This window comes from Microtus pennsylvanicus, chromosome 8, assembly GCF_037038515.1.
Source record: "Microtus pennsylvanicus isolate mMicPen1 chromosome 8, mMicPen1.hap1, whole genome shotgun sequence".
Lineage (NCBI taxonomy): Eukaryota > Metazoa > Chordata > Mammalia > Rodentia > Cricetidae > Microtus > Microtus pennsylvanicus.
This window is the reverse complement of record NC_134586.1, coordinates 91,622,884-91,911,241: the sequence shown is the minus strand read 5'-3', so window position 1 is coordinate 91,911,241 and position 288,358 is coordinate 91,622,884. Positions and strand designations below refer to the sequence as shown.

Below are 288,358 nucleotides of genomic sequence, written 5' to 3'. Positions count from 1 at the left end.
ATCTGCTTGAAGTCATAAAATGTTTTCTGAAAAAAAAAAAAGCTGCCCTTGAGCTGAACCATGCCTGGTTGACTATCTTGCTTCCAATCTTCCACGCTGGGACTCTGTGACTACCCTGGTTTTGATTTTCTGACAACTCATTGTCTCCTGGGGTATTGTACACAATGGTCTCTTCAATTTCCTTTGGCTAACCCTGGTTGCTCTTGGCGAATAGAGCTAGCAGACTGGATGCTGCTTTTTTGGATGTTGAATGGCCAATTATCTCTCCGCAGCCCACCATGCACCGCATGCACATAGCATCGCTACAGCCCTGGGCATGCAGGATTAGTGGCCATTTACATACGTGCAATTTTGTTTTCCGGCTGTGAGCTGCTGGTGGTCATCTGCCCGATTGCTTTCATTTTTTTTCTGCATGCCGCGGAGAGTCCCGGAAGCTACTTTCTGAAGAACTGGAAAGGCAAGCAAGACAGTAGAGTTATCTGGAGGCTGGTGGCCCAAAAGTCCTAGTTAATTCCCAGCTGTTTCCTCCAAGGAAGATGATGTTTCCAAGTTGAAGTTTGTTGGGGAAGCAGTGATTTAGAATGCATTTTTCTTCTACCCACACGGAGAGTTTGGTTTCTTTACTTTGGTGAGCATTGAGCAAATTATTCAAAAATAGGACTTGGATTAATAATAAAATTTTACCATCTAGAAAATATGTCGTCATTGATTTTGGAGTTATTTAAATTGAAGGACACCTTTGTGAATTAAAACACATTACTACTGTAAGCAGTCTAAATGATTTCTCCCCTACCTCATTTTTATGTGTTCTGGAAAATGCATGGATTACCCACTAAACAACCTTTTCTCTGCAAATGTGATCCTTCAGCAGAGTCTTTATCAGATCATTGCTGTCCTCCTCTCGACTGCTCTGACAGATGACATGTAAGGGCCAAAGACTAAATACCCACAGACCACATGGGAGCAGTAGCCACTCTCTTGCCAATCATTTTATGATGGGCAGAATGGGCCGTACATCGCAGACGGGATAACAGACCTTGACTTGGCTACACATTCGGCTTGTTATGAACCTCTCTTATAACCCATCCAATGGGAATTCTGGTGTCTAGCTGGGCATGGTTGTGGGGAGGTTGAAGATGTAGTAGATGCAGTGTCTCTCATGGACCTAGTGTTGCCCTTGGCAGAGAGCAAATGGGGGATCGTTACACTGGTCAAGAGAAAAAATGTAAATGTAATACTAGGAAAGCAGGAATATATTTTTAAAACTTGATTTAAATCACTATAGACTTTTACTGCTTCTTAATGCAGTAGATTAAAATTGCAACATCATAGCTATGTTTGTGTTTTCTAAATATTCCAATCAGATCAAGTTTTGAAAGTATAAGCCAGGTATAACTCCTCAGAGCCTATCTATGTTTATAGGCAGAGGTGTGGCTATTTGTATGAATAGTACATGAGACATATATCTATATGTAATGCAACTGTTTAAGTTTTCATAAACTATATATGTATATATTTGAACATACTCATGTAATGATTTAAGACATACTGATTGTTTTGTATGTCAACTTTATGCTAATTGGATTGAATATTATAGAAAATTTCATTTAGAGAAGTTAGTAATTATCCATGTAATATGCAGATTATATATGACTATAAAATGCATATTTCAGCTATGAGTTTACTTTCAGGTGCTTGTGAGTTCAGATAGCCCACTAATGAAAGCACATAGTAAACCACTGCCCGCATTTTTTTCTTGTAAGGCCCTACGCAGTCCAAGACACCAACTACACCAAAGAGTCCTCAAACACATGATTGGTATGGTATCACATACTGATTCCAGGTGGTACTTGGTTTACCAGAACATGATGGGGGCTCTGTCACCCCAAGGATAAGGATTGCTGGGATCCATCAGACAATTCAGGACTAGAGACTAGCCATCTGCCCAGAATGGCTGCTAGCGTGCTGACTTTATCTGGTTAAAACCCCTCTTTCTGTAACTCCAGCTCATTTCCTTCCCTTCTCTCTCTCTCCAGGGAGACTGGAAGAGAGGTCAGGACCTTTCTTATATTCAGCTGGGCCCAACAGGAGCCATAAAGATAAGCCCAGCTCTTCAAAGCCCTGGGACCACTGACAATTGTTCAGGGGATTTTCCTGGCTCTTACAGGGAAGAGGTTTGGGGAAGCTGGGGTGCTTATCAGCTTGGGGGTATTGCCTGGGGCTGGGCTTTGGGGAAACTTCAAGAATGCCCAGCTTCTAGAGATAACAAGGCACTTCAGATTGACACCTTAGCTGAAGGCCATCCCAGGGTAGTCACAGAGAATGGGGGGCGGGGGTTCACCTTTACAAAGCCTTGGTTTTTGTTGACACTGTGTTATTTTGCTTTTTCCTTTTTAAATGAAGCAGTGTTTCATTTGTGCTACCTAGGGTAATAGGCTCCAGATAAAGTATTTTAAGGATGTGACAATTAGATTTAATTAGACAATTAGATCTGGAATTCATAAGTGCCACCTGTAAGCAATCCACGTCAGAAGCAACCAGATAGGTGTTTTCCCTGCGGATAAAGAGGACCACGTCTTCAGCTGTGTCCTGCTTATACTATAACTTCTAACTGCATCACACTGAGAGACGTTGACCTTTTAAAATGCCGTACTGGTTCTTTGGGGATTTCCATACAATGTATTTTTGTCATATTCATTCATCCCTCTCTCCCCTAAATGCTCCCAGATCCAACCCTTTCCCTATGCCCCAGCTGAATATGCCCTTTGCTTCTCTTTTGGGTTTATACACACTTACATCTTAGGACATGGGGAGACTAAGCTGTTTCACTTGGAAGCTACCCGCCCTTCCCTGCCCCAGCTAGATTTCATAGTGCCAGGGGGTGAGATACATTTCTATCAAAAGAGAAAAGTAAGCATCCGTCGCACCAGCTCCGAACTCTGTGAGCTACAAGAACGACCCACACGCTGATATAATAGTGGCACCGAAACATCAGACCACTTTCCATTTCCATTTAAGGCCTGACCGACAAAGTCAAACTCGTTCCTGGCACTGGTATGAATTCAAGAACCAGAGAGGCCATATGGCCCTGTCAGCATTATCCCGCTAAATGAACAGAACACCTAACTGCCTATGACTTTCTGTTACACCCAAAGATTAGTGTCCACCTCAACCACTGTCAAGGTAAACTTTTTTTTTTTTTTTGCAGTTGATGGGGATTAATACAGAGGCTCACAACAGTAGAATGCTCATTCCTGAACTGGACATCTGTATCACAGTCCCTTCTCCCAAGGATCAGGGATCACTGTGGAAGAAGAGTAGAAAGCCCGTAAGAGGTGATGGATGGCTATAAAGAAGCAGGCTTTCTAGACATTGCTCATAGAAACCCATAGAAATTATAATAGTATGCATGATGCATGAGTGTGAGCCAGACAAACTTTCACCCTGAAGAGGGCATGCGGAATGACATCCCCACCCATGGCTGAGAGATCAGCAACTGAAAGCTGATGGGAGGCGGAAGGCTAGCGTTTTTGTTTTGTTTTGTTTGTTGTTTTTAAAGGGTATCGCTGCTGGCAAGCCAACCAGATTCCAATGGACAGTCACATATCCAAAAGCATACGGACAGCACACATTTTGATTTAACAGGTTAAAACAAACACACAGAGCCTAGTTTTCTTTGGGGAGGGGTGTTGGCAGCGTGTGAGACACACTGAAGAAAATCCGAGTCTAGTGACTTTGGGAAGTTTTGCAAAGTTCTCTTGTAGTCTGCGATCACAGAGGCAGGGGAGGAGGTGATGTACATCTGAGTACTTCCTGAAATTTCTCTGTAAGCACATACACATATTTGTATAATTTCCAGCCCTATCCTAAGCACTTTTATGCCTATTACCTAATTTGTTTTTCTTCTTTAGTTTTTTAAAAAATTTTGTTATAACTCTCCATGACCATTCCTTCAGGGGCCAGCAAAAAAGCTTACTAGGTGATGGCAGTTGGTCCTAAGCTTGCTGACCAGACGTTGATAGCCAGAACCCATGTAGTAGAAGGGAAGAGCTGACTCTTATAGGAGACTTCTGAGTTCCACAGCTATGATCTGAGGGTATGTATGTGTGTGTGTGCACAGACAAACGCTCGAGACAAACAGGTGATTTACAGATATTCTTTTCTTTTTGTATATTACAGCAATGAAAAGCAGTGGCTGGCAAAGGCGATTTCTCCAAGCCTGTCAGGTTTGCAGATGACAGGGGTGACCAGGTCTCACGTAAACAGTAGTGCATGCCACCTCTCTTGTCCAGGTGAAGAGAAACCATGTAGTTGGCTTTTGGACACCTGGAGCCAGCTGTGCCTTCTTTTACACCCATCTCAGCCTTTCTTGGTGATTGATCTCCATCTACTACAGCTTTTCTTCTCTGTTTGGCTCTCAAACTGTGCTTCCTCTTCCCCGCTAGTCCCTATAGATTGACGCACCATGCAGTGGAGGGCAAGTCTTTCTCTGTGCTCCCAATTTAAATAACTCAGAGTAAGGAGGCCCTGATGATTTCAGGGGACCATGTGTCCCTTCCTATGTCTGACAAAGATGCACGGTGATGCTCACTTTTGGAGAAGAAACTGTTGTCTCATGGACATCTGGACCTTTTGGTTACAGAGGAGACCATTTCCCAGAAGGAAAGGGCATGATGAATACGTAATACATGCCTTCTACAGATGGTCATTCAGTTCATACATGGTCACAAAGGGGACTTACGTGAACGTCACCCTATTTGCACTAACACCGCTGTCTTTGTGGGACAGAAATTATCATCCCGATTTGACAGACGAGGAAACTGATCTCAAAGAAATGAAGCTGGGCCAGAGGTCACACAGCTAATAAGTGTCTGGGGAAGTATTCAAATGCTGATTTCCAAGATTCAAATTTTATATAGTGATGAAGACTGAAAGGCCTTCTGGATGTCCAACAACAAATTCAATTGAGCATTGTGTAATGATAATGGCATGTGTGTGTGTGTGTGTGTGTGTGTGGTATGCATATGCATGTCTGCCTTTAATACTGGGTAATTTTAGTTCAGCTTTGGCAACATCTTGTCAGTACATTTGTTAGATTGACAAGAAATGGAATTCCTGTCAAGCTAGGTGGCTCATATTTTTCAATTAAATAGTAATTTTAGATGGTCTATTGCAGAAAGGACTAACTGTTGCATCTTGCAGGGACTTCTACCTCTGTCACGGCTGCGAGTCAAAGGTTTTTGTTTGTTTTTTGAGTTTCTTTCATGATTCTAGAAACACTCATTTCCTCATCCATTTAAGCATCCCTCCCCTGCTGCATTCATCCATCAAGCCACCTATTCACTCAGAAGCCTACAGACGACGTGTGCTATGCCAGAGAGCTAACCACTGAATGGCAGAGAGATAATGGAACACCAACCCGCTCTTTACAGAGTTCGCAGTCAAGGTTGGGAGACATCAGTTACTAACAAAGGACTCCAGGAACACAGGCAGCTCTCCTGAGGCCACCCGTGATTCTCTCACTAAGGAAACAAATACTCATTGCATCGTATGTGACAGAATGCTCCCTCGCCAGCATGGTCTGTCACTTGATTATAATTTGATAGAGCATTCATTTGTTTTTCAAAAAAAGATGAAAACGAGAAAGCACAGGAGAATCCAAACTAAGGGGCACCCATGTCAGAATTCTCTTCCCGGTGACCAAGTGGTACACATTGGGACTTGGCACCGTCAATTCAGTTCATATGCAACCCTTGAGGATCAGTCTACCCTCTTCTGATTACTCTGTGGGTGACAATTAAGCCACATAAGTGGGACAATAATTTTTATTTCTTTCAGCTCATCCAGGATTGCAGGATATATAGCAGGGGCCTGGAATTTCCTGGACTTCCCTTCCTGTCTCATAGCATACTCAACTGTCAACACGCATGCTCACATCTTACTGGCTCAGGTTCAGGAGTTTTAGAGCTGGTTCTTCCGGCATGATATTGTTCTGCAAGAGCCCTCCACAGAGCCCTTCGCACATCTAGAGAGCATTTCCATCTCCATAACGTCTCCATTTCCATCTTCTCCCGACTCCTCTCCTGCCACGCCACCGAAACATAGCAGGTGCACGGACGGATTCAAACAAGCGGAGGAAGAAGCATGAACGATGAACTAGATCAGGAAGGGCTGCAGACAGGAGAGGAGTTGGAGCCGAGCCCTCAATTTGAGAATAATGTAGGTGACCTCATTCCAGGCTAAGGGAAACGTGAACACCACGTAAGCGCTAGAAGAGAAATGTACAAGGGGCAGATTGGTAGAAGTAAAATAAATAAAAAACATTAGCAAATGATAGAAATTTGGATCGATGGACTCAATACTCAAGAAATTTGCAGTTAAGGAATTTGGATTTTTCTTTTCAGAAAACAAAGGAATTAATCAGAAAAAAAAAGCAAGGATTTGAGTTCTATGTTTGCATGATCAGTCTGAAAGGAAGGCACAATTAGAGGCAGAGTGTACTGTGAGGGACTAGTCAGACTGGCCCAGGACAATCCGTTTCTAATTTGTGAGGCAGAATTATAATTTTAGGGGCTCTGTATTACTTTTTATACATGAGGTCATAGTTTCTTCCAAGTCATGAGAACTCTGTCCATGTTTGCAAACTATTTGTGTTGTGATTTCTTTAATAATTTCTGCCAGGGGACTGTGTCATGTGTGTAGCCCCAACATATGATAAAATCAAGCCAGGTCCCAAAGGTTTACTAAGCACGGATTGTGTACATCATGTGTTCCCCAGACCTCTGGGATGGTGAAGAAAACGTGTGAGAGAATGGGCTTACTCTTGCTTCAGTTTACTCCGATCGTATTGGAGGAAGAAAGCTATGTGTCCAGAGCCTTTAGGGGCTCTGAGAGGAGTTGACAGTATTCTTGGCCCGCGGTAGCTTATAGCTGAGTCTGAGGCAGAGACAAGTGGAGAAAAGGGGGCCTCTGGGAGCAGGGACCACAGAAATCCTCGGTAGCCAAAGGATTCATTCTGAGCTAAGCCCTTCTGGCTTCTGGTGCTCTACTGGGGCCCGTGTCTCACAGGAGAGCTCTGGCCACTTTGTGGAGCAGATACTTTGTAACTATGTCTCCTACAGGGCACAGACGACACAAGAGCTAGATCATCCTGTCCCCGGAGGAAGGATAACGGCTATATGCACACATCTGGGCAGAGCAGAGGGACGCTTGTCCCTGGCTTGTCTATATGCAGCAATGGACGGCCAAAGTCCATGAAGTTTTACAGTCCGGAACTTGCCCCCCTTTCTAAATTTTGAGAAGATAGTAGCTCTGGGTGGCGGATTTGGGGCTGTGTGTTGCCACAAATGTGACATTTCGAGTGCCCATGAGGGAGGAGACCAGAGGCTGGAAACTCACCTGTGTGGCCTGTAGGTTTCTGTGCCTCACACACCCAGGAAATCTGAAGACAAGGCAAGGCACCTCTGCAGAACTCCTGTCACAAGACACTTACCATTACCCCCCCCCCCCCCCCCACGCACACACATACACACAGTTTCACAGACAGGGAACTGAAACATCCAGAGAACAAGGCCTGGTAACTAATGACCCGTTTGAAAAAAACATGGACCGCAGCTTACACCCTCCATTTTCAATGTTCGCATCCTTTCTGCTGAAACAGAAAGATGCTGCAAGCCCCCAAGAGGCTCAGAAAGTATTAGAACGTGTAAGGAAGACAACAGCAGAGGTCCATTTTAGTCAGCAATGACTTCCACAATTTTTCTTAGAATACCTCAGACTGGTTCATTTCACAGCAAATTTCTCACAGTTCTGGAGGCTGCAACTGGCTTGGGAACTTCCTTGGCTTGTAGATGTGTAGCTGCTTGCTGTGTCTTCCTGGTATGTGTGCGTCCTGATCGCTTCTAAAGAGTCCATGATGAGTAAGAGTCTACTCATATGACCTTAGGTTAGCTTAATTACTCCTTTGGAGACCCTTTGTCCAAATATATTTACATTTTGACCTTCTGGGCCTTTAGAACCTCAATACATGGACTTGATGGATAAATAATTTAGCCCTGAAAAATGCACAGTTTAAAACAAAATATCTACTTAACACAGATAGGGGAGCTCCACGAGGCTTGGTGGAGAACACTCAGGCATTTCTTCAACCACCAAATACTTCCTTTTATTTTTTCCAACCAAATGCTTCTAAATTTCTCCCCATTAGACATTAGGAATGGCCCTGAACCTCCTCAGTCACAGAGTTGTTGTTATTCCTTTGTTCCATAGAGTTGGGGCGGGGGAAAGAAGGCTTAGGGGAGGTTAGAAAACTGCCTCAAAGCATCACACACAGAGCCTGGTCAAGAGGGGATTCGAACTTCCATCTTACCAGCCTCATTCTCTAGGTGGCTTGGGGGTGGCGGAGGGGCTGTCAAGGGAATGTAGTTTAGATTTAACGGCAAGCTTGTTCAGCTCCTTTCCCACCTTTGCTCACACTGAAATTATTAAACCGGCAGGGGAGGGGTTGGAATGCAGATACTATTGCTTTCAGAAAATGAGGCTCCCTCGGGCGACCCTTTCTTACTGTCTCAGCTGAGAAAGAGCCCCTAGCCAGAGAGAATCAAATACTTTTCAAATGTCTCATTAAAATATAAAGGTGATTCTTGCATTGGTGCTATGATAAAGACTACAAAGTAGTGCTATGAAAACTCCCTGGTTTACCCTGCTGAATAGGCCTCGGCTCCGGCAGCAGAATGAATTAGCCGCCACCCCATTATCTGTAACCCTTAGAGAGCGCAACTTGGGCTTTGATCTGCCAGTGTCAGGGAAACTGATAAAAACTCGTTCTGTTTTCAGGCTTCCCAGGCCTGAAAGTCTCCTTTCCCTTCAGCACGCTATAAATGACCCTCTGAAGTGGCTGGGCATTCTTTCACGGCCTTGTTTCCAATCTATTCATAACCACGGTTATCAATTATTATGCCAGCTGGAATTCCTGAGGGCCAGGAGCCTGTCAGGAACTCTAATTGTGGTTCAAGGATAAAAGCAAAAACACACAAATTTTAGCCAATCATAATTAACTTATTCTCCAAGTGCAAGGGGGAAAAAAAAAGAACCTCCCCCCCAAAACAAAACAACACAAAACCGAGGCCTATGAATCCCCCTCTGCTAATCGCTCTTGAAAGCAGCCAGAAAGGGGAGGGGGCGCTTTTATTACCATGGTGGCTCTGGATTGGCTCCCCTAGGAGGAACTGAAGCCAACTGGCAACCAGAGAACTTCTCAAATCATTGGGGCCCTTTTTTTTTAAAAAAAAAAAATCTTAAAAAAAAAAAACCCTCATTTTTCAAAGTACCACGATGTTTTCCAAGCTCCTGACAGGGCTTTGAATAAACAGGCATTGATTTCTCATTGAACCCTAACACTGATTGAGTGGCCCCAAATACTTCATTGAAGAAGATGATCTGAGATAGCTATCATGTTAATAATGTGGGCACGTGTGACCTGGAAGGAGGCCTAAGTCACCATACCACCAGGCACAAGGTTAGGCAAAAGATGCCCTGTTAGGCCTCAGCCCTGGGCTTCATTCTTGGGAGGTGTTCGTCAGGTTATCCCGTGTCCACACCCTGCTCTTGGGTTTATACTGGCCAGCCGCCAAATGTCTCGAAGGCATCTGGCTGGTGGCAGAGGCATCTGAATGGAAGGCCCATGATGTCATGGAAAAAGCATGGCTAGCAGGGTGACAGGTCTCCATTTTTAAGCCTGTGAGGCTCAGTGTCCTCTTTTTTACACCCACTGATAGCAGGCACAATTTGTAGGATTGCTGTGGGGCCTAAGAGAAAAGCCCTCAGCAAAGTGCCTGACACAAGATGGCTGATAAATAAATGTTTGCTGTGGTTCTTGGTGATGTTGAAATCTATGATCTCAATAAATGCTATTCCTGTTAAGGGTCTCTGAAATCAATAGTTTTTAGGTAGCATTATCACAGAATCTTTTTTGTAACACTTAGTGGGATAGCAGATTCAAGGGGCAGCAATAGTAGGATAGCAGATCCCAGGATCAGCACTTTCTACAGCAAAGATGCTGGGAAGGATATCCCAAGAAGAGACACAATCAAATGCTCATCGGGGCGAAAGGAGGAGGTAGGCATTCAAATGAGGTGATTAAATAGTATAATTATTTCCACATAGAATATCTGATCACATAGAAAGCTTATTTGTATTTTGGTCACTGTTATCTAGCACTTCAAAAGCAACTAAGAGGATCCAATCACCGTGGGATTTTATTGTCTATAAAATCAAGAACCCAATTATATTTGTGACATTTGTTAATATGATGGCAAGCTCAGAGGTTCAGAACTTTGACTTAGGAATGATAGTCCCATGCTGCTGTATTAGTTTTTGCTCCCCAAAGAGGTGAAACTCTATTATACTTTGTTTTTCATAAAAACTCATTTACATATGCAGAAATGTGTGTTTTCAACATATGCTTCTCGCTGAGCATAAGCTGGAAGATGGTCCCAGTAAAGTGGTTAGTCACCAACTGTCCTTAAAGTGAAACCTTGACATTATAATGGTGGGACGCGTTAAAGAAGGGTTCTTTCTCACTAAGGTAACATCCGGGGTGACCCTGACCCCATTTTGGACCCATACTGTGGGGACTGATGCAGCTAATATTGTTAGAACTTGGGAAGAAAAGGATAAAGGAAGGGCATGCACTCATGAGGACGGCAGAGGTGTGATTCAAAAAGTCTTTTGCCTGCTCTTACTAATTACCAGGGAGGCTGGGAAATGTTGGAAAACACACAAACTACTGTTGAATGGAAATTGTCCCTGCTCTTAGAGAACCATAGAGATGGAATATTGGCTGGTTGTTAAGATAGAGTGGTGAGATGGAGGCTGGTGGGTAGGCTCCTGAATAAAGGAGCCCCGGGGACATTGGTGAGACATTGCTTAGGGAAAATGTCACACAGCCATCTATGTGTAAGCGAAGACTGCTCCTTTGTTTCCCGGCTGCCTTGACCCAAATAATCACAAACTCTATTAATTACAACATTGCTTGGCCAATAGCTTAGGCATATTCCTGGCTAACTCTTACTTCTTAAATTAACCCATTTCTATTAATCTGTGTATCATTATGAGGCTGTGGCCTACCAGTAAGGTTCCAGCATGTCCTTCTCCTTTGGCAGCTATGTGGTGTCTTTTTTAACTATGCCTACTTTCTGTTTAAATATTTCTGTTTGGATTTTCTGCCTGGCTTTGCTCTGCTAAGCCATTGGCCAAAAACAGCTTCTTTACCAGCCAATGCTAATAAACATATTCATAGCATACAGAGGAGAATCCCACATCATCTATGCACCCCCAGATAGGGAGCCAATGACAGAACAAAGTAATGATTTTACCAAAGCCCAACCTGGCAAACAAATGAGATTGTTTGGATTGTTTAAGGAGTATGAGTATGTGATCATGGTCTACAGTTGCATCATCATAAAGTCTGCCTCAGCCTGTGGGATGAGCTCACAAAAGCTGCATCCTTGGCGTTCTCTGCACAATACCTATGCACCTCCGCAGGCTGGGAAGTTTCTTCTCTCTGTTTGGTTAGTGCTTCTATAAGTATATGGAGGGAATTTGTGGATTTTGTTTTAGCTCTTTGGGACTCCTGTGGTTGTTCACTTCCTTAGTCCCATTTTTCCTCCAAAGGGAAATAATTCAATTCAGAGGAAAGTACTACACAACAAGGGAGTAGAGTTGGCCTCCTTAAGAAGTTTACAGTCTCCAAAGAGTCTGGAGAACTTGGCGGGCGGCACCCAAAAAGCAATACATGTGTTTTTTGACTACAGCTGCTTTCAGCACTGAGTGAAGATATTTGTGCCTAACACAGATAATACATCATTGAACGTGCAATGGACTCTAGGGATGACGGAACGTTTATCAAAGGCAAGTACACTGGTTGTTCAGCTTGGGGCTCAGAGATGAATCCAGTTGCTGTTGGAACTGACCAGACATGGCTACACACCTACACAGCCTTAAACTCCTGACAGCAAAGTATAACCAAAATCTAACTTTAAAAAGTTGATTGAGAATTTCATACATACAATTCCACTCTATTCCCTAACAACATTATTCCCTTCCTAGTTCATGATTTCTCCCTCTCTCTAAACAACAACAACCCCCCCCCCCCCAAAGAATTTACTAAGTGCTGCTAGTAGCCAGTTTGAGAAAGGGTAGAGGGCCATCTACTGGAGAAGAATAGCCTCTCAGGGACCAGATAACTGGAGAAGACACTTTCTCTCTCAATAGCTGTCAGTTGCCAAATAGCTCGCTGGCAGGAGGTGGGACTTCCTGACAACGTCCTCCCTTCCGGGCTGGGATTTTGACTGGCTTGATCTTGTACAGGTAATGTGTCTGGTATCACAGCTGCTGTCAGCTCATACCTACAACTGTCCTGTTGTGTCCATAAAATGCTGTTTTGCTATGGTAAAAGCTCCTGGCTTTTACTGTATTTCTACCTTCTCTTTCACAACGATCCCGGATCCTTGGGAGGAGAGAGTGTGTATGATCTAGATGCCCACTTAGGGCTGAAAATTCCACCATTTCTTATTCTCTACACCTTGGTCAGCTGTGGATCTTTGTCTTATTCTCCTTGGACTGAGAAGAGAAGCTTCTCTGATGAGGCTTGAGAAAGGCACTTATACTAAGATGCACTTATCTATGGATATAACAAATCCTAAAATGATCGGTATGTTTCTTTCAAAGTCCAAGGGGTCACAGTTTCTAGACACTAAACTGGGCTTAAGTCCATATGAGATGTTAATTAGACAACCATTTCTTACTAATTATTTTCTTCTTAATAAGGAAAATGTCCAGATACAGGACATCATGCCCTTAGCTGACTAAACACTACAGAACCACCTGGAGCCAGAGTTAGGCCCACAATTGTTTTAACATAAAAATTGAATGATGGTTAAACTACTGTTTCTTCTCTATTACCTTCTTCATCTCTTCCTCTTCATCCTCCTTTCTTCCTTCTTCTCCTTCTCTCCCCCCCCAAATCTGGTATGAACTTCACATTATAATTATAGCCACTCCAACAGTTATCAAAGCACTGGAAATAGGTCCTGGGTTCATCATTCTGAAGTACAATTTTGGAGGTCAAATGAAAAGGATCTCAATGGATGGATGTACTTGTGGGACCATCCAGAGATTCTAATGGACTTTGATTTGGATGTTTAAAAAGTGTTCTCCATCTTGGCTTCTCCTGGTTCCCCTGTCTAGGACTTGGAATGCCAGTAACTCTTGCCTTTACTTTCTAGGCACCACCCAGAGACTTTCTTTCCTCCCCACATCTGGCTCTAATACAAATGGAACTAGCAGCCCACTTGTAGTGTCTTAAGAGATAGGCTCACTGAAGGGGTACCCCAACTTCTCTAACCAAAATACCCATTCAGTTCAAATGATCCAGATTGATCATCACCCTAATGACAGTTAGGGTCACCTCTCCAGAGGTGGAAATGATAGGAATAAGGGGTGGAAACCAGACAGACAATCCAGCAGCACTTCCAGAAAGGCCCTTGGTTCTCTAGTCAGAAGAGACCTCTGGTTCTTTTTCTTCTAAGTGAGCATTCCTACTTAAAGACTGCATGTGAGGGTGGGCGCTAGATCACCAGACAGACATCAGGTTAAGCCCTCAGAAATGGATCTCTAGATTATCATCATGAAAATGGATTACATCTATTCTCCAATTCTAGCTAATCACCTGAAGGATTTTAGGGTTACCTCCTCAGGAGGTAGGTTTTGTAATAAAGAATAGAATTCAGTTGGGTGGGTCCTGATCAAGGGACCATCCCTCAGGGATGTGGGACCACTCCTAGGAAAGTAAGGGTCATCTTGATTGATGCTAAAGAGATAGGTGGAACAATTATCCCTTTAATGTACTTTTTCTGCCCAGAGTTCCCACCCCCAGAATAGTCTCTTATAGAGCTCATACACACACACATACAGCTTTGCATGCCTGCTTGCGTTTATGACTTACATCTCATGCTATAGCAGTTCTGGCTGCTGTGAAGACAAGACTAGCCTTGAACTCAGAGCTCTCTTTGCTTCTGTCTTTTGAAAGCTGGGGTTAAAGGTGTGCATTACAATGCCCAGCTTCTCTTATCTCTTTTCTAAACTCCCCCCCCCTTTTTTTAAAGCTACTTCCCTGCCACTGTGTAGCTGACTTCTGTTCCAGCTTAACTCAAGCAACACGAAAATCTGAAACTTAAAATTTTTCCTTCTCTCCTCCATTCTCTTCCTTGGGATCTAAGATTTACAACTTGCTTGTCCTGAGGTCTTTCTTTTAAACTAATAAAATTGTTCTGGAGGGGGGAAATTGGACATCAGTTAGATGGTTGTTCAGGCAGGGGGGGCAGTGATGAACAACGAAGGAAAAGATATGATGGCTGCTGTCTTAGGTCAATGCAGATGTCTTGGTGGTAAATTTTATCCCAGTGGGTACCAGCAACAAGAACAGCAAAAATATTGTTAAAACATACTTGAGAGCATAGAGAAATGCCCCAGCAGGTCAAAATAGCTGAGCTTACTGGAGGAAGATTTTAGTTGTTTTCACTGTTTGTTGTTAGGGCTGGCACTGTTAAAATGCATAACTGCCCCAATATAGGGCAATGCCTGAACTGATGCTAACTCTTACTATCATATAACTTTTTGCTCATCTTTCTTTCAAAAGCAAAAAATCAAAGGGGGAGGGGAAAAATCAAGATTCTACAAAAAACGTGATGATAATTCAGTAGAGAAAAGGTTAAGGCTTAATTGTGTGTCTGGTGTATGAATGTTTTCCATTTTCATGCATGAGACTTTGTCTGTCATCGTGGGTCTGTTAAGTATGCAAGATTATATTTATTACCCTTCCATCAATAATGAAGCTGAGATCTTTCCAGAAAGTCCAAGGGATTTGCTCAAGGCTGCACAGCTGTATTTCCCAGAGCTAGAATTCAAATGCAAAGCTGATTCTAGCTGCATAAATGACTCACTATTGTGCCTCTCAGCAGGTAGGTCATAGGAGCTGTGGAGGTGCTGTCTGGCTAGTCCCTCATTTACTAAAGTTTCTCCATTGTGCTCACCACTACCATTATCCTTATTATTGTAGCCATCCTCCTCATTATCATCACCATCATTTTCTTCATCTAGCAGTGGTTTTAGCCTGTGGGTCAAGACCCCTTGAGGGCCAGACAACCCTTTCACAGAAGTAACCTAAGACCACTGGAAAACATATTAATATTACAGTTCATGACACTAGCAAACTTACATATATGAAATATCAATGAAAATATGGTGTGGGAGGTCCTTCTGTCTATGTGCTGCTTTCATTGGTTAATAAAGAAACTGCTTTGGGCCTATAGCAAGGTGGGGAAAACTAAATGGAATGCTGGGAGAAGAAGGGTGGAGTCAGGGGACGCCATGGATCTTTGTTGGTAGGTCATGACCTCGTGGTGATATACAGATGAATAGAAATGGGTTAAATTAAGATGTAAGAGTTAGCCAATAAGAAGTTAGAGCTAATGGGCCAAGCAGTGATTTAATTAATGCAGTATCTGTGTGGTTATTTCAGTTCTAGGCGGCCAGGACAAACAAGCGGTTCCCTCAACAAAAATAATTTTAAGTTTCAGATTTTAAATCAGTCCCTTACCACATCATGAGGGACAGTCTTAAATGGTCACAGCATTAGGAAAGGTGAGAACCACTGATATAAATGGTAACCCCACTCATCGTTTATCAATAACTCTATTTCTGTTTTCAGTGGTACCATGTTTGTTTGAAATGATCTTTTGTTTAAAAATTAGAGCACACTGTTGTGTGTGTGTATGTGCAAGTGTGGGCACGCATGTGTTTACATGCACAAGCATGCCATGGTATTCAAGAATCAATGATCTCTTCTACTCTGTTGGTCTTTGAGATCAAACTCATGTTGTCAAGCTTAGTGGCAAGTTCCTTTACACACTAAGCCATCTCAGTGGCTCACCTCAATTCAATTGTTAAAAACCCTCATCTACTACCTCGCTACTAGCTCTTTCCAACAATGAAAAATGATCAAGATCTTTTCATTGAACCTCATTTCTTCTCTTTGGTTCTTCCAAAGAGGCAGCAGAAGTGACCTGGTTTTATTTCCAAAACTGAGGGAATAAGCCTGAAAGAATGAGAATGCATAATTATGTATTGACTCTACCCCCGAACAGTTCCTACACCGGGCAGTGACTTTATAGCTTGTCAACTGAGCAGCTGTTGTATGTACCAGGCACTGATGGCACCATAGAGAGGAATCAGTTTTGTTCTCTCCTGCCAGGAGTCTATCACCAGACTAATACTTCGCGAATTTCCCCGCGAGACCCACTTTCCATCTCATCCCCGGCATTTTGGTTAGATGTAGAAAATACCCTATTCCACGAGAACACTCGGGAGCAGTAAAAGATTGCTCAAACCAAAGCGCCTGGACTGGACACTGTCGTGCCACCACGTACCTATTGCCTCTGACTGCTTGATAAAATACATCGGCAGAGCCAAGTGGCTACAGCAGGAAGCATGGCACCTTCAAGAGAAGGGTGACCATTTGACCTTTCAATGCTCCGTAGCCGGTACCTTAGACCGGAATTTAAGAGTCGTTTCTTATAGGTGGACTCTGCCACTCTCACATCCCCCAGAGCATGCAAGACCATCGCTTCACTCAGTGTCCCTCCTGCATTTTACACTCCGTTACAAAAATGCTGCCATGCTCCCATCTTTAACAACGACCCAAAGCCTTCTCTGGCTGCGCTTCCACCCCCCACCCCCCCATCTAAATACTTCTCTGCCTGCAGCACAACTTTTCAGAGGCGTTGGAAGCTCTACACACATCACGTTCTTAAAATTCCTCTTAAAATTACGGAAATGGTCATTAATATCATGGATGACTTCCAGTCTGGTAACCACAAGGTTCTTTGTTCTCATCTTACTCAACGGCTTCGTTGACGAAACAGCCCCTCCCCCACCCTTTCTTATTCATCTTCTAGCTTCCAGAATAAACCAGTTTCTTGACTTCCTCTACATCCCTGGCCGTGATCCTCAGGTGCTTCTGTCCCTGGAGAGTCCATGGTGTGGCTCTTAGTTCTCTGTCCTCTTTTCCCACTACTCATTTCCTTCAGTCTTGCTTGCTCAGCCAGGCTGTAATAATGAATTAGTATAAACAGCATTTATTTCTCAGGGATCTGAAGTTTAGAAGGCCAAGATCAGGGTGCTAACATATTTGGTTCTTGGTGATTGGCTTCTTCCTATACTTATGGTTTCTCAGGGGAAGAGGGAGGGAGAGAAAAGGAGAGGGGAAAGACACTAATGGCACCATTGTGGGGCCTCGCATTGGTGACCACCTCTAAAATAAGTACCTCTTCCAAGTCCTGTCTTTACACATCACCACATCAAGAATGAGACCTCCCACATGTGACCCCAGTGCAAACCTTCAGTGCAGAGCAGCTTCGGTGACTTCAGTGCAGAACACAGAGGGTTCCCAGGCTCTTGTCCCCACCCTGCACCTTCCTCCCATCCTTTACGTGTGTTTCGCATTGTCTACTCTATAAAAATGCAGGACTGTCAACGAGACGGGTCAAATCACAAGAACCCAAATGAAATCGTAACACGCTCCCCCATGCAAACATTGTATTGAGACACTTGAGGTATGCAAACCTTACACTTTTCCCTGACTGGTCTGTTCTTTCACATCTTAATCCGATCCATTCAGAAATAATGCACATAATTCCACTATCCCTTTTACACTACTTTAGACCAATCGGACAACAGGTTTATCTCGTCTGAATTATTACAAGAGTTTGCTAACTGGTTTCTTGAGACACACACACACACACACACACACACACACACACACACTCACTGTATTCTGCTCTTAACAGAGTAGCCAGCCATTCTTTACAATTCAGGTCAACTTTGTATTCTGCCTTCTCCTTCATCCTTTGCCACAGATCTCCATTTTTTTTCCTAAGAGTAAAAGCCAAATGGTTAAAAGGGCCTCGAGGACCTTTCTTCTCCAAGCTCAGCTTTATTCCCCGTAGCCCTAACCGGCTGCCACCACAGGAGCCCTCTTTGACCATGCTTAGCATCATGATTCCACACAGGACCTTTGCTCTCTATCTCAAACTCTCTTTCCGTGGATGTGCAAGCTCCTGCTTGAACATTCCCCGCTTGAGCACAGTAATTGCCTTATTCACATTTTTTAACGTTGCGAACCTCCGCCTTCGGCATTCTTCCCCTCTAATCGCACCCCCTCCCGGTCCCCCTGCTGCCAGCACTTGCCCTCTTCTGTCCTGCTGTATTCTCCACCCGTTTGTTATGTCTATTATTGGCTGTTAGTTTTCTTTTACTAGACTATAATATCTGCTAGGGCAGGAATTATTTATTGTCTGGTGTACTCGCTGATTTATCTTGAGCAACACAAGCAGAGCTCAGGGAAGGTACTCAACAAATATCTGTCCAATTAATGAATCTTTGTGTATGAGGTAGTGACTAACAGAGATAATTGGCAATGCTCTCTGCTCTCAAAAAGAAAACACTGGGGGAAAAGACAGAGACTTTGGGAGTCTCCAGCAAGAGGCAGACCCACAGGAAAGGATACTCAGGCTTCTGTGTGGCTGACTAGAGCCAGTCAGAGGTTCTCAGGGCATGGGGCTGAGTAGGGCTCCTTGCATGAACGGCCTGCCTTTCCCAGATAAGTGGACATCATGTGCACTGGTCTGAGCTATGATGAGTGCACGGACTATTTTTACCCAGCAGAGGGTCAGATAATCCTATAGACATGATGTAAAGGTCTGAACCGTGTTGTTGTACCATCCATGGGGCTGGCAAGCCTTGCTGTTGATCCCAGGGATGTCTCACCCTCAGATAACATTGGAAAGCCCAGAGAAGGAATTTGTAAGTTGCTTCTAGCCCCCTGACCCATGAATAGTCTAGGGAGCTTTCCTGGGGGGGAGGTGGGGCAGGCACAGACTTGAAGTCAAGGTGGGGCTTGGGGTTTATTATATCTCTGTCACCCATAAATTCTTTCACCTTGAGCAAGAGAATTAACTTTTGAATATCTTTATTTCTATTTCCGGACAGTGTAGGCTCTTTCAACAATCAAGATTAAGGGAAAATGAAATCATACATGTGAATGGTTTTTTTAAAAATACATATATAAATTTGGAGGACAGTATACTTCCTAGGGTGACACACAGAAGCAGGATAAACAAATATCTAATGCTATTTCATGAAATAGTTTTCTCTGCATTTATCTCTCTATATGAAGGGGATGTCAATACTGTTGAGCTTCACCTGGACTTACATCTGTTGCTAGGAATTCAATATCCACTGTTATGGGGTCAAGTTTTGTGTCTCTTCAAAATTTGTATGTTGAAATTGTAAGCATCACGTGACAATATGAGGGACTGGAGCCTTTAGGAGATGATGACATCATAGGGAGAGCCCTCATGAATGAGCTTGGTCTCTGATAAAAAGAGCCCATATCACTCCTTGGCTTCTCCTCCCTACAGTTTCTTTTAACTGACAGTCACAACCAAAGAGTGATGTGAGGAGCTGTGGAGTGAAAAGAAATCCGACTTTTCCTGTCTTGTTTTTAATCTCAAATTGATGTGAGCATTGTGTGGCACACCAATTAATTTTAGTTTTTAAGGTTCTAATTTTCTCTTATTTATATTTACTCAACAAAATTTTTAAACATTCTTAGTGTCCAGAACTCTCCCAGGAGTAGCAACAGACTCAGAGTTCCCCATGGAGCTACCATTCTAGGTTAGAGTGAGAGACAGCACAAACATGAATTATATTCTCAGGTCACAAGAAATTCCTGTAAGAGGTTTGGAGACAGATTTGATTTTTCTTTCTTCTTCTTCTTTTTTTTTAATTCAAAAGGCTTGTGGCAAGAACTTTGTAAGGGGAGAAAATTATGTAGAAATTTGAATGAGATATTTTTTTTGTTATAAGCAGTAAATTTGAGTGTGTGTTGTGTGTAGGTGTTTGTAAATGTATGTGTGCCTGTGCAGTTTTGTCTGCATGTACAACATGTAGCAAGAAGAGGGACTTTTTTCCATTTTATGGAAAATAGCATTTTTCTCACATAACATTTCCCGATTATGGTTTCCCCTCTCTCCATTCCTCCCAGTTCCTCTCCACCACTCCCCTCCCATTGGGATCCACACCTTTCTGTCACCAGAAAACACAGGATTCTAAGGAAAAATAATAAAATATAATATGATAAGATAAAACAAACACATTTAAAAAGGACAAAACAAATAAGAGGAAAAGAGCCCAAGAAAAGGTATCTAGTTTGATCAGCACCATTTGCTGAGGATTCTGCTTTTGTTTCCAGTGTATTTCTGACTTCAGTATCAAAAATCAGGTGCCCATATTTGTGTGGATTTTTGTCTCGTTCTTCAGTTCAATTCCACTGATCAAAGTATCTATTATTTTTGTGTCAATACCATACTGTTTTTATTACTATAACTCTGTAGTACAATTTGAAATTAGGGATGGTGATACGTCTAGCAATTCTTTTATCATTCAGGATTGTTTCAGCTCTCCTGGTTTTTTAATTTGTGTGTGTCTGTGTTTTCATAGGAAGCTGAAGACTGTCCTTTCACAATCTGCGAAGAACTCTGTTGGAATTTTGTTGGGGATTGCATTGAACCTGTAGATTGATTTTAGTAGGATGGCCACTTTTACTATGTTAGTCCCACCGTAGCAAAGATCCATGAGCATAGGAGGGAGATCTTTCCATCTTCTGTCTTTTTCGGTTTCTTCCTTCAATGTCATGGCAACCAGAGCTTAATACTGAGTATCTCCTGTATATTGCCCTCTACCCTGCTGTTTGAGACACAGTGATTCACTGAACTGGAAGCTCACTCACTTAGCTAGACTGGCTGGTCTGTAGGCCTTGGTGAGCTTCCTCCCTCTACATTCTCAGCACCGGAGAGCCTGCATGTGCCACCACCTGCCTCGCTTTCACATGGATGTCGGGGATTTGAACATAGGTCGCCATGTTTTACCAACCGAGCTGTCTTCCCCCAACAAGAAGTGAATCTGTTGTACTCTAAAATACCATGAGGCAAAGGCAGCATATCAACTCTATGAAGAAAATCCATTTCCAAAGCTGAAATGGTGTTTACAGCAGCCTCACCATGGGGGATGCGTTCCTGGGCTTGATGCAAATCTTCTCACATCTCAAAGCACTGTTGGACAGCTAAACATTTTAAGTGAGTTTTACCTTTGGCTAAGTTCAAATGTCTCCACCTCAAACATACATTGGAACTAGCTTTACTCTCATGGAACATAAATTGTTATTTGCTCATCCAAGTCTTTATTTTCTTCCTTCTAGATGCTACTCCCATTCCATTTCTGTCTCCTGTAGAATTAGGTGTTGGACCTGTAAAGAAATTTGGTCAAACTGATGGTGCAGACAGGCCTGGGTCATGAGATCCTCCAGTCTGAGTTCTCCTACACTTTCCCTCTCTCACAGGTGAACACAGATGCTGATGAAGTCCAAGAGGAAGCAGATCCACAGTTTGTCATGAACGATGTACCCCAGAATGACACAGGAAGGCTTCTCCATTTGAAAGAGAAATGGGATTTGATTTTGTTAAGCCGATACCTGTCATAATTCCATCCCAGGACTATGCTGAGTTAATGCGTATTGGGTTTAATGCTGTAGCAGTAAGTCTTCCATGACTAATATGCCCTAGAACATCACAACTAACGCTGCTGTAGACACTTCTGACATCCTACTTCACTGTTCACATTAGTAAATCTAGACTTATTCAAACATGATTTATTTTTTTTCTTTCAAAAGACAGAATAAAGGAAATGACAAGTGCATAGCTAATTTTTTCCTCAAACATGAGTCAGCCCATGATGGTAGAGCAGGTGCTTAGAATATGCCGTGTAGAGGCCCAATGCCATTTGTCTGGCATATGGATTTCATACACTGAATCGCTTGAGAATGGTTTTATCAGGCCATGTTATTGCTTGTGAAATTTATAGGCCGGTGTCAGAGAGCGGCACTCTCATTTGAGTGACCACGAACAATGGTATAACCCCAAAGGGACAGCCATGCTTTATTTCTGACTAAGTAAAGATGGGAACAGAGCAGCTCCCAATTAAATTCCCCATATGCTTTGGTTCCATGGCAGTTTAAAGGACAACACTCGAATCACTATTCAGTTAACACCTTGGCATAGCCTCTCTGGTTGGCCTGTGACACAGCAGACAGAGCAGGGGTGCCTTCCTTCTGAAAAGGATGTGGGGTTGGAGGGGAGCGGAAGCAGAGACCACCCTTTGCAAAATGTATCCAGCACTTACTGCTGAGCGATAGCAAGCGCACAGGATAGCATCCTTTTCAGACCCATGTCAATGACCCTCCCTCTCAAAGACCCCCCTCCCTCTCGTTAAACAAATAATCCACAGTGCTTAGACTCTGAGCTGGTCAGCTGAGACATGACAAGTACCACGCTACAGGAAGTATCTAGCAAAGCTGGTTAGCCATGACCCTGGGCACTTGTGGAGGTTTCTTTCTTTCTTTATAAGTTGTTTCTGGGCATTGGACTGAGTGCCAAGCTTCAGTGAGGCCTGTACCATGGAGGGATACATACATAATAACCTCCTTACTTTTTTATTTACAGTCAATGCCTGAAGTCTTTAACAAAGATGTGAAGAATAGAATATGAAAGCAAGACAGCACTGGGAGCTCCTGGTTGTCGGCAAACTGTGACGTTCACAAACTGAGCATAGCACTAGTGCCCAGTGGCCTTGCCCAGCCATTGATGTGATCTGCGGTGTGAACTCAGCCAGTGCAATGGAAGAGAGGAGCAACTGCAGTCACAGGATGGAAGGACATCCCCTCCTCAGGAAACTTGCTTATTTTCAGAAACGAAGCATAGGGAAATGTCCTCCCCAGGACTGCATAAAATACATATGGAGGACATTGTTCCAGGCCAAGGCCTCTGCAGTACTTTGAAAGAAACCATCATAGAAAGTGTATAGTGTTCCTTGATATTGATAAAGCTACAAAGCCAAGGAGTCTTCACAGTACTGATATGGAATAAAGGCTAGCCGCATGAGGGAATCATCAGGACTTTAACTCTCTGTGGTGTGAGGTAACACGAGCCTAATTGAATAGGTTTTCTACTTCGTAAAGCCTGTATATTTAATTTCCATAAATGACCTGTGTGCCCCAAAGGGCAGAGAAGAGGTGGTTGTGTTCCAGTTCCTAATTTGAAGGGTCTCTGGTTGAATGATTCATTGAACAACTCCCAAGGACCAGATTCTAGAGATTTCTTTCTTTCTCTTTTCCCTCATCAGGTCTTATTCTCGGGAGATGAAAGATGGAGAGTCAAAATCTATGCCTTCCATTGAGGACGATCATTATTGTTTTAATTCATTATAAATCTGCTTCAAGCATGCTTAATATTAGCCATATTATATATAAAATATTATATATATATCATTATATATAAAACATTATATATAATTATATATAAAACAAGGCGATTGGGGTTCCAGAAGATGGCAGTAGGAAGACCATCACTTTTAGTGTGAGGCAGAGCAGCTGAGAAGCCTAGTCATGTGAACAGATCAGCACGGCTGTTCCGGAAAGAAACCGGGCCACCTCTGTTCCTCCTACAAGCTGCCATTTAGGATTTGGACACCCAGTTGGTCCCCACAAGACTTCTATGGATGACAAATATAAGAAAAACGCCTTAGGGGCCACTGGCGCTGAAGCTTGGAGAGACACGAATGCACACTGTGGTTGAAGCTGAAGAGAGAGGTCCAGGTCAACAGTAAGGAGCTTTTATTTACCTGGGGAGAAGGGGAAAGACAGGAACTTCTTCTGTGCTGGGGCAGCATAAGCATCCTGTACTGTGAAGATGCTCACGGTCTTTAGCTGGTAACAAAGCAGGAAGCCCACAGAGGGTGGGTGAACTCGCTATACAAGGTGGGAGGACTAACTAGGATGCTCCAGCCTTGGAGAGGGTAAGAGTCATGTGAACTAGGGTGAAGAGGGGGTAGAGGGCATCAGGCAGCAACATAGCTTAAGGAACTGAATTAACTGAAGACTATGGTGAAGGAAAACCATGCTCTTGTGTCTATACAAAAGTAAAAAATAATAAAAACAAGTCATTTTAAATTATTAATGATCATCAAAGTTAAAAAAGCATTTACCATAGTAAGTAATGAGTTTATTCTAGCCTTTTCATTTATCTGTGTCAAAAGCCAAGTTATAAAATACTATTTGGCTAGTCTATATTTGAATAATAAGCAGATGGAGTCACCAAGAAATTTACACACTCATCAGTCATGCCAATAGGAAATGTTCAACAGCCATACAAATAAAAGTATGAAAATAAAATAATTTTTCTTATGTGTCTGAAGACCTACACGAATGAAAAAAAATCATCCAAAAGATTACTTATTATAAATAGATCAATTTTTTTCAAGATGATTTACTGTTTAGGTACAATACCAACATTTAGTGTTTTGACTACATGTATGTATGGGCACCACATATGTCCCTGGTGCCAGTGGTGGTCAGAAGAGGGAGTCAAAAAAACTCCTTAAATGGAGATACTGGTGGCTGTTGAGTCTATGTGGGTACTGAGATCTACACCCTGATTCTCTGCAATAGCAACTGATGCTCTTAAACACAGAACCGTCTTTCTAGCCTTCACAGGAAACAGTGTTTTAAAACTATACTGAAGTGTGTGTGCGTGCATGCACAAGTAATGCAGTGTTATGGTGCCTATGAAGGGGTTACTAAAGACAGCTCGTAGGAGCAGGCTCTCTTTCTACCATGTGAATTCCAGGGATCAAAGGCAGGGCACTAGACACAGCAGCAAGTGCCTTTACCTGCCGAGCCACCTCATCAGCCCTCCGTTAATGTTGTGATAGAATGTGCAGATAGCACCGTATAGGTAAAGTAGCATTACTGTCCCACCACAGAACAATTACATAATAAAGGGAGGCGTGGGTTAGTATTAAGATTGCAGGAGAGATTCCCATAGGAATAGTTCCCCCCCCCTTCGGTTGACCCATGGTGGTTGATTGACACTTTCCTGGTAAGATAAAAACATTTGTGAATTTTCTAAGTTTTGAGTTTTGCCCCAGAGACCCAAACTCATGGAACTATCTAATGAACTGATGTGGATGATGATGCTAAATTGTTTGAACCCTTTTCTTGAAAACAGAAAGGGAGGGTCTTCACAATGCAATGGTTTTGTACTACTCTTTCTTAGCTATAGCTATTATTCAATTTGATTATAAAGGCTGTTGGATCTACAGGTTTCATGTGTCTTTTCTCAGTACCCAAATATTTTTTCCCAGTATTTTTCCTCAATGGTTTTACATTCTTTAGATATTTTTTACAACAGGCTTCTCAAACAACTGATTCATAAGTATGCTGGCATAAGACTTTTTGTCCAGTCTTCCGTGCATTTTAATGCTACTCAGTGGGAAGAAACACAACTGAGTTTTCTCCTTCCTCTCCCTGCCTGCAGTGAATAATTCAATCCCACAAAACATTGAGACTAATATGGTTAAAGAGAAACATCCAAAGCTCATGCATAGCTCTGACTATTTCTAATTTTGTTTCAATTTCCCAGGAGACCCTCTACTTCTGAATGTATTAAACTAAGCATTTCAACAATAAATAGCATGCTGACTTTGAAAGGGGGGAAATATCGAGTCTCAGCAAGAACAGTTATTTCATTCACAAGCCTTTGAGTTTGAGCGGCTCGGGGTCAGATGAGCTGCGCAGTAAAGAGTCCAATGGTAGATTGTGTGTCCACCCCCTGAGTGGGTTCCTGCTGGTCTGTGAAGCACCAAGTTAAGTGAGCCCCATACTTCCCCAACTCCTCTAGACCCCTGAAACCCTCTGTCCTCTTTGCCCGTGTGGCTATTGGGTCAATCTGGTTTCGTTCAGCAAAAAAATCACCATGAACTTGAATATACCAGACCTCGGCTCCATCACAGTATCCTCAACCATGGTCCACGAGTCTTTCCAGCTCCACTTTGTCAGACACGTGTTTGGGGGAAAGAAAGACACATGAAGCCACTTTGTCAGGCATGTGTTTGGAGGAAGGAAAGACATGTGAAGTTGGTGTTATTGACTCCAGAATGCAATCCAACACTAATTTCTTAATGCTTAAAGTTATTTATTTTATTTATTTATGGGGGAAGGGATGGGCACATGCCGAGTCATTCTTGTGGAGGTCAGAGGACACCCGGCAGGAGTCTCTTCTCTCCTTCCACCATATAGGACCTGGGGATTAAACTCAAGTTGTCCCACTTGTCAGCTGGAGTCGGTACCCACTGAACCATCTCACTGATCCATTGATATGCATTTCTAACTCAATTTAAGCAATAGAGGGCCCTTTAAAGAATGCTTGCTCTTTGGAAACTTTAAAAAAAGATTCGTAAAAGGGCTTGATTTTGGCTAGCAGTGAGGAGATTCAGACTGTGGCAATGCTATGCCAGCACTAGGACCTGAGTGTGTCCCCCAGGACCTACATGGAAAAGCTGGGCATGGTAGGTACACAGGTGTCACCACCACCCTGGGAAGGCAGGGCTACCCGACTGGCATTGTAGCCCACTCACTGACCCCTAAGTCCCACTGAGACCCTGTCTCAGAAAGCAAGGTGGACAGCTCTGAACCATGATCCCCAAGGTTGGTCTCTGTATGCACATGTGAACATGTCAGCTTGCACACATGCCTGTGCCTGCATGCACATGACCATACACACACAGAGAGATGTAAAAAATTTTATATATGAGGCCATTCTTTTAATTTTCCTCACTTTGGGCATTTCCATGGGTAAATGGAGACTCCAGGTCATCAGCTAACTATAGGAAGGATATATTTATATTCTGGCCCTATAGAGGGGAGAAAATTGTGTTCATGTTTTATGATAGTATCAAATCTGACCAGGGGAGAGTTTCATTTGTATTAAAATGATGAAGAATCTTGTTGCATCTCAGCCTCCCCTGTCATCTAGCAAAATCATATCTATTCCCTCCACAATCACTCTCTTAAGTGACTGAGACCCGAAAGTTCATCATTTCGAACCAGGTCCTCCCTTTTAGGCCATGCAGCCAGATGCGGCCTGGCGTGTGCTAACCTAAGTGCCATGTGTCCTGCGCTCCATTGACTGAAGATTGACCCTCATGAGCTCTGACCAGGGTTCTGCATGTGATGCCTTATTCAGGTCACACTGGTACTGGAGGGAGGTTTTACAATTTCCAGGGGCAGGTGTTTAAGAAAAAGCCACTGGTTGAGACTCTACAAAGAAAGTTAGTGGCTATGCCTGCTGGATTCTCTCATTTATAGTGAAGAATTGCCATGTGGGGCTTTGTTATTGTTTTCAATGCTAGCCATTCTTCTGAGTGGGCAGAGGCAGTCATGACTTATGACAAAGCCACTAGGCAAAGAATCACATGTCATGACTTATGACAAAGTCACTAGGCAAAAAAAAAAAACAAAACAGAAGAACCCACTGGTTTAGGTAAACGTTCAACAGCATCATGTAGGCTTCATCAAACCCAGCCTGGACAGGATTAGTTCTCTTCTAGTATTCGCAAACAAACAACGTGTGCTCATCCTATACCACTTCCTGTGTGGCATAGGCTAGAGGTATAATGAAATTTAGATGATGAAACCAGGTCATAAGTTCAGTAATGACCATTGGTGCCACCAAGCCAGGCAGAGATAATGGAGCGCCAATGCAGGGAGAGCCTTGAAGGGCTGGTGAATCCATCCATCCATACAATAGACAGCAGGTATAAAGATCTCCCGAGGTCACCCAGCCTGTAACTGACCAAGCTGTTTTGTCTCTCTGCTCTCAGCCCTTTAGTAGTTTCTTAGCAGCAAGTTGAGGTGCATTGGCTATCTATTGGCACATATCACATAACCCTAAATGGTGGCTTAAACCATAAACATTGATAAATCCACCCTTTCTGTAGGTCAGGAACTCAATGAGCAAATAGGCTGAGCGGTTGTGACTGAGCTGAGGTAGCAGTCAGATAGGAACATGCCATCGCTGACTGGGTCTAGGCACTGGGTCTCAAAGTTCCATCGTGTGAATTTTGGCAGGGGGCTTTGCCAGCTATTGGCAGGTAGCCTTAGTTCCTCCTTGTGTGGCTTCTCCACAAGGCTCTTGAGTCTCTTCCCAGCATGGCAGCCACCTTCTCTAGAGTCGCAGGTAGCCAGACAGCAGCTGCAAGATCCACACTCAAGCGTGTCACACATGGCCACCTGCTTCTGCCAGTTAGCAATGAGTCAGTGAGTTCTTCTCCCTTGAAAAAAGTCACCTCATCCTTTTGACGGGGAGCTTCAATTCACATCCATCTCAGCAACCGGAATGCAGTCTGCATCCTGCGGTCAGGGATGAACTGATCATGAACATTACCCATCTTCAGGCATCAAAGTCAAAACTGGTACTGCATTCCATATCAATGGGAGCTCAGTTAGCCCATGACATACTACGGTGGCGAGAGATCTGGTCAGGGCCTATCCCAACAAACTTAAATTGTGCCTCGTCTTGGGTTGACATGCATTCACAGAAGGCACCTTAAGTGGAGGGCGACACACAGTAGAGTTCACCACCTTGCCTCAGAACTCATAAAACGCTCACTGCTCAAAACACCCAGTTCTATTACTTGGGAGAACCTGGAAGGCCTATAGATCTGCCTCAAAAACAATGTTCTCTCCACATTGAGAAATGCAACAGCTTTTTTTACTAGTACGCTCATAGCAGTTTTTAAAATTATGAGGAGGTCCTGTGCTCCCGGGTCAGACTGGCAAGCACCAGGTGCCCCCCCTCACCATATACATCTCTTTACAACCCCAGTGGGAGCTTTTGGTCCTACAGCTTCATCCTGGGGAGCGTTGGGAGAGCTGGCAAAAACTCTAAACAGATAAAAGATAATTGAACAAGGAGCAAGCGGTAAAGGGTGACAAAGTGCTATTTCCATTATAAGCTTATCTCAGTAAACTTTCTCAGAGCCCTGAGTGAGTTCCCGAGCAGGGTGTGGATTTGGCAATAGTAAAGAAACAGGCCAGGCCAGGAATGTCTGGGAGCTAATGAAAGCCCCTGAAGTGGCTGACGTTCCTATCTCTGCTTTGGATCCCTGCCACCTTGACGCAAATGTCAGACGGTGTTTAATTGGCAAACAGGGCTTCAAAGGGTTGCTGGGCCCTGCTCCCAAGGCCCCAGGGCCTGTTAATGTTTAATTGTCATGTGCAAGGGCCCACTAGTCCTTGGTAGACTTGGGCGTTTTATTGCACTTTGCAAAAGCAGTATTATGAGCCTCCTCCTTACTCTACGAGCCTTTTACAGACATGCCTTTGGTGTCATTGACTAACCTAAACCTTAAGAAGCAAAGAGTTACCAAGTAATCCACCAGGCCAGAGAGAAAGACCTTCAAATTGAAAACTGGTGAAAATCACCCTGTTCACTGAATTAGCCTGAAAATCAAGACATATCTTGGGGACAACGGATGGGGTGGGCTTAGCTGAGGGTTTGGAGCAGATGCTGGGGTAACTTTGCTGGGTGGGCACTGACACAAGTTCTTCATTGAGAGTGTGCAGTGTCGACTCTCAAGGAAGGCAGCCCCCCTGCAAATGCAGAGGGTTGTTTTTTCTTGATTCCTCTCCTCTGCCCCAAAATTGCTAACTGCTTTTTACTCTGTTCTTATCTGAAAAGTCAGAGAGACTGTCTTGACAAGATCTATCGCCTCTGTCTAATTACATGGGAGAAAGAAGAAATAACAAAAGACAAACACCTCACTACTACCACCATGCACACACACACACACACACACACACACCCAGGAGGTGGAAACTTCGAATAAAAGACTGGCTTCCCACTTCTGACGCCTGTGAAGCTGCGCTTCGAATTGAATATGAATGATTTCTTTGAGTTGTCAATTGAATTCAATTTAATTGAATACATCTTCACTGAGTGAGCACTAAGCATTCGCATCAAACAATTCCTTTGGCTTCAAATTAGTGCTAGTTAGAGAGATGGTTTCTTTGTTGAATTGGGGAAATGTATTGGTTCGTTGTTTCAATCATTCTTTTGCTGATTGTGACTATCTCTCCGAAGAACGTGAGGAGAAATATCTAATTACACCACTTATATCAGAATGGCGAGGCGTATATTTATCCTGTTTGTTAATTATATATGTCACAGCTAAAGACCACACATCAGCGAATGTCAACCGCAGCCAGAATGGCCTGGTAAACATCAAAAGGGAGGTGAATACCAAATTAAAAAACAAAAGCCAGCAGAGCAAGTAGAAAGTATGTTATGTTTCTAATAGATTTGCAATAAATCAAGATTTCTTTGTTTTCTTTTGCCTGACTCTACAAGGACGGTCATCAGATTTTTGTCCCATGGACATCTGTTTCTCGTCCCTGCTGAACCATCACTACTAGCAGGTGTCAGGGCCACCAAGCCCGCAGGTTGGAAAACAACGCAACAGACACTTGAACACTAAGTATCTCTCCTGTAGTTTTTTTTTTGTTGTTGTTGACTTGGATTCTGCCCCTTCCATACCTGCCGCTGACTTCCTGAGGCCTCTGTTTACCAGGAGGTCAGCAGGTCTCTCCTTCCACCACCAAGTCTAGTCACATCCAGGGACACCCCCAGACATAGACATGTAGCCTCCTGGGAATGTAGACTTGGAAATAATCTACTTATTGTATACAAAGCAAGTGCCTTCTGAGTCTATACACATAGTTACTCAGTTAGTTCAGGGCCCTAAAATATCATGTGATTCCTTTCCTAACCAAAGTGAGAAGTAGTAAAGATGAGCCGTCCTTAGGTATACCTTCTCAGTGATTTTCTGTGAAGAGGTGGATGGTTTTCTGGAGAGATTTACAGGAACATGCTCTTGTTCTCATTACCAGTGTCAACTACATGCTCACAGAGCACAGCATTTGGCTGCCTACAAGAGGCCTCTCTCTTTTCCTCCTGCTGTTAACAAACTCTGCTTTGCATTTCTTAACTATCTTCCCAGCGAAACACTTGGGTACCTGCTTTTCAGAGGAAGTGAGATTAGCGCATTGCAAAGGCTTGCAAGGTTGCTTGAGAAGGGCAAATGATTACGGTTGACATCCACAGACTCAGTGTTTCTCCCAGCTGTGTAAGGCTTTGTTAGGAAGGAATTTGAATTCTTAGCCAGTCTAGTATCAGCGATGACAAAACCAGTGCTGATGTGTGGAAGGGACAGAGCTGAGAAAAAGACACTGCTGAAGCTTGCAGCTATGGGGAGAAGCCGAGAAAATCCACACACCCACTCGCTCATTCATTAGTTTATTTATCCCTCTACTCCTCTACTCAACAAAAATGTAACGGATACCCACGGTGTGTTTCCCGGTGTCCTGGGCTCTGAAGACGTGGTGCTGAAGCACATAAGGTCTGTGTTCACGAAACACACAGTTTAATGGGAACACAGGAATTGTATAACTAATTATGTAAGCGGTCCTCTTAACAGTGCTATGCACAGCCAACTAGGAGGGCTTTATGAAGGAAGTGAGTCATAGACGTGATTGCAGGAGGTTCAGTATGGAAGAAACATAACGGTCGCCATAGTGATCGGAATCCATTGAGGAAAAGCTTGGCATTCGCAGGAAGCAGCAGGTGCAAGGTTCCTGGGACAGATGGATTCAAATTCTATACATGATTTATAAAAAAAAAGCATGCAGATTATTTATAGAAAATATGGTATTATCATGTTCGTAGATACTATTATTTAATAGAAAGAAAATGACTTTTCTTATTTTAAGTCAATGGAAATAACAGCAAAGCATTCTCTTGCCCTCTTCTGCTTGCTTTTTTTTTTTTCCTTAAAAAAAGACATTTAGAACTTGGGAAGATGACTTGGTGGGTAAAATGCCCAAGGGCCTGAGTTCAGATCCTGGAAGCCAGGTGGGGTGGATAGAGCATGTCTGTAACCCTAGAACTGGAAGGGCAGAGAGAAGCATATTCTCGGGTCTTGCTGGCCAGCCAGTCTAGCAGAAATGGCAAACTTCAAGTTCAGCAAGAGACCTTGTCTCAAAACATAGGTGGAGAGCAATATGGGGAGACACCTGATGCCAATCTCCGGCCTCCCTATGGGCATGAATTCCTGCATGTATACATGCATGGACACACACATAAACATGCAAACATAAAATCTATCAATTATCACGAGTCACTTTTACACAAAACTGTATCTGAACTCAGGACAAGTAAACCCTTAAGATTTGGATTAAAAACAAAACAGGAGTCTCCCTTCTAACTACTCCTGTTCAGGACTCTACTGCCCATTCCTATGAGCCTAGTGGTGCCTTTGTCCCTAATCTGTATTTGGCCTACTATTTATGAAGAATCACCAGACTTTTAAGCTGTCTGTTTCAAACTCATGCTTTTATAAAACATAATAAAAATACAAGAAAAAAAAGACATACTTTGATATCAACTGCTGTAAAAGTCCCCATGCATCCTCTCAGTTGCAACATTTCTCTCATTTTGGATGGATAGCAAGAAGCTTACACCAACTCCCCTGGAAAGCCAGAGTTTTCTCCCCATCTTCAAACTGTCCCATTGACCTGTAATCAGCCTGTCATGCAAGTATCTATTGACAGCTCTTGAAATCATTCACGTTTCCTGCCTGGGTGCCACCTCGGGTTAGAAGTTACCTTGCTGTCATTCACAGTCATAAGCAACAGTATTCCTTCAATGGAACTGTGTTTCTGAAACTCTTGAGAGAAATCAGCCTCAAATCTTGGTGTTTCCAAGTCTGTGAAGAGAACTCCAAGTGTCTCCTGGTCATGTATGATAATCGTATCAAACATTATTGTAAGAACTAAGATTCCGAATCAAGCAGGATGGTGGTCAGAAATGTCTGGGCTGATACTTGCGCCACATGTGCAGCAAGGAACTTGGATGGCCACTGTGAAGTTGGAGTCATAGACTGGACACAGGTCCCTGAGAACTCTAATGATGAGGGCCCGGAAGTCACCTCAACTCCTGGGTATCTCCTGATTTTTTCTTCTTTCACTTAGGAACTTTACTGATTTAGAGGAATCTAATGCTAATTTTTATCCCATGCGTCTTCTCCTACTGTGCAGTATTACCCTAGATCAACCAAAATTCCCCCAACTACTGCCTTAAAACCTAAGACTTCCAAATTATATTTTCTGTTTTTCTGAGACAGGGTTTCCTTGTGTAACAGCCCTAGCTGTTGTGAAACTAGTGCTGTAGATCAAGCTGGCCTTGAATCAGAGAGATCTACCTGCCTCTGCCTCCCAAGTGCTAATATTAAAGGCATGTCACTGCCCAACCCAAATTATACTTCTAACACACATTCTTATCTAAGCACCAGGTGATAGATCAAACTGTCTCCAACCCTTTCTTATAGGCTAAACAGTGCTCTTCCCTTGAAATGTTCATGCCTGCTTTGAATGAGATATATTTCTTCTGGAGCCCAGGCTGGCTTTGAGCTCACTGTGCAGCCAAGGATGAACTTGAATGTCTCCACCTTCTAAGTGCTGGGATTACAGGCATGCACTGATGGAGGAAGGTCATTGGTTAAATAAAAAGAAACTGCTTGGCTCTCATTGGTTAGGAGATAGGTGGGAGGAGTAAACAGAACAGAACGCTGGAAGGAAGAGGAAGTGAGCTCAGACTCGACAGCTCTCCTCTCGGGAGCAGACGCCTCACGAGAGACGTCATGCTCCCGGCTCCTGGGCAGACACATGCGATGAAGCTCTGAACTAGAATCTTCCTGGTAAGACCGGTGCTCACAGATTGTTAGAGATGGGTTGATCGGGATATCAGAATTAGCCAGTAAGGGTTAGGGCTAAAGGGCCAAGCAGTGATTAAATGAATACAGTTTGTGTGCTGTTATTTCGGGCATAAGCTAGCCGAGCAGGCGGCTGGGGTGTTGGGGACGCAGCCCCACCGCTCCTTATTACTACAATGCACCACTACATTTGGTCTAGTTACAACAAACCTTAACTATTTCATCCTCAGACTAAAGATCTTTAGGTGGGAGGATAGTTCTGGGCTGTCACTTGGGTTCAGTGTGATTGCAAGAGACCACAGAAGAGGTAGGCAGACAGTAAAAGACAGAAATGGGAGTTAGGATGATACAAGAACATACACTCAATTAAGTGGGCATACTCCAGATGTGGGCATAGGAAAAGGAAAAACGATACTATCCCTGGAACCTTTGGAAAGAAAGAAATTTTGCCCCTACACTCAACATTGTAGCATTCATAACTACAGAAGATCTCCATTTCACAATGGTTTGACTTATGCTCTTTCAACTTCCCAGTGGTACGAAAGGGCTAGTCATTCAGTAGGAACCAGGCTTCATTAAAAAAAAAATGTACCTATTGCTTGTATGTGTGTGTGCCTGTTTGATGTACATGCCTGCCACAATTACATGTGAGGAGACTAGATGACACTTTGGTAGAGTGAGTTCTCTCCTTCCACCTTTGTATGAGTTCTGGGGAATCAAACTTAGGCAGCTAGATGTGTATAGCAATCACCTTTATCCACTAAGCTATCTCACCTTATAGAAGATAAAGACAACAGATTTATAAGCTTAGGCAGCTACCCTTGCCATTATAAAGCTTCTAACTCTGCAATTATTAAATTAAAGGATATAGAAATAGTTTTAATGTTGAACAAATAATTCAAAAGTCCAATGTTAAAGGTTGTATATGACCTCAAAGAGATGTAGATGTTACTTCAATACTTGAATGAGGAATTAACCAATTTGGAAAGAATTTAAGCCCAGAAAAATTTGACTAGGAGAAGGTGTGGGTAGAGAACACATGAAAATCATAGGAGTGAAAAGTTCAATAAATTATATTAGGGGAAAACACCACCACCAGCAAACCTTGATCTGGGGTGATGGTTCAGTGGGGGCAAAAGTGCTTCTCAAGCAAGTTTGAAGATCTGAGTCCAAATCTCCAAAGCTTGTGTAAAAGCTGGATGCATAGCATAAGTTTTTAGTCTGGAATTCTTTCTAAACACCCACACACACACACCATCACTGGGAAAGCATCACCACTATACCAGAATAGGCAAAAGAAAGAATTGAAGAATTAGTTCATTCAGATAACAATAAAGAAAATAAGTAAGAAACCATGACCATGGCATTAAAGACCTCAAGGACATGGTTAAGAGAGCAAACTTAATGAATCTGTCCTATAGAAGAGGTAGCCAAAATACAAACAGAAGGCATAAAGCATCTACTCAATAAAATTACAGCAGATAACTTTCTAAATCCAGGAGGAAAATGGATATACAAGCACAGTATCTAAACAGAGCCCAAACAGACATGAACACACAGAAAAATAATTCTTCTGTGTTCTATTACAATCCAAATATCAAAAGAACAGAACAAATAAAATACCACAAGTCATGAAAGAAGGGCCAAGATACTGGTCTTCATGTGTTAAGTCCTTTAGGGCAGTGGTTCTTAACCTGTGGGTCATGACCCTTTGGGGATTGAATAACCCTTTCATAGGGGTCACCTAAAACTATCGGAAAACACAGATGTTTACACTACGATTTTAAGTAGTAGCAAAATTACAGTTATGAAGTAGCAATGACATCAGTTTTATAGATGGGGATCACCACAACAATAAGAAGGTGGAAAACTACTGCTTTACATGGGATGGTTACTCAGGGCACCCAGTGTTTATACAGTGATTGTAATGCTTGCTGCTCACCTTGGGAATAGACATGCATTACACGTGAACATTTTCTAAACCAAAACCCTTAGGAAATGAATCATAAGTAAGCAGATATTTCCAAAGTTAGAGTGTGTCTTGGTTGGGCTTTTGTCAACTTGACCTAAATCTAGAGAGAGCTTAGGAAATGGACCTCAGTTGAGATACTGTCTCCATATTATTGTCTTTAGGCAAGTCTATAGGGCATTTTCTTAATTATTGATATGGACTGGTCCACAGGCTGTGCAAGCCTAGACAGGTGGTATCAGGCAGTCTAAGACAGCAGGCTGAATGAGTCATAAGGAGCAAGCCAGTAACCAGTGTCCCTCAATAGCCTCAGCTTCAGTCCCTGCCTCCAGGCTCCTGCCGTGCTTAAGTCCCTCCCCTTGGCTTCTGCTGATGAGGCACTGCAATCTGTGAAGAGGAGTAAACATTTTTCTTCCCCAAGTTGCTTCTGATCACAGTCTTTAGCACAGTGATGGAAGACAAACTTTGACAGGGTATGCTCTTTTACCTTGTCTTTATCCACAGCTGCAATTGCACCCATTCTTAACCTAGAAACTAAATCGGAGGAGATTTCTCCATGAGAATTATTCAGAGGACATCTCTGTCACGACAAATGCCAAATGGTTCCCAAAGGGCACAAGCTGACTCCTCCCTCAGCTCTGAGCTTTCCTGGACACAGGTGTGGGTGGGCTCTAGACTTCGGGTGTTTCCGTCCATCAGCTCCTCACTTGGAGTTCTGCCTCTGGTGCCAGGAACCTGACAAATTATATATTCAGGTCAGCATAACCGAGGGGTAAGGACAATCTTGTCTGCTTACCTATATACTTTCCCAGCATTGAAAGGAACAAATTTAAAATCCCTGTTTGGAATACAAAAGCCATCTGGAGCAATTTCTTCTGGGAGCCTTTCATGCAGGTAGTCACACAGTCACAAGCTATAGAAAAGAGACTAACGTGGCAGACCCCCAAGGAAGGGACAAGCCTGCCAAGGACATGGATTTTAGTTCATTGTTCTTTCTTAGACTGGCAGTGAATACGAAGTGACTCAGAATCAAACAGCAGCGGGGAATGGGATAAAAACGCCCATTTTCTAGGATAGCTATTGATTGAACTAGGCTTCTTGTGCTTTCAAAAATTTTCACTGGTTCTATACAATTTCTGATGAAAGAATAAAAAGCTACCAATCAGAAAACAAGCAATGGATCTCTCTCATATCATCTTGGTACTGCTCAGTACACTTCCCAAGACAAGGAGAGCTTGGGAGCTGAAGAGATGTTAAGTATTCTCATACAGAACAACTCGGACAGAGAAGAGACCCAACCTGGCAGCAGACGGCCCAATATCCCTTTGTACTCTTATTGCTGTCTCCTTTTTGTTTCTGGGCTTAGATGCATTTCTTTGCTTAAAAACAATCCCAGGAGCAGCCAGTGCCGGGTACTGGGAAACAGAGATCAGTGGGAGTCTCCAGGGAGTACTAAATCTAGAGAGGACACAGAACAGCTGGGTGGGTATCATGTTCGGTTTATTCAGCTGCTTAAATATGTCACTGAGGACTCCTCGTTCTGCTCTACCAACCAGATTTCACGCCACCGCGAGGCCTTTGCTGAGTTAAATTGGTTTCCCGCAGTAAATGGAGATACGCTCACTCCACTGTGCCTCTCTTCTCAGCTCGGCATCCTTCTCTGCGGAGCCACTTAGATGCACAGCACTGGTCCACGGCTGTTGTCATAGCTGTGCTATCCTGGTATTGGTGTCAGTCTGAGCTCCTTAGCCAATCTCTAAGAGCAGAGATACAGGGGTGGGCTGAAACCGGGGCTCCTTAAACATGTTTGTTGTCCTTGAACCCTTCTTACCTGAGAAAATTTTACAGAGCTCTAATAGAAGTATATAAAACATATATAACAAAGCAGGCATTTACTGGGAATAAATCACAAAAATAGGTTTAAAATTATTTTTGGTATACATATAATGTTACTATTTATATCGATGAAAAAAAAACTTCCTGCTGAGGAAATGGATGTACTTGTTTATTTTTACGTAAAGAATTAAATCTTGGCTGACTATTTGATAGTACAAGACTTAGATCATCTTCAATTTTTCCAAAATTGACCGATATTTTTCTTATACCCACTAATGCTGAGAATTACACTTCCTGTAAATATGGCAGAAAGATGTGTATAGCCATTTCAGAAATTGATGGAAATTCTGTCCTAATCTAAAATCAAAATTCATTTAACATTTAAAAAATAATACTCAAGTGAGCAACTCAAATATCAATTTTAAAAATTGAGTGTTCTAACAATACAAACCAGAGATATACTAAGGTAAGGAATGATGGTAGAAAAATATTAAAAGCCTTTGTTTGCCTTCATTAAACCATTACATTTTTATAAACCCAGAAAACTTTTCATATAAACAGAATGGTTTATATCACATAGCAGTTGGAATCTGGAATTGTGTGGTATGATGTAAGCTCAGCACATAGGGTATGTGTGCAATGTGTGCATTGTGTGTGCAGTGTACACACAACCAAAGCTGTAGTGAACCTCGTAATACCCAACAGGTGAGGACAGTCAGAAACTCCTTAGACTCATCATGTGAGCAGTTTTGAACTAACCTTTGGTCTTTGATCTTATCCTATCCATGGCCCACACCTTCTGTTCACAGCCCAATGTGGGTTTGTGGCTCACAGTTTAAAGCTTAGGGCACAGGCTAACCAGAACTCACAGAGGGGCAGCAGGAAGCCACACTACTGGTTAGCAGTGGGAACATGGGACCGGCGCTCCGAGACAGCAGGAGCACAGATCAGGCTAAGGTTAACTCTCTATGTTGTTATAGCATTTTACTTGAAATCAGTATTCATGGAGCTGACTAAAGTAATCATGCCTCTTATGATGACAAGATGAATAGTAACTGTCAATCTCCCTGGCCCCTAGTCTCAAGTGTCAGAAGTAACTCCTAAAAATCTTTTGGTAGCTTTCTCTGGATCAATCTCATTGTGTTTAAATAGTGCACTGACCTGTACTGATGAACATATAGTCTGTTAATTTCTCCACTGGCAAGTGAAGCCTCAGCATTTTATCCCACATCCCAACCTCAACTACCCACAAGGTTCCTTTCCTTCTCCTGACTTTGAAATCTTCAAACGACCACCTATGGTCAGATCTACCCACCAGCCTGGGTATCTGTATCCCTGGGCTAGGAACGGTTTTATAATTTTAAAAAGTTATGGATAAGAATAAAAGCAAAAATATATTACACAAACTCTGTGTGTCCCACACAACCTAACATACTTTGTTTGCTCTTTTGTCCTGTACTGAAATTTCCTTTTACAAAACCCTGCTCTAGTCTTTCAGCGTAATAAGTGAATAAATAAATCATCTATACTGATTGAGATGATCAAGTAAGTTCTCCCTACTTCAGGTCTAAGTAATACATTGTGATAATGAGATTTTAAATTGTTTTTGTCTTAAATTAACTATACTTATTAGTCTAGTTGTTCCTCCAGCTTTAACCAATTTATCCAATTTATCAAAAGCCTGTTGCCATTGCCTTTAAAATATGAAGAATGCTATATAATAGAGCAATGCTCCCCCTCTAAGAGTCCCATCAACAGGGCTTCGGATTCCTCTCAGACTTTCTGTTCCAGTTTGGACTATCTCCAGGCACAGTAACCCAGGCACTCCATTGGATCATCATTCCTGGGAACATCTCCTTTTCTCCAGAGAATATACTACACATTCATCAGAAATTCCAAAGAAAGGGAATGTAGAAGTAATTGTTCTAGCCCTTGATAGTTGATGGTATCTTTTCTTTATCCTCCTCACAATTGACACTTGGCTCAATAAAGAATTCTATGAATTGAATTGTGTGTTTTATCTCAGAACATTGGAGGTGGAAGTCTGTTATCTTTTCTGCCTCTGTCTTTTCATTGTTACTTTGAAAACTGGGTACATGTGTCCATGCTTCCTGGTTGCCCAACTCGCTGATTGGAGAGGGCAGGCCAGATAAACAACTTTCCTGCTAGAGTTCCCAGATGTCCACATCTGGAGTTTTTCATCTGAGCGGTTCTGTTTCCATAGACAATGTACCTGCTCTCTCCATCCTGAGGAGTCCCTGTCTAGCTTGCCAGGTAGTTGGGAAGAAACAGGCTTATGCCTACCCAGAGTTCATTTTCTGTTAAACCTGCTGTGGTCCTTAGTGTATTTCACTCCCTATCCCTGTGTGTTTCTGAGATGGCAATGCCCTAATATAAAATATTGACTATATCATGTTATAATAATACACTGTGCTTTCCTGGTACACTTATTAAAATAATATGAATAGACACAGATGCTCAAGTGCTTTGCTTTAAAAAGAGATTTATTTTTCAAATATTTTTATGACTTTTAAATTATGTGTGTGCATGCACACATGCATGCGTGCAGTTACCCACAGAGTCCAGAAGAGAGCACTGGAGTTACAGGTAGTGGTCAGCTGCTACCTGACCTGAGTGCTGGGGACAGAACGTCCATCCTCTGGAAGAGTAGCATCAGGCCTTACCTGCTGAGCTGTCTTTGCAGGTCCCAAGGTTTATTTTTATTATTTATGATTGTTTGTATGTGTGTATATGTGTGTACCTGTCTGGCTGTGTGTGCATGTGTGTGCACGCATGCCTATGTGTGTGTGTCCATGAGGACCAGAAGAAGGCACTGGATCCCTGGAAAGTAGAGTTGTTGTCATTTGTGAATTGTACAGTATGAGTGGATGCATGTGAACTCCAGACCTCATGACAGAGTGCAAGTGGTTTTTTTTTTTTTTTTGTTTTGTTTTGTTTTGTTTTTTTTTGGATTTTTCGAGACAGGGTTTATCCGCAGCTTTTGATTCCTGTCCTGAAACTAGCTCTTGTAGACCAGGCTGGCCTCGAACTCACAGAGATCCACCTGCCTCTGCCTCCCGAGTGCTGGGATTAAAGGCGTGCGCCACCACAGCCCAGCAATTGCAAGTGTTCTTAACTGCTGAGCCATCTCTCCAACCCCACATTCGGACTTTCTAACCAAAGCAGTCAATCCATATCTCTGCTTCGCTGATTCCCCACTCCCTTCTTCCAGTCTCTCTGTGTGACACCTAAGCCTACCAGTGGCTCTGTGGGTCTCTGAGGGGACCTGGTAATCTCTGTGGGGGCTCAGTGGGGCTCTGGGGGCCTCTTTGGGGATCTGTGGGGGGCTCGGTTGATCTCTGTGAGGCTCTGAGGGCCTCTGTGGAGCTCTGCGGGGCTCTGAGAGGCTCTGTGGGGTTCTTTTGGTCTCTATGGGGCTCTAAGGGCTCTGAGAGCCTCTGTGGGACTCTGTTGGTTTCTGAGGGGCCCTGTTGAGGGGCTCTATTGGTCTCTGTGGGTCTCTGAGGGGCTCTGAGGTTTACTTCACAGGCCCTTGAAGAGATGCTCTCTCCTCTGGATGTTTTTTTCTATTTTTATCCTCAAAAAGCTTGTCAAAATTTCTTACCTTAGTCTCTTTGTCCTTGTGTGTTTTGGGCATCTTTAATTATAACATGGACATGCTTACTTTAAATCCAAGTAACTCTGAATAGCCTAGATGCCAGGTATGTTTGGGAAGGGGCCACCTGAGGTGTTTGGACTAAATGGACACAAATATTAAACTGCAGACCAGGTCATGGAAAGAGCAAGATCAAAGGCCCCAGAGGTAGGAAGGTATGTGGAATTCAGAGTACAGCACCATGGTCTCATTTATCTGGAGACCTGGTTTCATTTATCTGGAGACTTAGATATTTACTTGAGGAAAAGATAAAGCAGGGAAAACCATAGCGAACCATAGCGAAAGCGAAGGTTTTTGAGCAGGGAAAGTGAATGGTGGCTCATTTTCCAGGGAAAGCAGAGTGGACAGAAAATCACAAACAGCAGACCACCTTTAGCAATGATGACCTCCCAACATCTGTTCAGAAATGGGGTTGATGGTCCAGACCCTGAGCCGGTGAGGAGTCTGTGTGAGAATGTCCCTCCCCCTCCACTCCTCCTCCTGGGAGAGCTCAGCCCTGGCAATCCAGTCACGTCAGATAGTGAAATAAGCATGAGTATAACGCAAGAGAAGATTCCTCTTGTTAGATTCATTTATTTATGTATATGAGCGCCCTGTCTGCATGCTCCTCTGCTCTCCAGATTATAGATGGATGTGAGTCACCATGTGATTGCTAGGAATTGAACTCAGGACCTCTACAAGAGCAGTCAGTGCTCTTAACCTCTGGGCCATCTCTCCTGTCCATAAAAAGATCCTTGAGAGGGGTAAGTTTGGAGGTATTAATTCCTCCAAACTTATGATGAGAAATATTTATTTTAGGAGACTAGAGATATCTAGATCAACTTCTGGGTTGGATAGGATTGTCCTTGGGTTATCTGGAATCTTATATAGACTGGAAAAGTCTGTTTTGCATTACATTGGAAACTGGCTTGGGGTTATTCTCCAGCCTGAGGACACATACTTTTCATCACAATACTATTCCTCAGGGGTGGGGCACAAAGGAAAACATAGAAACTGTACTCTCTGAGTCATACAGTGGGCCAAGGATTGTACTGTTTCTCATGACTTTATCTCATGAAATTCTCGTTAGGATTTTGAGTCAACAAGATCTAAACGCTGTTCCCATTTACATGGAAGAAACCAAAGATTAAAGAAATAAAATTCTTTCTAAATACTTGTCTTATTTGGAAACAAAGCCTTGGTCACTTTGAGCCTAGAGATTTCACCTTGACCATAAAGATGTTGGTATATTCTGTCCTATGTACTGGGCTTTCTTTTCCCTCTCTAAAAGGAGTCAAGTACACTACATACTGAAAGCAATGGCAGATTCGAAGGCACAGACACACGCCACTTAAACAGAGCTTAAACCCAGCGTGGGCTTTGCTCTTAAGTCAGCTGTAAGAGTGTCAGAGCTCATACCAGGCAAACTCTAGGTCCTGGGTCTCCAAAAATCGCCACCCAAATGAGCAAGGACTTCACACCGAGCCCTTTCTCAAGCCACAGAGCATGAAAAAGGCCGCCGAGAAATGAGGGCTTTTGACTTACTGGCCAAAATTCTGAACTGGCTAAAGAAATTGAAGGGTTAGGAGCCGCCAGGCATTGAGCCAGCCCAAACTGGCACTCCCAACAGAGGCCACAGAACAGGAGGCCGAGGACAACCAGTCTCCCTGCTTCTGAATGGCCCCACAGGAACCGCAGGGCTCCAGCGCCAAAGAGTTATGAGTTCTGGCATCCTGCCGCAAAAGGAGCAGGCATCTTCCCTCTGTCAACTGCCCTTGACAAGCCAAAAACATGATTCATGACTCGTGAGAATGGTTGCTTTCTCTACAGCCACTCTCTGGCTTCGCTTTGGGCCCAGGAATAATTGGCCACAATCAACCCTCCCAAAGAAGTGGTTTCCCCCCTCAACCCCCCACACCACGACATCACTCTTCCTTTTGAGGACAATGGCTTTACCCAATGTGGTGAGGGGGAAGTTTAACCAAAGGAAAAACTGAGCCCACACTGATAAACATCAGTGTTATCAAGGGACAGTCAGGCGTGAGAGCTGAGGCACCCTTGACTTGCGGCTGGCTTTAGGGATACCTCTGTGTGTGTTTCTCAACTGCTCCTAAGAATGGGTGTATGCCCTCCCAACAAGACTGATAACGCCAGTGCTACACAATTTGTTTTTGTTTTGTTTTTTTTTTTAACATACTTTCTAGCCATCTCTGTCTTAACTGTATTGTCTTTGCAAAGGTAGAAAATGTCCAGTTTCTAAAGGGCATGGAGGTCCTCTTTCTGGGGCCCGCTCTGTTGGCTGGCAGTGTTGTTTCCAGTAGGTACTAACATGGACTACTGAATACCCACAAGACCTCGGGGGCTGCGCACTCGAACTTGTATTTATGCTGTCAGTGAGCACCTATCAAACTCCGCCAGTTCACAAGTATTTGTGCATGTTCAAAAACAGGTTCCAAGAAATGAACTACAGTTCCTAAGGAAATGTAGTCACAAATGGGACAGTCATACATGAAAGAGTGCATGCGCGTTGTCTTTGCTTGGCCTCCCCCTCTATGTTAGCAGATGAACTGTGCTTAAAAAGAACAAAAACGAATCCAGATGTGGCTTGGTATGGACGTCAGGCAAGTCCCCCGTTTCTTCTAAATTCCAAAATGACTTTCTGACACAAAAATAGAGATGCTATTAACATATTTGGTGCGGATGTAAGTAGCCTGGGCCACTCTGGCTGACAGTCTTCCTCACGGGGAGCCCCTTTAAGGATGAGGATGGAATGGTGAAAGCTAGAAATGCTTCCTTTGTTTCCACATGAAAGGGAAAGGGACCCGCCATTGGCCTTGCAGCCCCTGCCCTAGCCTGCTAAGCAAGGTGAGTGCTAGGGAGGCCTGTTGTCACCAAGGTACCATGTCCCCTCCCCATCTGTCAGCTTTCTGTAATCCTCCCCCCCCCCCCAAACAGCATGCTAGGAGACTCTTGCTCATCTCCCCAGCATAGCCTTAACCTCTTCATGGCATGAGTGAGTTTCACCCATATATGCTTAACTTGTTGGACTCAACTTTGTAAAATTAATGAATTTAGTGGATATATTTCTTCGCGCTGATATAAGAAAGATGTTCACCAAGGTTATGTGATCTTTCATAGCGTAGCAAAATATTAGCGCAAATATTTCTCTCTCCCAAGCTCTTTATTGCATACAGTCAACAAAGCCACACCAAACTGAGACTGATAAATGTAATATTTATAAAAGCAAGCATATGAATAAGTGAGGAGGCATACAAAGTTTTAAGCTAAATTTGTGTTTTTTTTAATCACTTCATCATGGATTAACCTTTGAGTCACTGTGGGGGTGAAAGCTTTAGTGTATTTAGTAAGGAAATAAAACTATTCAGCCCATAGCACACAGCAAATGCAAGTCATCTGCCCATAGGACCTAGCCCAATATGAGAGCCAGGTTCTAAAAGGGTTCCGCTCATTTACTACCTATCAGTAATCATGTCTTTATACAGTCTTCTAACACCGAATAGGGCTAGGCTCTAAAAATAACAGAATGTTGCAAGAATTATGGTGAGCGATTTTAGAAACCTGATCATAAACTTGTGCTACCACTTTTAAATTAGCTGCTTTGAGGAAAGTTAGCTGCTGTCAGGGTGACTCCCACCAGTTGCCTTCCAGAGAGGTACTCGTGGCAAGAAAGGGATTCATGGGAAACCTGGTAGAAACACAGTAAATCTTGGATAAAAAGGGAGGTGGTACCAAATGTGGAGAGGTCTTTGGTCATCTAGCTTCTAAAGGCAGAAACATACTATGAACAGTGCTCAACTCCAGAGGGTATTGCATTTCATGCAACGAAAAAGCTGAGTGGGTAGAATCAAGAACTCAGAGCATAGGGTAAGGGAAGAACCAAACCCTACCTGGAAAACTTGTTTGTTTTTCCAGTGTGTGTGTGTGTGTGTGTGTGTGTGTGTGTGTGTGTGTGTGTGTGTGTGTTATGCATCCTATATGCATGTTTTGCATGTGTGTATGTTTGTACATGTTTGTGTGTATATGCATGCCTATATGCATGTTTTTGGATGTGTGTGCTTGTGTGTGATATGAATGTCTGTATGCATGTTTTTGCATGTGTGTTTGTGTGTGATATGCATGTCTGTATGCATGTTTTTACATGTGTGTTTGTGTGTGATATGCATGTCTGTATGCATGTTTTTTGTTTGTGTACACATATGCATGCACATTTGTGGGTGTTCTTGGAAATCAGCTTCCATTCCTCTTCAACCTTATTCATTGAGACAGAGGATCTCAAGCAAATTCAGAGCTTCTTGATATGGTTGGTTTTGGTGTCTCCATTCTCTGGGGTTTGAATCACAGGCGGGCAGCCATGACTACCTGACATCTATGAAGGTTTCTGGGGATTGAAACTCAAGTTCTCATGCTATGTGGCAAGCCATGTGAGCCATCTCCTTAGCCCTTGAGGAACTTACAGTAACAGCCTGTTGCATTTCAGAATTGCTCTGAATTGGCCACTCCTTTTGTTCCACTTCTCTCTTACTGGGCACAGGGACCTACAATGTTCTCTCTCTTCCTGTATATTAGTGTGGAGGGAGATGATTGGGCCTTCAAGTCTTTAGACTAAAGGAACTGCACAAGATTTTGGGGAGATTTATTTGCATCTGAACCTGATTTACACACTCAATTCCTGGACATGGGATTGATGGTATAATAGGATGTGATGGGGGAAGCCTATGTAGAAGAGGGCTCTGCAATGAGAGTAAGACACTAGTCAATGGAAGCCAAGGAGGTGTGAAGGAACACAACAGATAGCCCCTGAGAAGACCCCCATTAGGCTTGCATCTGACAGCCATGATTGCGTGTTGCCTTTTCCAACTTGGAACAGGACCAACTATGTAACCAACACAGCATGCTTGTAGGTGTAGTAGTGTATAACTTTGGCTTTGGGTCTTAGAAGATAATGACCTCATCTTGGATCCCTGGCTGTGTTAGAAGGCAGAACTCCCATGCCTAAGGACATTGAACCCTATGGAATGGCCTTCCAGCAAGGACAGAGGCTTCTCAGCTATAGGCATTATTACCCTTGTGGCATGAGGGTTTGTTTTTGTAAACATCCTCCTGCTCAGGTCTTGCTGTTTGGAGACAGATTTCAAACTATAACCTTGTAGCAAATGTATAGCCTACAGGAGTGGGGAGAATTGCGTGTTAGTGCTTAGACTTAAGATAACTTCTTCACATTTTAAAACTTTTCCTTTCCATTTGTATACTAAATTTGATTGCAATATTTTATATATAAATATATGCAAATACATATCATCACACTTCGCTAATATTCACCTCCCTGTTATTAACCTGTGTCCCCATTCCCTTTCCACTGGCCTCCTTCTCCCCTCAAAATGATTCCATATATATATATGTATATATATACATGTATATATGTATATACATGTATATATATACATATATATGAAAGTATTATCAGATCTAGATTATGCACATGATATTTACATTTTGTCTACCCCAATCACCTTCTCTTTTTTCTTTTCCTTTAAGCCCTTTCTTCCTTGGACACATCTCCCTGCCTACTTTCATCTCACACACTCATACATATTTACGTAGATACATTGAAATTCAGGTTCTGCATATGAGAAAAAGCATGTACTATTTATCTTTCTGAGCCTCGCTTATTTTGCTTAACGTGATCTCCAGTTCCACCTGTTTTCTGGCAAATGGCAGGAGTTCCTCCACAGCTGAGTGAGTCTGTTGTGTGGATTGGTACCACATTTTTCTTATGGATTCATCTGTTGCTGTACATCTAGATTGGTTACACGTCACGGCAGCTTGGAATAGTGCAGCAATAAACATGCATATACGAGTGTCCCTGTTGGTTGCTGGCTTCAGAGTCGGCGTAGCTGGATCACATCGTAGTTTTAGTTTCCCGAGGGACCCCATGCAATAGCAATGGAGAAAGGAGGGCACACTTCCCCTGTATCCTTAGCATCATTTGTGTGTTACTTGGTTTTAGCCATTCCTACTGGAGAGAGGTGGACTCTCAGGATGGTTTGAATTTGTATTTCCCCGAGGGCTGAGGATATTCAGCATGTCTTCTATATTTATAGGTCATTTGTATGCCTTCTTTTGGGTGATTTTGGGGCTTGTGGTGGCTGGTAGTTAAATTTTTTTAGTTCTTTATAAATTTTAGATAGAAATCATCTGTCAGATGCATAGTTGGCAAATACTGTCTCCCATTCTGTAAGCTCTATGTACTCATTTGTTCCCTTGGCTACACAGAAGCTTTCTATTTTCATGACGTCATATTCAACTTGCTATTATTGGCTGAGCTTTGAAAGTCAGCTTCAGAAAGCTTCTGCCTCTGCTTATGCTTGAAGCATCCTTCCTGTTTTTCTCTAACAGTTTCAATGTTTCAGGTCTTAGATTAAAGTATTTAATCCATTTAGAATTGATTTTTCTAACAGTGTTGAAAGATAGGAGTCTAATTTTATTCTTCCACAGATGGATACCCAGGCTTTATAGCACCATTTGTTGAAGAGGCTGATTTTTCCCCTAAAACTCTGGTTTGGGCAATTTTCTTAAAAGTTGGGAAGACATAGCTGCCAGGGTTTATTTCTGGGTACACTATTGGTTTCCATTGGTCGGCTGGGTGTGTATGTGTGCGCACACGTGCATGTGTGAGTGAGAGTCTTTGTGCCGGTACCATTTGACACTATGGCTCTGTAACATAATTTGAGATCAGGCATTGCGATGCTTCCTCCAGCATTGCTCTTTCTGCTCAGAATTATGTTCACTACTTAAGGTCGTTTAGGGTTCCACATGAATTTCAGGATTTTTTTTCTAGTTCTTTGTGTATTTTTAGTGGCATTCTAATGAGGATTGCATTTAATTTGTAGATTCCTTTTGGCAGTATAATCAGCTTCTCGTGATAAATTCTGCTGATCTGTAAGCAGGACAAATCTTTCCATCTTCTAGAATCCTTTTCAATTTCTTTCCTCGGAACTTTAAAAGAATTGTCATAGAGACCTGTCACCTACTGGGGTGGATCTATTCTATTCACTTTTTAAAAATAGAATTATGAATGGGATTGCTCCTCTAATTTGCTTTTTTTTGGTGACTTCATTGCTGGCATATAGATAAACTATGGACTTACGTATGTTGACTTTGTGCGCTTCTGTTTTGCCAATGCTAATGATCAGAATGAAGAGTTATTTTGGTGGAATCTTTAGGGTTTTTAAGTATAGAATCATGTTATCTGACAACAAGATTAATTTGAGCCCTTCCTTTCTTGTTTATGTCCTCTTTTCCTTTCTCTTATCTCATTCTCAAATTGAAACTTTCCTATTATAGTCAATAAAATTAGAGAGAGAAAATAACCATCTCTGCCTCCTAGTTGAGAGAAAATGCAGCCAGTTTTTCTCTACTGTTAAAATACTGGCTGTGAGCTTTTGCTAGGTTAAGGGATGGCCCTTCTTGCCTAGTTTCCTGGGACTTTTTATCACATGTGTTTATACAGTTCTGTATTTCCTCTTCCCCACCAGAGAGCCATAGGAAGAGCCATGCTGTCCCTGCCCCTTTACTCCCTGCTCACTCCCTCTTTCTCTGCACGTTCCCTCTGTCCTATAGCCCCGTTTATGATGCCTGATCAGTTTCTAATCTCTCTTAAAAAAAAAAAAACTCTATACCAACCTGAATCTTCTTACGCATCATATCGCACAGAGGCAACTTGTAATCTCTATTTTACCTTGGAAGTCCTAGAGTAACATTTATGCAGTAGTTATACATTATACATGTCCTTTTTCTTTTAAAGCAAAAACTATATTAGGAAGAAAGCAAAATAAATGAAAGCAGCCACTTCCTAAGGAGAGCTGGTTTAAGAAGACCCACCACTCTGTGTGATGTCACTGAAAATGGTAGCACCTCAGACAAGGCATTAGTTGTCTCGTGTGTTAAAACACGCATGATGGAAATGACCTGCAGAGGCAGATACAGCAAAGATGCGCAGAAATCCTCTAGTCGAGCAGCATGAAGGCCCAGTGTAGTCAGAAGCTGCTGGACTCCATTAAAGCCTGCACAGTTGGACTCATACCCTGCTGTGAAACTGATAAACCGTGACACACAGTTAAGCCATTATTCTGCCTGTTTATCACCAGAAGCAAGTGCCCCCAGAATTCCTATGCAAAAGGAAAGATATCTCTTAGAGTGCCAAAGCTTCTCACAGCTGCAGCCAAGCGATTGGTTTTCTAAGGCGAGGGTAGCAGCTTCTTGAGCTGGGAGCCTTGCCCAGCCTCTAGCTGGCAGTACCACCATAGGCCAGGCACTTCCACATCTCATGTCCTTATCTGTGCAAAAGGGGACAGCGGCAATGAAAACTTAGGGACACTGTGAACATTCAAGAAAAGACGTGTGTGAAGAAGTCTTTTACGTATCTGTTCTTCCTTTGGAAGAATTGCTTTGACACAAAGTGAGAAACGAGCAGTTGGGTTAACTTTTTGCTAAGGTAACAATATATTAAGATTCAATGGTCACTTCAGACTTGGATTTATAGGGTCATACGGCGATACCTTGTTCTCCACATATGACATCAATGACACCTTTCCCCAGGTATTGAGACATGGTATACTGAAATAGGCATGACAACCACCATTTCTAGTTGAATTTGTATTAAAAACATTACAGGAAAGGTAATGTTTGGGTTGGGAAAAGCAAACCAAATGTTCCCCAAGATTTCTTCTACAGCCTTTCTCTTCTGGAGTGTCTAGAAGACGTATCTGTTTATAAAGACCCTGGGACCTGGGCTCATTTTCCTCTATCTCCATGGTCCTAGAATCCTCACTGATGAAGTTGCTCAGTCTACAAAACCTTACCTGAAGCCCTGACTTTCCACAGATTTGAAGGATGAATCCAAATCACTCTGGTCCTGGATGCTCCCAGGAGCATTGCCAGGTCTCTCACAGCCAATGCCCTGCACCTGCCATGGCAGTGTGATGGTCTTGGGTTATTAACCAGGTCTCCGTATGCACCTCCTATAACTTGCTCCTAGAGCACAGAGCCCTTCTATATCTTCAGTTGTATCCTCTGATAATAGAATAGTGCTGAGTAGCTCCTAAGTGATATTTATACTGAATGACTGGAAAGGAAAAATGGAGGGGACAGAAGGAGAAAGTAGGGAGAGAAGCAGGAGGAGGAGGAGAAGAAGAAGAGGAGGCAGAGGAAGAGGAGGAGAAATGGAATGTACAAGGAGGGAAGGGAAGAACACTGGAAATTTCTAGGTGGTATCCTGATCTGTTTCTCTTGTTTCTAAACTCAGTCCTAGGAGAGCCAGTATCATAATTCTGTGAAGAATTCCAACTGTAGGATTTAAACTGATGATGTTTAACAGCATATTGAGATCCATTCCAGTTTTTCCTCTGTCTCCAGGCCTACATATAAAAACGACCTGGTGGACTAGGTAGATCTTAAACCCCAAACCCATTTTACCAATGGTTCATTGTGGCCTCAGTCTCTGCTCATCTGTAAACTGGTTCTAAACTCAGAGGTAGAGCGATGAGAGATATGATTTGACCCTGGCCTTCAAAACCCCAACATCCCCACTTCTCAGATGGGGAAACTGAGTCCTGCCACAGACACTCACCAAACCTAGGGGGTAACCGTCTCACCTAAAGTCATTTACCTTAAGCAATAAAGTTGAGATCTAAGCAACACAATTTTTTTTCTGCAATCCCAACCTATGATATCTTAAGTACAGGGATGGACTTCAGCTGGATGAATTCGCTTGGCCATGCTGGCACTTCATGTGAGGCCATTTCCTGGGAACTTTGAAATCATTGAGGGTGGAAGACATATTTAAGGATCCATGGTCATCATCATTACCACCCTCCTTTTGGTTTGGGATAATAACAGTTGCTGTTCTAACCACCAGCTCCAGTTCAGCAGCCTTCAGATTTTCATGCTTCTGACGTGTAGAAATCAGCTTCCATAGCAACACCAACAGGAACTTTCTTCCACCAGTACTGGAAGCTTATTTCCGGTGTTCATACTTAAAACGGAAATGCCAAGGAATGCATTGTCTTAGGTAAACTGCCTTCATTTATGATAAAGCAGAAGATTTGCAAGAGTGTATTTTTAAAAAGACTCCGAATGTATCTCTTTGTACTTCAAAGGCCATTTGGTCTTGGGCTCAACAGGCAAAGTGGTTATTATGGTCCCATGTGGGAAAAGGCGGGTGAGGCTGGAATGTGCCCAGTAAACATGAAACCCCGTCCACAGAACTCCACTTGCTCCCGCTGCTCTGCTGAGGCTAATTGGAGGAGGGCAACCTTTTCTGAGAGAGGAAAGAAACTTCAGGATTTGAAGCAGATGTCTGAACTTTGCAGAATCTACAATACAGGCTTTTAAAAGAAATATTGCAATAATTAGGAGTCCGGTTTGAAGTCGGTGTGTTACTGTAAAAATTAAGGATGTTTACAACTGTGGGAAGGCTTTCTTTAAAAACCCAATTCTGATTCCAATTTGCTAGCAAATTGCATCCTGGCCCCATGGAGGGAGTGATCGGGAGACCTGTTTAATAGATTAGGATGCTTGCTGTCCATCAAAGAGCAGGTAGGTGCTGGTTGTTCATGAAACCAAATAGGAATTCTCAGACTACGAGCCAGACTTCATTTGTAGAATTTTGTGACCTAAAACAATTAATTTGATCTTTAAAACCAAACAAAATGTTTTCTCAATTGATCACACACACACACACACACACACACACACACACACACACACACACTTGGTTTTCCTTGTGTGGTCCCTGGAATGGAGGTCTAGTATTTACTAAAATGACCACAGCATTTCAGATATTGGTTAGTCATGAAACACTGCATTATATTCAGTTTCGGGTTATCCAAGGACAAGAAACTGGACAATATATGAATTAAACTTTTCTGAACTAACAGATCATTGTTAAATATCAGAAAAACAATCTAGATTTTTATCTGGCACAGAACAGAGGAAGGGGTCCAGGAGAATATTGACTACCACTGAATATGAGATGGACAAGCCAAGCCATAGCGAAGCAAAATTCAAGTTAGGATGGAAGAAAAATTACCCAGCTTATAACTTCATAGTTTTGTGGCCATATTTAAAAACTTTTAAATCATAAATGATGCTATAGATAGTAGCATCTAGTTTTTACTGTTGGCAGTTGGTTGTCAGAGACTATGAAGCACTTTTATGGTAGAGCTATACTCTAGGTGCAGGAGAACAATGGTCCCTCGCTCGCTCAACACACAAACACTCAGTACACAGCTTTGTTAGAATAGATCATTGTCCCTGTCAGAACAGAGCATCTTATAGGACTTTGGAGAAGAGGGGTAGGGAATTATGTTAGGTCAACCTTAGGTTCTCAAAGGCTCCTCTTTTGTTTTCTAACAGAGACCCAAGTTATGCTGGTGCTGCTTCCCGTGTGCTGCAGAATGAGACATGCCATGTGACTGAACTCTGTCACAGATACGGGAATGGAATGATATATACAATGTCTACATCATGACATTTCTCTCTCTCTCTCTCTCTCTCTCTCTCTCTCTCTCTCTCTCTCTCTCTCTCTCTCACACACACACACACACACACACACACATACACACAGGCAAGATGAAGTCACCACAGCAATGGAAGCATAAATACCGCAGATCCCAGCAAAACATCATGGAACAGACACTCATGTCCCTGGGACTGTTTTTTTTTGGGACATCTATCACATCAGAGTTTCCAAGAAAAATTTTTTAAGAGCTACTTTGTCTCTGATAGTTTTACTTTGCCCACTGTTCAGGCACCGCAAACTACATTCCAGTGGTTCTCAACCTTCCTAATGGTGGGACCATTTAATACAGTTCCTCAGGTTGGGGTGACCCCCACCATAAAATTAGTTTTGTTTATACTTCATAAACAGTGGTTTTGTTGCTTTTATGAATCATAACGGTAAATATTTTTGGCGATAGAGGATTGCCAAAGGGGTCACGAACCACATGTTGAGAATCACTGTGATAGTCTGTTGTTGAAAACTATCCTTATTACTTTCTAGAACATCAACAAAACTGGTAATGTAGGTCCTCTCAACCTCATTCGGTTTGGTTGTTTTCCATTGGTCATCAAGGAATTATGTGTGGGGTATTATGGAAAAGACTCGAGGCAAAGTTAAACCTGCCTTGATCTGAGGCAGCAACTGCCCTAAGTTAGAACAGTAAGCAGAGAATCCTGAATAAAAGAAGGCAAATTTGGAAGCTTGAGATGAGGTTATTTGTGAAGGGTTTCATTCGATTATGGAGTCAACACCCAGTTAAGGATAGGAAATGATTTTGGGGAATTACATTTAGCCAATTTAAAAAGATGTTTCAGTTGGATGTATTTATCCATAGATAGAATCATTGTTAGAGTTCCCCTCTGAATATGCAAATACTGAAGTGGCATTTGTTCCTCAAAGCCTACCTCAGATGCTATCTCATTCCTAATTCTCAGTGCTCTGGATTCTTGATGTTGACTTGAGACACCCTGCGTTCTAGCAGGGCGTTCAACTACTTATTCAGAGTTGGCTGACTGCGCAGAGACTCAGCGAGTAAACAGTATGTGCCTGGCCTGCTCTAGATACTGGGACTTCAGGTCTGCATGAAACTTGACCGCTGTTTTCGCAGAACTTGCAGTCTGGAGTTTATTAATATCCATTGTCAGCGACAATGTTTCCTTTCTGGGAAGGGCTTTTGGAAAGTGTTCTAAATAAAACAGATAGAGTGCTTCAGGAAACCCATGCTCTCCAATTATTATTAAACGTATCCCACATCGAGTCCCTTTTTACAAGCATAGATAGCAGGGGAAGCTTAGCCTATCGCTACAGAGTAAGCTCCTTCAAGAGAAAACTTTATTATATTTCTCTCTGATCTCTCTCTACATACCAACATTTATTGCTTGGTAAATACTCTACAAACACTTGATGAAAGGGAATTCAATCCATGCAGTAAAATCTACTGTTCCAAAAGTGTACATGTCCATTCTATGTAATAAAAGAAACACGTGGAGACATTTTAAATTTCTCAATCATTGTCAAGCTCCATCAAACTAATTATTACCGAGGGAGTCCTTTTAAAACACACAACAATCACGTCTGCTTTAATAACCTTCCACACTTGTCCTTTGTTAATGGTAATAGAAGGTGATAATTCATTTCTTCTCGATACTTTCCAGAAATGCTTTCATAACTAGTAAAAACTCCAGGACTTTTGCTTCCACATTTACGAGGCAGCAACAGAGTAAGTGGTTTGTGCACTTCATTTACAGCTTAGCAACAGAACCGCACGTGTGAAAGTTAGCTTGAACCACATTGTCTAGACTACTTGACTTCTCAGGACCTAAAACCAAACCTTATTTGTATAGAGAGAGCATGGTCATGCCTGAAGACACTTGCTAATCACAATTTATTCTGTTAAGAGGAGGGTAAAATTAGAAATTGTATTCTTAGAAATATATTATCACAGTCTTATTAAAATACTAACTATAATAAGACATTAATATTTTCAACCCATTGATCAAGTGCAATGCACACCCAGACCAGAGAGTACTAACTTTAGAATGTATGGGCTAGGATGTAACTCGGTGTGCAGAATGCTTGCCTCCCATACATAAAGCCACGCATTGGAAGCAGGCATGGTGATGCATGCCTGTAATCCCAGTACTTACAAAGTGGAGATGGGCGATCAAAAGTTCAAGGGCTTTCCAGACTACATAGCCAGTTTCATGTCAATTTGTGCTACATGAGAATATTGAAAACAAAAGACAACTATAAATATTAAGTTCTTGATGCCTACCCAATAGAAAGAAAGTTGAAGGATGAATCTTAAAGACCACGTGCCAGGGATTCTTAAGACACCTTGTAAAGGCCTAAAGAGACATCCTGAAGAAAACATCAGATAAAGACACTTTTGTATAGCACCAGACTAAGGTAAATACAATGCCACTGGCAAATATAGACTTCTACCACTTGGCATAGTACAGTTTTTGTTGATTTAAAATGAAAGTACATAATTTATCTCACCTAGAAAGGAGAAGAATCAAAATAACCATTTCAGAGTTTGAAGGAGGAAATATTTGCTGTGGCTCACAGTTTTAGGGGTTTGAGCTCACATTTGCTGGCTCTGTTGTTGGAAAGCCTATAGTGAGGTGGTGCACCATGCTGGAAGGGCATGGTGGGACAGAGCTGTTCTCAGGAAGCCCAAGAGACAGACAGGAAGGGGATAGAAAAAGATACAATCACCAGGGCCCTCCCACAAAGACCTACTTTTTCCAGCAAGGTCCTATCAACCAAAGTTTCCAGAACATCCCCAATGAATGTGTCCTGGTTACATTTTTGTCCACTTTACACGAGCTAGAATTCTCTGGAAAGAAGAACCACAACTGAGAAAATGTCTCCATCAGATTGCCTGTAGGCAAGACTGTTAAGCATTTTTTTTGATTAATGACCAATAGCGGAGGGCCCAGATCACTAGGGGTGGTACCATCCTTGAGCAGGTGCTTCTGGGTGCTATAAGAGAGCAGAATGGCTGGGCAGTGGTGGTGTACACCTTTAATCCCAGCACTTGGGAAGCAGAGGCAGGTGGATCTCCATGAGTTCAAGGCCAGCCTGGTCTACAACAGCTAGTTCCAGGTAAGGCTCCAAAGCTACACAGAGAAACCCTGTCTCAAAAAGGAAAGAAAGGAAGGGAGAAAGGGAGAGAGGAAAGGAGAGAAAGGGGGGGAGGGAAGGAGGGAGGGAGGAAGGGAGGGAGGGAGGGAGGGAGGGAGGGAGGGAGGGAGGGAGGGAGGGAGAAAGCAAGCTGACTGAGTAAGTCAATAAGCAGTGTTCTTCCACGGCTGCTTTGGTACTCATCTCTAGATTCCTGCCTTAAGTTCCTGCCATGACTTCTGTCAATGATGGACTGTGATCTAGGATGTGTGAGCCAAGTAAATCCCTTCCTACCCAAGCTGCTTTTGGTCACGGCATTTATTACAGTCAAAGAAAACAAACTGGGATAAAGCATCACCAGGTAGGGACCAATGTTTTAACAAACTTGGAAGAGACAGCTCATATTCAAACCATAAAACAAGTCTTTAAAAAAAAAACCCAAAACCCTTCCAGTCTTTAAGGCCTTTTGGAGATTTTTTAATTATTTGCGTGTGTGTGGAGCGGGAAGGGTACTGTACATGCAAATGTCATGCAGTGCCCACAGAGGCCAGCGGTTGGATACTCCTGGAGTGGCACACAGTTGTGATCCACCAGACTTGAGTACTAGGAACCAAACGCAGTTCCTCTGCAAGATAAGCAAGCATTTTTTTTTAAATCCCCAAGATATCTCAGAGATAAAGAATTACTCCAAACCCCAAATCTTTGGCTTAGACTATCAAACTCCCTGGGGATTTGACCAATAAACCGAGTAAATGACTTAATGTTCACTGTTAACTCTTTTATTTGCTGTGCATATGAATTTGACTTGTGTGTACATGTGTATCCCATGGGCCTTCTTGGGACCTGCAGAGACCAGAAAAGGGTGTCAGATCCCCTGGAAATGGAGTCATAAATGATTGTAAATTAATATGTGGGTGCTGGGGGGGACAGAACCCAGGTTCTCTGCAAGATCAACAAGCGGTTCTAAACTCTGAGCTCCCTTCATTTTTAAATACTCTCTTTTGAAAAGGGTTATTTATTTAATGTACATTAGGGTTTCACCTGCATGCATGTCTGTATGAGGGGGTCACATCCCCTGGAATTGGAGTTACAGACAGCTGTGAACTGCTATGTGGGTGCTGAGAAACTGAACCTGGGTCCTTTGGAAGAGCGCCCAGTGCTCTTAACTGCAAGCCATCTCTTCAGCCCCTGTTTAAAATACTCTTTAAGGAGAAAAAGACGTAGACATTTTCCTGAGAAAATGCTGCATCTTACGCTAAAGTCACGCGTGTTAAAACATAAAGAGAAAAACAAACCCTCACCTGATCTATCCTTGGACTCAGAGATGATCTTGTCAGCAGTGTGGTGTTGAGTTTCACACACTTGTGGTAGATACCTACTTTCTGTCTTAAAAACATGTCAGAAGGAAATTATGTGTGTTCTTATCATCGTTGAGTTCACTTGCTGTATATTGGGTAAATAGTGGTGTCTGAGTTGGAACAGCTGACAAATTCAGACTATTGTGAATGCAGACTGTTTGATGAACCACTTTCCCCATGGGAATGTAAGCCATCGCCAGTTTGTTTGACTGTTACGAACTGATGCTGTGCCCACGCCCATATGCCTACGTTACAATGCTCCTTTGATTCTAGCCCCAAGATTAATTTGTAGGAGATTGTTTTACATAAAGGAAACTTTGACTAGAATTCTTTATAACCAAACTGCTAGAAAAGATTACCAGTTACTTTCCTGCTAATAATACACAGAGTAAATGGACGAATTTATAGAGATGCTGACGAGGGTGGCAAGTTCTACACCTAATAAAACACTAAAACAAAAGGAAATGAAGAGGAAACTTTACCCCTAGATGTCACCATTATGGGGCTATGCATGTCATTACTAAGATGAATTTTATACATAGTAATATCAACCAGCTTAAAGGGTAATCCAATGTTAACTATCATTGTGATACAAATATAAAACATTTACTTTACCACCATCACAATCTTTCTTGTTCTTGAATCTCATACTTTTCAAATTTATCCAAGTTACTGAATGTATCAGTACTTCATTTGAAACATAATGTGCCATTGTGTGGGCATACCACAATAATCTTATCCAGTCATCAGTTGATAGCCATTGGAATGCTTCCAGTTTGCAGTGATGAATAATGCTACTCATGTATGTTCAAGTATATTTTCTTGGACATATGTTTTACCTTAGTAAATATTTCATGTATATTGAAGACTGATTACATTCTGATGCTTCTGAGTTGTGTGTCTGTAAATGTATATTTGACAAAACTGGTTTGTGGGATAGATCAGGTCTATTCTTCACTTTGTAAGCTTTCTACTTGTTTTATAGAGACAAGTGTTGAAATATCCAATTGTAATTGTGAGTTTGTATATTGTAGAGTTCTCGCAGTTATAGCTTAATGCTTTCTGAAGCTGTACAATTCTGTTTATACCAATCGAGCATTGGTATTGAGCTAGCTTAATATCTTTATGAAAAGTCTCTTTCTCTTTTGGAACATTCATTGTTCTGAGACCTTTGACTGCCATCTGTCCAGATGCACCATTTCTGTGGTGTATACAGTTTGGCTTTTCATTCTTTACTCTTGGCAAACCTTTATGCTTTTCTTCATATTCATACTAGACTTCTTGTCAAAAAGTAATCCTCCAGCCAGTATAATTATTTCGAACTAGTTGAATAGTCTGGGCTTTCATTTGAGTGTTAAGTAATTTTCTCTAAATACAGTTACCAATATAATTAGGTTTAAATCTTCTAGCTTGCTGACAGTTCTCAACTTGTTTTTATCTGTTCTTTATCCTTGTTCTCATTTAAACTATTTTTGTATGCATGATTAATTTATAATTTTGTGGTTATATTTTATCTATATTTGTTTTGTCTTCAATTATTTACATTTCCTATTCTGGTCCTTCATACTGTTATTATCACATACATCTCATTTTTATTATGAATTCTTTGAGAATTTCATATTTTAATCATATTTACTGCCTTTCAGATCCACCTCTCCTCCCTGCCTACCCAATATTGTTTCTTCTTTATTTTTTTTGGTTATTTTTAAACTATGAAGTGTAATTTCTGTTGCCTATATCCTCTTGGATGGCTGGCTTTTCTATTGGGTCATGGCTAACCTACCAGAGGTCACACTCTTAAAGAAAACTGGCTCTTCTTCCAGCGTTAATTGCCAGTAGCTCCACAGATAGAGGTGGGACTTCATGATGACCACCCCCAGCTCCATGCTGTGATTCTGTCTGGTTTGAGCTTCTGCAGATATTGTGCCCACTGTGAACTCATAGATGCAACTGCCTTGATGTGTCTACAAAACACTGCTTCCTTGTTGTCATCCACCACCTCTGGCTCTTGCATTCTGCTCCCTTCTCAATAATCCTGAGCTTTAAGAAGAGAGAGTGTGATAAAATTGTCTACTGTTCATCTGAACATCCGGCATTCTTTTATTTTCTACACCTTGACCAGATATCCTACAACTCAAGGAAGGAGAGAAGTGAGGAAATATGTATCATGCATTCTGTTAGAGCTATTGCTTCTCATCCTCCACATTCCACTACGCAGATCTGTTGTTGTTTGAATTTAAAATGTCCCCCATGGGCTCATATGTTTGAACGTATGCTGTGCAGATGATGGTACTGTTTAAGATGATGATAGAATTTTTAGGAGGTGGAATCTTGCTGGAGGAAGTGCATCCCTGGGGGCAGGCCTTGAGGTTTCATAGCCTGGTCCCACTTCCTGCTTCCTGTGTGCTGATGAAACGTAATCACTCCATGCAAAGTGCCCCTATCATTTTTTAATGAGTTATTTATGTGTGTGTGTTTTTAATTTGGCACTATATTTTCACTTTCTTAAAGTTCTTTTTGAATTTTGTTCTTTCACATAATTCCACACCAAAATATGTTTTCTTTATATTATTGAGCTATAAGTACACACGTACACACATACACACACACACACACACTAGTCCTTTAAAATTATTTTTACTGGTACATAAACATAGACATTATACAAACTACAAACTTTAGCTCATGCATACCACAGACATGTTTAATGTTTTAAATATATCTCTTCCAATTTTATTTTTGTTAATATATAAGTGCTCACAATCGTTTGGGCTAGCTTTCTGAACTGTATAGACGTAGTGGTCACCTGTACAACTCTGCCCTCTTCAATGGTACACCAGAACTTAGTAACCTTGTCTAGCCAGGTCATAGTATCTATTCATAAACCTTTTTTAATTTTCTTCAATGTAATAGCTGCACCCATAGTTATTCTGTTACTATTGTGTCTCTTTCTGACTTCTTTTTCTATCAGTTATGGGCCATACTTTCCTCTTTTTTGCATGCTTAGTAACCCTGTTCATTTTACTTTGGTCCCCAACATTGTGTATTGTATACTGTTTAGTTATAGGTTTTATGTTTGTTTTTTCTTGTCACAGACTTTCATGTAGCTTAGGCTGCCTCCAAAGTCGCTATGTAGTCAAGGATGATCATATGTAGTCTCTCCTTGAATGTACTTCCTGAGTGCCGGAATAATGTCTAATCATCATTCTTGACTGAGAGAATACTTTTGGGATGACACATCTCCTTCTTAAACTCCCCTTTGAGCTCTGGGAACTGTTCAACCTGCTGCTTTTAGGGGTCCTTATCTCTCCATCTCATCAAGTTTGCTCCTTGTGAAGAGAGTCACTAGTGGGGTTTGAGGCTTCCCACACCCCATTATTCTCTAGAGCTCTCCCTAGTCTATGTCTTGCTTTTAGTTTTCAATCCTGGAAATCCTAGTCTGGTAAACTGACTTTTTGGAATCAAGATCTCTGTGTTGAACTCTCTTCCTAGGGACTGCTGAGTTTTGTTTGGGTTCTTCATTCTGACACATGTCCTGGAAAGAACCTCAGGCCAGAAACCTGGCACCTCTAAGACTCAACTCCTTTGTATTTCTTCTCACGGGGCAAACATCTCGCTTTGCCTGCTGCCCTGCTTCTGAAAACAACTGCTTCATGTATTTGTCTAGATGCTTAAGGCAGAAGGGCAATTCCGACAACAGTTAAGGCTTCATGGTCAGAAACAGATGTTGACGTCAATATTTCATGCACTTCCTGGGGTTACTTTATTGTGCAGTAGGAGCCAAGACTAGCTTTGGATACATACTGATACCATTTTGTTTATCTTTTTAATAAATAAAATTACATACTTAGTTTTGTTCTTAAGTTATATATAAAGTAGAATATTTATACTTACTGGCCATTCATATATTTTCTTTATACTCAAGCCTGTTTATGATTTTTTTTACTCCCTTTTCATCAAAAGATTTGTTGTTTTGTTATAGGTCTGCAAGAGCTTTTTATATGTTGTGATATTATTCTCCATTTGCCGTTTATGTTGCACACGACTTTCTCTCCCAGTTTATTATGTGTATTTAAACTTTGTTTATAGAGTGATTGCAATGTGAAGAGCGGAGAAGGGAAAGCCACAGTTGGTGCTACAGAGATGCTTCTGGTTTTATTGTAGGCAAATACACATTAGCTATTTCTGCTATGGTTTCTGGCTAGTTACACATCTTGTGAAGATGCTGTTTTGTGATGTGAGAGGGGAGATATATTCAACAACTTTAGGTAAGTACATTCCTCCCCATCACATTCCAAGGAAAGGACGTTATCATAGTACTTCAGCTTTTCTCTGTTAATATATTCTCTGGGATCTTAGAAGACCTAATGAACCCCATTGCATCAGAAAACAAATGTTCAAGATTTGCATAAAATCTGGGCCTCTGACCCTTGGGAAGTGACTCCTATTGTGTTAGTTGTGTTTTCTCGGAGAAACAGAACTAATAGGAGATAGATAGAGAAATAGATGAATGGATGGATGGATGGATTTATCAATCTATGACAAATGACAGGTAGGTTGGTAAATAGATAGACAGAATTTACTGCATGCCATTATAAAGGCTGAGAAGTTCACTGTCCATTGCCTGCAGCCTAGAGATGCAGGAAAGGCCATTTGTATAATTCCAGTATATGCAGAGATGAAGGAACTGATACACCAGCTCAAGCAGCAGGGCAGAAAGCAAGAAGGAATGACTTCAGCATCATGTGACATTCTGGTCTCTTTAAGTCTGTCTTAGTGCATGTTGTGCTACTGTAACAAAATAGGTCTGGGCAATTCATAGCAGAAACTGACTTGGTTTCTGGTTCTGGAGGTAGGAGAGTACAAAATCAAGAGGCTGCATGTGGAGTCACTTAACAGAAGACATCAGAGAGCAGAAAACATGTTGAGAGAGACAAACTTAATGATCTTACAAGACCAACCCACTCTCTAGACAACTCTATTAACACATTCACAAGACAAACCCTCCATGTCCTAATAATTTTTAATGTCCCTCTCAACAACGTTGCATTGAGTACCACATTTCCATTGTTTGACCTTTGGAGACATATTCAGACCATAGAGAAGGTCCTCAATACATTAGATAACTTGGCAGCACCTAATGCATATTCATGAAGGCACTCTCCTTGATTCAGTCCTCCACCTGAGATGCAAATCTTACCCAGAAACATCCTCACACATATACTCCAAACTAATGTGGCACCCTGGGCCATAGTCAAGATGACATAAAATCACCTATCAGACCTGCAATAGAGTAACTATAAGAGGCAAATTTAGTACAGAAGTCTGTGGGTGTGAAAGATGAGACACTCATGGGGGAGCCACTGTGGAGTCACATGGGGAGCAATTCTTTTCTCCAGGGCATTCCTACACATAAGATCCATTCTACTGTGGATATTCCTGACTCATTCTTTGGTGAAAAGGAAACAGAAAGAAAGGATTTGGTCCTGCAGAGAAACCTAGTTCCAGACAGGTCCTTCCTGAATTCTTCAAACTCCCATGCATCTCATGGTCCATTGGAGAATACTCATTGGCTAATTTTCTTAGTTAATTTCTCCCATAGGTAACCCCAGGGAGTCAGAGGACACGAGTGGGAGAAATGTCTTTACCCTAGGTGGAAGCAGGATGTGGGGGGATTAGTTCTAGAAAGCAGGACTTTTTCATGAAGAGTGTTTTAGGCTACTCCCAACTATCTGCCTTCTCCCAGCTTGACCACATCTAGGCAAACATTTCTTTGGATCTTCTCTTTGAAGCTCTGCGAGGTTTGTGGAGATTTCCCACAATGCTACTTTTCTAGAGAAGCTAGTGGAAAGACCTTCTTACCAAAGAGATTTGGTCTGTAGCTTTTCTCGCAGGTCTAAAACAGTGGAGCGCAGCACAGAAGAGCAATTTGAGAAATCGGTGAGGTCAGTCCATGAAAGGGAATTTGAACCTTCACACATATCCACCCAGGGAATACCTAACCATGGCCAAGAAGAAGCTGTGAGTGAAACTCTCCAAGTGTGCATTTCCAGAAGTGAACCAGAACTCTGAGGAGGTGGAGTTCAAGGGGAAAGATTGATAAACGGTTCCCTCCATCTGGATGAAAAACAGGGAAGGGGTGGACTGGAGATTTAGCCCTGGGCCAAGTGGTTGGATGCAGAAGACACAGAGAGCCCATACCTCCTCTCAGAACCACCAAAGGGACCCTCAGCCCCAGCATAACCAAAGTCCTCCTCCAATAAGGTGATGAAGGGTGCGGGGGTGGGGGGACAAAGAGGTACCTGACTTTTATCCACCAGTAGACACAAGAGTCAACGTGTTCCCAGGTAATAAACAGCGGGGCAGTCTCATCAGATTCTCATCAGACCATAAAGCATTTATTTGACATTGTTGCCATGGGAACAGCCTGTTGTACTATGAAAGACTGACAAAATATGAAAAGAACCTGATTTACATGGCTAACCTAAATGTGCCAATTAAGATAACTAGCAACAGCTTACACAATCACTCTCCATTTGGGCAGGCTCCCCGCGAAAGGCAATGGACTCAGCCAAGTGAAACGAGTTTATCCATCACAAGCTCGCGTCACATTAACACATCTGGGTGCACAGACTGCATATCTTCATAGTAGGGTCTCCTGGGCATGAAGAATTGTGGCCTGCTCTCCAAATGGATGGATCTAAAAAAACCCATATTGAGTGAGGTAACCCAGACCCAAGAAGACAAATAATATGTGTTTACTCATAAGTGGCTTCTAGACATAAAGCAAAGAAAAACCAGCTTACAGGTCACAAACCTACAGAAACTAAACAACAAAGAGGACCCCAAGAGAGACACACATGGATCTGTATAAGAAGGAGAAAAAGACAAATTCTCCTGACTAAACTTGGGAGCGTGGGGGTCATGGGAGAGGGGAATAAGGGAGGAGAGTGGAGAAAAATGTATAGCTCAATAACAACAATTTTAAAAAAAAAGAAAAAACCAATTATGGCCTACTTTCTGGACCAGTTCTCTGCTTTTGAGAAGGACCACTGCTCAGTAATTGATGGTCATTACTTCACCAAGGTGGTCTCAAGCCTCTTGAAACAAGAATATCCATGATGACACATGAAATTCTTACAACTAAAACGTTAAAAAATGTCCTGGAGTTCCTATCTGAAACAGCTTACTCAGCCAAGGATTAGTTACTTTTCTGTGGCTAGGAGAAAATACCATGACCCAAAATGACATGTGGAAGGAAGAGTTTATCTGGGCTTATAGTTCCAGGTAGGGAGTCCATAGTGGCATAGGGAGAAGCAAGCAGGAGGCAAGAGCAAGAAGCTGAGAGATCATATCTTCAAGCCTATCCTCAAAGGAGAGGGTGAGCTAGAAGTGGGAAAACACTCCAAAGCCCCAAAGTCCACTGCCAGGGACTACTTCCTGCAGCAAGTCTCTACCTGGAAAATGTTCTCCAACTACCCCAAACAACACCACCAACCAGGAACAAAGTGTTCAAAGACACGGGCACAGAGAGGCCATTTTATATTTAAACCACCACAGGCCCATGTGGGAAAGGTTTGATAACCAAAGGGATGAGAGGAGCTGTGAATTATTGGATGGGTCTGAGGTCACAGGGGGTGCACCGTAAAGGACAGTGGGCCCTCCCCTCTATCACTGGATCACAGTGAGGTGAAGAGCTGTGCTGCCCCTACCACAGTGTACTGCCTCTCACACCATAAGGTAAAGCCCAATGGACTCACTCAGTTATGGAGGAAGCCTTCAAGGCAGAAAAGTAACATAGCTTCTCCCTCTTTGCCAGCCACTTGTCCCAGGTTAGTGAAGAGGAAGACTGGTTTCTGTTATGGTAATACCAACAATGCAAGCCAACACAAGACTATCAATGCCAGTTTATAAGACTTTACTTTTCTATTTGGCCTCTCTGAACAGACACTGAGAGATGAATGATAACATCTATGTCAAGGTGATAAGGATTCAGAAAGTATGAAAATATTTACAACCCCACCGAGGAACATTTTAATTTCCCTGGTGCCCAGCCAACCAAGGGATGTGGAGTGTGCTGTGGACGAAACAGTGTCTTATCTTCAGAGAGTACAACACATGCTTCATGCTGGCTCCTGAGCAAGGAGTTTTTTAGAATCTTTTTTGACTATCCTATCTATAGAGGCTTATGAAGATTCTTCTTAAAACTGTCTAGGAATTTGGAATTTCCATGAGAAAAAGTGTTGATTAAAATTGTTTTTTATTATCACACTAATAGTATTGTTGTTTTGCTTTTTTTAATGGTTTGTTTCTGGGTTTATTTTTGTGGTTTTCTTTGTTTTGGTTTGGGGTTTTGTTTTTGTTTTTTCATAAGGGCTATCACTATGCAGTCTTGCCTGGCCTCAAAACCCCTGCATCATCCTTCAGAGTACTGAGTTTCTGAGCCTATGGGTGCAGCTCTCAGCATCCACAATTGACAGTAAAAGATGACCAAGAGAAGGGCTGGTAAAAGCACAGATGAACATATTCCAAACAGTCTCTAAAGTAGGCTCTGTCTGCCCAGTCTCAGGTCCCAAGCAGTACATTTTAGACAATTCCAAGGTTCATGTATACTTCCCACAGCTGTGCAGAAGGACTTCAAACAGATGCACAAGTAACTAGCCACTCTCTTGAATTGTCATTGCAACTGTGTAGGGGTTCTTTTTCAAGTGAGCTGACATTGAGGGACAGCCAGGCAACATATGGTGTAGGTTCTTCTCAGTTTCTTTCTGTAGCTTTCAGAGATGGGCTCTCCTGCCACTCCTATCTTTGCTTAATCCCAACTCCTGAACATACCAGCTCAACCCTACATCAGCATCCTCCAACTAGGCTCAAAGAGTAAATTACACAACTCCATTTTCATAGCACAATTTCAGTGGCAGAAGAGGAGATGCCAAAAGCCCATGCTTTGGTGGCATGGGGCCAAGAACTGTGTGCGCAACTCCTTTCTAGAACCCCTGCACATGATTTTGGTTTTTTCTTGTTTCTGTTCTGTTGTTCAGGGCCTCCATCCAAGGAGAAATAGAAATACTTGAATGTCTTTTATTTGACTCATTTCCTTACCCCTATCTTCCTCTGTCTCCTGTCGACACAGTTGGGTCTCAGTTGTGAGGGCTGCTGTTTGGATCAGTGTTTCCAGGCTCTTGACTAAAGTCACAGAATTGAAATAAAGCTGCAGACAGATTACAAACTCGCAAGGGAGCTTTCATTCAGGAAAGAGACAACCATACAGATGAGACACAGAGGGCCACCAGAATGAGAGAATTCTCCAAGACCTGCTTACTGTCTGGAACTTCCTTTGTGGGGCCTCGGGGAAAGAGGAGCTGGTTACTAAGGAGCATAATTTGGGTGGTTCTATTTTGATTGACATGTTTGCGTTATATAACCTTTTATCTGCTGTGCACATTCCTTCCCACAATGTCTCGAATTTCCGCTAAATGTACACCCAATTATGATAGGCATAAGACAGCAGATTCTTCCCCCTTAAAGTCCATGCAGTAAACCATGTTGCCTTAGAGCACATCCATTCCAAACCAGTCTAGACCAGACTACCGTCTACCTTCCAAATGTGAATATACTGGAATATGTTCAGATAAAGGCTGTTCATGAGCTCTTGATGGTTGTTAGGGGGGGAGAAACATATTCCATTGTTCTGAGTATGCATGCAGCTCAACTGAAAAGGTTGCCGGGACATTGTTAAAAGAGGAGTATGTGTGCACAGCACATGAAAGTGAAGCATTGCTAAAAGAGGAATGTGCATATAGCCCCAGCCAAGTGAAGTCTCAGGTTGCTGAGCTATTCTCCATGCTTGCTTGCCTCACAACACTTAGTACAATTACTAGGGGGCACATAGAAGTATGGGCTAGTGGCGGGAACAGGATTCAGGTGTCTGGACTCAGAAGACAGGGAGCTGGCCCTAGATCTGGATCTGCCACCACACAGCAGTACGACCTTTCTTTTAGCATTCCAAAGATCTGACTGAGACATATAAGGAATATAGAGGTACTGGTCCAGGGTAGACCAGATGTCTTTTATCCTCTTGCTTCCTATTGTAGGTCTCATCCTTAGCAATTCAATTGGAATAAAGGATTTCAATGGTGTTCTGAGAAACAGAAGTCAGTGTATGGATGGAGGATGTATAGATAGGTTCGTGAAGAAATTTGGGGAACAGTGCCTATCTCAGGGGACTCGGGGACCACTGGTATCTGCGTTCTCTGTTTCTGTATTGTCTCTCACTATCTCTATGACTCTCACACTTCCTTTTAATCTCTTTGTGTGCGCACATGCATGCATGCACACACTGGTATGCACAGGTGTGCATGTTCTCTGGTACACTTGTGGAGGTCAGAAAACAACCTCAGGTATGTGTTGGTTCTGACTTTTTGACATTGTTTGAGATCTAATCCTTTTGTTGTTCACAGCTGCCTGCTCCAGACTGGCTAGCATGGCAGTTTCTGGGGATTCTCATGTCTACACCTTCCCTATCATTACAGAATATCTGGGAAGATTGTCACAGACACTTCCAGAGCATTGCCCAGGTTCTGGAGAGTCAAATCCATGTCCTCATGCTTGTGTATCAAGTGTTTTGCCCACTGAGCCACCTCTCCAGACCAAGAGTCTGTATCATTAATGTCCAAATCCCTAGACTGCCTGGAGTTGTGAAAACAACAGCCTTTACCACTGTAGGTTCACTCTTTTTCTTGGATTATTTGTTTACATAAAAACTCAGTGTTGCCACAAGAATGATTAATACATTGTAGAGCATAGTAATTATCTAACAGACCAACCAAATTCTTTAGGGTATGAGTGGTTCAAACCTTAGTGATCAGATGGTGGTAAGCAATCACCTAGAGTCACTGTTTGCAGTTGGTTTGCAAAGAGATTGGCTCACCAAAATGGATGCGCAGACACGTATTGAGCACACAGATCTTGCCTAGTGAAGTCAGTCTATGCTCATGAGCCGGAGGGCCTATTGTGCAAATCTGGGTCTGCACTTGTCACTCAGTTATGGGTGAGGACAAGGTCTTCTCTATACAAAGCTCCAGCTGAATGGAATACTGCCAAGGGTGACACTGATGTCACAGAAAGCACCTACCCAGCTGGCTCATTTGGTCTAATCTACACGCAGGTAAACAAAAGCCTGTGCTGTCATCTGCGCTGACACGCAGCTGCCAGTAGCCCACAAGTCATGCCCTCACCGTAGAGACAGCATACCAGGAAACAAGAACATAAACAAATTGGAGAAATTCAAGTCCATAGCTAGAGATAGGTACATCAAGCTCAGTGACATAGGAGATAGAAACACGGACCACAAAAGAAAAGGCAAGCCAGGCATGCTGGGAGCACGTAAAGGAACTTGCCAAGCTCTAAGACCTGGCCAAGTAGCCATGAATAGTTGAGGAGGAAATTCAGAATTTCTTAATTGGATCTGTTGCTGAATTTGTTTTAATTACACTTTGAAAAACTATGTGACATTTTTAACACATTAAGAACATGCAATTCAGAGAGATCAGCAGTGTCTACTGTGGATGCTTGTCAATGCCTATGTGGTCTAGGTGTGTATGAATGCTTGAAAGGCAGGGTTTGGATGCAGCTCCTGAATGGCTGGTTGTGTTCTGTGAGCAAAAGCACTGACCTGGAGTTCATGCTTCCTATGCATTTTCCCCAATTATCTGTATTACATAGTCATGGTTTATGAACAGATATGCAACCCATCTTTGTCATCTGTATTCTTCTAGAGTACTTTTCTCAGTTCTTTTCATAACCAACCCTTATTACATAGCAGGGCAATGCGCGGGCCAAGGGTAAGAAGAATAGATGGTCTCATTGAGGAGGCGGAGCCTTCCCAGGCTCATGCCCTGGAGTTAGCATGCTGGACTCAACCAGCACTCTGCCTTGCAGGGCTTTCCGTGTCCTCTATGATCTTCATCACCCCTTCATCTCAACTGCCTGGGAAAAGGAGGACTAAGCCACACACCTGTTCTGTCACAATCCCATAGCATCACCAAGAATGTCACATCCTCTTCTGGGTCTCTGCATTTGTTTGGGGACTCAGTGCCTCTCGATGGCTTGAGGCCATAACTTCCACTATCCCTCTGCTTCTAGGCTCCTGTCACACAGACCTCTGTGCTATACCTACTCACCTAGAACATGTCTGTGGCATCCCAAGTCTCCTCAAGGTCAAGGCCACACTGACTAGCTCAGATGACAGTCCTCTGTGAGTGTTCCTTGTCCGTGCCTCTGACCACGTGGCTTGTCTTTGCTTCCTTCATGGGCTACATTATAAAATTAGGAATGTGGCTCATACCCTATATCCCCCTTCTCACCCTCCCTTTCCTGCTCTAAAACCCCACCTTGTGTTCACTTTCCCTAAAGCATCTATGACTTTTTCATTCACTGTCCTTCTGGGGCATAAGAAGCTGTCAGTGTTTTCCCTCTGGGTCCTAGAATTCTCTATAATCTTCAATATTTATCACTGTAGCATTTGATCCCCAATACTGTGTACAATTATGGATGGCAGTCACACCAGTAACCCCAGCACTCAGGAAGATCAAGAAGGAATTCAAGGTCATTCGTGGCTCCATAGCAAGTTCCAAGCGAGCATTGGCTATGTGAGATCCATGTTCAACACACACACACACACACACGCACACACTACACGTGCATGCACACACAAACACATACACACACGTACACAAGCACAATAAATATATGAAAATAGCTGGATATGGTAGGTAAGGAGTTCAAAATCATCCTCAGTTATATTACTAGTTGGAGACTCACTTCACCCCCAAAAGGCCTTGTCAAGGGATGGAGAGTGGGATGAACAGGGAGAGAGACTATGAAAGGAAGGAACTTTTTGAATGGTTACTCCTGATCTATAATATTTCATTTGGTCTTCCTTTTAAGATCATGTCTAACATCTGATATTATACCAAGTATCTGCCTACACAGCTGTATCAAAATGGATGACAGTATCTCTCTGAGTGTGTTACTTGTGTCCTTCTCTAAGTCAGGGGATATGGAGCCTTTATTGCTTTGCACTGTGAGCCCCAGTCCATCAATAGCAATGAATGCCTTCACCAGAACCCACAGGAACAAGGAACTGGGCCAGAGCCATGGTGGCTATTCCCGCTAACCCCGGTGGACAGCTCTGCCTGCAGTGACAATGAGGCCACCCAGGCTGCCGATTGATGTGGCCAGAACAGACCCAAGCAGGGGCGGCCAGTCTCTCTGGCTGGTTGAGGTGTGGGTGTGTGAGATTCCGCTGTGTACCCACACAACCCAAGATGCCCAGCTTTGCTCTGGGCACTTCAAGGAGACGGCAGCCCACTCCTCTTGGAGGATAGTGTGGTCTGCGATTTGGGATTTCTAGGCTTCTGAGATCTCAGAGGCACAGCTAAAAGTCAACTGGGGAACTGCTGTGAAGTGGAAGGGGTTGACCATGAAGTTCAGACTGCAGCATAAGAAAAGGAATTCGCCACATCCTTACTTCACCTGTGAAGATGCTGACCTCGGGGTGCAGAGACCTCCCATGACCTCTCAGCTTTTGAATGGTTTCCTGCGCACTGTGGTAAGAAGGGATGAAGCTAACCCAGCACAGCATGTGAACTTAGAACAAAACTCTTCCACATCCTGATCTTCAGGATGTCAACGTCCCATGTTCTACTGCCCTTCACACTAGGCCTCTCGGTTCCACAAGGATACGCAGAGAAACTCAATGGCCAGACATCTCACTTCCTTAAAGATGAATTCACACTGCACGGCTAATATTCATCAAGACATAAGAGGGTGCAAAAGGTCAGTCTGCTGGTGGGGAAGTTAGCCAGCCAGCAGGGTGCATACAGCCCTACCACCGACTAGTCTGTGGTCACGGGCATACTTTTTCACGTATACTGTGCGACAGTCTGTTGTAATAGGAGCGGCTGGCTGTGTCCCTGGCACCCGGCCGCCCACTCGAATAACTTTATCCAAAATAATTACATGGAAACTATATTCTTTTAAACACTGCCAGGCCAATTAGTTTCAGTTTCTTATTGGCTAGCTCTTACATATTAATCTAGCCCATTTCTATTAATCTGTGTAGCCCACGAGCTGGCTTACCAGGAATGATCTTAACCTGCGTCTGCTTGGAGTGGGAGAATCATGGCGACTCCCTGACTCAGCTTCTTTCTCCCAGCATTCTGTTCTGTTTACTCCTCCCACCTATGTTTTAACCTATCAGGGCCAAACAGTTTCTTTATTGCTTAACCAATGAAATCAACAGACTGATATATGACACTCCCACATCACTTCCCCTTTTTCTGTTTAAACAAAAAAAGGAAGGCTTTAACTTTAACATAGCAAAATTACATATAGCAAAACAGTTATCAAGCAAGAATTACAGTTACAATATTTATATCTATTTTATCTTTTATCATAACTAAGGAAAACTATAACTATCTATTCATTCTTTAATTCCATCAAAGACTCCAGAAGGATATAATACTACCTACATAAACAAGAAATAAGAAAACTCTAGAAATGACAGAGACATCTCGCTGCTTGGACAGTCACCCAAAGTTTTTTTTGTACCATTGGGGCATCCATCTTCAGCCTTCAGGCCCATAGTATCCAGCAGACATTTTCATCAAGCAGGAAATTCCAAAGACAGTTCAGTCACTTTCTGCTGTATCCTGCAGAATGTCTCGCAGACTCTTTCATGAGTCAGGAACCCCGAAAGACCATCTCACCTTTAGGCAAGTTCAGCAGTCCTCTCTCTGCGGGTTCTTTGTGTCCAGTTTATGCATCAGCTCAGGCAAGAGAAGTTTCTTGCCCAAATGGCTATCAAACTCCATAACGATCCTCTTCGATGCCCATCTTCCTCTCGAAGTAGATTGGTGCCGCCAGGAGCAGACATGTCTCATTGTCATGAAAAGTCCTAAGTTATTAAAATATTTTAAATGCCATATTCTGCAGCCTTTGAGAGATATGAAGAATGCCTATCTGAAATATATCTCTATATATCTAGAAAATCTAACTAAGATGACTACAAGCTTTACTATTATCGATGATTATCCATTAACAACCTATATTTCTTAATTATACATTACATTTTAAAAATGAACTACACAATCACAACACCTTATTCAAGATCAGAAATACATAGAAGTTTCTTTATTGCTTAACCAATGAAATCAACAGATTGATATATGACACTCCCACATCAACGGTCCCCTAGTCCTTTTAACCAGACACTAGTGATATAATTTTGTAAAGGTTTTCTTTGTTAGCAATGGTTAGCTGCCTGTTGCTATCTTAGCAGGTTCAAGGGCCACCACACACCCATCTAATCTTAAATAGCACCTTGAAGAGCACATAGCCTGACAATGAGTTTAGACGCAGGCCCAGGCCAGCTCACGCTTGCAAAGACAGAGTGCAGCATTCATGTCACATCTGGCGGTCTCCAAATCGAAAGTTCTTCCCTGATGGCTTACATGACATCACATTCGAGTTTATCTGGAAAGTTTGGTTTTATGTCTATCATCTAGGAGTGATGATCACTGGTGCCCCTTTCGCCTCCCAAAGTGTCCTCATTTGCACTTGGGACAGTAGACCCATGAGGAACAATGGGTACCAGGGCAAGCTGTTTTTGCCTGGTATAAAGATCAGGCATCTAAACAAACTGATATGTATCTGATAGAATTCCTGATGAGCCATGAAGAAAGTTCACGAAGGCTTATTGGATTATTAGTATTAATATTATTACTATCACATTGAAAAATTTTTACCAAATCACATCCATAAGGATCAAAATTTTCCTCATGTCTCTGGGAACTGAGAGGCTTGGTGTGAGGGAATCCTCTCTGTCTGCCTTTAGATTTGACCACTGTGCAGTTGTTCATATACCAGTCTCTGCAGACATGAATGCCAGCTGAGATCAGGAAGTCAGTGACCTCCACGGGAGCAGGCCCGAGCCAGATCAGAAAGCTTTTCTGTGAATCTTTATTTTCAGTTCCTGGGTTCAGAGTTCTAGTTCTTATTTTTTTACATTTCTTCTCTCCTTAGTAAACCTTAGTATTGAGTAAAAAAATCAAACAAAAGCAGACAAGTCAGAAGGAAATAATAACAATGAAACAACCACAAAAAGATGAATTGGAGTGTGTCAGATTTGAAATCAACAGTGGAATAGTTTTCTTGGAAGAGAACAAATGTCTATTTAGAAAAGACTCGGGAGAGATAAAAACCTGTAGTTGGATATTTATAGAAAATTTACTGACAATTGCCAATATTTAGAAATAATCACTATGTCCTTTGGTGCGTGAGTGATACATCTAGAAAATAAAATATTACTCAGCACACACAACACACAGAAAGAGCGACCACAATATGAAAGGGCATGCATGAAGTTTAGATGCATGTTTCTCTGTAAAAGATGCTTATCTGAAAGGGTTAGTTAAAGAACACCAGCCATGTGATGGTCTAGAAAAGATGAAACAGTGGAGATGTTAAACAAATCAGGGGTTGCCAGCGGATGGGTGGGAATCAGGTAAGTCTTAAAGAATTTTTAAGGCCGTGAAAATAATCTGCATGGTGGGTGTATACCATCTTACATTTGTTAAAATGCAAAAAGTATAGGCCACCAAGTATGAGTTCTAGGCTACACCACACACTTGGGGGATGCACGTGACATTGCAAGGTTCACTGATTGCAAGGAGGAGACATTCTAGTGGAATATGCTAATCATCGAGCCTGTGTTGGGGGATTAAATGGGAGCTCTCACTACCTTCCTTTCGATTTTACTATGAAGCTAAGGCTACTGAAAAATTAAGTCTTTGATGATAAAAGTTGTGAGTCTGAGCATTTTAACATTCAATTTTAAGTCAGCACTAGCTCTAATCATGAGTTGTCTAGAGGGTCATAGGTGTTCTGACTTCAGATGACGCCTGAATTAAGCAGTCCACTGCCTTTTCCACCTGCCCTGACAACCCCCAACACTTTAGGGGGCAACAGAAACACCCCAGTCCTGAGGTTTGAATTATAGATGGCTGTGGCTCCCACCAAAGTTGTTGACTGGTGTGTTTGGACTGTGCAAGTTGAGATCCATGGATCATTAAAGTGGAAAAAGGGTCCAAATGGGTTATCGAAACAAGAAGGACCTGAGGCTCCTGTGGGGAATCAGAAAACATAGTTGAGGTGTGGATTGGCACTGGGACACACAAAAAGAAATCCCAGGAAGATGTGTGGGAGTCTCTCTGAAAGAGGGTCAGAGACAGTACATGGTTGAGCCTTTCCATGTCCCAGGATGGGCGCCACTTCACGGACTTGGGATGAGGTTGACCCATCTTCTCTCCTTGGTTACTCTAGGGCTTTATTCTTCCCGAACCTTCCCTTCTTGTGCTACACCCCCCCTCCATGACTCTTGACCTGTTTCAGATGTTCATGCAAAATATGCCTGGTGGAATTCTTGTGCTACACCCCAGAGCTGTGGATGGGTTTGGGTGACAGCAGCAAGCAGAGGGAAAGCATCTAAGGCTCAAGCTTGCTTTGAAGGAGCCCTTTTTGCAGGTTCCCCATAGAAAGTCCTTGAGCTTCTTAAATGCCCCAGCTTGCAATGTTCTTCTGGAGAAAGTGCCATAGGAGAGACGGAGCCCTGGACTTTGAGCCCTGGTCTTCCAGCTTTGGCAGCAAGCAAGCTCCACAAGCCTTGGCAGGGTCCGTGGGAAGCCATGCTTCCTCTTCTGCTAGGGCTGAGGCAGGGTCCCTTCCCTTAAGTTGAGTATCATGATGTGGCAGAGAACGCACTAACAGCCAACATGGTAGGACTACAACACTTAACGGATAGAAAGCTGTTGTTGTGACCGAAATTTAGTCACTGTGGGCTCTGGTGACAACCAGAACGTACCAAGAGAACCAGAGAAGATCATCTTTGAGCCAGGCTCCAGACCTCAGCGCTGAAAGCAATGAAGACCAAGATTCGGGAGTAGTTATAATGAGAGACCAGCGCTTTGAGTGCCTGCTCTATGTAGGCAGATAGTCCTGGATACTCTATTTCCTATTATCTTCTATTTTACTCAATATAAGTCCACAGAGTAGAAGTCTTTAATTTCATAAACTAAAGTTTTATAACATGACACTATGGCTCAGATTATGGTTGTGATCAATGTCACACTGCTAGTAACAAAGCCACAGACATGTCCCCAGACTTCCCATTATATGACATCAACTTGATATCCTCTTTCTTATGGTATCTGGTCTTTCATACCAGCAATGAAACCCTTAAGGGTTCAATGTTAGGTGTCTTCTTGATTGGTTTAGGAATCAGAGTGCTAATCACAGTTTATCTCGGGACAGGTTGGCAAGAGTTAGCTTTGGAAGAGATTAACACTCAAGACAGCAGACTGAGGAAATGACCTTCACCAGTGTGGCAGGCATCTTTCAAGGCACCAGGGGCCTGGCAAGAACAAAAGACAGGATGTTCATTTCCTGCTTGAGCTGATGGTTCTATCTTATCCTGGGCCCCCGGATCCTGGGCTATTGGACTCAGCTGGGGTACACACCAGCAGCAACCTCTTCTCAGATCTTCAGACTCAGACTAAATCATGACAATAGCTTTCCTAGTTCTCAAGCAGTTGGTAAAGTATGGGGCTTCTCAGCTCATGGAAGCCAATTGATAACAGAAATAAGGTGTGTGTGTGTGTGTATGTGTGTGTGTGTGTGTGTGTGTGTGTGTGTGGACTCTTTACCTTCAGAACATTTCTATAGGCTCTTTATCCAAACTCTTAAACTGACAAAGTGAATGTAGGCTAGCCCTTCAGCAGAGCCACTGTTCCTGCTTTCCAGTTATGCAGCCATTGCTTCCTCGGTTCATTTCTAAAAAGACAAGGCCACAAGTATCCCACAAATGGGTTTCTTAGCCAGAAAATAAACTAGAGACAGAAGACCCTGGAATTCCTTTGGGATTCTCATTTCTAACTGTTTTACTGGGCTCAAAATAAACTCTTAAGTCATGTGGTCAAATAAAATAGGCAGAAATAGTTATTATTTCAATTTCCCTGCAAAATCTTTCATCATGGCTATTGACATGTTTATTTAAGAATCTCAATTTAATTACAGAGTGACATATGCATTCATTCCATTTGTTTTGATAAAAGAAAGCACTTCTCTGACTGGAACATAAACCCCACACACTCAGAGGTTGGCTGTTTCAATTTAACTCTGTGAGATTGGTCATGTCCAGAGAGAGAACCTTGCCACGGAAGCAGGAACATCACTGCCTAAGCCAGCCTTGGGGACCACATCTGATCTCTTCCAGCTTTCTGTGACAAATGAAGGTTGAGTTGTGTAACACTGTGTTTGAAGATATGATCAAAGTGCCAGCTCTATGATACCACAGTTAAAGAAATATTATTGAAGGATGAACACCATGGGAACGGTGTATGCATCCAGCGTGGTGACAGTGGGTGACGTGTGTGAGGGCGGGCACGGAAGAGGAGGAAGGGAAGGGACAGTGAAAACCACCACCAGGTCTCTGCTATATGTGCGGCTAGGTACTGTGCCCCTAAATCACAAGCCCCCCTCACAGTGTTCATAGGTGCTCGACACTATTACAATAGGATAAAGAAAAAAGGGAAACTGGAAAGTAAACCAAAGCCAGAAATCCAGGGGACCCGCAAGGTCACCCCTAGTACTCTAGAACGTATATCCAGTTTCTGACAGTGTGACATGGTGTTGTCATGTACAAAGTTCATGCTTGAGTACTGCGCAATTTAGATTTTAAAAAAATCACTAAAAACCCCTCCTAATGTTTTAAGTAACTTTATAGCTTTGTGTTGGGGTGCAGGTGGTTTTTAGGTCATAGGCTGGAGACTTCTGTTAGAGCCTCCTGAGACTGTTATTGAAAGTCTAGCTCTATGGAGTGGTCCAAAGGACCATCAGTGTGGGAAGTGCAGGGATGAGAATCATCAGCATCTTTTCAACGAGAGAACTTTCGTACTGAGGAAAATGGTCCAAACATCCTTTTCACCTGCTGAAGAATGAAGGCAAAATGTGAGCGAACTCACTTCTGCTGCTAGAACATGTCTGTGGTCACCCCAGGAGTGGGAGCATATGACAGCTGAGGGTGAAGGGCTTCATGTTTTGCATTTAGTATAGCAAGGTAACTCTCTGGAAACCTATCTCACTGCAAGAGCAAGCGGGGATGACCCCGTTCTTCCAGGAGACTAAGTGGCCTGAGTGTGAAAGCAAAAACCCGAAGACTGGGTAGAGTGTACGGATTAAAGCGCCCTAATTTATGTTTGCTTGGTAAACACTAAGCACTAGGAAAAGACTAGCTTGGGCCGAGTCAATTTCATGAAAAAGGTTAAGAAATTCTATGTTCTTCTCTGATGGAAGCTTTTTTTTTTTTTTAACCAGACAGACATGTTCAGAGACAGTGACAGACACAAAAGTCATATACCTGGAATCATGTACACTTTGAGCAAGAGGTAGCAGGCTATAGCGTGAATAACCAGACCCTTAAATTCAGAAGAAATAGTTGGCATCCAGCTCTCCCAATTGTTGACCAAAATTCATGACCTCTACCTGTAGGGTCACTGTTTCTTTGTCCATAAGATGAGCGTGGGGGAACATTCCAATCCTTCTCTTGGAAGACAATAATTAGGCTCAAAAGAGATAGGCTAACAATGCATCTTATAAATTCTAAAAATCACGGTCACAGTCACCATCAGGACCACATTCAATCCTGTGAATGCAGGGTATCCCTAGAACAGCTGGGATGATACTGGTACCCCCGTAAGTGATTCTTCCAAGGGTCCTCTTCATCTTAAACCGAGATGGGAAAAAAAAAACCTTCTGGCTTATATAAACAACACATTTAGGAGCAATTTGTGTGCAGGTTCCAATATATATACTCTTGCATTTCTTCAATTTATATAAAAGTGATTAAATAACTGGCAGGTATATATGCTTTTAGGGATCATAGAGCATAACAGGTATCCCAACAGCGATATGGATTCTTTCCGATGACTAATAAGAGAAGACTACAATCTAACCAGGTGTCCGCTGCAGCCATATGGAAGGCTACGCCCCTCTACGTTTTCCCAAGAGTTTTTATTAAGACCCGAAACTGAGCCTGGTTGTAGAATTTTAAAAAGCAACATCTACCTCTTTCAAGGTTCATGTCTATGGATGATTTTAGACAGTAGCTTCAAATCAGGGCTTGGAGGCTCTGATACCGGCTCGTTCACTCAAGCTTCCCTTTCCAGAGATGCACGCCCATAGCCCGTGTGGGACTGAGCCTGCGCAACAAGGGCAGTTCAGGGAACAGTTTAGAGAGCAAGGAGTATCTTGGATGTCAGTTTTCTCAGGGTAGGTACTCATTTGTGGATCTCCACCAGCACACGCCCACCTCCACTAGTACTTGTTTCTTCCCGTTCCTGTAACCTACCTCTGCGCTACCAACCTGACTACCACAGCGACAGCAACCCCACCCCCACCCCGCTACTTGGTAAAGACAGTCTCCGCTTGCAGACTAAATAACTGAAGGCTTCTTGGCTCTGAAGAGTAACAGAAAGGCGACATTTTTCTGAAGCCTATGTCACCGCCTCTAAACCCACAGCTTTCCTGGTACACAGTTATTTTTCTGCAGGAAATAGAAGGTAGCTTCGCTGAAGGGTTTTCATTCAGGAATCTAGAACTTTCTCAGTCTGACAATTAGAACGTTTGACTCATCTTCAAAATTGAGTCAACCTTCCCTATAAACGTGTTTATTTTTAAAATTCCCATTTCTTGATGCCAAGTTCTACACTGGAATGATTTTTAACCCCTTGTTCATCAGCGAACATAACAACTTTTGTTTCTTCTTTTTCCGTTTTTATCTTAATTTGCAGTATCCCCTGTACTGTTCTCAATGCATTAGATAATCTATCCCGCCACTCCTCTAATTATACAAATACATCATGACCACAAGTAGTACGGTGGGAAAGGGAAAGTAAAGAAATGTATAACAGAAAGGTATGTACACATTAATATGTAAATCCGGCCTCACAATTGCACTAGAGCACACAATAAAGCCATCAAAGCTTGAGCCTGAGACACATTCATCATGCGACAATTATAAACGCAGACTAATAAAACCGTGTTTTGTTGGCAGCTTCAGCCCCATTAGAGGTATTACCGCCGGTGACAGGACTATCTGAAGATGGGAGTAGATCTTGGAAGAATTTCAAAGAAAAAGACACTTCCCTTTATTTAAACACAGGAGAATTCCCTACATATTAAAACCATAAACAAAGTAGGGGAAAAAATGTATGTGCAAACTGGAGTTGGACTGAAAACTCAGATAATAAATAGATTTGTCCCTTCCCTAAATGGCCCGGGGGTTGTTAAAAAAAAGGGGTAGTTCTTTGTCCTGGAAGTGATCCTGTGAATTTCATATTGCTTTCTTGATCTCTATACACTAAACGATGGTAATAACCCTCTAATCCAATTATTTTGACAATGAAAATATCCCTTCGAATTTCCAAACTGGCACCCACTGAGAAACAACTTCAGGCTGGTCCTGACTGACATAAATTGTGAAAGGGTTTTCCTTTACTTTTCTCTCTAATCTTCTGGAAATAGCAGCATCAACTCCAGCTAAGCAAGATGGCTGTACAGGAAGAAACATGCCATCTTGTCTGCAGTCTCCAGAGGGAAGAAATGCTTTCCGGTGAAGCAGGAGGAAATCACATCATGTTCTAATATGGCAAAGCTGGAACCTACACATACATGAAGTGTCTGCAGAATTCGGATCAATCAGACCCAGTGTGGAACTGATACTTGCACTTGGCTTTCTTTGAAGCATGGATGTCACTGGGGAAGCAGTAAATCTCAGAATAAAAGCAGAGAGGAAGTGAAGCGTGGATTCTGGACACACCCTCAAATATCATCTATATATTTTATTATTTTGTGTAGTGAGACATCAAGTTTGTGCCTTTAAAGACCACCTGGGTCAGAGGTCATCTACAGGTGGCCACAGGATGGTTTCCCAAGCAGAAGAAAGAAGAGGTCGGAGCCCGGGAAAGGAGGAGGCGGCTGCCGCAAGTCCAGACGGACCACCTCATAAACGGATCAAAGGCTGTGGGATCCTTCTGCCAAAGCTCTTGCACCGTGTGACAGGAACTCAGGTGAAAGATGGGTGGGAGTAGAAATTGAAAGAGACCCCTTGATTTCCTGAGGAAACTCACCTGTTTGGCAATGACTTCGCCCAGCAAGTTTTCCTCTTGCATCCACATGCCCCCATCGACTCCAGACATACAGTGAAGTATGAGGCTTGTGAAACTGGAAATGAGTGCATGATATACACAAGCTCGGATTCCAAAGACAAGGGAAGGCAGTTCTGCTTGGAACCCGTGTCCCCGCTTTGTCCTGCTGTCAGGCCATCTCTAGTTCCATCCCTTCTTACCATACGGCCCCTCACAACTCTTCTCTCGTTCATTTCTGGTAATGCCCGATCATCTAATGCCCCAACATCAGCCTTCAGCTTTCCGCCTATAATCTTGCCTGTCATTATAACCAGTTTCTCCTCAAAGGAAGCTCAGCTGGTAAAATGCTTGCTGTGTAAGCACGAAGACCTGATCCAGTCCCCAGAACCCCGTATAGAAAGCTCAGTATGGTGGCTTATGCTTGGAATCCCAATGCTGAGAAAATACAAATAAATAATGTGGCCCCCTGAGGCTCACTAACCATCAAACCTAGCTTAGCCAGTCAGCTCCAGGCCAGTGAGAGACCCTGCCTGAAAAAGCAGGGGTGACGGTTTCTGAAGAGACATTCAAGATTGTCCTCTGGCCTCCACATGTACATAGAAAGACATACATACAAATTTACAGACAGACAGACAGACACACACACACACACACACACACACAGTCAGTTCATCATTAATACTAAGTCTCATCACGTGTGCCTACAGTGTGAATGAACCCAGGAAAACCTTTAAATGCGGTTTGAAAAGTATTCCCTGTGCTTCTGCCCTAGCCTGGGCACTGACAGTGGGAACCAGGGTGTGATTCCCCACCCCCCACCCCGTCCCAGCTCTTCTTACCACTTGTATTTCAACCAGACCTCTTCTACCCCTTACAGCCTGTGCAGTGGGGGCTTTGTGTGGAGCACTTGGCTGTAAGGTCTCATGACTCTTACATTGTGTTCCTGATGAGTGTTGTGGCTTTTAGGAACGAGAGCCAGTGGAAGCTGAGTTCTCACCTTCCTCTGCTGACTGGTCATAAGACTCCCCCCCCCACCCCCGCCTCCCTCACAGTGCCGAGATGATCGCAAAGTCTCCTGCCCCGTGAGATCAAGGGAAGCAATTGTCCTCACAACACAATTACATGTATTTTAATTTTAGTAAATCACCTTTAAGCCAAATGTTCTTAATAACTGAAGTTTTGAGGACTAGAAGGCTTTTTACTTTTATTGTCCCCTTTTTCTTGTTGTAGACTTGGAAGTCATCATTGCTATCAAACTCAGACATCAGCTGTTAATATTTTACTGAGTGTCCCTCAAGTCTTTTTATCTTGAACAGTATGTAGGTCAGAAATTTCATAGAGAATAAATTTTTAATCTTTTGAGGGCATGCTGGGGATTTGACATAGGGTCTTGTACATTTTAGGCACGGGTTCTACCACCACCTTGAATAGCTACATCTCTTTGGCTTTCTTTCCTGACAATATTCCAGCATTTTCTTCCTTGCCTGTTTCATTTCCCGTTTTGTTTCCATAGGTAGAAGTAAGAGGGAACATCTCTGTATACAAAGCCTGTCTCATACGTCGACTCACACACACCTTGGCTCTCCTTTCCAGCGCAGGACTAAAGGGAGTATTGTGAACAAAGGTGACCGCTTTGCCAGATCTAGTGGGAGCCTTCAAATTTCCACAGCTCGGCCTAATTTATTTCATGACTTAATGCTAAAACTTGCCTTTTTCTTCTTCTCAATTTCACAAAAAGAAACACGAAACACTGAAAGTGGATTCAGAGCCTGCTTCTCCCCCGCCTCCACTCCCCCCTCATTTACAAAGTGTGCTTTCTTGATGTGAGAGGGTGAGAACTTTAAATCTTTCCCAGGAAAAACACATAATGAAATTGGAGAGGGTGGGACCCCAGACCCAGAGTCATCTTTGAATGGATGTGTTTTTCTAGTTCTTTGGGAGAATGGAAAGAAAATCCTAATAAAATAAAAATCAAGATGAACTTCATGTAATTCATGCTTTTGAGGCAGACAGTGCTGCCTTTTGGGTTCCAGGGGTGAATATAGGAAGATACAGGGCACAGTGTACTCTCTGTGAGCTCTGAAACAGTGATGTCTGTTGAAGGTCATTTTGCTCAACTAATTACGAAGACTGATGAGGAGGCGATTGAGGCTGAGGTGTCTCTACCAAGGGCATTTGCTATGAGTGACTTGAGAGACTTCCCCAGAGCCCTGGATACTGAAGGGATGATGGAAAATAGCTGGATTAGCCCAAAAGACAGAAGAAAGTTCTCTGAGCCCTCTAAATTCTAAGCTTAGAGCCCTTGTAATCAAAACTTTTAATTATAGAAAAGTATCTCGACCCTTGAGGTGGCACAGTTCATTCTGCCCACATATTTCTCATGGCAAGAGTGTGTTTCTTCAAGGATGGATTCCATTGACTAATACTGGGATTTATGTTGTGGCAATGGCAGGAATTGAACTCAGGGCCTTGTGCACACAAGACCAACATTCTACCACTGAGATAGATCTCTAACCCCAAAAGTGTCTTTACTCTCAAAGTGGAATGATGGATAAAAAATCACCAGCTCCATCCACCCCAATTGGTGGACCTCTTGACTCAACCTAGAAGTGTTCATGGTACTGTTTACCCCACCACACTGCTCTTGGTCAGCTACCCTCATTTGTATCTTCTATTCTACTTCCGGCCACTCTGCTCAGAGCTGCTTCAGTTCCGTGTTTGATGTCATTGTCATCTCTCCTCCCCTGCCCTTCCTCATCATGCCCATCACTGTTCATACCTGGGCCAGAATGACCTTCCTGTGAAAACTTTACCCGATTGCTCCTCTGATGAAATATTTCAGGGACTTCCTGATGTTCCCCAGGAGGAAGGTCAAGCCGTGTAACACAGCAAACAAAACTCTGCCTGTGTCTCAAGTTGTCTGCATTTTTCCTCTGGTTCACCACACATCATATCATACATCCCCTGATGTTCAAGACTGTTGCAACCCTTCTTCCTTGTTTACAATGCTCTTGTTCCATGGTTTTCCACTTAATTGCCTTTAAACCAGACTGCCCTCAGATGCCAGTGGGGCATTTGTCCTGCAGTAGCCTTCACGTCTATTCCTCAGCAGAGCCATTTGTATGTGCCGAAATGACCCATCTCCAAGCTCATCTTTTTCAGTGCAGTGTGGGATCCTTAGGGACAGGAATGATCTATTCCACCCCTGTGGAATAAGGTCTCAAGAGGTTCAAGGAGTCCCAGGATAGATCCCCCCCATTATTTGCCTGTGAAATTTAAAATAAAACTGAGTATATCTTTGAAATTGATGTGGAGGGCAGATACAGGAAGGTGACTGGGGACTTGCTGGACATCAGCCTAGCTCCAGGTCTGGCAAAAAGTTCTGTCTCCATGGGATAGGGCAGGGAACAAAAGACAAGGACATCTAATGTCCGCTTCTGACCTCTGCACATGTACAAGTGACCATGCCCACCCACATACATGTGTGCACACAGAAAAGGGTGAGATGCAGGGAGAAAAAGAGAGAGAACCCTGTGCTCTCTGCTGGTTCTCTCAATGAACTATATTGCGTAGGTCTCAAGTCCTTTCTCTAGGAAGGACCTATTTGTTAGATTTATAGGTATTAAAAAGACGACTGCAGTGTAGGTAGATGTGTCTGTGAGTATGTTTGTGTGTTCCAGGTTGAGGTCCATATGGGCTTTACCTGTATAATAATCAAATATCAGCAGAGTTTGGAATGAGTGTGCCATGAGAAGTGCACACCCTCTGAATGGGCAACCGTTCCCATGCAGTAAGATCAGGATGGGATGCGGCAGCTTCTCCATGATGACTCTCCATCTGCAGGCTAAGCGTATTGATGAATGGGCTTCCGATGTGCTCAGTGATACCAATGTTCAGCTTTCACGGACTAGGTCTTGCCTGTTACACAGATTGATATTTAGGTCCCCGGAGCGACTTCTTCAATAACGTATATTTAGCAATTCAATTAGTCACTCCCAGGCGCAGCATTCCAATTGATTATTTTTCAGTCTCTCTTGGCGATAAAGATAATAGATGTTTTGGTGGGGGTAAATTGGCTTCCTTACTTAATATCAGTTTCTTGATGTCATTGCCCAGCAAATAAGTGGTGAGGCGCGGTGCTATAAATAGCACTATGGTTGGCAGAAGGGGAAAATAGCTGTGCTTCCTGACACTGCACATTTCACACCGTTTTAATTACCACAAACGCTCATGCCTATCTCCGAGATGGGCAGGGAACCCGAAACACGCAAACATTTATCCACGCTGCTAGGCCAGCCGGCCTGGGATGCAGCTTCATCCCAGCATAGCTAGGGCTCTGCAACCTGCTCTGGCGCTCCAAGAGCAGGCGGCAAATGTGCTACTCGTGAATGTCGTCCAGATGTGACCTAGGAAACTGTGCTGCCGCCGCCATGAGTAAAAAGAGAGACACCTGTCTCCCCAAGATAAACAGTTAGAATTTGAAAAAGAAAATGAAAAGAACAGAGTGTTGGAATTTTGCTGTTCAGCAAACACCTACACACATGCACAGGTCACAATGCACACATTCACAGTTCACAATCCAGGCAGTGTTAGAAAATGCTCGGGGATAAGGTTACTTTACGGTGTTTTCTGAACGCTAGACTTTCTGATTCTTTCTCCTGGGTAGGAAGGCTTATTCTTTCCAGTGACCAACATCTGTCCTGTTCAGCAATGGCTACCTATCTTCTTTGTACCCGGCTCTCCAATCCTAGTTCTTAGAACCACTCTCCTCTCCTCTGACTCCGGACCATGTCGCTCCTGACCCCTGCACTGACATGAGCACAGCTCAGAGCAGTTGCACTCTTGCTCCAGCACTAGGGGCTCCCATTCAGAATTTTTGGCAGATTTTTAATTTGGGGTGAGAAATCTTTGACTCATATGCATAAGTCTCTACCCCTTGTGGGAACAATGGAAAAGTGCACACTGGTAGAGGCACATGCAATCTACTCAAACCTTTCCCATATGAGGATAAATCTAGTTCGGTTTAAGCATAATCAAATTGAAAATGGCAGTATCTTGTAATTAGATAAGATTTCATTACTCAAATAGGAGATAAAGAAGGGAAAATCTTCACATCTCGTAGATTTAGTAAAAACAAACAAACAAACAAAAAGAGGTTAGAAGTTGCTGTGGTTTAGAAAAGGCCCAGAGGGGTTGACGAAGACCGAAGAACTCAAAGCAGCACCGTAGCTCCACATGTTGGGAAGAAACACTTTGTATACTTGGCTCAGAATGGGCAGCCAATAGATGCTAGCTGATTGAACAAGTGAAAAATTCAGACTAAATATCAGAACATTGCAACATAGGTGAATAACAGCACCACTCAAAGCAATTTAACTGAACAGAAGGTTAATAAAAACTATCAATTTTGGATAGCAGCCTAAGCCCATATTACTGCTAGACAAGGGTTGTATGCGTCAAGAGGAGCTGTCTGTAGTCCTATTAAACAAGCATAGCTATTGTAAGGCAAGGGGGCCAGACAAATCAAGGCTTGACACCCATTGCTCCATCTGCCACAGATGGTTTCATAGCAAGGTTTTCTAATCGAAGTCCTCACCATGCCCAACTGTCCCTGGCCCCATACAGGATGGATTTTCAGTACCGTTTGCTGGCTGAGTACCACAGGGACTCTTTTACATTTGATGATTCTGGATCTCTTCAATGAAGCTGCACCCCAGCCCAACCCCAGGAAACCTCTGGCTTGGATATGCTCTCATTGTCTTAGGTGTGAGAGCTCCTTCTATTTCCTATGCCAACATGATATGATTACGTCAAAACCTTTTTTGAATACTGGTATCTTAATGGATATATTACTCAGTGATTGTATATAAAGATATATTTATTTTTGTATGTTTGTGGGTGTTTTGCCTGCATGTTTGTCTGTGCACATGCATGCAGAGACTAAGATGGCCAGAAGAGAGCATCACATCCCTTGGAACTGAAGTTACAGATAGCTTTGAGCTGCCACGAAGGTGCTGGGAATCAAACTTGGGTCCTCGGAAAGAGCAGACAGTGCTCTTACGCATTGAACCACCTCTCCAACCCTCAGCAAACACTCTTCTCTTGTCCCTACTTGCTTTTCTTTCTTATCAGGCAATCCCCCAAAACTCTACTGGTCACTTATTCCTTATACTCAATTATTTTCCTTTTCAAAATTGCTATGTGTTTTTCACTCTACTGAATGGATCCAGACTCAGAACTTCTACAGCCATACTGGGTGGACAGCGGCACTTAATCAAGATGAAGAAGAGGAAATAGGTATTAAGACAGAATTTATGCATTCAGAGTCATATTTTCAATATCTGTTATGTTTGGGTCTTAAATGCCCCCTCAAAAGGCCATGTGTTAAAGGTTTGGTCCCCAGATCGTGGCACTATTGGGAAGCTGTAGAATATCTAGGAGGTGGAGGCTAGTGAGAAAACTAGGTCCTTAGGAAAATGTTAGGACCCGGGCCCCTTGCTCTTTTTGGTTTTGCTTCTCAGACACCACTAGGTGAGCAGAGTCTTCCATCACTCCAAGCCCAGACCGAAGGGCAGCAGAAGCAAGCACACCTTGGCAATTCAAGAGCCAAAACAAATTCCCCCTCTCTAGAAACAGTTTATCTTGGGTATTTTGTTAGAGCAATAGAAAACACACACACATTTATATTATTTTTCAAGGGTAAAAAAACCTAGCAATGATCAGATTAGAGATTCCTCAGTGCAAAAACTGTGTCTGATTCTTCCTCATGGCTTCTAACATCGTAATGGGCAGGCAATGAAAGAAGAAATGCTTTTGGACATTGGTCAGCCGATCTATTTAACATTAGCTGAGAGCTGAGGAGAAAGACCAGATTTCTTTGCAGGACTTTGGAAATAATGATATATTAACATAAAAATAATACTAGGAAAAAGCCATTAAAGACTGGTATTAATGAGCGTTACATGAAGAGCTCATAGCTAAGGAATTTCAAAGCCTGTATCAAGTCGATATTACTATGTAGAACTTGGAAGGGTTCTACAACTTGGGTACATTCACACAACTTATGAGTGGCCGAGCAAGTCTGTCTCCACTATCACCACCCTCGACCGCAACTCTAAATGACGTCACAACCATGCCAGTCACAGTAAAAACATCTTCCAAAGTTCTAGAAAAGCAGTAGATAGTGGGCTTTGTGTGTTAATGCAGGGGCAGTTTTCTTTACGAATCAAAATGCCTTCCATTAGGAGTCGAGAGGACAGGTTTCAGAATGCTCCTGATTGACTTGATGAGGACTCAAATGTTCTGGGTCCTTACCGAAACATCTGATAGGTTGTTCCATCTGTGGGGTCCCGCCCCTTCTGGGTGCTTGTCTCTTTTATTTCCTCAAGTGGCTGGGATAGTGAATGTCTTTAAGGAGAGTTTTGGGAACAAGATTCTTGCTAGAGACCTCAAAATAACCTCTTCTCATTCTAGTCAAGATCTCTTTGGATACTTTGGTCAATGGGATGCTATTGAAAAGTCAGTCTGGCCCACTTCTAAGTTTTCTATGCTGATGTGTGTTTGTTGTTGTTGTTGCTTCTTCTGGAAAATTTGGAATCTAGCACACAATTTCCCATGTCTGATTACAGAGACCCATAAACCGCTACAGGGGCTTTAAATTTATTTGAGCCGTAAGGTGCCGAATGATTCTTTCTTCTATTTGTCATGCTTCATTGCTCCATTATTTTTCTTCAAGAAGAAATACTGTACTCAGTGTTCTGAGGTATCTCCAGTTTCTTAGCAGAACAATAGTTCTCTGCTCTCCCCTACATGGCCAAGATTCCTGTTAGACCTAACCAGGCTTCCCTGGGACTGACATATATTGGAGTCCCCTCCAGAGTGAACATTCTTAGAAGGCAGAAGTTTGATCATATTCATATCCATTTTGTCACCATCTGATGTGAAGACTAGGGATGAGTAGGTTCTCAATATTATGTAAGTGAAAAATCAAACAATGAATATATCATGGCCTTTCCTAGTTCCTACCCTATCTATAGACTAGGATAAATCATATCACCTCTTCTAACTTACTGACTCATCTTTTAGAATGGGCCAGTATGGTTAGATGATGACCAAGAGACCTTCATTTTCTTGGAAATTGTGCATATATGATTCAATAAACATTGTCTGTATGTTGACTCTGAGTTTGCCAATGAAACTTTCATATATAGAAAACTTTCATCACAGCACTAAATGTTATCTATGGCTTTGACACCAAAGATCTCAGAAAACTCGTGTTTATCTCACTTGCTACTAGCACACTCTGACAATGGGAAAGAGTCCACTGTACTGTAAGAGCACAGTCACATTAGCCAAGCGACCTTTTAGCCCTCCAGTCTCATCTGCCACAACTTTGGAAGTTTTGACACCAACCTCCAAATCTGAGGTGACCATTAAGCTGGCTCATATGAAAGTATGAGGAATACCCACCACACATGTCTTTTCAATTCTCATTGATTACTTTATCAAGGGACCAGATGCTATCTTCCTGCCTTAATGTTTGACCATTCACCTATAAAATCCAATTAACCCCCCCCCACAGCACACACGCACATGTGTGTGCGTACACACACACACACACACACACACACACACACACACACACACACTTTTATCCTGAGCTTAAGAGACCAGAGAAGAAAAGTATTCCTAAGAGATGTAGTTGAGGCATTAGCACACAAGGCCAAACTTGAAATTTATGCGGAAATGCAATTGGATGGGAGATTGAACTCAGGGACTTCATGCTCTCATACCTAGGGCAGGCAGCCCAGGCCCCTTAAGTCCTGGGACCTTGGGCACCATTAGAGTATTATCACTGGGGACTTTCCATTTATCAGAGAAGATTGCCATTATGGAGACCAGTTATTACATTATTTGATCTTAGCTTCACGGAACTGTGAAATCATCCATTTCTGGGAAGCATGGCCTTTGTGCTCGATCAAGAAGGAAATTAAATGTATAACTCATATTACAATCCTATTATCCAAGAAGGGATGCTTTCCTGTTGAGTTAGAACCTGTGGAACAACCCCTCTCATCCGTCTTCCCCATGCCAGGCATCGTGCAATTGCCAGCTGTTGCATGACCAATGCCAAGGGAAGCAATGCCCCCAACTGGCCACACCAAAGAAGCAAGATGAAAATATGGCAAAATTAGGGTTTCTTTATTACCTTCTTACTCTTGGGGAAGAAGTAGCCCACAGAAGTTAAGAAGGCAACTTAAAGTCAACAAACTATAATTCAACTCAAAAGGATATGCTGGTCAACATGTAATGAGGTATCTGTGTTCCTGAGAACATTGCATTCTAAAATGCAGGTGTGTGTGTGTTTCAAGTCCATTCATTTCAAGTAAAGGGATAATTGAGATGAAATAAGTTCGCAGAGTCACAGATCACATGCAGAGGTTAGGCTCTAAACTCCCTTAGCCTCAACACATCAGACTCTGTAGAGTTCTTTGCTTTGGTAAGGAAGCCTGGAACAATTGGGGTACAGAGTCAATGGCATGGCTGGAACTAGACACTGACATGCACACTTATCAACTGATCAATCTAGTACATGTGTGTGACCAGTGAGGGACAGGCTCAGAGAAGACAATAGCCACATCAAGATGGTGTGTCTATAATGCCGAGTATCAGGGACTCAATAAATGTCATGGCCCTATTTAAATAGGGATATTTAAATTTTAATATTATTATCATAATTATAAAATGTATTCGTGTACTTGATAAAAATTTTAAACCATGCAGGGAATTAGTGGAAGGATATTATAATTTTCTCCCTAAGCTTGTTATCCACTGGCAATTATTTAAAATCTTTTCTGATTATTCTTATGCTGAAGTCTCAATATTTCAAGTATAGTTGTCTTCATTTATTCATCTATTTAGTTAGCCTAGCTATTATAGTTTAGCTCATATTTTTTATCCCATAAATGTATGGCAATCTGTTCCATTACACAATAGGGAGAGAAAACTTACCCGTCCCTGTTTCTCATCCATGAATAGCTTTTTAAAGTCAAAATTGGCAACTGTAAAATGACTTTCATATCATCAAGATTTGCCATACCATGGTCTATGGTGACAATACCTATAATCTCAGGCTGCAGGAAATGGAGACAGGAGGATCGATCGCTGTGCGTCACCCTCTACTACATAATGACTTCCAGGACAGCCTGAGCTACAGAGAGAGACCCCGTCTCAGTAACCAGAACAACCCAAAGACTTAAAATACAATTACATTCTGTTACTATAATTTAATCTTTTATTTTTATCCACAAGTTGGTTCCAGATAGGAGAGCCAATAAAAAAATTTAAATATTTGCCTCTACCAATATTATTCTCTATAACCCCAGCTATTATATTTGGACAGAAAAAGAAAGAAATTGATATATTTTTGTCACTGACATTATATGGTTGTAAGGTAGAGATCTAAACAATATATTTTGAAAGAGTCCTTTTTCTTGTGATCGATTAAATACCAACAATCATCCCATATTTTAATTTGATTTATATTTAATTCTTAAATATGTGGTATCATTTCATGTATCCCTTGCTATTTTTAGTTTCTTCTTTTTTTGAATATGAAAAAACCACCCATACATGCAATATGTGTAACAACATCTGTATTTAAATACATCTAATTAATCATCCAGTGGTTCTTTTTGGGTGGAAGCTTTCCCACCGAACTACATTGCAGCTTGGTAGGGATATATAGCTTTTATTCTGTTTATATTTACATTTGCTTCCGGAGTAGTGGCACTGTCTCTTGAAACTATGCCTTTTGTCATAGTCTGTGCATATTAGAACGGGTTTTTTTTAATCATTTTTAAAATGCATAAGGGCAGTGGTGGCGCATGCCTTTAATCCCAGCACTTGGGAGGCAGAGGCAGGTGGATCTCTGAGTTCAAGGCCAGCCTGGTCTACAAGAGCTAGTTCCAGGACAGGTTCCAAAGAGAAGCCCTGTCTTAAAAAACCAAAATAAATAAATAAATCCATAAACAAATCAACTAAAAAAGTGGATTGATTTTGCTTCATGGCTACAAAGACGCCAGTCAATGGTCATGTGACTGTGTTGGTTTGTGGCCCCTTCATAGGGAGGCAAGATACCATGGTGGAATGTGTGAGGTTAAGGGGCTCATCTCATACAGAAGACAGAGCCATGGTAGAAGAAGGGCCCAAGGAAGAGATAAACCCTTCAAAGTCACCCAGTGTTGTAGTAATATGGAGCGGCGGCGGGGCTGTGTCCCCAAAACCCCAGCCGCTTGCCCGGCTCGGCTAGCTTATGCCCCAAATAATTACACGGACACTGTATTCTTTTAAACACTGCTCTGGCCCATTTCTAATCATCTGTGTAGCGCCCCTAGGTGCGCTTACTGGGGAGATTCTAGCCTAAGTCCATCCTGGGTCGGAGCTTCATAGCGTGCGTCTTCCCTGGAGCAGGTAGCATGGCGTCTCTCTGAAGGCGTCTGCTCCGGAGAGGAGAGCTGTGGAGTCTGACCTCACTTCCTCTTCCTCCCGGCATTCTGTTCTGTTTACTCCACCCACCTAAGGGTGGGCCTATCCAATGGGCCTAGCAGTTTCTTTATTGCTTAACCAAGGAAATCAACAGATTGATATATGACACTCCCCCATCACTTCCCCTTTTTCTGTTTAAACAAAAAAAGGAAGGCTTTAACCTTAACATAGCAAAATTACATATAACAAAACAGTTATGAAGTAAAAGTTACATCAGAAACATTTATACATATAACAAAATTGACCGTAAATCTCTATCAATAAAGCAAAATCTATACTAATGCAAATTATTCATGTCTATATCATATCCCCCTTTAAATGTAAAAGAACGTTTATAAACAATATTTTGGGAACATGGGCGCAGTTTTTTCTCTCCAAACTGCTTCCTGCTGAATGGGGGCGTCGTTAATTAGGTCTTTCATGGTATAACCTGTGTGCTAGTTTCATCTCAGTTGGCAGTTGAGCGAAGCAATTTTCTGAAGGTGTTCACAGCAACCCTTCAGGAGGACGTGGTCCATCATACCAAATCAGAATAGAAGAAATCCATAGAGTCTCATCCTCTGTGAAAACAAAAGAAGACTCTCTCCAAAGCATCATATCCTTAGACCCAAATTCTGAAATCGTAATACCCTTATATCCATTCTGGTTTAGCTTGGCAGCCCATGTAATGAAATGTCTCTTTGTACTTAGCTCCTTCACAGTCAAAAATTTTAAAGAAAACACAATGTACATAATCCAGACTCTTTGTGAATTTTTCATTTTTACGCAGCTTAGTTTTACTCTATCACTTTACTTTATTCTGTCTCTTTAAAGACTTTACTTTTACTTTTTTTTTTTAACCATTAACTTTATTCTCTATATTCTTTTTCTTCTCTCTCCCAAGCCTACGTACATTCATCCAACAGTGTGACTCATTCAGTGGTCTGAATCTGTCCTATTGTGAATCTGCAATTTTTTACTATCCAGGAGCACTTTTGATTTGCGCCTTTAAATCATTAGGCGCTTAAGAATCTAAGCTGAGACATTCCTAAGTTAACTTTTTGCTTTTTGAGCATATATCTGTAGACCAGGCTGTCTTTGAACTCTCAGAGATCCGCCTGTCTCTGCCTCCCAGGCATTGGGATTAAAGGCGTGTGCTACCACACCTTGAACTCACAGAGATCTGTTCGTCTCTGCCTTCTAGGCACTGGGATTAAAGGCGTGTGCTACCACACCTTGAAGTCACAGAGGTCTATCTCCCTCTGCCTCCCAAGTGTTGGGATTAAAGGTGTGTACTAGGACACACAACAACTCTCTTCCTTTTTTTTTTTTTTAAGAACTTCAACTTTTAGCTTGCATATATTTTTAACACACAGTAAACCATTCAGAAATTTTCTCTGTCTTTGAATCTCTCTTTACTGTATATCTCTCTTTTTCTGACCACGTGAGTCTTTAATTTGCCAAGCAATCTCAGTAGGACTAAAGGCGTGGCTTTGACGGCTGGATCCAGCCCATTCCTTAGCTTTCCAGCCTCATGGCTGAGGTACTGGCTGCAAGGTCCCTGCCAGCCAGCAAGCTACAACAGACAACACTCAAATCCTCTCTCGGTAGCCAGCCCTCCTGCCTCAAACAGTCAGAGTTTGCCCTGGCAGGATGGCCCAGAAAGCCGGCATTTTTAAAACAACACAGGTTTGTTCCTGCTGCTGAGTCAGGAAAATTTCAAAATGGAGGACATACCATTTTGTGCTAGCTCTGGGGCCACCAGGTAGGAGCGGCACTCAGCACTTTAATTCTGAGACTGAGCACGCAGCACAGAAATTCTTTTCATCCAAGTTACATCCAAATCTGACACACAGAGCACTGCGCAGTCTGAAAACACGTCCCTGTATGGCGGCAGGAATCCGCCATGCTCTTCCGCCTGCCTAAGCCTGATTCTGCCTTTTTCCCAGGAGCAGGCGGGGAGCTCTGAGTCATCATCACGGTCTCAGAGCACTCTCCTTCCGATCCCAAGCGGGAACACAAACATAAAGCCAGATTTTGCACTGGCGGCACAGCCCCGGGAAGCCACACTTTAAAATAACGCAGCTTTTTTTCTGCTGCTGTTGCTGAATCAGGAAATCTCTCTACAGCACGCCACAACAAACAGCAAAAATCTGTGTTAAATGCTCTCTCCCTTATTTTTAAGCCTTCTCAGGTTTTTTAAGTGGGTTTAGTTAGCCACACGTCTGGGCGTCATTTGTAGTAGTATGAGCGGCGGCGGGGCTGTGTCCCCAAAACCCCAGCCGCTTGCCCGGCTCGGCTAGCTTATGCCCCAAATAATTACACGGACACTGTATTCTTTTAAACACTGCTCTGGCCCATTTCTAATCATCTGTGTAGCGCCCCTAGGTGCGCTTACCGGGGAGATTCTAGCCTAAGTCCATCCTGGGTCGGAGCTTCATAGCGTGCGTCTTCCCTGGAGCAGGTAGCATGGCGTCTCTCTGAAGGCGTCTGCTCCGGAGAGGAGAGCTGTGGAGTCTGACCTCACTTCCTCTTCCTCCCGGCATTCTGTTCTGTTTACTCCACCCACCTAAGGGTGGGCCTATCCAATGGGCCTAGCAGTTTCTTTATTGCTTAACCAAGGAAATCAACAGATTGATATATGACACTCCCCCATCACTTCCCCTTTTTCTGTTTAAACAAAAAAAGGAAGGCTTTAACCTTAACATAGCAAAATTACATATAACAAAACAGTTATGAAGTAAAAGTTACATCAGAAACATTTATACATATAACAAAATTGACCGTAAATCTCTATCAATAAAGCAAAATCTATACTAATGCAAATTATTCATGTCTATATCATATCCCCCTTTAAATGTAAAAGAACGTTTATAAACAATATTTTGGGAACATGGGCGCAGTTTTTTCTCTCCAAACTGCTTCCTGCTGAATGGGGGCGTCGTTAATTAGGTCTTTCATGGTATAACCTGTGTGCTAGTTTCATCTCAGTTGGCAGTTGAGCGAAGCAATTTTCTGAAGGTGTTCACAGCAACCCTTCAGGAGGACGTGGTCCATCATACCAAATCAGAATAGAAGAAATCCATAGAGTCTCATCCTCTGTGAAAACAAAAGAAGACTCTCTCCAAAGCATCATATCCTTAGACCCAAATTCTGAAATCGTAATACCCTTATATCCATTCTGGTTTAGCTTGGCAGCCCATGTAATGAAATGTCTCTTTGTACTTAGCTCCTTCACAGTCAAAAATTTTAAAGAAAACACAATGTACATAATCCAGACTCTTTGTGAATTTTTCATTTTTACGCAGCTTAGTTTTACTCTATCACTTTACTTTATTCTGTCTCTTTAAAGACTTTACTTTTACTTTTTTTTTTTAACCATTAACTTTATTCTCTATATTCTTTTTCTTCTCTCTCCCAAGCCTACGTACATTCATCCAACAGTGTGACTCATTCAGTGGTCTGAATCTGTCCTATTGTGAATCTGCAATTTTTTACTATCCAGGAGCACTTTTGATTTGCGCCTTTAAATCATTAGGCGCTTAAGAATCTAAGCTGAGACATTCCTAAGTTAACTTTTTGCTTTTTGAGCATATATCTGTAGACCAGGCTGTCTTTGAACTCTCAGAGATCCGCCTGTCTCTGCCTCCCAGGCATTGGGATTAAAGGCGTGTGCTACCACACCTTGAACTCACAGAGATCTGTTCGTCTCTGCCTTCTAGGCACTGGGATTAAAGGCGTGTGCTACCACACCTTGAAGTCACAGAGGTCTATCTCCCTCTGCCTCCCAAGTGTTGGGATTAAAGGTGTGTACTAGGACACACAACAACTCTCTTCCTTTTTTTTTTTTTTAAGAACTTCAACTTTTAGCTTGCATATATTTTTAACACACAGTAAACCATTCAGAAATTTTCTCTGTCTTTGAATCTCTCTTTACTGTATATCTCTCTTTTTCTGACCACGTGAGTCTTTAATTTGCCAAGCAATCTCAGTAGGACTAAAGGCGTGGCTTTGACGGCTGGATCCAGCCCATTCCTTAGCTTTCCAGCCTCATGGCTGAGGTACTGGCTGCAAGGTCCCTGCCAGCCAGCAAGCTACAACAGACAACACTCAAATCCTCTCTCGGTAGCCAGCCCTCCTGCCTCAAACAGTCAGAGTTTGCCCTGGCAGGATGGCCCAGAAAGCCGGCATTTTTAAAACAACACAGGTTTGTTCCTGCTGCTGAGTCAGGAAAATTTCAAAATGGAGGACATACCATTTTGTGCTAGCTCTGGGGCCACCAGGTAGGAGCGGCACTCAGCACTTTAATTCTGAGACTGAGCACGCAGCACAGAAATTCTTTTCATCCAAGTTACATCCAAATCTGACACACAGAGCACTGCGCAGTCTGAAAACACGTCCCTGTATGGCGGCAGGAATCCGCCATGCTCTTCCGCCTGCCTAAGCCTGATTCTGCCTTTTTCCCAGGAGCAGGCGGGGAGCTCTGAGTCATCATCACGGTCTCAGAGCACTCTCCTTCCGATCCCAAGCGGGAACACAAACATAAAGCCAGATTTTGCACTGGCGGCACAGCCCCGGGAAGCCACACTTTAAAATAACGCAGCTTTTTTTCTGCTGCTGTTGCTGAATCAGGAAATCTCTCTACAGCACGCCACAACAAACAGCAAAAATCTGTGTTAAATGCTCTCTCCCTTATTTTTAAGCCTTCTCAGGTTTTTTAAGTGGGTTTAGTTAGCCACACGTCTGGGCGTCATTTGTAGTAGTATGAGCGGCGGCGGGGCTGTGTCCCCAAAACCCCAGCCGCTTGCCCGGCTCGGCTAGCTTATGCCCCAAATAATTACACGGACACTGTATTCTTTTAAACACTGCTCTGGCCCATTTCTAATCATCTGTGTAGCGCCCCTAGGTGCGCTTACCGGGGAGATTCTAGCCTAAGTCCATCCTGGGTCGGAGCTTCATAGCGTGCGTCTTCCCTGGAGCAGGTAGCATGGCGTCTCTCTGAAGGCGTCTGCTCCGGAGAGGAGAGCTGTGGAGTCTGACCTCACTTCCTCTTCCTCCCGGCATTCTGTTCTGTTTACTCCACCCACCTAAGGGTGGGCCTATCCAATGGGCCTAGCAGTTTCTTTATTGCTTAACCAAGGAAATCAACAGATTGATATATGACACTCCCCCATCACAGTGTCTCCAATTGGGCCACCCTTCCTAGTAAGCCACTAATCCATTCATCAGCTAGGGACCGCATGTTCCAGACATCCCTCTATAACTTCATCAGATAGAGACTGAGCCTTCCACATATGAGGTCTATCAGAGAACAGTTCGTGTATAAACCATAAATGTATGTATTTGCTACATGGTATTCTCAGGCATTTGGTCTATCCAAACAGTCGGTTTGTGTGTGTGTGTGTGTGTGTGTGTGTGTGTGTGTGTGTGTGTGTGTGTGTGTTTTGAGTTCTTGCATAAATAAAACTAAACTTCCTTTCTTATCTTTAACCATTTCTCTTCATTTACCTTTCCTGATTTCATTTTACTGTCTGGATGGAGTTCCTAATTTTATCTCACATACTTTGTACTGACTCTTGTGACTGAACTTGGAGAGCAGATTTCACCCTCCCTTCATTCTTTCCCAGTCTGTAAAATAAGAGCAGGTTGCCAGTCCACTCTTGCACTTGGTACCAAAAACTTATCCTAGCCACTTTTGGATTTCTTAGAGTGAAGTTATGGAATATTCTCTGGATGGAGGCAAGGAACCCCAAATGCTGTATCTAGGGAGGGATGATTGGCTCAGCCAGGTGGTTCGTAAAGAGGTTTCTTCTTAAGTAGCTGGTATCGATCATTCTTCCATCCTTGGTTTTTTAAACCTAGGTCTCAAGTTTGGAGTCCATGTAAAGCCTCTGAAAATTACAATAGCACCTGCTCTCATCTTGCCTGCTTCTCTGTTTCTCTCCCTCATTGACTCCACTCTAGTTACCCATTGACTAGAATTCATATACCTCTCTGCAGAAATTCCCAGAACTCTGCTGTACCTACTTTGGTTCTCTACCTAATTTTTTTTATCATGTTTGTATTTCCATTGTGTTGATAGGACTCAGGAAGAAGAACGGGGACCAATGTCCGTTCACGTCTACATCATAGCTGTCCACTTTTGAAAGGGTTATTTAGAGTCTTTGGTGTTTTCTCATGGCTTTCTGTCTGTGTGATCTGGCTGCCATAGCAAAACTAAGACGAACTGGGTATCTTTCTTAGTCTGAAAGCTGAACAGTTCAAGATCAAAGGACCAACAAATTTGGTTCCTTGAGAAGGTCCATTTCCTAGATTAGAGATATACCTAGTCAGTGTGACTTCACTGACTGATGGGAATAGGGCAAGGGAGAAAAAAAAAGGGGGGTGGGGGATATTTTTTTTCTCATAAGGCAACAATCTACCAGGACTATAGCAGGGCTCTTATAACCTTATTTAATCCTAATTTCCTTTTAAAGACCCTATCTCAAAATACAGTGGTGTGGAGGATATACCTTCAACAAAAGAATTTTGGGGAGACCCAATTCATTCTATCCTAGTCTCAATCAGTTTATCTGGAAGAAAATTATTTGTAAAATAATGGATTATATCATTTAATCACAAAGAAATTGCATACTTGGATAAAAGCTAAATTATGGTACCAAACCCATTTTTAAATATAAACTACTAAGATGAAATAAACCCATGATTTTTTCCCATAAAAAAATCATAAAAAAATGTTTTAGAAGATGAAGAACTCAGTGTAGGTGAGTATAGGTGAAGTTGAAGGTCTCTCTCCTCCCCCCCCTCTCTCTCTCTCACACACACACACAGGTATACACACAGGTATACACACAAAGCATCTATGGAGGGAACTCTTTCCTCTCCTCCCCTTCCCACCCCTCATGGTTGGGAAGACCCTATGCATCCCTCTGTGCCACGGCAAGTCCATTTGTTCGGCTGTAGTCAGACCCTGATGGGCCTTATCTTATTGGCAAAGGCACATGGCAATTAAAATAGCATTGACAGTCTTCTGATCTGTCTTCTGTAACAGAAAATTCAGATTAAGGGAAGATTATTCTAATGGGAGACGATCTCCGAGCAGGAAGCTCTTTTTGAAGACAGCTTGTTCAGTTCCCTGACTGACGTGCTCTCTGTCTATTACATCCTGCCTAATGGTCTCCTCTTGATCATCCCCAGTAACAAGGATCCTCTAACCCCCAGAGGCAGCAGTTTTTCTTAAACAGCACAGTTAAAAGGCCTTTAAACATAGCCCCCGACCTAGCTCTACATAACTCCCTGTGACTACTAGCTGTATTCTCTGCGACGTACAGGAAGAATCGAAATGGCTGTCACATGCAAGAGGGATTTATATTTTATATGTTTAACAGGACAGGTAAGAAAGATTCTTAATGTCATTGACGATTGTCATTTCCCTATCTAAAGACACTTACATTCCTCAAGCGGGCCTTTTTGCAAAAAGCAAAACTGTTAAGTGAAAGCTTTAAAAATAATTCCATTACCTACCTCACAAAGACGGAGTGACAGCTGATCATTAGGAGGAGAAGAATGTCTGCAGAACTTGGAAAAAGGTGAGATTTCACCCATCATAAAGCAAGATACACGGCAGCATCACACAGTGGGGGCTGTTTGTGGCTGGTCCATGTCATCTCTATCGTTTTGCCTTATGACACTGAGTTCTTTGTCTTCTCAAGTGCATCTCTGGGCCACAGATGAGAGGCACCCAGGCTGGTGGTAAAGGGCATCCACAGGCTCGACAAGCTGGGGTGTTTTAGAATGCCTCAACAGCAGCTGCTTGTGTAGTCTGTGCACCAAGACATGGTGAACCCAGGAAGATGGCTAAGCCCTTGCTGCAGGTGTTTACCTAGGGATGTGGGTCCATCCAAGTGCACACCTTCTCTGTCTTTGGGATGTATCTAAACACCACCAGCCAGGTCTGCAGGGCACAGCACCAGAAGATCTATATGGCCATTACCATTAGCCCTTCCCTTTGTCATTTCTGTGACTTATATGTCTGTAGTCATTGTCTAGTCAAGTCAGTGATAGAGAAAATATTAAACTGTGCTATACTGTACTATTCTGTACACTGAAGTTAAGTTCCTTGACACACAGAGACCTTTCTTTTCCATTCTCACATTATAGCCCATGTTTCTTCCTAACATGACCCCTATCACCATTCCACCCTCCCCCATCCCTCCCTCTCTCCCTCCCACCATCCCTCTATCCATCCCTCTATCCATCCCTCCATCCTTCTATCCCTCCCTCCCACCATCCTTCTATCTATCCCTCCCACCATCCTTCCATCTTTCTATCCCTCCCTCCATCCCACCATCCCTCTATCCATCCATGCATCCCTCCATCCATGCATCCCACCCTCTATTCCTCCATCCCTCCCTCCCTCCATCCATTCATCCCTCATCCATGCATCCCTCCCTCCATCCCTCCATTCATACATCCCTCCCTCCCTCCCTCCATCCATCCATTCATCCACCCATCCCTGCCTCCATTCTTCCCTCCCTCCCTCTCTTCATCCCTCCCTCCCTCCCTCCCTCCAGCACCAACAACTCGGGCATCCATACTGTTCTTGAAAGATCCCAGTAACCTTCCCACCTACATGTTTTTAAATCTGCCTCTAGCTACTCTACTCTTTCCTCCCCACCATAACTCTTTAGTCTCTCCAGGTGCGATCTCCTCTAGCATACTTTTCTTGACTGCTTTGTAAAAATGACAATTTCCTGTCTTCTTCTCTCCTTGTGCTGATTTTACTTCTACATTTCTACATTTCAGGGAGCTTACCAAAGCCCTCACATTCTATCCAAGACAAAGATGCTTATGTATGTCATGAATATATGCATGAACCCATATCCCCAGAACACAGTAGTTTCGTAAGATTAAGGGACTTCTGTGGGTCTGTATGCTATTCTAGCCTCAGTAACTAGTGGGTACAAATATTTCTGAAAACATACTGAAATTATGCCTGTGTTGTTTATTAAAAATGAAAGCCTTCAGAGGGTAGAGTGCCCCTCTGAGAGTACTGTTCGGGGCCTCTCCTTCTACACACGTGATGGCTTTCTCGTCTCTGGTCTATTCTTGCAGTCCCTAACAAAACCCAAATGGTCACCTAGCGCCTGCTGTCTTGTGTTAGACACTGCTTGAGTCACTGAGAAATCAGTTTCTAAGTGCCCCTCGCACAGAAGAGAAGATAACTACAGATTGTGTTGTAAACTCAGAGGTGAAGAATTAAACAGCTGTTTCCAGATGGTGAAACATGGTGGAAAGGAGCCATCTGGGTCTTCCCCGTCAGCGTGGAGGGAAAGTTAGCTGTGAGAGATCGTCCCTGGAAGGGTGTAATAACACATGTCATTGCTGGAAGCATTTGAGAAAGTGGATGCAGAGGTAGAAGGAGCTCAGATGCAGGAGGATAAGGAGGAAGGATAGATCGTCACTGCAGAGAGTTTCTGATGCTCCTATCCCCAGGAGACACAATGCTCTCCTAGTACTGTGGCTAAACATGTTTGATTCACACTCTGTTGTCAGCCACTTGCAAAGAACGATAGGGACTAGCTCTGCTCGGGCCAGCCTATGTGTCTTCTGCGTAGCTTTTGTTTTCAAGGACACATTTTAGTAGCAGAATAAGCACAAGAGATAAGGATCTAAGATAGCTAGAATGCTGGCCCGCATCTGACACCTGGTATCAGTTTAGGCAAAGCCTGAACCTAGTGCACATTTTTAAATCATCATCCAGTCTTAAATAAGGAAGGTAAAACAGAGTAGGTCCAAGAGACCTTCCGGTACCGAAATCTCAGAGCATCATAAAACACTCTCTCCAACAGTTCCCCTCACCATTGGCTAGCATCATTGATTTTAGAAGCATATTGTATTTGCATCCCTTAGGAAAGGTGATGGACCAGGTCCTCTCAAACAGACAATAGGCCAAGCACAGTCAGAAACTATTTATCCACAGACCCATTTCCCAGCAACCCGACACATTCAGGGTCTTTTGGACTTGAACTCATTAGAAGAGCTCCCTGCAGCATCCACAGTAGCTGGCAGCAAGTCCCAGCCTTAACCATCAAATGCACTATTCCTCTTGATTTCTTTCAAAGCTTAGAGCTCAGCTTCTGGGTTTCCATCAATTGGCCACTCCATAGGCTGGAAATCGCCTTTCTGCCTCTTCTTCCTGGTGAATTCTTCTATGGTCTTGGCATTTTTCTGGAATTTCCTACACATCCCTCCTCCCTACAGAGCCACGGCCCCTATTGGTTTATTGTAACTTTAGCATTCGCCTGCCTTTATGGCAGCCACTCTGTATTAGAAGAATGCCAGGAAAGATACAAGGCTAGTTGAGGTCACCACCATGTAGTCCACTGCCTAAGGTAGAACCTAGCTACCCCCCAGGTATGCATAAAGTATTTTCTGGAGACTTGCCCTGGAAAAGAAACACACTGTCTTGAAAGACAATGGTTGGTAAAGGCATTTGGGAGAGACAAACGCATAAGTTTTGAACAATAGCACAGGTGACATATTAAGATACTGAGAGAATAGAGAGAGACCTGAAACCTGCTACAGAATGGCGATGCTTCTGAGGATGCTAATGGGTGTGTACGATGACATCGCTGAGTGATTCTGAAATTATGTAGTTTGGCATGACAGATGGGAATTGAGAATTTCTGGAAATGTCAAATACATTTCAGAAAAACGCCTATTAAAAAGAGCTTACTATATTCATTTGGCATTGGACAGACTCAACTTCAGTTATCTGGAAAAAGTCTCACTAACCGCTGAGTAAGACATACCACGAATGGTAAACCGTTTGGCCAGCGTTGCCCAAAGTGTGCCGTGAGAAGTCAAAGGCTGGACTATCTAGGAAGTGAAGGAGGAAAGCTAACAAAGCCAGATCAAATTAGCATCAATAGGCACTGATCATGGAAGTGACAGCCTTGGTGGATGAAAGAGCCAGACTGGACTTGAAGAGACAGAAAGGGAGGCTTCCCATGAGACTTGTGTCAACTCTTACACACTAGAGAGGGCCAGGACTAGTAAAGGGAAGGAGGTTTTCTGGCTCGATATGACCACACAAGCAGAGGCCCTGTAGCAGAACTAGCAAGAACAAATAAAAGTAGCACAGCTCAGTCCAGAAGAAAAAAACATAAAATATCAGATAGGAGGAACTGCTGGCAATAAGGCAGAAAAGCTGTGATGCAGAGGGAGTGGACAAGGCAAAGGCACAAATAAGCTGACAAGTGGGTAACAAAATTATCTTGTATAATTCTAGCTATGTCATTGGATCAGAAGTAGCCAGATTGCAGCGGGGGTACTAGTGTCTAGACTCACATTACTTATTTGTGTCTTCCTCTACCCACATCCCTCCAAACAGACAGCAAAGTGTATACAATGCTTCATGCGAGTTAACCGGCTCTGGCTTTCTCATTTTGTTTGAATGCTCTGTATTAGCAATGGCTACATCACTGGACAGTAGAGAAAGGCTTAGAGGAACAAATCGATTGGGCCCTAGTGATACAGATTGGCCTCTATACTCTTACCTTTATCCCAACTACAGAGAAGTTCCATCCTTCCAGAAGCCACCTGCCTTGCCCAGAATAAGATACAACTTATCTGTAAAGGCTTGGAACTCTGCTGACGTGGATCCTATTTTAGCATATACCTTCCTGTCTAGACTGGTATGTATATGTGCTAGTATATAGCTCTATGTGGCATCCTTTCATCGCAAGCCTTTTATTCTGCTTTTTCTTCTTCCTGGAATTCTCTTTTCCAGAATGCTCGCCTCATTTGTTTCCATATGAACTTGTTTAAGTGTTGCTTCTGCACAGAGAGAGACAGAGACAGAGACAGACAGAGACAGAAATATGTAGAGAGAGCTCTTCTCACCATCTTATACAAATAGTACCACCATAGGCCCCTAGATCCCTCATGAAATGATTCGGTTCTCTCTCTTGGACAGTAAATAGTTAGCCTATGTACTTGTTGTCCCTTAATGTTCATCCCCTATATCCAAGTCATCAGTATTAGTTCCTAAATTGCAGAGATTCTGCCATACACCAAACATAGTGCACACATCAAAAACGTTTAGTGGAGGAGAGAATGTAGCTCAATGGTAGAGCATACACTCAGCATGCAGAAGGTCACATATTTAATAGTTATTGAATGAACAAATGAATGGATGGTGAGTTTTTATAGGAAGCTTTCACAAGTGCACCAACCATATTCAAATTTGTGTTCCAGTTTTCTAAAATTACCATCAGATGTGATTGAGAGTCTATGACCAGTCATTAGGGGGAGCACCATGGGACATGAGTCACCCCAAGAATCCTAAGACCTGTGCTTGGATGAAGACTTTCACTGAGTTGTGACTCTGTTTCCTTCACTTACAAAGTGGACATGCAATACTTGTTTTATTTCCATCACAGTAGAAAAGCTGTCGTGGCCTCCCCTGTGCAAATTGCTGTACTCAGAATGTAACCAAAATGTCCATTCCCCTGTCTCAACAAAACACAAAGTGCAATGACTCATCGTAGAGGGGCAGAGCAGCAAGTTACTTCAAATGTGAGGTGCTAATAGGGCCTACTGTGGACATTCTTATCAGAGAATGCACACGCCTACAACATATACAACATCCAATATTCCAACCATACCTTACAAAGTCATTTTTTTAACTAGAGGTATTCAAGTGGTTAAATCAAATAATGCTTTCACAGGATTTAATAATATCAGGAATAAATTATTAATGATGCAAACTTGCTAAAAAAATTACCAAAGTTGTGCATATAGTGGATATAGAAACTAGTTGAAAGGTTAGAAGATATAAGAAGAGAATTTTAAAATACGATTTTTGTTCCACCTACTAAGGCATGTGTGTTTTATGTATTTGAACAATCAGGCATTTACTGAACGCCTTTGGATGTGCAAGCCCCAAGTCTTGACCTTGAATTATGCTTGAAGAAGCATAACTGAGATACACATCTAAGAAATATTAAATGAGCATGAGGTTGATGGTGCAAACCAAATACCTGTTGACTGAAAAAAATAATTGGATGAGCTAAGAATATAATTCAAGGAGGGGTGGTGAAAAACTTGGGAGGAAAATGGGATAGGGTTGGTGGCATGTGTTCAATAATTTTTAATTTCATATATTTAATTTCTTTTTCTGTGCTCTTTCTGCTAAGCTTTGCCAATGTCCACTAGAAATATGACAGTTATGATCAGCTGCAGTGTTTTTGTGACCCCCAGGAGCCAGAAATAGTCTTAAGAAGTCTGTATTTGTTACTATAGCTAATAGTTGGAAGACTCCTGTAATGAGCCATTGTCATGCTGACTCTGCAGTTACAGAAGAAGTTCAGAGGCAGGGAGGGTGTTAACAGCTTACTCCAGCCACGTGGCCAGGCAAGGATGAGTTAAACATTCAAGCCTCTGGGTTCCGAGCCTGTGTTCTTCCCAGTTCATCAGAGATGATTGGGCTATAGTTTCTATCACTGAAAAACTCAAAGTCTCATGAGCTGAAAGTGGAGGGCAGACATGATGACTTGAGAAAAGATGAAAAGGGAAATCCAGGGCTCGTTGAGCTTTAGAGTCAAGATTGTTCTTATTGCCTACTCTGTGAGAAGAGAAGACAGGTACCAGGACAGGTCTCTGGCTGTGCCCCTAAGGACTGGGTAGGGCTCTACTGATGGCTTTGGGACTGTCATTGTTCATGGTCTCGGGCAACTGATTTTTCCCTTATCGAGTCCAGGTTTTCTTCTCTGGCAGGAGTATAGCACTAAGTATTTTTAAGCCTTTTCCATCTTTTATCTGGTAGCAACACCTGGGGACTTTGAATTCCAAGGGGCTAAGTAAGGATGGGAAATGTTTAAAGGCAAGAGCAGCTGGCCTTCTGAGTTCCTTTAAACATTTTCTCACCAGACACGTTTCCTACTGTCTAACCTGTGAGACGCTGAAGCAAAATGTCTGGGTCCTGCCTGGAAGGGTGCCTATGGGGAGACCAAACAAGAAGGAGGAAAAGTTGGTCTAGCTTTCTTCTCTAGCTCACAGGACATCCTTCATGCTTCCTTGACGTTTAGAACCACAATGTCTCCTTATCTGGACACAGAGAGATACAATTGAGGATGACAGAATGTGATAGTTCATCCCTGTAGTATAACAAAATGTCGGATTACTACACAAGACAAATAACAGACTATGGGAAGGTATTTCTGTCCATGCTACAGGCTGGAAAGTTCAAGATCAATGCTCCCATCTTTGAAGTGACTTGTTATACAGAGATGTGCCATTTCTTGTCCTCATAGGACAAGAAGAGCAAAAGGACACACAATGTCCAGTCCTTTTGCCTAACATTAATCTTGTTTATGAAACCAGAGCCCTCCAGCTTCCAAAGGACCCAACTTTTAATATTGTTTTATTGGGAGTGAAGTTTCAGTATAAAATTAGGACAGGAGCAAACCTTGGAGTCATAGCATCATGAACAAAGAGTGGCAACCAGTTGTTCTGCTCTCAAAGATGGACAGAATGAGCCAGGAGATGGGTGGGAAGAATCAGTTGTGGAGAAGTGCCCTCTTCTCCCAGCTGACAGTGTCTTTCAAGGCGCACTCCACGTTGGTGAATGGGGAAGCTGAATGCCAGCCATAGCCAGAGGCTGAGCTATTATACACGTCTGGGCGAAAGCAAAATTGGGGCATAGAACGGACTTCTGTTGAGGCAAGATTTTCAAAGGGTTTGGTGCCCACGCTGATAGTTTCTGTTGGCACAAATGAACCCTGTTCCGCTGAAACCAAATCTCTCCATACACCGCCTTTCTTCCTCCCTGCCTTTTGTCTCTTTCCCCCTATACTTTACTGAGTAATACCAAGGAGTAACAGGAGCTGATGGTGAAATTCTCAGAAATTTTGCGATCTAGTTGTTAAAGCCATTGTTAAAACTTTTAATTATATATCTTACAATTAAATGATAGTGAAGCAGCAATAACTATGTGAAGCCATCAGTTGCTAATTATTTTCCTAGAATTTCTAATTTATTTTCTATCGTCTCAAGTTTATTTGCACTATGCAATGATGTAGGCATATCTTTTCAACTTAGATTTAAATTGGTCAAAGGTGGAAGAATTTGCACTATGCACACATTCAGTCCTCACAAACCAAAGCCTGACTTATTGATTTGTGAATTATCTAGACAGAAGGGAGTGATGGATAAGGTGTTAAATGCAAATTACGTTGTGAGTAACACACACACACACAGCTTGAGGAAATGTTACTTCAGTGTTCCAAAACAATACTCTGAATCAGTTAAGGGGTTGTATATATGACTGGGGGAATGAATGGGATCCTGAAACACGTCTTCAATGTTTCACTTCCATCTCACGCGTTAACCAAAGTGAGAATATCAGCTAACATTTGTGTCGAAGCTGTGTGCATTGTTTATCAATAGCTATCATCAACTGGCAGCAGATACAAGAGTTTGGCAAAAATCAATGGAAGCATCATATTCCATAAGCATCAAGTGGCTATAGGAAATTTATCACAAAGAATGTCATATTTATCATGTATACACTGTGTACTGTGTATACTTTGTACTAGTAAATTCATATTCAACTAATATACCAATCTATGTAACACACATATGCATATATGTATTTTTTCCTAAGGAGCTGGTTGGTAACTATTTAATGACATACTACTGGTTCTTAGAAAATTGATATATACTATATGTATATATATATATATATATATAACTTATGCATAATATATAATGAAAATACTACACATAGTAGATATAACGGATATTTAATAGATACATAACATATATACTCTATTGCTGTTATGAGTCTGAGCATTGGATAAACAAGACAGAGATTTGATCAAGATTCTATAATGTTATCAGATTATAATAAGCACTCTATCATCTTGACCTCCAGTGCCATATACTATATGCACCCTTATGGACTAGCAGAAAGTTACCAGTACGAACACGGACTCTGTGGGGGAGGTAGAGGTGACGCTAGTCACCAGGTGGCCTGGTGCTCCTCCGGATGCTAGGCTCGATCCCAGAGCTATTGAGTCGACTCTATCACTCTGCAACAAGATGATCCAACAGGCTGACTAGGATCCTTTAGCCGAATCGCTAATCTCTGCCTGGCTCCAGCCTTTAGTCATGCTCCGGAATGTAAAAGCAAACTTTCATCTTCATCTTTACAGATGGAAGAATAGAGGCTAGAGGGTAGCCTGCCGAAGCCAACCTGCTGGCAAGTGGGTAGAACAGGGTTTGAATCCACCAAACTCTCAACTGTTTTTACAACCAGCTTAGCACACTGCCGCGCGCGAGAAAGAGGAGCTGAAGGTGCCCGCAGACCCTTCAAGAGAAGGACTAGCCACTCATGCACTCTTGGAGATCATCGCCACATGTAGTCTGGCCATGCGTTTACCGGGGCGCCATGAAAAACAGCTTCCCAGGTGAGTTTCCTCTGCCCTGAGCCTCCTCCAGGGAAAACCCGAATTTCCTTTCTTCGATTGTGGATGGGCAGGATCAGGCCTTCAGAAAGGGGTGCAGGGCTCTCAGAGAGAGACAGTGAGGAAGAAGGCGGGACAGGCTGCTCCTTGCCCATTTCACAGACAGGAAGACTGATAGCAATGCAGGGACTCTGCTGCTGCCCACAGATTCTCACTACAGCCTTTGTCCACTACAGTCTATGGAGCCACAATCTAGCAGTATCAAACCTCGAGTGGAATTTGGGTTTTCTAGAGCGTGGCCCCCTTCAGAGTCCTGTATGAAAGGGGTGGGTCCTACTGCAGCTCCCGGAGGTACTGTTTGGTACGTTCTGCCCTAAAGGGCGTTGGCAAGGTGACAGGGCACTGCACAGCCCCAACCCCCTCCCCATTTCCTCCCATCCCGATGGCTCCGGGATCCCATCTACAGGGATCCACAGCCCTGTATTGCAGGGGTCCCTGTGGGCCGAGGGGTCGCCGCGCCCTGCTGCTTCCTTTGTCCCTGCCCCGCCACCAAGGCGTCTGCCGCAGCCTGGAAGCCCGAGCAACCAGGCGGGGCGTGCTGGGGCGCTGCTCGGTGCACCAGCACCATCTAGGGGTGGCCGGGTGCAGCCCAGAAAACAGGGAAAGCTCCTTTGGGAACTTAAGAGGGCAAGCTGCCACTCCAGCCCTGGCTTTCCTGGTTAGCATGAATGTGGTAACAAGACTACATCTTGCCCACCTTCTTGGTTTTCTCTCTCTTAAGGTGGCCTTCTTTCTCTAATCAAATTCCACCTTCTGATGGTCGCTGAGAGACAAGGAGAGAAACCGAGGCTCTGGAGGGTTGTCTTCAACATGTAACACAGAGCACACGGTAGGCCAGAGGGCAGAACCGAGTGTTAAATAATCTGGAGCATTTTCTCACAAGCCTGTACTTCTTTGGTCTCAGCTAGCTACTTTCTATGTGACCTTGGCCAGCTCAAGTGACCCCCAAGACAGCCAACACACTCTTAGCAATGGTAGGGATGGTCCACAAGGTCTTCCTTGGTCCAGCATGCAGGGAAGGGTGAGCCAACCACAGGAAGGAACTGTACAGTAAAACACTGCCCAAGCATGTAAATCAGAAGAAATGAGTCACTGGTCAGGATCAAGAAGAAAAGACATCTGTGAAAAGAACCTTCTCCATAAACCTGCCCAATTACCCTGCCCACAAAGGCAGGGCTCCATCGCCCTCCAGGCAGAGGCAGCTAGCTCCTTTTAGACTCTGGCTTTGAGGCTCATGGCCAGGGTCATTATCTCCATTTTACAGCTGAGAAAATCAAGGCAGAAAGAGCCATAGATATTTTCTCAGAGTTGAGTCCCAGGGTAGCCAAGAGTGACCTCATCCCTTGCTTGGATTGAACCCCTCAGAGGCTTGATGGGAAAGCCCTAAAAGAGATTCTGGAATGGTCTGGAAGCATGATGGGGGAGGAGGAATGAAAGAACCTGCAGCAGCTCCAGTCTTACCATTCAGTAATGGGTGTGTCCGGGGTTCTCTTGACATTGCAATTCTAACTGATATTTACGAAAACCCCCAGTGTGAAAATAGACTCGTCGGTTGCTGGATCGACAGTTTACACGAGTTTCATAAAACAGGTGTTTCTGTCCGAATGCCTTGGTGATCTCTGAAATGTATCCATTATAAACCAGGAGGCAAGGAGAGTGCTGCCCCGAGGGTCCTCTACCCTCAGAAAAGACCCAGAATATGGTGAGAACTTCCTGAGAGCCCATCCCTATCGACAGAGGGATGACTAAGCCCCATCTGTGTAGGAGGGAAGAGATGGCTCAGCAGGTAAAAGTGCTTGCCCTGCAAGCCAGACGGCTGTGTTCAATTCCCAGAACCCGGTAGGTAGAGAGACCCAAATCCACAGAGTTGTCCTCCAACCACCACAGGTGGGTAGTAATGCCCACTCCTGCCTCCACAGAATGTTCGCCCATGCCCCTGAGCACACACAGAGTAATACTAAATAAATTAAAATCATTTTTTAAGTGATAGGCACCATGAGGGTGGGGGAGAGGCAATGCAAAGTATTCTGGTGGTTTTATCACAAAGAGCAACAGAAACCCTGCAGTCAAGTGGCGTGGGTGGTGGCCTCCTTCCCATGGCAACTCTGTCCATCCCCTCTCCCTACAGGCAGTGCCCCCTTGCTTCTCTGCATCATGGGCTTCCCCGATGCCCTTTTCACAGTGGTATACTGACAATATTTCCGTGGCTGCCAAGAACTGAGGTGACACTTGTCACCTTGCCTTCTTCCTGGCTGGTGCTATTGTACCCTGTAGCCAGGCCACCTTGGGATACGCTAGGCCAGTTAGTTGCACAAGCGGCTTCTATGATGTCCCTAAACTGGAAACGCATCTCTCCATGTGGGTACACAAAGGGGGCTTATTTCTTACCCACGGGAGTCTCAATGACGGAGCACACATCAATTTGTCCTTTCACAGAATCATGTCCTGCTGCTCGTACGCTGTATACACTTGAGGCCCTGGGCTGTGTTCCGTCTGTGCCCTACACAGCCCACCACCTCTCCAGGACAGTGTTGCCTTGAGATCGTTTCCCAGGAAGACTGTTGAAGTCATAATTGTCTCAGCTCGTCAGTGTATGGGACCTGACTCAACCCAGATGACACAGTCAAATTATCCCTCAAATACCTATGCAGGCAGAGCACACAAGTCTTGTTACATGTGTGCCTGATAAAACTATGCCACCAGCTTGGGAATGCATAGAAATTCATTTAATTTCTGTGGTTAATCATCTGCACCCTGTTTTCATAATGTATCAGAGAGTTCTTCATCTATCTCCTACTCTACCTGGTCACAGCCTTTGAAGAACTCTTTAGGTTTTCCTTGGACTCAAGAGATCAGGCACTCAATCTCCAGATGCGTGGGGGGGGGGGGAGTAGTCTGATCTGCATAGCAGTGATGTCACAGGAAATTGTCCCAAAGCTGGGAAGTTAACTGATACTCTGCAGCTCTTGCTGATCTGGGATCTGCCCAGTCCTGGAGCTTCCAACATCACTTTTCTTCTTTGAGCACACACCCTGACATCCTAGAATCCCTTGGCCATCATCCTGGCTGAGGATAGAGTTCCTTCTCTCTTCAGGTACACGTGGTACTTGATCCCACCTTTCCTCACAATGCTCTTGCCCTGGAGTCTAGGCAGCTAAGATCCCACCCTCCTGATAGTGCTCTGTAGCATGGATCATCTCCTCCTCTAGAGAGGATCCTGTAGCAGTAAACCTCCAAAAGGGGTTAAAATTCAGTCTTTTTCTTCCTAGAATGTTCCTTACCCAGCCCTTGAAGAAATATGCTCACTTCTTTTTAATTAACCAACTCTACTGAAGACTGTCATAGTAAGATAATGTCATCATGCTCTTTGGACTTTTGTCGGGGGCCCTGCCACCCAGCTCCCAAAGGAATCAAACATGGAATCATATTCTTAGTTATAACTGCCTAGCCTTAGCTTGGATTGTTTCTTACTCACTTTTTGATGGGGGAGAGTCTTCTGTTTTGTGTTAATTTCATTGATTAAATAAAGAGACTGCGTTGGCCCTTTAATAGGACAGAAAATTAGGTAGGCAGAGTAGACAGAACAGAATGCTGGGAGGAAGAAACCGAGTCAGGCAGTCACCATGATTCTCCCACTCCAGAAAGACACAGGTTAAGATCTTTCCTGGTAAGCCAGCTCGTGGTGCTACACAGAATATTAAAAATGGGTTAGATCAATATGTAAGAGCTAGCCAATAAGAGGTTAAAACTAATGGGCCAAGCAGTGTTTAAAAGAATACAGTTTCCATGTAATTATTTCGGGGCATAAGCTAGCTGGCGGCCAGAAGCTGGGTGGCAGGCACACCGCCCGCAGCTCCATACTACAACTTTTCTTAACTTACATTATCCCATCTACCTTTGGCTTTGGTCTTTTCCTTCTCTCTTCTGTGAGTCTTACTCTTACATGGTTAACTGCTGTGTAGCTGGGTGACTGTCCCCCGATATGTTTCCCCTTCTTGGTTATTTCTCTGAATCCCTTCTTCCAGTTTTCTCCTTCTATACATTCTCTCCACCTGCCAGCCCCGCCTATCCTTTTTCCTGCCTCGCAATTGACTGTTCAACTCTTTATTAGACCATCAGGAGTTTTAGATAGGCCAAGTTTCACAGAGTTAAACAAATGCAATATAAACAAAAGCATCACATCTTAACATAATATCCCCCAACACTGTCAAGAATTGCTACCTTCACTAGACCAGACAAAGTCCCCTGACTCCCTTTCTCCATAGAAATTGACAATTTGCCTCCTAGGATTTGTGGGGATGTCTATATGTATGTGCAATGCACAGACTTACCCTGCACGAACAGAGATCAGAGGTTGACATCTGGTGTCTTCCTCTCTTACTCTTGACCTCATCCTTTCATTCATTTTTGAGAAGGGTTTCTCACCAAATTTGGGGTTACTGTTTTGGTCTCTACATCCCCCAGTGCTAGGATTACAATCACCTACAACGGCACCCAGCTTTTATCTGGGTGCTGCGGATGCAAGCTCAGGTTCTCATGCCTGATCCATCAGCAAGCATGTTGCCCATCAAGCCATCTTTGCAGTCCCTCACCATTGTCTTACCCTAAAAATGCAGCTCGTTGGTTGACTTTGTAGCGATAAGCTGGTAGGCCACATAGAAAGAGAGAACCCAGCATTCCTCTCTCTAAAATGGTCCACACAGTGCTCGGCCTTCCTAGACAAGGTGTCACAGTAGATGGAAAAGCAGCAGCCTGACAGACTAATCACCTTACACAAGGTCACCAAGCTGCTTTGGACAGCTGGGTCTAGCCCTCCAATATAGAGGTCTAGTCCCCCCTCCCCAGACTGTCTTTTCCACGGGTCTCCTTTCTGTGAGGGGATTTCACTGTCTCAAGCATGACCTAAATTTGCAGCCTGCTGGAGACCTTCTATTTTTACTTCCAATACTATTTAAAGCTCAACTCTCTGCCCCATCACACTCTAAAAGTGTGTTAGAGTCAATGACCCTCGTTTTGATGTCTAATCCTCAAGCAAAGTCTATGGTCTCCAGGGAGCATTACATCATGGTAGTTGATTAGCTATTTCAAAATACTGCCCAAGACAGTAGCACTGGCTATCCAAAGAAGCAACGGTAGCCCCGGATCTCTCCCTCTGTACACTAGAAGATTAAATTTATTTGCTTCCCTCTTTAGAGTGTGTGGGCATTTCATGGGGGTGAATGGACAAATCGCACTGGGTATCTTGGCAAGATACCAGGTAAGGGAAAAGAGCCAAGGTGAGGGATGATTTCTTTTGTCCACTCAGGGCTGCCGGTGGGGTAGCAACAGAGATGTAGAGGTGTTATGTGTCACAGGCACTCTGGTTCATCAGCGTCCTCTCTAGGTAGTAGCCTTTAAATATGTTATCACTGAGAAATATGTAGGGCGCAAGTTATTATCCCAAATTTATTAAGGAGACTACAGCCTAGGGAGTGGAAATGTCTTATTTAGGACCGTTGGGCTATTAGTGGAGTCAGAACCAGAATCTAGGTCTCTCCCCCCTGAACAGAAACGAAATGCAAGCTTTTCAACCGTGTACATGTGACTGCTTCCAGACTCTATTTCTGGGGAGGAAAGTGGGATAATTTGGTATCTCCCTCAAAGGAGCCTAAGATTTATGGGGACCTAGCAAGACCCAGTTTGCCCCTTGCCCCATATCTGTTCTTCTTTGATCCTGCATTGAGGAAAAGGGGGAACAGATGCTGGTTTGCTATCGTGGATACTTGAGTTAAAGTCCTGACTCCCATTTATAGCTGCTTGCATGATCTTGGCCAAGAGATCTTTGAACCCAGGTGGTGTGTCCAGTTCCTAACAGAGATAAACATCTTTGTTCCTTGGCCATTGCTTTTTTGTGTCCATTGCACTGTCTAGATTCATGCCCCAGGATTTTAGTGTCTGTGTCTAAGCCCTTGTTTTGATGTAAAACCCAGCACGCTTTCTTTTAGGTGTGACACAAAGCTAGGCAGGCATTGAGAGGCCCCTGAGTAATGGCTTCTAACAAGTGAATTAGGATTTCATTGGTTTACTAGATCTAAATTAGCGCATTGATTGCTCCTAACAAGTCTCATTGGTAAAAACCAGATCATTGCTCAACTGCAAAGGCTACCGCATCGCCCATGATTAGTCTCTGAGGATTTCTAGACTGTGTGCTACTTCCGTCCCTCCTCCTTGGTGTGGTTGAAGATACCTACCAAGTCCTATTTCAGTTCTAAGGTATCAGTCATTCATTCTTTTCTTTCTTAAAGTGCATTTTTCTCCTGAACTTGCATTGATAGAAGAGTTGACTCGGCAATGATGAAGAATGAAGCCAGAGAGCTGACCCTGGACTGCTTCCAGTCTTCCCTCAGGGCCAAGGGACGCTCTTGTCTTTTTGTCTTCAGGTTATTATGGCCCTAGCAACTACTTTAAAAGGTTCCTCCTGCTTCCAGGGCTACTAAGGAGATCCTTCCCATTCTTCATGAATCTCTCTGTTCATTTACTGTGTGGTTGAGTCTAAGGGTCTCAGACCTAAGAATCCCTTTCAAACTAAAGTGATAAAACCTCATTCTGCAGAAATGAAAGCCACAAGGGGGCAATGCCTTACCCCTGAGTGCTTAGTCAGGGCTTCTAGCAAGTACCCCAGTTCTTGACTACTCTTTCTACTGCTAAACACACTAGGAGGATGATTCCCCAGGTCATCCCAAGCCTTAATAGAGCAATGACATACTGATCAGAATAAAGGAGAGGTGTCTCAGCCAATTAGTTAGGGGGTCGGGACAGTCACCATTTTGTTGTGGAGAGTTGGAGGTGAGGTCAAAGAAGGGGTTTAGGGTGGAACTATTGCTTTTTGTCGCTGAATTACTAGTGCCCTCTTAGTGAGGACCTCATAAGTTAGAGGGAAAGAGAAAAGATGTGGAGTCGTGTTTCCAATGGACTCAAGGGGTTGTGCGCATCAAAACTTTGCTTGGCTCCCTCTGCTTCTGCCTGGGAGTGGGAGAATCTAACAGATGGGAACAGAGGTCATCTCCCTCACTTTCTTCTGCTCATTGCTTTCCACCATTTGCCTTTGGACTCACTGTGTAGGCCAGGCTTCTCTTGAACTAAGAATCACCATGCCTCAGCCTCCCATCTCGGTTCAGATGACAGGCGTGATACAGCCAATGAAGTCATGAACTCACCACAGCTACTCACAGGAGTGCCCAGAGTCTGCACAACATTGCAACTGTTAAGCATTCCATCACGGATGGAGGCGTGCCTCATGAGGCCAGATAGCCCCCGCGTGGTGCTGCTGCCAGTAGATGGCGCTGGAGGAGAAAGAAGCTATTGCAGAGTCATTGGTGACTTACTCACTCTCCAATAGATAGCGCCAAGCCCATACTCAAGATGAGCAGCCCCAGTTGAACTCGTTGAATTTTACAATAAAGCAAAACGATTTGAAAATAGGATGGGTATGTGTTGGGAGGAGAAAGTATCTGGGGCAGATCGGAGAGGGTAGGACACGAATGTGACCAGAACAGATTACATTTTACTCTGGGTGTGTGTACGCATGTGCATGAAATGGTTCAAGAATAATATAATTTTTTTTAAAAAAACACCTAAAAATGTAATGCCTTCCATTTTGAGCCCAAAAGTCTACTCCACTGATCTACGTATGTGCCTTCAAGCTAACCCCAGATCACCTTGACTCCAGGAGCTTTATAGGATTAGGAAGTAGAGAGTGCATACCCTACAGTTCTTCTCTAGTTGCCTACAGAGCCAACTCCTGGAACTCTTGAGTCTAGTCATGTGGGGGGAGGCAGATTCCAGCTCAGACCCAGCTAGATTTTTCTATGTCCTGTATCCAGAGTGTTTAATGTCTTCTACAATCGGGTTTTACCCTCTGTTTCTGATGTGCAACCAAGAGCAGTGGCAATATCTGAATGGTTTTGGCCTCTGGGACTTGGGAAATATTTTGTACCTGGCATTCAGAATTTTCTTGCTGATTTTGGTGAGACAATAATTTCTTTAGAAAACTGGTCATGGTGGACAGGATCCCTTCTGATCTTCTGTATGATTCAAAAGGCAGGACCCATCATCTTAAGAGAGAATGTATGGCTTCAAACTGAGCTACCTTAGGAGCCTAAGAATGGGAAATAACCACCAGTTAGTGAGCTTGTATTTAGTCTTCCCAGCTCCAGGGCAGCCATGGGAGGCAGCTACGGATTGTTAGAGGGTCAGATGCTGCCAAACTGTAAAGTGCAGGTAACAAGAGAGTCCTCCGAAGCTGTGAAGTTCACCAGGGCAAAGTAACTCTGCCCTCAGTGGCCCAGAGACCTCATCAACTGGTAATAACACTGGAATATGATTGTCTTGAGCCTGGGGACAGCTGGTGACTCCACCTCTGGAACCGCTTGTCTCATTTTCACTGCAATATAGCCCCAAACTCTGAAGTGCCCGTGGTTTACCCCATACTCAAAACTGTTCCTCCAGGAGGGTGATTAATATTTCCGTCTTGAAAGAATGAAAAAAATTTCCACCTGCACATGTCTCAGTGCTGTGACTGTTTCCCACACTTCTGAGGCCCTTGGAAGATACCCCTCAGAACAGTAAGCTTGTCAAGGTGTAGGAGCTGGGGAATTCCAGGAGGAAAAATCTGCTTAGCCCATAAACAGCAAAACTAAGTGTGTCCAGCAGAGGGCGCGAGCATGCCAAGAGCAATGTCTAAAGTGAACACAGCTGGGACCCACATTGGCCAGATGTCCAAAATGGGATCAAACCAACATAAACAATAGGAAGGCAAGAGCCCACCAGTCCAACTGACCTGCGAAACGTGTACGTAACTATTAGTCTCCAGATTTTGATGATCCAGAAAAAAAACTGCCCCAATACTCCATTCCCAGCTCTGTTCTCACCAATCCATTTCCTTTTTATTACAATTTCACTTAATATTTTTACTTCTTGGTATTTCAAAATTATGCTTTTCTTTATTTGCCCTTCATACAGTCACATAATGTTGTTTGATAGGTCCTGAAACAATAATAGTGGGTGACCTCAATGTTCATCCTTAGATAGACCCTCCAAACAGGGAAAACAATGAAGAAAGTTCACAGTTCAACGACACCATGAACCAAATAGGCCTAAACAGAGAGGTCTCTACAGAGAAGTGCATGCCTTTTTAGCAGTTTGTGGAAACTTCTTTAAAAGAGAAGGATGCCATTCTAGTTCACAACTCAAGTCAGAACAAACACAAAAGACACAAAAGAATGCCTCATGTCTCATCAGATCACAAGGTAGTGGAATTAGTAATGAATATCAAGAAACTACACAGATCCTTGGAGACTGCGCAGTATACTCCTGAATGACAAATATACCGAAGAAATCAGAGGGAAAGTGAAAAAATTCTTAGAATCAAATGAACTAAAAATGCAACTCATTAGAATATTTGGGCTACAGGTAAGACAATTTTAAGAATAAAGTATGTGCTTATGAATTCTTATAATAAAAATCCAGAGAGATAGTAAATAGTCTACTGATGCAACTCAAGGTCTAGAAAAACAAGAATGAGTACATTAAAAGTAGTAAGCCTCAATAAATAGTAAAATTCAAGGCATAAGTTGATGACATGGGGGAATATATCGCAATTTCAATATTTTCCAAAAAACTTCCAGGGATAAAAATAACAAAGATACGAGAGACATAGGCGATTAGCAGCCGGGCGGTGGTGGCGCATGCCTTTAATCCCAGCACTCGGGAGGCAGAGGCAGGCAGATCTCTGTGAGTTCAAGACCAGCCTGGTCTACAAGAGCTAGTGCCAGGACAGGCTCCAAAGCCACAGAGAAACCCTGTCTCGAAAAACCAAAAAAAAAAAAAAAAAAGGCGATTAGCAAAACAACTATTGGGGGAAAAGTCATATTTGAAAGCTGCATTTAGAGTCAACATAATCCTCATCAAAATTCCTCATAGAAATTGGAAAATATATTTGAAATCTTATGTAAGCACAGAACAAACAGACAAACAAAAAGCAGACTAGAGCCAGAAACCCTAAAGAGATAAGGGCAGTGCTGAAAGCATCCTGGTGCCTGATCTCAAACTAACCTATAGAGCCATCCTAACAAAAGCAATATGGTGCTAATACAAAACCAGATGTGTGGACCAATGGGACTCAGAAATAAAACACAGTTACACACAGTGACAGTTATCCAATTTTCAAACCAAGTCACCAAAAGCATTTATTAGGTAAAATATAGCCAGCCTCTTCTGTAATTGGAGACTGTGCTTTTGTTTTCTGGCCTCCCAGACCTGAATCATCACACAAAACTATATTAATTATGACACTGTTTGGCCAATGGTTCAGGCATATTCCTAGCTAGCTCTTATATCTTAAAATAACTCATTCCTATTAATTACCGAAAAGGTTCCAGCAGCATTTTTCTCCTTTGGCAGCTACATGGTGTCTTTCTGACTCTGCCTTCTTTCTCCCGGCATTCCGTTTAGTTTTGCCATCTACCTATATTCTGCCTTGCCGTAGGTTAAACCAGCTTCTTTATTAACCAGTGGTAATAAAACATATCCATAGCATACCAAAGGGAATCCCACATAACTCTTCAACAAATGATGCTAGGAAAACTAGAAATTCATGCACAAAGGTGAATAAATAAACAAGAATAAAACCAGATTCCTATTACCTTGCACAAACAAAGAAGACTGAAAACCACCTTAATGTGGGGCTTTGACTGCAAGAGGAAACATAAACAAGACAGTTCAAGTGTGGAGAGAGATAAAGACACCAATAAACTCAGAGAATAATAAGAACCGACAAGTGATATTCAATGAAATTAAAGAGCTTCAGCACAAGAAAGACTGTTTCCAACTGATACCAGACAGGAAACTAATATATAAAAAATATAAAAATGTTAGAAAATTCTGGGCTGGAGAGATGGCTCAGTGGCTAAGAGCACTTGTTGCTCTTGCCAAGGACCCAGGTCTGGTTCCCAGCACCCACATGGTGGCTCAAAACCATCTGTAATTCCAGTTCCAGGGGATCTGACACACTCTTCTGAACTCCATGGGCACTAACATGACTCACATACATAGGTGCAAACAAAACACTCACATACATATAATAAAATTTCAAAATTTATGAAAAAAATTAATGCACCCTAATCTTTTAATCAGTGACTATGCTAATGAGGAGGAACTTATTAAAGGGAGAAATATAAATAGCCAAGAAAAACTTGAAAACTGTTCAACATCCTCAGCCATTATAAAAAAAAAACAAATTAAAACTCCTTTGGGATTCTATCTCACCCCAAGCAAAATGACCCATCATCAAGAGAATAAATTGCAACAAATGTTGGCAGAGGTTTGTGTCAGGGGAAGAATGAACCTTTAGAAACTGCCAAAGGGAATGTAAATTGGGGTCAGTATGGAAGTCAGTGTGGGGAGTCCTTGAAATTCTCAAAGCAGAAGGAGCAGGTGACTCAGCTGGAGTAGTGTTCCTTTGTGTAAACCAGAAGAACACTACATAAACATACTACAGAAATACAAACATATCTGTACCATTTACTAATTTAAAAAATGCCATACAGGCTTGCTTACAACCTGGTAATTCCTGGAGGAATTTTCTCGTTAGGCTCCCTCCTTTCAGATAACCCTAGGTTGTGTCAAGTTGACACAAAACTAGGCTGCATGAGCGACCCCTTGTCAAACTGTCACCCAAACACATCCCTGTTAATTTATAAACTTTCCTTTCTTGTTCTTCCTCAAGATCACATACGAATAGCAACATTACAATATAAACATTCCAAATTTTAAAAATCCCAGTCTTTAAAATTCAGACCCTTTAAAATAGCCAGTCTCCTTTTAAAATCCAAATTTTAAAATCGAAACTCTCAACTGTGGGCTCTTGAAAATTAAATACCTCCTTACTTCAAGAATGAAGAACCAGGGCGTAGTAACAAACTGAACAAAGCAAAACCAAACTCCAATGGTGTAAATAACTCACTCTCCAATGCCTGGAATTTACTCACCATTCTCCGGCTCCACCCTCTGCAGCACACGCAGCTTGTCTTCTCCAGATTCCTCCCCGCCTCTTCTGCTGCTGTTCTTGGTGATCATCCCATGGTACTGGTGTCTCCAAAACTGCTGGAGTCCCTTGCTACAACTGGGCTGCACCTTCACCAACAGCCTCTCTGGGCTCTCTTCGGGGACTTCATCCGTGCCACACAGTGCCAAGCCTCAGCTGTTTCTCATTATCTCTTCATGCCTTCAAAACCAGTACCACCTGGGTGACTCATACCACTACCAAGTTTGGCTGGCAGCAGAATATACAGCCTTAGCCACCTCTGAATCACAGTTTCTGGGCTATCCTGAGGAAAATGACCTGAGGGAACCCTTCTCAGAAGATTTGAACTCTGTGATGTTGGTCTCTTCTTAATCACAACTGATTCTTCAGCCCCCGCAGACCAGCATCCATTGCTCCAGCAAAGCAAAGGTTTTACTTTATCGTTTCTGGTCTCTTGTTGATCACAGCTGATACTCAGCTCCATCTTCCCAGATACCACAGATTTTTCTCATAAAAGGCCTGGCAGAGTCTTGCCTTCCCTCTGAAACTTCACAAGCCAGGTCTCCATCACCTGTACTGCTCTCACATTCTTCCAAGTTCCCCCAGAACATCCACTGCGTCCTCAACAAACAATGGCTTTTCTGGCCCAAAGTTCCAAAGTTCTTCCACATTTCTCCCCAAAACATGGTCATGTCTGTCACAGCAATACCCCACTATGCTGGTTCCAACTTCTGTCTTAGTTAGGGTTTCTACTGCTAGGTTGAAACACTATGACCAAAAACAAGTTGGAGAGGAAAGGGTATACTTTGCTTACATGTCCATATCACTGTTCACACGGAAGGAAGTCAGGACAGGAACTTAAACAGGTAGGAACCTGGAGGCAGAAGCTGGTGCAAAAGTCACAGAAGGTTCCTGCTTATTGGCTTGCTCGCATGGTTTGCTCAGTCTGTTTTCTTACAGAACCCAGTACCACCAGCCCAGGGATTGCACCACCCACAATGGGCTGGGCCCTCCCCCATCAATCACTAATTAAGAAAATGCCCCACAGTTGTGTCTCGTGTGAGCATTTTCTCAATTGAGGTTCCCTCCTTTTGGATAACTCTGGCTTATGCCAAGTTGACATAAAATTAACAAGCATAATGTCCATCAACAGGGAGCTATATAAGAAAATGTAAGACATAATAATAAGCACACTAGAATTTTATTCAGCCCTACAGGAAAACAACCAAAACATTTGTAGAAAAGTGGACAGAACTGTAGAGTACAATGGTAAAAGAAATAGGTCAGACATAGCAAGAAAAAGACCCATGCTAAGGAATAGGTCCGACACAGCAAGAAAAAGACCCATGCTTTCTCTTCTATGTGGACCCCAGATCTTTCTTCCCTGCTCCCTCTCTTTGCATGCACATGTTCACTCGTGTGTGTGTGTGTGTGTGTGTGTGTTGAAAGAGGATCATGAGAAAGAAGAGGCCTTAAGAATAAGGAGGGATGAGGAAAAGAGAATATTTATGTGATATGAAGGCCGAAAGGGGGACTTCCTAAATGGGGACAACAAGAGTGAGTAGAGGTGACAGAGGAGGGCAGTGGGAGAGAGGAATGAAGAAACAAAACGAACAAAGCAGAATGTTACGTATGTATAAATTGTCATAATAAAAATCATTATTTCATATGCTGACTTAAATAATGAAAAAAAAACATGACTTTTGAATGGAAATGGGAAGGCCATAAAATACACTGGGAAAAACCGTTAGTTGTCATTTGTTGAAACTTTGTTTACATCCCTCTAGGTGAAGATCCCCCTTCTTAATCCAAGTGGCACCTTTGACATCTAGGTCCTAGGTGCCAGTGCAGGAATATCTCGTCGAGTCTTGGTCTGTTGATGTGGGAGTGTCATATATCAATCTTTTGATTTCATTGGCTAAGCAATAAAGAAACTGCTAGGCCCATTTGATAGGCCCACCCTTAGGTGGGTGGAGTAAACAGAACAGAACGCTGGGAGGAAGAGGAAGTGAGGTCAGACTCCACAGCTCTGCTCTCCGGAGCAGACGCAGGAGAGACGCCATGCTACCTGCTCCAGGGAAGACGCACGCTATGAAGCTCCAACCCAGGATGGACTTAGGCTAGAATCTTCCCGGTAAGCGCACCTAGGGGCGCTACACAGATGATTAGAAATGGGCCAAAGCAGTATTTAAAAGAATACAGTATCTGTGTAATTATTTCGGGCCATAAGCTAGCCGGGCAGGCGGCTGGGGTTTTGGGGACTCAACCACGCAGCCCCGCCGCCCCCCATTACTACAGTCTGTCTCACCAAGGGAGGATACATACACTTCAAACACATATGCCCTGCCATCTTAGTCCCTTTATTGATTGTTCAGAAGTGAGTTTAATGAAGACAGAATGTCTCCTATAAACAAATCATTATCCATGATCAAGGAAGTGTAAATAGAAGCTGGCCTGGGAAACAGGATCTTTGTCTCCCTACCACAGACATAAGAATGGCTTGGGCCCTAGAGATTTGCTAAGATCTGGAGTCAATAATATACTTCTCAGAACATAGAGGAAGACCCTAAGATCAGAGGCACTGAGATCACCAATGGTATCTTCAACATCAGATCATATTATTAAAAAAAGTGTGTGTGTGGGGGGGTGGATTTGAATAGGACTAGGTGAGTCTTATTTGAAATACATTCAAAGTTTTGTGTCACATTATAAAACCAATGACCACAGCAACACTTAATCATAGGCTCTTGAAATGGACAAGAGAAGAATTCTATTTCCTTAAAAAAAAAAGTCAAGCTTTTCTCTCTTTATACCAGTAAAACACACACATACACATACATACAAACACACACATGCGTGCACAAGATATTCATAAAACACATTAACTATCCACTTTATAAAATTTCCCAGCTCTTCTCCTCTCTATGAAGCCAAACTGTCTAGAAAATTATAAAATAACAGCTAAACATATAAGGATACATTTCTCCAGAGTCTAACACACAGTAGGTCCCCAATAGGTAGCTGTTTTCATGATTGCTATAATGCTATAATTGCTGACATTTTCATCATTTAATTACTACAGCGGTAGAGGATGCAATTATGTCTTACTGATTGTTAAGCTATGGGCCAAAATATCTGCCAGGTACTTTGCATGCAGACATGGTAGTTACCTTGCTTTGGGTTCAAAGTTGCATGGTAGCTGCCCCACCTTCTCAGAGGATGCTATTAACACTGACTTACTACAGTGCAGAAAAAGTAGACAGCCTGTACACAGTCCATGGAGACATATGGGGAAGTCTTGGTTCAGTGCCAAGTCTGTCTAACTCCACACACATTGCTCTTCCCATTAGCCTGTGCTGTCTGCTTTGGAGAGATTGACATATTTTAGAATTATTTTGAGTTATTTCCCCTGTACCTGACAAATGCAGTTGGTTTACGCCCACCAGCAAAGCCATTTGAAACTTCGGATGAGTCTTCTTGCCGAGGAGGCCATACTTCAGCCTTAAGAAGTCTTAAGGAAGTTCCTTTCCCGTTTTGTCCCCTCATTGTCCCCATGCTGTGTTTTCGCTCAGCTTGAGCTGCAGTACTTCTGGAGCAACCCAGCCTAGTGCCAGCCGCTGCTGAGCCAAGTGCTCACAATACTCGCCAATCGTCAGGAAAGGACCTTGTGATACAAGGTCTGCCAGCAGCAGGAGATGGGTGGGATCCGAGCTGAACGTTGTTCACTGTGGGTTCTGTACAACCCGTGGAAAGGGCCGTCTGTTGGTTCACATCCAGTCAAGTCCCCCTTAGAAGCACTTGAACTCCTCCAGTCATAGGAGGCTCGTCACCCCCCACGGAAGTCCACTTTATGACTGCAAAGCTCTGCTGACTTGAAACATAAATTGGTGTCTACTTTCTGAAGGTCAGTGTATCAATATATAGCAAAAGCTTCCAAACAGCTCTTTGGTTTTGATCAGCTTATTCCCTGCTTGGAAATGTATACTACCGAAGAATCTAAAACAACACGTGTATGTGGGGGATAGTCTATTTTTAGAATTGCAAGGGTATTTATATCTTACATTTAAATGAAAATATGCATCATCAAGGATTTCTGTTGTCTTAACTGTTGCTCAGGCAACACGTGTGTAAACATCAAAGGCTACATGGAGAGAAGAGCTTCTTCACTCTGTCTCTCCACGAACGTTTCAGACCCATTGAATGGGAAACTCTGGGAAGAACCTGGGCAGGGGCATTTCTTTCAAGCTGTTTGGGTAACCGTCATAAATGGCCAAAGCTAGCTAGCAACTACTGTTGTAGAAAGAGATTTATCATCACCAAAATGCCTTGTTAAAGTAGACCTAGCTTTTATTACTCAGAAGGAAAGGAAGGGTTGTGCCAGCGGCTTTCTATAAGGCGGCGGTGTCCAGGTTCAGCACCGCCATCCTACCGCTGAGGGGCTTTGCCTCTGGGCCATCATGTGACAACAGGCACACACACACACCCTGGCCACTCGTTACACCTTGTGGAGATGAGTCTCCCAAGTCTGCTGCAGGACTCATTCGTTGTGACAAGAGGATGCTCGGGTATGAGAGGGGGATGGACTGGCTCTCCAATGGCCTCCATGACACTTAAACTGCCAATCACAAGATCAGGACCTCCATTTCTTTCTTTCTTTTTTCTTTTCTTTCTTCTTTTTTTTTCTGATTTTTCGAGTCAGGGTTTCTCTGTAGCTTTGGAGCCTGTCCTGGAACTAGCTCTTATAGACCAGGATAGCCTCGAACTCACAGAGATTATCCACCTGCCTCTGCCTCCCGAGTGCTGGGATTAAAGGCATGCGCCACCACCGCCCAGCAGGACCTCCATTTCTTTTGTAAGATGAACATAAGAGCTCCCACTCCAGTGGGATGCTGAGAGGGTCAGGAAGAAGTTTGGCTGGAGTCCACACACCGTGCTCTGAACTGAAAGAACTGCCTGTGTCTTTTGGAGGTGAGCTGGTGAGGAGAAAGCATGCTTCCCGTTACCACAGTGTGCGAAGTGGAGAGGGCTGCCCCAGGAGGAGGCAGAGTACCCGTGAGATCAGTTCCTTCATCTTCTTTATTGTCTCCCTGTGGAACTCCATGTCTGCCATTTCGTCTCCCGGGAGCCTGCTCCCATCAGAGCCTCCTGGTGTTTTCCAGTGTGGCTTTCTCTGCCCTGTTGCCACCTGCATTCCTTGCAAGTATTGGCTTCTCTCTGAAATTACATTCCAGGAATCAAAATTCTTACTTTTATCCTCTCCAGACAAGTCTCTTGCACAAATTGGAAAAGTACCAAATGAATTGGGCCAGGTATTTTTTTTTCTTCCCAGCGTAGTTCTTGTTTGGCACCATTGCTGAGGGCACAATCTGGTTCTATGACCCTCCAGGCAGCGGATGATGACCGCAGTAAGATATTGGGAGCCCGTCTCAGAGCTTCAGTCATGAGAGTCTTCCAGATGTGGTACATCGTTGTTTTGTTTTACTTTTCATTGAGAATAAAAGTCATCACTGCCTGATGCGGTAGCGTCTGGCACATGTCTCTCCTCTCGGATGGGCTGTGCTCTGGAGTCAGAAGACTGACAATTAAGAAGTGGGAACAGAACACAACCAGAAGGCAGACGTTTCTCAGTGCTTCCTCCATAACTACAATGGTCCAAGCTTCATTCATCTCTTAACAGGACAAGCACGCTGGCTATGGTCTCTTACCCAGTGTAGGAGGCTAGTCAAGGGGAACCCTGGTCAGGCTCTGCATCATGCTTACTCGGATTTCTAGCTTCCAAAAATGCAAGCTATGTTTCTTTATAAAGCAGCCCAACGTAAGGATCCCATCATGGTATAGAAAAGCTCGCCAATACCATGGCAACCTCCTATATTCTCTTTCCCTGACCTACCACTGGCTAGTCTCAAATGAAGTCAAAGTTTGTTGGATGTGTTATTTATACTACGTTGCTCCTTGACCCTAAACTTATAATGATTCACTATTTACCTCTGATTAGATGCTCCGGTCTTCACGAGGACCGAAAAGTACCACCAGATCTGCCCCACCTAGAACCTCAGGGGCTTTCTGGCTACCAGTCTTTGGCTTCTGACCCCAGGCTTATTCTGCAGGCTCACAGGCATGCTCTGGCCTTTGGGATTTGGAGTTTCCGCCATTCTCCTTCTGCCTCCCTTGTATTTGTATGTTGTTGATCTAACCAGAGCATTGGATTTTGTAGGGACATTTGAGAAGGTGTTTCTGCTGGCTTGGGAGAGGAGACATTGAGGGCTTAGGCATGTCCATGAAGTATCTCCTGCTCTGCTTTACCTGAAGTCAAACATCTGGATAGAATGTGCAAACACCAGACCACATATCTGGGTGTTCTTTCCACGGTGGTGGTGTTTGCCAGAGAACTCAGACCATCTGGTGACAGTGTGACTTTCACTTTCTGTCTTAGAGGGGTTCCTCACAGCCAGCCAGTTGTGGGGATCCATGGATAGGGCCTGGGAAAGCTGCAGCTTGTCAAGGCAACGAGGCAGCCTAAGGCTCAGTTATCAAATCTCTAGGATGAGAAGGATCGGTTTTTAGCTTGTTCAAGGTTAAGATTGATACCGAAGTGAAAGACTTGGAGGCCAGCCCATACGGGAAATGTTATTCTTGACAGCTGAGGGAATATTGCATATAATTTTAAAAAATCTTTTCTGTTTAAAAATATGGTTTAACCATGGACTAATCAAACAGAAATTGTGCCTCTTCTTTGGTAAATATTCACTTACCATTGATGATATGGCTGGATCTCTTTGTTCGCATAAATGGATCACTTCCACTTATAGGCTCGTGAGCCACTTTGGCCTCCCTATGTCTCCATCTTGTTCCTCCTCTGTCTTGAGATACCTGGAGTCCAGCACCTTGCATCCCAATAGGGAACCTTTCCTGGAATCCTGGGTGAGGATTATGTAACCTTCTCCCTATTCTGGGGAGAATTAGCCTCATTATCTGTACCATAGCCCTAGTTACCACTATATTGTTCTGTCTATTTCATTGCCATGACTACAGCCCAATTCCTCTCTGCTCTACAACGGCTGCGGATCTTGTCAGGCCCACAGGAGACAGCTTCAATCAAATATTCAGGATTTAGAAGGGATTTCTTGTGTTGCCACCTTTCTAACGCTACTGCCTTCTGTTTTTTTTCTTTCTCCTGCCTCCTCTGTCTTTATTTCTCCTTTTCTTTTTACTCCCCCTTCAAAGTGATTCCTTTCTGTTTGCCTATTTTAATTCCTGTTTATGCGACACTGGTATCCTTTAATCAAGGATGATGTAAAGGGTGGGGGGAGGACCAGCATCCTTGAGCTTGCTGTGGACAGAGCATCCTGCTAAGTATTTTCCATGCATTGTACCAAGCATGCTCATCCTGACGCTGTCTGGCACATTTCCTTGCTCCTACTTTGTAGAGGAGACCGAAAAGTCCGAAGGATGTTTCCAAAGTCAGAGATCTAGGTAAAGGTGGCCGTGTCACTCCTCAAGCGCCAATTGTATACAAGATCATGTGTTAAGTCCAGGGACATTAAGGACACAAATGGCCTTTGCTGTCCGTTTCCTGACTGAGCAGAATAAGAGCCCCCAGACCTGATAGGTGTAAGCGCATTGCTGCTCACTACTGTGTCACAGCTTGAAGAGAAATAATGCAAGTAAGAAATGCCTGAGAGCCTATAGAGGAAGCAAGACAAGAATGCATTGGTGAGCACCGAGCTTGAGTGATAATAAGTGCTGGGATGCTTGTGAAACACTTTGTTTAGTTACTGTTTGAACATCCCTGTGTCATATAGAGTTAGTTTATGCTGAGGTTCAGGCCCCGACAATGTGTCTCCATAGAAAAAGGGGGGGGGGGGTCAGCCGATGAGGTGGTATACATTTTAATCCCAGCACGTGGGAGGCAGAGGCAAGTAGATCTTTGTGAGTTCCAGCCCAACCTGGTCTACAGAGTGAGTTCCAGGATGGTCGGTGCTGTTACACAGAGAAACGCTGTTTCAAAAAACCAAAAAAAAGGAAAAAAGAAATAGGGTATCAAGTTCAAAACGGAGCATCCCTTCCCAGAAATCAAGAGGTCAAGAAACAGAGATCCAAAATAAGAATGTCTCTCTGAGTCCTGTTCCTACTCTCTGGGATGTATAGGTCACTAGAGTGGACTTGACCCCAGACAAAAGAGGATGTTATGTTATGAGCTTCATGTCCTGGCATCAGAGACAACAAAGGCATATGAAATGAGAGCTTTGCTCAGTGTGGATATCACAAGGTTCTTGCTCCTCTGTTTTTCAAATCTCTGTGATTCAGTCACTATTCGTGATGATTATTTTAGAATATGCCAGAACAAAATTATGGTATCCCCAAATACATGAACCACTTTTCTCTGACATTCTGGGAAGCTATTCTCAGTAATCCCGAAGTGCCCATTTTTGAGAAGGTAGAATAGCCCATCCTTTACAATGCTGTTTTGTATAGAAAAAGGAACTCAGCTGAAAATGGGCACATGCAGTTCCACCTCCCATCTGCTCCGAGGAGAGGTTTCTGCCTGGCCATGGTACCCTGGTAACATGAGCTCGTCATCATTCTGGTAGATGTCAAAAGTTAGGGGATCTTGTATTGACGCCAGCTCTTCTGCCACCCAGCATGATATGTGACAGTCTCAGAAAGCTGGCCTACCTGCTCCCCGTCTAAATTTAGAATGTGATGTTAGCTGCTGACATGGTGCTTCAGCTATCCACGCAATTGAAAGGCGGAGTCCTATCAAGTCCAGTTCTCTTGGTGACTAACTTGGTTAGACAATGGAACATGAGAAGCTGTGCCTTTCTATCTGTGCCTTCCCTTAAAGCTTGTGCTGGGAGCCCAGGGAGAGAACATGATTTCAGCCAGCCTTGTGGGAGCTGGGGAGACAGAGACAATATAACTCAAGCTTAATGTGTCCAGTCACTAGATTTGCTCATGTTGCCCACAAACACTCTTTTAGAATACTATCTTGGATCAGCCCTGTTCAGAGACCTGGATTCATCCTAGATTCTCTTTCCCACTCCCAGCTCCTTGTCCTGCTAATCAACCATCACACACTCTACATTATATTTTGCCTACCATGTGAGCTCTCCCTGCAACTAGCTCGCCTCTCTTAACCTCCTGTCCTGGTCTCCTCCTGCCTTCCTTTCTCCACTCCATAGCCTCATGTGATTGTGGCAGCCTTTCCTTTTCTGAGCTTGTCAATCACTCTCCACGCCCCTTCAGGTTAAGCCTGTTCAGTAATTTTTGGAAGTCAGGTTCTCTTTGTGACATAAGCCCATAAGAGATCTCCCAAGTTATCACTCACAGTCCCTTGAAAAACAAACCAGACTCTTCTGCCAGCATTCAGATGGGAGACTTTTTCCGACAGCGTCTCTCTGTAATGTATCCCCTTTGTCCTTTACCTACAGTCCAAATATCGCCTCTTCTATGAAGCCTTCCTGATCCAACAGTCTTGGTCCTTTTCTCTTTATCACACAAGACTTCTTCTGTTCACGGACATCTTCTAGGCAGAGCAGAAGAAATAGATATAAAAATATAAAACAGGCTTAGGCTTGAAACCCGATTGTGATGTGATCCTGTGGCGTTCACACCCCTAACTAATCCTAGTATCTTCATCTGTGAAATGGAAGATGATCACATCTCCTATTTTTACTGTGAGGATCAGAGATAGGCTGAGGAAAGCTATGACACAATTTTACAATACACACAGTAGGTCGCCCATAAAGCCCAGGCTGGCTGTTATTAACCATACCTACTATGGTGATTCTCTTCTAGTTGGTTGGGTACTAGCCAATAGTTCCATCTTCTGAGGCACAAGAGTTCCCATAGCCACAGGACCTGCTCCTGGGGGTAATAAGTTGGATCGAATGTCCCGCTTATTTAGGGGAACCCTACTCTGGGGAAGCTGAAGAGGGTGCAGAATGGTCTCAGGGAACAGAGGCGCGGAGATCAGCCTCATCAAAGGGTCAAAGCGCCCTCCCAAGGACCTGCCTGTTCGGTTAAAACAAAAGGAAGGATTTCCTTGAAAACCCTACTCTTCCCCTCCTCCCCTCGGTGTTCCTCTGGGCTGCTTTTGTGGCCACACATGTTTCCGATGAATCTACATTCAAATGAATTTCAGCCGACAAATACTCGATACAGCTCTTTGGTGGGAGAGAATTCCATCAGAATGAGGTCATGATTTGGCTACAGTAAAATTAAAAATAACCCAGAGCGCCCCTCCCCTCCTTCGCCCCCGCCCAGCCTGGCATCAACCCAGGGCGGTGCATTTGGGAGCCATTATCGGGTTTATCGGGGTAACGTATCGCAGAAAACCTGCTTCTGTTTATAGACCATTTTATTATTCCGTTCTGACATTTCCCTTTTTTCTTCAACCCCTTTCCCCCCCTAAGCAAATATCTATTAGACTGAGTTGAAATATGATCCAAGCAAATGTACTCTTTTTCAACTTCGGGCTAAAGCAGGTCTGACTAGAAGCAGAAATGCTTAAGTGAAAAGTTATGATTTACTTGCTTTCTAAAGGGAAACAATGTCAGAAGGAGAATTTTATGTGACAAGGGAACTTGTGTACCGGCTGGCAGCTGACTGCGTTATCCTGAGAAAGTATTGCTGCCTAGGAAGCAGGGTCTGGGTCTCGAGCGCCCCCTATGGCAGAGTGGAAACACTGCACAGGAAGAACCAGAAGGTGCGGAGGTAACGTGGGGTAGAGAACGCAAAGATAATGTCTACCCTCGCCTCTTTTATCGAACTGTTGGGTAAACTAAGGCACAGTGACTCATCTTTCAAGGTAACTACAAAAGCTTCATGCAAGCTAGGGTACACCTTAACACGTGAAGATGCTGGTGTGAGGAGCAAGCAGGCCACATGATTCTAGGAGATTTTATCTTATGATGCCTTGAGCCTACAGTCTACAAATGGGATTATACCCTCTGCCCTGCCCAAGTCACACAGTTTTAGAAAGATTCCATGAAGAAACAGACAGTGGGGCAAACACTTGCCCCGCACTTCCTATGCGCCGCCCACTACCTTAAGCATTACCTTCACACACCTGTCACTCAGAGCAACCCTGCCAGCCAAGGGGCAGATGATTTAAACCGGGAGTGTCCCATTCCAGAGCCTGTGCATTATGTACTTTCTGTCACCAATTAAAACAGCACCCATAGGTGCAGGTGAAAGGTGAGGTCCAGGACCAGGCTAGAACAGAAACCGTGCTCCCATCAGCTTCTGTGTCCTTTTCTGGGGCCAGTCAGTCCCCACGTCTGGAGGAGCTGGGGTGTAGAGGGGAGATTGGGGGCTATCAGGCTGCTTTCCTGGCCTTTCTGTCAGGCCTGCGGCACCCATTATATTATGAAATGGAAAGATGGTTTGAATTCTCTTTGAATGCATCAAAGAACAGACCTGAAAGAATATGTGTTAGCGAGGGTCCACGGGCATGAGAGGCAGTGCCTCGCCTGCAGGTTGACACACTTAACAGCATTTCACGCATGCTTGGCTGGAGGTGGGGAGGCCCCACTACTGGCTAGGCTTCAGTCCTTGTATCTGCCTCCTGTTTCCCCTTTGACTTCTGATTATTCCCAGGCATTGCTACCTTTACCCTGGTCTTTCCCCCAAGGTCTTAGAAAACCTTGTCCCTTCCCCCTTTATCTTAAACTCTGGTTCTCCCTGCGACCCTCCAAGCTGCAGCCTGTCTGGTGTGTGTGTGTGTGTGTGTGTGTGTGTGTGTGTGTGTGTGTGTGTGTGTGTATGTGTGTGTGTGTGTGTGCTCCCAGGACTATTGCCCCTTCCCAGAACACTCCATAAGGTACTCTGCCCACCCCACCCTTCAGGACTTGGTGAAAATGCCCTTTCTCTAAGAGCTTCTCAGATTCTTGGTCTAAATTAAACTCTCCCACAAAGTTTGGTTTGTTCCCTTTTCATGCTTTGCATATATACATACATATATATATATGTATATATATATACATATATATATACACACACACATATATGGAGGGTATCAGTTATCAGTCACACTGTTTCTGAATTAAGCTATTCAATATGGCTCATTCAACATGCTTCACTCACGTCTATAGGTTCAACCAACCTAATAGAGAAAATATTTGATAAAAAAATGCGTCTGTACTAAGCATTCCCAGATAGTTTTCTTCTTATTCTTCCCAGTGTATTTACACAATGCTTATATTTTACAAGATATTTTAAGCAATCCAGAGATTATTTAAATGCACGAGAAGATGTGCATAAATTATGTGCAAATGTCAGACCATTTTACAGAAGGAAATTGAGCTCCTATAAGGATTTTGGCTTCTTAAAAGAGTCCTGGGGTAACTCTCTCCCCACCACCAGAAGACTAGGGATGCCATACCCACTGTATGGTGGTAATTACAAATATTAGGTGACTGAAGCTAGCAATGAGTTCTCCATTTCTTCTAGCATCCCTGTACCTGATCTGACAACAGTAAGTTCGGTAGTGGAAATTCATGTTGCCCATAAAAATATCATGTGAATTCCAGCTCTACTTAAAGACTGTGGGATGCCAAACAAGTGAACTTACTTGAACCTCAGTATTTTTTTAAATGAAGTTAGTAGTTGGATGAACAAATAAGGCAATTGGCTAAGAAATAGATGGTATAAATTGTTGAACATTTGATATTATTGTGCCATATATCAACGTACTGCTCCTGGACTCCAAGACTGTCTTCTGTTACTTACTCTGTGGTAATGGAGCAGAAATGTTCAGCGTGGTTCCCTTTGCCAGCTTCTGCAACGCTTAGCTCTCCCAGTAGAGGGCGCAGGTAGAATACACCAAGAGGCTTGGTCCTCCTCCATGTTCTGGTGTGTTGCCTCGGGCTTCCATTTTGCAGACCTTGCGTTTAGCAGGACACCCACTTGTTCTCACGACAGTTAGGTTGTGGTGGGCCCCATGTAGACAATTTTCTACTTCTCTCCAGCAGTAACCCTGGGGTAGACTGCCAGGGAGCACCACAGACCTTGCCTAAATCACAGTACGTTTCCGACTTCTGGGTAGCGTCTTCTCTTCTTGTGGGCTTTGGACCACAAACACATCAGAGGGGAAATTGCTGCTGCCTTGCCTGGCTATCTGTATCTGATAAGACACTTTCCTTTTTTTTTTTTTTAATTTTCGACTATAATTTCAGGTCTCAAGGGTCAAAGTGGTGGGTGACTGTGGCCCAGCTGTGACTCCAGGAAAGCCACAGACCGATTCTGCCATCCAGCAGAGTGCAGAACACGCATTCTAAAATGAGATCACCCATCTCTGGACAGGCTCCTCTGCCTCTGAAAGTAATTGTTTTTTTAGCTTTGTTTCACTGACCTTATGGTAGCCTTTATTAAATAAGCCCTTTATTCCCTTGTAGACGAATAGCTAATCCCTCACTTTTAATTTCTTCAAATACCTGTATGACTCCACTCTCCCGAGAGGTCCCTGGCTTGTGCAGATTGCCACTGTACAAGGTCTCAGGAGATAGTTGGATCAAGATGGAATTTGAAAGTTAGTTTGATGGATGTTTTCGTCTTGGGTGTGGTGCTATGGTGTTGTTTGGCCAGAGAAAGTGAGTCTCCAGCAACTCTTGGTACACAATGTCATCAAGATGAAAGGAGCTGCCACCTGTGGTTAAATGTGATAAGGTGCCTTGGAGCTCACTTGGCCAGTGTGCTTGACCACTACGCCAGCCATGATGACAATGGGGATCACAGCATTGGTCCTTGAACAATTACTAAAGGGAAATAATAAGTTTTGACATTCACCATTATCTAAAGCGGATCCATTATATTTGTTTTCTGAAGCTATGAGGCTGATACTACTAAAAGTCAACACAAATTTATTGGGCACATTGTTGAATTACAATGACAGTTAAGACATTCTGTGGGAAGTATTACTATGCTAAGATGTGAATGAGAACATATGACTGGACAAGCTTGAATTTCCATATAATCCAGAGGGTCCCCATCACTGAAATCAGCTTGCTCCACAGTATCCAAGAGAATAGTATTCCTCTGCATAGAATATTCATTCTAGCCTGACTATATGCCTTAATAGTGGATAATCAGTCTCTTCAAACTCACAACAGCCACTTCTGCTGCCACCCGACCCGTGGTCACAGTCATATCTCCATGTGTTCTGGAAATGCAGGTACATGTGAAATGTCAGGAAGAAAGTTTGCTCCAAAATAAGAAAAAAATCAAAATACTTGTTTAGAAACTTGGGAGGCATGAGTGACCATGGGCTTTATGAGTATTTGAACAAGAAGGGTAGAATATAATACTATCCTGAGCTAAATTTATTGCTATAGCTCTATAGTCCAGAGTGTATCGGCCCATGCTCTTCTGGGTGGCTCTAATAGCTGGCTTGATCGGTTGGCTAGAATGGCTTCTCTATTGGCACTAGAAGTAGACATCCTCCAATCAGTGGGACATCTAATTGCTTTTGGAAGACAGACACACTTCATCGCTGCAGCGTTGCCTGTGGCTGTTTTTAATGCGACAACAAGCTGAGTGGGTAGTGGAAGCAGAAGGGTAAGTAAAATTTTTCTGACCTCTGGGTCACAGATTTAAGGGCAATAAGATGCTGTGCTGGTTCATTTCTTTTCTTTCTTTTTTTTTTTTTTTGTCAACTTGATACAAGCTGGTTATCTCCAAGGGGCTGTGGCCTGTGTTCAGGCACCTTGGTAATTGTTAGACTAGTAGTTTTCAACCTTCCTAGTGCTGCGAACCTTTTAATGCAGTTCCTCATGTTGTGGTGACCCTCGACCATAAAATTGTTTCCATTGCTACTTCATAACTGTTTCATAACTGTAATGTTGCTGCTGTTGTGAATCATAATGTAAATAACCGTGTTTGCCAATAATCTTAGGGGACCCCTGTGAAAGGATCATTTGACCCCCTTAAGGGGTTGTGACCCACAGGTTGAGAACTACTGTGTTAAACACTAGCTCTCAACTGAGGCTGATTTTTGAGCTCCCCAGTAGCTGCTGTATCCTCACATTTGTAATGGAGCTTCTAGTGGGCAGGTGCTAGGTCAAATCTTAGCTTAAGTTTGACCTTCACCGGACTCAGTTTGTTCAGGAACTGCCTTGTGGTAATTCCCTTCTTCTTCTTCTTCTTCTTCTTCTTCTTCTTCTTCTTCTTCTTCTTCTTCTTCTTCTTCTTCTTCTTCTTCTTCTTCTTCTTCTTCCTCCTCCTCCTCCTCCTCCTCCTCCTCCTCTTCTTCTTCTTCTTCTTCTTCCTCTTCCTCTTCCTCTTCCTCTTCTTCTTCTCCTTCTTCTTCCTTTGTTAAATTTAAAATTTGCCAACTAGGGGCTGGAGAGTTGGTTCCATTGTTAAGAGCACTTGTTGCTCTTGTAGAGGACCAGGTTCAATTTCTGGTACCCACATGGTGGTTGGTAATTACCCATAACTTCAGTCTCAGGGGACTAATGCCCTATTATGACCTCCACAGGCACCAAGCACAGAGATGGTGCATATATATTCAGACAGAGCACTCACATGAAAAATAAATAAATATAGTACTTAGAAAAAAAATGACAGCTGGCAAAATCTTGGCCTTGGCTCTCTAACCCAAGGCATAAGGACGAATCTCCTAGGGAAAGCTAGGCAGCACCTCTGGAACTTTTTCTACCTGTCAAGATAGGAAAGCAGAAATAGTGCTGCCTAATTGCAGAGATTGATGTCACCACTGAAGACCTGCAGCAGGAGAAGAGGTGTTGCCCACCATATGTTCGCTTGCCTCAGCCAGACTCTCAGCTCCCACATCCCTCTAGCTCAGCAGTTTTTCTGCCACAGAAGTCAGCTGGGTCTGGGGGAATGGCTTCATTATGTAAATTCAGGCAGAAGCAGATTGCCATTTCAGTCACCATCTCTCCTGTGACTTTGTGATTGCAATCACTCAGCACAGGTCCGAGGACATGACATAAAATGATTGATCAAGACAATTCCTTTATCTCCAAACCAGCTCAGAAGCACATTACCACCCATTGGCCTTTGTTGAGCATGGCCGAAAGTATGCTGTCACAGTGTTGGGCCAAGGCTCTGTCTGCTCTGCCGTCTGCGATGTCACTTGACATTTAGCCAGTCCATCATATTGATGACTCTATTGATTCAGTCTTGAGGTAAGAAAGATGTCTTTTGGACACGTTAGTCAGACGTGTGAAAACTAGCAGGTAGCAAAACACCCTATAAAAGCCATGGGTTGGCTGGGTGGTGGTGGAGCACACCTTTAATCCCAGCACTCGGGAGGCAGAGGCAGGTGGATCTCTGGGAGTTCGAGGCCAGCCTGGTCTACAAGAGCTAGTTCCCGGACAGGCACCAAAGCTACAGAGAAACCCTTTCTCGAAAAACCAAAAAAAGAAAGAAAAGAAAGAAAAATAAGCTATGGGTCACCACCTTGGGCTTTACAAAGTGATTTTTCTTTTTTTCCTTTAACTGCTGGGGGCCACGTGAAAGTACCCACTGAAGGTAAAGAAAAGTTGCTGGACTTTGTGCTGTCTCTGACAAATCAGGTGCAAAATTCAGTGAGCCAGCATGGATTTCAGAGGCAGCGTTGTTAGGGCCCATGGGCCTCAACATAGAAAACTATTTTTTCTAACTGAACTGGTATGGAGGCACAAGGAATAACCAGACACAGCTTACACGGTCATCATGGAAGGGCATCTCAGGCTTCTTTCTCCTGAAGACCTACCCAAGTTTACTATCAAACGTCTCTTAGTGCCCCACTCAACCTAGGTGGATACCTCACTAATATTCTCTTTCCGGGAATGTGCAGCTAGGGTCAGCACCTGCAATTCAGTCATCAGCTTCAGCAAACACCTCTCCCCAGGCGATCTACATATATAACAAAAGAAGGAGCAGCACATCCTGGCTATTGTTGAAGCTGTCTGCAGGTCTACATGACCACCTCAGGCGAGCCTATGGCTTCAGAGCCTGGCTGCCACACCATAAAGAAATATGGGCCTACACAACATTTCTTCTGAGGACCTTTCTTTAGTCACCTGTAACGCTATAGGATTGAGGGTAGAAAACTACTGGAGATTCCTCACCAAATTAACACCATAGCAAACAATTTTTCCAGCACTTTTTTCTTATGATCCAACAAATCTAAGAATGTTTAATTAATTTATTTATTTTGTTTGTTTTGTCGAGCCAGGGTCTCTCCATGTAGTTCTGGCTGTCCTAGAACTCTCTATGTAGACCAGGCTGGCTTTAGACACCCAGAGATCCACCTGTCTCTGCTTTCCCAGCACCGGAATTAAAGACTTGTACCTCTACACCTGTGTGAGTGGATGGGAGCTTCTGAAATGCATCCACCCCAAGATCACAGCAGTCCTGCAGAATTTGGGAGCAAGGCTTTGGTCTCAGTTTTGTGTCATTTTCCTTTTGAAAACTAGCTTTTGGCTCGCTACTGAATTCTGGTAGAAACCAGGTTTATTTAGCCACAGAATGTTAGATGACCATGAGATTGGAACCTGTCATGATCAGCTATGTATCACTAGGCACCTGGGAGATGACTAGGCATCTGGAAAGCTAACAACAGCAACAATGAAAGGAAATCATATAATACAAGAGGTTTGTGCTCTGAGTGCATGACATGACAGGAAGGCTCACACTCTAAAACAGACTCCTAATGCCTTGTTGGCTCCTTTCTCTCAACCCGTGACCTTGGTCAGCTGAGGTATTGCTGATGAGCAGCTGACTAAGGAAGAGAAAATCCAGGTCCAGCTTACAGGTGTGCCTGTGCATTCTATTCAAACCACTCTTGCGTGGATGGCTGGGACGGCACACCTCTCACGCAGGAGGGATCCTGACGGATGATGGAGACAGAAACATCCCTGGTAAGAGCGGTTTCTCTGGTGGTCCACTATGCTGGAAGTGATAGTGCCATGGGTTCACGGACAGCTACTGATGGTTTGACTGAGACAGGACTGAAGAATTGGTGACAGGAAAGACAGCTGACAAGGTCTGTGTGTGTTCTTCTTTTAGTTATGTCTAAAGATCATGAAGTTATGTCTCTCACATGGATTCCCAAGGAAAGAGTATGTATTTTGGAGAAGTTTTTTTGTTTTTTTTTTAAATAACAGAGTATAAAGGGACAAATGCAGAAAAACAAACAGAAAACCCTCTGGTTTCTAGTTTCAAGTTGCTCCCTGCCTGCCCAGGAAGATTGAGAGGAACATGAGAAGCCAGAGGAGGCATGTACTAGTGACAGGAATTTAATGAACTTTCCCCCTTTACTATAGTCAGATAGCATGATCATTACCATCCCAGTTGATATATTCTGTGTGGTCAGACACCTGTGCTGTCTCGGCCTATGAACTGTGAGCTACAAGGAGGAATTGCTTCTGCACAGTAAGAGCATTGTAAGAATGTCTGCTCTTTCCACCTTGTTTCTTCTCTTTCTACCTTAGACATTTGTGGTTCTACTGAGGAGAAAGATACGTGGATATCTGTGCGAAACAGATCCGAAACAGTCTAGAAAACCAGCTGGCTTGGAGCTGGGGAAAAAATCATCTGCAGCAACAACCAGAGCTGGGGTGCCAAGAGGAGAGTTCCTAGGAGCAAGATTAATGAGAAGATGCTCATTGGATGGAAAGAAAGGGTGTTGGTTGGAGCTGGAAGGATGGATAGTTTTAGGGAGGATGTCAATAGGGCATGGGCCAATGATAAAGAATAGTTGACTTCGGAATCACAGTGAAGCAAGCATATATATAGGTCATGTGTCTGGGGAGTTTTACATAGTGCCCAACATGAGCTTCCAATGTATTCATCACAACTGCATCATTCCAGGACTGTGGGACCTTCTCTCTGCTCCTGATATGACCAAGCATGCTCCTTGTTCTCTGTGCTTCCTTGCATTGTAACTTAGAGTTTACAAATTCTAAGGCTCAGAAGATGTGGAATCACCTCAGCTACTCATTAACACAGCCCCTCTATCAACCCTCCCATCTTGTCTGAGGCAGCTAAGGTGGAAATGTCAACCCCATTTAAGGGGCTTTAGTTCCTTAAGACAGGGCCAGCACACCTGCCAAATAAACTCACCATGATAGGATTTTGGCATGTTTACTCCACTTCTTGGCCAGGAATTTTATCAAGAAAGTTGGCTTAGCCTTGGTTATCACTTCCCTTGGGGAAGCTTGCTTTCCTCCGTGGAAGGAGATGAACTGGCGTTGTGCACTATGAAGTACCATCTAGTTCTGAGGATGCAGGAATCTGTCTTCCATATCCTTCAGATCTCAGGCCATGCGAAAATGTCCCCTGGGGGTAGCAGTGACTACAGACCGCCCTGCTCTTCCAGAGTGGGGACCATATGTACATCAACATGGAATGAGAAATCAAAGTGAATTAGCACTTCAGTGGGTGGATGAATAGGACCAGAAAGGCAAATCTAGACTCAAACAAATATAAGATAAAAGCAAGACTTTTTTGTCTGAATATAAACTCACTAAAAATAAAAAAAAATTTAAAAATCAATGTTATTTAATTAACCGTTGTTCCTTTAGAAATAGGCTCCATACCAGTAGAGTTACAGACATCAACAGGGTGACCTTCCCCGACAAATGCCATAAAAATGATTTCTTCCCTTGAAGTACATGTCAAGCTGTCATCATCTGGATTTATGTTGATAAAGCTGTGGTGTAGATGGGCGGTGGCTGCTTTGGATAGGATTCTTCCACATATCTAAGTGGGAACCAAGGTCTTTTTTCTTACAGCCCCACCTCTGTCTTTCAGGGATAATCTACCAGCATTTTAAGCTTCTTTTTTAGGGAGTACAGATAGGTGAAAAGAAATAAGAGAAGACACACAAAGCCTGGGTGACTGCCACAAGGCTAAATTGGATATGTCATTGATGATAAAATAAAGATGAAATATTCCTTATTATTTGTGAGTTTTCTAAATCATCAGAATATTTAATCACTGCTATAAAAGTTGTCATCAAAATGACCTATCATAGTACGAACATAAAAAGATTAAGATGGCCCACGATGTCTTCATTACTTAATTAAAACTTCTCAGTTTAATGATGTGTTACTGTGATAGATTCACTAAATACCATATGTCTTAGACGTTACAAATAAAAGCCTCCAAATAAGAGTGATACATAAAAGAGTAGCGTTCTTGTCCATTCACTCCTCGCTCATTCACTCGTTCAGTCACCCATTCGTTTAGCCCTCCGTCCAATGCTCTCATAGTTGAACATAGCACACATGCATCATCAAAGCTCCAAGGCGTCAAGATAATGGAACTCAATCAACATCATTGCCTACATTAATAACCCACTGTACTGCTCAGCCATGGCTCCCCCATTGGCAGCAAGTCACATCATCCTAAGGATATGGTGGCATTATAGATACGATCTGACATATTTGGATTGATTGTCCTGTGCAGCTGACGATGATTCTATGTTGGGCTGGGCCTGGGGTGTGAAAGCGAGGGTGGCTTGATGCCTGTCTCCCACGATCACTGCCTTGCAGTCATATCTCACGGATTTCAAGGTAACTTTAGACACATTACTTCATTAATGAGGAAAGTGCAGCTTAGCTCTTGAAGCAGGTGAAGGCAACACTGGCTCTTGTAGGAAAAGGGGGCCAGAAGCAGGAATCCAGAAAAATAAAAAAGGGAGGGAGGAAGGGAGGGAGGGAGGGAGGAGAGCACAGCAGACAAGCAATAACAGTGATGTGCCATGGTAATTAGTTTATCCAGAGTGTTTTGACCATGAGTTCACTTTCTCTTCCATTATCGTGGAAGTCTGCAGTCATATTTTGCACAGGGCTGTTCCAGTAGCTATACATTGGATGGTAGTGATCCATAGAATCTAGGTGAGTGGGATGCTGGACCGTGTAGGTTTGTCTAAGAACACGCTGTGATGTTCTTGCCCCAAGATAAACTAACGATGTATTCTCGGAATGCATCCCCGCTATTAACTGGAGCATGTCTGAATTTCAGCAGATCCGATAGTTGCCTGCATGATCCGGATGAATTACCACAGCATCCAATTATCTAACACTAGTGATCGAAGTCTATAGCAGCTGCCCCAAACTAGCAAGTTGAGAAGACCAGGGTATGACTAAAGGGAGCAGAGCAAACTGGAGGCCTAGTGAGAAACAATTGAACTTGGTCACTTCATACCACCTCCACGGTGTTTTTCACGGGAGCTCGGCACAAGGCATATGCTGTAAATCTTTGCATCCAACTGTTGTCATAATATAAGCCTCACTTCTGGGTTCAGTTTATAGATTCTGGAGTTTGTGGGGAGGGCTCTGATAGCTCTCTCTTCTTCTCAGTAGTTCTCACAGTGGTTCAGGACTTTAGAGTGTCTGTGATGCTCCAACAGCCTTTGGTTTGGGGGTTTGCAAAGCATCCAGAAGTTGGTTTTTGAGTGTTCTCACTGGGCTCCTGGTGAGATGTATCCAGTCAGCCACCTCTACTTCACTACTGCTGCTTTCCTTCATTTTGTCCTCTGGGGTCTCAGGTCTCAGATACAATTTTGCTCAAAGTAGTTTTCAGACAAATAAAAAGGTGTTGACCATCAAAGTTTTAGACCACCTTTTTTTAAAAAAATAAATGAACAAATATTGGAAGTGTATGTTCCTTGAATTCTTGGAAGGACATTTCCATCAGTGCAATATCGGCTTCTCTAGGAGAAGGCTGAGCTGTGGAGAAAATGTTATCCAGTGTTGGCCACTCAAGCAGCTGCTCCTGGACATTTATTCATGGGTGGCATGCCTGTGAAGCTAAATGTAAAATACTACTTAATTTTATCAAATGTAAATTTAGTTATGTGTCTTTACCGGCTCCTATCCTGGATGGTACAAGACAACATTTGCCCCGTGAAAGAGTCTGTGTGCAGCATTTGTGATAGACAAACCCATCTCCTCCTAGTAACAGACTTCTCCATATGAGCCAGGCCATTCCCGGGAAGGGAGATACTAGTGAATGCTCTTATTTCACATGTATCTGGGAATATGTAGATACACACTAAAGAAATACTGGGTCCCTGTTTCCTGTGTTTGTGTGTGTGTGTGTGTGTGCATGCATCTTTGTGTGGATATGCACACATGTGCCTGTGGGTATGGGTACATATATGTGGTATGGGAGTGGATACTAGCAATTGATGTCAGGTGTCTTTTCTGATGGCACTATCAGAAAAGAGCCATCTTTTGTATCCACCTCTATCTATCTATCTATCTATCTATCTATCTATCTATCTATCTATCATCTATCTACCTATCTACCTATCATCTATCTATCTATCTATCTATGTATTCATTCATTTGAGATAGGGTCTCTACTGAATATGGAGGTCACTGATTTGGTGAGGCTGGCTGGTCTGGGAGCTCCTAGGATACACCCATATTCTCCTCCCCCAGGGATGCTGTGCATGGCTTTCTATGTGACTGTTGAGGACCTGAACTCAGGTCCTCAAGCTTTTATAGCCGGCACCTCACTGAGTCATCTCCCTGGCCTCTGCAGTCAATTTTCAAGAGACTCAGGATCTTATCAGAATGGTCTAATCAAGGAAATGGGCCACATCTAGTCCCCCAAGAGGCAGGATAGAAATTCTGATAATACCAAACCACTTTTCTTTCACTCTGTATCCTTCAGTTTCTAGAATCCACAAGAGCTTTCAATAAAATCATGTAACTTTCGTGCTAGAACATTTAAGACCACTGTAGAGTTACAGCATTTATTTCCTAGCCAGAGACACTGCTGAACTCTTAAAACCATGGGCTCTAGATTGGGGGAGTAAAGGTCTAAATCCTCAAGTACATGTTGTTGGGAAATCCAACCTGTCTGAGTTCTAGTTTCTTCATTCTTCATCAGCAAATGACTAGACTCCTATTGCTCATTGGCAGTCATGATCTGAACAGTAACTGGGATAAAATACATGACATGTATAAGAGTCTAGATGTGGCAATTGGCCATAGCAATTCATTTCCCCGGCACAGTGATTGAGAGTCAACACTCTGGAGACCGGCTTCCTTTAGAATGCCGGAACTGTCATTCATGGCTCTAAGCATCTAGATAATAAGACCTCAGTGGTCCTTTCTGAAGAGGGTAAGACTTCATTCCAGGAATGGGGGAGGGTTGTTGCAGGACATCCAAGGACCACTGCAATGAGATGTCGCAGTAGGGGAGAGAAATTGGGGCTGACGAAGAAATAGTTATAACACAGCATGGGCAAACAAGACTCACAGTGAAGGAGCAAGATGGGCTTGGCTCCATGAAATGACCAAAAGGAAATGTGGGTAGAAGGTCAGGCTAAACTAACCTACCAAATTCTTGCTGAACACAGGCCAGCGTGATCTGGCATCACTGAGGGGCTGGAGAACCGAGATCAAGCTTATTTGTCAATCATGCTTAGGCAACAAGCATGAGTTTTAATTAAAGCAAGTTTGCATGGGTCTCACTGAAATTGGGTGAGGCATAAATGAGTCCAAAGACCAGGCCTCAGTAGGTTGAGGGGCAAAGAGTGTAAGCAACATTTGATCAAGAAGAGACTAAGTAGGTATCTCAGTTTTCTCCTCTGTACAAACAGTGAAGATCTTGTGTCAGAAGAGAACACAAAGCAAAGCTTACACCCATAATTTATTGGCTGGGTGTACCTTCCAGAAGGTGTTGTATCAATCTCCTGTCATTCACTGCTAGATTCCTCTTTTTGAGCCACCCACTAATTCAGCAGCCAGCCAAACTAAGGGAAAACCTAAGTTTGACCCTCAGCCTTTTCTACCTAACATTCATCACTGGTTATGGTCCCTAGTATTAAGCAGGATACTCATTTGTTAACTACTCCAAGGCTCAGGGAAGATATCAGAAAATAAATGTAAAAGCCAGGCAATAGGGAGGTGAAGCATGAAATCCTGTCTTAGGGGCACGGCACGATGGTGACACTCATGACTCAGGACAATCATTGCTGTTTGCATGGGGGCTTACACAAGAACAAGGCATGAAACATTGTCACAGATGGGAGAGGGACTCATGGGGACCCACCCTATCCAGGGGAGCTCTTCGTAGTCAAAGGGTGTTGGTTGGCAGGAAGTCATTGACTTTACTGATGTAAACACTAGTGTTACCTGTGCTCCCGTGTAGTCTCACACCCATGCCTATGTGAGTGGCCCTGGGTAAACCCAGAAGGTCACAAAGTAAGCAAGGAAGGAAGGGAGGGAGGAAGGAAGGATGGAAGGAAGGAGGATAGGGACTTGGCAGAAATGAGGCAAGAGGATAAGTGATGATAAAAAAAAGTGGTGTAATCAAATGTATTATACACACATGGGAAAATGCAAAAAAAATAACTTAATCAATAAAAATTTTTCCACATCCCACCCCCCCGCACCCTGAGCTTTTTCTACATCAGTGGTTCTCAACCTGTAGGTCTTGATCCCTTTGGTGTTGAATGAGTCTTTCACGGGGTCACATGTAAAATATTTACATACGATTTATAACAGTAGCAAAATTATAGTTATAAAGCAGCAATGAAGATAGTTTTATAGCTGGGGGTCACCACAACATGAGGAACTGTATTAAAGGGTCTCAGCATGAGGAATGGTTGAGAATCATTGCTCTACATTCTTGTCTAGCCTTGAGTCTGGCTGAGTCCCCGTCATCATTTATCTTCTCCCTTATTCCCAAAGGAACTAGAGCTAAGAGTGCTATCCATAGCTGTCCCTTTAGGAGTCATGCCTCCCTGCCTTTATCCATGCTGATGCCTCTATCAATAACAGTAGCCCTTCGTCCTTCACTAATGGGTATCTCTTGTCTTCACTGCAGAGCTCAGCAGCCAACGCAAGAAATAAATCCCTTGACTCTATCACAGCCTGACCCTAACTAGACCAGGTTTTCCATCCTTGTGATCACATGATGTTGTATTCATCTCTATCATAACAATTAGCACATAAAATCATATTTTATAGACCCCCCCAGAATATGGTAAGTCTCTGATTTTCAGAAGCATATTGTTAATGATTTTCTAGTGAGCAATATGACTCAGTTACTTTACTACACATGCACAGGGGACAGAGTTGAGGAGGAAAAAGAAGGGATGCTTTTCTGAGTGCTTCCTTCCTGTGTCCAGGGTCAAGGATCTTTATTTGCAAGCCCAAGAGTTCAAAGATACTATTTGACATCCTCTGAGAAAATGTGCAAACTTCCACAGAGGTTGGAAGTACATCGCTACCTTGAGACTAGGAGGGAGTTAATTGTAGGTAGTTTAAATCAACATGCCACACAAAGCTGCTTCTCAAGTCCTTTAACTCCATCCAAGGGTAGAATGGGATACTTATTAAAAACATCAGCAAAGTCTGTCAAAGTGAGACCTTTCATATTCGTAATTCTTACCATCTGTAACATCTTATATTACACAAGATCCCCAATTACCAGTAGCCGTGTTAATCCATCATCTGTCTTAGATATTTCTGGATGTTCTTTATATATTTAGCTCAGCTCCCTTTTCTGTTTTTATGAGTATATGCTCTCTGCTTGCCACAATTAATTTTATGCTGGCTTTATCAAGTTATGGGACTACCCAAAATCTTCTGGGAATTTTTTTTCAGAACCAGAATAGTGTGTGATGGCAATTTATAGTGAAGCAAAAAAAGAAAAAAATCCCAAAACAGTGAGGAGTTTGTTAATTAAAGAGAGGATATCAATTTGCCTCATCATAGACCGCAGATAGAATTCTCTTATGGGGTGGCCTGAAGGTTTGCCAAGACCCGAAGCTTATTTAGGAGGTGGGTGTTTTTATTTGTACGAATAGCAAAAGATATGCTACATTTCCGCAGTCACTAATGCTGCTTATTTCCAAATTTCTCTGCCCTATGTGGTCTTAGTCAATCAATTCTTAATATCTAACTTCATAAAAGAAAGAGTCACTTACTCTTCAAGTTCAAGTCAAATATAAAGAAATTATTAGCCAAGAGCCAATGAGATGTAGGAGGAGATAATGGAGTCCCATAAGTTGTCCTCTGACCTCAAAAATGCACACATAATAAATAAATAAATGAATAAACAGAATAAAAAGAAATTACCACTCAAATAAATATAGTTATTTGTTTCTCGTTAAAAAGAAACTATAGGTATGTACACTGCTGGTAGAAGTTTCAAATGGGATGATGCCTTTGGAAAAATAGTCTGATTGTTTCTTAGAAAATCAAAATAAATAATCCAGCCACACTACTCACAGATAACTGAGGCATATTGCCATACAGAAATTTGCTGATACCTGAGTGAGCGGATGAACTAAACATAGGCAAACAAAAAGGCACCTCCAGTGTAGAGTTCTGTTTCTAACACTTGTGGGCACAGCAAAGGAGCATACTGCACCAGCACGCATCCATGCTGCTGAGGATGGCAGGGTAAGAGTGGAGGGAAAGGAACCACAGAGGAACCGAGGAGATCCATGGATAATGCATATGGCTATTATGTGTAGTCTGCACAGCACTGCACATAACAGTATTATGTACAGTGTTTCACAGTATGGGCATGTTTGTATGTGTCAACATGAACACAGACATTTGAAATATGTTTAGTCTATTGTGTGTACCAACTAAATCTCAAAGAAATCTGTTTGAGGAGTGAACTAAAATGGTTAAATTAATAATGTGAACCTCCTCCAACTTTATGTATTTTGTTTGTATGTGTGTGCACTTAGCTTTATACTTTTGTATCTGTATGTATACCTATACTTTCTTTTTTATTTTTTTTAATTTATTTATTTATTAAGGATTTCTGCCTCCTCCCCGCAACCGCCTGCCATTTCCCTCCCCCTCCCCCGATCAAGTCACCCTCCCTCATCTGCTCCAACGGTGCTTACTTTGTATTTCACACGAGAAAAACAACATATAAATTATTTATAGCATGGCCTTATTTTCACAAGATAAAAACTTCCTATTCTATGGAGCCAACAAAAATAACACTTAAAAACGTGCCAAAATATTGAAAGTAAAAAGTTTAAAGGCTAGTAGTATGGGAAATAGTTTTTATTTTTTTAAACACCTATTCTCCATGCATCACTTCAATAAGACCTAAAGCTACATGTTCTAGACTGGGGAGCCTCAAGAGAGTCTTCAGTAATGGCTGCCCTGGTTCTGAGGCTAGTCCTATCTTGACTTCATTCATTCAACCAACACCTACTTATATTTACTGATTTAGGAACTGTTTCCCCTTGGGGGAGTTGAGAGGGCAGGGTTTATAGTTCAGGTTAGCAGCAAAGGATGACCTAGAAATTCTTTTGTGTAAGTGTGCATGTGTACATCTGTATTTATGTTGGTGAACCTATGTAGGAAAAAAACCATGTGTACCAACTGTATGCATGCTTATTTGGAATCTAAAGATCAACCTTGAGTATTGTCCCTCAGAAGCTGTCACTATGCTTTCTAAAACATGGTCTCTCACTGGGACCTGGGGCTATTATCTAGATTAGACCAAAGAGTCAATGAACCATAAGAATCCACCTGGCTTTGCCCCAGATGTTGGGAAAACGTGTATGTAATACTACATCTAGCATTTTTGTGGGTGCTGAGGATCAAGCTCAAGTCCTCACGCTCATACACAGCATGCGCTCTAACCACTGAGCTAGGTTGCCAGCCCCAGTTGACCCAGAAAGTTTGAAGATGTTTGAGTTCTGTGAGCCAAGGATGAACTTTGTGAGCCATCTCTCTAAGCCAGTGCCCATTCCATAGTGAAAGCATATAGCCTTATATTCCAATGTGTTTATATTTCTCTTCCTTACTGTGGACAATCTCTACCTTCTTAGGGGATCAAAATGCTATATCCCCTGCCAAATGTGTCTCCATGTCATGTGAGCATGATTAACTGAACTGGGATGCTGTGACACATTATGGTTGTAGAGGTTAGCCGTTCTGGCATCTTGAGAGCTTCAGTGTAGTCCAGAGAGCTATCAGCATTTAAAGATTGCTTCCTCATTCCTATACTTAGAATTTGGTCACATGAAAGAATTCAGTTGTACACATCTGTGACTGGAATCCTCATTCTCCTTTTGTCTAAATTTGCCATTAAATAATAATCCATATTTGAGGCTTTAGCTTGAATGTCTTGAATAGATATTTCTATTAGAATGTTCTTTTGACATGTATGGATTCTGGGAAACTTATCTAAGAAACTAAAGATAAGAAGATCCAATACTAGGAGGTTCTGAGTGGCCTGAAGCATGACTATTGTGATTCACGCTCTCTCCTCTGAGAACACAATGAGAATCTGGTCCCAGGCTGACATAGACCATATGACATTCATGACTTGGTCAACATAGCAAGAAGTTCACACTCCTCAATGCCTTGACAGCTCTTTCAAACTGTACATAGAGGTCTTGGTCCAAAGTGCTTGCTAGTGAATCCACAATCAGAGTGAGCAAGACAGCGTGCATAAGTACAGGAAGTTACTTTGTTGTTAGTGGCATGACCTGGGTTTCAGTTGTAGGTGAGATGAAGACGTTCATACTTATATGACCCAGAACAGATTGGGTGATACAAATCTAGAGATTTGCATCTGGCAAGATAAAATTATGGGCAGACATTTCTTTTGAGGAACCAATTTTGTTTGGTGAAGAAGAAATAAGTATAAAACTTCAGAATAATGTTGGTATATAAAACAATGTATCTTTTAAATATTGTATACCAATGCACAGATACATGGCTACGTACACATAGATAGATGATAGACAGGTAGAGCTTAATTTTTCTAGGACCAAGAAAACTGTAATGGCTTGAAATATAAATACATATATATATATACACATAAATACATACATATATTTATATACACACATACATGCATAGATTTGTGTATACATACATACATACATACATACGTGTATATATATCCTGGATACTATTATGTCAACTTGACACAAGCTAGAGTCATCTGAAAAAAGGAAACTTAACTGAGAAAATGATTCCATAAGTTCTAGTTGTAGGACATTTTCTTAATTTATGATTAACAGGGAGGCCCAGACCACTGTGGTGATGCTATACTTAGGTTGGCAGTCTTAGGTTCTATAAGAAAGCAGACAGAGTAAGCCATGAGGAGCAAGCCAGTAAGCAGCACCCTCCATGGCCTCTGTACCAGGTTTCAGCCTGCTTGAGTTAATATTCTGACTTCTCCCAATGAAGGACTATGATCTGAAAATGTAAAACAAATAACCTCTTTTCTTCCCAAATTGCTTTGGTCATGGTGTTTCATTACAGCTATAATAATGCTAACTAAGAATATATCAAGGTGATCAAGCCTGGGGTCAGCCTAAGATACCCAGAAATCCTGGACTGCACAGAGAAACTTTGTCTCAAAACGGAAAGAAAGAAATGAAGAGGGAAGAGGAGGAAGGAGAACACAATGCCTTTATAAGTTTACCTTCTTCCTTTTTTGTTTGTTTGTTTGAGTGTTTGTTCTCTTTACGTTTTTCGAGACAGGATTTCTTTGTGTAGCCTTGGCTCTCCTGGGACTCACTCTGTAGACCAGGTTGGCTGGCCCAGAGCTCACAGAGATCTGTCTGCCTCTGCCTCTCAGTGTGCTGGGAATAAAGAAAGGCATGTACCACTACAGCCCGGTCAAGCTGACCTTATTTCAAAACACCGTAAATATGAAAAGCCAGCGTGTTCCTGGGTGAGTCCTAACTGCTTCCCATCCTGCTTAGGTAATGCTCACAAATCCCAAGAGGAAGAGAGCCTAGGGCTTAGCTTTCAAAGTTACAGATCCGGTAATGTTTGGAGTTCCAGAGACAAACTTGAAACAGCCAACAAGGCTTGGGATTCAGATTCAGATGCCAGGCATTTTTGGAACAGTCGCCTGGTCTGCTATCCAAGGTTCTGAACTAAGTTCTGTAGTTACTGAATGTCCTAGCTTCATTTTTGTTGCTGTGATGGAATAAATAAATAAATAAATAGGTTCTAATAAAAAGCAGCTTAGGGGGAACAGGTTTATTTCAGTTCATAATTCCAGACCATAGTCCCTTTGCATGGGAATTCAAGGTGGTGGGGACTGGAAGCAAGAAGGAGTTAGCTGTACCACATCCATGGTCAAACAGGGAAACCGGGTATGTGTATGTTTATTTTTCTTGGGCTCTGCTCCATTTCTCCACTCTCACACCATTCAGGACCCCCCGTCTAGAGAATGGTGCCACTCACAGTGGACTGTGTTTTTTGTGTCTTCTTTATTAATCAAGATAATCCCTCATAGATACAGTCATAGGCCAACTGAATGTGAACACTCTATCATTGATTGGACTCTTACCGGAGGACTCTAGACTGTGTCAAGTCAGGAGATCTATCCTGTGCTGAGTTGATCTCTTGCCCTTTGGTCTTCTAGATGTGTCAAACTCAGCATTTTCACTAAAGAGCCGCCTTGTCTGAAATGGAGCGAGATACCACATGCTTAGTGTTCTGAATGCTTGCAGTGCCAGGCCTATCAAGAGAAGTCTGTTTCCTCATTTGGGTCCTTGGAAGATTAGCCATAAGATACAACCTCTCTGTGTCCGGAGAGGTTAAAATATCCTGACAGTAAGTAAATATTTCTTTCAAAAATAAAATTGACCGCCCAAGGGACAAAAAATTTCTGTTTGTGAATACCTTCTAAGCTGGATAAATTAATTTCCACAGGTTCATTTCAGCACACTTGGATTTTCAGACCCAAGTTTCACCTCAGCAGAAAGCTTCTATTGGCCAATGGCGTATATTGAATTTGGCTTTCTGAGAGGCCCATTCTTTGTTCCCAGGAACTCAAGACACAGTGAATATGCATTTCCGAGTACTGCGCAGCGGCCTATATCTAGCAGAAAATAAGCTAAATGCAGTAACAGTTCAGAAGAGAAATTAGCATTCTGTAGAGGTGTGGGGGGGATGTAGTCATGGGAAGCTTCACGAAGATGGAAGAAAGATTTGGTCTTGATCATCAGGCAGATTTCAAACATACAGAAAGATGGCGTGCTTGATGTCATCACCGTGGGAGCACAGCGTCCTTGCACATTTGAGAGATGGGAAATACCTAATCCAGCTGAGAGATGAGAGCTCTCGCCATGGTGTATGTCGTTCTCTGCACCTATATTTACAAACAACACCACTAACCCTTCCCCCCATGGTGGTCAGAGCACTTTTCTCAAGCAAAGGAAGACATGCCTTTTTCAAATATACTGTTATTTGGAAGAGTGTACTTCAATAGGCTCCCTCAGATACTTTGATGTTTACTTTAAAGAGAACTTCAAGGCAGAAGGACACTATGAGCCTTTTTATTCCTCAAATAAGACCACTGCCACCAATAGCAGCTGCAGGGTGGACAATGTGTCACACGTTGAAACAAAACCAGCTGTGAGGCAAACAAAGATAATTGAAAAGTGACCAGAAAACATAGGAGGAGAGGAAGAAGCTTCCAGAAAACATGAGGTTTGATGAGGAAACTGAACATTTGCCCAGAGAAAACACTTTAAGGGGTTTCTAAGAACAGTTCACTTAAGAAATTCTGAGATTTTTTTTTTGAACCTAGAATCCTACACAGCATAATTTCAAAGGATAACCTTTGGTGGCATTTTACAGAACCCATGTCCAGGAACTGCTGCATCTCCAGATCTTTGGCAATGATAAGGAGACAACTGAAGAGGCACAGCAGGGAAAACAGTCTCTCTGGACTGGATGTGACCAAGGAATAGAGCTCTACCCTAGACTAGCTTCACAGTGCCTTCTATTTACTGGGTACGAGTCACCACATGGGACAGAAGAGCAGGGCTCTTTACTGGTTTTCACCTGGCCTCGGGCACGGATCAATGTGTCTAATGAATACAGTTCAAGCAACCTCACCAACATTATTTAGCTGTGTTGGTCTTAACAGGCACCCATATACTTTCCCCACCCCCTTGGTTCTCAGAACTTACTGAAGTACAGACAGACAAACAGACACATCCATGCATACATACTCATACACCCTGTTTCCCATTTAGTTCTTTCCAGCCTTTGCTCATTTATAATTTAGCCGTTCATCAGTTTACAGAAAAGTTCTCATCGTCATTCCTTTCATGCTCCAAGTCAACCTAAGCGTCATGCCTGTCTTTTCACAGGCTGCAGTGAGGTCCCTCTCAGAGACTCAGATGAACTGCGCACCCCTACAAAAAGGTCTCTGGCTGCAGGAGTGCAGATGAGAAGTAACGTTCTGGGCAAGTGTCCGCGCTGATGCATTAAAAGAACCATTTTATTGCTTCTGTGGTCTGAAAAAAATGAATATACACAGAGGAGGGATTTTCCCCCCACCAATTTTGCCAAATTCAGGAAATGCTACTGCATTCGAAAGAATGGAAGAACATTTATTACTTTCTTAGCATCCTTGGGCCAGCAGCACTCCTGCATCTCAAGGAGCCAGGCTTGCTTCTCCTCTTCTCCTTTAATATAATGACGGTCCTTGTCGAAATGAATATTACCATGGATTCCAAAAGCAGGCCTTTGGGACACTGCATGCCATGCTTGAAGAAACTACGGTAGGAGGGGGGGAAGGGAAGCTGGCGTGGTGCGATTTCCTCACGGCAGGCTAAGCAGGCTTCTATGTTGGACCACCCATTTTACCCTGTGCGTCATATAAAAGCATGATTTTAAATTATGTATGTACCAAACTTTAATTTTCATTTCACACTCGAAAGTTCTGTACAAAAAGAGGCAATGCAGGCAAAAAAAAAATTACAATGACTTCGGCAAACAACATATGACAACTTCAAAGCCCCTTCTAATGTGCAGTCATCTTTACAGGGCACTGTGGCAATGGAGTTCTGAAGGCAGGGGCTGGTGGAGATAAAATCCCAATGTTAGTTATTAATATCTAGAGCATTTGTGAGATGTCTACTATGTAAGATTGAATGAGAAGTCTGGACTTGACTATACAACTGGATCCCTGGATTGGGTAGGTTTCTTCTTGCTCTTGAAGAGCATGAAATAATTTTGACTTAATTGTGATGATGTCTCGAAAAACTAAGGCTTGCCATTCATGTTTGATATAACTGTGATAACCAAGAATGTATGTTTATGTTGGTGAGAAATACATTAACTAAATGTTAAGATACACTTAAGACCTTCTTCATGGTCTTCAGCTAATATTCTGGCTATATTGCGGCTCTAATATTCTGGCTCCATTTATTACCAATAAAAATACCCATTTCCACCCAGCTTTTACTATGAATGTCTAGGTAAACATGAGAGGTGCTATCATGCCAAAAGTAGCAACATGTCTGGGAAACAGCATTTTGATCTTCTTTCTTGCCTCAAATTAAATATAAAAGGCTTTATGAGACATCAATTATGAAGTATTATTAACATTGATATTTTTCCTAATACTTTCCCCCAAACCACCCATGAGTGCTGGATACATATGCATGCAGCACAAAAAAAAAAAAGAAAGAAAGAAAAGCCAAATTGTTCAAGGATTCCCGATGCCTAATGGACAGTCTGTTAAGAGAATTGGTCTCCCACAACAGTTCTGGAGTGGACTCAAGATCCACTCCCTGTTAGTGATCACAGACACACACTCAGCCTGTCCTCTTGGTGACCTGAGGCAACTACTCAGACCCTGGGTTTCTCAAAATTCAAGTCCCGCTGAGTCTCATCTTGGAGACAACGGACTGGCTAAAGTGAAGCAGACTGACATTTGGTCCCGTTGGATGGAAAGTCTAACTAAAAGTTACAAATATCCTCAACTGTGCGTGCGTGCATGTGTGTGTGTGTGCGTGCGTGCGTGTGTGTGTGTGTGTGTGTGTGTGTGTGTGTGTGTGATCTGACAGATAATCTCTGATGTTTTCTTATGTAGCCAGCTGAGAGGCAGCTATGGTATAAACAACGTGGCTTAGGTTCATGGTTCAGGTCTGTGTCTAAGAGCCATAGAGAAAATGGGAAGTCCTTTCTTCTCTGACATCTCAGTCTCCTCTTTTGAGGAAAGGGCAAATGGACACAAGCTCACTCACAGTGTGCCTCACTGCCCTTGTAGGCTCGACGGTTGCCCAACTGAGCAATACTCATGACTGCCAAATGGAACACCCTAAAGTTGAGTGTGGGAGGGATGTCTCACCCCACATGATCACATTTCCTGGCCTCCTCTGGATCTTGAAATTCCTAGGTTTGAGAAGCTCATGGAAGCCATCTAGCGTGATTCTGCTCTGCTGAGAACACGCACATCAGTCAAGTGGCTGTATTTACTCTTCTGGTAAAGCACCAAAGGACAAGGTTCTTCCCTCTCCATTGACTACACTGATATACAGACCAGGGAAGCAGTTCTCCCCATGTGTTTGCATTTCTGTATTGGGACAAACCAAGTATTCCCTTTCTTGGAGGGCTTGATGGAATGCTGGATGGCCACTTCCCTAGTCTGGAAATGTAGGTATTTCACAGCTCTTCTCGTGGAATGTTGGGAACCAAATTGTACTATACCCCGATCGTCCTAGACCTGAATTCCAGGGTTATTACTCATCAGCTGTCTGGAAAACTCTCTCCTTCCAGGAGAGACATGCAAACAATATCACAGGTTAGCCTCAAGATTTCTCTAGAAGGCTCCATACACTCCACAGTACATCTCCATAGGCCATATGGGAAAGAGGGAAGAGTAGAGAGTCAGGTAGGAAACATCTGGGGATCAAGGCCAAAGTAAGAGTCATCTTGTGTGCCCACACCTTTCCATTAGATGTCATAGTATGTTTCCCAGATTTGACCCTAACTCAGCTGTGACCTATAGCAGACTGCAGCACTGCTGAGATTGATAATTATAAGGGTATTCCTTGGAATTTATGCATGAAGGAAGGTTGGTAGTGTGGCTCCCACTAGCCTCCCAGGACTCTTAGAAACTCTTTTAGATTTTTTAAAAGTTAATTTATTTTATATGTATAAATGTATTTTTTTTTTCCTGCATAAGAGCACACTATGTGTATGCATGTTACCCATGGAGATCGGAAGAGGGTACTGGATGCCCTGGAACTGGATTAATGGATAGCTATGAGTCACCATGTGGGTGCTGGGAATCAAATTCAGATCCTCTGCAACAGCAACAAGTACTCTTAACCACTGAGCCGTCTCTCTGGCCCCCAAGACTGTCTATTTTATACATGAGGAAGGTGAGCGCACTAAAAGTGAATCTGTCAAAGTACACAGAGTGGCGGAGGCTGACACCAGGCAATCAGGAAACATAGATATCTTCTCTCTAAATCCCTCCTTCTCTGGGAAATAACAAAGTGCCTTAGTTCTCAGTTCTGACATGAACAGTCCATTTTCACAGAGAAGTGGGATCTCCTTATCATGAGGGGTGGTGTACATGGAACTCAGCAGGCTCCTGGGGAATGAGTGGCCTTATTTACAACCAGAGTTCTATCTCTCTGTCCCCGCAGGCAGAAGGTTGACAGAAATATGATTATCCTTACGCCAGCTCCCTCTCTCAAATGCCCTTGAGATAGCCACTTCCCTCAGTCCTCCTGTAAGAACCCCTCTCTCGACCCATTGCCTCCTCATTAGTGGATTAAAACACAGGCAATTTTCCTCCGACAACAACTAAAAAGGAATGGAAGGAACGTGGATTGAGACAGGAGAATGTTTGGATTACTAACACACGTGCATACAGAAACGCTGCACGTGAGGTTTGCAGGCTGAAGGAAGAGGGGGGCGTGCTGAACTCACAACAGTTGTGCCCCACCCTCCACATGCATTTTTCTTATCTTTCATTCTTCTCTCTTGCTCTCTCTCCATCAGGGCAACAGTTGTGTGTGCTTCTTGTATCTGAGCCAACACAGGAAATCAAGTACTTTGTGTTTCTATAAACTATACTCCCAGAGAGATAACACAACTAGAATTAAAACAATACCACAAACTATTAAGAATTTCTGCTTGTTACAGGTGTCACTGCAAGACTCCAGCAGCCAAGATTGAAGTTTCCAAATTCGGCCCTTGGAGACAGGATTTTCATTGCGAACATCAAAGGTAAGGCTCTCGAGTCAATTTATGCTCTGCTGGGTTGAGTCAGTCAGGATACAAATTAAGGTCCATATATTTCAGAGACAAGAAGGAAGTGGTTATGTAAATACACAAGTATTAACATCAATCTGTATTAAATTATGTAAACATATACATCTTCTGAGGTCAGCACACAGATCCTCCTCTGTAAGCAGGGCTCTACTGAAGCATCGCCCGAATCTGTTTGGAAGTCGATTCGTCATTCAAGTGCTTTGTAGTGAACCTGGGGAGAGAGAGTTGGATGTCAGGACTCACCCAACCGAAATTTGCAAATAAGAACAGTGGCTCACTTCTTTAGACAAAAAGCCACATTTTGATGTTCGTTCCATATATTCTCTGCAAGTTTTTTTAAAAAATAATTTATTTAGCTTTTCTTTTATGTGCATCAGCATCAGATCCTCTGGAACTGGAGTTACAGATAGTTGTGAACTGCCATGTGAATGCTGGGAATTGAACTCAAGTCCATCCGGAAGAACAGCCAGTGCTCTTACCCGCTGAGCCATCTCTCCAGCCCTGGAAGTTTATTTTTGATTTGACATTGACTGGGTTTTGCTCAGTATTCCAGGTTGACATTGCACTCACTCTGTAATCCAGGTTGGCCTCAAACTCATGGCAATCCTCCTGTCTCAACCTTCCTACTGATGAGATTATAGACTCATCCCACAACGCCACACTTGTCAGGCAGGTAGCTGTGATATTTGCTTTTTCTTATGTGACAAGTATCAAACTAAGTCTTTTGTTGTGGGAATTCATTCAGCCAATGCCTTTTGGGTACCAGCACACGTGGTCTGATAAGCTTCCTTAATTACATCTACAGTCTTTTTTTAACCTCATCAAATAATCACAAAGAGTAGACATAACTGATCTCATCTTCAAGGAGACAAATTTCACAGCACTTGCTTCAACATCTTGTCCATTGAAGCTAACCCTGATGAACTTCAAATTAAGGACTCCTAAAATTTAAAAATTGATGAGTGATAGAGGGGCTGTGCTTATCCCCATTGCTGCCACCAGGGGGCACAAATGCAGGTACACTACTGAAGCTGTAATTTTAAGTGGCATCGGACTCGATCTTGTGTGCAAAGGATTGTAAAAAAAAAATGACCTATTACACAACTTTGACATGTTAGGTGCTCTGGGTCACAAAGAACTTTTCAAATGTGGTCAGTGACGTGATTTCACAGGTAAGAGAGCTGAGGGTCAAAGAGCTTCAGTGGCTCCCTCCATATCCCACAGCAGATGTTTTGACTCGTGAACAGTCTGTGACATTTGACTTGGGCCTAAGTCTGGCTGCCTTGAAAGCCTATAATCTTCCCACTTCAGCATGTGTCTCCAGGAAACACAAATTCCCACACTGGGATGGGACTCGTGGCTTCATACCATGTCCTGATCTCCAACCTGTTTTGGTAGCTAGAATGAAACTGCCAAATTCCAGAGACTCAGAAGTTAAAGTCTTCTTAATGAATACAGAAAGCCAGAATGGTGTGCTTACAGTCTTGCTTGGAGTAAACCTCAGATTTGGGAGGCTCTTATGAGAATGATGTTAGGAAAAATCTTAAGGAGAGCCTCTCTGCTGACTCAAAATAACTCCAATTAGACCAAATCAAAAATGCCCATGTTTAATAAATGCAGTGCTTTCCTGGGTGGCCCTGGCAGCATGGCGGGAAAGAGGAGGGGAGAGGAGCCCACACAAACCCTGGAGACAACATGTGTTCCTTTTTCTCATGCAGGAGCCTAAATAGCCTTTGGGAGTGGTCCTGCCCTCCCTGGGGAGGGGTCAGCATTTGGTGGACTTTCTGGGAGCTGGAGTCCAGCCCAAGGCAACTCCCGGGGGGAGGGGCTGGGGTAATGCTTTGAACCAAATATCCCAGGGGAGGGGGCTTGAGATGGAGCTTTTTGCCCCATTGGCACTCCATTGGCGCCCCAAGGCAGGGGCTGGGGTGACACTTCCAACTTAAAATTACATTCCAGACTCTTTGGATATAGGGGTGTTAGAAGGCTGGGGTCTCACTTTCAATCAAACATCCCGGAGTCCTTGGATATAGGGGTGTTAGAAGGCTGGGGTCTCACTTTCAATCAAACATCCTGGAGTCCTTGGATATAGGGTGTCACTTTTGAGCAAACATCTGATTCATATATCCTCTAAAGATGATGAGTTGGCAAGCCAGAGAACCAGGAACTTTAGTGTCCTGAGTTGCTGGCTTTATCCAGTGAAGGAGGGTAATAGTTCAGGTTGGGGTCGATGGATTGCAATAGCTGCATTGGACATATGACTGGAGGTGGAGCATTGCATGTAGAACTGAGTGCTGCCCCATTTCTCTTAGACTTACCCATGCTAATTGCATGGATTGCATTGCATGGGACAGAAGGAAATGAAAGGCTAAGACAGCAAGGTCCATGAGTCTTCCAGATTAAAATTCTGCATGGGGATGGTTTGCGCAGTTCAGCAAGTTTCTTTGGATGCCGCACAGCTAAAAATAACAACCTCTTTCTTAAAGTGGACTAAACAAATGCATCCTTGGGAAAAAGAGAGGTGCCTAAGGAGTGGGAATATAGCTGGCTAAATATTCAGGCACCCAGCAGTGAATAACAGATCCTCAGTTCTGGCAACTGAAGGTAGAAGCCACTTGGGGAGTTCAAACCAAGCAAACAGAAACAAACAACAAGCTAACACAAGAGGGATGCTTGAGTTTCAAGGCCAACGACTAATTTACTTGGCTTGCAACCTCAGTTCCTGGAAACTCCCTTCATCTTCCTCCGATGCAGCCAGGGTCAGGAGCCCTTGGTTAAGATGGACATAAGAAGCGAGAAGGATTCCCCACTATACATAGAGCATCATGGTCAAGAGTCAGGTGTAAGACTCGCGGGACCACCAAGACCCAGGTATAGGTCCTAACTTGGCCCTTTACTGTGTGGAATGGAAACATTATTTGAGCACACGAAGCCAGGTACAGGTATGCTGCATGCCTTTAATCCTGGCATTCAGTAGGCAGAGACAGGTGGATCCCTGAGTTCAAGCCAGCCAGGACTACAAAGTAAGTTCCAGCACAGCTAGGACGGTACAGATAAACCTTGTCTCAAAACCCCAAAACTTAACTTACCTCAAATTCCCCCATCTTAAGAAGTGAATGATAAAACCTGTGCTGCCCTCCCAGCACTGTTAGGAAGGTGAACCACGTGACAACCAGTCAAGGGTAAGTCTGGTGTCCAGGCTTCTGGCCCCCAACAGCATCTGCATTTGCATCGGTCTGAAAGGGAAGCTGTACTGCCTGCCCCAGAGACTGGCTCACCTGAGAGCATTCAGCAGCCCTTCCACACTGTCCGGGGCCTGCTCCTTCAGCACTTTTATGCAGCCTTTCATCTGGAAGAAGAATGCACAGCATTCCGTTAGACTCTAGTAAGCCTGTACAGAGTGCTATCTGTCCATACTAACAACTCTATGTAGCCACAGAGCATGGAAATCACAAGTAAGCTTCCCTATCCTCTCAAGATGGTGCATTGTGCCTCTCGGTTTCTCCAGAGTTCCATACGACGAAATGATTGCAATCTCTACTGGTTTTCGTTCTAGTCCACAACTGTCCGTTTGACTTTGGGAATAAACGTCTTGTTTTGTACTCTGGAGCCCAGAGCAGGAACAGAAATCACTCTCCTTGCCGGGCGGTGGTGGCGCACGCCTTTAATCCCAGCACTCGGGAGGCAGAGGCAGGCGGATCTCTGTGAGTTCGATACCAGCCTTGTCTACAGAGCTAGTTCCAGGACAGGCTCCAAAACCACAGAGAAACCCTGTCTCGAAAAACCACAAAAAAAAAAAAAGAAGAAAAGAAAGAAATCACTCTCTTTGGCTCTTGGTTGAGATTCATTAAGTGTTTTACACACTCAATAATTGAATGTTTTGTCTGCTAAGAATGCTTCTTCTCTGTCAGCTACTGATCGACACACCCATAATATTTTGTAAAGTCTCAAGTTCACTGGCCTCGAGGAAATGTGTGTGTGTGTGTGTGTGTGTGTGTGTGTGTGTGTACATGTTGGTGTATGTGTGTTGCATGCATATGGAGGCCAGAGGACAAGTTCAGCCGTCATTCCTAAGGTACTATCCACCTAATGTTTAGCCAGGGTCTCTTTTGCCTGGAGCTTGCTAAGCAGGCTAGGCTAACTGATAAGAAAGCCCCAGAGATCTGCCCATCTCCACTCCCCCATGACTGGGAATGTAAGCACATCAACCATATATGGCTTTCTTTAAAAAAAAAAAAAAAGACTCCTGGACATGAATTTATTCTTAGTGCTTTCAAAGTAAACACTATGCAGACAGAGCTATCGCTGTGGCCCAGAAAGGCTCTTTTCATCCCATTATCTGTACCATAGATAGTTACTACCACTTCTTTGTGACCCCAGTATGACTTTGTATTTATTAGGTAAGTCTGGATAGACTAGCCCCTCATTAAGTCAATAATTTGTCTCCCTCATTAGACCAGTAACTCCTAGAAGTACAGGTCTGGGTCTTAGCCACCTCTGAGAAGACTGGCAAAGGGCAATTGCAAAGAATGTGAACCTTGTAGAGGTAAAATTTCTAGTTTTTATCCATGCTGCTTTGTAGTCGTGTGAACGTACACAAGTTCCTAGGTTTTCTGAGGCCTTGGAATTAAAGTAATCTAATTTTGTTATGAAAATTAAAATTAAAATTTACATCATGTTATTTTATGCATAATGTTTTACTTATCCTTTGGAAAAAGCAAAAATTTTTCTATAAAAAGTCAATCACTTCTTTTAATCTTAGACATTCATGCAGTGTGTGGGCATCTGAGGAGTTTGATTATACCAGCGGCTACCTGCAGAGTGGCAACTTCTCAACAATGCTTGTGGTCATATTTCAAATATGCAAATTTTATGATAATAGCTTTATAGACTCTGTCAATTGCTGTAGGTAGACTGAGAAGCATTTGGAGATCACACAAGAATGAAGTCACAGTCAAATACACGTCTATAAAAGATACAGGTTTGGGCCGGGCGGTGGTGGTGCACGCCTTTAATCCCAGCACTCGAGAGGCAAAGGTAGGTGGATCTCTGTGAGTTCGAGGCCAGCCTAGTCTACAAGAGCTAGTTCCAGGACAGGAACCAAAAGCTACGAAGAAACCCTGTCTCGAAAATCCAAAAGAAAAAAAAAAAGAAAAAAGAAAAAAAAAGATACAGGTTTGGAGAGGGGCTCCATTGATGCCAGTTATATGTGCCACTCTGGGTTTGGGATGGTATCAGGCCCTTAAATGTGGAGAATTTTGTCTCTCCCATCAGAGGTGGGAGTCTAGTGAGAAGAGAGAGACAGGTCGCTCAATATCACGGTGCGGTCAGTGTTCATGTGATAACATCTCAAGGGGCAGTGAGAGCATAGGTGCTGAACGAGGTGGATGTGCAGTGGGTACTCTCGAGAAGTCTCCAGTTCTATTTCAGCACCATGAAAACCGTGGGTGTGAATAACAAGAAACTGTCAGAAATGCATTCAGGGCCAGAGCTAGGGTGGATTTAACAACCCAGTCAGAACATGGAGGCTTTTCCTTGAAGAAAATAACCCTTGGATGGCGTTAAGCATTGTATAAATATAGTGAGCGTGGAAAAGAAGCAGAAGGAGGCAAAGACAGAAAGAGGGGGATGTGAAGATCCCCTGGGATATGAGGGGTGGGGCAGCAGTGAGCTAAAACAGTGAGGGGGATGGATGCTCAATCACTGGCAACTTAGGAGGGTAAGGAAGAGGGGCTCACAGACAATGCTTAATATTTGAAGGATGACAGCTCTGATTTCTTCTAGCTTAGATACTGGATGAGAGGATGGGTCAATATCCAAACTAGGGTCCATGAGGGAAGGAGACCCTTTGGTTGGTGACTGGCCATGCTTCGTGTATCCATATCAAGTGTTGTCTGAAGTTATGGGCAAAGTCATGGCTGGGGACAGATGTTAAGGTGTGATTCTTTATGGGACCACCTCCTAAGAGGGTGTGGAAATCACTTGAGAACACCAGTTCATCCCCTCACATCTTTCCTGCCACCAAGACTGTCCTCTGGTCCCTAAACAACTCCCCTTCCCTGAGTCTTGGTGATTTTGCTCTGGCCCTTCCTTGCCTCTATCCATCTGAAAAATATCCTTGACTGACTACCTCAAATCCCACCTCCTTTGCCTCTAAACAGAACAGTCTCTCCCTCAACTGTTCCCTAGTTCTCCTTACAGGTCCTCTGCAAACCAGACCCCCCACCCTTTGTGTGTATACCTGGTACCTCTTCCAGGGTCTCACAAATAAACACGTTTCCTCACAGTTGATCCTAACATCCTAAGGACTTGTCAACCCAGTGCCTAGAGCTGCTGATTTAGCCACAGAGTGGTGGAATGGACCCTCTTCAGAGAGGTCTAGTGCTCACCAGGCCGAAAGCCTTCTTAGAGGCACATGCACAGTTCGCCACAAACTGGCCTTTCTTAATCTCCATTTATAAACAGACTTGAAAAATGCCCGAGAAAATCAACACATTCCCTGTTTAGGAACTTAGCAGATTCTGTAAATGGCTTAGAAAGCCAAGCTTTTTATAAAATAGGGTGGCAAGGGCTAGGTAGATGGCTCAGTGCATAAGAAAACTTGTACAAACATGAAGACTTGAATTCAAATCCCCAACATCCATGTACAAATGTCATTTCTGGTTACATGTACCCATAATCCCAGAACACTTGGGTGGAGATGCATGGATCCGGGAACTGACAGGCTGGCTATCCTAGCCAAATCCGCTAGCTGTAGGTTCAGCGACAGGCCCTGTCTCCAAGGAATAATGTGCCGGGTAATAGCCCAGGAATCCCGATATCCTTTTCTGGCCTCTGTAGGTATACCCACACACACATGTAAACACACACATGCACAAAACCACAAAGAAAAGGTTAAGGGTACAAAGGGCTCATTTCACCCAGCATAATTTTAGTTGTTGACTCTGTGGTAAGTTAACAAATGGCTACAGTCAACCAAAATGCCATAGAAATACCAGGCACTAAACTCAATTCATAGCAATAGAGTTTTTCACAGTTATTTGTGTTCAGTCTATAGTGGCAAATCCTTAAGCCCTCACAATGAGCACAATACATATGTTTATTGCAAGGTTTTCATAATAGATTCTTATGTAAATGAAACATATTTTAAAATAGTGCAAACAGCAGGATTCTAATTTGTTAGGCTCAGCCATCTATTAAAACACAAGGAGCCATTTTCATTTCACTCTGCTTCCTAAATCTGAATGCATTGTACCAGGCTGTCTCCTGTTCCTGTTGCCATGACTTCCCACCATGATGGGCTATGCCCTGAGACTGTGAGCCAAAGTAAACTCTTCCTTAAGTTGTTTCTTTCAGGGTTTTGAATCACGGACATAGAAAAAGTAATTAGTTACCGGTAAACACTGGCTAAAGGGAGTGTGGTTTATTCTGCAAACCGCAGGGAAGCAACTGTGGAGAGCATGTGCTTCCAAAGGTCTCTGCGTATGCACCCATGTTTCCCCCTTTCCTTACCCTCACTTAGACACTGAATAGACACTTTGTGCAGGGCATCTAGTGGGTGTCAGGCATAATATCCCAGGACATTAGGTGCCTTGATCATTGTCCCTATACATTTGAAAAGCTGGAGTCTGAGGGAATGTTAGCAAAAGCAGTTTGGTAAACCATCTGAGGACCAATGGAGAAGCAAGGCTTCACTTATGTGGGGTAAAGGAAATGTGACCCTGGATGAGCTACATCTAAAGAGTGCCTGGAAGAGATCCACCATCAGAGGAGGAGGTGATGGAGAGACTCTTGGATTCTAAAATAACAACAGACAGGATGGTTGGTGGGGCAGCAGGCGAGGTTGATAAGAGAAGAGTTTGGAAGGTCATTTGGTCTTTGACCATTGTACCTTGCCATGCAGAAGTTCCCAACTCTATTTATATCATAACACACAGATGGTACAGAAGGTGGAGTGAAGGTGGAGGTGGAGCATCTCTGCTCCGTTTCATTAAGGCCTAGGAGATGAGCATCCCAGCACTCCAGCTACATGTGGGAGGCAGGATGTCTCCTCCTAACCATGTCAGAAAGAGTGGACTACTTGTTAGGGAGAAATTTGCCATGCATCTCCAAGATAAAAGTCTCAGAGAGGTCTTGTTCAGTGAGGGGTGGAGGCCACAGGAAGAGAAGTAAGATTCACGGGCTTTTGTGAGAAAAGCACATTACATGAGAATTCTTACATCAATTTTGGATGTCTTGCAGAAAGCTCCCACGGGGTGCACGTGGTCATAGAGGATGATGACCCCCACCATCACCCTCATGCAGAACATGAGTGTCTCCTCGCTTGTAAACCTGCTCCTGTACTCCCTGAAAGAGAAGACATGGATGTGGCATCACTCCCTGGTTCAAACAAGTGCATTCTGAGACCCACAACCATTCCTCTACCCGCCCACCCCCAACAGAACTCACCCAGGACCTGCAGCAACCAGGTTAATATGCTCTTTAAAAGACCCAAGACGGCAATTTTCCTTGACTCTATCCAACTAGCAATTCAGAGCAAACTCTGGTAAATTAGAGGGCGGTAAATTCCCCTTTCTGCTTCCCTTTAGCAGCTAGCTCACCACGTACATCAACCCTTGCCCATCAATCTTGAATATTTTATAGCCGGCCCCTCTGGCTGTCCAAGATTATAGAGAATAATGGCTTCATTACAGGGAAAAGGAATCAGGCTCATTTCTACACAGCAGTGCTCATGTCTCCAGCTGGAGTCAGTTCCTTTGTTAAGACAGGCTGTGGAAGAGTGTGGATTGGCAGATATCTCAAAGAAATTATGTACCTAGGAGTTATTTGTGGAGGTTAAATTTTGCTCACTTACTTTGACAGGGGCCCTGATGATTGCAATAATTTAGGCCAAAGCTAGAGACATTTTTAGCATCAATTTCATTATGAGTTGGCCCCACAATGCAGACAATTACTATTTCTGTCTTGAAATAAATCTTAACTTTGGTATGAAGGAAAGATTTAAAATTAACATCCTTTTATGGGGCAGGAGAGATGGCTCCCTGGGTAAAGCACTTGCTGCATAAGGGAAAGGAACTCAGTTGGCTCCCCAGTGCCCATTTGTATGCCAGGTGGTTGTGCTGGCTAGTCTCAGGTCAACTTGACAGAAGTTAGAATTGCTGGAGAAGTTAAAACCTCAGTTGAAAAGATGCCTTCATAAGATCTGGCTACAGGCAAGCCCGAAGGGCGTTTTCATTAGCAATTGATGGTGGAGGGACCCAGCCTATTGAGGGTGATGCCATCCTGGGTTTTATAAGAAAGCAGACTGAGCAAGTCATGAGGAGCAAGCCAGTAAGCAGCATCCCTCCATGGCCTCTGCATCAGCTCCTGCCTCCAGGTTCCTGCCCTCGTTAAGTTCCTGTCCTGATTTCCTTCAGTGAAGGACTACAGTGTGGAAGTATAAGCCCAGTAAACCCTTTCCTCTCCAACTTAGTTTTGGTCATGGTGTTTCTACACCAATAGTAACCCTAACACAGTTTCCCACCTGCAATCCCGGCTCTAGGGAGGCAGAGACAGGGCATGCCTGCAGCAAGCTGACTACCCAACTTAGTAATATCAGCAAAATTTGGGTTCACATGACAGACCCTGCCTCAATATACATGTCAGAGAGCAGTTAAGGAAGACACCCAAAGTCAATCTCTGGCTTACACACACACAAACACACACACACACACACACACACACACACACACACAGAGAGAGAGAGAGAGAGAGAGAGAGAGAGGCACACATGTGAGCATGCGCGCACACACACACACACGTATATGCATCAGCAAGCACATGTGCATCCTCACATGCACGTGAATACAAACACACACAAACACCATGCACATACACACATGCAAACATATATTTGAAGACAGTCAGCTGCTATAATAAGGTGCCTGTGATACTTCTGGGCTCCGGCACCCTATGGAGCAGATGGTATTATGGGAACTTGATTAGACACAGAATACAAGGAAGGTTCAGAGAGGCCAGAGTTCATTTGTAACCACAGTGAGCAGTGCAGACTAAGTGCATCCCCAACCTTCCCCTGTAACTGCGCCCTTCATCCTTCATGACCCTAACCATCCTTCACATTGAGTGTCTGGCAAACAGTTTAGGAACAAAGAAACAGAGGGTGAAGAGAGGGGTGGGGGAATTACTTTCGCAGCGGTCTCACCATTGCTACTCTTGGTTCTACATCTCTACAGTGTATCGATAATAACACTCACACATCTAGCCCATCTCACCATTTCACTGCATGGCTTATAGCAGTGATGCTCAACCTGTGGGTTGCCATCCCTCTCGGGGTCCTACAACCCCCTCACAGATAGCTTGCATATCAGATATTTACATCACAATTCATAACTATAGCAAAATTACAGTTATAGAGTAGCAATGAGAATCCTTTTCTGGTTGGGGGTGTCACCACAACGTGAGGAAATGTATCAAAAAGGATCACCCACACTAGAAAGTTGAGAACCACTTTCTTAGAGCACGTGACAAGCTGCTAAAACTTTGCAAGGCCAATCAACCCACGGGCGAGTCAGCTACTTCAGTTGGGAAACAGATCTGATGGATCTGACATTGACACAGACCATCCTAAGCTCCATTGAAGCCGAAGCAAACACTCCACAAGGGAAACTTTAATCTGGCATCTGAAAGAGGACATGCCGCTATCAACACATCTGACCAGGCCCCAGCCTGGTGGAAATGTAGCCATGCCCACACCTCTGGTTTCACTTACGGTGTCTCCAGCATAACCTTGCAGACGCTTGTCATGGTACTGAGGCAGTCTGTGGTGTTCTCTATTGGCAGGGTTTTATTCTGAGTGGAGAGACACAAACACACATTAGTCATCCTAACAGTGTGCATGCATGGTAAAGAAAGATCACTCTGTGCGGCTCCCTGGATGCACTTACTTCTGAGACAAAGTGCATTGTGGCATTGCTGAGAGTCTTCAGCATCGGTGTGGCTTCGGCATAGAAGAGGGACATTCGGTTGGCCATCTCATTATTCACTTCATTCTCAATGTCTAGCTGATGGAAGCAAGAGCAGCAACAGTTATAAAGAGAGCATCCTTATCTCCACAACCAAGTTATAGACAAGGACTTGGCCTTCTCTCTGGGTCTGGCCAGACACACAAGTCAAAGCAGCCATGGGGAGATGGTGGCCCCAGCCAGAGACATGCAGGGACTCACATGCATGTTGTTGATGCGGTTGCGACTTATTGTTCTCCTGTAGTAACTAAAGTCATTCTGAATCGCTGGGTTCCTCATCTGAAATGTGGAAGAGAAGAAAGAAGGTCACCTTCCAGAAACAGGGGAGGGGTAGCATCAGGAGCCCAGACATGAGGGTTTGCAGATATGGCACAACTTCTCTTTGTCATTCAAGGACCAGGGCAACCAAAATATAAGGAGCTATCACTCCGGCATTCTGAAACATCTCCTGTTCTTACTGTGGGCTGTATTTCTGGAAAAGCATGTTTGCCCAGTGAGAAGAAGATACTTGTATGGGTTGTCTGTGCTCATTTGACAGATTCCAAATCTTCACAGGTAAGTCACCCTTGTAGATTACTCTGGCCACACAGAATGCAAATATGTACCACGTTATAAATCTCCTGGGGGAGGTATCCTATCTTACTCTCCCACCCCGACCCTACAGCCTTAGCAAAAGAACCATAAAGCAGCACTACCCCGTTCAACTCCCACAGTGCATGTGGCCTGACCTTCAGCTCATCAAATCGAAGGGTAAAATGTAAGATTTCTGCAAATTCCTTTGCCAGGGCCTGCTCCCGCTCCAGGTGCTGGGTTGGTGTGTAAGGAGGGCACGTCAGAGATTCCAGTAAACTCTGCAGGGCTTTTTCTGAAAGTCAAGGGGAGACAGAGGTCTATTCAGAGAGGCCAGACACATCCTTAAAAGCACAGTGCACAGTTCAAGTTGACACTCTCAGAGGCAACCTGTGTGGACGGTCCCTTTCGAGGGTTTCCCGAGCCCAGTTCACTTAGCAATCTCCTTTCTGAGCCTTGTAGAAAACCACAATATATGAACGGAGCTCGTGTGCATGAGAGGCACTAACGATTTAAGGTGAGGTGAGAGCTGAGGAGAGGGCTCCAATCAGTAAGATGCTGTGCAAACTCAATTCATACCCATCGCATCCGCAAAAATCCCCCAGGTGTAGGAGTACAGGTATGTAACACTAGCTTTGAAAATAGGCATGGGGACGGAGACAAAAGAGTCAAAGCTCCCTGGGGCTGGGTAGCTTAGCCAGTCCATGAGCAACAGAAGACACCAGTGTCAGTCTCTGGTCTCCACACACATATCCAAGAGCCCTGAACACATGGGTTTAGTCACCTTTTTAACATGGTGGAAATTTTGGTCTTCTTCTAGCATGTTTCTCTCTTTCTACATCCCCATGACATTTCTCTACAAATCTACCACATTTACCCTTGTTATGTTCTTACAATAACCTCATTCCTCCCTCCCATTTGCCTATTTCTGATCATTCTCCACACTTTTTGCTCCCATACATCTTGACAGCAAAGTCATTTAACCAGTCCTCAATGGCAGAAGTTGATAAACTATGACCCATAAGCCAAATTGGACCCACTGCTTTTTTTATGAGTGAAGTTTTATTTAAAAGGTAGATATGTTCATCACTTTCTACACTGACTAGGGCTACCATTGGTGTTGCTACTATGATGGTAAAATCTCGTTACTGAAAAGACAAGACACACAAGATGCAAATCCTTTCTGTTTAGGTAAAACTCAGGTTCTTGGAATTTCAGCTCACTACATCCAAATGCCCTCTGAGGAAACAGAATCTTCAATTTATCTTCTACCTGAGAACCTGGGGCAACCTTCTTTGTGAAATCAGTTTGAATCCCTCTCTTAGATGGTCGAACATCAAGTCCTTTTCAATACTAAGTTATGGGTATAGTTTTGGTTTTCCTCTTAAAATATGGCCCTCATTTTAGTGGCAAATTAAAGCAAAAGTTGCTGACTACTATTTCCATTCTAAATATACTGTATTAACAGATGAAACCCCAAGCGCTGACAGTGATTACACCACACTGCTGGTGGCATGCAGCCAGTCTGTCAACCTCGCTTGCCTCCACGCCAGCTTCTGCAGAGTCATCTTATTTCTGTGCAGTTTATTTTTGTTGTAAAGCTAAAGTAAGAATTCTAGCTTTATTTTCTTATATTTTGCATTCAGTTAATTATGTTTTGGGCATGCGAGGAGACTGTGGATTCAAATGAACTCTATCCTCCAATTTTGTTTTTATTAAGAACTGAGACCAATAGACTAGAGCCTAGATCAATTGTCATCAGAGAGGCTTCAACCAGCAACTGATGGGAGCAGATACAGAGGTCCTCAGTCAAGCATTAGGCAGAGATCATGAAACCCCATGGAAGAAGGGGTGGAAAGATTGTGGGAGACAGAGGGGCTGAGAACACCATAAGAACACAGCTCACAAAAATCAATTAAGCTGGGCTCATTGGAGCTCAAAGAGACTGAAGCAACAATCACAGAACTTGTATGGGTCTGACCTAGGTCTTCTGCATAGATGTGGTTATATAGCTTGGTGTTCTTGTGGGACTCCTGACAGTGGGAGTGCGGTGTCTCTAGCCTTCTTTTGGGACTCCTTTCCTCCTATTGGGTTGCCTTGTCCAGCCTTAATAAGAGGATTTTTGCCTAGTCTTATTGTAACTTGTCATGCAGTGTTCAGTTGATATCCTTGGGAGGCCTGCTCTTTTCTAAAGGGAGACAGAGGAGTGGATCTGAGGAGGGAGGAAGGAAGGGACACAAGGAGGGAGAAAGGAAGGGAGGTGTTGTCAGAGGCTGTTAGTTCATTTCCTGACTGCCCTGATTTGAAATAACCATACAGAAACTATATTATTTGCAATACTGTTTGGCCAATAGCTTAAGCATACTTTTAGCTAGCTTTTATATCCTAAACTAACCCATCTCTATTAATCTGTATATTGCCACATAGCTGTGGCTTACTGAGTAAAGTTCTGGTGGGACCAACAAATTGGCACCAATGTGGTCAACTAAATCCACTTAAAAACTTGAGAGAGTTTGAAAATAAATTCTAGACACACACACACACACACACACACACACACACACACAAATAGTTTAATGCAACTTCTTGCTCTATTTGCTGGTGGAAAGCAGAGACATAGTTCCATTAAGGTTTCCTGACTCAGCTTTAGCAGTAAACACTACACAGCTTCTTTTAAAATGGCAGCTTCCTGGTTCACTGGCAGGAATGACTCTGGCTCTTTCAGAAGGCCTAGCACTTGAATGGGTTTTGTGGGCAGCAATGTTGCAATTACTTGGTGGCAGCATGGGCCAATTGGTTACCAGAGTTCAGGTGGTGAGCTCCAGTTCCAAAGGCTCTGACACCCTCTTCTGGTCTCCAAAAGTTCTTCTAAATTCACATGGGCACACATGCACATACATAACAATAAAAAATAAATCTCAAAGAGATCAGTAGGCTTTGAAGAGCTGGACCCAGATAAACACGATGACAAAGTGTCAAGGGACCATGAGCCAATAGAGACTCTCCGTGTACCAATCAATGACTTTCAGAGAAGGATGCATGTGGCAGATCACAAGAAACAAGAGTGATGGAAGTTGCTTACGAATGACTTCATAGTGTGCAAGTGGGGGACCTTTTCCAACATGTAGAGCTGCTCCCTCTACCCTCTCAAAAGGCAAAAAATAACAACAATAATAGTAATAATAATAATAATAATGATAAAAGAAGTGCCATGTGGGACATGATAGCTGTAACAGTTACTTACCAAGGCGGATGGAAAATTCATAAAACCGTTTCAGTCTCACGACCAGGGGGCAGACTGCATTCCAAGCCTTTTCTTGAAGTTGAATATCATTGGGATTTTGAATTGCCTACGGGAGAAAAATGGGGTGATGGTGAGTTTCAACTTTAAGAAGTAGTAAGCTCATACCAAAGTACCATGAATGATTGTAGGTTATTTTTAAAAAATGCAATCTCTAGTGTGCTTTGAGAATTGGAACCACCTTGGTGGACAATGAGTATCTGGATGATTCCCCAAAGAACTCATTTCTGAAGGCAGTTTCAATACTTAAGCATGAAGCTTATAGGTCTCAGGTAGATCTTGTCTCATCTGACTTGCTGCTGTGTTCTTTGGTTAAAAAAAAGGAAAATAAAAATAAAACAAACAAGTAAAGAAAACAAACATCGGAATTGGAAGACATAGCACTCTCAAGTAGCACTTGATTCATCTAAAGACTGTTTATTATGAAGAAAGGAGGTTGTAGCTATTGTGCCTTCTCTGTGATACACATTGTGTTCTTGCTGGTCTGTAATAAGCTCTATACTTAAGGTGACCTTGAAGTAGAAATGCTGCATAGTAATAGACTTTTCCTTTGTAGCATTCGGTATGTTCTTATGAGGACAGTGGCAGAGACAGGGTATGCAAATGTGTGTGTGTGTGTGTGCGTGTGTTCGTGTGTTCCTAAATATAAAAACACAGCCTGCTCAGTCCATATAGTGTTATTCCTGACCAGTTGGTGTGCTCTTCCTTGAAGAAGACTATTTCTCCTATTCAGCATTCCTTAGGTTTTTGGCTACTGATTTGTATTACTTTTTTCTTTTAAACCTCGGAAAACATAAACAAACTAGATCTACACTCTCCTTAGAGCGGGTGTTCTCTAGCTGTTGTGTGTGATGCTGTTTTAACCTACCAAGGTAATCCCAAAAGTTCGATTGCACATGTCACCCTAGATCTCATGACTCAGACATTCAACTTCTATTCCTGGGCTTTATGACAATATTGCCCTTAAATGAGGTCATCTACTGGCCTTACTGGTTAGACAAGAGTCCCACATTCTTCAACTGTGCACTCTGGTTAGTACTAAGGCTATGCCTTAATCATCGAATGTGCAAGCACTTGTGTGTGTATTGTGTGTGTGTGTGTGTACGTGCACATGTATGTAGGCCTGCTCATGTGTATAAGGTTCCCCCCACCCCGCAGGGTTTAGTCAGTTCATACTGTTATTGACTTACATCTCGGATCTCTGGTCCCGCTCCTTTGTAAGCCTGCAGGTCCGTGAGGATGCTCTCAGAGTCCTGGAGGACAGCACTGATCTGGTTCCATATCTCTCGTTCTCCTTCTGTAGGCTGGGCATCTAAGTGACAGAGAAACCACGAGAAACTGAGACTAGTGTTTCTGAACAACTCTCAAAGTCCATAAACAGTCAGGTCTACCAGCTAAGCAGTCCCTTCTCTTCCTCCAGCTTTGGAAGTCACTCTATAACTTTAGAAGATGTTAGGTAAGGAAAATGAACACGGCTTCTGCCCATGACGCAATTCAAGCATCCAACAACCATTTTTTTTGTACATATTAAACTTAGTATGAGCAAATTGTTCTAAGTGTTCATTTGCTAATTTATATAAAATGCATTTTTATATACCTTATGTTCACATTGGGTAATAGGAGGGGTAAACATGGTTTTGGGGAAGCCAAACTTCTTTTTAATGTCCCTTTCATTGTGTTTATTCTCCCTTAATAAATGTGCACACAACAGTTTCTCAGCAGAGACACGCTGGGAGATCATTGTCTAAAGGCCTGTTCTGTTTATCTTCAGTCTTGACTGTGGTACCCACAGAAGCAGGTGATGTGTTTAGGCCACATACATGAAGGCAGCATTCTGATAGTCACAGGTGCCATCTAAGCTCTCCAGGCAGCTCTTCCTCTCTGACATCCCTGGAGACCTTGCAGGTTCTTACCCCCAGAAGCATTTCATGGAGACCGATAGTTGAGAATCATGGGCTATCACTGCTCTCATAGTGTTAAAAATCAGGCTAGTTTCTTCCTGTAAAATGATGCCACTGCTCAGGGAGAGAGGGACAAACAACATGCCACGTGACTTTGTTTCCAAATCCCGAGATGAGGGATGCTGTCAGTGACTTAACTAACAGAGTGACAAGGACAGAGTTGTATGAAGTCTGACACTCCCCTGACCCAACCCCAATTTTATTTAATCTTTTCACAGGACAAAGGGCAGATGCTGCAAAAGTATGATGTGCTTTCATCACTAGTGGGAGTCTGGGGTGTCAGAGATGGATTCACAAGACAGGTAACGGGAGTGTTGGCTGGGTGCATTAGCAGCCTGGGCAACCAGGGAGTTGATGGCCAGAGGAGGCCAGAGAAGTTCCTGTCAAACTCAGGAATGACGCCCATGGCAAGTTTGGGACTACTTTGTTCACCAGGTCCTGTCAAAAACAAAGGAATTGGTAGCTTCCAAGGAAATTTTAAATAGTGAAAGAAAGAAAAGAAACAAAGCCCATAATTGTTTGGAAGAACAAGGGGGTTAACGGGGGTGGGAGAGGAATAAGAAAGGGTAATGGAGGTGAATATGCTCATAATATACTGTGTATATGTGTGGTGCTGACAAATTAAGAAGAGAGGCAACACCTAAAAATAAGACAGAAAATTATAGACCCTCAATGGGCTTCCCAGACACTAGGAAAACATGTCTCCTAGAAATGATACAATGTTAACTGGGGATTAAGTGGGTCAGAGGTGCCTGCAGGTCAGGGTTAGGCAAGGAATGTGGTTTGGAAGGTGTTGGAGTTGTCAGGACTCGAGCATGGTAGTCGAGGTGGGAGAGAGAAGGAGGTATATCCACAGAGAGAGGGAACAGAGTGGCCTAGGGCCAGATGACTAGATGGCACACAGCTGGGCCTACAGGGGACCGAGATGTCAGGAGATCAAAAAGGCTAACCCGGAAATGAAGGGGAAAGAACAGCTGATTCCTCCTCTATCCCCGAATTTTTTGCTTCCCACAAACATTGCAGAAATAGTATCAGGTCTGAGGTCTTTCACAATATGAATCACTTTATACGCTATCCCTTTCCATTTCCTCAAAGCAATATGGATGTCATAAAAGCCTGCACATCCATGAGCTAGGAAGTCTGTCACTGCGGAAAGCACTTCTGTGAAAACCCAAGGGAGGAGCCAGGAGTTTCTAAACTGCAATAGTGGCAAGGAGGAAAACACAAGAAGAACAAAGCAAAGCAAAGCAAAAAGCCTACAAAGCAAATAAAAACGAGGCACCCAGGAGCTGGAAAGACGGCTCAGGGGTTAAGAGCACTGGCTGCTCTTCCAGAAGACCTGGGTTCAGTTCCCAGCACCCACAGAATGGCTAATTATCATCTGTAACTCTAGTTCCAAGGGATCTGATGCCCTCCTCTGGTTCCTTAGGCACAAGGTACATACACAGCATACAGACAAACAAATAGTTAAAACACCCATACACAAGACATTAAAACAACACAACAAGAAACTAAAGAAAAAAAAAGCACTCACTCAAATCCAGGAACACACTGTTTCTAAGGTAGAAAATTTTCAGATGAAGCATTTAGAGAAGACACAAGCAAAATAGAGAGTGTGCCCAATCTGAGGGTTCAGAGTTCTACAACTGTTTGTGGAAGACGGTTGTCCCGGGAGGCGAAGAGATGTGTCACATCTCCCCTGCCACATGGTCTCATCTCAACAAGTCACTAAGGAACAGTGTCATATGAAACAGAATTAAAACTGAGTGGCACAGAGCACAGACAAAGTCTAAAAAGCATCCTGTTGGCCACAAACCACAAAAGGAGAAAGCTTTCACGCCACTTCATAGGAAAGAAAGGAATTTCCTAAGTGCTTTCAAAAATAAACATCCTACAGAGCGGCCTCAGAGTGGTCCTCCAGCTCGAACAACCAGCTCCTGTCTCCATGGCAGGTGAAGTGACACTTTCCTCAATAAACTGGCAGGGACATTCTTTTGGCCACAAAGAGTTTGCATGAAACAGCTTAGGGGGTGGCATTTTTTCCATGCTACAGGAGGTGGACTTGGGGTGCAGGGTGAGCATTTTCTACTTGACAGAGCTGTTCTCCTAGCAGCTAGAGGATATAAACATGACCCTCAGGGCCCAGCCTCCTTCTCTGGGAGACTGTTTCCTTTGGCAGATGTTCTGCCCGTTAGGGGTGCAGAAACCTAATCCGACACTTCCTCTTCCATCAAGGCTTAGAGGTGTGTTGGCTCATTTTCTGCCAGAATTTGCTACTCCACGGGACAGTCGATTTTCTCTCACCTTTCCTGTCACGGAATTGAAGTCAATTTCTCTTCCAGTCAACAGTTAGGTCCCTCATGCCAGCCCACAGGCCACCATGACTTCTGATCCGGAAGGTGGAATATTTCACAAGGGACTCAAACCACTGTCGGGTTGCCCAGCTTTCCCAGTGCAGGGACAGCTGAGAGACTCTAATCTCAGGACTGTTCAAACTTTTGACAATGTGACATGCTGTTGTCACCTACAAAGGTATTGAGTCACACTTGTAGTTATCCCAGAATGTATATGGATCAGGCTGCATACTGGATGTGTCTTTCCTAGTGTCTGTCTCATTATGCAAGTGGTAAAAGGGCTGTGTAACCCCAAGTGACATTTACCATTGTCCCAAATCCATATGGAATCCAAAGATTCATTCCACTTACATCCCACAGTACTAAAAATTCAGAACTAATTAATAATAATTTTATCCACTAGACATAGGGCTCTGACCATATTTGTTTCATCTGATTACATATTTTCAGTGCCTGGTTAGTATATAGTATGTGCTCAAGGAAAATGTGTCAGACATATAGTTGAAGTAATGATTGATATATAGTTTTCACATTTTAGATTTTTTTATTTTGAGACAGGGTCTCACGTGTTTCAGGCTTGAACTCACTATATAATCTATTTTTTAAAAGATTTATTTATTTATTATGTATACAACATTCCTTCCATGTATGCTTGCATGCCAGATCTCATTATAGATGGCTGTGAACCACCATGTGGTTGCTGAGAATTGAACTCAGGACCTCTGGAAGAGCAGTCAGTGCTCTTAACCTCTGAGCCATCTCTCCAGCCCTCACTATATAATCTATTGATTGTCTTGATCATCCTATTTCCACTTTTCAAGGGCTAGGAAGTCAGGTGTGTGCCACAGACCTGACTGTGCTAGGGATGGAATCCAGGGCTTCAGGAATGCGAGGCAAGCACTCTACGTACCGAGCTACATTTCCAGCCTCATTTGGGATGCTTGTCTGAGTTCTGAGTTCTTTGGATACAGTGTTTACACACATATTCGGTACTCTTATGCTATCACATTTAATAGAGACACTCAATAAGGACATGGGAAACTGGATTCAGTTGGGACTCAGCCAGGAGATGGGATGTGGGTGCTAGGAGGCAGTGAAATCAACAACGCTTCCATCCCTGTCCTGTTGTGTGTCTGCCACTACGGCATCCATATTCAATGGTGACCAAACTGACTCTCGCTTCATCAACATGTGTGCTTAAATCTCCCACTGCCCAGGGTCTTATTATGGCTGGCAAGCTACTGGGACATTTGCTCTGTCTGGGAGACTAAAACGCTGCCAACGCCCTTTCCATCCCTGTCACTGCCCTTGCCTTTCTTTCTGGGACAAACTCTGTGAAAGGATTTGGATTCTCTTCCAGCACTCCCCATATTCAGACCCACCTGCTAACCCGATTTAAAAAGTTTATTGAGTTTTCAGATGTCGAGAAATGACATCTTAAAAGGGACCCTGAAGAATTAGTGCTGGAAAAGGTTACTGTGTTTAATTCCCCAGTAACCTTGAGAGCATTGGCTAAGTGACCAGCAACTCTGAACTATGGTCTTTGCTTTTCTATTTTTAACAGGAAGCTTGACATTTTATGAAGTGGTATATCACATACACACACACATGCACACACATTTGTCACATTGGTGTACACATGCACACATACCAGATACACACACACATCTATACACATACACTTACACAATGCACACATTTATATATACACAAATACATACACACATGCATGCACACACATAAACACATATACACACTTACACGCATTCACACTACCACTCCTGATCGGAGTCCTTGGTTTTAGTCATATGTAGTCAATGACTTCTTCAGGGATCTTTCTTCTACGCCTCTCATCCTGACTGTCTAATCATCTTCAATTACTTGAGTGAATTGAGAGGAATGGCTACATGAAGTGAGTGCTCATCCTGTCTGACGACAGAGCTGTTAAAGTCCTTGTGATTTACACAGGCAATTTCAGAAGCCAATACTCTGAGAAGGCCTGGACCATCTGTATCCTAGCCATTATCCAGGCGCTGATTTAAGGGTCCTTTTTGGACTCGCTGCTGTGGAAAGTATGAAAATGCATCATATGTATTATGACCTTACATTCCCAGTTTGGCTGTGGAGAACTCAGCAGATTTCACGCGTCTACAATGTTAAGTAGGTAAACAACTCTTTTATCAGTTAAGACAAAGGACGTTCATTTTGTTCCCAGGCAGAGGATATATGGACTTCTCCTTGGACTGCAATTGCTAGTGAGGGTTGGTGCATGTCAACTGCCAACATTTTGGGTGTTGCTGGAGGCTAGGTGGAAGGTATCCCTCTGGAGGACCCTTGATATTTTCTTTTCAAAGCCAAATGCTTGGCATTCCTCTGTGCTAACAGGGAAGAAAGCAGTTGTCTTTGTCAGAAAGATTTCACAGGGAACAACAGCTGGCCTCCAACTGGAAAGAGGCTGTCAATTCAAAAGGGCTTTATCTCTGTGAATCAGCCAGGGCCTCAACCTGTCTTCAAAGGCAGCAGGGACGAGCACACCTTTCCCCCCACAGCCTACTTAGGCCTGTGAGGGGAACCTGACAGAGAAGCAAATTAACCTAAAATAATCTGAGGAGAAGACACAATTTACGAGATGCCTTTGGTCTTGAAGGCAGCCGCAGCATTTCATCATCAGGATGTATAGCTATCTCTGTGCCCCATGACTGCTGCGTAAACACTGGAGCGAGAAACGGCAGAAAGGATTTGCCCAAGCCATAAATTTAATCCCCAACCCATCTTCCCACCCACTTCCATACTCTCCCACCCTCTCCTGCGTTCCGAATAAACTAAGAGACGTAAATAATTACCTGGTGTTAGTTTGGGGGAATGTACAATGGTAATAGCCTATAGTGAGATACTGTTTACAGAAGAAGCGTGAAATCCAAGGGTCCATTGGACCATGTAAGTGGGACTCGGCTGACACATTTGTTTGGACAGGACATCAGTTATCACACACCAGAGCCCAAAGATCTTTCCACAGAGCAAACCCCAGGGACTGAGCAGGGTTGGGCGAGTGAAGGGCTGTCTATTTCATCTGCTTCACTGGGATTCCTGGTTGGACCTAGTGCTCAAGCAAATCCTCTGTCACCTTGGCACTCACTGAATACTGCCCTCGAGGCACACCAACTTACCCCCCCTCTCCCCCATAAATTCCAGATTAGATCTCGGTGAAGAAAGAAAAGTTAGTAACAGCCCTGTCTGCTTCCTACCTGAAGGGATGTACGGGGAGTTTGGACAAGGTTAAAGGTCTCAGAAAGCTGGAGTGCTAGAATATCATGGAATGTAAAAAAAAATCTCTCTGAATTTGTGTCTATGCATGTATACATGTGTGTACGCACGCGCAAATGCACATGCATAAGTATAGGCGCATACGTAGAGAGGCCAGAGGACAACCTCAGGGGTCAGTGCTCACTTTCCACCTGGAGAGAGAGTCTCTTGTTGTTCACCACTGTGCCCACAGGCGGGTACACACCTCTCAGGGCCCAAGGATCCCTGTGTCTCCAAGAACAAGAGCACTGGATACAGAGATGTATCAATGCACATGGCTTTACACCAGTCTGGAGGATCAGAATTCAGCTCCTCACAATTGCCCGACAACCACTTTACTCGGGAGCTGCTTCCCTAGGCTCCGGGAGAGCACATTTTGTCACTTTTGTGTTGGATCCAGAAATCACTTTGCAGGTTTGTTCTGTTTTGATTTTTATCACTCTCCTTTGCCAAGTGAGCATACTAGAAAAAGACATTTGGTCACGAAATGAGAAAAATGTTTCCCATCCGTCTTCTAGCAGCCTCTGAACCACTTTTGCAGATGCAAGGCTGACAGGTGACAGGGGCAAGAGGAGAGCAGCTGAGGCGGGAAGTCCACAGAGACATCCCAGATGATGGGCTAACCTGATACAGACCTCTGTTCCCAAGAACAGGAAACTGAAGCCTTTTGTAAGTACACTGATAGGGTAATTTTTTTTTTAGAATTTCCCCAATTATCACCTCCATCGCTGTTATCCCTGGATTAATTTATGAGACACAGGTTTGTCTCAAAGAACATTACCATTTTAAAGATTCATCTTTAATTTTTAATTGTGTGTGTGTGCACATGTGTGCAGGATCCCTTGGAGGCCAGAGGCACTGGTCTTCTCTAGAAAGGAATTACAGGAAGCTATGAGCTACCCAGCATGGGTGTGTAACTGAGTATGGATCTTGCGTGAGAAGAGTATGGCGGGCTTTTGGAGAACAGTATGTGCTCTTCGTTGCAGAACCACGTCTCCAGCTCCTCCATTGTTCTAGCCGCTACTCGCTCAGGAATAGTTCTTTAGCCTAGTTTGGGATCTGTTCTTCTGCTTAGTGTAGTATTTGATCTCTGCTTGGGATATACTTAAGTCCCGTACCATTGTCTCTGCTCTGCTCATATCTTACTTTCTCAATGAAATAAAAATATATATATATGCTTTCAAGAAGAGACCAAGTCCTTCTAACACTCTCATTTTAATGTGCCAACATCTTATCTTTCCAGGTCTCTTTGCCCCTGGCAAGAAGTCACCATCATAGCTGTTTCATCCTTAAAAATGGGAGGAGTCTTTGCATATAGCCACTCAATCAGTGTCCACGAAAGCCAATGAAATTGCACTCCATGCCCAGCAAGATGACAGACACAGGAGGGGACAATAATCTAAGCTCGTGATTTTCTCTAAGTCTTCATCTCAAGGAAGTGTCCACTAGTGATGAGCTACAGTAGCCGAAGAAAACTGCATTGTTCAGTTGCTGACAGTGCCTCAAACAACGCCCAAACCAACAATACATCTTAGATGCCAGCTTCTGTGTCTGCTCCCCAACCAGACTACAAGATCTTCAGTCGTTTACACCATGACAAACAGAATGCCTGGTGCCCAGAATACCCTTCATGATCGCATGAAAAACTGGATTATAACAACCATAAAGCAGTCCTTCTGCTCCCATGGTTCTCAATCTGGAGGTCACAACTCTGATAGGGGTTGATAAACATAAACCCTTTCCCAGGAGTGGCTTAAGACCATTGAAAATATCAGCTCATCACATTATGAATCATAACAATAACTAATTTATGGCTATGAAGTAGTAAGGAAAATAACTATGATTGTGGAACTGTATTAAAGGGTCATAGCATTTGGAAGGTTGAGAACCACTGATTGAAAAGGAGCATAAGTACAATTACAATGGTGTTCAGATTTAATGAAGATAGCGTGCAATACACAAAACTACAGATGAGCCTCGGAGACAGTACAATACAATATGACAGCTGAAATAAACTAGTTACAGCAAGATGCACACTGCGTGATCTCACTTATGCAATGCACATAAAAATGTCAATTAATAGAGGCAATGTGAAGAGTAGTGTCAGGGGCACTGGGGTGGGCAACATGGTTGATAATTAGCAGAGATGACGCTTCTGTTGTGCAAAATAATTAAGTTCTAGATGCAGGGCGCGATGATTTGGCTAGTTAACGGCAGTGTACTGTACAATTAAAAATCTGCTAAGATGATAGAACTCAGGATAAAACAGAAAACATCAAAAATTAAAGGTAATTAACTCCGTGTGTGAATCAGTATCAATCCTGATTAGTCAAAAACCCGTTCATTTTCATTTTGAGGGGATCAAGAAAGCCTCGATGTGCTAACTATATATTCAAGGACACAAAAGAATTAATGTTAATTTGTTGTGTATAAATCCATAGCTCTGTAGCAAATTTTCATACTATTGTGGAAACAAATAAAAGTTGCAAGGAATATTGCTTTCTTCCTAACAAAGAGAACAAGTCACACAGCACACAAACCAAGCCTTATTACTTTTACTGTAGGAACAGAGGCTGTGTATAGAGTGCAATAAAATCTGAAAAGAAAGACCACTGTTCTGGACAATGGGGGCAGCGCATGCTTTCAAGCCTGGCAGAGGGGAGGCAAGAAAAGGAGGGTTCCACAAATGTACCCAAGAAGAAAATAGTGGAAATGTTCACATGTTTACATGCTCACAATCGCTCCATGTGCAGGACCTGGCCTGGAGGCCGAGAAGCCCTTGGAGTTCATGGCAGAAAGGGATTCAGGTAACATGAACCTGATGCTGACAAGGAAAAATTTAGAACAGGAGGAAAAATGTAAGAAGATACTCTGGCCGTGGGGCTTTGGGTCTGCCTGAAAGGACAGTAGAGAGCTGGGGTTTCAAATATTCCCATACTCTGGGTCCTATGAGAGTCAGAAGCAGGGACCATCCCTGGGAGCATTTCATGGAGGCACGGGAGCCAAGGGACGTGGCCTCTGAGGCACAGTCAACCAGAGTTTCTACAGGAGCCAACATGGGGGAAATGGAGCTGAGTCAAGCGAATCAGGAAACAGCCATCTACAAGACATCCTAGACCATCTGGGCTGTCTCTAGCCACAGATCTGCCTTCCCTAACACTCCATACAAATGGAGTCCATGTGTAGTCTTGGTCATTGGCTTCTTTCACTTAGCTTAACAAGGTTTCAAGGTCTGTCTCTGCTGTAGCGTGTTTCAGTAATTCACATCTTTTATTGATCAGTGATATTCCGTTGAATGGATATGCCACATTTTATTTGCCTATTCACCAGCTCACGAGCATTTGGATTTTACTTTTCAGTCCTTCTGAATGATGTCACATGTTAGTACTCAAATACAAGTCTTATGTATATGTTTTCATTTTATTGGGCATATGCAGGAGCAGCCTTATCATGTGGTAACTTGAGCCTTAACCTTTGAGCATTTCAAACTGTCTCTCGAAGCAGACGGACCATTTTAATTCCCTACTTGCCTGTGGATTCCAATGTCTTCATAATCTCAACAGCACTTTTATCGTCTTCGTTTTGATGACAGCCACCCTTGTGGGCATTGGCTCATGGTAGCTCTATCTCCTAGTTGATAATACTGAATATTCCTTTTCCGTGGATAATTATTTATTTTTGTTGGAGAGATTCCTGTTCAGATCTCAGAGGAATCTTTGATAGATCAAATTGTTTGCTGGTAGACAAAAACTTCCTTCCAAGTGATGTGCTTTTGAGTACTTTAAAGATATTTATTATTATTTGTTGTTATGCATGCAAGAATGTGTATGAAAGAGTGCGTGCGTGCATGAGTGTGTGTGTGTGTGTGTGTGTATTATATGTAACTTAAGCTGCCCCTAAACTTCCCATAAAGTCTGACTCACCTCCTTGCCCCAAACTTGCAATACTCCTTCCAGTTCCTGAGCTCTGAGATCACGGTCATGTGACCACCAATCCCCATTAAGCTACTTGAATGTTTACTGTCTTGAAGAATATTACTCAGAACTCACACGGTTGCTTGCTGTAGCTCCCCTGTTACTGAACACGATGGCAGGTACTGGATGCATTAGCTAGAGATTGTTACCAATCTTCTGGCTGAACATTGGAAGGAGTCAGAACATTTGGCTGAGCATCAGAAGGTAAGCAGATCCTTATGGACCAGACCATTGAGTCAGAATTTTTGGGTGAAGCTTAGCTACTTTTATGAGAAAGAGTTCATCAGATGTTTCTAACCACTCCTGTCTGGGACTCACTGCATCCCTTTGTATGGAAGGCTGATGCCTGCTGCCCACCTTAGGGGCCACTGTGGAGGCTCCGATTGAGCAATCTGCCTTAGGGTTCCAGCCATACTTCTTGCGCAATGCCCTTCAAACCATCCCTGGCTGGAATGACATTCATCAACCTTCCTCACCATACCCCTGCCTCCTGACTTTCAAAAGGAAGAGTGAGGCCTAGTGAAGAGACAAAGAGAGACAAAAAAGAAAAAAAAGTAAACGGATAAAAGATGCAATCACACACAAAAAAAAGATGCTAAGGATCTGTGGAAAAATATGAGCATAAATTGTAGAACTCACTGAAAAGGTCAACAGGAATTTAAATCAGATCTTTGCCACTGAGGAACCCAAGGACAGATGTGTCTAATTTTGTATTATGTTTTGACCCAGCTTAATTATATCTATTTGACCCAGTTCAATTATATCCCATCACTGACTTCAAAAAGAATATTCAACATTGAAAGAAGACGTGTTAAATTCATTTAAGCTGTTACTACATGCTGCTCAGCCTTCCTTCCTCTCTCTACCCCTCGCTCCTTAACTCTTTACCACCCAGCCTCTGGATAGAAAGCAACAAACCCCAAATATTCTTTCTCAGGGTGACTGGTGACACCAGAATGCTCAGCGATCATCTCCCATTTCAATTGTTCTCTTTATTGCCCACTAGATATGAGGACTCCCTATGTTCTCCTAACTGCCTAGATTTGACCTACATGGTTCTTCCTTCACAACCTCATTCTCTACACTTGATGCTCATATGGTACTCAAATCCCTGCTCAACGAACGGCGAGGTGCTAGGTCACAACACTCAGGCTTTAGCCCCAGAATCTCAACTTAGTAGGGTATCCTTGCATCTCTACTGTGGCATCTCTCTAGGACCCCTTGCCCACTGGCGCCCTCTTCAGTGTGGTGCCTGAAGTGCGGCTCATCTGTCCAGATTTTATTTGTTCTCCATTCTCCAGAGGATCTTAGCTCTTCGCTCTTCTGTCTGGCTGTGAGCTCTGATTATGAGCCTCCCGTCTTGGCTTGGCAAGTGTATTTGGTGCCAGCTTTACCAAACCAGCCCTTCCATTCCACACACCCCCACCCCGTTTTCTCACAGGCCTTGGGTGCTCTGTCTAAATTGGACTTCTTGTTGTTCTTCAAACATGCCCCTTCTATTATAATTTCTGCACCTCTCATTGACTATTTCCATCTGGTGGAGAACTCCTCATCCCATCTGGGCCCGTAGAAACCTCGCCATTCTTTAAGACTCACTAAAGGGCCACCTGTTCAACATGTGTTGTCCTATCCCTCCTGTGGCCCCCCATTTCCAGAACCTAGATGCAATTCTGTTCCCTTCCGTTCTCTGGCGGCAAGTTATGCCTTTCTCAAGTCTCCTAACTTGTCTTCAAGTAAACATCTGTCTGGTTCTCCACTTTAATCTGTCACTTTCCCACTAGGCTTATTCTCATTTCGTCCCCAATCCTGCTTGTGTGTGGCTGACATGGAAAAATCATATCAGGCTCAACATACATTTTCTTGATTAATCTGCAAGCCACAGATTCAAGGGAAAATATTCCTGACGTCCACATTTTCCACCTCTCTTACCATTGGTCTTTCTTAGAAACCTCCTTAAGGAATACGATATTTAAGCCATGGGCAGTGGTGGCACACACCTTTAATCCCAGCACTCTGGGAGGCAGAGGCCAGCCTGGTCTACACAGTAAGTTCTAGGACAATCAAGACTACACACAGAAAACCTGCCTGCGAGGGGTGAAGGGGATGGTATTTAGGATAAAAAGAATGTTTTTGCTGTGTTGTTTTTTTCCCTGGCTTTTTCATGAGACGTGTTTAGTTTAGGAATAAAGCATGTTCTTCCTAGTCAGTAACAGAGCGATGTGGGGTGTTCAGAGAAGCTGCTGGCTGCTGTGACAGGCACTTGGGGACAGTAAAGCAGCAGAAGAGAGCTGGAGGGACTCAGGTCCCCATCTCCCCTCCCTAACCACTCCCTGTGTGACCTCAGCTTAGCCGGTTCCTCCTAGAATTTAGGGAAAATAAAACTACACTTCTGGAGGATATGAAAGGAGTTTCTTTTTATTCTCTCTTTGGAAAAAGAAGCAGAATTTTGTACATTTTTTTCAAAATTCATATTTTCTTTATAGATTACAGTTATTTATAGTCCTAACAGAAAGCCACCAGGCATGGAAATCAAGAGCTTGCTTTCTTATCTTGAAGAAATTATAATCTCTTCATTATATCTGCAACAAGAATTATATCTGCAAAGGGAGTTTTTGTATCATGGACATCAAATTTCTATAAATGTATCCTTTAGCCACCAGGACCTCTCCTTAAAGAGGAAAACAATGCCCACAGCACATGACCGAACAGATCAGAGCACATTGACAACAGGGAAAAGGAACTGAGCCCTCTCTCAGGCCACCTTGCCTTCCATGCAGTGGGGAGAGGCTTTCCAAGGCAAACCTCGGAGCCCTAGGGTGGACCAGTTGGAAACCATGGCTTTAAATCCTCACAGGTTTTATCTGTACTCTTTCAAGGTTCTGAAGATTAGTCCTGACAAGTGACTCAACATCCAGAGCAGTGTAGAAAGCCAAGAAATCAAGACAATTAGATCAGCAAGGGGGGCCACCAAATTCTGTCAGGTAGGTGGGAGTCAGGGCAGACTCATGTGTTTAGGGCTTCCCAGCGTGAGTGGACATGGGATTACTCTGGGCTCCTAGGTGTTGGGGAACTGTGAGTGAATGCAGACTGTAACATTATTCTTAACCACTTCATGCATTGAATGCAATCATGCAAAATGTGTGCTATAACAATGGTAGGGAGGGACTGGAGAGATGGCGCAGAGGTTTAAAGCACTGCCTGCTCTCCCAGGGGTCCTGAGTTCAGTTCCAGGTGACCACATGTTGACTCAAGGCCATCTGTGGTGAGATCTGGTGCTCTCTTTTGGCCTGCGGGCATGCATGCAGGCAGAGCACTGTGCGCATAGTAAATGAATGAATCTTAAAAAAATGGCAGGAACAATTAAAGTTAAAGTAACAAAGTGGTTAAGATTACAGGCAACTTATTTAAGGCTATTGATGGATCTTACTTTAATAATAATAATATATGCACATGTGTACATATAGGCAGACAGACAGATTTCAGAAGAATCACAGGCAAATTCATCTTGAGTTCCAAGGTGAAATCCTTATCAAACCAAATGTAAATGAAACCAAGTCAAGCCAACCAATAACAACAGGGAGGAATGGGGTTAGATCAGAAGCCAAGTATCCTTCAGTGAATGTAATTAAGAGTTTTGTTATCAGAATTCATGAGTTCCAGAGTCGCTCTCCTTTTTGAGCAGCTGTTTTAAATATGTCAAAGATGTCATGCAACACCTTAGAGGGCTTTCGCTCTACAACTTGGAAAGGTCGTCTAACATTTAATTAACAAAAGTGCTAGAAAATTCCATCTATATGTGAAGGCGTTCTGGCCATTTTCTTTAATATAAATATTTGACAAATTAAAGTGTCTAGCAAGTTAAAGAGGGCAGTGGGCGTGAATACAAAAGAGATGTCCAGCTGTGTTCCAGCTCCTGTGGGGTGTGGGGGAGCAGGGAGATGGTTCAGTGGGTAAACAACAGCCATGCAAGCCTGACCTGGAACCCATGTTTAAAAAACTGGGTAGGATAGCCAGCATCTGTAATCCCAGCACTCCTATAGTGAGATAAGAGGCAGAGACAAAGGAATTTGCTGGCTGGTGAGCCTGGTGCATGTAGGGTGGAGCCTGGGGTATGCTGGGAGGGCCCTGGAGTATATGCATGTTAAGAGTCTGCAGTATGCAGGGCAGAACCTGCAGTATTCAGGGTAGAAACTGCAATACGCAGGGTAGAGGCTTCAGTATGCAGGGCAGAGCCTGGAGTATGCAGGGTAGAGTTTGCAGTATGCTGGGTGGAGGCAGAAATCATAAGAAAGAATTCCTCAAAGTGTGAACTGAGAATCAGCTCCCGAGAGTGGGCTTCTACAGTCTCACTGAGGCATGAGTGCACACACATTCACACATAGGCACACGCACACATGCACAAGGGGAAAAGAGTGGGAATACCAACCTAGTTTGAGTCAGCACAGTCAGTCAATCGAATGAACAACACAGAAACTCTGTTTATTTAACAATGACTTTTAGGCCATTTTACACCAGAAAAAAAATTGATTATACTGTTTTGGTAATGGAGATGTAACTGTTCTATTTAGTGTTTCTGCTGCTATGGCCAAACACTCTGACCAAAAGCAACATGCGGAAGAAAGGGTTTATTTGGATTACACTCCTGGGTCACCATCTATCATTGAAGGAAGCCAGGCAGGAAATGAAGCAGAAATTCTGGGGAAACCCTCCCTACTTGTTTGCTCTCTGGCTATCTCCCTGGCTCACAAAACTCAGCTAGCTTTCTTATCCAGTTTGGGGCCACCTAGGGATGCTGCTGCCTACAGTAGACAACCAAGACAACACCCCAGACACAGTCACAGGTTAATCTAATTAATTGTTTAATTATGGTTCCCTTTTCCTAGGTAACTCTGGGCTGTATCAAACTGACAATAAAAACTGGGGTAATAATCTTATGAACAAGGCCAGGATTTGAAAGATCCCAAATAATTTTATGCAATTAAATAATACATAAAATAGAGGGCACTGATGACAAATAACCTGATTTCTGGTGGCCGTCACTGCTCCCCTTGTACATATAAGGGTACTTAGTGCTAATCCATGTCAGCTAATGTGCTTGCAATTTTTCTTTGGAAGTGTAATCCTAAGGAAGTTTCATGATAAAGTTTAATGTATATATTACCAAAGCTAATATATATATATATATATATATATATATATATATATATATATACACACAACCTGGACCAGTTAAACCGAACCTTTGTTTAGGTTTCTAGAAATCAAAATGGGTGGAGGAAAACAGCTTAGAAATAATGTCAGAAAGAAATACATAATACCACTTGGATTTGACTTGAGTTTCATTGGAAATCTCTATAACTTCCCTATGAACAAGCTATGGAGCAAGTACCAAGTTTCCATTCCTGTATTATACAGTGCTCAGGACTTACTTTCAAAATCCAGGAAAAAGTGTGGATAATTCTCAATTTCCCGGGTCAGGACTTTGAGCAGGTTTCCCATGCCAGCAAACCTAGAAAAGATAACACAAAAGCAAATACCATCAGGGATGTGAAAAGCTGACTCAGAAGCATACAGTTCCACCGTCACGTCCTTAAGCCCAAGAGAAGAGCAGCTCCATCAGGTCTGGAACCCCACAGCTCAACCTTGAGCTGCTGGGAGCTAAGTAACCCTGAGGTGGAGTTCTCTGAAGCAGAGTAGTGACAGATGTGTGTGTCACAGGCCTCTGAAGAAGACACTGCACCCTGTATCTCATTCACATAATAGTAATAACAACAACTGCTGAGGAATAATGGTTTTACCCTGAAAACATTTGTTTCTTGTACTTGTTTAATAAAATGCTGGTTGGCCGGTAGCCAGGCAAGAAGTATAGGCAGGACTACCATGCAGGAAGTAGAGGTGGGGCAATGAGAACAGGAGAATTCTGGGAAGAGGATTCTGCAGTCTGCAGTCGTGACTCAGCTGCAGAGAAAGCATGATGTGACAGCCTCACGGAGAAAGGTACTGAGCTACGTGGCTAACTCAGGCAAGAATTATGGGCTAATGTAAGTTATAAGAATTAGTAAATAAGAAGCCTGAGCTAATGGGACAATCAGTTTATAACTAATGTAGACCTCTGTATGATTCTTTGGGACTTAACAGTTGAAAGACCAGGCAGGACAGAAAACCTCTGTCAACAAACAACAACAAATGAGTTCCCTTTTAAAACTTAAACTTCTTTGAAGTGGAATTTTGACTATTTCTATGAAATGTTTCCATTTGCCTATTACAAGCCCTTGTAACCATACAGCTGACATCTCTACCTTGCTTTTCTTTCCTGCCGGTGTAGAACAAACCATATCACTGGGTAGGTATAACAGACAGGGTGTCATTAAAACATCTGCCAGGAATAGTAAGGGTTTCTCTTTTATATTCTCTCTTGTATTATTTTTTCTTCCCTCGCTTCCCTCCTCTTCTTGCTTCCTCTTCCCATCTCTCCCAGACCTGCTAGGTAGCCCAGATCTCTAGAGTCTTTCGCTGTAGTCCATCCTGGCCTTGAACTCACACTTCTCCCACCTTTGCCTCCAAAGTGCCAAGGGTCCAGGTTCACACCAGCCTGTCCAGCATAAACTTCCTAAAGCTTGTGAGAAAGAGTTCAGGTCCCAGGGACTCTCTTGATGCATGTAAGAGGCAAGATTTTTTCAAACTGTAACTCCTAGTCCAGTTACCGGCTTTCATCAGTTGGTGTTCTGATGATGAAACACTTCTACATAAAATACAAAAATGTAAAGTTTTGGGCTGGTAAAATAGCTCAGGCAGGTAAGGGTACTTGCTGCTAAGCCTGTCAACCCAAGTTTAATTCCTGGATCCTACATAGAAGGCAGGAACGTATTCTAATCCCATCTACTGTGTAATCTGATGTCTACATATGAATGAGTGAAAGTGCGTGCGTGCGTGTGTGTGTGTGTGCGTGCATGAGCACACAGACACACGTAGACACAGACACACACACATACACATAAATGTAATTTTCAAAGAAATAAAAGGCATAATATCAAATCATTCTCAACAAAACAGCAGCCTCAGGGAGTGGATAGTAGGCTCGGAGATTAAGAGTTCTTATATCTGTTGCAGAGGACATTAGATCCCCACAGCTTTTGGATAAGCTTAGGATTTTCTGCTGGAAGATGGGCTTGGTAGACTGTATGTAGCTCTCCAGAGAAGAAGATCAATGGAGCAATGCACTCCATTTCTCTCTTCTGAAGAAACATCTTCCCTATCCTTTCTGCAGCTCTGCTTTTCGTTCCCTGCCTTCACACCATTTTCTGTGAAAACATATCCGAGCAAGTTCCACGTGCCCCAGACTCTGCCAGAAGTAGAGGTCAGCATGGGTCTGGTCCATCCTGTACTAGGCGGTATTCTCAAGCCCTCCTAGACCTCATTTTAATGAGCAATTCCAGTTCTGAGCTGGAAGCACTCCTTAGAGGAAGATGATTCATTTAATAGTAGGCTGGACTTCGTACCTAACAACTTAATGGAAGTTAAATATTCTTAACTTCCCTGTTTTGCTGCTATGAGTGTGTCCCAGATTCACGTCCTTCTAAACTCCTGTTTTATAAATGATTTTCCTGCCAGAATCCATCCCTACGTGGGAAATACACCAAGCCTTTGAAGTTTGTAAAAGCTACAAGCCAATAAATGTAGAGATATCTCCAAATGTGACCCATAGAACTTTACCTCTTCCTAAGGTTATTTGAGATGGTTGGCCAACTGCAGTAAATATTTTGGAACATGATTCTAACATCAGCCAGGCTCAGTTACTTGGAACATTTGGGATCCTAGATGTGTGGGCTTTCAAACCAGGTATATCTGGAACAGTGACCCACAGGCATGATGCACTATTATGGGTTAATTCTGTTAACCTTGGAAGCATGTCTTTCAAACCCAATGCAAGATCCTTACATGAAAAATAGAAATATTTCATCTCAATGTTTTCACGGGAAAAAAGATGTGATACTTGCTACTTTTTCCCAAGATCAATAATGCAGGAGATTTTATTCTCATTTAGGTAAGTCTACCAAGTAAATGGGAACATCACAAAAATGGTCAAATAGAGCTATCATCTATCTATCTATCTATCTATCTATCTATCTATCTATCTATCTATCTATCTATCTATCATCTATATATATAAATATAAATATGTCATCTCTATCATCTATCTATCTTCTTTATATCTATCATCTTCTCTACATCTATATATATCATCTATCTATCATCTATCTATCTATCTATCTATCTATCTATCTATCTATCTCTATCTATTATGAACATATTCAGAAATAAACCCAGGGCCATGAATATGCTCTCTGAGCTACATCCCTAGCCCACCATGGTACTTTTTAAACTGAACCCTGGACTCCACTTAGAAAGGCCCCTCTCCAATCTGTTTGCATAGCTCCTACATGAGCACACTGCTATGCACCACGGTACTAAGGAGAAAACTTAATTAAGATAGATTTATACTTGAGATTAGACATATTTTATGGCATTAGATAAAAGAATAACATTTCAGTCTGTTGAAGGATGCAGATACTGACTTAATTAAGTTGAAGCCAAGAGAATAAAAAGGGCTGGTCACAACCTGGACACAAAGCGGAGGCCATTGGGCCAGGAGCTAGAGAAGGCATTTTGTGTCTGAACTTTTGCAGACTCAAAGAGCAGGAAGTAAAAATAGTCTTTATCAGGATTCAGTATTCAAACAAAATTGAAAATCACAGTGGGTAAATATAGACATCGTGGTTAAGAGCAAGTGAAGACAAGAAAAATTCCCCTCTGGCTCAGAGTGGCTGCTTCAAAGAGGCTATCTGAGGATGTACTGAGTCACAGTTCCCATGGCAGAGCAGACATATGGGTGGCAGAGCTGCCTGCTCTGGCAGTCCAGGGGTGTACTCTGCAGAGCTGGGAAATCTGGCTTGCACGTTCTATCCAGTGACTTCGTGGCCACCCCCTTCTATGACTCCTGCTTCTGTTTCAAGAGTTGTCAGCTGCTTGTCATTCCTCCCCAGCTGCAGAAGTTTACGTCACAGCGAATACAGCCATGCAGAAGGTACTCAGAGCCCCTGAGGAACCTTCTTCTCTAAAATAATGTCATCTGAGAACAATGTGGCCGCAACTTATTCCTGCTCTTTGATCTTATAGAAAACATGCCCCTGTTCACAGCTGCCCCCTCAAGAACTGACTGTGCCTGTGTTGAGCATTCTCATACATAGCACAGGTGCAGGTGGGGAATGCAGTGAGGGAAGCCACGATCTCACGGCAGGTGATACACAGCCTACTTGTAGCCTAGCATCCACCTAGGAGTTGACTCTAGCCGAAAGGACATAAACACATCCTGGCATATAGTAAGCGTTCAAAGATGCTTATTGATTATCTGTTAATATATGAAAATAAAAGGACATATGAAGAACATCCACATTTTATATGGAGTACTTACTGTGTGTTTATAAGCTTTCCCACACTTTATTTGTTCAAATCTTACAACTTTCAAGAAGTTATGTTTATGCTCACATTGGTTGACAGCAAAAGAGGGCATTCAAAATGGGTAACTGGCCAATGAACTCACCCTCGGCTTTGAAAGTTTTAGAATGCAAACTTCAAGCTCCTTTCTCCACTGGAGACAAAGTACCACAATAGATACTCCAGGGGCCCCTGTCTGCGGATATCAGAAAACCTACAGTCTTCTGAAAGTGTGTGAAGGATATGGTGGTGTTACTGCAGGCACACAGTCCCTTTTCTGTGGAAAGACTCTATAGCTTCTATTACATGCGAAAAGGGTTTTCTCTGAATCAGCTCTGTGGCATATTAGAGGAAGTTTCTGTCCCTTAAAAATTCAGAGAAGAGAAAAACCACAAGAGGGCAAGATCTCCTGGGCAAGTCTGCTTCACTCAAGAAGGAAGCTGCCACTCACAGAGTCTGAGGAATATGGGTGGAGGCGAGAGTTTTTCCATCTGGGAGATATTAGGAGTTAGGAAATAAAAGGTATGAAAGAGGGGGTGACTGACCAAGATCCCTCCAAATAGTAAAGACAAAGGGAGTTTCTCTGGTCATGCTGGTGTCTGTGTAGACAACTTGCATGGTCTTGACATGGGAAGTGTCCATCTTTAAGGGGTGGCAAATTTGGATATACAAATGATGATATTTTTATACATATATTATCACTCTCCAGGCTCTCAGTTCAACTGACATTTATAGAACTGGCTCTACTATTACTTGGTGTAAAATCCATAACATTCCAAATGAAATTATTCACTGCTAACATTTCCAGTTTCAAAAAAGTAGAAAATAAATTAACTATCTCTCTTTTTTTTCTCCCTCTCTCCTCAGAATTCTACTTTGGTTTGGAAGAAAAAGTTTAAATGTCAGCATTAGCTGTCTTCCCAGAATATAAAGCCAAATGCAAACAATCAAGTCTTATTATTATTATTATTTTTAAATAAAAGCTATGTACAAGCTGGGCAGTACATACCTTTAGTTCCAGCTCTCAGGAGATGGAGGTAGGCAAATCTCTGTGAGTTTGAGGCCAGCCTGGTATACAGAGCAAGTTCTAAGAGGCAGAGCTACAAAGACAAACCTTGTCTTGAAACCTCCCCCTACCCATCCCACAAAAAAAAAGAAGAGAGAGAGAGAGAGAGAGAGAGAGAGAGAGAGAGAGAGAGAGAGAGAGAGAGAGAGAGAGAGAGCTTTGCCCCATAATTTAAGGGATGTAGTCAGTGCCTCATTGGCTCACATAGTTGAAAGCTCGGTGCCCTGTTGATGACCCTGTTTAGGGAGACAGCACTAGCTTGCTGGAGGACGTATGTCACTGGGGTGGGCTTTGAGAGTTCATAGTTTCACCCTAGTTCTGGTTGGCTCCCTCTGCCTTCGTGTTTGCAGCTGAGCCAATCTCCTGGTTTCCTTTCCGAATGCCATGCTATCACAACTGACTCTTACTCCTCTGGAACCTTAGATCTAGAAGTTGCTTTGGGTCCTAGCATTTTTATCCCAAGTGCAGCGAAGAAACAAATGCAAGGAAACCCTCATTGCTGTCCACAAAGCAATTTCTTTCAATCTCTAGGAATTCAGGACAATCGAGGGCAGAGGGAGAAAACAAAATGGTGGTCTTAACAGTGTTTGTTTTGCAACATTTTTTTTTGAAGGTTTAAGTTAGAAACTAAGTCAGTGACCCATCAGAAAGGGTGGAGTTTGCTAGCACTTTGAACGAGCCACTAACTTCCCCAGTCTAGGGTATTTTGTCTTTTGGTACAAAGATTTTAAGAATCAAAGACTCATATTAACTGCAGCTCCTTATTTTGGGAATTAAGAAGTTACAGTTGATGAAGCTTTTGTTCTGTGACATAGTTCATAAACCATAAATAAATCAAGAATACAATGGGGTGTATTTATATGACATCACATCTTTATCAAGAAATTTATCCAGTCACCTCATCAGCATAAGCTTGTAAAGCCATGGATCCCCGCATTCTGAGACTCACTTTACATACTAGAATACCATGACAGGAGAAATAGTGAATGTCCCATTCTTAGGCATTCCAGATGGAGCCTGGACCTCCTGACCTGCAGTTTCAATGCATCCACAAATTCCTCCAGGAAGTACTGGGCATTGAGGTCCTCTTTTTCATATCTTAATTTACAAAACAAAAGAAATGGGCTTTGCTGATGGATGCCGTGGATTAAAGCGAGGAGCCAGAGGCCATGTATCCCAATCTCACACTTTGTTGACCAACACAAAAGTAACAGGATGCCACTTTTATAGACATTACTTTGCTTTTTTTGATTATTTGTTGTTGTTGTTTTTGGTTTTTTGCAGGGTTTCTCTGTAGCTTTGAAACCTGTCCTGGAACTAGTTCTTGTAGACCGGGGTGGTGTTGAACTCACAAATCTGCCTTCCTCTGCCTCCCGAGTGCTGGGATTAAAGGCGTGTGCCACCACCGCCCGGCATAAGACAATACTTTGTAAAGTACAGTGTGCTTCCATCACTCAAGGGTTTGCACTCTCTGTTAGAAGTGTCTCTCCCATGCATGCTGACGGAGCAGAATCGGTTCTCCCCCAACAAGGACATCCTCAGTGGGGATTAAAATCTTTGCACACTATTCCTCCTTCCCACGGAGAGTCATCTTTGTGGCCCCTCAGGGGCTTACCTACGTTCTACAAATAGCATCCATCTCAATATTCCCAAGCTCAGGCTAGTCTCCCCTCTCCCCATTTATGTCCACATTGCTGATAAGCCTTCAGAAGTTCACACGGATACCCACTGCCTGCAGGGCAGTGGGCACCCAAATGCATGCCCCGAGCAAAGAAATCCCAGCCTCTGCTCACTTCCTCTGTCCCCTCTTTTCTTCTGCCTGCTCCCCAGACTCTAGCCACATTGTTATGGCTCTCTCATTGCCACAGGGCCCTTACATGCGTGACTCTTCCTCCCTCACACTCACCAGCACCTGCAGGTGGTGACAGCACCTCACACCTTGTGGGGTTTAACTTTCACAACCAATACATGAGATAGAAACCATTGCGATCTCAATTCTCACTCATTCCCCCCTCCCCTCCGGGGAGGAGCTGTGGACAGCTGATGGCTTCCAGGAAAAGGAGAGGCCATTTCTTGAGAACTGTGGCTCCTGGTAGATTGACCATGTTCCTGTGGCTGGTCCTACACCCATGTGTATATGGGCAGCATTGGCCTCAAACTCGCAGAGATTTGCCTACCTTCATCTCCTGAGTGCTGGAATTAAAGGCGTGTGCCATCACTGCCCAGCTTGTACTTAGCTTTTATTTATTTGCACTCTGAGTTATGAAAGAAAAGGAATGGGTGTGAGAGTCTGGGTTCTTGGAAAGGAACCCCATTATTATATCATCATGATTATTCACCTCATTGCAGCCACAAGAAAAAGCCCTATGACGTTGAGCAAGGTGCTTCACCTTGCTCCCTGTAGGCATCCTGTGGCTCGACTCAGGACCACAACTACACATTTTCTCATGGGTCTCTGAACCTGAGGTGTTCTGGGGCTGAGCTGCTGTTATCACACCTCATTGCATTCCTAGCACTTAGAGCGGGGCCTGGCAGACAGTCAACGCTTTATGCAGGGGTTCCCAAGCATCAGTTCCCTGAACGCAAATGAGAAAAGCAAACGCTACACCAGCAGCTCTTCAGAGGGCTAGCACTAACCGCACACGTCTGTATTTCTGTTTTGATTTATTTTACAGCCTGAAGGCGACTGCTGTCTTTTCCCAGCCCAGTGTGTATCTTGAAGTTTTACTGGCTTATAAAATATGGACAACTGGGAACTATTCACACAGACAGTGACTTTGCTTAGGACTGAGGCAAAGCTCCAAGTGGGCCTCCCATCCCTCAGGCCTTTGGGTACACTGCTACCTGACCACCTTGCTCTGCCTTGAGTCTGACTTGATGATATTACTGGAGTCGGATTTTGCTGGAGTCTATGAACCAGCCTCTGAATGCTAGCATCTGGCCCGCTGTATCTCTGACCCAGAAGAGAAGCAAGATCTCTCTGGCGTTGCCACCTGCTCTTCTCTTCTCTCTCTCTCTCTCTCTCTCTCTCTCTCTCTCTCTCTCTCTCTCCCTCCCTCCCTCCCTCCCTCCCTCCCTCTCTCTCTCTCTCTCTCTCTCTCTCTCTCTCTCTCTCTCCTGAAGCACAGAAAGGGACTTTGCTGAGGTTCTCTTCTCTGCCACAGGCCATGTTCTCCACAAGATGAACTTGCAGGAAGGAAAGCTAGACAGCACCCTCCCAAGTTAGGTATCCTCTCCCACCTATTGTCTGTTCTTTGGACTATTTGTCTTCCCCTGAAAAATCACTTATTTTTTTCCTACCAAAGTGTATGACAGCTTTCACTTTATTCTCTCCCTACAAAGAAAAGACTTAAGCTTCAACCACGTGACCCTCCTTGGTGGATAGTACTTGGCCTAACAGGTCCACCTTTCCAATAATGTGTGTGTCATCTCCCGAGAATCTGCCCGTTGTCTGGTTGTTTAAGTCAACTCCATTGTGAGGCCTTTAGCGGTTAGATAAAAGAAAGTTCCTTTCACCACAGAAATATTTTCTGTAGACCAGAACTCTTGCGGTAAACTCTAGTTCTGGCTATTTCAAACTGCAAGTGAAGCAAGTGACAGATGGCTCAGCGGTTAAGAGCACACTGTCTGCTCTCCCAAAAGCCCTGAGTTCAATTCCCAGCAACCACACGGTGGCTCACAACCATCTGTAATGAGATCTGGTGCCCTCTTGAGGAAGAGACCTGGTCAGTCATCCTCATCAATGTGAACCATGAAATCCAACATGGACAAGTTCAACAGAACCGCCATATATGGGCTCCACCATTCAGGGCATAAATTTCATTTTTTCAGTTTTATACCATATAGGATACAAACTGGGTAGTTGAAAAAAAAAGAACCCACAAAATCATGCTTTTAGGTTGAGGCAATAGCTCACCAGATAAAGTGCTTGCCTTGTGTGTTGGTCTGAGTAATAAATGACCCCCAAAGCCCGTGGATTTGAATGCTTAGTCATCAGTGAGTGGCACTACTTGAGAAGGATAAAGGTGTGGCCTTGATGGAGGAAGTGTGCCACTAAGGGTAAGCTTTGACGTTACAAAAGCACAAGCCAGGCCTGGAGGTTCTCTTTTCCTGCTGTCTGTGGATCCAGATGTAGAACTCTTAGCTCTTTTTATCCAGCATCATGTCTGTCTGTCTGCCACCATGCTTCCTGCCATGATGATAATGGACTAAAGCTCTAAAACTATAGGCAAGCCCCAATCAAATGCTTAAGAGTTGCCATGGTCATGGTATCTCTTCATAGCAATAGAATACTGGCTAAGACACCTTGCAAGCATGGAGACTCGAGAATGATGCCCCAGAATGCACATAGAAAAATCTGGGCAGGGTGGCATGCATTTGTAGTGCCAATGCTGGCCAATCAGCCTAGCAGACTTGGTGAGCTACAGGCCAATGAAAGAGACTGTCTCATAAAAGCACGGTGGCACCAGAGGTTGTTCTCTCTCTCTCTCTCTCTCTCTCTCTCTCTCTCTCTCTCACACACACACACACACACACACACACCACAAATACTCCTGGGGGGGATTGCATCAACAGAATGAAGTATTTTAGCTTATTAACTCTAGGAAACTGAATCTGCCAGGCCGTTTAGTAGTGTAAATTAGTTGGGCTGGGTGGTGAGTCTTCACCAATTTGCCATCTTGGGGATGAAGTCATAACGTTTTTAGTTCCGCTGCGGAATGAGTTGCCAAGAATCCAACAGACAATTTCATTCCAAGACGAAGGAGGAACAAAGCAGAACTGACTCTATTAGGCACTTTCATCTGACCATAAAAATGAGTTAATGGCTTAAATGTGTTTTCAAAACGTTTTAACACTACAAGTAATGTCGCTCAAATGGGAAAATGTGTTGAATATTCTCATGATCGTTAATACCGAGATGTCCCTCTGAAGGTTTTGACATCCTCTGGGGAATCTGAGCTCCTGAAGTCCAGTTCAAAGCCAACCCAGAGGAATTCACAACACAACACACACACACACACTCCACACCAAGAGCCCATAATGGAGCCGAGCAATTAAGTGCAGGCTAAAATATCCCCTTCAGTATCTGAGTTCAGCTTTCTAAAATAGACTTTTACCTCATCATGGCTAATTCTCCCATAAACACCAATATTACAGCAGGGGGGAAAATGGCCAAGAAATGAGGGCAAAATTAGACACTGTTTAGGGAATGAGAATCAACGTGCCTCTCTCTGCATTTCAAATTCTCGTGAGGACGGAAGCAATCAAAGTAGGGCCTGGCTTTGGACTGACCCAGCGCTGTGAAAGTATTAGTGCATTTGCTCAGTCTTCTCATAGATTCCAGAACAGGGATAGGGGGAAACGTTTTGAAGGGTTCGTTCCTTTCCGAAGGAAGCTGAGAGAGTCGGCCCACCCAGGCTGGACATGCTGACTCTCATGTGGAAAGAGACACTGTGGGTGGTGCAAGGAGCCCCAGAGGCCAGAGTCTCAGCAAAGCCTTTGACTATCACTGCTGTGCTGGGGATGCTGTTTCCACTGTCCTTGGTTGGCTTCAGCTTCAGTCTAGAAAATGAAATGACCACCTAGAAGTTACCTGCCACCTAGGCTGCTCCAATAATCAGTTAACGAGACAGCACAGACCCCCCTAGTCCTCTAGGTTAGCACACTCTTGTCCAAAGTTCTTTCCCTCAAAGAACAGAGGGTCCCTACTGGGAGAGAGGGGCTGCACGAGGGGCTGAGTACCACGTGCCCTGCTGGCCGTCCTCCTGTAACAGCTCTGCTCTGGCATGGGGAGGGTTTCGCTTACACTATTCCTCAAAAGATTCAGCAGTATCTGTCCTGTCTATCCTTATTCATCTCTAGGAAGGGTTCTCTGGCAGGATCCACACCGCCAAGCAATCTTTCTTCACATTCCCCCACCCTTTCTGCCAAGATATCTCTGACTCCAGTTTCCATCCATACACCAATGTCATCTCAATTCTGGTCCTCAGTCATAGGCCCAAACATCTGGGTGAACTTCCCGCATGCATAGCAACTTGGTGTGGCAATAATACACTCATTTCCTGTGTTTCCTACCCCTGTGTTTGGTGTATTTAAAGCTCCGGCATCTACCTGATTACATCAGCCAGAAACTATCTCTAATCCACCGCATCCCTTGGACCATTCTCTCTGCATTTTCCCTCGGCTACCCTCCATACTGCTCCCTGCTCTCTCTTCCTCTCCCTCTGTACAGTGGGTTTTTTTTGTTTGTTTGTTTGTTTTATCAGCCCCAGTAGCAGCGCCATTTCCCTAGCTTAACCCATGAGATAGCGAAGGCTCCTCAGAGCAGTCACCAGTTTCCGAGCACATCATGGGAGATGTCATGGTATGAGCAAAATGAAAGTTAATGAGTTAAATCCCTATCATTTCTGGTTTCAATCCAAGGTTAGCTGTATCGTGTGTGTGTGTGTGTGTAGTATGTCTATGTATGAATGAGCAGCATGTGTGTGTTCATGTATGAGATATATCTGTGTACGAGTGTCCAAGTGTGTATGTACACAGTGTCTATGTATGTGAACAGCATGTGTGTGTGTATATGCATTAGTGCATAAACCTATGCACGTGTGTATAGACGAGCTCTATATGCCATTCCTCGGACTCTACCCACCTTGTTTTATGAGACAGGGTTTCTGAATGACCTGCAGGTTCGGTTGGCTGGCCAACTCATCCCAGAATCCAACTGTGGCTGCCTCCCTCACATGGGGATTACAAGCATTTACCATGTCTAGCTTTTCCAAATGGGGTGTAAGAAGCAAACTCAGGTTCTCATGCTTGCAAAGCAAGCACTTTACTAATTGATCTATCTATCTTCACCACTCCCTGCACAGACACACAGACACACACACACACAGAACACACACACAGACACACAGACACACACACACACACACACCCCTCTTCTTGAAGTTTCTAGTTTTCCGTCAGGAAGTAAACATGAAATAATAAGTCAAGGACCAGGAAGGAAAGCGCTATAGGAAAGAGTCCCCAAGATCCCAAACATCACATAAGCATCAAAAACTTAATCAAAAGTCATTGCATATACTAAAATCACAGAAGCACTAGAGCTTTATTTAGTTTTAAGAATGTCCAAAGTAGGAAACACAGCCTGCAACTACAGGAGAGGACCAAGAGGAAAGTGACCAGCCACTGGTGGGACACCCCACTCTCTAGACCCTCCATACTGGGGCAAAACCCTATGCTCCTCTATCACCAGTGGACAGGTCTGTCAGACAGAAAATTAACAGAGAAATTAGGTAACTAACAGATGTTATGAATCAAATGAACTTAACAGACATCTATAGAACATTCCACCCAAACACAAAAGAATATACCTTATTCTTAGCACCTCATGGAACCTTCTCTAAAACTGATCACATACTCGGTGACAAGGCAAATCTCAACAGATACAAAATAACTGAAGTAACCCCCCTGTATCTTATCGGATCACCATGGTTTACAATTAGAATTCAACAGCAACACTAATTTCAAAAAGCCCACAAACACATGGAATTAAACAGTGCTCTATTGAAACACCCCTGGGTCAAGGAAGAAATAAAGAAAGAAATTAAAAACTTCCTAAAATTCAATGAAAATGAAGGCACAACATACCCAAACCTATGGGATACTATGAAAGCAGTGCTAAGAGACAAGTTCATAGCACGAAGTGCCTACATAAAGGAAGTGAAGAATGTTCACACTAGTGACTTAACAGCACACCTGAAAGCTCTAGAACAAAAAGAAGCAGACCCACCCAGGAGTAGAAGACAGGAAATAATCAAATTGAGGTCTGAAATCAATAAAATGGAAACACACACACACATACATACACACACACACAAAAAAAAAACAATACAAAGAAACAACTGTAACATGGAAGGCTGGCTTGTTTGTTGGGTTTTTGTTTCGCCTGGTACCCCACAACTGTTTAGCCCCACCCCAAAAAAATCACACATAAGTCTCCATAAATTATAAGCTGATTGGCCCATTAGCTCTAGCCTCTCACTGGCTATCTCTCACATCTTGGTTAACCCATTTTTCTGATCTATGTTAGCCATGTGGCTCAGTACCTTTTTTTTCAGTGGAGCAGATCACATCCTGCTGCTTCGGTGATCTCGGCAAGAGTGGGAGGAATAAACATCCTACTTCCCAGAATTCTCCTGTTCTCATTACATCATTTCTACTTCCTGTCTGGTTTTCCCACCTATACTTCCTAACTGGCGTTTATTTAAAACATGATTGACAGAAATACAGACAATTCTCCCGCACCAACCAATGAAACAAAGAGCTGGTTTTCAACAAGACAGACAAACCCTTATCCCTGCTAATCAAAAGGCAGAGAGAGAATATCCAAATGAACAAAACCAGAAATGAAAAGGGGGACATAACAACAGACACTAAGGAAATCCAGAGAATCATTAGGTCATGCTACAAAAACCTGTACTTCACAAAATTGGAAAATGTAATGTAAAAGAAATGGACAATTTTCTGGATAGGGATCACATACCAAAATTAATAAACACCAGGTGGACAATTTAAACAGACTTATCACCTGCAAAGAAATAGAAGTTGTCATCAAAAGCCTCCCAACCAAAAAAATGCCTAGGGCCAGATGGTTTCAGTGCAGAATTCTACCAGAACGCCAAAGAAGAGCTATTCTGCTCAAAGTGTTCCACATAATAGAAACAGAAGAGACACTGCCAAACTCTTTATAAGGCTACAGTAACCCTAAAACCAAAACCATACAAAGACTCAACCAAGAAAAAGAATTACAGACCAATCTCACTCAAGAACATAGATGCATAAAACTTCATATGGAAAAAAAAACAGAATAGTGAAAACAATCCTGTACAATAAAAGAACTTCTGGAGGCATCACCATCCCTGACATCAAAATCTATTACAGAGCTACAGTAATGAAGACAGCTTGGCATTGGCATAAAAACAGAGAGGTTGACCAGTGGAATCAAATCGAAGACCCAGATATTAATCCACACATCTATGAACACCTGTTTTTTTTTTACAAAGAATCTAAAATTATATAATGGAAAAAAAGAAAGCATCTTCAATAAATGGTGCTGGAATAACTGGATATCAATATGTAGAAAAATGAAAATATATCCATATCTATTGCCATGCACAAAACTCATGTCCAAATGGATTAAAGACCTCAATATAAATCCGACCAACTGAACCAGACAGAAGAGAAAGTGGAAAGTAGCTTTCAATGATGGGCATAGGAGACCATTTCCTAAATATAACCCCAGTAGCACAGACACTGAGAGCAACAATAAATAAATGGGACCTCCTGAAACTGAGAAGCTTCCGTAAAGCAAAAAACACAGTCAATAAGACAAAAAGGCAGCCTACTGAATCGGAAAAGATCTTCACTAACCCCACATCAGACAAAAGAGTGATCTACAAAATATATAAAGAACTCAAGAAAATAGATATCAAAATTCTAAATAACCCAATTAAAAATGGGGCACAGAACTAAACAGAGAATTCTCAACAGAAGAATCTCAAATGGCTTAAAGAAACTTAAGGAAATGCTCAACATCCTTAGCCATCAGGGAAATGCAAATCAAAACAACTTTGAGATACTATCTTACACCTGTCAGAATGGCTAATATTAAAAACACCAATGATAGCTTATGCTGGAAAGGATGTGGAGTAAGGGGAACACTCATCCATTGCTGGTGGGAATGCAAACTTGTACAACTACTTTGGAAATCAGTACGGCGGTTTCTCAGTCAATTGAGAATCAACTTACCTCAGGATCCAGTAATACCACTCTTGGGCATATACGCAAAAGATGCTCAATCATACTACAAAGACATTTGTTCAGCTATGTTCATAGCAACATTATTTGTAACAGCCAGAACCTGGAAACAACCTAGATGTCCCTCAACCGAAAAAATGAAAAAAGAAAATGTAGCACATTTACACATGAGAGTACTACTCAGCAGAAAAAACAAAAATATGACATCTTGAATTTTGCATGCAAATGGATGGGACGAGAAAACCCTATCCTGAGTGAGGTAACCCAGACCAAAAAAGATGAATATGGTATGTACTCATTCATAAGAGGATAGTAGCTATAAATAAAAGATATTGAGCCTATAGTTCATGATCCTAGAGAAGCTAAGTAACAAGGTGAACCCTAAGGAAAACATACATAGATCCACCTGGAAAGGGGAAATAGACAAGATCGCTTGACAAAATGGGAGCACGGGGGTGGGAGGAGTGGGGGGGGTGTGGAAGGAAAAGACAAGGGGAGAAGTAAACAGGATAAGGAGAACTTGAGGAAATGAGATAGTTGAGATGAAGAAGGGAGAGAGATGAGAGCAAGGAAAAAGATATTTTTATTGAGGGAGCCAGTATGGGGTTAGCAAGAAACCTGGCACTAGAGAAATTCCCAAAAAAACAGAAGGATGACTCCAGCTAAGACCCTAAGCAATAGAGGAGAGGGAGCCCGAACTGGCCTTGCCCTATAATCAGACTGACGAATATCACCATAGAACCTTCATTTAGCAACTGATGGAAACAGAGGCAGAGACCTGCACCAGAGCACTGGACTGAGCTCCCAAAGTCCAGATGCTGAATGGGAGAAGTGAGAATATGTGCAAAGAGGTCAAGACCATGATAGGTACACCCACTGAAACAGTCTACCTGAGCTAATGCGAGCTCACCAACTCCAGGCAGCCAGGGCAGAAAACAGCATAGGTTCAAACTAATCCCTCTGAGCGTGGTTGACAGTTGCATGGCTGGGGCCACTGGCAGTAGCAGCAGGATTTATCTCTACTGCATGTACTGGCTTTTTGGAACCTAGTCTCGTTGCATGGATATCTTGTTCAGCCTACATATAGCAGGGAGAGCCTTGGACCTTCCCCCAAAACAATGTACCTTACCCTTTCTGAGGAATGGATGTGGGGTGGAGGGGTGCAGAGAATGGGAGGAGAGGAGGGAGTGGGAACTGGGATTGGTATGTAAAATAAAAAAGACAGATTTTATTGTTTTATTATTTTAAAAAATAATTTAAAAAAGGAAAAAAAAAAGAATGCCCAAAGTATTGAAATCTCACTTGAGATTTCAGAGCCAAGAAAGATTAATGTCTGTATTCTTGAAAGGAGTAATCTCATTGATTTTGAAACTGCTCCTTCCCACAAACAAAACTAACTCCTTAGAGTAAAAACCCTGGCTTGAGCCCCAAGCATGCTGTGGGGCCGGCCACCCAACCCTGGGGGAGGAAGAGGGGGTGGGAGCAGAGTGGGCAGATGTGAGTCTGGCACCTGGGCCTACTTCCTGAGTGAGACCCCCATGAGGCCAGCGGGATCAGAAATCAGCAGAACCCATAGATGGCTACTTCAGCACAAATGCCCCAAGACGTTTCTGGTGTCCCGAAAGCCCATAAAATTAGCTCAGAGTTTTCTTCCAAATTCCAGACCCAGAGAACCTCATGGGAATATGGACTTGGCACAGAATTCTGCCCCGTTTTTGCTTCTTTTCCCTCTGTGCTTCCTTTGCCAAGGACACCCTCATGCCTGGGAAGTTCTGACCTGAGGACCAGATCTCAAAGCACCTTCAAAGATCCCAGGGGCAGAATTAGCTATCTTGGTTGTCATGCATTTTTAAGGGGTCGTTTCTTATTCATTTGTAGGTGCACTTCTCATTCCAATAGCATCCTGTCTACACCTCCGCCCTTGCATCACGCCCAGGTAAAGACAGACAATTTCTCCTTCCTGGTGTTTTCTGAGAGGGACCGCAAGTGCTGGCTAAGTAGTCACTGGATAATAAAGGCAATAGCATTGACTACAAACAGATCCAACAGTCATTGTTATGAATGGGTGAAAAAATCAGCATTCCCCCAGATCTCAACATTTGGGGGAGTGCTTGAACCTTTTGGGAGCTCAGGAGGCTATTTTGAAAATCTGATGAAAACCAGCCTTCTACTAAATATGTATACATGTATAAAAAGACACATTTCCAAGATGTGCAATAACTACACTGAAGCCCAGGAATGGAATCCCTCATTTATGTTAAAATGGGGAAACGGAACTTATAGAGGGATGGACAGGTTGCGTGAAAGAGAACCTGTGATCTCAGCTGCCTTTAAAAAAAGGAAAATCACTTCTTGGAAACACTGTGAGCTTCGGAGACCACGGGGGTGTCATCCTCCTCTAGAGTTTTGGGTTTTCCTTGTCCATAAAAAGCAAACCATTATACCTCCCTTTCGGTACTGACACACAGAATGTTGGTAAAGGATTACCTTTGGACCCCTGCTCATCCCCAGAGCAAACACTAGTTATGTGCGCCCCCTGCCTTGCATCTGTGGAACTGCAGCCGCGGAGAAAGCAACTCATTTTCTTTTTTTATTTAAGAAAATCCGCAGCAGCTGCTTCAGCCAAGGGAAGAAAGACGATGCAGACCACCGCCAGAGGACGGCGGGCGCTGAACGGCTGCACTGGGCTCATTCACAGGGCTATTAATCATTCAAGAGCCCATTTATGACAAACACAGGTCACTCCCTTTGCATGACAAGGCGGAGGGGTCCACAGAGGCCCATTATCCTTCCCCAAAACAGAGCATTGTGGGAGACACAGGAGAAGCCATGTGCTCACACACAAACGGACATTGTAAGGGTGTTTGCACAACCCCGTCCTGCTCCGAGAGGATTTCCTGCCAAGGAGACGTTTAGATCTCAGGGTCCAAGGAGCAGACATTGGCTCATTCAACATGGCTTCAGGCAGTGAGACCTAGAAATCCGGTGCATGCGTCCCTCTGCTGGCCATGCCTGGAACTGCAGGCCAGGAACATTGAGACCCTGTAGCTCTTGGAAGACTGATTCTCAGGATTCCAGACTTTTAACTGCTGCCAAACACATGAGTGACCCTTGCCACAATTGCCACTCCCTTAGGAATGGCGAGTCTGAGTTCTGTCCTGGTTAAGGGGGGAGCTTCTCGTCTCCTCTGCTGGTAGCTACTAGGACTCTGAGATCTCAAAGGACAAGAGCTGCGGCCACTCCAGTTTATAATTCACTGTGCCCCCATCTCCTAGAGCCCATACAGAGCGGTGATGCTCAGCTTCTCAGGGGGATCTCAACCTCAACAAGTCCAGAATTCAAAGACTCATTTCTCCTTTGGAAATCAGCTCCTGCAAGGTGCTCCCTAGCTCAGAAGGTAGCAACTGAATGAGCTTCCAGCCGCTCTGTATGAAGGCTGCTGCTGAGCTGACTTGGCCCTTTCTCACACCCCATGTTCAAGCCAACACATCCCATAGCTCAGCTTTGAGACAGGTCTTGAGTTTAATCCTTTGTATCCATCAACAGTGTTCTAGACCAAGCTGAATGGACCATCCCTTGCTAGGACATCCCCAGAGTCTTCCTCGACAGGTCCCCAAGCCCTCTTCTTGCCCAGTCCCAACCGCTTAGCTAGCTGTCCATCTAGCTACTACAGCCTTGCATTAAAAATTACACCCGGTCACTCCTCAGCTTATGTCCCTTCAGTGACCTCCACTTAAGGGACTGTGATTTTGTCCCAGTCAGGAGTTCTATGTAGCTTGCTCGCCTTCTAAAGCTTCTCTTTTCTGCTTTAGGTAATTTAATGTCTTCAATGTTATTCCTTCTGTTTGTTCAAGTTCATGCCTCCAGTCCCAACTCTCCTTTGCCCTTGCTGGTCTTTCTGTTAGAAATGCTTTACTCCAGGTCTCTGTTCAGTTTGCTTTTCTGTGAAGCCCAGCCTAACTGTCATGTCTACAATAGTCCCTTGCCATATACCACTACCTGGGTTCTTTTTTTTAATTTTTATACCTATCTCTACTAATTTATATGCCCTTAAATTTCTCAAATAGAGCCTTGACATAGTAGGAAATATATCTATATCTATCTACCTACCTATCTTCTGTCAGCATGTGTGTGTGTATCTGTCTGTAAATACCTCTGTCCGTCTATATGCATGTATACACATCTATCTACCTAACCTATCTACCTGTCTGTCTGTCTATCTATCTATCTATCTATCTATCTATCTATCTATCTATCTATCTTCTATTATAATCTATCATCCAACTCTATCTATATTTATATACACACATAGCATGAAATTAATAAAATACCACCCATTATTCTGCTGTAATGCCTCCTTTTAAAAATTCCTTCATATCACAGGGAAGGAGAAATTCTTAAGTCTTCCTGAGATTCACTGCCCCCGTACACACACATACACACACACACACACACACACACACACACACTTTCTTATATCAAAGCAAAATTCTGCCACTATAGTATCCAGAACAGTGTGCAGGCCCTCAGGTGTGGTCCAAGCTGCAGGCCTCATCTTTCCTCCATATGGGTGCTCCATTTCCACTGATGAGGCCAGGATGGTACTGGGAAGTTTTGGCAGTCAGAGTGCATGGCTCATGCGTCTTGAGTTATAGCCAAGAAAACATGAAACTGAATACTTATTCTTACATAGGGATCTTGTTAGTGATCCCAGCCCCACACGTTGCATATATTCTGTGATAGGCACAGTGCTAAATACTTCACAGATATTGTCAAATCGCATCCACAGGGCTAGGCACTGCTCTTGTCTGACTTACAAGCAGGAAGGCTGACACGTGTTGAGTAGTAGCTCGTATAGTTATAGCCAGCAACCAGCAAAGCCAGGCTTTATGTACAGGGCATTCCAGAAAACTCACATTTTAAGCCCCTGTGTTAGCCCACTCATCTGACACCCCAGAACTACAACTCAGTGTTTAGAGAAACAGAAACCAGCTTTCACACCTGGCTTGTTGCTTCTGGTGAGGGTCAGGTTGCAGAAGCCATGCCCAAAACAATTGTGTGCTGAACTATATGACAGTGAGCACAGTTCCTTATTAAAACCTATGTAAGGGTGGTGGCCAAACTCCCAGGATGCCAGACTAGGATATGGATTTCAGAAGAGTACCATGAGGCTCATTTGAGAGAAAAGTCATTTGTGAGCCTGGTATTCATGAGGGTAATAAATACATCACCATAAAAACAGAAGTTCCATTCCTGGGTGGCTAAGAAGAGTCAGGGAGAGGTGACACAGAAAATCTCAGCCAGTGAGCAGGGCAGAAATGTGGCTCAGCTCTTGGGGACTGGGAAGACATCAGCAATTAAGCAGCTGCCAAGTCAGAAAGTTCAGCTGTGCCAAAAATCTCACTGCAGTTATTTGTTGGCCAAGTTGATGCTGGGGGAGGTCATTTTCTTGCACGGAGTCTCAATCTTTATCATTTATAACCTTGTGGCCAAGTAGCCACAGAAACACTTCCCTGTGCCAACGTTCTTTACCCAATGAGGAAGAGGAGAAAGAATAAAAAAGAGAAGGAGAAAGAGAAGGAGAAGAAGGAGGAGGAGGGAGAGGAGGAGGAGGAGAAGGAGGAAGTGGAGGAAGAGGAGGAGAAAGAAGAAGAAGAAGAAGAAGAAGAAGAAGAAGAAGAAGAAGAAGAAGAAGAAGAAGAAGAAGAAGAAGAAGAACTACTCACACAACACAAAAGGTACCGATATGCTAACCACAAGTCATCTGCATGTATTCTATAAAGCAGGCTCCACTACCCGGCAGTTTCATCTAAGGCTGCAACCCTTTAAGGCCTTGCGTTATGGTGACCCCCAACCATAAAATTATTTCATTGCTACTCAGTAACTGTAATTTGGCTACTGTTAGGAATTGTAATGTGAATATATGTTTTGCAGGGTATCTGATAGGTGACCCCTGTGGAAGGGTTGTTCGACCCCCAGGTTGAGCGATGCTGATAGAAGGGCTAACTCACACTCCCTTTGGGATTCTGGAAATTGAGGACATACCACAGTCCCAGCCCCAGGACCTCAAATCATGCCTTCCCGTTTTACATGAAGAGTAAACTGTAACATCAAGGCACTAACTTGGGTGGGCTTTCTAAGTATCAAAGCCACGACATCCACAGCATTCTTAATGGTGACTCAGAGACTTTGAAGCTTCTTACATTGCCCAGGGGTGGCAGCATCTAGTTGGGAAGAAGTCACAATCTCTCCCCAAATGTGTAGAAATTGTAAGCATAATTGAAATTGATCTACACACCTTTCAGCTCACATTTAACTCCACCCACCCCTCACCTCCACTCAGTAACTTCAATCCCCTCCTCATCCTTATCGGTTGTCTCCATGACAGGGCTAACCTCCTCCTTTATACAAATTCAGCATTGAGACCCAGACTTTAATGCTCGCCTTTAAACAAAGATAATCCTCATGTGTCTGGTGAGTTGCTTGACGTGGGTAGGGCTCACTCAGCTCTGACTACCATTTCAAGAGAGTGGAAGGAAAGGCGAAAGACGAGGTCCCTGCAACACCAGCCCTGCACACAGACTAGATCAGCTGAACGTTCCGTAGATGACAGCCCCATGCCACCGTGACAACAGGTGCCACACTCCAGCTGTGCTGGGAGGTAGCATTGGGCTGAGACTCCAGGGCACTTCAGGAATGGTCCTGACCGCCTCTCCCCTCGGGGGAGTGGGCAGTGCTCATAGCTCTGTTCCAGGTAAGGACACATACTCTCCAGTCCCTTCCCAAATTCATATCCGAGATGACAGCGGGAGTCTTGCCATTGAAACCCGAGAGGCCCAAAGGGCCTTCTTTCATTTTCCTACATTCGCCCAGGCCTGCACCAAAGCCAGGTGCCCCCGATCAGACGGCCAGTCACAGATTGCCAGCACTGTGCTCAATATTTCGTGAGGTTCATCACACAAAGCTTCTCACTTAATTTTCTCATCACCTCCAAGGCAAGTGGGCGTGGCTATACCTGATAGTTCTGCTACAATGAGGACCTTAGATAATGGAGCTTGCAATTATAGACGATGTCCACTAGAGGGAGGCATTGCCTCACATGAGAAATGACAGTTCCGGGTTTTTGCTCACAAAAGCCCTTTTCCAAGAGAACAAAGCAGGATTCCCGTCAACACCTAATATTCTCCTAAAAAGCATTTCCTTCTAAAGTGAAGTGTTTGAACTCAGAGCTATAATACCCAATACTTGGTGTGGAGACTCGATTCCTGCTCCTAGGTGATTTCAGAATTAGGAGTCTTGAAGACTAGTTTGTGAGAAATGGAGTCAGGACTTTTGAGAGGGGAAATAGCCATTAGGGCTAGTGACTACTTTCTTCAGCCTTCTTGATACATTTTTGAAATCGTGTTTCCAAGTAGGAAAACATCTGTCTTACGGCCAACCTGACACTGTGCAGGGCCCCAAAGTCTGTTTCCACAACCCACGTGAGAAATACTGGGATCCGGTGCTGGGGAGATTGGCTTAGTGATGAGAACCCTGGCTGTGCAATCATGAGGGCCTGAGATCGAATCCCTAGCACCACAGAAAGGCCAGCATGGTCACAGAAGCCTGTAGCCACAGGTGGCTGGCTGGAGCCGACTGCAGGCTTGCTAGATGCCCTGGCTACCTGAGAGTAAGGTGGACGGATAGTGATGGAGGAGGACACAGGCTATCTATCCATCTCTGTCCTCTTCAACATAGGGTATGTGAACCCCTGCCCCGAGCACACACATGTAATCACAGATGCATGCGACACACAGACACAATATTGATACTTAAAATATCTGCTGGGAAACACCATGAGGAGAAGAGGAGACTTTTGCATTTGTGGTCTACCCCAAGTCTGCACTGAAGGGTGGTCAGAAGTCCAGGGGCTTCCCCACAAGCCGGCTCGGCAGGAAAGCTTACCATACACACAAGAGAAACAACATAGTCCACATGGAACTTCCCTGTTTAGATGACTGAACCAAGACCATGACGGAAACCCACAAACAAACCCTTAAAGTTTATGTCCGGATTTCTGTTCAGGCCCCGCCCAGCTATTGAGGACTTGCTGGCCATGCTCCATCTTCACAAACACCCCCAGCCGCGCGCGCGGCTTCTCTGGGTGGTGTCTGTGGGTCACACTGGGCCCTCAGTCAGTCCGAATGGAATATATTGCCTTCCACTCTCCACAGGGCCTCTGGGCTGCACAGACAGATGGGTCGCTGTCTGGCCTATTCTTTATCCTAGCCCCAAACGTGGAGCTGGCCCTGGGCCCTTCCTGTCTGAGAGTGCAGCTCGGTGGAACGTCCTGGTAACCAGAGTTCTGGAGCAAAGCTCTGGCTGCAGCAGACCCAAGCTACACCAGGCCGATGACTGCAATTCCTCTTCGGGTACAGATAGGAGCCCTAGGTCTAAACAGAGGAAGAAGGGGTGTGGGGCAAGCAGTGACAAGAAATACGCACAGCCGAGCAGTCCTGGCGGAGGTGGCATCACAGCCACCTCTCCTTCAGCTGCTGTCCTGTAAGGAGGCCAGGGACCATCATCCCGACCACTGCCATCGCCACAGCGTACCGCTCTGTCATATACAGATGCTCTCATCTTGGGGTGTCTGTCCTACCTGGGGCACCTTGCTGCTTCCTGTGGACCCAAGAGAGGCGTCGACGCTTTCCTGTTAAAGCTGTCTCTCTCCCTCTCTCTCTCATTGTTTTCAGACAGGGACTTACATGCAGCCTGAGGTGACAATAAAGGTCCGGGATATCTACCAGTTACCACCACAGAGCCACGGCCAGGAACCACATGGCATCTCTCATTTTTCTTTCTGGCCATCTTTACCTGACAGCTGGCTGGATACAGACCTCTCTTCTGACTCTGAGTCCTCAAGTCCATCTGAAAAGTCGATTTTTAAAAAGTTTTGTGCACATGTATGTACGTGTATGCATACATGAGTGTGGGTGTTCATGTATGTAAGAGAGAGAGTATAGGCTAGAGGACTCTTGTTATGCGTCATCCCCAGGAGTGCGTCTTTAGTCCACCAACTGGGCTAGAATGGCTGACTGATGAACCCCAAGGAGCTCCCTTGCCACTGGATTCCATGCTCACAGCACCACACCCAGAATGTCCATGTGGGTTCTGGGTTCCAAACTCAGTTCCTCAAGCTCACAACCAGTTTTTGTTGTCCACAAAGAATTCTACAACAGAAATTCACTATAACGTGTTTCCAATCATGCACACAAAACTCTTTTCCCAAGAATTTTCTGGATTCTTGCTGCTGTAGAGCCTCTGGTAGCAGCCTCAACAGCCACTGTCAGACTCACCACACAGCGGAACAGCAAGCCCTGCCTCTGTTTGTCCGCAGGTGCTTCACGGTCAGGGACCACTACACCCCATTAAGGACTTGGAATCCAGCATCAAATTGCCTTGCTATCCTTGTCTCCCTGGAGTGCAGAGGAGCGGCTCCCATGCTGGCTGAGTTTGCATCTGGCCTTATAAGTAAGCTCATTGATTAATCTTGCTTTGCACGGATTAAAATGTGCATGGGGATAAGATCCGTGAGTGGGCACTCCGGGCTGCGCCTTGTATGGCTATAGTCGGCACCCTTTCCATTACCAACACTGCTGACGACTCTCGTGTCTACACACACACACACACACACACACACACGCATGCACACACATGCACACACACATGCGCACACACACACGCATGCACACACACACATGCACACACACGCATGCACACACACACATGCACACACACGCATGCACACACATGCACACACACGCATGCACACACATGCACACACACGCATGCACACACGCATGCACACACACGCATGCACACACACGCATGCACACACGCATGCACACACATGCATCCACACACACGCATGCACACACACACATGCACACACACATGCACACACATGCACACACACATGCACGCACACACATGCACACACCCGCGTGCACACACACGCACGCACGCATCAGATAGAAGTGGCACTAGGTGATCTCCCACAGTCCTCTACACAGTATACTTTTATGAGATTTTTCAAGGCAAAGCTCCCTACTGAAATCTTTGCTATATGAGAAAATTCAGCCTGTCCTGGGGGACACATGTCACCACATCGCTTAGGAGGCACACGCCTCGAAAAAAATCAAGTTTGAGGCTAGTCAGGGCTACCAGCTTTGATCATGTGCCCCCAGAGGTGGGGGTGGGGAGCCAAAAGAAACGAGTACATTTGTTCAGTGCAATACTTTAAAAAAACAAATTAAGAAAGCAGAGAAGACTCAGCCCATTGTACGAAGAATCATTTCATCCTACCCGAGCATCTTCTACTCCCTGACCATGCAGCTAGAAAAAATCTGAACCGAGACCAGTGGCCCAGCCCCTGGAACCTGGCCCGGGCATGAGCTGGTCCACTGCCCCCAGCAGGCACCATCTTCCTCCCCCCTGCAGGCCCGGCATGTTGGCATGGTGATGTCTGGGACAGTCTTTGCTTGATTCATCGCTTCCCGTTCCTTCTATAATCACTGTGTGAGATCTGCCCTGGTAGGACAGAGAAATCCTGAGGGTAAGATCTGATGTCAGAAAGGGACAGGCAAGTCTTTGTTGAGCCCTGCAAGGGGACCAGGCCATCCAGGCTCAGGCTGTACACAGAAGAGGCGCCTGTGCAGGGCCCGTTCTGGGGCAGTCCCTCCTGCTGGAGACTCCCTCTCCTCACACTTTTACATGGTATGTTCTCCTCCCCTTAGCCCACCCCCCTTCATCCACCCTTCCCTCGGCCTTCTGATTCTGTCCTGACCCTCAACCTCTAGCCCTCCTCTCTGAGAACTTCCTTGTTCAAGTGTAGCATGACTAATAAAAACCCAGAGACAGATATTGGGATTCAACCTGAAGGTCAGGAAAGCAAAACAGCCAGCCACTGGCTCTTACTACACCTCAGTGCGAAATGGTGATTCTGCCTCCAGGAATCCTCAGAATGAGACTGTGAGCAAGAGCTGTCTCCTCCCGGCTTATATTCCTCTCTAGTGCTGGGATGTAAGGTATGACCCACTACTGCCCAGTTTCTATGTCAAACTGGTGTGGCTACCAGGACTAAAGGTGTGTCACCACTGCCTGGTCTGTAACAATGACCAGGGCGTCTGTTTGACTTTCTGATCTCCAGGCAAGCTTTATTTATTAAAATACAAATGAAATATCACTACATTCAAGAACACTTCTGCCTGTGGTGGCCTAATGTCCTCCCTTGGTTGGATGTCACAGGCTACTGAGAACTGCCAGGGGCGGCTCATCACTGTTGCCGACTTCATCTCTGTGAGTTCACTACCTAGGACTTCTGTTTCCTAGACCCAAGAGCTGCCAAATGAGCAGGCGTTCAAAAGCTGAATGGCTCTGCGGCCCAGAAGCCTACTTCTGGAAGGAAATCTCAGCGGCTCCAGGTCAAAACCCAAACAAGTGCTAGAGAAGTCCTTGCCGTAATGCAGACAGCACTGGGAGTATCTGCAGGTATTAACTCATTCAAGGACCAGAGCCTGTGTGCACGTGCATGTGTGACTAGTACTGTTTTCTCTTTGGACCTCTTTAGAAGCTCAGGATTCAAGAGGTGGGAGAACGTACTCAAGAGGGCTCCTCAGAAGGCCATGTTACATATGAATTATTTAATGGTTGACATTTGAACCAATTCTACCTAGCCTCTAGGAAGCGCACTATTTGGAATATGGAACTCCTGGAAAGTAGGCGCAAATGACCAGGCTAACACGATCCCGTTTCCATGCTGTCTGTATCACATCTGACTGCAACCACCGATGGGTGCTAGACAGCCACGCCCTTGATTCCTAGACAAGCATCATACTCAGGCTCCACACCTGGAAGAAAGAGCTGGGGTGCTCACAGGGTGCTCCTGTGAGAGGCCATGATGGCCAAGCAAGAGTCCTTAGTTGAGATGCTGCAGCCATTCTAGGTGGCATCTCTGCCAGCTTGCCCCCACTCCCAACCCCCGAGTACTTTTTTTATATTACAAGTCAGGTAACATCTCCATCCTAGGGCCAGAGTGTTAGCATCTTAGGTAACCCAATAGAGACACTGACTCAGCTTCAGATCTTAGCCAAATGCCCCCATCTGCCTCTCCCAGTACCCACCCCAGAGACAGAACAAACCTGGAGCCTCAATATGTCTGGGAGTCCTAAAAGACAGAGACCTCCAATTTCTTTTCTACCTGTGTCCTGTAATACTGAGAAGCACCACGAGGAGACAGCACCGTTAGAAAAAAAATTAAAAAAAGAAGCCCTTTGCAGCTGGGTCATTAAGAAAGGGTTACTTGGGGTATGCTATCTGGGGTGGATTTAGGGAATTAAAGGACCAAGACAGGGCAGATCAGTAGGAGCTTGTGTGGAATCATGATGTGTGGAGGTGGTGGGGGTGGGGAGGGTGGAGGTGGAGGCGGGGTGTCTCCCCTAGGTCTCCATAGGAAATCCCAATGAGAGCACTGGCCCCTCCTTTCTCCCCGTCACTCCTTCCTACTGGCATCTTCTCTTTCTCTTTGTCAAAATCCTTTTGTCAAGGGAAGTCCTCCCTCCCCCTGGAGCAGTGGGTGAGAGAAAGTTTGGTCTGAAGTCTTCCCTTGAGAGAAGAAAATTCATAACGCCATGTATTCTGTCTCCAACCTCAGCCCACCAGGACAACTTGGACACCAAGAAGCAAGAGCCAGACATGTCCCGGTTACAGGGAGGGAAACAGGTCTTCCGAGAAACTCTATGAGGGCAGCAACACAGGCAGCCTTCAGAGCCTCACTGGTGAGCTGTTTATGGTCCTGAGGACTGAGGCCCGGCTGGGTTTAGCATGACTCTACAATAGGAAGCTGCGGGGCTTCTGGAACTAGATCCAGTCTCCTTGTAAGGCAGGGCATTCCCTGGGCCGGAAGTACCTCAGCGGACACCTGCAGAGCAAGGTGTTGCCTTCGGAGAGTTTCCAGACAAGTCTCCATCTGCCATTACTCTATTCAGTTCTGCATTTGCGAGCAAGAGGTGGGGCAGGCCCAAGGACACAAAAAGACCTCATTTGCTGAGAAACTCTTACTGTTATAGAAAGGAGGACACACAGCACAAGAGGAGATGATTCCAGGGTTCGGATGCTGACATCCTAAGAGCTGTAGACCTTCGGCGAGCCATGTCAACATTCTGAACTTCAGCTTTTTCAGGTCCCACCCTAATGCTCTCTCTAGGTGTAAAAATAGCACAAAGTGCACTGACCTTGGCACAGTTAAACAAGGATGTGCGTGGCAAGGTTAATTCTCACCCACCTATTCATCTTCCAGCCAGCAAAGGCAGTGGAAGGTTGATTAAACCAGGCTCTGTGCTAGGTTCTAGAATATATTTAATACAGTGTGTATAAACACCCATATATACTCATATATACACATGTATATAGAATGGACATGCACACACCTCTCATGTACACGCACATATAGACATATGTATGTCTCTCTCAGTCTCTGCCTCTGTCTGTCTGGTTCAGTCTGTTTCTGTCTCTCTCTGTTTCTTTCTGTCTCTGCCTGCCTGTCTCTCTCCTAGAGAAAGGGAGAAGGATTGCTTTGTGCACTCACAAGGCAACAGCAGATTCCTCCCTCTGGGAAGCTGCATTTTACCACCAGGGAACTACAGTGCAACCTGAAAGACAGAGATGGCCAATGCAGCTGCTGCCACTCCCTCTTCTTCCTCTTCCTCCTCCTCCTCCTCCTCCTCCTCCTCCTCCTCGTTCCTCTCTTCCCCTCCTCCTTTTCCTCATCCACTTTCTACTTCTTGGTGCCTCTTATCTCATTATGCTCACCGATGCCTCCATAGGGTCAGAGAGGAGATCAGGGCAAATTATTCAGTTTGCTGCTTGTTAGTCACTGTTGGGAACAGGTGGGAGGACGAGGAGGCAGCTCCTAATGGATTTTTAAAAAGCAAGTCGAGGCATGATCTGTATATGACAAGCTCTCTTGCTGCTTTCCCGACTCCTAGCATAGAGCTCTGAGAGTCAGTCCCGGTTTACAGGTGCTTCTGTACCAAGAGAACATCTCTTCCAGCTCCTTCTTCAATGCCCGACTCATACAGACCCTCTAATCCCTTCCCTGATATCTAGGGAGGAAGACAGCAGACTCATCCTGCCCGCATCACTTGGTCCACACCCGGGTTCCTGTCTATGAGTTGCTCTTCTCACTATTGGCTGTGTTGTCTCTGTCAATCACCTGCAAACTCCTAGAATGGGTCCAGTTATTGGCACTCACAGGCTGAGCTCAGGACATTGCCAAAGTTAAAAAAACACAGTACATTTTTCACGAATGTCCATCTGATAAAAAGGAAACTTCTGTTATAGCGTGAGTGGACAAAGGGTTAAGAGGTGGAAACAATCCATTTGCTTTCTAACTGAAATGTAAAGGACCGGAGTTCTAGTCTCTGCTTAGCCAGGCAGCCTGCCTACAGAAAGAGGGGTTCAGGTCCACCCATCTCCCACCACAAGTGGCACACCAAGACAGTGTGTAAAACCTTATTGCAGCACTACCTACACACAGGGGGTGGAGGGGCCCTTGTGACCATCGACCGCTGTGATGCCTGTGTGGGGCTCACAAGAGAATCATCTTTAGACCTGAGAAGACTGTGTCTCCCAGTAACAGAAAGAGGAGCAGTCGGCAGTCAAAGGAACTGGGTGGTGGTAAGGAGAGGGACACAGAGGAAAGCAGGCCTTTCTTTTCTGAAACTCCAATCCTATCAGGACATCCAGTGTGTGACTCTGTGTGTGTGTGTGAGAGAGAGAGACAGAGAGAGAGAGAGAGAGAGAGAGAGAGACAGAGAGAGAGACAGAGAGAGAGAGACAGAGAGACAGAGACAGAGAGACAGAGAGAGAGAGAGAGACAGACAGACAGACAGAGAGACAGAGAGAGAGACAGAGAGAGAGAGACAGAGAGAGAGAGACAGAGAGAGAGAGAGACAGACAACGTGTGTGGATGTTCATGCATATGTGGGTGTTTGGATGCACATATATTTGTGTTTGTGTGTATATGCCTGTGTGTGTGAGTATGTGTATATTTGCATTCATGCATACCTGGGTATACAAATTTGTGTGTGTATGTGTGCTTCTAAGTGTGTATGAGTGTGTTTGTGTCTGTGTGAGAGAGAGAGAAAGGGAGATAGAGTGAGAATGAGAGTGGATGTTCATGTATATTTGGGTGCACATATTTATGGGTGTGTGCATGTGTGTCTCTAAGTGTGTGTGAGAGAGAGAGAGAATGAATATGTGGATGGTCATGTATATTTGGGTGCACATATATTTGTGTTTGTGTGTGTATGTCTGTGTATATATTCACGTTCACACACATTTGAGTACACATATTTATGGGTATGTACACATGAGCCTCTGTGTGTGTATGAGTGTGTGTGATGTGTGTGTCTTGGGGGTGGTCTGTGTAGGACAGAGGGTTCTACTCCTCAATAAATGACCACCCTATTTTTCTGTTTTTACTTTCCTGAGGCAGGATTTACCCCTGGCCTGGAACTCACCAAGTAGATGAAGCTTCCCGGTCAGCAAGCCCTACAGACTATGTGTCTCTGACCCTGCAGTGTTCAGATTAAGTGTGGGCCACCACACCTGGGTCTATGGGCTATCTGTCTCTGACCCTATAGCGCTGGGGTTGTTAAATGTGGGTCACCACACCTGAATCTGCTTCATCCGGGTTCTGAGGGTCAAACTCAAGCCCTTGTATTTGCATGACCAGCACTTTCGCAGCTGAGACACACCTCCTCAGCCCTGGGAAGCCATATTTAGTTAACATCTGTCAAGAGTGCTTCACAGTCCTGTAAGCTCCAACCACCTAGCTCCGCATCTGAGACTCTATGCCGACACCTCAGCTTAGCATCTCTCAGATTCCAGTCACAGCCACCAGGAAGGTTGAGTCCACACCAGCAGCCAAGGCCTCTGCTCGCGGAGATTCCTCACACCCTACCCTGAAGTTTCTCGGCCTACCCTCAATTTTACCTGTAGACTTCCTGGCTGGGTCTGAGAGGAAAAACACCCCCAGGGAGTTCCTTTACTCTGGCCTTTGGCTGCACTGGGTCTGAGTCAATGACCTCCCCTTAGGTTGGGCCTTACTGCTGGTAACTACCTGTTGCATGCTACAGGGTCTGATAAAACCATAAACAACCTCAGCGTGGGCGTGGACTCTAATCAGCACTTCTGCTAGGACAACGTGTCAGTGCTGATGAGAAGATCCAAACATTTAAGGAATGAAATTGATCCCCCCCTCCTCCGCTTAGCCTGAAGGCAAGTCCTGGCAAAAGCCTATTATGCAAATGAACTCCAGATGCCTGAGTGGAATTGACCTTTGGGTGGTTCTGGGAGAAAAAAAAATCCTTACACTAGCAAGTTGGTTCTACTCTGATCATAGTAGGGCAACTTTTCATTTCCCCCTAACCACTCACTGGCTCACTGAGGTTTTCCACAGTGCCTTGAACAAGCACCAGGGAGACTTCAGTCTTAGGAGCCAGAGCCCAGAAAAGGTTCTTTGAATGAATGATTGACACTCTATTGGGTAAGTGCACTTACCTTTCTGTCTATGTGGGGATGTTTTCGAGATGAGGTTTTTGGGAAGTACTGCAGAGGAGAGAGGGATAGTAAAGAACCAGGGAAAGTTAGCCAGGACAGAAACATCAGTGGCCTCCTGACAGTGGCCTTCAAGGATCCTATTCCCTGCCCACACTTTCCTGCTTTGACCTCCTCCTGCTCTCCCTGCATTCCTCTGCTCAGACCCCACTGGCTACTTTTAGCTCCCTGAAGGCCCAGCCCAGTCCCCTGGAGCTTTGTCTCAGCAATTCCTTCTCACTTCGCTGTCCCTCATTTTCCGCCTGAGATAACCATCAGGAGTCTCCAGTCCAGCCCTTGTTGTAGCAATACCGGTTCCCGGACAGTCAGGCCCTCTTACTCAGATTTATTTAGTGATTTTTGTTTGCTGTATTTTCCCCATTGTGCTGAATGCGCCCTCTAATACTTACACATGCGCTAACAGTTCCTGACCCCTGGCCTTACCCAGATGGCAACTCCCTGAAAATGGAGACTTTGTTTCCTTCTGCACTGCTAGCATAGCACTAAGAAACACCTGCTGCATGCCACATAACACAAGCACTACAAATATTTGCTGAAGGAATGGACAGCCAAGGCAGGGGGAGGAGGGGAGAGGATTGGCAAATGCCTCTACCAGCTAAATCAAGGGAGAATGTCTGGAGGAGACTGTAGTTGGAACTGAACTTTTTCTCTGAGTCTCAGATCTGAATGCCTGCCCCAAATCACACGAACCTACTTCTAGACCCCAGGCATGTGCTGATCTGAAGGGAAGAAGCTTCTGGAAGGAAGAGAATTTATCATTGATAGTTCAGGGACCCGGCGATCTGGTCAAGGGGTTGGGGGGGGGGGAGTCCTGAAGTTGCTTATGGCAGTGGAGAGAGCCAACCTTCCAAAGACTAGACTGGGGAGGGCGCCCTGGCCGAAGCCAAAGCGTTGGGCTATAAAGCCTGATGACAGCCTCTCCTTCTTTAACTGCTGGGGACTTGCTGGTGTCGGGGACAGTGTCTGCCCACAGATTATAGTCACACAGTTCATGGAATCCATTATGGGGCTAGAGCTGTGATTAAGCAGCTCTACAAACGTTGGGTGGGGAAAGGAGCTAACCTTTGCTATGGCTCACTGGGAGTAAGAAACTATGTCAATGGATTAAGTCTTTCAGGCCTCACAGGCAGCTTTGGAAATAATCACTGTCCCCATGTGACAGGTAGAGACACAGGCTCAGCAATTTAGCAATGACCTTAGCAGAGTCAGTACAAAAAGCCAAATACACCCTGGGGTCATTATAATTCACAGTACTTTTCTCCCTCCTCTGGATGGTCTCACAGCTCAGGGAGCACGCTAGAGGAAAAAGAAGAAAGGAAGGGCATCCCAGGCTAGGCTATCCACCAAAAGAACCAATGAGAAAGTGTGGGGTCCCCCAGCTGGGCTCTATCAGCTGCCCTATGCTCATGAAGCACTTCTGGCGTTAGCTCTTAAGGGAATGACGATAAGCTCTATGAAGAAGACCCTGAGCGTAGGAGGTAGAGACGGGTAACTCCACTGACCATTGAGAGTGACATGGTGATCATTTCAGGGTAAGGAATGCTACCTCCGTCCTCCCTAACCTTGTCCTGCTGTGTCCCAGGTCAGCCTAAGGGAGATGTACTCATAAGTGCGAGCCCAGGAAGCTGAAGCCCCGTTGACCTTTAGTCAAATGGGGAGGTTTGTCAGTCTGCATCATATGCAAATTCAAGGAAGAAATTCAAATAGATGTGGCCATGCACTGCCCACAGGAAAAGAACCGCGGTCCAATGTCAATGGGACCCAGGAAGGGAGAAGGTGTGAGAGAAACAGATGTGCAGTCTGGAAAGGGGCGATGAGAAAGGTAGCCACGAGCCCTTGGATGACGGTAAACTGCGTTTCTCCCTGAAGATACTGCAAACGGGATGCAAACCAGGCCTCTTCCAGGACGCCTAAACCCCACCTCGGGAGGCTGCCTACCAGAGGACTTCTGCTGGTCTAAATATGCTTAGCTAGAAAGGGCAGGAGGGACTTCAACTGTGACCAAACACCAGCTCTAACCTATTCCTCCCCCATGTGTCATGCTAATCTACTGCTTCAGGCCTAAATATTCCAGACACCCAGAGCGACCCAGACACCTTTGAGAATACAGCTAAACATGCCCAGGGGCCTTGGCCTACCTCCTAATCATAGTTTTCCTGGAATACGTGCGACAGTTCTCATTTGTGTCCTCTTTCATTGAGTCTTTCCTTAGACATAGCATTGGGAGGCACAGCTTCTAATGAAAGACGACAGACCTAGGGAGATGAGTGAGCCCTGTGCTTCCGTGTGGTCTCCGAAAGTGCACATTACACCCTTCCTACCAAAATGCTAGTTACCGACTTCCGCCGTCCTCAAACTCAGCAGGTCGTTACCTGGAAATATCTCCACTGGTTGTGTGTCACCAATCCAGGCTGAAGGGACAAACCAGTGGGCGCAGCAATGAGGCCACAGGAAGGAGCTCCCCAAATCAGGTCTGTGGTCCTCGAGAGTCCCTGTCCTTACGGGAGTGGTACCCTGTGGAAAGGAAACGAAAGTCATGTTACTATGACAGGCAATCTCTAGGCCTTCTACCACATGGCAGTTTCTAAGCCATGTGCAGACAAGTACAGGATCAGGGACCACCAATAGAGAAAGACTTCCAGGAGATAAACTTGTCTAATTCATTCATCCCATAGTTGGGGAAACTAAGGCTTGAAGAAGAAAACAGCATCCTTGAGACCATCCTTTTGGGAGGTGGTCCAGATTGGCTTTGGACTCTCTGGCAAGGGGAACTTTAGAATGCAGCCTCGTGGTCAGGCTGACCGAAGTGTGGCTGCTGACCCTGAACGGAAAGGCTTCTTCTGTATGTGTGCATATATACATGTACATGTGTTCATATACGTATGGGCCCTGTGCGCACGGGTGTGTGTGTATATGTGCGTGGAGGCCAGAGGTTGACAAGGGGAATCTTTCATCAGTCTCCCCTTTATACAGTAAGGCAGGACTTGTCACTGAGCCCAGAGCTCACCAGTCAGCTTGCCCCAGGGATCTGTCCATCTTTGCCTCCTGAGCACTGGGATTCAGCGGGTCACCACGCGTGTGCAGCATGTATATGGGTACTGGAGATCGGAATGTAGGTCCTTATGAAATTGCCCAGCAGGCACTTCACACACTGAGGCATGTCCCAGCTTCCCTCCCTTTTAAAAACATTTCACAGAGAGGTGAAATTTTCCTCACGCTTCTGTTTTTGTAGTTTTTATGGGTTTGCCACGAGGGAACTAAATTGGTAAAACAGTCCATCTCAGACATGTGACTCGGATGGTGTCCATGTTTCCCTCATTATAAAACATTGTTATGGAAGACTGTGAACCACGGATACAGCATAGGTGGGCTTTGCTTTTTAGTGGCAACAAGTCTTTCTCTCTTTCTCCAACCCCCTCAACCCCTCTGTCCCCTCCCTCTCTCCCTCCTTCTCTTTCTCCCTGTTGCAGAAAAATAGGAAAAGATACAGATTCTTCTGGTGAGCACTAACTCTTACAGGGATTTTCTGGCTCTCCTGTGTATTTGAACAACCACACTTCAACACAGAAAACAAACTGAGAGAAGAAACACACGTATCTAACATTGCTTAACCAAATCATAGCTCCCAGGCTCATCATGTGACCACTGTGCCCATATTTCCCCAACTTGGCCTAAGCTTTGTCTTGTTAGGCACCGCTAATTTCAATTTTCCCCACAACTAGAACCCCGAACTTCATACAGCTAGACTGTTTGCTGAGGCGTGAAGAAAGTGCACTGACGAGCCCAACCTGCACAGAGCTTCCTTGCACACACACACGCGTGCGCACACACACACACACACACACACATACATGTGTGCATGCACTCAAAGAAAGAGGCGGTAGACTAACTGGAAAGAGAAAAGGGAGTTCACCAGCAGAGGGAGGGGCTAAGAGAAAGTAACCAGATAAAACTGTCAAAAGTGAAAATATAAAACAGAAAAAGAAACAGGGCCACATCTGACTCTCAGAACTTTCTGTGCGTATCAGTTGGGTTACATTTATTGGGGTCAAAAATCAGAAGTTGTCTATGCATCCATTGTCCTCCTCAAATGCAGGACAAAGTGCTTTGGAAGCTGTCAGTGTTGGAGAGACAGGGAGGGGTATTCTTCCTAGGTCCTAGGGCAGGGTGGATGAGGCCTTTGGAAGCCAGAGCTTACTGCCCAGCTCTCTGCTTGCCTCTGGGAGGTTGGACTGGCCTGGGCTCTTTGCAGCTGCAGACAGAGGGCACCACAGGAAATCATGATTATCAATGCTCCGGGCTTTGTTCCTGTTCTCAGACAGCCTGGACATGCCAGGAGAGATGGGGCGGGGGCGGAGAAAGAGGAAGAAAAAAAAACAGGAAGTGAAGTGGGGGAGGAAACACTAGAGAAAACAGCCGCTTTGGAACGTCCTCCACCAGAGAGTGTTCTCTGAGCAGACTGTGGAGCTGTGTTTTTGGAAAATAGGGTGTGGCGCAGATGAGGAAGAGGGTCCTGTGGGTGGGTACCCATAAATTCTATTTCCAGCCCTAGAGCCTGGTCTGTCCAATACAAGGCTGGGTGTAAGCACTAAAGAAAGTAAATTTCCAAAGGGCCGGTGGGGGGAGGCCCTTCCCCCACACCTCTTGGCAAAGCCTGAGAGAGCAGGTGAGCCAAGAAGGTTCTAGAAATAAGAGAGGAACTCTTGAGGTGATGGAACTCTTGAGGTGACTAGACATCTGGAGAGCTTTCCCAGGTCCCCGCCATCTGCTTTCTCTCTCAGCCACTTTCAGATTGTTCGTGGTTTGGGAGGCATACATGAATCTCATTTACCGAAACTGGCCCAGCTACCTTCAACCGTATAACACAGAGGTTCAGAACACTAAGCCTTCATGGCATGGCTAAGATCCTGCCCTGATGCTTTCCGTCTATTTTGTTCACCCAGAGATGCTTCCAGAAGTTCCCCATCTTCAAATACACATCATTTAGCACGACATCTCCTGGTGAGCTCAACAACCTCACAGAAATAGTCTTACTCCAAGGAGAGGGTCAGTGGGACCCTCTGCTCCCTCAGCCACTGTTGGCAGTTAATGGTTATTGCTGAGCGAGCATCATTTTCTTGTGGAGTCTAGTCATTGGTCAAGTGGTCCAGGACTTAGTCAATAAACACTCACCCATGCTCTTTATAAGGAACCCGAATTCCAATCAGCGGATCTTCCTGTCCCAGAATGTCTCTGCCTCTCTCTCACACACAGAAATACATCAAAGTGTGGGAGGGGCTTATTGGGAAGAGGATTTCCATGGAAGACCAAGGAAGAGGAGAGAAAGTAACAGGGGGTGGGGTAGAAAGTTACCAGGGTTCACCATACACATATATGAAACTGTCAGAGAAGAAAAACAGAAGAATTGAATGTGAAGGTTTAATAATGAGACATTTGTGGGAAGATTATTAACACTATCACTGTTTGACCAGAGAGAGGGAGAGAGAGAGAGAGAGAGAGAGAGAGAGAGAGAGAGAGAGAGAGAGAGAGAGAGAGGAGACCCAATAGTACTTAGCACTACTCTTCTTGCTCCCACAGGCACGAAGAAGGAGCAGAGAATGTAGAATCCTTAACTAGTCCACAAGTCCACCACTCCAGTGGTTCCCCAAAACTGCACATCCAAGAAGCTAATAGAAAGTATAGTTCAAACCCAGAGAAGGAAGTGGTAAGCTGGCGTCTAGGCGGCTTTTGTTGGCATCAACCTGGCTTGGCTCCCTGGACTAGTATTTGGGTCACGAGGGGGATTGGTTTGGCTCTCATGGTGGTCCCACCTCCTCTTGTTTCCTAGACAGGATCACAAAGTCCCCAGGGAGGATTTTCTCAAGGTCTGACATTAAATGGCCTTCTGGGGATCCGTCCCAGATTCTGTAAATCATTTTCTTAATATCCAAACAAACATGGGATAAGCCTGCGTAAGCTTACCTTTGTGGGGAATCCAAGCTCTTTCAGGTAGTAGCTCATAGCTGACTGTGAGAACCACATAGCCAAGGGAGAGCAGGGATGAAACGAGGAAAGCAACATCAGCCCGTCTCTGTCTCCACGGCGACACAACCTAGCATCCCACTGTCCTGATCTGCTGCTGAGGCCCGTCCTTCTAGGATGCCACCACAGCCTATGGTGCTGAGATCAGCAGGAGGGCGAGCCCTCCATAACACATGGTGACCGGGAATGTGGTTTTCAGTACCATAGCCTTCGCTCAGCTTGCAAAGAGCTACAAAGACTGTTGAACAAACTGGAGAAGCCAAAATCCAGAAATGGGGAAAATTTCAGCCAGGGGGAAAATTTCGGCCAGGGCCATGGGACAGAATTAAGGCGTGACAGGCAGCATCTAACTGGTGACATCCAGTGCAGTGACCTTCTCACAACATCCCTCCCCCTCCTAGCCAGAGAAGGAGCTGCTGAAAGCTATGGGTCTTCCACTCCCAGAGTCTACGGTGGCAGAGGGGCAGGGTAGGGACCAAGAGAAACGAAAGGGAGAAAGAGGGTAAGATCAAAGGCCTGAGAAAACACGTTTGTGACTCCGCACCGGACAGATAGGGAAGCCAAAGGCCAATCCAGGAGTGGGCTCCTTCAAAATTCCCCATTCTCCGCAGCAGAGTGAGGCCTTGAGAGCAAAGCGCTTCATGTGACATTTTCCACACAGCAGCAGGAGTGGGGACTAACTGTGAATCAAGCGTCAGTTGTACATCTTGTCACCCCCTAAAGTCTTACAGAAATCCTGTCGGCTTGGCACAGCTGCTGTCCCTTTCACAGCTAAAAAAACCGAGATACATCAGGGCTTAGCCTCTGGTCTAAGAGATTCGGCGTTTGAGAGAGAAGAGTCAGTTTATGAACTCGGCCACTCTGACTGGAATTCTTGCTGTTAAGCACTTCCTAAAACTCTCTCTCAAAGCAGCTATATTAAAGGGCAAGACACTGGAAAGAGCTGAATAAAAACAAATCCCCTAGGAACAGAGGACTCTTCATTCAGCAGAGAAGGAGGCAGTAAAGCTCTCCGGGCAGGGAATGGCATGAAGTGCTCACAGCTGACTGGAGGATTTAGTCCCTGATCCCTTTTGGCCAGCAGCCCACTGGGGTCAGCCACCACCAGGAAATGGCATCCTGGTCTCGATGTTTACATGGCTCCACTCATAGGAGAAGGAAGTGGCTGGACCCTGGAGGCCTGAGAGAGATCATCTGGGTGGGTGGAAGAGGCGATGACGATGTCTTGGGAAATCAGTTCCCAAGGCCCAGAGAATGGAGCAGCTGGGGCTGGCAGGTGGGCAACTCTCTGCTCGTAGTCCCCAGGCTAATGGCACATATTCTCCCAAGGATTCCTGGCTGCCTGGTTTCAATCTCACAAGAAAGAAGGGACAAGGCAGGACAGAAGTCATCTCTTACCGTTCCACAGATGCTGAGAATAAAGCCCAAACACTGCCAACCCTGGGACAACTAACAGTCATAATGACAGTAACAGCAGCTGCCGTTAGTTGGCGGTCTGTCCTACATCAGGATGCAAGCCAGATGCTTTTAAGGAGATCACGATTTAAACTCTTGAAGGTCTGTATGCATAGCCCTACTTCGCAGTTGAGGTAACTAAATAATTTCATAAAGGTCAAAGGTAGCAGGCTGTGCGAAAGGTTGGGAGCCACTGTTCGCGTGACATTTCAGCGTACCGGCTCACTTTGAAGCCACATTAGTAACTGTGATGTGATAACTGCCCATGTGATAAACTATAACCCACTTCTTAGCTGTTAAGGGACGCTGCCCAGGACTTCACTGAAGTCTGTGGCCCACCCTGCACAACTACGCTTTGTGCTATGGTCCTATTAACCACTTCTGCATAGATAGGTCACATGGAATTAAGGTGTGCTTACGATCTGTCATCAAAACTTTGAGGTTTCTGAGAACAAAAGGTAGTCTTGCTAGTAACACAGCTGGGACAAATGACAGAAGCCAGAACTGACCCAGACACATGAGGACACATGGACCCCCACATGCAATTCATACTTGCAATGGGCTGGTCATTCTCATGTCCAGTTACATGAATTCTGCTGGACAACTCCACTCCCCAATCCACACAAACCTTCCTCTATAACAGTTGTTCCTCCCTTTGTTTCTTGAGTTGATAAGGCCATGTATGTAGCAGGAGCTCAAGGTAGCCGTGTGATTGGAGAAGATGGGACTAGATTTGGCAAGCTACCCAAGGAGGGCTGGTAGGTTCCTTGTGTCCCAGCCATGCACAAATCAAACCCCTGCTTGTTTTGTTTTGTGTTCCTTGATAAACTACTCCTTTAGAAGTGGGGCCTGGTAGTGGCTCTACGACATCAGACAGACTTGGCCACTGGATGAGTTGCAGGGATAGTAGACGTGGCTATGCTGCCTAAGACCACTAGATAGAGTGGAGCCTTACATAGGCATGTGGATCCGAGCTCCACAAATCCTAGCCTTTCCTCTCCACAGCAGTGTCCAACCATGCCTGGAGGGTGAGAAACTGTAGTTTTCCTGCCCACCCTGGGCCAGTGGAGGAAGGAGCCATCTCTTAAGGAGCAATTGTTTTCACATCTTCCCCAGGAACCCGCCTTCTTAAAGATCTTAGGCCAAGAGGAGAAAGACATCTGTTTTTCTTCTGATACCAGGAAGTCAGTCATGAATTCAACCCACATATCAATACAGGTGAAACCAAGGAACAACAGCCATCCGTGCATGCTCTGAAGGGGCTCGAGTTTCTAGTACACATTCAGGGGATATTACAGACAAGGATTGGCTGAGACCCAAGGAAAGTCTGTAGCTCTGAGCAGCCCCCATCTCTATATAGGGCTCCAGGTTCCACCTGAGATATCAAGATACCACACAGTGTGACTCTTCCCTACTTGCAAAGGGACATACTATGTGCACACTCCCTAATTCAGAGGAGAAGTCTGTCCTATTTACCAAAACTCATCACCTGTCACCACTGCTCTATGGTGGGAACCTCATGACTATTTCTCTGGGTCCTTTCCCAAGACTCAGATCGGCCTTCCTGGCAATAGTGGCGCACTTGTTATCTATACCACCACACCATACAGATGGGAGCAGCTGAGAAAGACTGAGACTGATATTCTGTGTTAATATTGGAGTAGAGAAGTGTGCATTTGGAGTACCTGTCCCTGGGCTCCAGAAAGAGGAGGCCAAGCCAAGAGTTGCTCATGGTTAGTCATCCAAGTCTCAGGGAAGAAGAGGCTACTGGCCTGTGGTAACAGAACAAGAACCACATATTTGATTTTAGGCTCTGAAGTGGCCCGTGATCTTTGTCATCTCTATGCTGCCATTAAAGTGAATGTCCCTATTGTAGAGGCTGGAACCTTCAGAAATCTCCACTCGACCTTTCAGTGAGTCAAAAGGCCACAACTCATTCCCTGAACAAATGGCCAGAATGAATCCTTGTCCTGGAGACAGTTTCTAGAGTGTTCTTTATTCCAGGTATTTTAGGGGGAAGGGAGGCACATGACAAAGCAGTTGGTTTCCTTCTCTGGCAGCTCTGAGTAATAAGACAATTAAATGCCAGGTATCGGACATTTTTTGCCTGCCCCTTTTCTCCCTAGGGAAGCAACTCCAGGAGTGTCAACTTTCGGAAACAGTAAGAGGTACCACTTCAGTAAGTCAGAGATGTCAACAGATGATATCCTATCCTGTCTCCACAGGGAAGGTAAACAGTTAGACAGAGAAGAACAGTCTAGAATCATCTATACTTGACTACTTCCTAGACATACGAGCCCGGATGATGATATGATTATATTACCGGAGACTTGGGTCTATCCCTGAACATGGCCTTGACCGGACAGTACTTAGTCATTATTTTCTGATAGTAAAATAAAACCCCAGCTGAATGCAGTTCACAGAGCAATGGCATACCAGCAAGCCTCTTTGGGTAACTTTGAAAATCCAGTGAGTTTTCTTTTCCAAAAGTCACAGCCACCTGTGTTCATTCTTTACACCCATCGTGGGATAGATAAACAGTTCTTACTTAAAGATTCGGCTTCCTACACCTCTTTACTGTGACTGATCAACAGGTCTATACAAAAGAGGAGTGTGGATGTCTTCATTCATGAAACACAGTTTCACTGAGGGAAAGGAGCATTCAATGACTCCTGGAGAAAACTTAAAGGTAACAGAGTGGGAAGCTACTATCTGCAATACAGGCAGGGCAAACAGTTGTAGACATCAACCCTAGCTCCATGCAAATATATATCCTTTAAGCCTTTTTTCCACAATAGAACTACTAGCTCCATTCCAGGGTTATTAGGGCATTTAACAAGTGACCAATTGAACTTCAGCAAACTTCAGGACTGGCCTAGATTATTGAGGCAAAGCTACCTTGGGCCATTTGGTATAAACAAAGGTTTTGGGCATTTCAAGGCAGTGCCACTGTCAAGCGCAGAAGTCAGAGAGAGCACATGATTGTGTTATACTGAGCACAGCTGATAGCTGTGTGGTAAGAGGCATCTGCTACTGAAGGTCCAGCTAGGCCAGCGACTCCAAGTTCCAGCATCTCTTGCAGAGGTTTCAGCACTCAGGAACCCCAAACCACATGGGTCCCACACGGCAAACACCACTTGAATCCTATAAGCCATGCTGGAACTGCCAAGGCCCTGGCCTCAGTGCCACTACAAAAAATGGCATCTGGAAGCTGTGCTCGGTGCTTTGTGTCAATCTCTTCTGTAGCATGGGTCCAGTTTAGGGTCCATGCAGGTGTGGCAGTATGGGCTTGCCCCAACGGAGGCACCAGGACACAGGGCCATCGCATCACTCCTGGTAAGGGCAGACAGAGAGAGGCCTCACCTATCTAGAACAGCTGGGAGCCAGTTTTCCTGTGGTACTGACACAGCCAGCCCTGGCCTCCCAGACAAAACTGGCTCTTGCTGGAGACAAAAGCACAGCTGCTCTGGGCCCTGGGCTTCCAGCTGTGAGGAAAATCCCGAGTCAAGTGATCAGCAGCCAGGCTTTCACTCACCCCAAGAAGCCAAGGGAGTATTCTGTTCCTGAAGAACAGGGAACAAGATCCCTTTATATCAGGACCCTTGGCAGCTCACACCTTGTCGTAGAGAGAAAGAAAGAGGAAGCAGAGAGATAAGAGAAGAGACAGGTATAAAGTCTCGTGACAAGAGCCAAACACACCTTCCATTCTTACCGTTTCTCTAGACTCATCATCTTCTAGAAGAATCCATCTTCCTCAGCCAATCGTTCGCATCCCTCCATAAAGGAGCCCATACAGAGTGTGGCTCATGAACAGTCAGCCCGAAAGATCAGCAAGACTTTGCGTTCTCTCAGGCTAGGTGGTCACCTTTGAAAGGCAGCAGGCAGTGGTCACTTCCTCCAGGAAGTCTTCTCTGATTCCCACTGACAATACAGCTCACACTGGTCTCTACCCTTTTGAACCCTTGGCATTTAGTGTTCATGAGTGCCTCATCAATTTTCCACGGGCCCTTCCCTCCAAGCTCATGACCTGTTTTGTCCCTCCTGGGCTGTGATCCCGTAAAGGGAACTGGCAAAGCACGGATCTGATGATGTGTCTTCCTGACTTAGGCCCTTTTCAAGGATCTCTCGCTACATTCGGGATAAAATCCCAATGCGCAGGGCACCTATCTCCTCCGACACTATCCACATTCCAGTCACAGGCTACTCCCAAAGGTTACACCTTGGCATGACATCAAAGACAGGGGGAGACCAGCCATTTCTGGATGGCCAACTATGACTCTTCTCATTCTCCTAGTTAACAAAGCACAGAGTTTCCCAGGGAGCACTTGGCACTGGGCCATGGTCCCGGTGAAAAAGCTAAAACCAGCTACGCCCGCGGGATCAGTTAGCTTACCTTTATGTGACAACCAACCACATCCACCAAGGAACAAGGGGGCAAGAGGCATCTGCAGTTTAGGTATAAGAGTGTACTTTATAATAGTGAAAGCGGTTGCTGTCTTTCTTGTCTGTCACAGATTCCACACGGTCCCTCCCAAGTACCTTACACCCAGCACAGTGACTACCGACTACCGAGAAACACCACCCATGTCCCTGACCAGAGTGCATTCTTTTTAGAAGCTCTTGCCCTGGGGTGAACATTCCAAGGCTTCTGTCCATGACCAGGGCCATCATACTGCTACAAGGACTAGAATGAGACAGTCACTTTATAGGCAAAGGAGAACAGCTCAGCCTAGCTGTTTCACACTTAGCAGAGAGGTGACCAAAGCCAAATGACAGGCGTGTTCATCACAGAGCATCACAATAGTGAAGAGCCTGCCTTTGGGAGAGAAGAAGAAGGTACAAGAGAGAATAAAGAGCACAGTGCTGGTCACCATATGGCAGCATATATGACTATGGCACTCTGAAGCGCTAGGACTAGGTCACCAAAGTCAATTGTATCTCTTCCCAACTTTATGTTCAGTGAGGTCATACAAGCACCCAGAAATCAGCCATGATACGAGTGTTCCCACCATGGAAATGGACATACGCCCTCATCAATTTTATTTTCATTATCCCACAGAATTAATGAAACATTGACCTATCATGGTGCAGAATAGGTTCATGAGATGATGGGCTGTTTCTTATTCTCTCTCTCTCTCTTTGCTTTTAAACTTATTTATTTTTTTATTTTATATGCACATGCGGGCTGCTTTGCCTACATGTACGTCTGCATTACAAGTGTACCTAGAGTTACAGACAGTTGTTAGCCACCATGTGGGATGCTGGGAACACAACCTGCATCCTCTGGAAGATCAACAAGTACACTTAACCACTGACCCATCCATCACTCCAGCCCAAACATAAGCCATTTTAATTACAGCTACATCTATTCCCCAATTAACCATTTGAAATTAACCCTTCTGGCCATAAGTTTCCTTTTTTTTTATAAGAAAAGAATACAAAGGTACTTTGGTAACAATAAATACAGACCAGACATTAATCAATGTTTACAAACATATTTGGTCATCAAAATTGAAGTGTGTGTGTGTGTGTGTGTGTGTGTGTGTGTGTGTGTGTGTGGTGCTACGGGCTATAAAACTGCTACGTGCCCTACAATGAAGGGCATATTTAGCACCGGATGCCAGCAATGCTAAGGCTGAGTATATTAATAACATAATTTGTTGCTGCGATAGCACACCATGGCCAAAAGTGACTTATGGAAGAATTTATTTTGCCTTACAGTTCCAGAGGGATTGAGTCTATAAGGGTGGTAAAGCATAGCCACAGGCAGCCGGAGCAGGAAACTGAGAAATCCCATCCCCCAACCACACTTAGAAAGCAGAGAACCAACAGTGAGCGATATAAACTCTCAGAGCCGGGCCCCAGCGACACACTTCCTCTAGCAAGGCTTGAAGTTCTGCAAACTTCCCAAATATCAACCAAGGACCACGTGTTCAAATATGTAACCTCTGGGGGGTATTTTTCATTCAAGAGGATATTCACACTCAGGAGCTAAAGCAAGTCTGTGCCTGCATTGGCCTCTAGAATGAAAATAAAGGATCCAGGTCTTTTGGCAGGAGTCCTGGAAGGTAAGCCAAAGGGGCAGAGCAGGGATGTGGGCCAGGGATAGAGAATGCCCATGGAAGGCAGAGCTCTCACTGTGTCCACAGTGCCGGCACACCACAGATGCTTATGGAAAGGGTGAATGGGTCCAATCGAGTCATGGCACACACCCTAGCACTGAACAACTCTCCATCCAGTACGATCAGATTGTCTCTTCCTCTGGAAGGCGTCGGGAAGTGGGAAGCATGATATAAAGTTGCAGCCTGAGACCCAGCTTAGATAAAAAAATCACCACCCAGCTGACCCGGTCAGAAAGGCAATTTTATTTAAGCCCCTTTCAAACAGGAGTTGAGATATCTGGGAAGATAAGGTTTCCCAGCCCTCCTCCAGGAAGGCAATTGTCAGAGACACTCAGCAGGCAGGCTTCTTTTCAACACATTCAAAACCACGTTTTAAAAGACAATCCTTTTATTCTCGGCACCACTGAGGATTGAAAAAAAAACGAATTTAGCGCAAACCACCCAAAGTGGAGCACAGCGTTAGGTTAAGAAACACTAACAAGCTGAGCGAGCCCAGGGAACCACAAGAGAATCCCCTGGGGCTGGCTCAACTCTGGCCCTCCCAAGGAAAAGACCAATAGCAGGCTACAAACCTACTGTCACCGAGCCTCCAGGGCTTGGCGTCTGCAGAGCTAGGGGAGAAGCCTAGCCACAGGCCCTTCCTGGAAGTCTCTGGGACACTCCTCATCCACATCCTCACTCTGAGAGGCAGTAGATTTCTACAGGGGAAGAAGACAGAACAAGGACCTCCCTCGGTGTCTCCCTGAAGATGTTAAGGCCAACCATAAACCACCCGACTCTCGCAGCCCTTTCATTAAAAGTCCAAGGGCTCAGAGCTAATTCTAGACCGAGTAGGATCCAGTGGCTTAGCAGGCACTAGCACTGCGAACGAGGTAATGAAGAGGATTTTGCCCTTCCTGGTCTATGAATGACAGCTGGCTCAGCTATAAAACACACTTCCTGAATGCAAGAGCTGGAAGTCACCTGAGCAAGGACCTTTCCCTCCCTTTCCCTTGTGGATGAGGCCTGTGGCTTGATCAAGGTGGGGGTGGGAGAGGGTGCAGATGCCCCAGGCCTGGCAGACTTGGCTGCCTTCCCTGCTGGCTCTTAAACACAGGCTTCAGTGCATTCAACCCTGATTACCACACTTTGCCAGAGAGAGTGGCTTTTAAATTCTCTACACTCCCTCCCTCCCTCCTTCCCTCCCTAAGGTTTCCCTACAGCTCAAAATGAGCAGGCTGTAACCCAGGCAGGACTTGGGACCGCAGAATGGAGATGTAAAAGCTTCAGAGAGAGCAGTTTCCAAACATCACAAGTCTCTCACTCGTCTTCCAAGCTTACATTCCAGCAAGGTGGGTCTTATAGCCAGGCTAAGAGAAATACAAGCATATCCTGGCCAAACAGCAAATGGATGTCTTTGATTTGACTGCTCAGGCCTCTCTCTCTCTCTCTCTCTCTCTCTCTCTCTCTCTCTCTCTCTCTCTCTCTCTCTCTCTCTAATTTAAAGTTGTAATAACTAAAGCAACAAAAGAAGAAGCACTAGGAACTAATGATCACATCTCCTAAAATCCACGTGTTGAACACTAAATTCCCAATGCCCTGTTTGTGGAGATAAGGCCTTAGGAGGAACTGGGCCACAAGGCCAGAACTCTGTGACTGGGTGACTCGGAAGGGTTGGACTCCCCATTCCTCATATAAAATCACCATCTGAACATTAGGAATTGGGTCCTCACCAGACACCAAATCTTGCTTGGACTCTAGCTCCCAGAACTATGAAGACTACATTTCTGTTGTCTAAGCCACAGGCTGTGCCTTCTGTTCCAGCATCCCAAACTAAGACAATGGGTCCCAGTGAGAATCACTTGGCTGGTTGTATGTTAATACCACGATTTACTCAATTGGAAGCTGTGATTTCTTCATCTTCATGTTGGCCAATATCTATGTGCAACTGAGCACTTTACAAAATAATGTTCCCTCCTTATCAAAGTAGCTTCTTATAGCATCTTTCAGTTTTCTTTTATTGAGGCAGAGATGAAGACCCAGAGCCAATAGGCAAATTTCAGTGCGTGCATAGCCAGCAAGTGGCAGAGGGGGTCTGAATCAGCATCCTGGGTTCATTCTCATAGTGGGACCTCCTTCCTCACCAGGGATTGTATTAACTTGGTGGTAGACTGCAAGCCATGGACTCTGGAAGGTTGCCCCCTTTAGGATGTCATCTGAGCATGGTAACGAGAACCAGAGTCATGGGGGATACACAAGGTGACAATGACCTTATCTCTGGTTCTGGGTATTGCCACATAGGATAATCATGGAGTCCCATTAGTACATGAAGTCTTTCTCTGGGATATGTCTAAACAGAGGCATTGGGGTTTAGGAGGATGAATCTCATTGAGAGATACCTTCAGACTGTAACTTCCTATGCTTCTTCTATCTCTGGCAGAAAGATTCTGAGAACAAAATGTGGCAACACCGCCTTCTTTTGCTAATAGTTGATAGGCTACTGGAAAAGAATACATGGCAGCCATCATGGTGGGACGCAGAGCAGGTGAGAGGCAGATGATGTGCTTGGAACTCCACCTGCATGGTGGTGAGTCTCCGGTGGGAAAGATTTCTTAGAGGAACCTAAGCTGAGCCACATAGTCTTCTGCCAGGCTGATGAAGGATGTGAGGAGGATGCCTAGGCAAAAGTGGGCTGGAGAGGCGGCTCGGTGGTTAAAAGTTATGCCGCTCTAATTCCAGGTTCAGAGGGATCCAGCACCTTTGTCCTCCTGTGTACACATACCTCCTGTTACCCCCATATACGTAATATACGTAATTTATTTTTTTTTAAGTTTTAGCACTGAATACAAACAATGGAACTCACAGGAGTAAGAGACAATGATGGAGGTAGATGTGAGAGAGGTCAGGGTCGCAGCATGGCACAGGCACTGAGACCACAGGGCCCTAGGAAAGCTTGAGGAATCTCCACTCTGACTCAGGCACTGAGACCACAGGGCCCTAGGAAAGCTTGAGGAATCTCCACTCTGACTCAGGGTTTTACTTTTCCTTAGGTTAGATGGGACAAGTCTTCCTGGTTTATATTTCGCTTTATATACGTGTTTTATCTTGTTATTATTTACATCCCCGCTCTAGCAATACTTCTGTCTCTAAAATGGGAAAACATCAAACACCCTCCATATCCCCAGTGTTTGAATAAAACAACGTGAGAAACTAGGGGCGGGAGAGACAGAGAACAGGTAAGAGTGCTTGCTGGGAAAACAAGAAGACACCATAGCTCAAACCTCCCAGCATCCAAGTTAAAAAAAAAAAAGCCAGGCATGGGTGGTATCTGTCAGCTGAGATTAGGGAGCTGAGGCAGCCAGGTCCTGAAAACTTGTTATCCACACAGTCTAGCTGAATGGTGAGCTCTAGGGTCAGTGAGAGACCTGGGCTCAAATCAGTAAGGTGGAGAGTGGTAGACCACTGATGTCCTCCTTCTCTGGCCTCCGTATTCATGAGCATATAACGCATGCATGCACACATCCACAGAGAGAGAGAGAGAGAGAGAGAGAGAGAGAGAGAGAGAGAGAGAGAGAGAGAGAGAGAGCAAACTGGAAAGAGACCCTGATTCCCAGAAGGAGAAGGCCACTTCTGCAGTTATGGCTCTGTCTAAATCAGGGGCTCTGGAGCTTCTTCTACTCACAGTCCCTTTACCATGTGGCTCTAGGGACATAGGGTTATCCAATAATTATACAAATCAAATATTTACCAATAATAAATCATAAAAATAACTTTAAAAGCAAGTCCTTGATTTATATGGACACATAATCTTATTACATATACAATCTTATCATTTATTAAAGATGAAAGCAAATATACACACTAGAAAGGTGGATATACCTGTTTTTCTGAAATAATCCAATCCAAAGATATACTAATTTGATACATGCTGAAAGACAATGGTAGGAAAATACTAAAGGTCTATGCTTTTCCTAATTGAACCCTTGCTTCTATAAGATGAGAAAACTCTGCATGGACAGGATGAACACTGCAATTCCAATCTAAGCAGCTTGCCTTGGCGTCTCAGGGACATGCTGGAAACGGAGCATACCACCAGGTCTCATAGTGTGCCACGGGCTCATGCCAACCGAAACACCTCATCTGCACGATTCATCTGACTCAGGTGTACCTTTTGGTTGCTACATATTCACAGATCATTCAGTGTCTCCAAGTTTTTCAGGACCCCCATATCCAGTTCTACAACCCTAGAGGTGACAGTAGAAGCAGCTTCGGTCGAGAAGCGCTGGGTCCTCCAACCACTGCTTACACCTGCCTGTGTGGGGGGCTCATTCTCCAACACCTGCACAGCAAGGAGGGAGCAGAGCCAACATCCCCCAATCCTCCTTTCTTATTTACCCACATGAGTGTTTCCAGGTTCGGATGGAAAGAGGATTCTCAGAAAGCCTCTTTGAATCTTCGTGACTAAATAGGTGGATGAAGCGTATTTGATATTCAAATGAAATGGCAACGTCTTTGCTACAGAGGGTGGGCCCAGAATAGCCAGCTGATTCCAGCTTCCCTCTCTCAATCAGCCTTCATTCTGGAAGTCTTTGACTCCCGCGGGAAATAAAGGCAAGACAAGTGGAGGATGCTGGCCTAAGTACCTGGAGTGCAGGCGGTGCGTGTGGGAGAAAAGCCTTCTTTCAGGAAGAAATAGTTCCCAGCCATTGCACAATCACCTTTATTAGCATAACGTCTCATTGTGCATTTTGTAAAAACACTTTCCGAGTCCATCTCGGGCAAAAATTGCTGCTGCTAGGTAGAAAAAAAAATCTGTAAAATTTAAACCATCGGGCATTTGTTCAAGGCTCCAGGGTAATGATGTCCCTTGATATATAATTCATGACCGCCTTCAAGCTTGGCCTACTTCTGACAAGAGATCATATATTTTGGAGCAGTCGAGAAGGGGGAGGGAAGAAAGACACTTTGAAATGGTTCTACTGCGTTTTTGCTGTTCAAGCAAAGCCAGGCGAGATTTTGGATCACTCTTTTGTAGCATAAGGGCTTCCCTTGAAAAGCTTTTTTATTTTAGTTTTTTTTTTACCCCCTCCTCCTTTAAATTGAAGAGAGAGCCAGCCACTCAGTTTCAGTTTTATCTTCTGTAACACCGGATAAAAGATGAGGCTGGATCCATCTGTTAGCACATAGAGACGGCAAACTGTGCGGGAGCAGGCTCACCCGCACACACATGAGCACACGTCTTCACACAAAGGGGGAAAGAGCCACACTTTGGAAAAATGTATTATTAGCCACCGTACCCAATGCCGACCAGATAACAGCACTTTTATCCTTTTATGGGCAGATTCAGGAGGAAGCCAGCCTGCCTGCCTGCCTGCCACAAAGGGCTCTTTCCCTGAGCTGCCACAGGAATGGGGATGCTGGGGGCTGGCTGCAGGCCAGGCCCTTCCCCCGCGACGCTGGGGTTTCAACCTCCAGAAATCTTTGATGATGCCCTTGTGGGCCACTACCCACCATGTCCCACTATTCCCTGCTGGCCAAGGACCGAGTAGGTTCCATTCTCTGGCATGCAGGCCGTTCTCCTGGGTCTGGTTTTCTAGGCAGAATGAGCAGGCAGGTTGCCTGGGCTGAGTTATAAACAGAGGCAGAGTGGAGGGCCCCATCTGGTTGGTTGGCCATCATTTTCGTAATGGCACTGTCTGTTGGTTGCGGGTGCTGCATGTTGCCCTCCCTGGGGTACAGGAGGTATTTTGCGCAAGAATTCTTGACCCCTCCCTGCCAGCACTTGATCAGGCCAGATGTGAGAGAAGCCCAGAGAGGTCAGGCCTGATGGAATCACGTGGCCAGCCTCTCAGGCTCCAGGCTTGCCTTGTTAAAGTGGGCGGAGTACAGGTGGAGAGTCAGTCATAGGGCTCCTTTGTTTCTTTAATAGTGAAATGGTGTTAATCACAGAGTTCCCTCACATAAACATGCTTCCTTCCTGCCATCAATGAGATAGAGTCTGAAGAGCAGGCTGGGTAGGAGATGGGGAGGCAGTAAGGGGACAAGAGCCTTTAGTGGCAGAAGCCAAGTATACTACATTCAGAATGTTTGGGTGGCTTCCCAGGGAGTCTCAGAGCCCTGGCTCTACTTCATGGCTCTGTGGCGTGTCCCTGCCATCTTTCTCCAGCCCGGATTCAGGACATCATTCCCTCCTCGTCACCCAGTGACCAATCTACTTCCCCTATGGCGCTGGAGTAGCATCACTAATATTTAGAAGCCATTGTGACCCTCCTCTGGTCCAAAATTAGGAGCAATAGTTCTCTTCTTCCCTGAGTCCCTGAAGCCACCCTATGCTCACCTTTTGTTCTCTGGGTTCCTCAAATCTATCAGTCACATGGACCCTCCCTCCCACCTTCCTGGAACATATTATTTCCTCTAGATAAGGAATTTTCATACCCTCATCTAAAATGTCACCTTTTGGGTGAGAACTATCTTTTTTCCCATTGTTCTTCTGAGGCTTTAAGAAGGAACAAAGAGTACTCAGCTACCTTCAAAGCATATCTCCATGGTCCAAACCTTTCAATGATGCCCTGACTGACTGGAAATAGGGCTCAGCCTCTCATTCCCAAGGATCGTCTCCTTAGGTCCCTGATCAAAATTCTATCCTCAGCCTCCAGTCCTAGTTCATCTCCCCAGAATCTGCTCCTGAAGGAAAAGAGCCCTCTGGCAACTCTCATCTGTACAATGCTTTCGGCCACAACTTCTCTCTGTGTCAAATATTCTTCGTTCCACTCTGCCTCCTAAGTTCCCAGCATTATTCATCCCTTAAGACCAAACTTAGGCCGCTTCAGCCATGAACTAGATCGTGACCTCCAGAGAAAATATATTTCCCTTTGAGCTCTCATCATGTTACTGCATCTCAATCCCTTTCGTTTCTGCTGCCATGGATTCTATTCACCTTATTGTTGTCCGTAGACCAGTGGTTCTCAACCTGTGGGTCAAGACATATTAGATATTTACATTATTATTTATAACAGTAGCAAAATTACAGTTACGAAGTAGCAATGAAATAATTTTATGGTTGGCGGTCACCACAACTTGAGGAACTGTATTTAAAACAATAGGCAGGCTGAGAACCATTGCCCTAGACAGTAAGACACCCAAATTGTTGGTTTATTTTTCTGTGGCCACTCTAGCAAGCACTCTTTCTGATACCCAGGAGACACTTAGCATGTACATCAGTTGTGAATGAGTGAGTGAGCCAGTGACAGTCTGTGGGACTGGGGGAGGCACAGCTATATAAACTGAAGTCACATTAGCCGGTAGAGGAGGCAAGGAGGAGTTCTGGAGGAGGATGCGGTGAGCTCAAGGAGACCAAAGGGCAAGGCCAGCTCTTGCTCTTCATCTCCACTAACCCCACAGTACCACCAATGTGAGACACATGTGGGCCATCACCATTTCTACAAGGGCTTCATCTCTTTGGTTTCTAAGGGACCCAAGTCTCTTATTATCCAGTAGCTAATGGCTGCTCCTCATCAGTTTACTGGGGTCAGCGACTCCTTCTCTTCTTCCCAATTCTGAATGACGGCATTCTCTGGAACCTCCAGCCTTCATGAGCTTCACCAGGACATGCCCTCTTGGGGGTATTTTTTTTTGTAGTTTTAGGGCTTTAACTACTATCTATAGTTTGATAAATTCCAAATTTATACTTCCAGCTTTGACCTGACCCTTGTTTGTCATAATCAACAGGCTCTGTGAACTCTGCACTCCGATGTGCGGCTCTTGCTCCAATGGCTAGAAGTCTTTATCCTTCCTCCTAGCTCCTCATCCGTGGATGCACTCATTTCAGCTAACAGCAATTCCAGACATTCAGGATCCCGGGACAAACACTGAGTCATCTAGCCTACTTATTTCATGACCCACATCCAACCATTCTGGAAATTCCATTCCGCGATTCTCGGTCTAGCTAGAATATCCACTCACCAGACCTTTGGAGTCCTACCTTCATTCCCTGTTGGTGTGCTTTTCATATCATGGCCTGAGCCATGGTAACATCAAAATGCCATCAGGGTCCTCCTCTGGTCCAGGATCTCTAGTAGGTCCCCCTTTGCTCAAACTTAAAAGTTCATGCCTCCTCCAAGATTCTCTGACGTCACCCCTGCTTTCCTCCCCTCCCAGTTTTTTTTTGGTTGGGGTGAGGTGGGATGGGAGGGTGCTCTATCATTGATTCCTTGCTGATTCTCAAATATATCTTCTTCCTACCCGGAACACATTTCCTATACCTAAGGACACGCTTACACCCTCACCATTTTTAAATATTACTTTCTAACTTTGTGCTAAAGTTATTATTACTCCATTATTATTTTATACATAATAAGCAACACAAATTATCTTTATTTATTACTATATTGATGCTGTTGCTGTAGCTAAAGTTATTGTTTTTATTATTTTTTTGCATCTGAACTGTAGCTTGGACAATTCATAGCATTTAGGTACAGTGAGAGGCAGTTAAGTGGCCTCGTAGACATCAGATCTTTGAAAATAAGGTAGTAAAGGCATAAACTTCTTCATCACCTTAACATGCAACAATATTTTGATTACTGGATGCCACAAAAAAGCACTGTTAAGTGGCCTCAGACTTACGCAGTCCAATGGAGTGCAGTTTCAAGGGACTCTTGTGCAGACTTATGTTTTGTCTCCTAAACATGCTCAATCAAAATGTGAATGAAACACACCAAAGCTGATAAACAATTGTGCATAAACACTCCCTCGATGCTCATGTCACACATCTCGCCATATATCACAAAGATAACAATATCCTTCCTTCCTCTCTATTCTCCCACAATTGGAACTCCAGTAAGCACACTTTCCAGGCATTTTTCAACCATGTAGCTCTCGTTCATCATCACGCCTCCAGTGCTCAACTAAACAGTGTTCTTAAACGTCTTCTGTGGATAAAGGAAGGATAAAGAGGTGTGTGACACTTGCAACCTATCTCCCGCCAGGACCAGTTCCATGATGGACCCGCATGCTCTGAGAGACAGTTCATCACAAGGCTCGCCTTTAAAGCACACAAGCCACGAAATGCATCCCCCTCTTCCACCCCATGTGCCCGGCACAGTGCCTGACTACCAGCAATTACTTGACCAACATATGATGACTGAATGTCAAGTTCATCTCCCTGCTGACCTGAACGTGGTCAAGAGAACATCTTAACATCTTAACTCTCTTACCCTTGCAGCTTACTGGGTCCTAGTGGCTGATGCGAAGTCAAGTCAACCTCGTGGCAATTACGGTGTCTACTTCTAACATTTGGAGGTTACAAGGCAAGTCATAAAGTCCCTCCTCTAAGTTGGTTCCTGCAGTGGAATGGGTCATGGAAGAATCTATCTTCACTGACAGGATTTTTAAGGCTTTCTGAACCAGAGCCCATGTCCTGGCCTCAGATGACCACTTCTTCTGTGAACTGTCCCTGTTCTGTCTTCCGGGAGTTGAAGCACACCATGTTCCAGAGGCAGCTGTCCAACGGCTGCTGTGCTTAACTACCGCTGTCCGTCAAAAGTGTTCCTAACGATGCTCTCTTCCCAGATGTTTGTAAAAAGGCTTGCCATTACCAAGTGCAGAAGCATGATTAGGGGCTGCTGGGCTCTGATTAAAGTCAAGAATTAACGGGGCTCCAGAAGGAACTTCCTTAGAGGCCACACATAGATAATCACATGGAAGATGATTCCGGCATCACTGCGTGTGCTTTTTTCTACCTTTGGGGGGTCTTTAATATGGAAGGCGGTCAATTATTGCTATGGGAAATAAGAAGAAAGTAGAGCAGAAACACAAAGCAGGATGTGCATATTATACAGGCGCATGCAGGCACGCGCAACAACACGACTCAGCTTCTGAGAGACCGGGAGCTCATTAGGAATATAGCTCCTAAAGATTTATCCAGCAACGCAATTGACATTAAAGTGAAACAGGATTAATTCTTATTTTTCAGTGTGGTAGAAATCGAGGGAGAAAGAATACTTGGAGCATGATCACATTCTTTTTTCATCTGAAAGCCGTATTTCAATCGAGCTTGCAGACGTTCCAGGGGAGCTGGCAGGCGAGCAGAACTGATCCATGAGAACCGGCACTTCCACGGCTTTTTTTTTTTTTTGCCAGCAATTTCATAACCACCAACAAAAACTACAAATGACTTAGGTTTGGCATTTGGTAGCCTCTAAATGGACACAGCCACCTCTTCTTGATTTGCATAGCTATCCCACAAACATATTTTGAGGTAAGCAGAGAAGTGTCCCCAGTGTGCGCAAAGGTGCGGTAGCAGAGGTCTCGGCTCCAGCTTGAGGGGTGCCTTGAACATGGCGCATGCTCACATAAGCGAAACAAAGAATGTTAGGAATCTAGAGGAGCCAGTCAGTACTAAGAATTCAAGGGGCTGTGGGGCAACAAGCTCAGGCCTCCCTGCATGGTCAAAGCAGCCTGAGAAAAAAAAATGATGAATCTTATTTCTGCCTTCTTGAATCCTGTTATACTTCTTAAAATGCTTTCCATCATGGTTAACTGTACGTATCCACTTGCCTAGGCCACAAGGATGCCCATATGTTGATTAGAAATCGTTATGGTGTGTGTGTGTGTGTGTGTGTGTGTGTGTGAGAGAGAGAGAGAGAGAGAGAGACAGAGACAGAGAGAGAGACAGAGAGACAGAGACAGAGAGAGAGACAGAGAGAAAGAGAGACACACACACACACACACAGAGAGAGAGAGAAAGACACACACACACACAGAGAGAGAGAGAGAGAGAGAGAGAGAGAGAGAGAGAGAGAGAGAGAGAGAGAGATCTTTGAATCCATAGATGAAGTAAAGCAGACTGGCCTCCCACAAATGGGTGGGTCTGCTCCAGTCTATTGAAGGCCTGAGTAGCAAGTACTCTCTGCCTTTAAATTAGGACATGGGGCTAATGCATTTGGACTTAGAATAGAACTGGAAATTACACTGTGAGCTCTCCTTGCAGATCCAGGCCAGAGCCAGACCATCAGCTCTCCTGGCTTTCCAGTGTGCCAACTGCAGATCTTGGAACTTCTGAGCTCCTATAACTGTATGAGTTAGTTCCGTAAGAGCCGCCTCCTCCTGTCATCATCATCTATCACCTATTTATCTATCCGCCATCTATTTAATCTGTATCTAGATTTACAACTATACCTGGATCTAGATAAAATACATAGACCAGGTAACACAGAATGTGCTGGTAGTATTTTAAGCAATGAAGTACGTTGGCCACACTCTCTGTTCTGAAAATATGTTTTGTAACTTTGAGGTAGGTCTAGACTAGTCTTTGAAGCCAAGGCTGTCTACACCCTGGCTTTGCCAGTGGTGAGCTATCCGATGACAGACAAGCCCTTCAGTCCTGCTTCCTCAGATATACTACCCATAGCAGATTCTCTTGAAAAATCATTAAAAAGGATTTGACCCAGCCCAGAGCTGAGTGAACAATGTGTTCTCTGTGTTGGGTTGCTTTCTCTTGTTCAATACACATCCTATGAGGTTCTCCAGATGGGCTCCAGCCTCTGCCTTGCCCACGACCTCGGATGGTTGCATTAATTCTGTCCCAGATAGTCTGCCCTTCACTGCAGCTCTGAATTTACAAACCACATTCTCCTTGGATAGGGGAGAGTCTCCCTAATTTCTTTTCCTTCTACCACGTATGTTCTACACTGTCCCTTGAGATATTCACACGGTTCAATCTAGCCAACTTCTTTCATGTATGCAGTCATTCAGTTGTCTTCCCTGAATAACCCATAAGTGTTTTTCCCTCCCTCCAACGTTTCTATATCTTTCCATCGCGCCTATCACTGCCTAACGCCATGCAGATATTGGAATAGATGGACAGACAGACAGACAAATAGATGATCTGTCAGGGTTTTTACTTTACTCGAGATGCCAGTAACATAGTATGCACTCAATAAATATCTGTTCACTGAATGAGAAGACACGCATGATTGAACTAGGCCCAGCGCCACGGTCCTGATGCAACTGCATATGCCCAGAAGCATCGCGGAAGGTATTCAGCTGTAGGTAGAAGATAGCAAGGCGTTCATGGGAAGAAGTCATCCTCTGGGAGGCCAGGTTAGAGCATTCCTTGTTCCTTATACCAACAGGTAACTGGGATAGGGCAGAAGAATCTAGAGGGGCCTCTTCTGGTAACCAGGACCCTCTTGACAATCTCCTCAAGCTATATTATGAAGTTTTTTTGTCAGCATAATTGCTCAGTCACATTGGCCCATGCAGCTGGGGAGATGAAATTCCTCAGTACCATGCAGAGGACATCAGGCCGCTGACCACTGTCCTAAGCAAAGACAAGAACATATACTATGGACTGGACACACTCAGCATGGACTGGACACACTCAGCACTGGGTCACATATGTACATACATGAGTTCCTTTGCTCTCTTGCATTAAATGGGGACAGTAATGATAATGAGATGAATTTCCAAGAAGATCAAGGGTAGCAATGTAGGGTTCTCAGCACATCACATATCTTCGGAGCAGGGCATTGAGTGCTTCCTCATTAACATTAGTAGAAGTTAAAAAGAGCCGATGTACAAATAAGGCCTCTCGCTCCTTACTGCTAACTGCTTACTGCGCACATGTCAGCTTTCTTTTCTGCTTCTCCTTTTAGAGAGGCAGGGGGCACACCATTTAAAACAGGCATTCTTAGGTCTTGCTCATACCTATTAATCCTGGTCAGCAAAAGACGAGACAAGGATCAAAAGCACTGTGCGGTTGCTGCCCCTGTTAAGGACATTGGTCATGAAGATGCTGAGACACTGAGTTAAGTTTACAGCACTGATATTCTTGGACAGGATGATGAATTTCTAGCACAGGGCAAAATGCTTCAGAAATTGGATTACCCTTTAATTTAAGGAATAAGTTGATAAACATGTGTATCTTTCTATCGTGCAGCTGACATACATGCCCTGTCAAATTTTCTAATCATAAGTAGATTGCAGCAGGCATAATTATATAGTCATATTTCAGCATCTACTGGGGATGTGTTTTCCCCGGACACCCAAATTCACAGATGTTCAAATCCTTCTACAAAATGGCTTAATATTTATATATAGCCTACGCATATGCTTTCTGTTACTTTAAATCACCCTGATAATACCTAACATGATGCAAATGCTATATTAGCCACTGCGTAATGCATTGCTTAGGAAACAATGACAAAGAAAAACACGAGCGCCCCTTCCGCACCGCAACCCTCTAGGCCTCCCAGGCACGCTGATGAGGGATACACCAGCCAGAATGCAACCTCTTTTCAAATGTTTTCCACTTGACAAGCGGGATCTGCAGACGGTGAATCTGTAGATATAGAAGACCTACTGTGTTTGAGTTTCCTGAGTTTCCAGGATACTGGAGCAGCTGTGATCTCATGGATTTATTCAGAACAACTTGTATATGTGTATATGTGATTTACCTCCTAAGACTTAAGGGTAAATAACACAGTTTCGTCTATCATGGAACTTCAACAGTCTAGGTATTTCCCTCAAAATATACTGACATCAGACTGCACTCCATTCCTTGGATGCCATTAAATACTGTCTTACCAAGAACATATTATATCACAGGTTTACCCTGTGGGGGTTAGTCCATGCTATTTTCCTGACTCCAAAAGAGCACACAGCTTTACTGGCTGCCGTGTGCCTTGCATGGAGCATCTACTCTTCCATGGGTGGGGATCAGCTGATAGGATACTATGCCATTTGCCTTGTTTAACAGATAGAAGTTGAATAGCACAGAGAAGGTTGCAAACCAGCAGAAGCCTGTGTGGGCCTCTCAAGTTTGTGATGCTTTCCTCACCCTCTTCTCCCTGCAGTGAGCCTGACATATTCTAAAAAGCATCTGGTCCCTGTGCCCAGGACCCAGCTATAACAAGATGTGTGGGAAGATCCATAGAAACCCAATCACAGCCTCTGAAATGTGCCATAATGGGGATATTTGCTGCTATAAACAATCGGGATGAGGGTCTTATTTCTTACCTCAGCAAAACTGACTGATACACTCCATTTTCCCAGATCATTTTGTGTTTACAACTGTTATACTGCAATAGGTAAGAGAACAATATCCACTTTAGGGGTAAGGTCTCTAAGATCTGAGAGTCAGTAGGCAAAGCCCAACTGGAAGATAAATCAAACAGGAAGGATTTAAAAGCAGGATAAACAAACCCATGGTCATTTTAAGAGCCAAGTGCAAGGAAAAGACTGTCCTGCCTGTATTAAGTAAATCCTGTACAAACCGCAGATAACTAAAGCTCCAGCAAACCCATAGTTTTCGTTGGCTTTTGTGATATTTCCCAGCATCAGGTGATCTAGCAAGAGAGTAAGAAGCCTGCAACTAAAGAGACCAAAGTCAAAGTGCAGAGCTCCTCGTCCCACTAAACACTCTGAGCCAGCTCCGCCGCTCTCACTCTGAGGCTGAATGGTGCCATGTGGCCACACTGAGAGGAGGGAAGACTGGTGTTGCTCCTCTGACGCCCTGGAAAAGCTCCCTGAGCTCAGGACGGGGGGTGCTCTATGACTCCTTGACAAAAGTTCCCAGAATGCCTATCACATGCCTGGAGTGAGGATGGAGAACGTAGTAGAGTGTGTGATTTCAGCAGGATGTGAAGAGCATTGACCTCTGCGTCTCTTCGAGGAGGCACTCAGTCAGGACAGAAGTTCGCAGACCCTGCCTGACTCCAGTGACTCACACAGGGTTCTCTTGTTCCTGCTGCTGATTCAAAACTCACTGTCCTTTTTTCTTTCTTAATTCTCCTTTCCCTTTTACTTTCGATTAAAAAAAAAACCACACAGACAACCTATTCAACAGGGGTGAGTCAGTTTGTTCAGTTTAGAAACCCTTCACCCTGACCCCCAGGCTTCCCAATGGAGCCTGCTAGCAGCCAGGGAAGGCATTCTGCAGCAGTTCAGCTCTCTGCGTGCAAACTTGGTTCTCAGCAGACATTTCTAGGGGCACTGGCACCTTGCATGTGGTTTCCCACCACAGTTCACATCACTGGTTTCCAATGCTAACCCAGGCTGGGCTGAGTTTTGACACCGCCCTCCCCTTCTGCCCACAGATGATGTTTCCATGCAGTACCAGGCCCACCTCCTCTGAGCTTTCCCCACCCCCCTCATTACTGTAATAGCAACTGAAGAAAAAAAACAATCAAACAGTCACCTCCTGGTAATCAGCTAAGTGTGTCCATGTGTGTGTTATTAAAGCATTACATTCAACTACAGAGACCAAATACTAATATAAATCACGAGAAGTCATTCTGAAGGCTGGAAGAAAGCCCAAGCAGGCAGCTGGAGACATACCGAGAGGAGCAAAGTTGACACAAATTGAGTTCAGAACAAATGTGGAGACTTCATCTGAAGCCAGGCATCACATGGTGAACAGAGGTCCCTGACAGGCATGCGACTCACAGACCGCCATTTGTGCGTAACATTGACCTACGTCAAAGCTTGTTTGTAACTGTAAAGTGCCCTAGAGAGGGAGGAAAGCAGGATAGATCAACCCCACTGGAGCATGAGGGGAGGAAGCCCACGGAACATCACCAGCAGACACAGAATTAACTCTGCCTTCTTTAATATCAGGTACCAGAAATAGTTTCTTGGGTTTTTTTTTATAACATCTTCACTTCAAAAACTTGAAAGGTGCATTTGAATCAGAAAATTGAAACTATTTATCATAAGTGTTGGAGTCCAGAAGAATCCAGTCTCCCTGAGGCCAGGGCTTATGCAACCTACCCAGGCTTCTTCGAGATCTATTTTATTTTTAATGTGTGTGTGTATGTGCCAGGGTGTGTGTGTGTGTCTGCACCTGTGTGTGTGTGTACAGGTGTGTGTGTGAGTGTGTGTGTGTACAGGTGTGTGTGTGAGTGTGCAGGTGTGTGAGTGTGTGTGTGCAGGTGTGTGTTTGAGTGCAGGTGTGTGTGTGAGTGAAGGTGTGTGCAGGAGTGTGTGTGAGTGCAGGTGTGTGTGAGTGTGTGTGTGTGCGGGTGTGGGTGTGAGTGTGGGTGTGAGTGCAGGTGTGTGTGTGAGTATGTGTATGTGCAGGTGTGTGTGTGTGAGTGTGGGTGTGTGCAGGAGTGTGTGTGAGTGTGGGTGTGTGCAGGAGTGTGTGTGAGTGTGGGTGTGTGCAGGAGTGTGTGTGAGTGTGGGTGTGTGCAGGTGTGTGTATAAGTGTGGGTGTGGGTGTGAGTGCAGGTGTGTGTGAGAGTGTGGGTGTATGCAGGTGTGTGTGTGAGTGTGGGTGTGCAGGTGTGTGAGTGTGTGTGTGCAGGTGTGTGTTTGAGTGCAGGTGTGTGCAGGAGTGTGTATGAGTGCGGGTGTGTGTGTGTGTCTGTGTAAGTATGTGCAGATGTATCCATGTCTGTGTATGTCATGCAAGTGTGTGTGTGTCTGTGTGAGTGTGTGCAATGTATGTATGCAGTGTGTGGGCAGGTATGTGTGTGAGTGTGTGTGTGCAGGTGTGTGTATGAGGTGTGTGTGTGAGAGTTGTGGGTGTGTGCGTCTGTGTGTGTCCGTGCAAATGTGTGCAAGTATGTGCGTGTGTGTCTGTGTCTGGGGGAGGTATGTGTAACTGACTGCATGTGACCACAAAGGACAGGAGATGACTCCGGACCCCCAGGATGTGGAGCACCAGGCAGTTGTGAGGTGCCAATGTGTTCGCTAGGAACCGAGCTTGGATCCTCTGTGAGAACAGTGTATGCTTTGAACCAGGGAACCTTGTCTCCAGTCTCGCCACGCCCCCAGGCTTCTACTGCCTGTAGAGTCAGTTCATCCCTCAAAGACAGCTATTTAACTAAAAAAAGGAACACTTTGCTTTTTCCCTTTCTGTTTTATTTAAGTCAGACTTCCACCAGTTAAAAAAGAACTACTTTCTCCCTAACATGCATGAGAGAATACACTACCGTTTTACACTCACGGCATACACACCGCTGTTATTTGGATCTGAAGTATGCCCCACATAAGCTTGTTTCCCCAAAGCTTGGTCCCCAACAGATGGTACTACTCAGGGAGGTGAGGGAAACTGTAGATGCTATGGCCCGTTTGGAGGAGATGGGTCACCGGGGACGAGTCCTTCAGTGTATGAACACCTTGTGTGATGCCTTAGTCATGTGCTCTCACTGCCACCACGAGCTTCCCCCATGACACACTGGAACTCTCTGGCACATGAGCCAGAAGAAACCTTTCCTCGCTTGTCTATGTTCCAGCAATGTAATAACTGATACACAAACATGTATACATGTTCATATATGTGCATGTGCACACACACAGACATACACACATACACATACACACACACACACACACACACACACACACACACTTTGGCTGAAACCCCAAGCTCATCATCCCCTTGTACAAACACCATAATGGCCTCCCTGGCACTTCCTGATGTCCTTTCTCTTCGATTTCACCTCATCACTACCTTCTAACTGGCTTGCACTGGCAAGAGTTTCTAACACAGCTTCCTGCCCTAAGGATGCAGGCCTCAGATGGGAGGCACAGGGAGGTGGAAGAGACAGCAGAGCAGCACCGCCCCTCCCCATGATGTTGTCCATAGTCCTTTTCTCTCCCGCCAGCTCACCTGCATTCCCAGTTGCTTCCCACCCAACAGTAAAGCCAGGCCTCTCCAATACCAGTGCTCCTCTTGGGAGAAGAAGGGTCCCACCATCAGCGAAGGTTATTTTCTTTCAGAAAAGGTCTCCCCTGCTACGCTCTGAGTCACCCCAATGGTGAATGGGAGTCCTGGATGAAATCCAAACACACTTGAGCATTTCTGGAGAACTTTCTCTGTCCAGCCCTCTGGTCACACTTTATAAACAGCAGTCCCCAGCAGGGACCTCCTGTGCTGTGCATCTCTGGGGGCTCCTCCCCATCCTCAGGACTCCAGTTAACACTCTCCCCGCCATACTTTCACTCCCAGACTCTGCGCAATACTGCGTAATGATGGCTTCTCTTTCTTTTTCTTTTCTTTTTTTTTTTTTTAAGCAAAACTCTAGACAAGTGGGGTATGCAGCCAGCACACCACCAAAACTCTCAGGCTTCAAATCATCTTTAACTGGGACGTTGGGCTTTGAAAAAAGAAAGAAGCAGAGGTAGTCACAAAAGCTGAACTCTCCCCCAGCCCCAGGCCTCTGTGGTGTGCTAGAGATGTGATTACAAGCCAGCCCAGGCTTGCCCTCTGGGTGCATAGTCTAGTGTCAGACATGCCAGTGAAGACGGTAAATGTGAAGTCTATGTTCTCGGTCAGAGGGAGTCATGAGGTACTGAAATCACAGGCTGGCTGGCAAACTCATAACCTTGAAACCGTCCTGTTCACTCAGCTATGGTTACCTTCAGACCAGGGTCACTGCTTTGGTATCAGCTGATGCTCGATATAGAGAATAGTTTCCCATGACTCTCCACATGAAGTTCACTTTCTCACTTCCTTCAGGTCTTCACACAGTCCCCACCTTCTGGTGAGACCTTCCCTGACCATCTTGCTCAAAATAGTGACTACACTTCCTCCCAGCCAAGTCTCACCCTTGACACCAGCATCTCAACTTGTAGGTTGTGTCTCCTCTGGGGCTGAATGACCCTTTCAGAGGGGTCACCTAAGACCACCAGAAAGCACAAATATTTACATTAAGATTCATAAAAGTAGCTATGTTACAGTTATGAAGTAGTCATGAAAATAAGTTTATGGTTGGGGTCACCACAACATGAGGAACTGTATTAAAGGGGCGCAGCATTAGGAAGGTTGAGATCCACTGGTCTACATCCATCTCAGCTTTACTTTTCTTCCCGGAACTTAGTACCCTTATTTTACTTGCTTATGTGTCACAGTCTATCTTTCCCCATCAGAATATAGTTATCTGGGAGGCCAGGGTGCTGCATCTATCTGACTCACTGTTTAATCCCCAGAATATACCTGGTTATATATACTCAATGAATATTTATTAAACAAGTGGATCGATAAATGGGTAAATGACTATGGTGGGGAACGGGAAAGTTTTCAGGAGAAAAGTCTATAAGAAGTGAACCACCAAGGATGTGTGGAGGTAAAGACAGAACCTTGGTAAGAGGATGCAACTCCTGTGTAATTTGGGGCAAATCATATTCCATCTTTTTCTTCTGTAAGATGAACCTAACAGAAAATATATGCAAGTCTATGATGAGCCAAAAACTAAAAAGAGGAGTTCTGGCCAGCAAAAAACAAGTGCCAACCACCATGTGGGCTGAAAAAACATGGGGAAAGCCAAAGGGAATCATCCTTTCTCCACATCTGGGGCCTCAGTTTTGACCACAGAAAGAAGCTGGGGAAGCCCAGTATCGTGAGATTGAAAACTGAAGAGTCATCAGGACCTGATTCCAGGATTTAATAAGGGTCCCTGGACTCCAGGTCAGAGCAAAGTATCAACTGTTCTCTAAACAGATCTCTGTGAATGACCCCTGCATAAAACAAGCCAAGTCTTTGCTATGGGATCCGCCTTCCAGTAAGTCGACACAACCCTCTGCATCTAAAGCAAGGGCAACCCTCTGCATCTAAAGCAAGGGCAACACTCTGCATCTAAGCTCTGCTCTCTATATAATGAGCGCCCAGCATCTCCTCCCAGTACTCGACACATGTGAAAGTTTTCAGAGCAGCGTCTGGCACTTTGGAAGCACATGGCAAACAGAAGATACTATTTGCATGAAATTTACATACATTAAGGTAGGGGGGACCATGAAACTCCATGTGGAAGAAAGGCAAAAAAATCAAGCTGTGGATGGATTTTTCTGAAGCTTAAGGGACTAGTCATGGATGGCAAACAGGATTTTCTTTTGTTGAGAAGGAAAAAATTCTGTGACCTAGAACCATTGTGAACTGTGGGGCATGGCAATGCGGACAATTTTCAGAGACAGATAGATTGTACCTCAATCATGCTGCTCACTTTGGGTCTTATGTCCTTATGAGATTTCAGGGGAAAAAATGCATTCTAAGGCTCAGGGTCTTGATATTTAAAAAGCAGATAGAGACAAGCCTTGCAAGTATCTGCTGCTTGAGAGGAACATACAAACGACTGCCCACGGGACAATTAACAGTCACTAATGGTTACTGAAGAACATGACTTAATTAATACAATAGGAGATTTAAGAGTTCTTTGAAAACTTAGGGGCCAGCTCGGGTATGGATAACCTGAAAATTATTAGCTCAGAAGAACAATAAATAACTCACGTGTATACACCACATATTAGTGAGCACATGGTAGCTATCTATCTTAGTTTATATGGGTTAATCAAACTAGCTGCTGAATTTGAGGTTAACAGATAAAGTTACAAAACTTACTACCTTACTGGAAAGTTACAGAAAGTACAGTGAGGGAAGGAAAAGGAAGGAAAGGGAGGGGAGGGGAGGGGAGGGGAGGAGAGGAGAAGGCTCCAGCACACAATCGGTTAAAGTGGGAAGCAAGAATATAATATAATGCGGTATCCATACTGGAATGTTGACATTCATCCCCACATTCACATTCAAAGGGAACCCCAATTTCTACCCCCACACAAAGAGGCTCTCTAGAAGAATAGCTTCAGGCTAGAGAGAGATCTGCCTCCAGCACCCCATCCTCCACCCGTATCTCAGGAGCCTCTGGGACTGGTGGGCAGGGCTAGGCTTGTCCAGCTTCAAGAGACAGAGTATCAAACTCTCTCATTAGAGGAGGAAGAGCTGAGGTTCAAAGAGGGAAGTGGACCACACGAGGCGGGGCCAGACCAGCAGCAGAACCAGGCTCAGCATTCTGGGTCAATATCCACACAGGCCTTTCTTTGCCCACAACCCCTCCCTATCACCACCAGCTCAGTGAGCAGAAATGTGTAGCTAGGGTTTATCATTGTCTGTTCCCTCTTGATCACAGCTGGTCCACAGACTCTGCTAAGCTCCCCCACCCCGCCCTGGCTGGTTTGACCTGTGAGAACATGCAGGAGGCAAAGACAGAGTTAGTCAAAACTCCATAGGGCAGAGACAACTCAACAGTTTCTCCTCTGCGTGCCCCTTACCCCTTTCGTTCCCACGTCTGTCAATAGTCTATGTTCCCCGAAATGGAATAGAAACGTAGTCCCCTATTCTTTGAAAACCTGTGTTCGAGTTTCTTTATTTTTTAAAGCAATACTCAAAATGCTTTGAATTTTTAAATACATTTAGAATGAATTTTTCTGTCTCTTTCGCAGAAGGACTTAGAAATGTCTCCCAGGAAGTTTGATTTAACTACACTCTGCCACTTCATTTGCCTTTTGCTGTGGTCACTGGGGCCTGAAAGGTCCCAGAAGGTCTCTCCGCTTCAGCTGCAGGAGCTCTTGAGAAGTCAGTTCCATTCATCAGCCACACAGAAGCAAGGGTTTGGCTTGAGCCAAAGTCACGCCTATAAAACCTAGGAGGACCCTGCCTGACGCAGGACTGCCATAGATCTGAATGAACACACACGTGCCCGTGCACACCTGTGTTCACACCCAGCACACATAAAGCACACCAACACAGTGCATCCATGCTCTCATCTCTCATACCTTCACACACCCATCACAAGGCATGTGTGCTCCCAGCCTGCACACACCCCTTACAGGACAGCCATTAATTGAATGTGAGCCCACATTGTAATTACAATTGTGTCATGGACACACTCAAGCAACCACCCTTAAACACACACTCACTAAACACTTACCCACCTCCCACATACACCACATTACATGAGCATAACAGGATTGGTGAGAGGACTCAGTAGGCTAAGGCAGGCTCTTGCTGCTGAGCCCAGTGCCCTAAGCTTGATCCCTGTAAACCACGTGGTTTACAATCGATTCCCACAGGGTCTCCTGTCAATTCCACCACCCAAGTGTCATGGCAGACACATACACATATCACTCTCTGTCTCTCCCCCGCCACACACATACACTCACACACTCAATAAGTAAATTTATATTAATTGTATATAAGTAAGACACACATACTCATAAAGTAAATAAGTAGACAATCAACTTATATACGAGTAACACACACAAAATAAGCAAACAATAAATACACTTATATATGAGTAACACACACAGCTCACACTCTAAAGAAGTAAACAAACTTGTATATGATAACACACACATACACACACACACTCATACACACAGGCTTCTGTGACACATAAAGTCTAACACGCTAGAATTGTGCTCCGAAATGGGCCTTGTTTATAGCGCTCCCTGAGACTCCAGAGTCTGTACCAGTCAAGACTTTGAAGACCCCTGACCCTACTGTCATTTCTGTCCCGTGAAAACACCCTGCTATGTTGTAGCCCTAGGTCCTGTCACAATTCCTGCTGGGGAACAATCCCCTCCAGATGATCAGGCGAGGCCCCCCAAGAATGGAAAACTACAGCTTGTCACACCTCGCGGACCCTGGAATAAGGTTCAACTTCCAACAGGGCAAAGGTCAGAATTATGATACACAGTAAGCATAAACTCCAAAGACAAAGAGAGAGGCTGAGAGATTCCCTGGGCATCAGGTACACAATCTCTTTGCTTAACTGTCCCCCACACAGATGTGGACTACGAACATAGACTCTACAGCTTTTCCCTTTCCTGAGCAGACCTAGCTCCATTCTGTAACAGGGAACTGTTGCAACCCTCTTTGGCACCCCAGTGCCCCGTGTGTTTTAACTTGTTATTATAGAGAACCAGGCAAGACTGACAATGGCCACAATGGGGCTATGGTCACTGTTTCCTTGGTCCACCAGCCAGCAAGACCTTGATAGTACTGTCCCTAGGAATGACAGTAAATGACAATGGAGGCTCTGGGGACAAACTGTATTAGAAAAACATGGAATGATCACTGTTAAGAGAAAAGGAAAGTTCCAGAAGATACTGAGACAACACTCTGGAATTCTGCCTTGTGTCCCTCTATCTGAATGGAGGCCACAGGAGACAAATGGCAGGCAGTTAGGACATACATCTTCTATCCCTATCCTTTGGGACCCTGACACCCACACCCAGGCTCAAGGAGATAACGGGGATTTACTTCAACTTGGTTCCTAGGAGGCAGAGTTGGGAAGTAACAAGGCCAAGGTCACTCAGTAAGTTAAGAGCTAGCCTAAAGTGAGAGCCGAGGCCTTCTCACGCTCGGCTTGAGGCTTTTCACTTCCTCATGCTCCTTCTCAAGTCTTGTTCCTCCTCACAAGGCTAAAGTGATGAGTCAGACAGAAAAAGTCCCTTCTATCTTCCCCTAATGCCACACTTAGTAAGAAAACAACAACAAAATTCCAACTTATTTATACTTCTAAGAAAGTTCTCCTTGAAAACTACTGAGTCCTTTTGAAACTTTTGGAAGCCATGTTTGAACAAATTGCCATTACTCCTTTATTCCTGATGGTAAATTCATATACACATTTCTAATTATTTAAAGTGGGAACAAATGAAAATGGCCATCGATGTTTTGGATTAGAATGAAATGAACTACGTGACCATTCTATCTATTCTAATTTGTTTTCTATTGCTGTGACCAACACCATGACCTAAAGCAATGTGGGGAAGAGAGGGTTTGTTCGGCTTACATGTCCCAATCACAGCCGATCATTGAGGAAAGTCAGAAGCAGGAACTCAGGCATGAACCTGGAGTCAGGAACTGATGCTAAAGCCATTGAAGAACACTGCGTACTAGATGGTTCAACCTGCTTCCTTATACCACCCCAGGCCACCAACCCTGGGGTAGCAGTGCCCACAGTGAATAGTACTTCCAACACCAATCGTTAATCAAGAAATTCCCCTATAGAATTGCCTACCTGTCCATCTGACAGAAGCATTTTCTCAACCGAGGGTCCCTATTCCTGGACAATTATCTTGCCGCAACACTAGCTTCTGTCAAGATGCCACAAACCTAACTGGCACACCACACTCTCCCCGAGTTGGACATTTGACCTATACTGTGAGCTCCTGTTGGCATTTTGTAATAGAGGCCCACCAGTCCTCATTAAAATGCTTTTCTTAGACCAGATGTGCCTCTAACTTCAGAGTTCTCTATACTTGAGAAAGGAACAAAGTACATAACTACCTATAATGTGCACCCCCCCAGGACATTCTACAGCACTCATCTTTGCATTAAAAAAAACTCATTTATCCCAAGAAAGACTAATAAGAGTTATAAATAGTCTCATGTAAAATTGGACTCGCTTTTACTTCTAAAAGAATGATGGAAAAATAACCCTAGTTTTAGATTTTTGGACTCAATAATAAGAGGATGTGAATATTTCGGAAAAAAAGCTTTTGACCCTTTTTATTACTTGTGAAAAGTATTCAAGAACACGGGTTTGAAATCTCAATACACGAGGGGGGGCAGGAGTGGGAGGGGCATGTTTGAGAAACAAAGAAATGAGCAAGGAGGGTGGTAATAAAATGTGCATAGACCAAATCTTAGTTTTCCTTGTTAGGATTCATCAGTATCCAAAGTTATTATTATTATTGCGTGTGTGCTAGGGAATGAAGGCTCACAGGCTACAGATATGATGAGCTGGTCGGAAGGGACTTTTCAAGGGACATTCACTGATGGGTTGTGGCCTGGGGAGTTTTGTGGCTGCTGGTTGCATCAGAGCTCTGAAGAGGAACCTACAAGAGCTGCCAAAACTTTTCAAACAAATTCTATTCAAAGGCCGAGCAAAAAGAGAACCTGATAAATATTTAATCCACGTATTCCTCATACCATCCATGAGACACAAACATCATCAGCTGCCATTCATAAGGTGGAAAACGTTACAGACTTAAGGAATCTGACCAAGGGAAATGCCGAGATTCCAAATCATATCTGTTTGCTAAAAGGAAAAAGAAGAAGAAGAGGAAGAGGAAGAGGAAGAGGAAGAGGAAGAGGAAGAAGAAGAAGAAGAAGAAGAAGAAGAAGAAGAAGAAGAAGAAGAAGAAGAAGAAGAAGAAGAAGAAGAAGAAGAAGAAGAAGAAGAAGAAGAATCAGAATCAGAATCAGTAGCAGCTGCTGCTCAAGGACTCCCAGGTACATGCACACGGCATGACTCTGGATTTCAGAACTGTTGAGTGTCCTGCCGCCTCTCCCTCTCTCTCCCCCATCTCCTTTTCAGCTGTCCTCTACTTTCTTTCTCCTCTGTATCTCCCCTATTCTAATATCTCCTACCCATCCATCTATCCATCCACCCATCATCCATCCATTCATCCATCATCCACCCATACCCCCCTCAAACCAGAATAAAGAAAGACACCAGAGGTATTCATGCACATCTGACCCTGTCATTCTGTAAGCTGAGAACATGGTTCTCTTGTATTCCCAGGGTCGCCAGCTGTCCCCGGAAGAGGATGAAGAACTCCATCGCACCGCACCTGCCCCAGAGGGGGCCTCCCGCCACTCAGCAAGGCTGAGTTCGGGCTCAGCTCGTTGCTATCAGATCACATCCTTTGACAAGGCAGGCTGAGCAAGGGATACCCTGAAAGATACCAGTCAGTCCCAGGGAAATACTTAAAACATAAGTTTAATTAGATGTACTGCAGTTTTAAAGTATGGCTACATTTCTAGCTAGCATGGAATTTCTACTTTTGTGAGGTAAGTATTTTACCTTACACTTCCTTACAAGTACCATATTCCTCAAACATATGTGGTCCTTATTTACCATGTGGGTGATGGTAAGAAAATGGCTCTAAAATAAGTCATCTTCCTAGTGAGGCAACATTATGGAAGCTTCCATAGATACCACTGGATGTCAGCTTCCCCAGCCACGAGACAGAGCTAATATCTGCTGTGTATGTTCTTCAGAACTTTGCACAGATGGTTATCAAATGCTTGGTATTATCTTGCTAACAAGATCTTCTATTGCTTCGTAAATGCTGCTGCCCACATAGTACCAAAGGCAACAGAAGACTGGGGGAGGGGGCACAACTTGTCAAAGCCCAGGTTGCATGTGAATGAATAGAGGTGCAGACATAAGATTCTTGTTATTTTCTGACTCTCTATTGATACCCCTGTCCTCTGCCTCTCCCATTTGGCTGGCTAGGAATCAGCTGTATCACTGCTCCTGCATGGACCAAGACCTAGTTCCAATGACCTTAAAAGAAGTTGAAGGCCCTGGGGTAAGTATATTGAAGATTGCTGCTCATGTGCCTTCTAATTTAGTTAAAAAGGTGAGACTCATTGAGCTTCCAAAGGTTTTAAGGGCATTAACTATAATAGAAAACAACTCTAGGGGGTAAGGCATCTGTGAGACCCACTCCCTTCTCCACTCACTGTAATGGAAGCTATGGAATATGGTATTAGCTCGGCTCTACTCCAGTGACCACCCTTGATATTCTGCTGTCATCAGCTTTGACTTTCAATCGCTTGGTAGGGGCAATGCTCCATTAGAAATGGCTCCCTTCCTTGGAAGGAGCAGGTTTCCTTGGTGGGAGAGTACTCCCTGGGAGTACTCTTGACTCTCCCCAGTTCCAGATCTCTCTCAACAAAGGGGGCTCACTAAGGCTTCTAGGTCTCCCTTCCTCACTGGTCACCGGGCAAAACAAACAAGGGTTTTGAAGACCACCAGACTAGATGTGGAAAAGTCCTTTCAAGCCATCAAATCCTTCCTGTTTTTTTTATATTTATTTATTATGTATACAATGTTCTGTCTGTTTGTGTGTCTGCAGGCCAGAAGAGGACACCAGACCTCATTACAGATGGTTGTGAGCCACCATGTGGTTGCTGGGAATTGAACTCAGGACCTTTGGAAGAGCAGGCAATGCTTTTAACCACTGAGCCATCTCTCCAGTCCCAAATCCTTCCTGTTTTATAGAAGCCCAGGGGCTTGCTCCTCCCTTATCCTGGACGTTAGACTAGATGCTGACTGCTGAACCCAGCTGTTATTCCTGGGCACATGCTTTTGTGTTTCAGCATTCAAGAGAGAACTGGGATGCCCTCAGATGGCACCTAACTGGCAGAGGAGAATGGGCTCTGTTGCGTCATTTTCCCTCTTCCTCTAGATAACTGTTTTTTGACTCTGGCCATGCTTACGCAGGGGCTTTTGCCTTTGGAGAGAGGGCTACATGAGGGCAGGGATGATACCATACTGATCTGTATGCTCTCAACCCTGTGCAAGCAAAGGGCAAGGACCCATATGGTATGCATTTGTTATAGGAATGAATGGTCCCATTTTTATGCTTGATCCATCATAAAACTGCAATTAAACTCTTTGGGGCACTCTATTTCCCAGTTTCATTTTAAAAATCTAATTATCTATGCCATACAGAATTTTTATTAGAAAGTGAAGTCATTAAAGAAGCAGACACCAGGCTCAGGCCCTGAGATAATTGCAAATAGAAACGCATCTGTCTACAGTGCTCAGCTGGACCTGGTAAGCAGACTGCTGGGAAATGTGGTCCCTGTCTTCAGCACTTGGGGCAGCTGGGGGCAGCAGGGGTCCTAAGGAAATGCTGGCTTCTATCTCACCCAGGGAAGGCTAGATAGCAATTCCCAAACTACTTGTCACTCTTATCTTCCTAGGTATGAGCTGTACCAGCAGACTACATCCCCATCACCTTCGCCTTTGAAAAGCTCCCTGTCCCCATGCCTGCCATCAACTACTCGAATTCTGTTGGATAATCTGTCCCTAGATCTACATGCCAGGGAAACACTTGTAAGGTTTTCCATTCATATATCTGGTGATAAAATCCTGGCCTGCCCAATGATTTGGGCTATTTTAATAACAAACTGACGATCCATTCTTGTGCGAACAAAACTACTTTGAATTCCATCAACCTCTCTTTTTTAACTAAGGCATGTCAACCTCCTCTTCTATTCACCACGTGTAGAGAGCAACCCGCAGCCAGCAGCAGAAAGCCTCGTTAATGCTGCACTGAGAGCGAAACCCTAATAAACTCTCTAAATATTTACTATGAGTCTGAGTTAGGGCACAGACAAGTTCCACCCGCACTAAAATCCGCTCGTAGTCTCCAAACACACTTATTGTAGGTCACTGACATGCCAGCCAAGAAAATGACAAAATTGTATGCCATGGCACCAAGAGTAAGCGGAACTTAGTTTTAAATTCTGGCCCTGCCTCTTACTAGCTGACAACACCATGCAAGCGATTCTGCCTCCCTGCCCCCGTTTCTTTAACTGCAGAATAAAGACAATCAAATACATAAACATATTCTCCCTTTAAAAAAACAAATAAGGGGGCAGCTAGATAGGTCCAGGATTTTTTTTTTTGCAAATATTTATTTTAAAGGATTCTCATAGATAAAAACGCATTCCTGCAACTTTGGAAGTTTGTTTGCCTTTCAAAAACTGTTAGAGACTGGCACTTGCCCTGCTGGTGGAGGGCATGGCTTATCTGGGGACATACAACTCGATTAACTGGCAATGCCAGGAGTCTGAGGGTGGGCAATCGTTAACTTCTCTAGATAATGAATAGATAGATGTCCAAGGGCCTGAACCCATCCAGACAGCCACCTCCTGGGATTTTCAGAGGTCCCAGAGGCCCAGTAATGAGAGAACTCCTTTCTAATCAATACAACTACATAACAGCTAGTTTATTGTTAGATTGGCACCACGCCAGGCCCTGTAAACACATAAGACCACTGAATCCCAGAGAAGGCAAGTGTAAGTATTGGAGTTTAGCTGTCACAGGAATGGCGGCTCGGTGAGGTCAGGTAGGCTTGCAGGATTCCACAGCCAGAGCATACAGAAGGGAGCGTCAACTCACGACTGACTGCCAACATCCTCCCTATTTCTGACCACCCTAAGACCTAATCTTGGAATTCTTGTGACACCACAGCCAGGATATTTTCTTTAACTAAGATGAAGTAGGAACCAGAGGCGACTATGAACAAGACAAAAGTCCCGGAGGTATGCAGGGCAGGCTTTTAGATGTGTGCTCACCAGAACTAAAGGAGGTGCTCTCTTCGACAATAATCCCATTCTGTGAAGGCTAAGTGAGGGCTTCCCAGGAGAACAGTAGCTGCTCTTCAGCCACAAAGCCCAGACTGCCTGAGTCAACCCTAAGGAATTACCCGACCAAGAGCAATCTCTAGATCCCACATCACCTGTCCCCTTTGTCAAATCGTTCCTCCTACTGCATGACAAGACTCTATCCCGAGGTCTCCCTCTTCTACTGACCACATTGTTTACAAACGGGAGCAGAGGCTCCAAGACACCTGCACTGTATTTAGTATATAAACATAAGGTGGAGAAATGAAGACGTGCATTCCGTGAACACGCCACAAAATAACTTGGGAAAATGCCACTAGCCTTGAGAGATTATGACTTAAAATCCTAAATTTTTCAACCTGCCAATAGTGGCTCAAGGCATCTCTTTAATCTGAGATCTCCCGACATAAACTAGGGAAGTAAAGGCCTTCCAACCAATCAAAACGTACCTGATAGGCTAATCCATGGCATCATGAAAGAAGAAGCAATATCAAGCAGGGAAGATAAAGATGCTGTCAAGTCCACTTTAAAGACAGAATGAGGTCCGTGTGAGTGAACGGACTTCCTCTGGCTCAACGGCCGACAGCAGCGAGGCAGGCCGTTCATGCCCTTGTCTTCCCATGCTGCCCTAACACAACAAGCCCAGAGCATTGCCATAGAAAAGGGGAGACAGAGAAAATGCAAGGAAGAGAAAAGGAACCAGGAGTGTCACTGACAGGAGACAGTGGGTGATACTCTGGCCCCGGGTGGGTTAGCTCTCTGGGAACTCCTCACTCGGGGCTGGCTCTGTGTCCTTGGCTCATCCGGTTGCATCTAGGCTCTGGGAACACAAGCAAATTGAATTCTTCTCAATGCTGAGTAAAAACAGGAAGTCACAAGTGGCTTCACTCTGCTGTCAACTTGGGTCTCCTGCGCTTAGGGTTCAGGATGCACAAAGGGCATGGAAGGCAGCTTGTGTCCCCAGGGGGTGCAGTGGCTCAAGCAGGGTTAAAGGACTGGAACCCTTTCTAATTAACTTCCCGATGCACAGAAGTCCTCCAGGAGACAGAGCAGGGGGTACGACAGAAAGGGAGGTAGGAGACCCATATGTCAGCTCCATAACATCTCTTCATTCATCAGCCCTGAGGGCTGACTGTGTGCTCCCAGCACCAGGCGCCCATGGAAAACAACTTGCTCTGGGCTTAGCTGCTACATCTGCAAAGTGGGGGTGGGGGCTCTCCCTCCCCTAGAACACTATCCTGAACATGAATGGTACCCCCAGTGAGCTATCACAAGTGTTTGGCATCCTCAGGAGTGTGCTACCAACTATGCATCCGACCTGGGATGCTACTGTCTCCTCGCCAGAGCTGAGAGCCAGAAGGAGCATGGTAGTTCCATCCCACCCTTCCCCATTCAGTCTTCTCTCCTTACAGGAGCTTGGGGCCTGCAGGAGGTAAAGTTCTGCCAGCCCCCAGCCTGGGCCCAGTGCCCATGTTTATGACTGTTTATTTCAGAGCAAGTAGAAAGAAGAAATTAGAGCCATAAAAGACAGGACAACAGACCAATAAAAACCAGCTCCCAGAAGAGTCAGGGGGAGGAAGAGGCAAAAGTGTCACCATAGCAACACAAGACAGTCAGAAACAGGCAGGGAAAACAGCCCCTGTTCTGCCTCCTCTCTTGACAAGAAACCCTCAAACCCTCTAGGAGCTACGTGAAATTCAGTCCAACTGCGAACAACCCAAACAGGCTGGTCTTCTCAAGTAGAGGCCTGGCCAGGCGACACCCTCCTCTTGCTGCCCAGCATGGGTCCTAGCCCTGCATGGTCCCAGCCCAGCTTTCCATGCCCCAGGGACTCAACACTGTGCAGATGGCCTGGGCCAATCCAGAGGAGGTGGTGACTGCTGCCCATAGGGAAAGTTTCTAATAGGGAAACCACTGAGCTTGTGGGAGCCTGTGCCTGTAACTGGGGTTCTCTCTGGAGCAGGCAGGGAATCACCCACAGAGGAGAAGAAATCTGCCCAGAACCCAGAATGGTGGCCCTAACAACACTGGACCCTTCCTTTCCAAGGATGGCTGACAGAATTCTGGGATCTTTACAGGAATGGGGGTTGGAGCTTTAGCAAATTTCAATGGCAAAGGCCCTGGATCTTGTCTCTGAGGCCAGAGCCAGAAAGTTTAGCAGCTTAGAGAAGGGCTCAGGATGGGCTGGTACATCTTGACAGGAGGTGTTCCTGTCAGTCCCTCAGCTGGCAAACAAGATAGGTGTGTCTACCAAAAAGCACGGCTGGCCTGAGACCAGCGCCTTGGGAAGTGGGTCAAATTGTTCCCAAAGCTCCAGCTTGGAAAAGTCCCCTCTGTTGGACTCCAGGTAGGAGTTCTGGTGTGAGGAGGAGTGAATGCAGCGGAGGCGAGGTCCTGGGCACAGCAGTTTGTGTGCTGGCTAAGCACTTGTGTGGCAGGTGGCAGCAGAAGGGGCCAGGTATGCATGGGCTCGGGGAGGGGGGGCTTCATCCACGCCTTGGGTCTGCAAAAAGATGGGGAGCAGGGGCCCTCGCAAGGGAACCCCAAGGGGGTAAGATTGGAATCTCCTGAAGAATAGCTCTGGGGGATGAAGGTTCTTGGGGGTGGGAGTGGTTGGGGGTGAAGGGAGTCGTCAGGAAAAGGAATAAAATCGGGAGAGAGTCCCGGCGATCGCGAGCAACGGACCCACAGACCTTTGGCTCGGGAATCAGGATGAAGGGTTCAAGACCGAGTCTGAGCTGCCTGCCTCCCTTGCCCAGGGCCGTAGGGCATTCCGAGCTAGGCGAAGAGGGCCATGGTCGCCCCGCTCCACCATGCCCCAAGCCCGTGAGGCCCCTGCGCCCCCACAGTGCCTTTCCCGGCGGGTCCCCACTCGCGCTCCCTGCCGCGCCCCAGCCGCGTCCGCCCCACGGCTCACCGGAGTCGCCGCCTCCGCTGCCGCCTCCTCTGTCGCCGCTGTCCCCACGGCCGCCGCCGCCTTGCTCGCGCTCGGCCGCTCGCTCCGCAGCTGTGGAAGCCTCTCCCGCGGCAGCCGCAGCCCGAGAGTCTGCTTCCAGCCCCGCCCCGCCCTGCCCCGCCCCCGCCCCGCCCCCGCCCCGCCCATCCCTGGCCCGAGAATCCCACCCCGCTGTCACCAGGCAGCCGGATTCCCTTCTAGGCAGGCTAGTCACTAACTAGGAGTTGAACTCAGGAGCTAGCATTGTCCCTAGGCTCATAGTAACCCTGCTGTCCCCTCGGCCTGGGCCACTTCACTTGCCTTGTTACTCACTAGAAAGCTTGAATTCCTCCACTTCAAACAAAAAGATCCCCCAAAGACACGATCCCCACAAGTTACAGACATACACTCACACTGAAACTAGTGTCCACGCCAGATCACCCCAAAGCTCTAGTCCCCGCTCTCAAATCACTTTGGATTATGAACCTGGCTTTACCTTCCACTTCCCCGTCTATCCTAGTGACACGGACCCAGCCTCAAGGGCCGCTGTTATTGGATGGGATCTCCTAAAACATCTTCTCAAATGCTTGGCCTTTGAGATGCAACAGTCTTCTAAACAGTCAGTCTAAAATTCTCTGGGCGAAAGGAGAAAGTAGCTTAAACTATTATGCTATATTAATAATTATGGGATTATTGTTTCAAAACCAACGGAGGCTCTGTGCAGTAAGGAGAGGGAACTTCCGGAAGCCCAGAGGACAGAGCCATGCTGGACAGGTTGTGAGTCAGAGCCCCTGTTGGTAGTGTCTGTGCCTTGCAGACCCCCCCCCCCACTGCTTTTTTCAGTCAACCAGGGAAGACCGTTCTAAAATTCATGAAATATTAAACCTTCACAGTGTGTCAGGCTCTGTGCTGTCTGCCATAGCTTCTTCAGATAGTGGGTTTGTGGGCTGTGGACAGGAGAAAAAGCCTGGGGCCCACCAAACCAAGCAGCTTCAGGGAGAGTGTCCTCAGGCACTGTCATCTTCCTGAGGCCAGTATGAGTCCCCAAGAAGAAATTTGCTCTGCCTAAGTCTCCCTGAGGCTCTGACAGCAAGTGTCTCTGACAGACTCCAGGGACTGCTTCGTAGAGTTTAGGGGTCAGTTTTGGCAAGAATTCAGACAGGGTCTGGGCAGGCACGGTCTAGCTAGAATAATAGACTCTCTCAGTTGGAAATAGTCCTTGGGTTACCAGTCTCCCAAGGTCCCCTGCCCTGCACTAACCTCTATTGTTAGTCCAACAATTTATTTTGGTATGGTTCTATTAGATATATTTTCCTCGCTATGACCTTAGCCTTGGCTTGTTTCTCCCAGACACGTACATGCACGCACGTACACATGCACACACACACACACACACACATACACACACACACACGCACGCACGTACACACACACACACACACCCCTCTATCCCAGCTTCTTTTTTCTTTTACTTATTTTACCTTCAACTTTGGCCAGCCGTCATAGGGAAGGTCATGAATGAATCAGACCCAGCTGTCACTCATACCCGGAGCACTAGCATTTTCTAAGCTGAGCAGACTTTTTATTTTACACCCTCCGTCTCTAGTAGTGCAGCTCATGTTGGTGAGCAGAGATAACTGGATGTTTGAGATTTCACTTCAGCGTGTTTGGCGGTGGTTTCTGTTTCAGTCACTGAGGGGTACCTGTGTAAGTATTGCTGAGCCCATTTATGAAATAATAGGGTTTTCTAATTATTGGTATGGAATTTAATAATTAAGTGTTTCCTAAGACATGATAATCAGATGAAATAGTCTTTCAACTTTATCAGTAACACTAATGACAAGTTCAGAAGTTATCATAATAAAGATTACAGTGAAATTAAACTGTCAATTAGGGGCAAGTAAGTTCAGATTGTATTCCCGATGGTATTCATTTACAGCGCATGCTTGTTTACGTGAACCTTACTATCTTAATTCAATTAACTTCAAGGACATCCTCTTTGGGTGGTGAAGTTTTGTTTTGCTGGACCACACCAACCGAATGCTAGGAATTTTACCAAAAGATGGAATGAGAACTTGTCGCAGGCCTTTGATGACATAGAAAAGCTGCCAGCCCAGGCCAGGACGAGTCAGAACAGGAAAGAGGTTAGAACGAAGATGTTGCCCATCTAGACCCAGAATAGAAGGGATTTATCGTGGGAGAATTAACTTCTGGGGGTCTTGCTAAAAGGAGATGACCTAGCTTTCAACAGGCAGCGAATAGGCCAAGAACAGTTCACACAGAGGAACAAGGTAGATGCCACAGGACAGCGCGCTGTGCAAACGGAAGCCAAGTGAGGAGAGTTCCCCACCTCCATGCCTTAATAGAGAAACTAATGATTCCTTAAGGGTCCTTGGGACACGCAGTGTAAACTTAAAATAGGCTAATCTGTCATTTGAATTGTTTTCTACAAGGTGGGATTTAGGAAGCCCCTTTTTTATGAGGCTGATATGTGGGCATATATCAATTGCTTTGGAACTGTGAAAGAAAAGCTTTTTTATTTTTATTTATTTTATTTTCATTAATTAATTAATAATTACCTTTTTTGAGGCAGGGTTTCACTGTGTAGCCAGGCTGGCTTTGAACCTACAGAGAGAGTTCTGGACTGCTCCTGCTTCCTGAGTGCTGGAATCCAAGGCACCACCACTACCAGGCTAAGAGAAACTTTTTTAGAATGGTGTCCTCTTGTGTGCCCTGAATTGTACTGGATGTCAAATGAGTTCTAGGTTCGGACTTACTGGTAGGCAGGGTCTTCCATGGGTGGAGACTCAAGAACTCTGTGTCCTTTCCCCAGGGTGCTCTCTCTCCTCTCTCCTATATGCTACAAGCTAACAGTACTTTTGCTGTCCCAGATCATTGCTGTCACCAGGCAGTGCATCGTACTTTCCCCTCTGACATTACTCTAGTGACCTCCAGGACAGCTGAGTTGTCTTGCCAATGGCTGGCTAGGGTCCCTTTGTGTAACTAGGGGTTTCTACGGAAACATGGGCCAGGCTTCAGCGGGAGCATAATAGATTTGATTATGCATCTTGAGCCAATTTTCACAGCTGACATCCTCCATATTTCCCTGATACAAAAACTATAACTTAAAGTATGCAAAGAAACTGTAGTGGCTAAAAGCCCCTGCCTTACTGACATGTCACTCTTTCAGCTGCTCCATTGGTCAGGTCTTTCATATCCCCGTTTCTTTACACACAGCTCTCCCATCCTTGAATGACCTGCCATCCAGGATCATCCATCGACCTGCTCATATGTTTAAAGACTGTGTTCAAAAGCGACCCCTCTGTAATGACTTTTTCCATAATGTTGCCCTCATACCCTCATAGTCACCCCCATTTAGCTGTGCTTGGGGCACCAGTTGATCAAACTGTCATTTCTCCCTATTCACAATAACCGTGTTCTATCAAGTCTCCACATTTGAGCTTATGGCCCAAACTGGACCATAGCGTCTAGGGGAGACATGGGATTAGGTGCCTATAAGCCTCTACTTGTTTCATTCACACATCAGCAAACAGTTGTGGTTTCTATTTAGAGACATCCCATTTATCTGTATTGTTGGTTCACTGACATTGACTCCATCGCCAACAGTACTGTCCCTGTACCTGTGCAGAGCAGACCTAATGTGCATGTTTTCACTTACCAAGCATCATTGCCCCTTGTGTTGAGGACCCATTGTACAGAATGAGGCTTTGTGTTTCAGGACCACTTTAGACACTGAAACTGTCAACAGAAAGCATAGAATGAGTTCAGTGCAGTAGGGAATAACCCACAAGATGGACACAATATGAGAGCTGAAAAGACAATGTCCATGACCTCAGTCACTGGGAACGTGTACTGATATTAGGATAACAAGGGTTTTTTTGGTTGAGGCAAGACAGTAAAAAAAAAAAAAAAAGGTCTCAAAAATATTGAGCATATTAGTTTTGGTGTTAAAAAAATCATACTTTAATATATATTATTCATCTTATATGTATCATGTGTGTACAGTGCCCACAGGGGCCAGAAGAGGGCAATGAGTACCTGGAGGTGGCATTACAGACAATTATAAGCTGCTCATGTGGGTGCTGGAATCAAATCCAGGCCCTTTGTAAGAATATCAAGTGCTTTAAACCGTTGAGCCATCTCTCCAGTCTCTAAAAATAAGTTTTAACAAGGAAACAAATTCACAGTTATGAAGTTCATAAACAATGAGCATCCTAAACATGACTCTCAATTAGATTATGACCTTGGGAGGCCAAGGTTTATGTTTTATCAGTATTTATAACTTCCAAGCACCCCTGAAAACATCCAATAAAAAGTTAACGTTCAGTGAAGCTAGTTAAAAGAGTGGACCATTCAAAGCAGTCTATTTTTTTTTAGATATTTGCTAAAAATGAAGACATCTATTAATGAAGTTGGGAAAATATGTCTGACTGTTTCAGAGGAATAGAAGACTCAGTTTGGTTCTTATCAATTATTTGACAAGAGCCCTGAACTCTGAATATAAGGAGCTCTGGAGTAAACACTTCATCTGTCACACAGCCAGTCATGCAGATATAGACATCATCTATCTACCCACTCATCCATCCATTCATCCATCCATCCATCCATCCATCCATCCATCCATCTCTCGCAAGGAAAGGGGGGTCCGCTTGTGCCTCTGAGCTGCTTGTAAGACTGCTGGTTTGTCTTGGCCGCCCAGCTAGCTAAGCCCCAAAATAATCATATAGAAACTGTATTCATTAAAACACTGCTTGGCCCATTGACTCTATTTTCTTATTGGCTAATTCTTATATCTTAATTTAACCCATTTCTATTAATCTGTGTAATGCTGTGGCTTACTGGCAAGATTCTAACCAGCGTCTGTCTCAGGCAGAGGATCCATGGCATCTCTCCTTCACTCTGTTTTCTTCCTTCCAGAATTCAGTTCTGTCTTCTCTGCCTACCTAAGTTCTGCCCCATCAAAAGGTCAAGACAGTTTCTTTATTCATTAATCAATGAAAGTAACACATAAACAGAATGACCTCCTATACCATCCATCCTTCTATCCATCCATCCATCCATCCATTCATCCATCCATCCATCCATCCAAAAAATGGGACAATAAACAAGTTTTTCTATAAGCAGAGTAAAATAGTGGTCAGGGAGAAAGAACATTATACAGCCCAGGGACCGAAAGGGGCAAGGCCAGCAGAGTTGTTTTAAAAAAAGAGAGGGAACATTTGTAAGCCAGGAAGTCAAGAAAACTACAGAAGCTTGAAAGACTGGGTTAGTGTGTAGATCTAGGCTTTCTTTTTCCTCCGACAGCAGTAAGACATTAGCATGCTTCTCTTTTCCCATAGTCTTGAACCAAACCTGGGAAAGTGTTCATCATAACATTGTATATGCAACTGACATTTAATGAGTGTTTATGATGTGCTGAACAGAATTAATGAGGACCAGCATGGAGTCTGATGCCACTCAAGCTACCAGATTTGAAATGTAATTGTATTTATTTTCAATTCTAAATTTATTTTGATTCTTTTGGTGTCTACTCTCAAGGCTTCAGAGTACAGCTTCTCTCTTCTAAGTACAAATCCTCTGGTACTTTCAATAGGTTGGTTGACCTCAATCCTCGGCTGCCTAGTTAAATCCAAATTTGCTGATGGTATCAATTTTGGTGCCTTTGACCAATGAGTCACCTACTTTAGGAGACCCAACCTTGCCACCCTTAAAGCTTACATGATCTCCAAAATCACTACCAACGGAATAATGACACATAAGGGAGCTTTGAGCAAAGGCTTAAAGCATTTTTAAAGGCATACCCTAGTCATCTTCGTGGCATTACAAACAGGTAAGTAGGGGTCACTTATGACTGTACCCATTTTATAGTTCAGAAAATTAAGGCTTGGTGTAAATTATTCAAGTCTTCAAGCTGAATCATAGTCATGAAAGCCAAACAAAGGTGTTATGACTCACAGTTGAGGACCAGGTCTTTAATCGGTCACCTTTTCTTCCTCCTCCCCCTCCTCTTCTTTTCTTCACCTTCTTCTCCTTCTTTCTTATTTTTTTCTCCTCCTCCTTCTTCATTCATGTGTTTTTTATTCCCAAAAAACATATTAATGAGCAAGTGAACAGACTTAGTTCAGACATAGTTTAAGGTGCTTTCTCTTTCTACTAGAGATTTTGTCAAATTTAAGCATCTGGAAAACAAGAGTCCAGGTCTGAAAACAGCATTTGGAGTCTTACCACAGACAATGAGGCTGACTCCATGGAGCTTCTTGGCAGGCCATGCTGACATGTGAATATGTCATGCTACGTGTATATGAATATATGTAACGATCGCCATGTAAGTGGCCATTTGAACATTTTTCAAAAAGTCTTTAACTGTTTGAGAAATGCCTTCGATTATTGAATTTTACAGGGAACTCTACATATTAACAATTTACAGTTATCTTCTGTATGTGTGCATGCATGTGTGGATGCGTGTGTGTTTACACCAAATGCTTATTAGTTTTCTTCCTCTATTCCTCTCCACCTTATTTTGAGGTAGGGCCTCTCACATAAATCCAGACCTCACATATTAGGCTAGTCCAACTAGCCACCTTTTTCTGGGTGTTCCAACTCTCAGTCCTGACCCTTGTGCAGTAAGCCTTATGCACTGAGCAGTCTCCACAATCACTGCCTTCTGTTTTCTTTCTATTACCTACTAGAAACCATCTATCAACTCTCACTTGAGTTGTAATGGCTTCTGAATGGTTTCCCAATGATATTCTTATTTCATTCAATCCGCTGTCCCGCTGCAGCCCGGGCGATCTTAAAGGAAACTTGGATGTGGAAGTTCCTTCACTGAAACCCTCCAATGGCTCCCAATCACACCAGGACAGAGCTCATCTATTGTCTGTACTTGGTTGCTCTTCCTGCTAGTGTCTTTATAATCTTAAAAGTAAAATGCTACATCACACCTCTTTGCCTCTGAACTTTGTGAGGCATCCCCCCACCCTTTCATACAAAATGTAATAAGGTCTTTCCTGAACTCTAATCCATAGCACACATCAGAATTTTAATTTAGAAATAACACACACACACACACACACACACACACCATCTGCATCCCCAACACTAGAAATATGATGTATACCTAATAACCATCCTCAGAATTCATCTGAGTTGCTCTATGTTCAAGACTCATAGATTAGGAGACTTTCCCTTTCAAATTATTTATGAGGATATGAAACATGCAAATCTAGAAGAGTGATGCAAACTTTTTTTTCCACTAGAAAAGAAGATGCATTTTTTGTGGGTGCATCAAAACATACACCTACAAATGTTGCGTGACCCTAAAATAAACTCCCAATTATTGATAATTCATCAAATCTAACAGAGCCGTCCCTACTTCTGACGTTGAAACACCCCCTTTTGCCATCACCTCGAGATTTTCTTTGTTTTAATTATATCGAGCATCCTTTGTTCTTCCCGGGACACTAGCCTGCTGGGCTGGGCAGACTATAAATAATCATCATCATCATTAGGGGAAATATTACCCACATGGTGTATTTTTAGCGCTGATGACAAGCCCACCAAAAGGCCCACTAGGACCCTGGCAGAGCAGCAGTGGTTTCTTGAGGCACACGTCTTGGGCTCTTGGATGTTCACCTGTCTCATTAGAGGCGCTCATGTGGCGTGGCGGCGAAGATGGCAGCTGCTTCATCTGATCGGCTCCATCAAACTGTGTCCCATCTGTTAATACAAGACGAGATGGAAGATTTTTAGAAAATCTGGTGATTTTCGTATTTTCATACATAAATGCAGATTTCTGATTTGCATTTCGTTCATATCCAGGTTTCAGTGCATTTATTTAATGTGTGTGGAGGGGGAGGGGAGGTCCCAGACAGAAAGGGGACACAACCTTTTATTACATGTATTTAGTTATTTTGCCATCTTTGAGATTAGAAACAGAATAGAAGGTGGTCTCATTTAATCTCTTCATTAGACACATTGGGAAAACTGAGGCCAGGAGAGAGAAGGTTGTTTCGAGGCCTCCTGGAGGCAAGTGAACTACAGAGCTGGAGCACAAACTATGGTATTTTTATCCTCCTGATGCTGAAGGAATATCCTCTCTGATTCTGATTCGCAGGTCTACAGCCTGTGGCATATCTAGCATGCCAGTTTTCTATTGGCGAGGTATCAAATTTCCTCCACACTTCTCCCAGAACTCCTAAACTATGGCATGGGCCTGGATTAAGTCTTGTCTCCCAAAAGGGGGTAAACAGGCATGATGAACTCTATCTCACCAGTTCCAACCAGGCAGGATGCCATAGCAAGAAGAGACCAGCTCCTAAAATCTAGACAGGGAGCAGCTCAGCTTTGATCTTGTATGAGTTGGGGCATGTCAGAGACCCTCCTCTATTTTGAAATTCTCATTTATTTACCACAGATGCTACATGGTGCCCTGCTTGCTGTACAGGAGCACACAGCGAATCAAACGAAATGACAGCCATGGAAGACTGAGAAAGATCACATGAAAAATGATGAAAAAATCTTTTCCTGTGGCTGCAGAAACACAGAATGCCGTGTCTTTATTTATGCCGTGTCTTTATTTACCGTTAAAGCAGTACACATAATTACTTGGTGCTAATGTCCCACAGGAGGTTAGATTTTCTTTAGCCTTTTTTTTTCTTGCCAAACTATCACCGATGTTTGGAACAAGCTTTACAGTTTTTGCACATGTAAGTTAAGCAAGACTGATAGAAGGAACAAAGTTGGGGGAAGTGTCGAATACACTGGGATGTCTGTTTACAGAGTACTTTAGAAATGCTTTTCATTTGACTGAAGGGATGGAGGTGGGGGCGGGGGAGTAGGTTTAGATAGTGGCCATCACAGAGAACATTTTCAGCATATTTTAATAGGCTTATTGTAATTTTTTTTTTGAAAAAGACACAACATTTTTCAGTTACCGTGGCTTGATTTCAACATACATTCCATTTTCTCTCTTTGTCTCAGTCTGAGAGATTGATCGTCAACTCGTGCTAAGGAGTAATGAATGAGAGGTGTTTTCCCCTTTCCAAGGAATATTTAGACAAAGATGAATCTAACAGACATCCATGATCCTATCACCAAGAATATTAACATTGTGTAGCTTGTGCTGCAGTTTCCCATTAAATGAAGGGATATTAATGATCCACCGGCAACCCTGATGCTCCCACATGGGGACTTAGAGACTTCTGGTGCTTAATCTCCAGCTCTCTTCCACATGGCCATGGGAGGACTTTATCTCTCTGCCACTTTTGCGGGGTCATGTGACAATCTCTGATCAATGATCTGTGGGCAGTTGAAATTTGCCTTTAGGTCGTAACGCTAATGTACCCCCCACTTCTTCAAAGCTGTTATCACAACCGATCTTACTAAGCAATTGAGCCCGCAACCCCCTCCTTTCCTGCTTCTCACCCCAGAGAGACAGTGGGTATCATGAAGCTGCTGGCAGTCTTTCCATTTGCGTTTTGTAAGTGTTCCTAAATAAACATGGATAGATGCTTACCATAGAGTAACTTCGCGTGGTTCAAATATTTATGTAAATGCTCTATATTCTCGCTCCTTATGATTCTTTACTTACAAGTAGGGATTTTAATTTTATTTATTAATTTTTTAATCTAATTAGCATTCCATGTATCCGGTTTTGTCATGCATTCTAAAATAGAATTTGATTTCTGTCGCTCTCCATCACCGTATTCCTCTTCTGCCTCCCTGTGTCCACACTAGCATGTCTGTATTTCTGTTTTGAGATTTTATTTATTTTTATGTGTGTGGATGTTTTTTCTGAATGTATGTCTGTGTACCACATGTGTGCAGTGCCCCAGGAGCCTAGAGGAGCGTGTCAGAGCCCTTGTGACTGGAGTTACAGACTGTGGTGAGTCACCATGTCGATGCTGGGAACTGAACCCAGCATCTTCTAGAAGAGCAGCCAGTGCTCTTAACCACTAAGCCATCTCCACAGCCCCACGGAGTAGCATGTATTTTTTTTTTTTAGAACTATCCATTATGCTAACTGTGCAATTCTCTGGCTATATACATGCTCTAGTTTATCAAATATTCACACATTGTGTCTCCCAGATGGCCCCATTATTTTAATACTTCACATGCAAGTGAGCTGACACATCTCTCCCAAATTTCTATTGTCAAACTTTTTTGATATATTTGTAAGTTGTGAGTTTGTTCTCATTGGCATTTTCTTGAATTTGAGTAATCATGTCTTGGCCTGCTGTCCATTGCTTAGCAGAATACTACAGACTGGGTAACTTATAAAGAAGAGAGCTTTGTGTAGTTTACAATCCTGGAGGCTGGAAAGTCTGCCAGTACGATGCAGTATCAGGCATGGCCCTTCCTGCTGCAGCCTCTCATGGTGGAATGCCAAAGGTCAAGAGAGGGAGGGCCGATACTAAAATAACTCCCTTATAGGGGCACCCTTGGCACTGATCCAGACGTGAATGCAGAACCCTCTCACTCAGGCCCCACTTTCCAACTGGTGCACTGTGGGCTCGGTTCCCACCATATGAGCTATAGAGGGAGGCATGTTCAAGGCTTAACAAAGATTGCCTATCTTTTCATAGTTTTATTGATCTTTCGGGCTTTCTCTTCTGTAAAATAAATTACCCAAACCCTACAATTCTATCTATTATCTGACCTGCATCTATAACTTAAAATTAAAGAGTCCGTTCATTATTTATAAGACATAGGAAATTAAATTCGGAATAGCAATCCATCTTCTCTACATATTGCTGTATAAAGCCAGCAGTTCACCCTTTAACTTATTTGTGTCATCTGTTGCCTCACCCACACACTGAGACAATGGGGATGTTCTATCGGGAACTCACCAAGGCCAGCTGGCCTGGATCTGAAAAAGCCTGGGATAAATCCGGACTAGCTGAACATAGAGGTCAATGAGGAATACTGAGAACTCAAGAACAATCGCAGTGGGTTTTTGATCCTACTGCACGTACTGGCTTTGTGGGAGCCTAGGCAGTTTGGATGCTCACCTTAGGAGACCTGGATAGAGGTGGGCGGTCCTTGGGCTTCCCACAGGTCAGGGAACCCTGATTGCTCTTCGAGCAGATGAGGGAGGGTGACTTGATCGGGGGAAGGGGAGGGAAATGGGAGGCGGTTGCGGGGAGGAGGCAGAAATCCTTAATAAATAAATAAATTTAAAAAAAAAGAATAATTTTTAAATCATTGTCATTATTTTTTTATATTTTTTCTTTCTAAATTTTATTGTTAGGAAAGTATCTCCTAGTGTAATTTTGGGAGACATATTTTCCAGTGATTTCATTTATTAGTGTTATAGTCTATACTTCACTCTGATGCATAGGAGATAAACTTTGAAGAACAGTAGGAAAAGGGATCCTAATTATTTTGCTACACTAAAAGCCCTTTATCTTCATGCCTTTCTTTGGGTTGCCTCTACTTCTAAAATGGACTAAGTTCATGTTCGCATGCATTGTTTATGCTTTTGGTAAGCCACCTGCACCTCCAGGCTTGACTGCACATGGACCTCACTTTCTGACAGATCTAGGGAGGGCTACTATTCCCAGTTTGCCCAGCTTTTTTGTTCTGTTCTTGGCTGAAAGGATGTATGCTACTGAAGAAGGATCAGATTTTACACTGGAAACTGAAATTCTTTGGACCTACTATTTACAACACTAAAGCTTGTCTTTATCAATTAAAGAGCACATTCTACTTTATATCCTAATACTAGTGCTTTGGAAACATAAATGGCTCTTACATATGACGAAGGAACCGTCTCCATATTTGAGGAGATAGTTTTCTTCTGGCATTTCTAGAATACATTTTGTTGTAATAGGAGCAGCGGGGCTGCGTCCCCAGCACCCCGGCCGCCTGGCTAGCTTAAACCCAAAATAATTACACGGACATTGTATTCTTTTAAGCACTGCTTGGCCCATTATATCTAGCCTCTTCTCGGCTAACTCTCGCACCTGGACTAGCCCATTTCTAATAATCTGTGTAGCCCACGAGGTGGCTTACCAGGGAGATTCTAGCCTACGTCCATCCTGGGTCGGAGCTTCATCGCGTGTGCCTCAGAGAGCAGAGCTATCACATCTACCCGGGAGAGGGGAGCATGGTGTCTCTGAGCTCACTTCCTCTTCCTCCCAGCATTCTGTTCTGTTTACTCCTCCCACCTATGTTTTAACCTATCAGGGCCAAGCAGTTTCTTTATTGCTTAACCAATGAAATCAACAGATTGATATATGACACTCCCACATCAACATTTTCCTTCGTTCATAGTAGAATTTCTTGCGCTAGAATTCCATTTCTTCCCATATTTTCGAAAACATTCTAAACATTTACTTTACAGACTTAAGATTGTGCTATGATTTAGTGGTGTCCATTATTCCTTTCGGTTGTATTTCCTAGTCATTCATTTTCTCACATGGTTTGTAACTTTGCTTTTGAGTATGAAAAAAGAATATTTTTCCACGAGAAGCCAATGCGACTTACTTTACTTCTCAGCTTTGTGTACATCTGCTGGAATTTTTCACATTTAAGCACACTGTGCAAATATTTACATTAATCTCTTTCTTTAGCATACAGAACTATTTGAGTGGCTTAAACTTGGACCTTTGTCCTGTGTTATGATTTCTTGCTGGTATGTGTATCTCCCCCCACTCCGCCCCATCTCCCTCTTGGAAGGATGGGAATTTTATTGCATTTTACTGTGGTTGCTTCTGAGTGCAGAATCAGCTTAGGAAGCTCAGTCCCCATTGCACACCCATTTATAGTTGCTGGGTGAACGCCCTCCCCCCCTCCGCACCCCCATGACAATAATCATTAGTCCCAGCTGCTAAGCTTTGTCCAATCTTCCAATTTCCCCTCAATACTTTCTAGTTATAATTATCACTTCCTGTTTCCGAGATTTCCCCCTTGATAGTCTCCGTCTCGAATTAGGCTATGAATGTAAAGTTGCTAGTTGATTTATCTTTCCTTTCAAATTCACCAGTTCTCTGGGTCTTTGATTGAGGGAATTGTTTTCTGCATCGGTTTAATTTTCTTTACTTGCCAGAAGACCCAAGGACGTGTGCATGTGGTAAACAGCACACAGGAAGGTTCTCTTGTGGTCTGGTCACACACTCTGGTAAGTCCATAAAAAAAAATGGCTGGGTTGAAGTGGGCTTTTTTTAGTTCTTAAATTATATTACATATTTAGTAATGGCCATTTCTGCCTGGTTACACACACGCACACACACACACACACAAGTCCTTCTATGACAACTCTTTGGGGACTGTTGAGGTCACCACAAGCTGTGCCTGTTTTTCTGAGACTAGCCTGGCTCACTCATGTCTTCTTTGGGTGGTGCCTAGTTGGAGTGGCAATCTGGACTGTCTGCATAGTCACTGTGTGAAATTATCTCTGCAGGAGACCATGTTGCCCATCGGGCGCTGTGGCTATAGCTGTTATCTTGATGTCTTTAGAAATGCCCATGTCTATGCTCATGTGTTTGGAGATGATGGCCTCTTTCTTTTTCTCAGTCTTGGTCAGTCCATGGGCTTATGAGTGAAGCTACAGGTAATCGGGAGAATGAGGCATGAGACTGCCTTTCCATTTTAAAATTTGTAAGATTTTTTAAAAAGTAAAGTTATCACTAGGGTTTCATAACTCGAGGCTTTAAAAAAATGTATTTCCCTTAGTGTACATCCTAAAGATTTGTTTAAAGAAAACTGTCCTTTCCCGGAGGAGGTTACTAAGCAATGAAAGTAATGCTGTGTGACTTCATTAGTCTCTAATATGACTTTTCTCTCCATTTTATTTTCCAATAAGGGAAGCTTTCCCGGATGATGCACACTGGCAATGTTGAAGAGAAAGAATCCTGATTGGTTTCTTCGTGGCTATTACCAGTCATGAGAGAAAAATCCAGCTAGTTTACAATTTTCAAAGAAGTGGAGAGATTAGATTGTTAATGCTTATTCAGTTCATTTCTCTATTTGGGGAATTGAAACTGTGAGCTTCAGAGAAATGATGACGGAAAGCCTGACCGGCCCTGTGGTGGCACTGGCCCATCTGCAGAACTTCTTTGAAGTTGGGGTGGCGAGTGTGGGAAGGCGAGAACTGGAGCCTTGTTCCCAGGAGCTGAACATGACCCGAAGTCAAAGCTTTGGTTAAAACTCACTGCTTTCTTCCAAAAAGACATCAAGGGATCCCTGTGCATGGTTTTGACAAATGGGAAACCCCACAAAGGCATCATTAGAGATAATGTATGCATTTGTTGGTGTTGTTAAAGGCAGATGAAGGTGATCATGTTACTCGGGGGATAGACAGACACCTGAACAAGTGACTAATTAACATAAATGACTGGAATATAATTTTTTCTTTTTAATAGGCCAACAGGAAGTGTTAGGGAACAAACCCATGGAATGGGAGTCAGAGGACTAGGGTGCTCTCACTAAGGGATCTTGGGAATCACCTAATTTCCCTATGGGTTTTGGTTTCTTCCGAGAAGTTAGAGATGACTAGGAAGATAGGCCACAGTTATTGAGGAAAAATTCAAATAGGGTTGCTTTGCATAGAGGCTATAAAATGGAGCCTCTCCTTTTACAACTGGCAAAGCACTCAAGTAAAGCAAAACAAAACTACAGAACAGCTTCAAGCAACACAAGCAGGACAAGGGCAACAGCAGGAAGAAGATAGCTGACTTTTGGTGACTGGTACAGGTCAAGGCAGAGTGGTAAAAGTGGGTTATCACATGTGACTCCGAGGGGTGGCAATGGAAGATATGTCTGGAAAGAAGAGCTGGATAGAAAACAAAAGAAAACCAAAAAGCAGAGTGTGAAATCCAGGGGGGTGTGGGTACATATAAAACTTCTAAGAGATGTCAAATCATGGACCACTACAAGGCACTAAAATGGAGGCAGAGAAGGTGCTAGAAACTCAGGGACGATAGCTACACAAAATTCCCTGTAACCGCAGAGGACAGCAATAAGACAAACATAAACATTACAAGAAAATTGACTATACCAAGGAGGTGCTGTGTGTCATGGCACATTCAGAGACTGAGTAGAGTCTGGCTGGCCTAACCCTACATGCCCTCTGGCTTGTTACATGCATTTACATAACCAGGCAACTGCAGCATCCTCACACATAGCTTTGACCTCTGGAATCCTGACTGGTTAAGGATGAAGGGCAGAGGAAAGCAGGTGATAGTGAGACTGTGTTGGAAGGGCATAGCCAGCTGTCTGAGAACTCACATGCAGAAGGAATGAGAAAGGATTGCAGGCTGTTCTGGGAATAGGAGGATTCCGAGTGGGAGAATATGACACAGGAAAGATGCGTGCGGTGTTGTCTTTGCCAAATCCCCTGGGTGCTGAGATGGAACTTCTTGTCTAGAATCCCACTGCATATTTCTTTGGAGAAGTTGTGAAAATTGTTCAAGGCATTTATTTGCACAGGAGATAATCAGCTGACAGTGGTATAGGTCGCACTGTGGAGACCACAAAACCTCTGGTTCCGTGATGATGATCTCCCATGCAAATAAATGGGAGGCAGAGAGACAGCCCACCCCACCCTGTCACCCAGAGCTCAGCTTAGCTGCAGAACCAAATCATATACTCAGAGCTAGAAGACTAGCCCCTAGAAACCAGGACAACACTACAGATCAAAGCTGGATATCTTGATGTAGCCAATTACAGTGTGTCCCACGGACCCACAGGCCTAAAAATGCATACCTTGACTTTGGGGCCAACGAAATGTCCCTTGGAAACTCATAAAAGGAGATCAACAAAAGAGACATCAGAGTGAAGTATGTGTGGAGGTATTTCATCTCTTGTTATTCTGGGAGAAAAACAACTTTATTTATATGGTTTTTAAAATAGCTGTTCAAGTAACCAGATTAATACTCCTAAACATCTCAAGAATTGCCTCCTAATCCTCGTGACAAAACAAAACAGCCCTTGTAGAGAAATAGACAGAGTTCCATATAGATACAGAGCAAAGAAAGGGATGGAAGTAGAATCTGAGCATTGCCAGCTAACATGAGCCTAGATACATTATCTTAATGAAAAGTTGCTCGAAGTTTGGTGGAAGTTCATCTGTAAACTAAAGGTTCTTGGTACCTACACCACTGCCGGGTGATTATCTCCTGAGCAAATGAATGCTTCCCCTGTCTCTTTATACACGTGACACTGGCGCAGGGGCCCCTGATTAAACCTGACTCCTAGGCAGTATCAGGCACAGGACAGCCAACAATCAGCGGAAGCTACCTGAGTTATGGTGAGACTTGTTTGATGGCCATATGTCCTCCTTCTCTCACAGACACCTGCTGCGGGGCCTCCCAGCTTGTGCCACTGTGCAGCCCGATGCCCAGGGAGAAAGACAGCTGAGTAGAAAACTAGGCTGAAGAGCACTCGATAGCACGGTCTGGAATTCCTGAAAACAGGCCAGCCAGGCTACTTCCTGAACCCCCGGTAGTGACTGCTCCGCACAAAAGCCATTTTTGTGTTCCGTAAAGGGAGCCCTTTCTGTTGTTTCTGCTCCCATCCTTATCTGATCCCATGTTCCTGCCAGGCTGGTTCTCCTGTTTCTCTTCATCTTCTCTATCAATTCTCATTCTTTGTGCCCGCCGAGACTCAGCCTTTGATGCCCAGAGAGCATAAACAATGAAAGGGAAGATGGCTTCAGAAGGAATGAAGACAGGCTGGGGAAGGGGAAGCTAATGCTTCCAGGGTGGGGCAGTTTTCTAATTACAAAGCTGTATCACATTTGCACAGGTGGGAAGTCAGAGGCAACTGGCATTGGGAGGATTGAGTACATTGAAGGACTATATAAGAGATAATGATTGCAGGAATGCTGGGACAGACAAGTCAAAGTTATGCCATTCCTCGGGACTATGACCCTGTCTTCATTTTTTCCCTTCCCATCTTCCTCCTGAAATATCTTGAAAGGTGACTGAGAGAAGACATGACAGAATTAACTCTCCAAACTTACAGAGAAAGTGGTGACTACTTTTAGAATTGTATGTAATTCAGTGACTTTGCTTCTAAATGTATATGTGCTAGTCAGCTAGGAAGTGGTAACATAATACCACCACCTCCACCATCACCACTATCATCACCACCACCACCTCTGCCACCGGCATCTCCGCCACCACCACCACCTCCACCACCACCACCATCACCACCACCACCATCACTTCCACCACCACCACCACCTCCACCACCACCACCATCACCACCACCACCACCACCTCCACCACCACCACCACCACCTCCACCACCTACACCACCTCCACCACCACCTCCAGCATCACCACCACCATCACCACCACCACCATCACCATCACCTCCACCACCACTACCACCATCACCATCACCTCCACCACCACCATCACCAACACCTCCACCACCACCTCCACCATCATCACCACCACCTCCACCACTATCACCACCACCACCACCTCCACCATCATCACCACCACCTCCACCACCATCACCATCACCTCTGCCACCACCATCACCACCACCTCCACCACCACCACCTCCACCAACACCTCCACCACCACCTCCACCATCACCACCTCCACCACCATCACCACCACCTCCACCACCATCACCACCACCTCCACCACCACCATCACCACCACCACCACCACGACCTCCACCACCATCACCACCATCTCCACCACCATCACCATCACCTCCGCCACCACCATCACCACCACCTCCACCACCACCTCCACCACCATCACCACCACCTCCACCACCTCCACCACCACCTCCACCACCATCCCCACCACCTCCGCCACCTCCACCACCACCTCCACCACCACCTCCACCACCACCTCCACCACCATCCCCACCACCACCTCCACCACCACCTCCACCACCACCTCCACCACCATCCCCACCACCACCTCCACCACCACCTCCACTACCACTTCCACCTCTACCATTTCTACCTCTTCTACCACTCTGACCTACATAGATCTCAAACATTTATAGACACACAAATCCTACTTAGACACTTTAAAGGCACACATTAAGACTCACCATGTAAAACAACACCCAAACCTACTTGTTGACCTAGTATAAAACTTAGCCTGATCTTCATACTTGACTCTGAGGCCTCATTTGGTTTCTCAGTGGGCAAAAGCTACTGCATTGTAGACTCATTCATCATTCCACATCCTCTGCTGGAGTGTAGAGATGTCACTCTAGCCTTCAAGACCCGGGGGGAGTGGGGACAGAGGCCATTGATGTTATTCTTGTCCTTATAATTGTACCAGGTTACACTTCATTATCAGACCCATGCCGGTTCCCTACACATCTTTCAGGGACTCTGATGGCCTCCACAGTGTCACTGACACTGATGGGCTGTCCAGATTTGACCTTCAGCAGTGCTATCATCCTTCTCTGCAGGACTAGCTCTCACAGCAGTGGACTGTGGCGCTCTCCCTTCCTCTCTCCAGCCCCTGACCTTTCACTTTACTAGATCATTCTGCAGTTTAATTTTTCTTCCACAAAAATGTTGTTGGGTTTGAAGCCATCAGCTGCCCAGAACAGGGATCGCCCAGGGAACATTAACCTGGGTGGGGCTCGTGTTCCCCTCCCTCTTTGTCATACTTGCCATCTTTCTGACGTTAGAGGACTGTACGGGTAGCAAGTGTTACCTCTGCAGGTTGGTGAAAATCCATGAATGCAGGTATGTGAGTTTCTTTTTCATAAGCAAACGAGAAAGAAGAACATGTACTGAAAGTTTCTCTGAGGATGATGATATGGGGAACCACTGTCTTGCTTCATAATTGTGTTCTCATTGGGAATCTGAACCTCCTGCCCAATTGGTTTCTCTCTCTTTACCATACCACACCCACATCCCACAGTCCCTTGAGGATATTAAAGTTATAGTAACTGGTAAGGAACAAGCCAAACATCACTTTCTCCACTTCCCAGAGCCCAACTCCTGGCTGACACTGTCTCATCAGACTCTTGGACCACGTAAAGGAGCTTCAGACTGTGCTCCACTGGACTGCTGGGGTGGAAGTACCACCAGAAGTAAGCTGCCAGGGAAATGAAATGACCTGGAATGTGTGGGGACACTGAAGACAAGGAGAGAGGCCAGGAAACCAGGGCAGAGCCAACAGTCATATCTGAAGTCCCTCTGAGGGGTTCAGGACTCAGCCCGGGGCTGGCACTGAGAAGGTGAGATTGATGGATTTAGGGGGGAAGTACGCTTTACAGGTTTAGGTTAAAGTGCCTTAATGATTAGTGCCTTTGGAATGATGGGGAAGAAAGGGAAGGAGTGGCTATAGGGGAAGCCATGGGTCTGTGAGTGATGTAGAGCATCCTAGAATGGCCTGAGGGAATGGTAAAGAATGGAGGAGGTTGGATCCTAATAGAGTCCATAGGAAAGGAAAAAAAAGCGTTTGTGAGACAATGTGTGAGAAATTCGACTTCAGCGGTAAGGATGCAATCTGGCACCAGTGGCGTTAACAGGGTGGAAAGTGTTGGTGCCCATCAGCAGGGGTAGGAACTGTGATAGGAGCACTGATCATGATGTTTTTTATAGCTCAGAGTTGTTCTTGAAAATGCTCTTCCTTTTTTGGTCTGGACCATTCCTATCTTTCTACTTATCTCCTATAGCTGGATGCAGTATTATTTATCTCCCTGAGTTCTTCCCTAATTTCCCCATCAAGTCCACCCTTCCCCCTTGACTGAGAGAAGGCTGTTGGTGTTGTAAGCTCTCAGGCTTGCCTTGACCACTCTTTCCCCAAATTTCATGGAGTCAGACACAAACTCCTTGAAGATAACAGAACTAACCCTGTTCAGAGTCCCTCCTGCCTATTACATTATGGATATGCGGGAAATGCTCCACCTAGGCTAAGCAAATGAGACAGCACAGGCACATATGAATTTCCAGATCCCTACCATAAAGTTTTAATGCTCATTTCTAAGGTCCCAGACTTTGAACATTTCCGTTCAATGTTGAGAAACTAGAGGCATAGGTCAGTGCCTGTGCCCTCCTGAGGTCTGGTCCATAATGCCACTTTTATTGCTTTAAAAGAATTGATAAAATGATCTACTAGATGATTTGTGTTCTCTGTAGTTCTGACATTTAAAATGAGGTGTTTAAATTGTTTTCTTTTTGTGAGTGAGCAAAGGTGTACCTAAGGAAGGGGGATTAGCTGGGTCTCACCACCAGTCCCTTCCAGTAGGCCACCACTGACCACCTATAACAGCCAATTTTTTTCTGGTTGATGAATGTCTGCCTTCTGTGGCTTTCTATTGCTGCATGACAAATCACTACACACCAAGCCTACAACCAAACCCATTCATTATCTCTCAGTTCATTAGTCTGGGCATGTTTGTCTGGATTCTTTGTCTCAGTCTCAAAAGGAAAGGTCAAAATCAAGGCAGTCACTGGTTGGCCTTTCATCTGGAGTCTCTGAGAAGAATCCACTTCCAAGTTCATTCAGGTGTCAGCAGGATATGGGTCCGTGTGTTTGTGGGTCTGAAGTGCATTTTCTTGCTGAAAGTTACTCGCATTGTGTTCAGGCTCCTGAGACTTGGATAATGCTTTGCAGGGGACACTTGCTCCCCATCTTAGACATCATGCTCCAAAGCCAACAGATGTCTTAGCCACTGTTCTAGTACTATGAAGAGACACTAAGACAACCACAACTCTTATGAAAAAATCATTTAATTGGGGCTTGCTCACAGTTTCAGAGAGTTAGTCCATTATCATCATGATGAGAAGCAAGGCAGGATGCAGGAAGTAGCTGAGAGCTCTACATCCAGATCTACGGGCAGCAGGAAGAGAGATACTGGGCTTGGCTTAGGCTATTGAAACCTCAAGGCCCATCCTCATGACATATTTCCTCCAACAAGGCCACACCTACTCCAACCAGGCTGCACCTCCTAATCCTTCTCAAGTAGTGTCACTCCCTGACCACTAAGCATTTAAGTATATGGTCCTATGAGGATCAGTCTTACTCAAACCACCATAAATGAGTTTGCCTCAACCTCCAGCCAAAGAAACTACTCTGTTGTGAAATGCTCATTAGATTTCACCAGACCCAGCTAGATAATTCTTGATGTTAAAATTGTGAAGTATTATAGAACATGATTGTGGCAGTGAGGTTACAGAAGAGTCAGAGATTCTGGGATTGGAATGGAGCAGCTTAAGAACACAGATATACCTACTATACATTTAATAGATCTTGGTGGGTTTTTTTTCTGTCTTAGTTAATATTTCTGTGCTGTGAAGAGACATTATGGCCATGACAACTCTTATAAAGAAAAGCATTTGATTGGGGCTGACTTACAGTTTCAGAGGTTTAGTCCATTACTGTCATGGTGGAAAGCATACTGGCATTCAGGAAGACATGGTGCTGGAGAGGTAGCTGAGATGCCACATCTGGATCCACAGGCAACAGGTGTATGCCACACTGGGTATAGCTTGAGCACAGGAGACCTCAAAGCCCGGTCTCACAATGACAGACTTCCTTCAACAAAGCCATACCTCCTAATAGTGCCACTTCTTACATATGGGCCAAACACATGAGTCTATGGGGGCTATTGCCCAAACCACTACACCTGACTTTTCTTCAGATGATGGTCACAGGAATACCCCTCTTTTCAGAAGAAACAGATTATGTTTTACTTTCTAGAAGCCACAGAAGAAAGAAGTCCGAAACCTAAAAACTCAAGAAGGTAGAAGCTAATACAGAGCTGGAAATAGACAAATGGGGTCAGGGAGAAGAAGCTAATAAAAGAGGGGAAAGAGAAGAAATGAAGGCAAGAAAGGGGTAAAGAAGGAAGGAATACATGCAGATACACGCTGGTTTAATCTCAGGATGAGAGAGGAGAAAACACTTCAGAGTCTGCAGAGACAGAAAGCAATCAAGGTAAGTACAGAAAGTTGAAAGTTACATTGTTGCAGTCTAGAAATCCATGACTCCATGGATCTCCTTGGGTAATTCTGATGCTGAAGACAATGGGCTGAGTTTCTTTCTGCTATCTATAGAACTACCTTAGATCTGACCCAAGCTAACACTCAAATGAGAGGAGGCAGTAACCTGCTCTTTCTAGTACACAGGTTCATAACATCTACCATGCAGGGAAGCTTTCAAAAGACTTGCTTGAGCACACATTCAGCCAAAATAGGTAACAAATCCAAGGAAGAGAAAGACGTGAGCATGCTTCAAAACTTTTCTCCCTAAAACAATTAAAATCACATCATGTGAGCCTCAGCATCACCGAGAAATCCCACTGAGATGGTCAGTTTGAGTTATTTGGTTATTAGTGTCAGTTTGAATGTAAATACAGAAGGAAGCTGCAGTGACAGAGAGAAAGAAAGAAAATTTTACGGCATTTCCTTTTCTAGTTTTGGTACTAAGTACTGAGCCTGAGACTTCACACAAACAAGTAAATTGGTCCACTACTGAGCTACAGTCTAAATATTCCTACACTTACTACAGGATCTCTCTGTGTTACCCAAGCTAGCTGGCTTTGAAGACTCTGTGTAGAATTAAGATATTGCCCTGTCTTAAATATTGATGCTTCAGGCTGGGCAGTGGTGGTGCAAGGCTTTAATCCCAGCACTCAGGAGGGAGAGGCAGGTGGATTTCTGTGAGTTTGAGGCCAGGCTG

The 288,358-nt window shown here is 44.1% G+C and overlaps 1 protein-coding gene across 1 annotated transcript; it reads right to left on the bottom strand.

Moving 5' to 3' along the window:
• Positions 1-153,053: 153,053 nt before the first annotated feature.
• Positions 153,054-265,831, bottom strand: Cyria (CYFIP related Rac1 interactor A). The gene is made up of 12 exons (XM_075984024.1): positions 265,698-265,831; positions 222,649-222,790; positions 188,670-188,749; positions 172,839-172,960; positions 171,592-171,697; positions 168,506-168,642; positions 167,979-168,056; positions 167,700-167,816; positions 167,525-167,604; positions 164,976-165,102; positions 160,035-160,105; positions 153,054-156,967 (listed from the first exon to the last, which is right to left on the bottom strand). Exons 3-12 carry the CDS (start codon positions 188,737-188,739, stop codon positions 156,904-156,906), a joined length of 972 nt encoding a protein of 323 aa, XP_075840139.1. The 5' UTR covers positions 188,740-188,749; positions 222,649-222,790; positions 265,698-265,831; the 3' UTR covers positions 153,054-156,903.
• Positions 265,832-288,358: the final 22,527 nt, after the last annotated feature.

Excerpts from the sequence above, each read along its gene's own strand:
- Cyria (XM_075984024.1), bottom strand. The coding sequence starts at position 188,739 with ATGGGAAACCTGCTCAAAGTCCTGACCCGGGAAATTGAGAATTATCCA. Across the intron at positions 167,605-167,699 it reads CAATGCACTTTGTCTCAGAA|AATAAAACCCTGCCAATAGA; the intron begins GTAAGTGCATCC and ends CTCTCCACTCAG. Across the intron at positions 165,103-167,524 it reads AAGGTTATGCTGGAGACACC|GGAGTACAGGAGCAGGTTTA; the intron begins GTAAGTGAAACC and ends CTTCTCTTTCAG.